Raw genomic sequence first — 287,346 nt, 5'->3', positions numbered from 1 at the left:
TGACGGGCGTCCTCTGGAGGGCCAAGGCCTGGAGGGCCCCAGCCTGCTTCGTGGTACTGTTGTGTGGCAGTGACACCCTCCTCGGCCTGTGGAGCTGGAGCTGCTGGGGTCACAGGAAGAGGGATTTCAAATAGGCCAGACATTCCCGGAGTCAAATGGTAGGAGTGCCCAGGGCTGTGCCCCTGCTGATCTTCCTCCCTAGGGTACCCGAGCGCCACTGGTTGACTTCTTGAGGAGAAAGGGAAGATGGAGAGAGATCAAGCTGCCCCACATTTCTCTCAAGTTGACACTGTTGGAAGCCAACTATGGCATCAGTGATGGAGTCCAGGTGGCGCAGGATTGCAAGATCGATGTCCTGGACCAAAGTCTCCATGGCAGCTGCCATGCTATCAATGTTTGCCTTGGCATGCCAATGCTTTCAACTCAGACTGAAGGCAGATGGACTCTTCCATCGTGCCTTGTTATATGAGGAGTGCAGCAGACATCCCTTCCTGATGTTCCTGAGCTTGTCTTTGCAGCTCCAGCAACTGAGGTATGACTGAGTCCAGAGTCTCCTCATCTGACTCGGACTCAGCAAATTTCTGGCCTCCAGCAGTCATGTGAGTATCAGAAGCCTGGGAAGTTCCTGGCACTGACTGCTGTGGAACAGACAGTGTGATGTGCTCACCAGATTGTGACCACAAGGCTATTCTAGAACTAATTGCCACCGAGGTGTGTGTTTCTGCACTGATGGAGGCTGTGGATGAGCGCATTGATGGGTCTTCAATAAGGGTGTCAGATTCTTCTTCTGAGGTTTCTTCAGGGCTTGAGACAAAGGCTTGGGTTGTGGGCCCCTTTGGCTGCTTCCCAGATATGCCTGTGAGAGCAAAGAGAGATAATTAGTGCTTAGCAGGGGACTTGTGGAACTCATGGACTCACTGACAGCATGGTTTTCTGATGAATGTTGCATTGCTGATTCCTAACTTGGTTGAGAACTGCTGACCTCGCCGTCAGCACAGGAATAGCCCAGATCGTCACCAGCCAGATGGATGACTCTAATTTCAAAGTCTGCAAAGACCTTAATGTCAGGCATTCCTCCATCAGTCTGCAACCTGTCCTTTTTGTTGCATGCCAGCTTGTCCTGCATGATTACAGATGGAGAGAGTGTAACCAGGACGCCTACTAGATCAGATGATAAGGATGATGAGTGGTGCCATAGAGGGGATGTGGGCTTGCTCGGCAGAGCAGATGAAAGTGAGTGTGAGAGAGTGAATGGTGATGTCCTTTGAACTGGCAGTAAGTGAGATCCCTGTGGATGTGTGATGGGCTTGTGAGTGTGAGTTAAGAGCGATGAGAAGAGTGACTTACCATGATGAAACGGAAGAGATCATTCATCCTCTTTCGGCACTGGGTGGCTGTCCTTTTTTGAAGGGCATTAGTGCTGACCACCGCTTCCCATGCTGGATTCATAGATTGGTTGGTGACTTTGTTTGCTGACCTTCACCCAGAGCAGGGTTAGAGGACTTCGCAGCAGGCCTCCATAGCATATAGTAGGTGCCCAGGGGAGGCATCCCTTAATTTAGTGGTAGCATGTTTCCTCCCTTTGGCAGCCATGGCTTTCCAGCAGTTTCTAATGCCTGAGAGACCGAGCTCTGTGCAGGGCTGCGCTGCCCTTTAAATCTGGTTCCCTGATTACCGAACGCTTGAGGTGAAAGCAGAGCAGGAAAATCAGAGGCCACCCTGCCAGCAATCCAGCGTGTTTCCCAGGAATGCATTATCAATATGGTAGGATGCGTCGGGAATGGGATGATATGGCACGAAAACCCGTCACTACGGCAGTGGGTAGAAAATCCTTTTTCTTGCCTGCTACCACATTTTGTCCAAATTTGGGACGATTCCTCCCTCTGTTCTCTCACTTCAACTGGTTCTCTTGAAACTCCTGGGGCTGAATTTTATGTTGATCAGGTGGGCATACGCCCAACACAATCAAGCGTGAAATCATGCAAGCGAGCACCCCAACGTCATTGCACACTCGCACGATATTCCGGTTGGTGGCTGTGTGCAAAAGTTGGAAACGTGCCCACCAACAATTAAGAGAGCAATTAAAGCTATTAATGGCACAATTGTCTGCTATTTTTTATCGCCTGTCCAACCTTATGGTTGGCAGACGGTTGAATCAGCCAGGCGGCCTTTACATTTTTCATGAAATCTCATCCAAGGGTGGGATGAGGTTTCCATTATGAAATAAAATAAAGATAAAAATCTGCGGGAAATATTTTTATCACCTATATTTCCAGGTGCCTGATTATGATGAACAGACATTCTTTTCTGCTTTATTGGAACATTTTTAGGTCTGTAGCTCCCTGAGGCAGTTTCAGGAAGCTTTCTCTCAGTGCTCACCCACACCCGCACTGCTGTCATCGCCCACCTTCCTCCCGCCCCCACCCCAATTAATGGCCAGCCAATGTGAAATCGCAGTCAGGGGCCAATCACAGTCGGCAGTCCATTTCCTGGCCAATTCTGGCCCTAGAGATACAAAGAATTTTAAGCCAGCTAAATCATTACCCAGCATACAATCTATCCCTTCCATAGGTAAAAAAGGAACAACTCATATCTTCCAATTTAGTCTACTAAGTCACTTTGTAAATTAACTTTACACAAGGGAACAGGTTCATAAGTTCCTTAAAGATCCTCTCTCAATACTTATCCTTTCATCAAACCATCTGGAACACAAACCGTATCATCAGCCACAATCAATGACTGATCTGCCCTGTTGCTCTCAAAATATTAACTTGTTTTCTTGGAGGAGTAAGGGAATACTTGCTTCGTCGAGTCAAAACTTCTACAACCTCCAGTCACCTGACTCACTTTAGTAGTATTCAAGGAATAATTCCATTGACTATCCTGAACTACATTTCCCATTTTAGTAGGGGCTGAGAGAACATGCTTCACTTGAACCACTGCCACTGTTTTGAGTACCCATTTCCTTTTCTGGCGCAGCCTTTTCTGAAAACTCCTTAAGCATCCTTATTACTGACCCTGATCTACGATTCATTTCCAACAATTTGCTTTGAGATGCCCAGTCTTATGGCAATAAAACAAACTGATTTCTTTTATCTTCTACACTATCATTTCTCTTCACTGGAACAGCTTCTGCCTTTTCCCTTAAGTTAGATTCATTTCTATTTCTGCAGCTTCCCTGTGGGTTTGCAAATGGAGATCCCCTTGCTTCCTTTACAATGGATGATATTCATCTGTCAGAACCATTACTTCCCATACCTTAGAAATCCTGCGGTCTTCAAGGCGCGACCCAAAAGCTATAGACAGGCTATTTCAAAATTCTTCCAGTGTTATTAGTTCCCTCATATTTGCAAAAGTTTGTTCTAACTTTATTGGTCGAAACCAAGGCCTGAATTTTCAGCTCGGTGGGTGGGTGCAATCGGTGGGCCCGGGAACAGTTGGGAAATGGGCCGCCGACAGTGATTTCCTGCTGGCTGGCCAATTATCTGCCAGCCAGTTTGAAGCACGTGCTGAAAAGCTCAGTGCTGCCAGGGTGGGAACGGGAGGCGGGCGAGCGATGGTGTTTCCGCAGGTGCGGGAAAGCACTGAGAGAAAGCTTCCTGAAGGCAGGAGAGCTGCTTCAGGGAGCTGAAGGCCCGAAACCCAAGAAATAAAGATTTAAAATCAGGAAAAAAAATGTTCAAGCATCACAATCAGGCACCTGAACAAATAGATCATAAAAATGCTGTCCACAGATTTCTATTTTTATTTTATTTAATAATAGAAACCTGATCCTGCCCTTGAATGTGGCTTGCTGAAAAATGTAAAGGCCGATTCGCCTGTCCGCCAACCGTAACGTTGGATGGGCTACGTAAAAAGACGGACAATTGTGCCATTGGGTTTAATTGCCCTTTTAATTGTCAGTGAGCGGGTTTCCAACTTTTGTGGCACCCACCAACCAAAATATTGCATGAGCGCAGGATGACGTCAAGATGCTCGCCCAATGTTTTCTTGCACGATTTTATGCCTGATCGGGTCCGGCGCGTGCCTGCCCGATCAGCGTAAAATTTAGCCCTTGTCAAACAAAGGAAGGAGAGGGAGAAAGGAAATGGAGGTGGGGTAGCTCTATTAATAAAGGATACACAATAGTGAGAAATGATCTTGGTTGAGAAGATCAAAATTTAGGGTGAATCTTGTGAATGCAATGGAGGTCTCGGCCACTGCTCATGAGTCAGCAAGGGTCCCATATCACAACTTTTTGGGAAGGCCCTCTGCATCTTGTTCTATTCAGGAACTTCATAGGCCAGTGGTGGGCCTTACCCCAGGATCAAGAACCTTGGGGGGGTGGAAGACCCACTCGCTGAGATCTTTCAGCCAATCAGAGCCAGAAGTTCTATTGAATAGCAACACTACTCAGGTCATTGCTGGACCCCAGGCCAGACGTGGGTGATGGGGTCCTGCGGTTCTCAGGGTAGGAGGGAGAGTGACTGGCCATCAGAGCAGGGGTGTGACTCTGAGCATGCATAGGTTTGCTTGTTGTGCTCCCTGCATGGTGAGCCCCTACCTGGGACTGGGTTAATATCAGCAGCGGTGAGATGAGGTCCTTAAGTAGGCATTAATTGCCCACCTAAGGACTTCACTTGGCATACGTAGAGCCATCCACAGGCTTTCTTGTCACAGACTTAATTAGGATACAGGTGAAAAAGTGGCAGTGTCCTCACCTGCCTAATTAAATGCCCCCTGCTACCAAACTAGGCCAAGATTCTGCCCATAGGATCAGTTTGGTTGGAGATAAGAAATAGCAATGGAAGGAAGTCATTGGTAGGAATACTTTATAGATCCCCTACCAGTAGCTACACTGGGGGTTTATAAGAAAGGTCCTGCAATAATCATGGGCAATTTTAATCTTCATATAGATATAGATTGGATAAACCAAATTGGTAAAGGTAGCCTGGAAGATGAATTTATAAAGCATTATCAGTACAGTTTCTTAGAACAACATGCTCTGAAACCAAGTAGAGAGCAGGCTATATACATTATTAAGGAAGAGGTAGCAGGACATTTAGAAAATCATAATGTAATCAGGCAGAGTCAACATGGTTTGGTGAAAGGGAAATCATGTTTGACAAATTTATTAGTATTTTTTTGAGGATGTAATAAGAAGGGTGTATAAGCAGGAACAAGTCAATGTGTATTTGTATTTCCAAAAGTCATTCAATGTGGTACCACATACCAGGTTACTACATAAGTTAAGAGCTCATGGTGTTGGGGGTGATATATTAATGTGAATGAAGTATTGGGTAATGAACAGGAAACAGAGAGTCAAGATAAATAGTCATTTTCAAGTTGGAAAACTAACTAGTGGAATGCCAAAGGGATCAGTGAGAGTGTCTCAACTATTCACAATCTTTTTTAATGACTTGGATGAAGGGATCAACTGTATTGTAGCCACATTTGCTGAGGATTCAAAAATAGAAAGGGAAGCAAGTTGTGAAGAGGATACAAAGTCTGCAAAGGGCTAAAGATAGGTTAAGTGGGTGGGCAAAATTTGAGAGATGGAGTATAATGTGGGAAAATGCAAAGTTGTTCACTTTGGCCAGAAGAATAGAAAAGCAGAATATTCTTTAAATGGAGAGAGAATGCAAAATGCTGCAGTACAGAGTGATCAGGGTGTCCAACAAAAAGTTAACATTCAGGTACAGCAAGCAATTAGAAAGGCAAATGGAACATTGGCCTTTATTGCAAGGGGGATGGAGTATAAAAGTAGGGAAGATTTGCTACAATTGTAAAGTATTGTGTGCAGTTTTGGTCTCCTTATTTAAGGGGGATATGCTTTAGATTGAAGCAGTTCAGAGAAGGTTCTTTAGGTTGATGCCTCGGATGATGGCATTGTCCTATGAGGAAAGGTTGAGCAGGTTAGACCTATACTCAGCAGGTCTGGCAGCATCGGCGGAGAAGAAAAGAGTTGACGTTTCGAGTCCTCATGACCCTTCGAAGGGTCATGAGGACTCGAAACGTCAACTCTTTTCTTCTCCGCCGATGCTGCCAGACCTGCTGAGTTTTTCCAGGTAATTCTGTTTTTGTTTTGGATTTCCAGCATCCGCAGTTTTTTTTTTTTTTTTTTAGACCTATACTCGTTGAACTTCAGAAGAATGAGAGCTGAACTTATTGAAACATATAAGATTCTCAAGGGGCTTGACAGGGCAAATACTGATAGGATATTTCCTCTTGTCGGGGAATCTAGAACTAGGGGTACAGTTTAAAAATAAGAGATCTCCCATTTAAGACAGATGTGGAAAAAAATTCTTCTCTCAGAGGGTGGTTAGTCTTTGGAATTCTCTTTCTGGAGAATAGTGAAGGTTGGACTATAGGATATATTGAAGGCTCGTTTTGACAGATTTTTGAACTACAGAGATTATGGGATTATGGGGGCAGGTAAGCAGGAAAGTCGAGTCAAGGCCACAATTAGATCAACCCATGATTTTTCATTTATTTGTTCATTCATGGGATATGGGTGACACTGGCTGTGTCAGCATTTATTGCCCATCCCTGATTGCCCTTGAGAAGGGAGTGGTGAACTAACTCTTGAACAGTTGCAGACCATATCATGTAGGTATACCCACAGCGCTGTTGGGAAGGAATTTCCAGGATTTTGTCCCAGCAACAGTGAAGGAATGACGATATAGCTCCAAGTCAGGATTGTGTGTGCCTTGGAGGGCAACTTGCACTTGATGGTGTCCCCATACATCTGCAACCCTTGTCCTTCTAGGTGGTACAGATCATGGGCTTGGGAGATGCTGTTGAAGGAGCCTTGGTGAGTTCCTGCAGTGCATCTTGTAGATGGTACACACTGCTGTTACTGTGTGTCAGTGGTGGAGGGAATGAATGTTTAAAGTAGTGAATCAGGTACAAGTCAAGCGAGTCAAGGCTGCTTCATGGAGTTGAGCTTCTTAAGTATATTGGAGTGGCACCTACCTAGGCAAGTGGAGAGTATTTCATCACAGTCTTAACTTGTGCCTTGTAGATGGTGGACAGGCTATTGGAGTCAGGATGTGAGTTACTCTCTGCAGAATTGCCAGCCTCTGCTCTGCTCTTATAGCCACAGTATTTGTATTGCTGGTCCAGTTCAGTTTCTGGTCAATAGTAACCCCCAGGATGTTGGTCGTGGGGGACTCAGCGATAGTAATGTCGTTGAAAGTCAAGGAGAAATGGTTAGATTCTCCGTTGTTGGAGATAGCCATTGGCTAGCACTTGTGTGGCATAAATGTTATTTGCTGCTTCTCACCTCAACCCTGAATATTGTCCAAGTTTTGCTGCACATGGACATGGACTGCATCAGGATCTGAGTAATTATGAATGGTGATGAATATTGTGCAATCATCAGTGAACTTCCGCACTTCTGATCTTATGATGGAGGTAGAGTCATTGATGAAACAGTTAAAGATGGCTGGGCCAAGGACACTACCCTGAGGAACTCTTGCAGTGATGTCCTGGGACTGAGATGATCGACCTCCAACAACCACAACCATCTTCCTTTGTGCACCAGTGGAGACGTTTCCTCCTGATTCCCGTTGACTTCGGTTTTGCTAGGGCTCCCTGATGACACACTCAGTCAAAATCTGCCTTGACATCAGCGGCAGTCACTCACACCTCATCTCTTGTGTTTAGCTCTTTTGTCTATGTTTGGATCTAAACTGTAATGATGTCAGGAGTTGAATGACCCTGGTGGAATGCAAACTGTGCATCAGTGAGCAGGTTATTGCTGAGTAAGTGCAGTGTGATAGCACTGTCAACAACACCTTCCAGCTCTTTGCTGATAATCAAGTGTAGACTGATGGGGCGGTAATTGGCCAGGCTGGATTTGTCCTGCTTTTTGTGTACAGGAAATGCCCGGGCAATTTTCCTCATTGCCGGTTAGATGCCAGTGTTATAGCTATACAGCTTGGCTAGGGGTATGGCTAGTTCTGGAGCACAAGTCTTCAGTTCTGTTGCCAGAATATTGTCAGGGCCCATAGCCTTTGTAATATCCAGTGCCTTCAGTCATTTCTTGATATCACGTGGAGTGAATCGGATTGGCTAAATACTGGTACCTGTAGTGTGGGGGTCCTCAGGAGGAGGCTGAGATGGATCCTCTACTGGCACTTGTGGCTGAAGATTGTTGCAAATGCTTCAGCCTTGTCTTTTACACTGACATACTGTGCTTCCACATCAGTGAGAATGGCGATATTTGTGGAGCCTCCTTTTTCTAATTCATTCATGCGATGCGATCAACACTGGCTAGGCCAGCATTTATTTCCCATCCATAAGTGCCTTTGAGAAAGTGGTGATGAGCTGCCTCCTTGAACCACTGCAGTCCATGTGGAGTTGAAACATCCACAGTGCTGTTAGGGGCGTGGAGTTTAACCCAGCGACATTGAAAGAACAACGATATGTTTTCAAGTCAGGATGCTGTGTGGCTTGGAGAGGAACTTCCGGGCAGTGGTGTTCCCATGTGTCTACTGCCCTTGGCCTTCTGGATGATAATGGTCGTGGGTTTGGAAGGTGCTTTCTAAGGAGCCTTGGTGAGTTTCTGCAGTATATCTTGTAGATGGTACACACTGCTGCTACTGTGGAGGGAGGGAGTGGTGGAGAGAGTGAATGTTTGTGGAAGGGGTGCCAATCAAGTGGGCTGCTTTGTCCTGGATGGTGTTAAGCTTCTTGAGTGTTGTTGGAGCTGCACTCATCCAAGCAAGTAAAGCCAATTCCATCACACCCCTGACTTGTGCCTTGTAGAATGGCGGACAGGCTTTGAGGAGTCTGGAGGTGAGTTACTCAATGCAGAATTCATAGCCTCTGACCTACTCTTGTAGCCATAGTGTTTATATGGCTAGTCCTGTTTAGTCTCTAGTCAATGGCAACCCCCAGGATGTTGATAGTTAGGGATTCAGTGAGGGCAATGTCATTGGCTGTCAAAGGGGCGATGTTTAGATGCCCTCTTGTTACAGATGGTCATTGCCTGGCACTTGTGTGGCACCAATGTTGCTTGCCACTTGCCAGCCCAAGCTTAGATATTGGTCAGTTCTTGCTGCATTTGGACATGGACTGCTTCAGTATCTGAGGAGTTGCGAATGGTGCTGAACATTGTGCAATCATCACGAACATCCCCACTTCTGACCTTATGATGGAAGGAGGGTCATTGATGAGGCAATTGAAGGTCATTGGGCCTAGAACATTGCCCTGAGGAACTCCTGCAGTGATGTTCAGGAATTGAGAAGATTGGCCTTCAACAGCCACAAACATTTTTCTATGTGTAGGTATGACTCCAACTAGTGGGCAATTCTCCCCAATTCCCATTGACTCCAGTTTTGCTAGGGCTCCTTGTTGCCATAGTCCCTCTCATGTCACTACTGAAGTTCAGCTATTTTGTCCATTTTTGAACCAAAGCTATAATGAGTTCAGGAGTAGAGTTATATTGGTGGAACCCAAATTAAGCATTAGTGAGTAGGTTATTATTAAGCAGGTGCCACTTGGTAGCGCTGTTGATGACCCCTTCCATCACTTTACTGATGAAGGAGAGTAGACTGATGGGGCGGTAATTGGCCGGGTTGGGTTTGTCCTGCTTTTTGTGTACAGAGCATACCTGGGCAATTTTTCACATTGCCGGGTAGATGCCCAGGTTGTAGTTGTACTGGAACTGCTTGGCTAGGTGCCTGGCAAGATCTCGAGCACAAGTCTTCAGTACCATTGCCCAAATAGTGTCAGGGCCCATAGCCTTTGCAGTATCCAGTGCCTTCAGCCATTTCTTGATATCACGTGGAGTGAATCGAATTGGCTGAACACTAGCACCTGTGATGCTGGGGACCTCTGGAGGAGGCCAAGGTGGATCACCTACTCAGCACTTCTGGCTGAAGATGGCTGCAAATTCTTCAGCCTTATCATTTACACTGATGGGTTGGGCTCCCTTATCATTGAGGATGAGGACATATCCTCCTCCTGTTAGTTGTTTAATTGTTCACCACCATTCACTACCAGACGTGGCAGGACTACAGAGCTTAGATCTGATCTGTTGGTTGTACATTAGTTTCGCTCTGTCTATTGCCTGCCGCTCCTGTTATTTGGCATACAAATAGTCCTGTGCTGTAGCTTCGCCAGGTTGGCACCCCATTCTTAAATATTCCTGAGGCTTGCAGCCACTAATTTTTTCATTTTATTTCTGCTTTGCTCTTGGTTTTAAGCCTGTATTTAATATTCAAAGTTATTTTGCAGACTTTTATTTAAAACTAAGTGTGATTGTGCATTGATTAAGTCAAATCAATAGCAATCAGTAGTGATATTATTAACTGTCTTCCAGAGATCATATTTTGCATTGTGGTCATTCACAGCTGGTATTCAGTGTACATCTTTGTTTTCCCTTTTCAAGCTAGACTACTAAAATGAAAGTCGTCTTTTGTTCATCAGAAGTGCTTTAACTTACTGCATTCGATGACCCTTAACTATAAGCCAGGACAATGAATAGCCTTGCATATGGGTGGTCAACTATGGTGTGGAATTAGGAGATGGAGTTTGATTGATGGACATACAATCTGATTGATGAAAGATGGGAGACACATCAAAAGATGCATGAACAACTTGAATACGGTAAAATCTATGAAGCCTTGCAATGCCTGTGCAGGGAATTGATAAGGACTCATGTTTTCAAGACTCATATTTTGAGAACATCTGAGTAAAGCCTTAAAAGGCTGTAATGAAGCCAGAAAAGTAGTTTAAAGTGACACTGCTTCCAGAATTCACTGCTGCAGCTGGAGTGGAATTGTCAACCACTCAAGACCATGGGAGGAAGGGGCTTGAACAGAGTGACTGCCTGGAGTGCTTACCTGCATAAGGTTATTTGGAGACTTGAGGCAGAAATATTCACTCAGCGGGCAGGCACCGCCTGGCCCACTCATGCGTAAACTGACATATGTTAACCGAGCATGCCGACGTCATCACACAGTCGCGCAATAGTTCGGTCAGCGGGCACACACCAGAGTTGGCAGCACACCCGCCAACAATTAGAAGGCCTGTTAAGGTCATTAAGTAATCAATTAAGCTACATTTTTCACTGTCTGTCCAACCTAACGGTTGGCGGGCAGGCGAAAAGGCCAAGCAGCCTTTGCATTTTTTTGGAAACATTATGCACAGGCAGGATGAGGTTTCTAAAGCGAATAAGAGCAAAATAAAAACTTTATTTTTTCATTAATAACAAGCCCCTGCTCATGTGACAGAGTCACATGAGGGGATATGTTTCATTAGCTTTTTATTTTTTTCATTTCTCTTCATCTCCCTGAGGCAGTTCTGTGCTCTGCTGCTGCATTCGCATGCATGCGTGAAGGTCAACCTCATCTAGCTCACACTCCTCCCCACCTCCACACAGGCAGCGCTGAGCGCTGGCATTGGTGTTTCATGCTGGCGGGCCTTAATTGGCCCACCAGTGTGAAATCGCAGTGCTGATCGAGGGCAGCAGTCAGCTTCCCAGCTGCCCCCGCCAACCCCCACCCCCGCTGAACCTGCCCGCGAAGGGCGAAATTCTGCCCTTGGTAATATACAAACCAAGGGGGAATTTTACCACTTTGGGGAGCTGTTGTGAGTAGGCCAGTTTGGGGTTGGCATTTGTAATATAGCATGTCTCTGTAATATAGTCATAGTTATAGAGCCATAGGGGTCTACAGCACAGAAAAAGGCCCTTCAGCCCATCGAGTCTGCGCCGGTTAAACAAGGAGCAAGCTATTCGAATCCCATTTTCCAGCAGGTAGGCCCATAGCCTTGTACGCCATAGCATACAAGTATGTAGTGTATGCATGTAAAGTTGTCTTTCTACATATACATAGATATAGTGTATTTTCTTCAAAATTATCTTTCCTTCATTTTCTTTCAATCATTAATATTTGTTTAACAGTTGTCAAATAAAGATTGTTGTTTTCATACATTGCTTGGTAGCGAGTTACTCATTCCTGTTCATTCAGAGTACGACTCTGGACATAGGTGAGACTTCGCAAGGACTCCCATCCCCTTACAATGTTGCTCCTGTCATGCCCTCCTGCACTCTTAGTTGAACCAGAGTTGATTCCCCGTGGTTTCCTTGACCTGATGCCATGAAATTTCATGGGGTCCAGAATCAACCTTGAGAACTGTTTGGGTAACTACCTCCTGTGGGAGCTGGTGGACACCAGTATGATCCACAGTGACCACATCTGCTGCAAGTGTTGGCTGCTCAAGAAGCTTTGGCTCGGTGTTGATGAGCTGGAGTCCAAGCTGCGGACACTGCGACACATCAGGGAGGGGGGGGGGTTGGGGGGGAGTTACCTGGACACTGTTTCAGGAGACAGCCACACCCCTTAGATTAATTATATCAAATTTGGACCGTAGTCAGGAACAGGAGGGTGTGACTGTGAGGCAGGTATGGGGATCCAAAATTTAGCTTTGAAGGAGCCTCAGCCAGTGCTCTTGTCCACGTTCTTGCTCCTGGTGTGGACGAGGACACAGGCTGCAGGGTGAATGAGGGATCTAAGCAGAGCACCGTGGTACAGAGTGCCATTCAAGTGGGGGGAGAAAAGAGAAATGTATTAGTAATAGGGAATAGCATACTTAGCGGAATAGATACTGTTCTTTGCAGCAAAGACAGAGAATCCTGAAGGCTTTGTTGCCTAGTTGGTACCAAGGTTACGGACATCTCTTCTGGACTGGAGAGGAACTTGGAGCGGGAGGGGAAAGATCCAGTTGTCATGGTCCATGTGGGTACCAACCATATAGGACTAGGAAAGAGGTTCTGCTGAGGGGCTACAAGCAACTCGGACTAAATTAAAAAGCGGAACCACAAAGGTAATAATCTCTGGATTACTACCTGAGTCACGTGAAAACTGACATAGGGTAAATAAGATTAGAGATGTAAATACATGGCTCAAAGATTGGTGTGGGAGAAATGGGTTCCGATTCATGGGGCATTGGCACCAGTATTGGGGAAGGAGAGAATCCTCATGAACCTGCTCCTGGGCCTGGCCAAGTTGACCATTAACAGGTCCAGGCAGCGGGCGATCGAGGGGGTCATCCTGCCCAATAGTTTGTCCCTCTTCCGAGGCTACATTCGCGGCCGGGTGTCCCAGGAGAGGGAGCACGCGGTGTCTGCCGGCACTCTTGAGGCCTTGCATGCTCAGTGGGCACCGCAGGGACTGGGGTGTTTAATTGACCCCTTGAATCACATTTTGGTTTAATGTTTGTAAGTTTCCTTTAAACTTTGTCCTTAGTTTTATAGCTGACCTGACTTCGGGGCTGTGCTTGTTTTGTCCCTTATTTTGTTAATTTAGTTTAATTATTTTAACTCCAAAAGAGTTACATCTCCTTAACAAGCTCGTTGGAATCCTTGTTGCTTCAGTTGGTTCTAGACACTAAGGAGACAAGGTTGCTGCTGTTACTGCTCCTGCTCCTGAGTGTTGCTGCTGCTGCTCATGAGTGCTGCTGCTGCTGTGGCTGCTCCTGAGTGCTGCTGCTGCTGCTGCTGCTGTCTCCTGAGTGCTGCTGCTGCTGTCTCCTGAGTGTTGCTGCTGCTGCTTCTGAGTGTTGCTGCTGCTGTCTCCTGATTGCTGCTGCTGTCTCCTGAGTGTTGCTGCTGCTGCTTCTGAGTGTTGCTGCTGCTGTCTCCTGAGTGCTGCTGCTGTCTCCTGAGTGTTGCTGCTGCTGTTTCTGAGTGTTGCTGCTGCTGCTCCTGAGTGTTGCTGCTGTTGTCTTCTGATTGTTGCTGCTGCTGTCTCCTGAGTGTTGCTGCTGCTGCTCCTGAGTATTGCTGCTGCTGGCTCCTGAGTGATGCTGCTGCTGCACCTGAGTGCTGCTGCTGCTCCTGAGTGTTGCTGCTGCTGTCTCCTGAGTGCTGCTGCTGCTGCTCCTGAGTGTTGCTGCTGCAGTCTCCTGAGTGCTGCTGCTGCTGCTCCTGAGTATTGCTGCTGCTGTCTCCTGAGTGTTGCTGCTGCTGCTCCTGAGTATTGCTGCTGCTGTCTCCTGAGTGCTGCTGCTGCTGCACCTGAGTGCTGCTGCTGCTCCTGAGTGTTGCTGCTGCTGTCTCCTGAGTGCTGCTGCTGCTGCTCCTGAGTGTTACTGCTGCAGTCTCCTGAGTGCTGCTGCTGCTCCTGAGCGTTGCTGCTGCTGCTCCTGAGTGTTGCTGCTGCTGTCTCCTGAGTGCTGCTGCTGCTCCTGAGTGTTGCTGCTGCTGTCTCCTGAGTGCTGCTGCTGCTCCTGAGTGTTGTTGCTGCTGCTCCTGAGTGCTGCTGCTGTTCCTGAGTGTTGCTGCTGCTGTCTCCTGAGTTGCTGCTGCTGTCTCCTGAGTGCTGCTGCTGTTGCTCCTGAGTGCTGCTGCTTCTCCTGAGTGTTACTGCTGCTGCTCCTGAGTGTTGCTGCTGCTGTCTCCTGAGTGTTGCTGCTGCTGCTCCTGAGTATTGCTGCTGCTGTCTCCTGAGTGTTGCTACTGCTGTCTCCTGAGTGCTGCTGCTGCTGCACCTGAGTGCTGCTGCTGCTCCTGAGTGTTGCTGCTGCTGTCTCCTGAGTGTTGCTGCTGCTGTCTCCTGAGTGTTGCTGCTGCTGCTCCTTAGCGTTGCTGCTGCTGCTCCTGAGTGTTGCTGCTGCTGTCTCCTGAGTGCTGCTGCTGCTCCTGAGTGTTGCTGCTGCTGTCTCCTGAGTGCTGCTGCTGCTCCTGAGTGTTGTTGCTGCTGCTCCTGAGTGCTGCTGCTGTTCCTGAGTGTTGCTGCTGCTGTCTCCTGAGTTGCTGCTGCTGTCTCCTGAGTGCTGCTGCTGTTGCTCCTGAGTGCTGCTGCTTCTCCTGGGTGTTGCTGCTGCTGCTCCTGAGTGTTGCTGCTGCTGTCTCCTGAGTGTTGCTGCTGCTGTCTCCTGAGTGCTGCTGCTGCTCCTGAGTGTTGCTGCTGCTGTCTCCTGAGTGCTGCTGCTGCTGCTCCTGAGTGTTGCTGCTGCTGTCTCCTGAGTTGCTGCTGCTGTCTCCTGAGTGTTGCTGCTGTTGCTCCTGAGAGTTGCTGCTGTTGTCTCCTGAGTGTTGCTGCTGCTGTCTCCTGAGTGTTGCTGCTACTGTCTTCTGAGTGTTGCTGCTGGTGCTCCTGAGTGTTGCTGCTGCTGTCTCGTGAGTGTTGCTGCTGCTGTCTCCTGAGTGTTGCTGCTGCTGTCTCCTGAGTATTGCTGCTGCTGTCTCCTGAGTGTTGCTACTGCTGTCTCCTGAGTGCTGCTGCTGCTGCACCTGAGTGCTGCTGCTGCTCCTGAGTGTTGCTGCTGCTGTCTCCTGAGTGTTGCTGCTGCTGTCTCCTGAGTGTTGCTGCTGCTGCTCCTTAGTGTTGCTGCTGCTGCTCCTGAGTGTTGCTGCTGCTGTCTCCTGAGTGCTGCTGCTGCTCCTGAGTGTTGCTGCTGCTGTTTCCTGAGTGCTGCTGCTGCTCCTGAGTGTTGCTGCTGCTGCTCCTGAGTGCTGCTGCTGTCTCCTGAGTGTTGCTGCTGCTGTCTCCTGAGTTGCTGCTACTGTCTCCAGAGTGTAGCTGCTGCTGCTCCTGAGTGTTGCTGCTGCTGTCTTCTGAGTGCTGCTGCTGCTCCTGAGTGTTGCTGCTGCTGTCTCATGAGTGTTGCTACTGCTGTCTCCTGAGTGCTGCTGCTGCTGCACCTGAGTGCTGCTGCTGCTCCTGAGTGTTGCTGCTGCTGTCTCCTGAGTGTTGCTGCTGCTGTCTCCTGAGTGCTGCTGCTGCTCCTGAGTGTTGCTGCTGCTGTCTCCTGATTTTTGCTGCTGCTGCTCCTGAGTGTTGCTGCTGCTGCTCATGAGTGCTGCTGCTGCTGTGGCTGCTCCTGAGTGCTGCTGCTGCTGCTGCTGTCTCCTCAGTGCTGCTGCTGTCTCCTGAGTGTTGCTGCTGCTGCTTCTGAGTGTTGCTGCTGCTGTCTTCTGATTGTTGCTGCTGCTGTCTCCTGAGTATTGCTGCTGCTGCTCCTGAGTATTGCTGCTGCTGTCTCCTGAGTGCTGCTGCTGCTGCACCTGAGTGCTGCTGCTGCTCCTGAGTGTTGCTGCTGCTGTCTCCTGAGTGTTGCTGCTGCTGTCTCCTGAGTGCTGCTGCTGCTCCTGAGTGTTGCTGCTGCTGTCTCCTGATTTTTGCTGCTGCTGCTCCTGAGTGTTGCTGCTGCTGCTCATGAGTGCTGCTGCTGCTGTGGCTGCTCCTGAGTGCTGCTGCTGCTGCTGCTGCTGCTGCTGCTGTCTCCTCAGTGCTGCTGCTGTCTCCTGAGTGTTGCTGCTGCTGCTTCTGAGTGTTGCTGCTGCTGTCTTCTGATTGTTGCTGCTGCTGTCTCCTGAGTATTGCTGCTGCTGCTCCTGAGTATTGCTGCTGCTGTCTCCTGAGTGCTGCTGCTGCTGCACCTGAGTGCTGCTGCTGCTCCTGAGTGTTGCTGCTGCTGTCTCCTGAGTGTTGCTGCTGCAGTCTCCTGAGTGTTGCTGCTGCTGCTCCTGAGTATTGCTGCTGCTGTCTCCTGAGTGCTGCTGCTGCTGCACCTGAGTGCTGCTGCTGCTCCTGAGTGTTGCTGCTGCTGTCTCCTGAGTGTTGCTGCTGCTGCTCCTGAGTATTGCTGCTGCTGTCTCCTGAGTGTTGCTGCTGCTGTCTCCTGAGTGCTGCTGCTGTCCTGAGTGTTGCTGCTGCTGTCTCCTGAGTACTGCTGCTGCTGCTCCTGAGTGTAGCTGCTGCTGTCTCCTGAGTGTTGCTGCTGCTGTCTCCTGAGTGTTACTGCTGCTGCTCCTGAGTATTGCTGCTGCTGTCTCCTGAGTGTTGCTACTGCTGTCTCCTGAGTGCTGCTGCTGCTGCACCTGAGTGCTGCTGCTGCTCCTGAGTGTTGCTGCTGCTGTCTCCTGAGTGTTGCTGCTGCTGTCTCCTGAGTGTTGCTGCTGCTGCTCCTTAGCGTTGCTGCTGCTGCTCCTGAGTGTTGCTGCTGCTGTCTCCTGAGTGCTGCTGCTGCTCCTGAGTGTTGCTGCTGCTGTCTCCTGAGTGCTGCTGCTGCTCCTGAGTGTTGTTGCTGCTGCTCCTGAGTGCTGCTGCTGTTCCTGAGTGTTGCTGCTGCTGTCTCCTGAGTTGCTGCTGCTGTCTCCTGAGTGCTGCTGCTGTTGCTCCTGAGTGCTGCTGCTTCTCCTGAGTGTTGCTGCTGCTGCTCCTGAGTGTTGCTGCTGCTGTCTCCTCAGTGTTGCTGCTGCTGTCTCCTGAGTGTTGCTGCTGCTCCTGAGTGTTGCTGCTGCTGTCTCCTGAGTGCTGCTGCTGCTGCTCCTGAGTGTTGCTGCTGCTGTCTCCTGAGTTGCTGCTGCTGTCTCCTGAGTGCTGCTGCTGTTGCTCCTGAGAGTTGCTGCTGTTGTCTCCTGAGCGTTGCTGCTACTGTCTTCTGAGTGTTGCTGCTGCTGCTCCTGAGTGTTGCTGCGGCTGTCTCGTGAGTGTTGCTGCTGCTATCTCCTGAGTGTTGCTGCTGCTGTCTCCTGAGTGTTGCTGCTGCTGCTCCTGAATATTGCTGCTGCTGTCTCCTGAGTGTTGCTACTGCTGTCTCCTGAGTGCTGCTGCTGCTGCACCTGAGTGCTGCTGCTGCTCCTGAGTGTTGCTGCTGCTGTCTCCTGAGTGTTGCTGCTGCTGTCTCCTGAGTGTTGCTGCTGCTGCTCCTTAGTGTTGCTGCTGCTGTCTCCTGAGTGTTGCTGCTGCTGTCTCCTGAGTGCTGCTGCTGCTCCTGAGAATTGCTGCTGCTGTCTCCTGAGTGCTGCTGCTGCTCCTGAGTGTTGCTGCTGCTGCTCCTGAGTGCTGCTGCTGTCTCCTGAGTGTTGCTGCTGCTGTCTCCTGAGTTGCTGCTACTGTCTCCTGAGTGTAGCTGCTGCTGCTCCTGAGTGTTGCTGCTGCTGTCTTCTGAGTGCTGCTGCTACTCCTGAGTGTTGCTGCTGCTGTCTCCTGAGTGTTGCTACTGCTGTCTCCTGAGTGCTGCTGCTGCTCCTGAGTGTTGCTGCTGCTGTCTCCTGAGTGTTGCTGCTGCTGCTCCTGAGTGTTGCTGCTGCTGCTCATGAGTGCTGCTGCTGCTGTGGCTGCTCCTGAGTGCTGCTGCTGCTGCTGCTGCTGTCTCCTGAGTGCTGCTGCTGTCTCCTGAGTGCTGCAGCTGACTCCTGAGTGTTGCTGCTGCTGCTTCTGAGTATTGCTGCTGCTGTCTCCTGAGTGCTGCTGCTGCTGCTCCTGAGTGTTGCTGCTGCTGCTTCTGAGTGTTGCTGCTGCTGTCTCCTGAGTTGCTGCTGCTGTCTCCTGAGTGCTGCTGCTGCTGTCTCCTGAGTATTGCTGCTGCTGCTCCTGAGTGTTGCTGCTGCTGTCTCCTGAGTGTTGCTGCTGCTGTCTCCTGAGTGTTGCTGCTGCTGCTCCTGAGTATTGCTGCTGCTGTCTCCTGAGTGTTGCTACTGCTGTCTCCTGAGTGCTGCTGCTGCTGCACCTGAGTGCTGCTGCTGCTCCTGAGTGTTGCTGCTGCTGTCTCCTGAGTGTTGCTGCTGCTGTCTCCTGAGTGTTGCTGCTGCTGCTCCTTAGCGTTGCTGCTGCTGCTCCTGAGTGTTGCTGCTGCTGTCTCCTGAGTGCTGCTGCTGCTCCTGAGTGTTGCTGCTTCTGTCTCCTGAGTGCTGCTGCTGCTCCTGAGTGTTGTTGCTGCTGCTCCTGAGTGCTGCTGCTGTTCCTGAGTGTTGCTGCTGCTGTCTCCTGAGTTGCTGCTGCTGTCTCCTGAGTGTTGCTGCTGTTGCTCCTGAGTGCTGCTGCTTCTCCTGAGTGTTGCTGCTGCTGCTCCTGAGTGTTGCTGCTGCTGTCTCCTGAGTGTTGCTGCTGCTGTCTCCTGAGTGCTGCTGCTGCTCCTGAGTGTTGCTGCTGCTGTCCCCTGAGTGCTGCTGCTGCTGCTCCTGAGTGTTGCTGCTGCTGTCTCCTGAGTTGCTGCTGCTGTCTCCTGAGTGCTGCTGCTGTTGCTGCTGAGAGTTGCTGCTGTTGTCTCCTGAGTGTTGCTGCTGTTGTCTCCTGAGTGTTGCTGCTACTGTCTTCTGAGTGTTGCTGCTGCTGCTCCTGAGTGTTGCTGCTGCTGTCTCGTGAGTGTTGCTGCTGCTGTCTCCTGAGTGTTGCTGCTGCTGTCTCCTGAGTGTTGCTGCTGCTGCTCCTGAGTATTGCTGCTGCTGTCTCCTGAGTGTTGCTACTGCTGTCTCCGGAGTGCTGCTGCTGCTGCACCTGAGGGCTGCTGCTGCTCCTGAGTGTTGCTGCTGCTGTCTCCTGAGTGTTGCTGCTGCTGTCTCCTGAGTGTTGCTGCTGCTGCTCCTTAGTGTTGCTGCTGCTGCTCCTGAGTGTTGCTGCTGCTGTCTCCTGAGTGCTGCTGCTGCTCCTGAGTGTTGCTGCTGCTGTCTCCTGAGTGTTGCTACTGCTGTCTCCTGAGTGCTGCTGCTGCTGCACCTGAGTGCTGCTGCTGCTCCTGAGTGCTGCTGCTGCTGTCTCCTGAGTGTTGCTGCTGCTGCTCCTTAGCGTTGCTGCTGCTGCTCCTGAGTGTTGCTGCTGCTGTCTCCTGAGTGCTGCTGCTGCTCCTGAGTGTTGCTGCTGCTGTCTCCTGAGTGCTGCTGCTGCTCCTGAGTGTTGCTGCTGCTGCTCCTGAGTGCTGCTGCTGTCTCCTGAGTGTTGCTGCTGCTGTCTCCTGAGTTGCTGCTCCTGTCTCCTGAGTGTAGCTGCTGCTGCTCCTGAGTGTTGCTGCTGCTGTCTTCGGAGTGCTGCTGTTGCTCCTGAGTGTTGCTGCTGCTGTCTCCTGAGTGTTGCTGCTGCTGCTCCTGAGTGTTGCTGCTGCTGTCTCCTGAGTGCTGCTGCTGTCTCATGAGTGCTGCTGCTGTTGCTCCTCAGTGTTGCTGCTGCTGTCTCCTGAGTGTTGCTGCTGCTGCTCCTGAGTGTTGCTGCTGCTGTCTTCTGAGTGCTGCTGCTGCTCCTGAGTGTTGCTGCTGCTGTCTCCTGAGTGCTGCTGCTGTTGCTCCTGAGTGTTGCTGCTTCTCCTGAGTGTTGCTGCTGCTGTCTCCTGTGTGTTGCTGCTGCTGTCTACTGAGTGTTGCTGCTGCGGTCTCCTGAGTGCTGCTGCTGTCTCCTGAGTGTTGCTGCTGCTGCTCCTGAGTGTTGCTACTGCTGTCTCCTGAGTGCTGCTGCTGCTCCTGAGTATTGCTGCTGCTGCTCCTGAGTGTTGCTGCTGCTGTCTCCTGAGTGCTGCTGCTGTCTCCTGAGTGTTGCTGCTGCTGTCTCCTGAGTGCTGCTGCTGCTCCTGAGTGTTGCTGCTGCTGTCTCCTGAGTGTTGCTGCTGCTGTCTCCTGAGTGCTGCTGCTGCTCCTGAGTGTTGCTGCTGCTATCTCCTGAGTGTTGCTGCTGCTGTCTCCTGCGTGCTGCTGCTGCTCCTGAGTGTTGCTGCTGCTGCTCCTGAGTGCTGCTGCTGTCTCCTGAGTGTTGCTGCTGCTGTCTCCTGAGTTGCTGCTACTGTCTCCTGAGTGTAGCTGCTGCTGCTCCTGAGTGTTGCTGCTGCTGTCTTCTGAGTGCTGCTGCTGCTCCTGAGTGTTGCTGCTGCTGTCTCCTGAGTGTTGCTGCTGCTGTCTCCTGAGTGCTGCTGCTGCTCCTGAGTGTTGCTGCTGCTATCTCCTGAGTGTTGCTGCTGCTGTCTCCTGAGTGCTGCTGCTGCTCCTGAGTGTTGCTGCTGCTGCTCCTGAGTGCTGCTGCTGTCTCCTGAGTGTTGCTGCTGCTGTCTCCTGAGTGCTGCTGCTGTCCTGAGTGTTGCTGCTGCTGTCTCCTGAGTACTGCTGCTGCTGCTCCTGAGTGTAGCTGCTGCTGTCTCCTGAGTGTTGCTGCTGCTGTCTCCTGAGTGTTACTGCTGCTGCTCCTGAGTATTGCTGCTGCTGTCTCCTGAGTGTTGCTACTGCTGTCTCCTGAGTGCTGCTGCTGCTGCACCTGAGTGCTGCTGCTGCTCCTGAGTGTTGCTGCTGCTGTCTCCTGAGTGTTGCTGCTGCTGTCTCCTGAGTGTTGCTGCTGCTGCTCCTTAGCGTTGCTGCTGCTGCTCCTGAGTGTTGCTGCTGCTGTCTCCTGAGTGCTGCTGCTGCTCCTGAGTGTTGCTGCTGCTGTCTCCTGAGTGCTGCTGCTGCTCCTGAGTGTTGCTGCTGCTCCTGAGTGCTGCTGCTGTTCCTGAGTGTTGCTGCTGCTGTCTCCTGAGTTGCTGCTGCTGTCTCCTGAGTGCTGCTGCTGTTGCTCCTGAGTGCTGCTGCTTCTCCTGAGTGTTGCTGCTGCTGCTCCTGAGTGTTGCTGCTGCTGTCTCCTCAGTGTTGCTGCTGCTGTCTCCTGAGTGTTGCTGCTGCTCCTGAGTGTTGCTGCTGCTGTCTCCTGAGTGCTGCTGCTGCTGCTCCTGAGTGTTGCTGCTGCTGTCTCCTGAGTTGCTGCTGCTGTCTCCTGAGTGCTGCTGCTGTTGCTCCTGAGAGTTGCTGCTGTTGTCTCCTGAGCGTTGCTGCTACTGTCTTCTGAGTGTTGCTGCTGCTGCTCCTGAGTGTTGCTGCGGCTGTCTCGTGAGTGTTGCTGCTGCTATCTCCTGAGTGTTGCTGCTGCTGTCTCCTGAGTGTTGCTGCTGCTGCTCCTGAATATTGCTGCTGCTGTCTCCTGAGTGTTGCTACTGCTGTCTCCTGAGTGCTGCTGCTGCTGCACCTGAGTGCTGCTGCTGCTCCTGAGTGTTGCTGCTGCTGTCTCCTGAGTGTTGCTGCTGCTGTCTCCTGAGTGTTGCTGCTGCTGCTGCTCCTTAGTGTTGCTGCTGCTGTCTCCTGAGTGTTGCTGCTGCTGTCTCCTGAGTGCTGCTGCTGCTCCTGAGAATTGCTGCTGCTGTCTCCTGAGTGCTGCTGCTGCTCCTGAGTGTTGCTGCTGCTGCTCCTGAGTGCTGCTGCTGTCTCCTGAGTGTTGCTGCTGCTGTCTCCTGAGTTGCTGCTACTGTCTCCTGAGTGTAGCTGCTGCTGCTCCTGAGTGTTGCTGCTGCTGTCTTCTGAGTGCTGCTGCTACTCCTGAGTGTTGCTGCTGCTGTCTCCTGAGTGTTGCTACTGCTGTCTCCTGAGTGCTGCTGCTGCTCCTGAGTGTTGCTGCTGCTGTCTCCTGAGTGTTGCTGCTGCTGCTCCTGAGTGTTGCTGCTGCTGCTCATGAGTGCTGCTGCTGCTGTGGCTGCTCCTGAGTGCTGCTGCTGCTGCTGCTGCTGTCTCCTGAGTGCTGCTGCTGTCTCCTGAGTGCTGCAGCTGTCTCCTGAGTGTTGCTGCTGCTGCTTCTGAGTATTGCTGCTGCTGTCTCCTGAGTGCTGCTGCTGCTGCTCCTGAGTGTTGCTGCTGCTGCTTCTGAGTGTTGCTGCTGCTGTCTCCTGAGTGCTGCTGCTGCTGTCTCCTGAGTGCTGCTGCTGCTGTCTCCTGAGTATTGCTGCTGCTGCTCCTGAGTGTTGCTGCTGCTGTCTCCTGAGTGTTGCTGCTGCTGTCTCCTGAGTGTTGCTGCTGCTGCTCCTGAGTATTGCTGCTGCTGTCTCCTGAGTGTTGCTACTGCTGTCTCCTGAGTGCTGCTGCTGCTGCACCTGAGTGCTGCTGCTGCTCCTGAGTGTTGCTGCTGCTGTCTCCTGAGTGTTGCTGCTGCTGTCTCCTGAGTGTTGCTGCTGCTGCTCCTTAGCGTTGCTGCTGCTGCTCCTGAGTGTTGCTGCTGCTGTCTCCTGAGTGCTGCTGCTGCTCCTGAGTGTTGCTGCTTCTGTCTCCTGAGTGCTGCTGCTGCTCCTGAGTGTTGTTGCTGCTGCTCCTGAGTGCTGCTGCTGTTCCTGAGTGTTGCTGCTGCTGTCTCCTGAGTTGCTGCTGCTGTCTCCTGAGTGTTGCTGCTGTTGCTCCTGAGTGCTGCTGCTTCTCCTGAGTGTTGCTGCTGCTGCTCCTGAGTGTTGCTGCTGCTGTCTCCTGAGTGTTGCTGCTGCTGTCTCCTGAGTGCTGCTGCTGCTCCTGAGTGTTGATGCTGCTGTCCCCTGAGTGCTGCTGCTGCTGCTCCTGAGTGTTGCTGCTGCTGTCTCCTGAGTTGCTGCTGCTGTCTCCTGAGTGCTGCTGCTGTTGCTGCTGAGAGTTGCTGCTGTTGTCTCCTGAGTGTTGCTGCTACTGTCTTCTGAGTGTTGCTGCTGCTGCTCCTGAGTGTTGCTGCTGCTGTCTCGTGAGTGTTGCTGCTGCTGTCTCCTGAGTGTTGCTGCTGCTGTCTCCTGAGTGTTGCTGCTGCTGCTCCTGAGTATTGCTGCTGCTGTCTCCTGAGTGTTGCTACTGCTGTCTCCTGAGTGCTGCTGCTGCTGCACCTGAGGGCTGCTGCTGCTCCTGAGTGTTGCTGCTGCTGTCTCCTGAGTGTTGCTGCTGCTGTCTCCTGAGTGTTGCTGCTGCTGCTCCTTAGTGTTGCTGCTGCTGCTCCTGAGTGTTGCTGCTGCTGTCTCCTGAGTGCTGCTGCTGCTCCTGAGTGTTGCTGCTGCTGTCTCCTGAGTGTTGCTACTGCTGTCTCCTGAGTGCTGCTGCTGCTGCACCTGAGTGCTGCTGCTGCTCCTGAGTGCTGCTGCTGCTGTCTCCTGAGTGTTGCTGCTGCTGCTCCTTAGCGTTGCTGCTGCTGCTCCTGAGTGTTGCTGCTGCTGTCTCCTGAGTGCTGCTGCTGCTCCTGAGTGTTGCTGCTGCTGTCTCCTGAGTGCTGCTGCTGCTCCTGAGTGTTGCTGCTGCTGCTCCTGAGTGCTGCTGCTGTCTCCTGAGTGTTGCTGCTGCTGTCTCCTGAGTTGCTGCTACTGTCTCCTGAGTGTAGCTGCTGCTGCTCCTGAGTGTTGCTGCTGCTGTCTTCGGAGTGCTGCTGCTGCTCCTGAGTGTTGCTGCTGCTGTCTCCTGAGTGTTGCTGCTGCTGCTCCTGAGTGTTGCTGCTGCTGTCTCCTGAGTGCTGCTGCTGTCTCATGAGTGCTGCTGCTGTTGCTCCTGAGTGTTGCTGCTGCTGTCTCCTGAGTGTTGCTGCTGCTGCTCCTGAGTGTTGCTGCTGCTGTCTTCTGAGTGCTGCTGCTGCTCCTGAGTGTTGCTGCTGCTGTCTCCTGAGTGCTGCTGCTGCTCCTGAGTGTTGCTGCTGCTGTCTCCTGAATTGTTGCTGCTGTCTCCTGAGTTCTGCTGCTGCTCCTGAGTGTTGCTGCTGCTGTCTCCTGAGTGCTGCTGCTGTTGCTCCTGAGTGTTGCTGCTTCTCCTGAGTGTTGCTGCTGCTGTCTCCTGTGTGTTGCTGCTGCTGTCTACTGAGTGTTGCTGCTGCGGTCTCCTGAGTGCTGCTGCTGTCTCCTGAGTGTTGCTGCTGCTGCTCCTGAGTGTTGCTACTGCTGTCTCCTGAGTGCTGCTGCTGCTCCTGAGTATTGCTGCTGCTGCTCCTGAGTGTTGCTGCTGCTGTCTCCTGAGTGCTGCTGCTGTCTCCTGAGTGTTGCTGCTGCTGTCTCCTGAGTGCTGCTGCTGCTCCTGAGTGTTGCTGCTGCTGTCTCCTGAGTGTTGCTGCTGCTGTCTCCTGAGTGCTGCTGCTGCTCCTGAGTGTTGCTGCTGCTATCTCCTGAGTGTTGCTGCTGCTGTCTCCTGCGTGCTGCTGCTGCTCCTGAGTGTTGCTGCTGCTGCTCCTGAGTGCTGCTGCTGTCTCCTGAGTGTTGCTGCTGCTGTCTCCTGAGTTGCTGCTACTGTCTCCTGAGTGTAGCTGCTGCTGCTCCTGAGTGTTGCTGCTGCTGTCTTCTGAGTGCTGCTGCTGCTCCTGAGTGTTGCTGCTGCTGTCTCCTGAGTGTTGCTGCTGCTGTCTCCTGAGTGCTGCTGCTGCTCCTGAGTGTTGCTGCTGCTATCTCCTGAGTGTTGCTGCTGCTGTCTCCTGAGTGCTGCTGCTGCTCCTGAGTGTTGCTGCTGCTGCTCCTGAGTGCTGCTGCTGTCTCCTGAGTGTTGCTGCTGCTGTCTCCTGAGTTGCTGCTACTGTCTCCTGAGTGTAGCTGCTGCTGCTCCTGAGTGTTGCTGCTGCTGTCTCGTGAGTGTTGCTGCTGCTGTCTCCTGAGTGTTGCTGCTGCTGTCTCCTGAGTGTTGCTGCTGCTGCTCCTGAGTATTGCTGCTGCTGTCTCCTGAGTGTTGCTACTGCTGTCTCCTGAGTGCTGCTGCTGCTGCACCTGAGTGCTGCTGCTGCTCCTGAGTGTTGCTGCTGCTGTCTCCTGAGTGTTGCTGCTGCTGTCTCCTGAGTGTTGCTGCTGCTGCTCCTTAGTGTTGCTGCTGCTGCTCCTGAGTGTTGCTGCTGCTGTCTCCTGAGTGCTGCTGCTGCTCCTGAGTGTTGCTGCTGCTGTCTCATGAGTGTTGCTACTGCTGTCTCCTGAGTGCTGCTGCTGCTGCACCTGAGTGCTGCTGCTGCTCCTGAGTGTTGCTGCTGCTGTCTCCTGAGTGTTGCTGCTGCTGCTCCTTAGCGTTGCTGCTGCTGCTCCTGAGTGTTGCTGCTGCTGTCTCCTGAGTGCTGCTGCTGCTCCTGAGTGTTGCTGCTGCTGTCTCCTGAGTGTTGCTGCTGCTGCTCCTGAGTGTTTCTGCTGCTGCTCATGAGTGATGCTGCTGCTGTGGCTGCTCCTGAGTGCTGCTGCTGCTGCTGCTGCTGCTGTCTCCTGAGTGCTGCTGCTGTCTCCTGAGTGTTGCTGCTGCTGCTTCTGAGTGTTGCTGCTGCTGTCTCCTGAGTGCTGCTGCTGCTGCTCCTGAGTGTTGCTGCTGCTGCTTCTGAGTGTTGCTGCTGCTGTCTCCTGATTGCTGCTGCTGTCTCCTGAGTGTTGCTGCTGCTCCTTCTGAGTGTTGCTGCTGCTGTCTGCTGAGTGCTGCTGCTGTCTCCTGAGTGTTGCTGCTGCTGTTTCTGAGTGTTGCTCCTGCTGTCTCCTGAGTGTTGCTGCTGCTGCTCCTGAGTGTTGCTGCTGTTGTCTCCTGATTGTTGCTGCTGATGTCTCCTGAGTGTTGCTGCTGCTGCTCCTGAGTATTGCTGCTGCTGTCTCCTGAGTGCTGCTGCTGCTGCACCTGAGTGCTGCTGCTGCTCCTGAGTGTTGCTGCTGCTGTCTCCTGAGTGCTGCTGCTGCTGCTCCTGAGTGTTGCTGCTGCAGTCTCCTGAGTGCTGCTGCTGCTGCTCCTGAGTATTGCTGCTGCTGTCTCCTGAGTGTTGCTGCTGCTGCTCCTGAGTATTGCTGCTGCTGTCTCCTGAGTGCTGCTGCTGCTGCACCTGAGTGCTGCTGCTGCTCCTGAGTGTTGCTGCTGCTGTCTCCTGAGTGCTGCTGCTGCTGCTCCTGAGTGTTGCTGCTGCAGTCTCCTGAGTGCTGCTGCTGCTCCTGAGCGTTGCTGCTGCTGCTCCTGAGTGCTGCTGCTGCTCCTCAGTGTTGCTGCTGCTGTCTCCTGAGTGCTGCTGCTGCTCCTGAGTGTTGTTGCTGCTGCTCCTGAGTGCTGCTGCTGTTCCTGAGTGTTGCTGCTGCTGTCTCCTGAGTTGCTGCTGCTTCTCCTGAGTGTTGCTGCTGCTGCTCCTGAGTGTTGCTGCTGCTGTCTCCTGAGTGTTGCTGCTGCTGTCTCCTGAGTGCTGCTGCTGCTCCTGAGTGTTGCTGCTGCTGTCTCCTGAGTGCTGCTGCTGCTGCTCCTGAGTGTTGCTGCTGCTGTCTCCTGAGTTGCTGCTGCTGTCTCCTGAGTGCTGCTGCTGTTGCTCCTGAGTGTTGCTGCTGTTGTCTCCTGAGTGTTGCTGCTGCTGTCTCCTGAGTGTTGCTGCTGCTGTCTTCTGAGTGTTGCTGCTGCTGCTCCTGAGTGTTGCTGCTGCTGTCTCATGAGTGTTGCTGCTGCTGTCTCGTGAGTGTTGCTGCTGCTGTCTCCTGAGTATTGCTGCTGCTGTCTCCTGAGTGCTGCTGCTGCTGTCTCCTGAGTGTTGCTGCTGCTGCTCCTGAGTATTGCTGCTGCTGTCTCCTGAGTGTTGCTACTGCTGTCTCCTGAGTGCTGCTGCTGCTGCACCTGAGTGCTGATGCTGCTCCTGAGTGTTGCTGCTGCTGTCTCCTGAGTGTTGCTGCTGCTGCTCCTTAGCGTTGCTGCTGCTGCTCCTGAGTGTTGCTGCTGCTGTCTCCTGAGTGCTGCTGCTGCTCCTGAGTGTTGCTGCTGCTGTCTCCTGAGTGCTGCTGCTGCTCCTGAGTGTTGCTGATGCTGCTCCTGAGTGCTGCTGCTGTCTCCTGAGTGTTGCTGCTGCTGTCTCCTGAGTGCTGCTGCTGTCTCATGAGTGCTGCTGCTGTTGCTCCTGAGTGTTGCTGCTGCTGTCTCCTGAGTGTTGCTGCTGCTGCTCCTGAGTGTTGCTGCTGCTGTCTTCTGAGTGCTGCTGCTGCTCCTGAGTGTTGCTGCTGCTGTCTCCTGAGTTGCTGCTGCTGTCTCCTGAGTGCTGCTGCTGCTCCTGAGTGTTGCTGCTGCTGTCTCCTGAGTGCTGCTGCTGTTGCTCCTGAGTGCTGCTGCTTCTCCTGAGTGTTGCTGCTGCTGTCTCCTGTGTGTTGCTGCTGCTGTCTACTGAGTGTTGCTGCTGCGGTCTCCTGAGTGCTGCTGCTGTCTCCTGAGTGTTGCTGCTGCTGCTCCTGAGTGTTGCTGCTGCTGTCTCCTGAGTGCTGCTGCTGCTCCTGAGTATTGCTGCTGCTGCTCCTGAGGGTTGCTGCTGCTGTCTCCTGAGTGCTGCTGCTGTCTCCTGAGTGTTGCTGCTGCTGTCTCCTGAGTGCTGCTGCTGCTCCTGAGTGTTGCTGCTGCTGTCTCCTGAGTGTTGCTGCTGCTGTCTCCTGAGTGCTGCTGCTGCTCCTGAGTGTTGCAGCTGCTATCTCCCGAGTGTTGCTGCTGCTGTTTCCTGAGTGCTGCTGCTGCTCCTGAGTGTTGCTGCTGCTGCTCCTGAGTGCTGCTGCTGTTTCCTGAGTGTTGCTGCTGTTGTCTCCTGAGTTGCTGCTACTGTCTCCTGAGTGTAGCTGCTGCTGCTCCTGAGTGTTGCTGCTGCTGTCTTCTGAGTGCTGCTGCTGCTCCTGAGTGTTGCTGCTGCTATCTCCTGAGTGTTGCTGCTGCTGTCTCCTGAGTGCTGCTGCTGCTCCTGAGTGTTGCTGCTGCTGCTCCTGAGTGCTGCTGCTGTCTCCTGAGTGTTGCTGCTGCTGTCTCCTGAGTTGTTGCTACTGTCTCCTGAGTGTAGCTGCTGCTGCTCCTGAGTGTTGCTGCTGCTGTCTTCTGAGTGCTGCTGCTGCTCCTGAGTGTTGCTGCTGCTGTCTCCTGAGTGTTGCTGCTGCTGTCTCCTGAGTGCTGCTGCTGCTCCTGAGTGTTGCTGCTGCTATCTCCTGAGTGTTGCTGCTGCTGTCTCCTGAGTGCTTCTGCTGCTCCTGAGTGTTGCTGCTGCTGCTCCTGAGTGCTGCTGCTGTTTCCTGAGTGTTGTTGCTGCTGCTCCTGAGTGCTGCTGCTGTTCCTGAGTGTTGCTGCTGCTGTCTCCTGAGTTGCTGCTGCTGTCTCCTGAGTGCTGCTGCTGTTGCTGCTGAGTGCTGCTGCTTCTCCTGAGTGTTGCTGCTGCTGCTCCTGAGTGTTGCTGCTGCTGTCTCCTGAGTGTTGCTGCTGCTGTCTCCTGAGTGCTGCTGCTGCTCCTGAGTGTTGCTGCTGCTGTCTCCTGAGTGCTGCTGCTGCTGCTCCTGAGTGTTGCTGCTGCTGTCTCCTGAGTTGCTGCTGCTGTCTCCTGAGTGCTGCTGCTGTTGCTGCTGAGAGTTGCTGCTGTTGTCTCCTGAGTGTTGCTGCTGCTGTCTCCTGAGTGTTGCCGCTACTGTCTTCTGAGTGTTGCTGCTGCTGCTCCTGAGTGTTGCTGCTGCTGTCTCGTGAGTGTTGCTGCTGCTGTCTCCTGAGTGTTGCTGCTGCTGTCTCCTGAGTGTTGCTGCTGCTGCTCCTGAGTATTGCTGCTGCTGTCTCCTGAGTGTTGCTACTGCTGTCTCCTGAGTGCTGCTGCTGCTGCACCTGAGGGCTGCTGCTGCTCCTGAGTGTTGCTGCTGCTGTCTCCTGAGTGTTGCTGCTGCTGTCTCCTGAGTGTTGCTGCTGCTGCTCCTTAGTGTTGCTGCTGCTGCTCCTGAGTGTTGCTGCTGCTGTCTCCTGAGTGCTGCTGCTGCTCCTGAGTGTTGCTGCTGCTGTCTCCTGAGTGTTGCTACTGCTGTCTCCTGAGTGCTGCTGCTGCTGCACCTGAGTGCTGCTGCTGCTCCTGAGTGTTGCTGCTGCTGTCTCCTGAGTGTTGCTGCTGCTGCTCCTTAGCGTTGCTGCTGCTGCTCCTGAGTGTTGCTGCTGCTGTCTCCTGAGTGCTGCTGCTGCTCCTGAGTGTTGCTGCTGCTGTCTCCTGAGTGCTGCTGCTGCTCCTGAGTGTTGTTGCCGCTGCTCCTGAGTGCTGCTGCTGTCTCCTGAGTGTTGCTGCTGCTGTCTCCTGAGTTGCTGCTACTGTCTCCTGAGTGTAGCTGCTGCTGCTCCTGAGTGTTGCTGCTGCTGTCTTCGGAGTGCTGCTGCTGCTCCTGAGTGTTGCTGCTGCTGTCTCCTGAGTGTTGCTGCTGCTGCTCCTGAGTGTTGCTGCTGCTGTCTCCTGAGTGCTGCTGCTGTCTCATGAGTGCTGCTGATGTTGCTCCTGAGTGTTGCTGCTGCTGTCTCCTGAGTGTTGCTGCTGCTGCTCCTGAGTGTTGCTGCTGCTGTCTTCTGAGTGCTGCTGCTGCTCCTGAGTGTTGCTGCTGCTGCCTCCTGAGTGCTGCTGCTGCACCTGAGTGTTGCTGCTGCTGTCTCCTGAATTGCTGCTGCTGTCTCCTGAGTGCTGCTGCTGCTCCTGAGTGTTGCTGCTGCTGTCTCCTGAGTGCTGCTGCTGTTGATCCTGAGTGTTGCTGCTTCTCCTGAGTGTTGCTGCTGCTGTCTCCTGTGTGTTGCTGCTGCTGTCTACTGAGTGTTGCTGCTGCGGTCTCCTGAGTGCTGCTGCTGTCTCCTGAGTGTTGCTGATGCTGCTCCTGAGTGTTGCTGCTGCTGTCTCCTGAGTGCTGCTGCTGCTCCTGAGTATTGCTGCTGCTGCTCCTGAGTGTTGCTGCTGCTGTCTCCTGAGTGCTGCTGCTGTCTCCTGAGTGTTGCTGCTGCTGTCTCCTGAGTGCTGCTGCTGCTCCTGAGTGTTGCTGCTGCTGTCTCCTGAGTGTTGCTGCTGCTGTCTCCTGAGTGCTGCTGCTGCTCCTGAGTGTTGCTGCTGCTATCTCCTGAGTGTTGCTGCTGCTGTCTCCTGAGTGCTGCTGCTGCTCCTGAGTGTTGCTGCTGCTGCTCCTGAGTGCTGCTGCTGTCTCCTGAGTGTTGCTGCTGCTGTCTCCTGAGTTGCTGCTACTGTCTCCTGAGTGTAGCTGCTGCTGCTCCTGAGTGTTGCTGCTGCTGTCTCGTGAGTGTTGCTGCTGCTGTCTCCTGAGTGTTGCTACTGCTGTCTCCTGAGTGTTGGTGCTGCTGCTCCTGAGTATTGCTGCTGCTGTCTCCTGAGTGTTGCTACTGCTGTCTCCTGAGTGCTGCTGCTGCTGCACCTGAGTGCTGCTGCTGCTCCTGAGTGTTGCTGCTGCTGTCTCCTGAGTGTTGCTGCTGCTGTCTCCTGAGTGTTGCTGCTGCTGCTCCTTAGTGTTGCTGCTGCTGCTCCTGAGTGTTGCTGCTGCTGTCTCCTGAGTGCTGCTGCTGCTCCTGAGTGTTGCTGCTGCTGTCTACTGAGTGCTGCTGCTGCTGCACCTGAGTGCTGCTGCTGCTCCTGAGTGTTGCTGCTGCTGTCTCCTGAGTGTTGCTGCTGCTGCTCCTTAGCGTTGCTGCTGCTGCTCCTGAGTGTTGCTGCTGCTGTCTCCTGAGTGCTGCTGCTGCTCCTGAGTGTTGCTGCTGCTGTCTCCTGAGTGTTGCTACTGCTGTCTCCTGAGTGCTGCTGCTGCTGCACCTGAGTGCTGCTGCTGCTCCTGAGTGTTGTTGCTGCTGTCTCCTGAGTGTTGCTGCTGCTGTCTCCTGAGTGTTGCTGCCGCTGCTCCTTAGTGTTGCTGCTGCTGCTCCTGAGTGTTGCTGCTGCTGTCTCCTGAGTGCTGCTGCTGCTCCTGAGTGTTGCTGCTGCTGTCTACTGAGTGCTGCTGCTGCTGCACCTGAGTGCTGCTGCTGCTCCTGAGTGTTGCTGCTGCTGTCTCCTGAGTGTTGCTGCGGCTGCTCCTTAGCGTTGCTGCTGCTGCTCCTGAGTGTTGCTGCTGCTGTCTCCTGAGTGCTGCTGCTGCTCCTGAGTGTTGCTGCTGCTGTCTCCTGAGTGTTGCTACTGCTGTCTCCTGAGTGCTGCTGCTGCTGCACCTGAGTGCTGCTGCTGCTCCTGAGTGTTGTTGCTGCTGTCTCCTGAGTGTTGCTGCTGCTGTCTCCTGAGTGTTGCTGCTGCTGCTCCTTAGTGTTGCTGCTGCTGCTCCTGAGTGTTGCTGCTGCTGTCTCCTGAGTGCTGCTGCTGCTCCTGAGTGTTGCTGCTGCTGTCTCCTGAGTGTTGCTACTGCTGTCTACTGAGTGCTGCTGCTGCTGCACCTGAGTGCTGCTGCTGCTCCTGAGTGTTGCTGCTGCTGTCTCCTGAGTGTTGCTGCTGCTGCTCCTTAGCGTTGCTGCTGCTGCTCCTGAGTGTTGCTGCTGCTGTCTCCTGAGTGCTGCTGCTGCTCCTGAGTGTTGCTGCTGCTGTCTCCTGAGTGTTGCTGCTGCTGCTCCTGAGTGTTTCTGCTGCTGCTCATGAGTGCTGCTGCTGCTGTGGCTGCTCCTGAGTGCTGCTGCTGCTGCTGCTGCTGCTGTCTCCTGAGTGCTGCTGCATTCTCCTGAGTGTTGCTGCTGCTGCTTCTGAGTGTTGCTGCTGCTGTCTCCTGAGTGCTGCTGCTGCTGCTCCTGAGTGTTGCTGCTGCTGCTTCTGAGTGTTGCTGCTGCTGTCTCCTGATTGCTGCTGCTGTCTCCTGAGTGTTGCTGCTGCTCCTTCTGAGTGTTGCTGCTGCTGTCTGCTGAGTGCTGCTGCTGTCTCCTGAGTGTTGCTGCTGCTGTTTCTGAGTGCTGCTCCTGCTGTCTCCTGAGTGTTGCTGCTGCTGCTCCTGAGTGTTGCTGCTGTTGTCTCCTGATTGTTGCTGCTGATGTCTCCAGGGTGTTGCTGCTGCTGCTCCTGAGTATTGCTGCTGCTGTCTCCTGAGTGCTGCTGCTGCTGCACCTGAGTGCTGCTGCTGCTCCTGAGTGTTGCTGCTGCTGTCTCCTGAGTGCTGCTGCTGCTCCTGAGTGTTGCTGCTGCAGTCTCCTGAGTGCTGCTGCTGCTGCTCCTGAGTATTGCTGCTGCTGTCTCCTGAGTGTTGCTGCTGCTGCTCCTGAGTGTTGCTGCTGCTGTCTTCTGAGTGCTGCTGCTGCTCCTGAGTGTTGCTGCTGCTGTCTCCTGAGTGTTGCTGCTGCTGTCTCCTGAGTGCTGCTGCTGCTCCTGAGTGTTGCTGCTGCTATCTCCTGAGTGTTGCTGCTGCTGTCTCCTGAGTGCTTCTGCTGCTCCTGAGTGTTGCTGCTGCTGCTCCTGAGTGCTGCTGCTGTCTCCTGAGTGTTGTTGCTGCTGCTCCTGAGTGCTGCTGCTGTTCCTGAGTGTTGCTGCTGCTGTCTCCTGAGTTGCTGCTGTTGTCTCCTGAGTGCTGCTGCTGTTGCTCCTGAGTGCTGCTGCTTCTCCTGAGTGTTGCTGCTGCTGCTCCTGAGTGTTGCTGCTGCTGTCTCCTGAGTGTTGCTGCTGCTGTCTCCTGAGTGCTGCTGCTGCTCCTGAGTGTTGCTGCTGCTGTCTCCTGAGTGCTGCTGCTGCTGCTCCTGAGTGTTGCTGCTGCTGTCTCCTGAGTTGCTGCTGCTGTCTCCTGAGTGCTGCTGCTGTTGCTGCTGAGAGTTGCTGCTGTTGTCTCCTGAGTGTTGCTGATGCTGTCTCCTGAGTGTTGCTGCTACTGTCTTCTGAGTGTTGCTGCTGCTGCTCCTGAGTGTTGCTGCTGCTGTCTCGTGAGTGTTGCTGCTGCTGTCTCCTGAGTGTTGCTGCTGCTGTCTCCTGAGTGTTGCTGCTGCTGCTCCTGAGTATTGCTGCTGCTGTCTCCTGAGTGTTGCTACTGCTGTCTCCTGAGTGCTGCTGCTGCTGCACCTGAGGGCTGCTGCTGCTCCTGAGTGTTGCTGCTGCTGTCTCCTGAGTGTTGCTGCTGCTGTCTCCTGAGTGTTGCTGCTGCTGCTCCTTAGTGTTGCTGCTGCTGCTCCTGAGTGTTGCTGCTGCTGTCTCCTGAGTGCTGCTGCTGCTCCTGAGTGTTGCTGCTGCTGTCTCCTGAGTGCTGCTGCTGCTGCACCTGAGTGCTGCTGCTGCTCCTGAGTGTTGCTGCTGCTGTCTCCTGAGTGTTGCTGCTGCTGCTCCTGAGTGTTGCTGCTGCTGCTCCTGAGTGCTGCTGCTGTCTCCTGAGTGTTGCTGCTGCTGTCTCCTGAGTTGCTGCTACTGTCTCCTGAGTGTTGCTGCTGCTGTCTTCGGAGTGCTGCTGCTGCTCCTGAGTGTTGCTGCTGCTGTCTCCTGAGTGTTGCTGCTGCTGCTCCTGAGTGTTGCTGCTGCTGTCTCCTGAGTGCTGCTGCTGTCTCATGAGTGCTGCTGCTGTTGCTCCTGAGTGTTGCTGCTGCTGTCTCCTGAGTGTTGCTGCTGCTGCTCCTGAGTGTTGCTGCTGCTGTCTTCTGAGTGCTGCTGCTGCTCCTGAGTGTTGCTGCTGCTGTCTCCTGAGTGCTGCTGCTGCACCTGAGTGTTGCTGCTGCTGTCTCCTGAATTGCTGCTGCTGTCTCCTGAGTGCTGCTGCTGCTCCTGAGTGTTGCTGCTGCTGTCTCCTGAGTGCTGCTGCTGTTGATCCTGAGTGTTGCTGCTTCTCCTGAGTGTTGCTGCTGCTGTCTCCTGTGTGTTGCTGCTGCTGTCTACTGAGTGTTGCTGCTGCGGTCTCCTGAGTGCTGCTGCTGTCTCCTGAGTGTTGCTGCTGCTGCTCCTGAGTGTTGCTGCTGCTGTCTCCTGAGTGCTGCTGCTGCTCCTGAGTATTGCTGCTGCTGCTCCTGAGTGTTGCTGCTGCTGTCTCCTGAGTGCTGCTGCTGTCTCCTGAGTGTTGCTGCTGCTGTCTCCTGAGTGCTACTGCTGCTCCTGAGTGTTGCTGCTGCTGTCTCCTGAGTGTTGCTGCTGCTGTCTCCTGAGTGCTGCTGCTGCTCCTGAGTGTTGCTGCTGCTATCTCCTGAGTGTTGCTGCTGCTGTCTCCTGAGTGCTGCTGCAGCTCCTGAGTGTTGCTGCTGCTGCTCCTGAGTGCTGCTGCTGTCTCCTGAGTGTTGCTGCTGCTGTCTCCTGAGTTGCTGCTACTGTCTCCTGAGTGTAGCTGCTGCTGCTCCTGAGTGTTGCTGTTGCTGTCTCGTGAGTGTTGCTGCTGCTGTCTCCTGAGTGTTGCTACTGCTGTCTCCTGAGTGTTGGTGCTGCTGCTCCTGAGTATTGCTGCTGCTTTCTCCTGAGTGTTGCTACTGCTGTCTCCTGAGTGCTGCTGCTGCTGCACCTGAGTGCTGCTGCTGCTCCTGAGTGTTGCTGCTGCTGTCTCCTGAGTGTTGCTGCTGCTGCTCCTTAGTGTTGCTGCTGCTGCTCCTGAGTGTTGCTGCTGCTGTCTCCTGAGTGCTGCTGCTGCTCCTGAGTGTTGCTGCTGCTGTCTCCTGAGTGTTGCTACTGCTGTCTACTGAGTGCTGCTGCTGCTGCACCTGAGTGCTGCTGCTGCTCCTGAGTGTTGCTGCTGCTGTCTCCTGAGTGTTGCTGCTGCTGCTCCTTAGCGTTGCTGCTGCTGCTCCTGAGTGTTGCTGCTGCTGTCTCCTGAGTGCTGCTGCTGCTCCTGAGTGTTGCTGCTGCTGTCTCCTGAGTGTTGCTGCTGCTGCTCCTGAGTGTTTCTGCTGCTGCTCATGAGTGCTGCTGCTGCTGTGGCTGCTCCTGAGTGCTGCTGCTGCTGCTGCTGCTGTCTCCTGAGTGCTGCTGCTGTCTCCTGAGTGTTGCTGCTGCTGCTTCTGAGTGTTGCTGCTGCTGTCTCCTGAGTGCTGCTGCTGCTGCTCCTGAGTGTTGCTGCTGCTGCTTCTGAGTGTTGCTGCTGCTGTCTCCTGATTGCTGCTGCTGTCTCCTGAGTGTTGCTGCTGCTCCTTCTGAGTGTTGCTGCTGCTGTCTGCTGAGTGCTGCTGCTGTCTCCTGAGTGTTGCTGCTGCTGTTTCTGATTGCTGCTCCTGCTGTCTCCTGAGTGTTGCTGCTGCTGTCTCCTGAGTGTTGCTGCTGCTGTCTCCTGAGTGTTGCTGCTGCTGTCTCCTGAGTGTTGCTGCTGCTGCTCCTTAGCGTTGCTGCTGCTGCTCCTGAGTGTTGCTGCTGCTGTCTCCTGAGTGCTGCTGCTGCTCCTGAGTGTTGCTGCTGCTGTCTCCTGAGTGCTGCTGCTGCTCCTGAGTGTTGTTGCTGCTGCTCCTGAGTGCTGCTGCTGTTCCTGAGTGTTGCTGCTGCTGTCTCCTGAGTTGCTGCTGCTGTCTCCTGAGTGCTGCTGCTGTTGCTCCTGAGTGCTGCTGCTTCTCCTGAGTGTTGCTGCTGCTGCTCCTGAGTGTTGCTGCTGCTGTCTCCTGAGTGTTGCTGCTGCTGTCTCCTGAGTGCTGCTGCTGCTCCTGAGTGTTGCTGCTGCTGTCTCCTGAGTGCTGCTGCTGCTGCTCCTGAGTGTTGCTGCTGCTGTCTCCTGAGTTGCTGCTGCTGTCTCCTGAGTGCTGCTGCTGTTGCTGCTGAGATTTGCTGCTGTTGTCTCCTGAGTGTTGCTGCTGCTGTCTCCTGAGTGTTGCTGCTACTGTCTTCTGAGTGTTGCTGCTGCTGCTCCTGAGTTTTGCTGCTGCTGTCTCGTCAGTGTTGCTGCTGCTGTCTCCTGAGTGTTGCTGCTGCTGTCTCCTGAGTGTTGCTGCTGCTGCTCTTGAGTATTGCTGCTGCTGTCTCCTGAGTGTTGATACTGCTGTCTCCTGAGTGCTGCTGCTGCTGCACCTGAGTGCTGCTGCTGCTCCTGAGTGTTGCTGCTGCTGTCTCCTGAGTGTTGCTGCTGCTGTCTCCTGAGTGTTGCTGCTGCTGCTCCTTAGTGTTGCTGCTGCTGCTCCTGAGTGTTGCTGCTGCTGTCTCCTGAGTGCTGCTGCTGCTCCTGAGTGTTGCTGCTGCTGTCTCCTGAGTGTTGCTACTGCTGTCTCCTGAGTGCTGCTGCTGCTGCACCTGAGTGCTGCTGCTGCTCCTGAGTGTTGCTGCTGCTGTCTCCTGAGTGTTGCTGCTGCTGTCTCCTGAGTGTTGCTGCTGCTGCTCCTTAGCGTTGCTGCTGCTGCTCCTGAGTGTTGCTGCTGCTGTCTCCTGAGTGCTGCTGCTGCTCCTGAGTGTTGCTGCTGCTGTCTCCTGAGTGCTGCTGCTGCTCCTGAGTGTTGTTGCTGCTGCTCCTGAGTGCTGCTGCTGTCTCCTGAGTGTTGCTGCTGCTGTCTCCTGAGTTGCTGCTACTGTCTCCTGAGTGTAGCTGCTGCTGCTCCTGAGTGTTGCTGCTGCTGTCTTCTGAGTGCTGCTGCTGCTCCTGAGTGTTGCTGCTGCTGTCTCCTGAGTGTTGCTGCTGCTGCTCCTGAGTGTTGCTGCTGCTGTCTCCTGAGTGCTGCTGCTGTCTCATGAGTGCTGCTGCTGTTGCTCCTGAGTGCTGCTGCTGTCTCCTGAGTGTTGCTGCTGCTGTCTCCTGAGTGTTGCTGCTACTGTCTCCTGAGTGTAGCTGCTGCTGCTCCTGAGTGTTGCTGCTGCTGTCTTCTGAGTGCTGCTGCTGCTCCTGAGTGTTGTTGCTGCTGCTCCTGAGTGCTGCTGCTGTTCCTGAGTGTTGCTGCTGCTGTCTCCTGAGTTGCTGCTGCTGTCTCCTGAGTGCTGCTGCTGTTGCTCCTGAGTGCTGCTGCTTCTCCTGAGTGTTGCTGCTGCTGCTCCTGAGTGTTGCTGCTGCTGTCTCCTGAGTGTTGCTGCTGCGGTCTCCTGAGTGCTGCTGCTGCTCCTGAGTGTTGCTGCTGCTGTGTCCTGAGTGCTGCTGCTGCTGCTCCTGAGTGTTGCTGCTGCTGTCTCCTGAGTTGCTGCTGCTGTCTCCTGAGTGCTGCTGCTGTTGCTGCTGAGATTTGCTGCTGTTGTCTCCTGAGTGTTGCTGCTGCTGTCTCCTGAGTGTTGCTGCTACTGTCTTCTGAGTGTTGCTGCTGCTGCTCCTGAGTTTTGCTGCTGCTGTCTCGTCAGTGTTGCTGCTGCTGTCTCCTGAGTGTTGCTGCTGCTGTCTCCTGAGTGTTGCTGCTGCTGCTCTTGAGTATTGCTGCTGCTGTCTCCTGAGTGTTGATACTGCTGTCTCCTGAGTGCTGCTGCTGCTGCACCTGAGTGCTGCTGCTGCTCCTGAGTGTTGCTGCTGCTGTCTCCTGAGTGTTGCTGCTGCTGTCTCCTGAGTGTTGCTGCTGCTGCTCCTTAGTGTTGCTGCTGCTGCTCCTGAGTGTTGCTGCTGCTGTCTCCTGAGTGCTGCTGCTGCTCCTGAGTGTTGCTGCTGCTGTCTCCTGAGTGTTGCTACTGCTGTCTCCTGAGTGCTGCTGCTGCTGCACCTGAGTGCTGCTGCTGCTCCTGAGTGTTGCTGCTGCTGTCTCCTGAGTGTTGCTGCTGCTGTCTCCTGAGTGTTGCTGCTGCTGCTCCTTAGCGTTGCTGCTGCTGCTCCTGAGTGTTCCTGCTGCTGTCTCCTGAGTGCTGCTGCTGCTCCTGAGTGTTGCTGCTGCTGTCTCCTGAGTGCTGCTGCTGCTCCTGAGTGTTGCTGCTGCTGCTCCTGAGTGCTGCTGCTGTCTCCTGAGTGTTGCTGCTGCTGTCTCCTGAGTTGCTGCTACTGTCTCCTGAGTGTAGCTGCTGCTGCTCCTGAGTGTTGCTGCTGCTGTCTTCTGAGTGCTGCTGCTGCTCCTGAGTGTTGCTGCTGCTGTCTCCTGAGTGTTGCTGCTGCTGCTCCTGAGTGTTGCTGCTGCTGTCTCCTGAGTGCTGCTGCTGTCTCATGAGTGCTGCTGCTGTTGCTCCTGAGTGCTGCTGCTGTCTCCTGAGTGCTGCTGCTGTCTCCTGAGTGTTGCTGCTACTGTCTCCTGAGTGTAGCTGCTGCTGCTCCTGAGTGTTGCTGCTGCTGTCTTCTGAGTGCTGCTGCTGTTCCTGAGTGTTGCTGCTGCTGTCTCCTGAGTGTTGCTGCTGCTGTCTCCTGAGTGCTGCTGCTGCTCCTGAGTGTTGCTGCTGCTGTCTCCTGAGTGCTGCTGCTGTTGCTCCTGAGTGCTGCTGCTTCTCCTGAGTGTTGCTGCTGCTGTCTCCTGTGTGTTGCTGCTGCTGTCTACTGAGTGTTGCTGCTGCGGTCTCCTGAGTGCTGCTGCTGTCTCCTGAGTGTTGCTGCTGCTGCTCCTGAGTGTTGCTGCTGCTGTCTCCTGAGTGCTGCTGCTGCTCCTGAGTATTGCAGCTGCTGCTCCTGAGTGTTGCTGCTGCTGTCTCCTGAGTGCTGCTGCTGTCTCCTGAGTGTTGCTGCTGCTGTCTCCTGAGTGCTGCTGCTGCTCCTGAGTGTTGCTGCTGCTGTCTCCTGAGTGTTGCTGCTGCTGTCTCCTGAGTGCTGCTGCTGCTCCTGAGTGTTGCTGCTGCTATCTCATGAGTGTTGCTGCTGCTGTCTCCTGAGTGCTGCTGCTGCTCCTGAGTGTTGCTGCTGCTGCTCCTGAGTGCTGCTGCTGTCTCCTGAGTGTTGCTGCTGCTGTCTCCTGAGTTGCTGCTACTGTCTCCTGAGTGTAGCTGCTGCTGCTCCTGAGTGTTGCTGCTGCTGTCTTCGGAGTGCTGCTGCTGCTCCTGAGTGTTGCTGCTGCTGTCTCCTGAGTGTTGCTGCTGCTGCTCCTGAGTGTTGCTGCTGCTGTCTCCTGAGTGCTGCTGCTGTCTCATGAGTGCTGCTGCTGTTGCTCCTGAGTGTTGCTGCTGCTGTCTCCTGAGTGTTGCTGCTGCTGCTCCTGAGTGTTGCTGCTGCTGTCTTCTGAGTGCTGCTGCTGCTCCTGAGTGTTGCTGCTGCTGTCTCCTGAGTGCTGCTGCTGCACCTGAGTGTTGCTGCTGCTGTCTCCTGATTTGCTGCTGCTGTCTCCTGAGTGCTGCTGCTGCTCCTGAGTGTTGCTGCTGCTGTCTCCTGAGTGCTGCTGCTGTTGATCCTGAGTGTTGCTGCTTCTCCTGAGTGTTGCTGCTGCTGTCTCCTGTGTGTTGCTGCTGCTGTCTACTGAGTGTTGCTGCTGCGGTCTCCTGAGTGCTGCTGCTGTCTCCTGAGTGTTGCTGCTGCTGCTCCTGAGTGTTGCTGCTGCTGTCTCCTGAGTGCTGCTGCTGCTCCTGAGTATTGCTGCTGCTGCTCCTGAGTGTTGCTGCTGCTGTCTCCTGAGTGCTGCTGCTGTCTCCTGAGTGTTGCTGCTGCTGTCTCCTGAGTGCTGCTGCTGCTCCTGAGTGTTGCTGCTGCTGTCTCCTGAGTGTTGCTGCTGCTGTCTCCTGAGTGCTGCTGCTGCTCCTGAGTGTTGCTGCTGCTATCTCCTGAGTGTTGCTGCTGCTGTCTCCTGAGTGCTGCTGCAGCTCCTGAGTGTTGCTGCTGCTGCTCCTGAGTGCTGCTGCTGTCTCCTGAGTGTTGCTGCTGCTGTCTCCTGAGTTGCTGCTACTGTCTCCTGAGTGTAGCTGCTGCTGCTCCTGAGTGTTGCTGTTGCTGTCTCGTGAGTGTTGCTGCTGCTGTCTCCTGAGTGTTGCTACTGCTGTCTCCTGAGTGTTGGTGCTGCTGCTCCTGAGTATTGCTGCTGCTGTCTCCTGAGTGTTGCTACTGCTGTCTCCTGAGTGCAGCTGCTGCTGCACCTGAGTGTTGCTGCTGCTGTCTCCTGAGTGTTGCTGCTGCTGTCTCCTGAGTGTTGCTGCTGCTGCTCCTTAGTGTTGCTGCTGCTGCTCCTGAGTGTTGCTGCTGCTGTCTCCTGAGTGCTGCTGCTGCTCCTGAGTGTTGCTGCTGCTGTCTCCTGAGTGTTGCTACTGCTGTCTACTGAGTGCTGCTGCTGCTGCACCTGAGTGCTGCTGCTGCTCCTGAGTGTTGCTGCTGCTGTCTCCTGAGTGTTGCTGCTGCTGCTCCTTAGCGTTGCTGCTGCTGCTCCTGAGTGTTGCTGCTGCTGTCTCCTGAGTGCTGCTGCTGCTCCTGAGTGTTGCTGCTGCTGTCTCCTGAGTGTTGCTGCTGCTGCTCCTGAGTGTTTCTGCTGCTGCTCATGAGTGCTGCTGCTGCTGTGGCTGCTCCTGAGTGCTGCTGCTGCTGCTGCTGCTGTCTCCTGAGTGCTGCTGCTGTCTCCTGAGTGTTGCTGCTGCTGCTTCTGAGTGTTGCTGCTGCTGTCTCCTGAGTGCTGCTGCTGCTGCTCCTGAGTGTTGCTGCTGCTGCTTCTGAGTGTTGCTGCTGCTGTCTCCTGATTGCTGCTGCTGTCTCCTGAGTGTTGCTGCTGCTCCTTCTGAGTGTTGCTGCTGCTGTCTGCTGAGTTCTGCTGCTGTCTCCTGAGTGTTGCTGCTGCTGTTTCTGATTGCTGCTCCTGCTGTCTCCTGAGTGTTGCTGCTGCTGTCTCCTGAGTGTTGCTGCTGCTGTCTCCTGAGTGTTGCTGCTGCTGTCTCCTGAGTGTTGCTGCTGCTGCTCCTTAGCGTTGCTGCTGCTGCTCCTGAGTGTTGCTGCTGCTGTCTCCTGAGTGCTGCTGCTGCTCCTGAGTGTTGCTGCTGCTGTCTCCTGAGTGCTGCTGCTGCTCCTGAGTGTTGTTGCTGCTGCTCCTGAGTGCTGCTGCTGTTCCTGAGTGTTGCTGCTGCTGTCTCCTGAGTTGCTGCTGCTGTCTCCTGAGTGCTGCTGCTGTTGCTCCTGAGTGCTGCTGCTTCTCCTGAGTGTTGCTGCTGCTGCTCCTGAGTGTTGCTGCTGCTGTCTCCTGAGTGTTGCTGCTGCTGTCTCCTGAGTGCTACTGCTGCTCCTGAGTGTTGCTGCTGCTGTCTCCTGAGTGCTGCTGCTGCTGCTCCTGAGTGTTGCTGCTGCTGTCTCCTGAGTTGCTGCTGCTGTCTCCTGAGTGCTGCTGCTGTTGCTGCTGAGATTTGCTGCTGTTGTCTCCTGAGTGTTGCTGCTGCTGTCTCCTGAGTGTTGCTGCTACTGTCTTCTGAGTGTTGCTGCTGCTGCTCCTGAGTTTTGCTGCTGCTGTCTCGTCAGTGTTGCTGCTGCTGTCTCCTGAGTGTTGCTGCTGCTGTCTCCTGAGTGTTGCTGCTGCTGCTCTTGAGTATTGCTGCTGCTGTCTCCTGAGTGTTGATACTGCTGTCTCCTGAGTGCTGCTGCTGCTGCACCTGAGTGCTGCTGCTGCTCCTGAGTGTTGCTGCTGCTGTCTCCTGAGTGTTGCTGCTGCTGTCTCCTGAGTGTTGCTGCTGCTGCTCCTTAGTGTTGCTGCTGCTGCTCCTGAGTGTTGCTGCTGCTGTCTCCTGAGTGCTGCTGCTGCTCCTGAGTGTTGCTGCTGCTGTCTCCTGAGTGTTGCTACTGCTGTCTCCTGAGTGCTGCTGCTGCTGCACCTGAGTGCTGCTGCTGCTCCTGAGTGTTGCTGCTGCTGTCTCCTGAGTGTTGCTGCTGCTGTCTCCTGAGTGTTGCTGCTGCTGCTCCTTAGCGTTGCTGCTGCTGCTCCTGAGTGTTGCTGCTGCTGTCTCCTGAGTGCTGCTGCTGCTCCTGAGTGTTGCTGCTGCTGTCTCCTGAGTGCTGCTGCTGCTCCTGAGTGTTGCTGCTGCTGCTCCTGAGTGCTGCTGCTGTCTCCTGAGTGTTGCTGCTGCTGTCTCCTGAGTTGCTGCTACTGTCTCCTGAGTGTAGCTGCTGCTGCTCCTGAGTGTTGCTGCTGCTGTCTTCTGAGTGCTGCTGCTGCTCCTGAGTGTAGCTGCTGCTGTCTCCTGAGTGTTGCTGCTGCTGCTCCTGAGTGTTGCTGCTGCTGTCTCCTGAGTGCTGCTGCTGTCTCATGAGTGCTGCTGCTGTTGCTCCTGAGTGCTGCTGCTGTCTCCTGAGTGTTGCTGCTGCTGTCTCCTGAGTGTTGCTGCTACTGTCTCCTGAGTGTAGCTGCTGCTGCTCCTGAGTGTTGCTGCTGCTGTCTTCTGAGTGCTGCTGCTGCTCCTGAGTGTTGTTGCTGCTGCTCCTGAGTGCTGCTGCTGTTCCTGAGTGTTGCTGCTGCTGTCTCCTGAGTTGCTGCTGCTGTCTCCTGAGTGCTGCTGCTGTTGCTCCTGAGTGCTGCTGCTTCTCCTGAGTGTTGCTGCTGCTGCTCCTGAGTGTTGCTGCTGCTGTCTCCTGAGTGTTGCTGCTGCGGTCTCCTGAGTGCTGCTGCTGCTCCTGAGTGTTGCTGCTGCTGTGTCCTGAGTGCTGCTGCTGCTGCTCCTGAGTGTTGCTGCTGCTGTCTCCTGAGTTGCTGCTGCTGTCTCCTGAGTGCTGCTGCTGTTGCTGCTGAGATTTGCTGCTGTTGTCTCCTGAGTGTTGCTGCTGCTGTCTCCTGAGTGTTGCTGCTACTGTCTTCTGAGTGTTGCTGCTGCTGCTCCTGAGTTTTGCTGCTGCTGTCTCGTCAGTGTTGCTGCTGCTGTCTCCTGTTGCTGCTGCTGTCTCCTGAGTGTTGCTGCTGCTGCTCTTGAGTATTGCTGCTGCTGTCTCCTGAGTGTTGATACTGCTGTCTCCTGAGTGCTGCTGCTGCTGCACCTGAGTGCTGCTGCTGCTCCTGAGTGTTGCTGCTGCTGTCTCCTGAGTGTTGCTGCTGCTGTCTCCTGAGTGTTGCTGCTGCTGCTCCTTAGTGTTGCTGCTGCTGCTCCTGAGTGTTGCTGCTGCTGTCTCCTGAGTGCTGCTGCTGCTCCTGAGTGTTGCTGCTGCTGTCTCCTGAGTGTTGCTACTGCTGTCTCCTGAGTGCTGCTGCTGCTGCACCTGAGTGCTGCTGCTGCTCCTGAGTGTTGCTGCTGCTGTCTCCTGAGTGTTGCTGCTGCTGTCTCCTGAGTGTTGCTGCTGCTGCTCCTTAGCGTTGCTGCTGCTGCTCCTGAGTGTTGCTGCTGCTGTCTCCTGAGTGCTGCTGCTGCTCCTGAGTGTTGCTGCTGCTGTCTCCTGAGTGCTGCTGCTGCTCCTGAGTGTTGCTGCTGCTGCTCCTGAGTGCTGCTGCTGTCTCCTGAGTGTTGCTGCTGCTGTCTCCTGAGTTGCTGCTACTGTCTCCTGAGTGTAGCTGCTGCTGCTCCTGAGTGTTGCTGCTGCTGTCTTCTGAGTGCTGCTGCTGCTCCTGAGTGTTGCTGCTGCTGTCTCCTGAGTGTTGCTGCTGCTGCTCCTGAGTGTTGCTGCTGCTGTCTCCTGAGTGCTGCTGCTGTCTCATGAGTGCTGCTGCTGTTGCTCCTGAGTGCTGCTGCTGTCTCCTGAGTGTTGCTGCTGCTGTCTCCTGAGTGTTGCTGCTACTGTCTCCTGAGTGTAGCTGCTGCTGCTCCTGAGTGTTGCTGCTGCTGTCTTCTGAGTGCTGCTGCTGCTCCTGAGTGTTGCTGCTGCTGTCTCCTGAGTGTTGCTGCTGCTGTCTCCTGAGTGCTGCTGCTGCTCCTGAGTGTTGCTGCTGCTGTCTCCTGAGTGCTGCTGCTGCTGCTCCTGAGTGTTGTTGCTGCTGTCTCCTGAGTGCTGCTGCTGTTGCTCCTGAGTGCTGCTGCTTCTCCTGAGTGTTGCTGCTGCTGTCTCCTGTGTGTTGCTGCTGCTGTCTACTGAGTGTTGCTGCTGCGGTCTCCTGAGTGCTGCTGCTGTCTCCTGAGTGTTGCTGCTGCTGCTCCTGAGTGTTGCTGCTGCTGTCTCCTGAGTGCTGCTGCTGCTCCTGAGTATTGCAACTGCTGCTCCTGAGTGTTGCTGCTGCTGTCTCCTGAGTGCTGCTGCTGTCTCCTGAGTGTTGCTGCTGCTGTCTCCTGAGTGCTGCTGCTGCTCCTGAGTGTTGCTGCTGCTGTCTCCTGAGTGTTGCTGCTGCTGTCTCCTGAGTGCTGCTGCTGCTCCTGAGTGTTGCTGCTGCTATCTCATGAGTGTTGCTGCTGCTGTTTCCTGAGTGCTGCTGCTGCTCCTGAGTGTTGCTGCTGCTGCTCCTGAGTGCTGCTGCTGTTTCCTGAGTGTTGCTGCTGTTGTCTCCTGAGTTGCTGCTACTGTCTCCTGAGTGTAGCTGCTGCTGCTCCTGAGTGTTGCTGCTGCTGTCTTCTGAGTGCTGCTGCTGCTCCTGACTGTTGCTGCTGCTATCTCCTGAGTGTTGCTGCTGCTGTCTCCTGAGTGCTGCTTCTGCTCCTGAGTGTTGCTGCTGCTGCTCCTGAGTGCTGCTGCTGTCTCCTGAGTGTTGCTGCTGCTGTCTCCTGAGTGTTGCTGCTACTGTTTCCTGAGTGTAGCTGCTGCTGCTCCTGAGTGTTGCTGCTGCTGTCTTCTGAGTGCTGCTGCTGCTCCTGAGTGTTGCTGCTGCTGTCTCCTGAGTGTTGCTGCTGCTGTCTCCTGAGTGCTGCTGCTGCTCCTGAGCGTTGCTGCTGCTATCTCCTGAGTGTTGCTGCTGCTGTCTCCTGAGTGCTGCTGCTGCTCCTGAGTGTTGCTGCTGCTGCTCCTGAGTGCTGCTGCTGTCTCCTGAGTGTTGCTGCTGCTGTCTCCTGAGTTGCTGCTACTGTCTCCTGAGTGTAGCTGCTGCTGCTCCTGAGTGTTGCTGCTGCTGTCTTCTGAGTGTTGCTGCTGCTCCTGAGTGTTGCTGCTGCTGTCTCCTGAGTGTTGCTACTGCTGTCTCCTGAGTGCTGCTGCTGCTGCACCTGAGTGCTGCTGCTGCTCCTGAGTGTTGCTGCTGCTGTCTCCTGAGTGTTGCTGCTGCTGTCTCCTGAGTGCTGCTGCTGTCTCCTGAGTGCTGCTGCTGTTGCTCCTGAGTGTTGCTGCTGCTGTCTCCTGAGTGTTGCTGCTGCTGCTCCTGAGTGTTGCTGCTGCTGTCTTCTGAGTGCTGCTGCTGCTCCTGAGTGTTGCTGCTGCTGTCTCCTGAGTTGCTGCTGCTGTCTCCTGAGTGCTGCTGCTGTTGCTCCTGAGTGCTGATGCTGCTCCTGAGTGTTGCTGCTGCTGTCTCCTGAGTGCTGCGGCTGTTGCTCCTGAGTGCTGCTGCTTCTCCTGAGTGTTGCTGCTGGTGTCTCCTGTGTGTTGCTGCTGCTGTCTACTGAGTGTTGCTGCTGCGGTCTCCTGAGTGCTGCTGCTGTCTCCTGAGTGTTGCTGCTGCTGCTCCTGAGTATTGCTGCTGCTGCTCCTGAGTGTTGCTGCTGCTGTCTCCTGAGTGCTGCTGCTGCTCCTGAGTATTGCTGCTGCTGCTCCTGAGTGTTGCTGCTGCTGTTTCCTGAGTGCTGCTGCTGTCTCCTGAGTGTTGCTGCTGCTGTCTCCTGAGTGCTGCTGCTGCTCCTGAGTGTTGCTGCTGCTTTCTCCTGAGTGTTGCTGCTGCTGTGTCCTGAGTGCTGCTGCTGCTCCTGAGTGTTGCTGCTGCTATCTCCTGAGTGTTGCTGCTGCTGTCTCCTGAGTGCTGCTGCTGTCTCCTGAGTGCTGCTGCTGCTCCTGAGTGTTGCTGCTGCTGCCTCCTGAGTGCTGCTACTGCTCCTGAGTGTTGTTGCTGCTGCTCCTGAGTGCTGCTGCTGTTCCTGAGTGTTGCTGCTGCTGTCTCCTGAGTTGCTGCTGCTGTCTCCTGAGTGCTGCTGCTGTTGCTCCTGAGTGCTGCTGCTTCTCCTGAGTGTTGCTGCTGCTGCTCCTGAGTGATGCTGCTGCTGTCTCCTGTGTGTTGCTGCTGCTGTCTCCTGAGTGCTGCTGCTGTCCTGAGTGTTGCTGCTGCTGTCTCCTGAGTGCTGCTGCTGCTCCTGAGTGTTGCTGCTGCTGTCTCCTGAGTTGCTGCTGCTGTCTCCTGAGTGCTGCTGCTGTTGCTCCTGAGTGTTGCTGCTGTTGTCTCCTGAGTGTTGCTGCTGCTGTCTCCTGAGTGTTGCTGCTGCTGTCTTCTGAGTGTTGCTGCTGCTGCTCCTGAGTGTTGCTGCTGCTATCTCGTGAGTGTTGCTGCTGCTGTCTCCTGAGTATTGCTGCTGCTGCTCCTGAGTGTTGCTGCTGCTGTCTCCTGAGTGTTGCTGCTGCTGTCTCCTGAGTGTTGCTGCTGCTGCTCCTGAGTATTGCTGCTGCTGTCTCCTGAGTGTTGCTACTGCTGTCTCCTGAGTGCTGCTGCTGCTGCACCTGAGTGCTGCTGCTGCTCCTGAGTGTTGCTGCTGCTGTCTCCTGAGTGTTGCTGCTGCTGTCTCCTGAGTGTTGCTGCTGCTGCTCCTTAGCGTTGCTGCTGCTGCTCCTGAGTGTTGCTGCTGCTGTCTCCTGAGTGCTGCTGCTGCTCCTGAGTGTTGCTGCTGCTGTCTCCTGAGTGCTGCTGCTGCTCCTGAGTGTTGTTGCTGCTGCTCCTGAGTGCTGCTGCTGTTCCTGAGTGTTGCTGCTGCTGTCTCCTGAGTTGCTGCTGCTGTCTCCTGAGTGCTGCTGCTGTTGCTCCTGAGTGTTGCTGCTGCTGTCTCCTGAGTTACTGCTGCTGTCTCCTGAGTGCTGCTGCTGTTGCTGCTGAGATTTGCTGCTGTTGTCTCCTGAGTGTTGCTGCTGCTGTCTCCTGAGTGTTGCTGCTACTGTCTTCTGAGTGTTGCTGCTGCTGCTCCTGAGTTTTGCTGCTGCTGTCTCGTCAGTGTTGCTGCTGCTGTCTCCTGAGTGTTGCTGCTGCTGTCTCCTGAGTGTTGCTGCTGCTGCTCTTGAGTATTGCTGCTGCTGTCTCCTGAGTGTTGATACTGCTGTCTCCTGAGTGCTGCTGCTGCTGCACCTGAGTGCTGCTGCTGCTCCTGAGTGTTGCTGCTGCTGTCTCCTGAGTGTTGCTGCTGCTGTCTCCTGAGTGTTGCTGCTGCTGCTCCTTAGTGTTGCTGCTGCTGCTCCTGAGTGTTGCTGCTGCTGTCTCCTGAGTGCTGCTGCTGCTCCTGAGTGTTGCTGCTGCTGTCTCCTGAGTGTTGCTACTGCTGTCTCCTGAGTGCTGCTGCTGCTGCATCTGAGTGCTGCTGCTGCTCCTGAGTGTTGCTGCTGCTGTCTCCTGAGTGTTGCTGCTGCTGTCTCCTGAGTGTTGCTGCTGCTGCTCCTTAGCGTTGCTGCTGCTGCTCCTGAGTGTTGCTGCTGCTGTCTCCTGAGTGCTGCTGCTGCTCCTGAGTGTTGCTGCTGCTGTCTCCTGAGTGCTGCTGCTGCTCCTGAGTGTTGCTGCTGCTGCTCCTGAGTGCTGCTGCTGTCTCCTGAGTGTTGCTGCTGCTGTCTCCTGAGTTGCTGCTACTGTCTCCTGAGTGTAGCTGCTGCTGCTCCTGAGTGTTGCTGCTGCTGTCTTCTGAGTGCTGCTGCTGCTCCTGAGTGTTGCTGCTGCTGTCTCCTGAGTGTTGCTGCTGCTGCTCCTGAGTGTTGCTGCTACTGTCTCCTGAGTGCTGCTGCTGTCTCATGAGTGCTGCTGCTGTTGCTCCTGAGTGCTGCTGCTGTCTCCTGAGTGTTGCTGCTGCTGTCTCCTGAGTGTTGCTGCTACTGTCTCCTGAGTGTAGCTGCTGCTGCTCCTGAGTGTTGCTGCTGCTGTCTTCTGAGTGCTGCTGCTGCTCCTGAGTGTTGCTGCTGCTGTCTCCTGAGTGTTGCTGCTGCTGTCTCCTGAGTGCTGCTGCTGCTCCTGAGTGTTGCTGCTGCTATCTCCTGAGTGTTGCTGCTGCTGTCTCCTGAGTGCTGCTGCTGCTCTTGAGTGTTGCTGCTGCTGCTCCTGAGTGCTGCTGCTGTCTCCTGAGTGTTGCTGCTGCTGTCTCCTGAGTTGCTGCTACTGTCTCCTGAGTGTAGCTGCTGCTGCTCCTGAGTGTTGCTGCTGCTGTCTTCTGAGTGCTGCTGCTGCTCCTGAGTGTTGCTGCTGCTGTCTCCTGAGTGTTGCTACTGCTGTCTCCTGAGTGCTGCTGCTGCTGCACCTGAGTGCTGCTGCTGTTGCTCCTGAGTGTTGCTGCTGCTGCTCCTGAGTGTTGCTGCTGCTGTCTCCTGAGTTGCTGCTGCTGTCTCCTGAGTGCTGCTGCTGTTGCTCCTGAGTGCTGATGCTGCTCCTGAGTGTTGCTGCTGCTGTCTCCTGAGTGCTGCGGCTGTTGCTCCTGAGTGCTGCTGCTTCTCCTGAGTGTTGCTGCTGGTGTCTCCTGTGTGTTGCTGCTGCTGTCTACTGAGTGTTGCTGCTGCGGTCTCCTGAGTGCTGCTGCTGTCTCCTGAGTGTTGCTGCTGCTGCTCCTGAGTATTGCTGCTGCTGCTCCTGAGTGTTGCTGCTGCTGTCTCCTGAGTGCTGCTGCTGCTACTGAGTATTGCTGCTGCTGCTCCTGAGTGTTGCTGCTGCTGTTTCCTGAGTGCTGCTGCTGTCTCCTGAGTGTTGCTGCTGCTGTCTCCTGAGTGCTGCTGCTGCTCCTGAGTGTTGCTGCTGCTGTCTCCTGAGTGTTGCTGCTGCTGTGTCCTGAGTGCTGCTGCTGCTCCTGAGTGTTGCTGCTGCTATCTCCTGAGTGTTGCTGTTGCTGTCTCCTGAGTGCTGCTGCTGTCTCCTGAGTGCTGCTGCTGCTCCTGAGTGTTGCTGCTGCTGTCTCCTGAGTGCTGCTGCTGCTCCTGAGTGTTGTTGCTGCTGCTCCTGAGTGCTGCTGCTGTTCCTGAGTGTTGCTGCTGCTGTCTCCTGAGTTGCTGCTGCTGTCTCCTGAGTGCTGCTGCTGTTGCTCCTGAGTGCTGCTGCTTCTCCTGAGTGTTGCTGCTGCTGCTCCTGAGTGTTGCTGCTGCTGTCTCCTGTGTGTTGCTGCTGCTGTCTCCTGAGTGCTGCTGCTGTCCTGAGTGTTGCTGCTGCTGTCTCCTGAGTGCTGCTGCTGCTCCTGAGTGTTGCTGCTGCTGTCTCCTGAGTTGCTGCTGCTGTCTCCTGAGTGCTGCTGCTGTTGCTCCTGAGTGTTGCTGCTGTTGTCTCCTGAGTGTTGCTGCTGCTGTCTCCTGAGTGTTGCTGCTGCTGTCTTCTGAGTGTTGCTGCTGCTGCTCCTGAGTGTTGCTGCTGCTGTCTCGTGAGTGTTGCTGCTGCTGTCTCCTGAGTATTGCTGCTGCTGCTCCTGAGTGTTGCTGCTGCTGTCTCCTGAGTGTTGCTGCTGCTGTCTCCTGAGTGTTGCTGCTGCTGCTCCTGAGTATTGCTGCTGCTGTCTCCTGAGTGTTGCTACTGCTGTCTCCTGAGTGCTGCTGCTGCTGCACCTGAGTGCTGCTGCTGCTCCTGAGTGTTGCTGCTGCTGTGTCCTGAGTGTTGCTGCTGCTTTCTCCTGAGTGTTGCTGCTGCTGCTCCTTAGCGTTGCTGCTGCTGCTCCTGAGTGCTGCTGCTGCTGTCTCCTGAGTGCTGCTGCTGCTCCTGAGTGTTGCTGCTGCTGTCTCCTGAGTGCTGCTGCTGCTCCTGAGTGTTGTTGCTGCTGCTCCTGAGTGCTGCTCCTGTTCCTGAGTGTTGCTGCTGCTGTCTCCTGAGTTGCTGCTGCTGTCTCCTGAGTGCTGCTGCTGTTGCTCCTGAGTGCTGCTGCTTCTCCTGAGTGTTGCTGCTGCTGCTCCTGAGTGTTGCTGCTGCTGTCTCCTGAGTGTTGCTGCTGCTGTCTCCTGAGTGCTGCTGCTGCTCCTGAGTGTTGCTGCTGCTGTCTCCTGAGTGCTGCTGCTGCTGCTCCTGAGTGTTGCTGCTGCTGTCTCCTGAGTTGCTGCTGCTGTCTCCTGAGTGCTGCTGCTGTTGCTGCTGAGAGTTGCTGCTGTTGTCTCCTGAGTGTAGCTGCTGCTGCTCCAGAGTGTTGCTGCTGCTGTCTCGTGAGTGTTGCTGCTGCTGTCTCCTGAGTGTTGCTGCTGCTGTCTCCTGAGTGTTGCTGCTGCTGCTCTTGAGTATTGCTGCTGCTGTCTCCTGAGTGTTGCTTCTGCTGTCTCCTGAGTGCTGCTGCTGCTGCACCTGAGTGCTGCTGCTGCTCCTGAGTGTTGCTGCTGCTGTCTCCTGAGTGTTGCTGCTGCTGTCTCCTGAGTGTTGCTGCTGCTGCTCCTTAGTGTTGCTGCTGCTGCTCCTGAGTGTTGCTGCTGCTGTCTCCTGAGTGCTGCTGCTGCTCCTGAGTGTTGCTGCTGCTGTCTCCTGAGTGCTGCTGCTGCTCCTGAGTGTTGCTGCTGCTGCTCCTGAGTGCTGCTGCTGTCTCCTGAGTGTTGCTGCTGCTGTCTCCTGAGTTGCTGCTACTGTCTCCTGAGTGTAGCTGCTGCTGCTCCTGAGTGTTGCTGCTGCTGTCTTCTGAGTGCTGCTGCTGCTCCTGAGTGTTGCTGCTGCTGTCTCCTGAGTGTTGCTGCTGCTGCTCCTGAGTGTTGCTGCTGCTGTCTCCTGAGTGCTGCTGCTGTCTCATGAGTGCTGCTGCTGTTGCTAATGAGTGTTGCTGCTGCTGTCTCCTGAGTGTTGCTGCTGCTGCTCCTGAGTGTTGCTGCTGCTGTCTTCTGAGTGCTGCTGCTGCTCCTGAGTGTTGCTGCTGCTGTCTCCTGAGTGCTGCTGCTGCTCCTGAGTGTTGCTGCTGCTGTCTCCTGAATTGCTGCTGCTGTCTCCTGAGTGCTGCTGCTGCTCCTGAGTGTTGCTGCTGCTGTCTCCTGAGTGCTGCTGCTGTTGCTCCTGAGTGCTGCTGCTTCTCCTGAGCGTTGCTGCTGCTGTCTCCTGTGTGTTGCTGCTGCTGTCTACTGAGTGTTGCTGCTGCGGTCTCCTGAGTGCTGCTGCTGTCTCCTGAGTGTTGCTGCTGCTGCTCCTGAGTGTTGCTGCTGCTGTCTCCTGAGTGCTGCTGCTGCTCCTGAGTATTGCTGCTGCTGCTCTTGAGTGTTGCTGCTGCTGTCTCCTGAGTGCTGCTGCTGTCTCCTGAGTGTTGCTGCTGCTGTCTCCTGAGTGCTGCTGCTGCTCCTGAGTGTTGCTGCTGCTGTCTCCTGAGTGTTGCTGCTGCTGTCTCCTGAGTGCTGCTGCTGCTCCTGAGTGTTGCTGCTGCTATCTCCTGAGTGTTGCTGCTGCTGTCTCCTGAGTGCTGCTGCTGCTCCTGAGTGTTGCTGCTGCTGCTCCTGAGTGCTGCTGCTGTCTCCTGAGTGTTGCTGCTGCTGTCTCCTGAGTTGCTGCTACTGTCTCCTGAGTGTAGCTGCTGCTGCTCCTGAGTGTTGCTGCTGCTGTCTTCTGGGTGCTGCTGCTGCTCCTGAGTGTTGCTGCTGCTGTCTCCTGAGTGTTGCTGCTGCTGTCTCCTGAGTGCTGCTGCTGCTCCTGAGTGTTGCTGCTGCTATCTCCTGATTGTTGCTGCTGCTGTCTCCTGAGTGCTGCTGCTGCTCCTGAGTGTTGCTGCTGCTGCTCCTGAGTGCTGCTGCTGTCTCCTGAGTGTTGCTGCTGCTGTCTCCTGAGTTGCTGCTACTGTCTCCTGAGTGTAGCTGCTGCTGCTCCTGAGTGTTGCTGCTGCTGTCTCGTGAGTGTTGCTGCTGCTGTCTCCTGAGTGTTGCTGCTGCTGTCTCCTGAGTGTTGCTGCTGCTGCTCCTGAGTATTGCTGCTGCTGTCTCCTGAGTGTTGCTACTGCTGTCTCCTGAGTGCTGCTGCTGCTCCTGAGTGTTGCTGCTGCTGTCTCCTGAGTGTTGCTGCTGCTGTCTCCTGAGTGTTGCTGCTGCTACTCCTTAGCGTTGCTGCTGCTGCTCCTGAGTGTTGCTGCTGCTGTCTCCTGAGTGCTGCTGCTGCTGAGTGTTGCTGCTGCTGTCTCCTGAGTGCTGCTGCTGCTCCTGAGTGTTGCTGCTGCGGCTTCTGAGTGCTGCTGCTGTCTCCTGAGTGTTGCTGCTGCTCCTGAGTGTTGCTGCTGCTATCTCCTGATTGTTGCTGCTGCTGTCTCCTGAGTGCTGCTGCTGCTCCTGAGTGTTGCTGCTGCTGCTCCTGAGTGCTGCTGCTGTCTCCTGAGTGTTGCTGCTGCTGTCTCCTGAGTTGCTGCTACTGTCTCCTGAGTGTAGCTGCTGCTGCTCCTGAGTGTTGCTGCTGCTGTCTCGTAAGTGTTGCTGCTGCTGTCTCCTGAAGGTTGCTGCTGCTGTCTCCTGAGTGTTGCTGCTGCTGCTCCTGAGTATTGCTGCTGCTGTCTCCTGAGTGTTGCTGCTGCTGTCTTCTGAGTGCTGCTGCTGCTCCTGAGTGTTGCTGCTGCTGTCTCCTGAGTGCTGCTGCTGCTCCTGAGTGTTGCTGCTGCTGTCTCCTGAGTTGCTGCTGCTGTCTCCTGAGTGCTGCTGCTGTTGCTCCTGAGTGCTGCTGCTGCTCCTGAGTGTTGCTGCTGCTGTCTCCTGAGTGCTGCTGCTGTTGCTCCTGAGTGCTGCTGCTTCTCCTGAGTGTTGCTGCTGCTGTCTCCTGTGTGTTGCTGCTGCTGTCTACTGAGTGTTGCTGCTGCGGTCTCCTGAGTGCTGCTGCTGTCTCCTGAGTGTTGCTGCTGCTGCTCCTGAGTATTGCTGCTGCTGCTCCTGAGTGTTGCTGCTGCTGTCTCCTGAGTGCTGCTGCTGCTCCTGAGTATTGCTGCTGCTGCTCCTGAGTGTTGCTGCTGCTGTCTCCTGAGTGCTGCTGCTGTCTCCTGAGTGTTGCTGCTGCTGTCTCCTGAGTGCTGCTGCTGCTCCTGAGTGTTGCTGCTGCTGTCTCCTGAGTGTTGCTGCTGCTGTGTCCTGAGTGCTGCTGCTGCTCCTGAGTGTTGCTGCTGCTATCTCCTGAGTGTTGCTGCTGCTGTCTCCTGAGTACTGCTGCTGCTCCTGAGTGTTGCTGCTGCTGTCTCCTGAGTGCTGCTGCTGCTGCTCCTGAGTGTTGCTGCTGCTGTCTCCTGAGTGCCGCTGCTGTCTCCTGAGTGCTGCTGCTGTTGCTCCTGAGTGTTGCTGCTGCTGTCTCCTGAGTGTTGCTGCTGCTGCTCCTGAGTGTTGCTACTGCTGTCTCCTGAGTGCTGCTGCTGTCTCCTGAGTGCTGCTGCTGTCTCCTGAGTGTTGCTGCTGCTGTCTCCTGAGTTGCTGCTACTGTCTCCTGAGTGTAGCTGCTGCTGCTCCTGAGTGTTGCTGCTGCTGTCTCGTGAGTGTTGCTGCTGCTGTCTCCTGAGTGTTGCTGCTGCTGTCTCCTGAGTGTTGCTGCTGCTGCTCCTGAGTATTGCTGCTGCTGTCTCCTGAGTGTTGCTACTGCTGTCTCCTGAGTGCTGCTGCTGCTGCACCTGAGTGCTGCTGCTGCTCCTGAGTGTTGCTGCTGCTGTCTCCTGAGTGTTGCTGCTGTTGTCTCCTGAGTGTTGCTGCTGCTGCTCCCTAGCGTTGCTGCTGCTGCTCCTGAGTGTTGCTGCTGCTGTCTCCTGAGTGCTGCTGCTGCTCCTGAGTGTTGCTGCTGCTGTCTCCTGAGTGCTGCTGCTGCTCCTGAGTGTTGCTGCTGCTGCTCCTGAGTGCTGCTGCTGTCTCCTGAGTGTTGCTGCTGCTGTCTCCTGAGTTGCTGCTACTGTCTCCTGAGTGTAGCTGCTGCTGCTCCTGAGTGTTGCTGCTGCTGTCTTCTGAGTGCTGCTGCTGCTCCTGAGTGTTGCTGCTGCTGTCTCCTGAGTGTTGCTACTGCTGTCTCCTGAGTGCTGCTGCTGCTGCACCTGAGTGCTGCTGCTGCTCCTGAGTGTTGCTGCCACTGTCTCCTGAGTGTTGCTGCTGCTGTCTCCTGAGTGCTGCTGCTGCTCCTGAGTGTTGCTGTTCCTGTCTCCTGAGTTTTGCTGCTGCTGCTCCTGAGTGTTGCTGCTGCTGTCTCCTGAGTGCTGCTGCTGTCTCATGAGTGCTGCTGCTGTTGCTCCTGAGTGTTGCTGCTGCTGCTCCTGAGTGTTGCTGCTGCTGTCTCGTGAGTGTTGCTGCTGCTGTCTCCTGAGTATTGCTGCTGCTGCTCCTGAGTGTTGCTGCTGCTGTCTCCTGAGTGTTGCTGCTGCTGTCTCCTGAGTGTTGCTGCTGCTGCTCCTGAGTATTGCTGCTGCTGTCTCCTGAGTGTTGCTACTGCTGTCTCCTGAGTGCTGCTGCTGCTGCACCTGAGTGCTGCTGCTGCTCCTGAGTGTTGCTGCTGCTGTCTCCTGAGTGTTGCTGCTGCTTTCTCCTGAGTGTTGCTGCTGCTGCTCCTTAGCGTTGCTGCTGCTGCTCCTGAGTGCTGCTGCTGCTGTCTCCTGAGTGCTGCTGCTGCTCCTGAGTGTTGCTGCTGCTGTCTCCTGAGTGCTGCTGCTGCTCCTGAGTGTTGTTGCTGCTGCTCCTGAGTGCTGCTGCTGTTCCTGAGTGTTGCTGCTGCTGTCTCCTGAGTTGCTGCTGCTGTCTCCTGAGTGCTGCTGCTGTTGCTCCTGAGTGCTGCTGCTTCTCCTGAGTGTTGCTGCTGCTGCTCCTGAGTGTTGCTGCTGCTGTCTCCTGAGTGTTGCTGCTGCTGTCTCCTGAGTGCTGCTGCTGCTCCTGAGTATTGCTGCTGCTGTCTCCTGAGTGTTGCTTCTGCTGTCTCCTGAGTGCTGCTGCTGCTGCACCTGAGTGCTGCTGCTGCTCCTGAGTGTTGCTGCTGCTGTCTCCTGAGTGTTGCTGCTGCTGTCTCCTGAGTGTTGCTGCTGCTGCTCCTTAGTGTTGCTGCTGCTGCTCCTGAGTGTTGCTGCTGCTGTCTCCTGAGTGCTGCTGCTGCTCCTGAGTGTTGCTGCTGCTGTCTCCTGAGTGTTGCTACTGCTGTCTCCTGAGTGCTGCTGCTGCTGCACCTGAGTGCTGCTGCTGCTCCTGAGTGTTGCTGCTGCTGTCTCCTGAGTGTTGCTGCTGCTGCTCCTTAGCGTTGCTGCTGCTGCTCCTGAGTGTTGCTGCTGCTGTTTCCTGAGTGCTGCTGCTGCTCCTGAGTGTTGCTGCTGCTGTCTCCTGAGTGCTGCTGCTGCTCCTGAGTGTTGCTGCTGCTGCTCCTGAGTGCTGCTGCTGTCTCCTGAGTGTTGCTGCTGCTGTCTCCTGAGTTGCTGCTACTGTCTCCTGAGTGTAGCTGCTGCTGCTCCTGAGTGTTGCTGCTGCTGTCTTCTGAGTGCTGCTGCTGCTCCTGAGTGTTGCTGCTGCTGTCTCCTGAGTGTTGCTGCTGCTGCTCCTGAGTGTTGCTGCTGCTGTCTCCTGAGTGCTGCTGCTGTCTCATGAGTGCTGCTGCTGTTGCTAATGAGTGTTGCTGCTGCTGTCTCCTGAGTGTTGCTGCTGCTGCTCCTGAGTGTTGCTGCTGCTGTCTTCTGAGTGCTGCTGCTGCTCCTGAGTGTTGCTGCTGCTGTGTCCTGAGTGCTGCTGCTGCTCCTGAGTGTTGCTGCTGCTATCTCCTGAGTGTTGCTGTTGCTGTCTCCTGAGTGCTGCTGCTGTCTCCTGAGTGCTGCTGCTGCTCCTGAGTGTTGCTGCTGCTGTCTCCTGAGTGCTGCTGCTGCTCCTGAGTGTTGTTGCTGCTGCTCCTGAGTGCTGCTGCTGTTCCTGAGTGTTGCTGCTGCTGTCTCCTGAGTTGCTGCTGCTGTCTCCTGAGTGCTGCTGCTGTTGCTCCTGAGTGCTGCTGCTTCTCCTGAGTGTTGCTGCTGCTGCTCCTGAGTGTTGCTGCTGCTGTCTCCTGTGTGTTGCTGCTGCTGTCTCCTGAGTGCTGCTGCTGTCCTGAGTGTTGCTGCTGCTGTCTCCTGAGTGCTGCTGCTGCTCCTCAGTGTTGCTGCTGCTGTCTCCTGAGTTGCTGCTGCTGTCTCCTGAGTGCTGCTGCTGTTGCTCCTGAGTGTTGCTGCTGTTGTCTCCTGAGTGTTGCTGCTGCTGTCTCCTGAGTGTTGCTGCTGCTGTCTTCTGAGTGTTGCTGCTGCTGCTCCTGAGTGTTGCTGCTGCTGTCTCGTGAGTGTTGCTGCTGCTGTCTCCTGAGTATTGCTGCTGCTGCTCCTGAGTGTTGCTGCTGCTGTCTCCTGAGTGTTGCTGCTGCTGTCTCCTGAGTGTTGCTGCTGCTGCTCCTGAGTATTGCTGCTGCTGTCTCCTGAGTGTTGCTACTGCTGTCTCCTGAGTGCTGCTGCTGCTGCACCTGAGTGCTGCTGCTGCTCCTGAGTGTTGCTGCTGCTGTGTCCTGAGTGTTGCTGCTGCTTTCTCCTGAGTGTTGCTGCTGCTGCTCCTTAGCGTTGCTGCTGCTGCTCCTGAGTGCTGCTGCTGCTGTCTCCTGAGTGCTGCTGCTGCTCCTGAGTGTTGCTGCTGCTGTCTCCTGAGTGCTGCTGCTGCTCCTGAGTGTTGTTGCTGCTGCTCCTGAGTGCTGCTGCTGTTCCTGAGTGTTGCTGCTGCTGTCTCCTGAGTTGCTGCTGCTGTCTCCTGAGTGCTGCTGCTGTTGCTCCTGAGTGCTGCTGCTTCTCCTGAGTGTTGCTGCTGCTGCTCCTGAGTGTTGCTGCTGCTGTCTCCTGAGTGTTGCTGCTGCTGTCTCCTGAGTGCTGCTGCTGCTCCTGAGTGTTGCTGCTGCTGTCTCCTGAGTGCTGCTGCTGCTGCTCCTGAGTGTTGCTGCTGCTGTCTCCTGAGTTGCTGCTGCTGTCTCCTGAGTGCTGCTGCTGTTGCTGCTGAGAGTTGCTGCTGTTGTCTCCTGAGTGTAGCTGCTGCTGCTCCAGAGTGTTGCTGCTGCTGTCTCGTGAGTGTTGCTGCTGCTGTCTCCTGAGTGTTGCTGCTGCTGTCTCCTGAGTGTTGCTGCTGCTGCTCTTGAGTATTGCTGCTGCTGTCTCCTGAGTGTTGCTTCTGCTGTCTCCTGAGTGCTGCTGCTGCTGCACCTGAGTGCTGCTGCTGCTCCTGAGTGTTGCTGCTGCTGTCTCCTGAGTGTTGCTGCTGCTGTCTCCTGAGTGTTGCTGCTGCTGCTCCTTAGTGTTGCTGCTGCTGCTCCTGAGTGTTGCTGCTGCTGTCTCCTGAGTGCTGCTGCTGCTCCTGAGTGTTGCTGCTGCTGTCTCCTGAGTGTTGCTACTGCTGTCTCCTGAGTGCTGCTGCTGCTGCACCTGAGTGCTGCTGCTGCTCCTGAGTGTTGCTGCTGCTGTCTCCTGAGTGTTGCTGCTGCTGCTCCTTAGCGTTGCTGCTGCTGCTCCTGAGTGTTGCTGCTGCTGTTTCCTGAGTGCTGCTGCTGCTCCTGAGTGTTGCTGCTGCTGTCTCCTGAGTGCTGCTGCTGCTCCTGAGTGTTGCTGCTGCTGCTCCTGAGTGCTGCTGCTGTCTCCTGAGTGTTGCTGCTGCTGTCTCCTGAGTTGCTGCTACTGTCTCCTGAGTGTAGCTGCTGCTGCTCCTGAGTGTTGCTGCTGCTGTCTTCTGAGTGCTGCTGCTGCTCCTGAGTGTTGCTGCTGCTGTCTCCTGAGTGTTGCTGCTGCTGCTCCTGAGTGTTGCTGCTGCTGTCTCCTGAGTGCTGCTGCTGTCTCATGAGTGCTGCTGCTGTTGCTAATGAGTGTTGCTGCTGCTGTCTCCTGAGTGTTGCTGCTGCTGCTCCTGAGTGTTGCTGCTGCTGTCTTCTGAGTGCTGCTGCTGCTCCTGAGTGTTGCTGCTGCTGTCTCCTGAGTGCTGCTGCTGCTCCTGAGTGTTGCTGCTGCTGTCTCCTGAATTGCTGCTGCTGTCTCCTGAGTGCTGCTGCTGCTCCTGAGTGTTGCTGCTGCTGTCTCCTGAGTGCTGCTGCTGTTGCTCCTGAGTGCTGCTGCTTCTCCTGAGCGTTGCTGCTGCTGTCTCCTGTGTGTTGCTGCTGCTGTCTACTGAGTGTTGCTGCTGCGGTCTCCTGAGTGCTGCTGCTGTCTCCTGAGTGTTGCTGCTGCTGCTCCTGAGTGTTGCTGCTGCTGTCTCCTGAGTGCTGCTGCTGCTCCTGAGTATTGCTGCTGCTGCTCTTGAGTGTTGCTGCTGCTGTCTCCTGAGTGCTGCTGCTGTCTCCTGAGTGTTGCTGCTGCTGTCTCCTGAGTGCTGCTGCTGCTCCTGAGTGTTGCTGCTGCTGTCTCCTGAGTGTTGCTGCTGCTGTCTCCTGAGTGCTGCTGCTGCTCCTGAGTGTTGCTGCTGCTATCTCCTGAGTGTTGCTGCTGCTGTCTCCTGAGTGCTGCTGCTGCTCCTGAGTGTTGCTGCTGCTGCTCCTGAGTGCTGCTGCTGTCTCCTGAGTGTTGCTGCTGCTGTCTCCTGAGTTGCTGCTACTGTCTCCTGAGTGTAGCTGCTGCTGCTCCTGAGTGTTGCTGCTGCTGTCTTCTGGGTGCTGCTGCTGCTCCTGAGTGTTGCTGCTGCTGTCTCCTGAGTGTTGCTGCTGCTGTCTCCTGAGTGCTGCTGCTGCTCCTGAGTGTTGCTGCTGCTATCTCCTGATTGTTGCTGCTGCTGTCTCCTGAGTGCTGCTGCTGCTCCTGAGTGTTACTGCTGCTGCTCCTGAGTGCTGCTGCTGTCTCCTGAGTGTTGCTGCTGCTGTCTCCTGAGTTGCTGCTACTGTCTCCTGAGTGTAGCTGCTGCTGCTCCTGAGTGTTGCTGCTGCTGTCTCGTGAGTGTTGCTGCTGCTGTCTCCTGAGTGTTGCTGCTGCTGTCTCCTGAGTGTTGCTGCTGCTGCTCCTGAGTATTGCTGCTGCTGTCTCCTGAGTGTTGCTACTGCTGTCTCCTGAGTGCTGCTGCTGCTCCTGAGTGTTGCTGCTGCTGTCTCCTGAGTGTTGCTGCTGCTGTCTCCTGAGTGTTGCTGCTGCTACTCCTTAGCGTTGCTGCTGCTGCTCCTGAGTGTTGCTGCTGCTGTCTCCTGAGTGCTGCTGCTGCTGAGTGTTGCTGCTGCTGTCTCCTGAGTGCTGCTGCTGCTCCTGAGTGTTGCTGCTGCGGCTTCTGAGTGCTGCTGCTGTCTCCTGAGTGTTGCTGCTGCTCCTGAGTGTTGCTGCTGCTATCTCCTGATTGTTGCTGCTGCTGTCTCCTGAGTGCTGCTGCTGCTCCTGAGTGTTGCTGCTGCTGCTCCTGAGTGCTGCTGCTGTCTCCTGAGTGTTGCTGCTGCTGTCTCCTGAGTTGCTGCTACTGTCTCCTGAGTGTAGCTGCTGCTGCTCCTGAGTGTTGCTGCTGCTGTCTCGTAAGTGTTGCTGCTGCTGTCTCCTGAAGGTTGCTGCTGCTGTCTCCTGAGTGTTGCTGCTGCTGCTCCTGAGTATTGCTGCTGCTGTCTCCTGAGTGTTGCTACTGCTGTCTCCTGAGTGCTGCTGCTGCTCCTGAGTGTTGCTGCTGCTGTCTCCTGAGTGTTGCTGCTGCTGCTCCTGAGTGTTGCTGCTGCTGTCTTCTGAGTGCTGCTGCTGCTCCAGAGTGTTGCTGCTGCTGTCTCCTGAGTGCTGCTGCTGCTCCTGAGTGTTGCTGCTGCTGTCTCCTGAATTGCTGCTGCTGTCTCCTGAGTGCTGCTGCTGCTCCTGAGTGTTGCTGCTGCTGTCTCCTGAGTGCTGCTGCTGTTGCTCCTGAGCGCTGCTGCTTCTCCTGAGTGTTGCTGCTGCTGTCTCCTGTGTGTTGCTGCTGCTGTCTACTGAGTGTTGCTGCTGCGGTCTCCTGAGTGCTGCTGCTGTCTCCTGAGTGTTGCTGCTGCTGTCTCCTGAGTGCTGCTGCTGCTCCTGAGTATTGCTGCTGCTGCTCCTGAGTGTTGCTGCTGCTGTCTCCTGAGTGCTGCTGCTGTCTCCTGAGTGTTGCTGCTGCTGTCTCCTGAGTGCTGCTGCTGCTCCTGAGTGTTGCTGCTGCTGTCTCCTGAGTGTTGCTGCTGCTGTCTCCTGAGTGCTGCTGCTGCTCCTGAGTGTTGCTGCTGCTATCTCATGAGTGTTGCTGCTGCTGTTTCCTGAGTGCTGCTGCTGCTCCTGAGTGTTGCTGCTGCTGCTCCTGAGTGCTGCTGCTGTCTCCTGAGTGTTGCTGCTGCTGTCTCCTGAGTTGCTGCTACTGTCTCCTGAGTGTAGCTGCTGCTGCTCCTGAGTGTTGCTGCTGTTGTCTTCTGAGTGCTGCTGCTGCTCCTGAGTGTTGCTGCTGCTGTCTCCTGAGTGTTGCTGCTGCTGTCTCCTGAGTGCTGCTGCTGCTCCTGAGTGTTGCTGCTGCTATCTCCTGAGTGTTGCTGCTGCTGTCTCCTGAGTGCTGCTGCTGCTCCTGAGTGTTGCTGCTGCTGCTCCTGAGTGCTGCTGCTGTCTCCTGAGTGTTGCTGCTGCTGTCTCCTGAGTTGCTGCTACTGTCTCCTGAGTGTAGCTGCTGCTGCTCCTGAGTGTTGCTGCTGCTGTCTTCTGAGTGCTGCTGCTGCTCCTGAGTGTTGCTGCTGCTGTCTCCTGAGTGTTGCTACTGCTGTCTCCTGAGTGCTGCTGCTGCTGCACCTGAGTGCTGCTGCTGCTCCTGAGTGTTGCTGCTGCTGTCTCCTGAGTGTTGCTGCTGCTGTCTCCTGAGTGCTGCTGCTGTCTCCTGAGTGCTGCTGCTGTTGCTCCTGAGTGTTGCTGCTGCTGTCTCCTGAGTGTTGCTGCTGCTGCTCCTGAGTGTTGCTGCTGCTGTCTTCTGAGTGCTGCTGCTGCTCCTGAGTGTTGCTGCTGCTGTCTCCTGAGTGCTGCTGCTGCTCCTGAGTGTTGCTGCTGCTGTCTCCTGAGTTGCTGCTGCTGTCTCCTGAGTGCTGCTGCTGTTGCTCCTGAGTGCTGCTGCTGCTCCTGAGTGTTGCTGCTGCTGTCTCCTGAGTGCTGCTGCTGTTGCTCCTGAGTGCTGCTGCTTCTCCTGAGTGTTGCTGCTGCTGTCTCCTGTGTGTTGCTGCTGCTGTCTACTGAGTGTTGCTGCTGCGGTCTCCTGAGTGCTGCTGCTGTCTCCTGAGTGTTGCTGCTGCTGCTCCTGAGTATTGCTGCTGCTGCTCCTGAGTGTTGCTGCTGCTGTCTCCTGAGTGCTGCTGCTGCTCCTGAGTATTGCTGCTGCTGCTCCTGAGTGTTGCTGCTGCTGTCTCCTGAGTGCTGCTGCTGTCTCCTGAGTGTTGCTGCTGCTGTCTCCTGAGTGCTGCTGCTGCTGTCTCGTGAGTGTTGCTGCTGCTGTCTCCTGAGTGTTGCTGCTGCTGTCTCCTGAGTGTTGCTGCTGCTGCTCCTGAGTATTGCTGCTGCTGTCTCCTGAGTGTTGCTACTGCTGTCTCCTGAGTGCTGCTGCTGCTGCACCTGAGTGCTGCTGCTGCTCCTGAGTGTTGCTGCTGCTGTGTCCTGAGTGTTGCTGCTGTTGTCTCCTGAGTGTTGCTGCTGCTGCTCCTTAGCGTTGCTGCTGCTGCTCCTGAGTGTTGCTGCTGCTGTCTCCTGAGTGCTGCTGCTGCTCCTGAGTGTTGCTGCTGCTGTCTCCTGAGTGCTGCTGCTGCTCCTGAGTGTTGCTGCTGCTGCTCCTGAGTGCTGCTGCTGTCTCCTGAGTGTTGCTGCTGCTGTCTCCTGAGTTGCTGCTACTGTCTCCTGAGTGTAGCTGCTGCTGCTCCTGAGTGTTGCTGCTGCTGTCTTCTGAGTGCTGCTGCTGCTCCTGAGTGTTGCTGCTGCTGTCTCCTGAGTGTTGCTACTGCTGTCTCCTGAGTGCTGCTGCTGCTGCACCTGAGTGCTGCTGCTGCTCCTGAGTGTTGCTGCCACTGTCTCCTGAGTGTTGCTGCTGCTGTCTCCTGAGTGCTGCTGCTGCTCCTGAGTGTTGCTGTTCCTGTCTCCTGAGTTTTGCTGCTGCTGCTCCTGAGTGTTGCTGCTGCTGTCTCCTGAGTGCTGCTGCTGTCTCATGAGTGCTGCTGCTGTTGCTCCTGAGTGTTGCTGCTGCTGCTCCTGAGTGTTGCTGCTGCTGTCTCGTGAGTGTTGCTGCTGCTGTCTCCTGAGTATTGCTGCTGCTGCTCCTGAGTGTTGCTGCTGCTGTCTCCTGAGTGTTGCTGCTGCTGTCTCCTGAGTGTTGCTGCTGCTGCTCCTGAGTATTGCTGCTGCTGTCTCCTGAGTGTTGCTACTGCTGTCTCCTGAGTGCTGCTGCTGCTGCACCTGAGTGCTGCTGCTGCTCCTGAGTGTTGCTGCTGCTGTCTCCTGAGTGTTGCTGCTGCTTTCTCCTGAGTGTTGCTGCTGCTGCACCTGAGTGCTGCTGCTGCTCCTGAGTGTTGCTGCTGCTGTCTCCTGAGTGTTGCTGCTGCTTTCTCCTGAGTGTTGCTGCTGCTGCTCCTTAGCGTTGCTGCTGCTGCTCCTGAGTGCTGCTGCTGCTGTCTCCTGAGTGCTGCTGCTGCTCCTGAGTGTTGCTGCTGCTGCTCCTGAGTGTTGCTGCTGCTGTCTCCTGAGTTGCTGCTGCTGTCTCCTGAGTGCTGCTGCTGTTGCTCCTGAGTGCTGCTGCTTCTCCTGAGTGTTGCTGCTGCTGCTCCTGAGTGTTGCTGCTGCTGTCTCCTGAGTGTTGCTGCTGCTGTCTCCTGAGTGCTGCTGCTGCTCCTGAGTATTGCTGCTGCTGTCTCCTGAGTGTTGCTTCTGCTGTCTCCTGAGTGCTGCTGCTGCTGCACCTGAGTGCTGCTGCTGCTCCTGAGTGTTGCTGCTGCTGTCTCCTGAGTGTTGCTGCTGCTGTCTCCTGAGTGTTGCTGCTGCTGCTCCTTAGTGTTGCTGCTGCTGCTCCTGAGTGTTGCTGCTGCTGTCTCCTGAGTGCTGCTGCTGCTCCTGAGTGTTGCTGCTGCTGTCTCCTGAGTGTTGCTACTGCTGTCTCCTGAGTGCTGCTGCTGCTGCACCTGAGTGCTGCTGCTGCTCCTGAGTGTTGCTGCTGCTGTCTCCTGAGTGTTGCTGCTGCTGCTCCTTAGCGTTGCTGCTGCTGCTCCTGAGTGTTGCTGCTGCTGTTTCCTGAGTGCTGCTGCTGCTCCTGAGTGTTGCTGCTGCTGTCTCCTGAGTGCTGCTGCTGCTCCTGAGTGTTGCTGCTGCTGCTCCTGAGTGCTGCTGCTGTCTCCTGAGTGTTGCTGCTGCTGTCTCCTGAGTTGCTGCTACTGTCTCCTGAGTGTAGCTGCTGCTGCTCCTGAGTGTTGCTGCTGCTGTCTTCTGAGTGCTGCTGCTGCTCCTGAGTGTTGCTGCTGCTGTCTCCTGAGTGTTGCTGCTGCTGCTCCTGAGTGTTGCTGCTGCTGTCTCCTGAGTGCTGCTGCTGTCTCATGAGTGCTGCTGCTGTTGCTAATGAGTGTTGCTGCTGCTGTCTCCTGAGTGTTGCTGCTGCTGCTCCTGAGTGTTGCTGCTGCTGTCTTCTGAGTGCTGCTGCTGCTCCTGAGTGTTGCTGCTGCTGTCTCCTGAATTGCTGCTGCTGTCTCCTGAGTGCTGCTGCTGCTCCTGAGTGTTGCTGCTGCTGTCTCCTGAGTGCTGCTGCTGTTGCTCCTGAGTGCTGCTGCTTCTCCTGAGCGTTGCTGCTGCTGTCTCCTGTGTGTTGCTGCTGCTGTCTACTGAGTGTTGCTGCTGCGGTCTCCTGAGTGCTGCTGCTGTCTCCTGAGTGTTGCTGCTGCTGCTCCTGAGTGTTGCTGCTGCTGTCTCCTGAGTGCTGCTGCTGCTCCTGAGTATTGCTGCTGCTGCTCTTGAGTGTTGCTGCTGCTGTCTCCTGAGTGCTGCTGCTGTCTCCTGAGTGTTGCTGCTGCTGTCTCCTGAGTGCTGCTGCTGCTCCTGAGTGTTGCTGCTGCTGTCTCCTGAGTGTTGCTGCTGCTGTCTCCTGAGTGCTGCTGCTGCTCCTGAGTGTTGCTGCTGCTATCTCCTGAGTGTTGCTGCTGCTGTCTCCTGAGTGCTGCTGCTGCTCCTGAGTGTTGCTGCTGCTGCTCCTGAGTGCTGCTGCTGTCTCCTGAGTGTTGCTGCTGCTGTCTCCTGAGTTGCTGCTACTGTCTCCTGAGTGTAGCTGCTGCTGCTCCTGAGTGTTGCTGCTGCTGTCTTCTGAGTGCTGCTGCTGCTCCAGAGTGTTGCTGCTGCTGTCTCCTGAGTGTTGCTACTGCTGTCTCCTGAGTGCTGCTGCTGCTCATGAGTGTTGCTGCTGCTATCTCCTGATTGTTGCTGCTGCTGTCTCCTGAGTGCTGCTGCTGCTCCTGAGTGTTGCTGCTGCTGCTCCTGAGTGCTGCTGCTGTCTCCTGAGTGTTGCTGCTGCTGTCTCCTGAGTTGCTGCTACTGTCTCCTGAGTGTAGCTGCTGCTGCTCCTGAGTGTTGCTGCTGCTGTCTCGTGAGTGTTGCTGCTGCTGTCTCCTGAGTGTTGCTGCTGCTGTCTCCTGAGTGTTGCTGCTGCTGCTCCTGAGTATTGCTGCTGCTGTCTCCTGAGTGTTGCTACTGCTGTCTCCTGAGTGCTGCTGCTGCTCCTGAGTGTTGCTGCTGCTGTCTCCTGAGTGTTGCTGCTGCTGTCTCCTGAGTGTTGCTGCTGCTACTCCTTAGCGTTGCTGCTGCTGCTTCTGAGTGTTGCTGCTGCTGTCTCCTGAGTGCTGCTGCTGCTGAGTGTTGCTGCTGCTGTCTCCTGAGTGCTGCTGCTGCTCCTGAGTGTTGCTGCTGCGGCTTCTGAGTGCTGCTGCTGTCTCCTGAGTGTTGCTGCTGCTCCTGAGTGTTGCTGCTGCTATCTCCTGATTGTTGCTGCTGCTGTCTCCTGAGTGCTGCTGCTGCTCCTGAGTGTTGCTGCTGCTGCTCCTGAGTGCTGCTGCTGTCTCCTGAGTGTTGCTGCTGCTGTCTCCTGAGTTGCTGCTACTGTCTCCTGAGTGTAGCTGCTGCTGCTCCTGAGTGTTGCTGCTGCTGTCTCGTAAGTGTTGCTGCTGCTGTCTCCTGAGTGTTGCTGCTGCTGTCTCCTGAGTGTTGCTGCTGCTGCTCCTGAGTATTGCTGCTGCTGTCTCCTGAGTGTTGCTACTGCTGTCTTCTGAGTGCTGCTGCTGCTCCTGAGTGTTGCTGCTGCTGTCTCCTGAGTGTTGCTGCTGCTGCTCCTGAGTGTTGCTGCTGCTGTCTTCTGAGTGCTGCTGCTGCTCCAGAGTGTTGCTGCTGCTGTCTCCTGAGTGCTGCTGCTGCTCCTGAGTGTTGCTGCTGCTGTCTCCTGAATTGCTGCTGCTGTCTCCTGAGTGCTGCTGCTGCTCCTGAGTGTTGCTGCTGCTGTCTCCTGAGTGCTGCTGCTGTTGCTCCTGAGTGCTGCTGCTTCTCCTGAGTGTTGCTGCTGCTGTCTCCTGTGTGTTGCTGCTGCTGTCTACTGAGTGTTGCTGCTGCGGTCTCCTGAGTGCTGCTGCTGTCTCCTGAGTGTTGCTGCTGCTGTCTCCTGAGTGCTGCTGCTGCTCCTGAGTATTGCTGCTGCTGCTCCTGAGTGTTGCTGCTGCTGTCTCCTGAGTGCTGCTGCGGTCTCCTGAGTGTTGCTGCTGCTGTCTCCTGAGTGCTGCTGCTGCTCCTGAGTGTTGCTGCTGCTGTCTCCTGAGTGTTGCTGCTGCTGTCTCCTGAGTGCTGCTGCTGCTCCTGAGTGTTGCTGCTGCTATCTCATGAGTGTTGCTGCTGCTGTTTCCTGAGTGCTGCTGCTGCTCCTGAGTGTTGCTGCTGCTGCTCCTGAGTGCTGCTGCTGTCTCCTGAGTGTTGCTGCTGCTGTCTCCTGAGTTGCTGCTACTGTCTCCTGAGTGTAGCTGCTGCTGCTCCTGAGTGTTGCTGCTGTGGTCTTCTGAGTGCTGCTGCTGCTCCTGAGTGTTGCTGCTGCTGTCTCCTGAGTGTTGCTGCTGCTGTCTCCTGAGTGCTGCTGCTGCTCCTGAGTGTTGCTGCTGCTATCTCCTGAGTGTTGCTGCTGCTGTCTCCTGAGTGCTGCTGCTGCTCCTGAGTGTTGCTGCTGCTGCTCCTGAGTGCTGCTGCTGTCTCCTGAGTGTTGCTGCTGCTGTCTCCTGAGTTGCTGCTACTGTCTCCTGGGTGTAGCTGCTGCTGCTCCTGAGTGTTGCTGCTGCTGTCTTCTGAGTGCTGCTGCTGCTCCTGAGTGTTGCTGCTGCTGTCTCCTGAGTGTTGCTACTGCTGTCTCCTGAGTGCTGCTGCTGCTGCACCTGAGTGCTGCTGCTGCTCCTGAGTGTTGCTGCTGCATTCTCCTGAGTGTTGCTGCTGCTGTCTCCTGAGTGCTGCTGCTGTCTCCTGAGTGCTGCTGCTGTTGCTCCTGAGTGTTGCTGCTGCTGTCTCCTGAGTGTTGCTGCTGCTGCTCCTGAGTGTTGCTGCTGCTGTCTTCTGAGTGCTGCTGCTGCTCCTGAGTGTTGCTGCTGCTGTCTCCTGAGTGCTGCTGCTCCTGAGTGTTGCTGCTGCTGTCTCCTGAGTTGCTGCTGCTGTCTCCTGAGTGCTGCTGCTGTTGCTCCTGAGTGCTGCTGCTGCTCCTGAGTGTTGCTGCTGCTGTCTCCTGAGTGCTGCTGCTGTTGCTCCTGAGTGCTGCTGCTTCTCCTGAGTGTTGCTGCTGCTGTCTCCTGTGTGTTGCTGCTGCTGTCTACTGAGTGTTGCTGCTGCGGTCTCCTGAGTGCTGCTGCTGTCTCCTGAGTGTTGCTGCTGCTGCTCCTGAGTATTGCTGCTGCTGCTCCTGAGTGTTGCTGCTGCTGTCTCCTGAGTGCTGCTGCTGCTCCTGAGTATTGCTGCTGCTGCTCCTGAGTGTTGCTGCTGCTGTCTCCTGAGTGCTGCTGCTGTCTCCTGAGTGTTGCTGCTGCTGTCTCCTGAGTGCTGCTGCTGCTCCTGAGTGTTGCTGCTGCTGTCTCCTGAGTGTTGCTGCTGCTGTGTCCTGAGTGCTGCTGCTGCTCCTGAGTGTTGCTGCTGCTATCTCCTGAGTGTTGCTGCTGCTGTCTCCTGAGTACTGCTGCTGCTCCTGAGTGTTGCTGCTGCTGTCTCCTGAGTGCTGCTGCTGCTGCGCCTGAGTGTTGCTGCTGCTGTCTCCTGAGTGCCGCTGCTGTCTCCTGAGTGCTGCTGCTGTTGCTCCTGAGTGTTGCTGCTGCTGTCTCCTGAGTGTTGCTGCTGCTGCTCCTGAGTGTTGCTACTGCTGTCTCCTGAGTGCTGCTGCTGTCTCCTGAGTGCTGCTGCTGTCTCCTGAGTGTTGCTGCTGCTGTCTCCTGAGTTGCTGCTACTGTCTCCTGAGTGTAGCTGCTGCTGCTCCTGAGTGTTGCTGCTGCTGTCTCGTGAGTGTTGCTGCTGCTGTCTCCTGAGTGTTGCTGCTGCTTTCTCCTGAGTGTTGCTGCTGCTGCTCCTTAGCGTTGCTGCTGCTGCTCCTGAGTGTTGCTGCTGCTGTCTCCTGAGTGCTGCTGCTGCTCCTGAGTGTTGCTGCTGCTGTCTCCTGAGTGCTGCTGCTGCTCCTGAGTGTTGCTGCTGCTGCTCCTGAGTGCTGCTGCTGTCTCCTGAGTGTTGCTGCTGCTGTCTCCTGAGTTGCTGCTACTGTCTCCTGAGTGTAGCTGCTGCTGCTCCTGAGTGTTGCTGCTGCTGTCTTCTGAGTGCTGCTGCTGCTCCTGAGTGTTGCTGCTGCTGTCTCCTGAGTGTTGCTACTGCTGTCTCCTGAGTGCTGCTGCTGCTGCACCTGAGTGCTGCTGCTGCTCCTGAGTGTTGCTGCCACTGTCTCCTGAGTGTTGCTGCTGCTGTCTCCTGAGTGCTGCTGCTGCTCCTGAGTGTTGCTGTTCCTGTCTCCTGAGTTTTGCTGCTGCTGCTCCTGAGTGTTGCTGCTGCTGTCTCCTGAGTGCTGCTGCTGTCTCATGAGTGCTGCTGCTGTTGCTCCTGAGTGTTGCTGCTGCTGTCTCCTGAGTGTTGCTGCTGCTGCTCCTGAGTGTTGCTGCTGCTGTCTTCTGAGTGCTGCTGCTGCTCCTGAGTGTTGCTGCTGCTGTCTCCTGAGTGCTGCTGCTGCTCCTGAGTGTTGCTGCTGCTGTCTCCTGAATTGCTGCTGCTGTCTCCTGAGTGCTGCTGCTGCTCCTGAGTGTTGCTGCTGCTGTCTCCTGAGTGCTGCTGCTGTTGCTCCTGAGTGCTGCTGCTTCTCCTGAGTGTTGCTGCTGCTGTCTCCTGTGTGTTGCTGCTGCTGTCTACTGAGTGTTGCTGCTGCGGTCTCCTGAGTGCTGCTGCTGTCTCCTGAGTGTTGCTGCTGCTGCTCCTGAGTGTTGCTGCTGCTGTCTCCTGAGTGCTGCTGCTGCTCCTGAGTATTGCTGCTGCTGCTCCTGAGTGTTGCTGCTGCTGTCTCCTGAGTGCTGCTGCTGTCTCCTGAGTGTTGCTGCTGCTGTCTCCTGAGTGCTGCTGCTGCTCCTGAGTGTTGCTGCTGCTGTCTCCTGAGTGTTGCTGCTGCTGTCTCCTGAGTGCTGCTGCTGCTCCTGAGTGTTGCTGCTGCTATCTCCTGAGTGTTGCTGCTGCTGTTTCCTGAGTGCTGCTGCTGCTCCTGAGTGTTGCTGCTGCTGCTCCTGAGTGCTGCTGCTGCTCCTGAGTGTTGCTGCTGCTGTCTCCTGAGTGTTGCTGCTGCTGTCTCCTGAGTGCTGCTGCTGCTCCTGAGTGTTGCTGCTGCTATCTCCTGAGTGTTGCTGCTGCTGTCTCCTGAGTGCTGCTGCTGCTCCTGAGTGTTGCTGCTGCTGCTCCTGAGTGCTGCTGCTGTCTCCTGAGTGTTGCTGCTGCTGTCTCCTGAGTTGCTGCTACTGTCTCCTGAGTGTAGCTGCTGCTGCTCCTGAGTGTTGCTGCTGCTGTCTTCTGAGTGCTGCTGCTGCTCCTGAGTGTTGCTGCTGCTGTCTCCTGAGTGTTGCTACTGCTGTCTCCTGAGTGCTGCTGCTGCTGCACCTGAGTGCTGCTGCTGCTCCTGAGTGTTGCTGCTGCTGTCTCCTGAGTGTTGCTGCTGCTGTCTCCTGAGTGCTGCTGCTGTCTCCTGAGTGCTGCTGCTGTTGCTCCTGAGTGTTGCTGCTGCTGTCTCCTGAGTGTTGCTGCTGCTGCTCCTGAGTGTTGCTGCTGCTGTCTTCTGAGTGCTGCTGCTGCTCCTGAGTGTTGCTGCTGCTGTCTTCTGAGTGCTGCTGCTGCTCCTGAGTGTTGCTGCTGATGTCTCCTGAGTTGCTGCTGCTGTCTCCTGAGTGCTGCTGCTGTTGCTCCTGAGTGCTGCTGCTGCTCCTGAGTGTTGCTGCTGCTGTCTCCTGAGTGCTGCTGCTGTTGCTCCTGAGTGCTGCTGCTTCTCCTGAGTGTTGCTGCTGCTGTCTCCTGTGTGTTGCTGCTGCTGTCTACTGAGTGTTGCTGCTGCGGTCTCCTGAGTGCTGCTGCTGTCTCCTGAGTGTTGCTGCTGCTGCTCCTGAGTATTGCTGCTGCTGCTCCTGAGTGTTGCTGCTGCTGTCTCCTGAGTGCTGCTGCTGCTCCTGAGTATTGCTGCTGCTGCTCCTGAGTGTTGCTGCTGCTGTCTCCTGAGTGCTGCTGCTGTCTCCTGAGTGTTGCTGCTGCTGTCTCCTGAGTGCTGCTGCTGCTTCTGAGTGTTGCTGCTGCTGTCTCCTGAGTGTTGCTGCTGCTGTGTCCTGAGTGCTGCTGCTGCTCCTGAGTGTTGCTGCTGCTATCTCCTGAGTGTTACTGCTGCTGTCTCCTGAGTGCTGCTGATGCTCCTGAGTGTTGCTGCTGCTGTCTCCTGAGTGCTGCTGCTGCTGCTCCTGAGTGTTGCTGCTGCTGTCTCCTGAGTGCCGCTGCTGTCTCCTGAGTGCTTCTGCTGTTGCTCCTGAGTGTTGCTGCTGCTGTCTCCTGAGTGTTGCTGCTGCTGCTCCTGAGTGTTGCTACTGCTGTCTCCTGAGTGCTGCTGCTGTCTCCTGAGTGCTGCTGCTGTCTCCTGAGTGTTGCTGCTGCTGTCTCCTGAGTGCTGCTGCTGCTCCTGAGTGTTGCTGCTGCTGTCTCCTGAGTGTTGCTGCTGCTGCTCCTGAGTGTTGCTGCTGCTGTCTCCTGAGTGTTGCTGCTGCTGTCTCCTGAGTGCTGCTGCTGCTCCTGAGTGTTGCTGCTGCTGTCTCCTGAGTGTTGCTGCTGCTGCTCCTGAGTGTTGCTGCTGCTGTCTCCTGAGTGCTGCTGCTGTTTCCTGAGTGCTGCTGCTGTTGCTCCTGAGTGTTGCTGAGAGAGGGATAGGAAGAACAACTGCTGCTACAGGACAAGAAGGCCAGGAGGCCAAGACTGACTTATAACATCCTCGGTGGGCATCTGGAGACTCTATTTTGTTCAGGTGGGGGCTATAAAGACTGTGTTTTGTAGGGGGAGGGCAGAAGTCTGCCCAAGGACTTGGGGAAGAAAAAGTGAGGTGTGTGTATGTTAGAATATCTTGCTGACACCCCTCCCCCACCCAGCCTCTTTCCCAGTGTTGGCTGAAGACAACATCGCCCTCCCCCTACCAGAAGATCATCAAGCCCCCACCTACTCTCTATCTTTCCACCCAGAGACACCCATCTAGACTTTCCCCTTTCCCTCCTGTGCCTCCCTGTCCTCTACCCCTCTCCCTCCTCTCCTCTCCTGCATATATATATATAAAAGGGGAGGATTATTTCCACCTTTCTCCCCCTCTCCCCTCTCCAAGGAGGAGCTTTATTTAAAAAATAATAATACTAAATATATATTAAAAAAAAACAAAAAATCATGGCCAATCCTTTTCAGGGTGGGTGTGGCTCAGGCCCAAAGGCCAGTTTATCATTGCCTGTGGCCGGGCCCTCAAAGGCGAATGTGGATGCGGTTTGTTACTGGTGGCAGGGCCTCCTAAAAGGATCTATGCAGGGGTGGCTGCTTCTGCGGCTCCTGCTGCTCCCACGGCCCTGACACGAAGGCCCTGGGGGTAAAGAGCTACACTCACCCTGACATGACAATCGAGGCCTGCGTAAAGGCTATGGCTGGGGTCGTCGGCCCCTCGGCCATAGACGCAGCCTCGAAAATGTATGGGAAGGCCATCTTTTTCCTGAGGTCCGAGCAGGCGGTGCACCTCGCCCTGCAAAAAGGAATCACTGTGGGCAGGAACTTTCTGGGGGTGGACCCCCTTGAGGCCACCGCCCAGAGAATTATAATTTCCAACGTCCCACCCTTTCTCTCCAGTGAGCTCCTCCTCCCCCACCTTTGTAAACTGGGAGAGGTCAGGTCGGCGATTGCGCCGATCCCGCTCGGCCTCAAGGACGCGGCTCTCCGCCACGTGTACTCCTTCCGGCGCCAGGTATTCGTCCACTTGGCCTGGCAGGATTGCCTGGAAGGGGCCTTTACTGAAAATCACGAGGGGACCGCCTACCGGGTTTTCTGGACTGTGGAGGGCGTGCGGTGCCATGCATGTAAGGAGGCGGGGCATGTCAGGAAGAACTGCCCCGCCTCCAAGGCCACCAGTTCTACTTAAACGGCCGCGGCTGACACCGCCCCTCCTCCCCCCGCCAGTAGTCCAACTCCCTCCCTGCAAGGGGAGGCATCGCCAGCAGCCACTGCCATCTCGGCTGCCGGTGAGGTGAGGGGAGAGACCCTGCGCCGTAGGAAGGCGCGGAGGAAGACCCGCAACCCGGGGTGGCCCCTGAAACACCTCAAACCAACCAGGACCCTCAAACCACCCAAGATCCCCAAACCCCTGCAGACAACGGCTCGGGGCAAATATCAACATCTGGCCCCGGCATCGTCTTCGCACGAGGTCCCGGGCCCGTGGGTGCTGCGGCACTATGTGCTGTGTTCCCGGGGCCAGCAGGGTTGAGACTCGTGACCCAGAGCCAGTGGAAACACCCAAACCCCAGAAAGTGGGGCATCCGGGAAGGCTGGACATGGTGGAGGAGGCCTCGCAGATGGAGCTCTCCCTAGCCCCCTGCCTACCCCGGAAGAGATGTCACCCCTCGGAGGAGGAAGAGGAGGGGGAGGGCGACGCCCAAGCTGAAGCCTAATAAAACCTCGCCCTCCCCTCAGGGAGAAATCCAAGCCCCTACCCCCACCCACATTGTTACCCCCATGAACCTGCTGCAGTCCCCTGAGCAGGGCCCCTCGGGGGTCGCTGAGGGCACCTCCCTTGAGGGGGCTCCCATCTTGGACACACTAAATACCCCTGAGGTATCCTCTGGCCGGTCGGGGGACTGCAGCTTCCCCAAATTTAAATGTAAAAAATGTACTGGGTCATTGGGTGGCGGTGGTGAAGAGGGCCTTCCCGCTCCCTCCCAAAACTTAGCACCGGGCATCCTAGTTTTAGGGCAGGAGCTTGTCCTGAGCTCCCCGGATGACCTGGTGCTGGGAGGAGAGCGGGCATCCGAAATGCCGCCACCCTCTGACCCAAAACCATTAGAGGAGACCAGAGACGACCCCTCTGGCCTTGATCCTGGGGAGGGGATCGAGGTGGAGGTGGAGCCGACTGGCAGCTCCGGACCAGCCACTGTACTCAATGCGGGGGAGGTGTTGGAAGCTGGAGGCTTCGACCTGGAGGAGGACGGAGTTTCCGTGGTGAGCACTGGGGACGACGTTGAGTCGTTGTCGGGTGAGGGGATGGATCCCCTGGTGCCCTCTGCTGGCTCTCCCCTCATCCCCCCGAGGGAACTCCAGGACTTTCTAGCGAGTCATCGCGGTCACCGAGGCAGGGTCCAGTTAGCCTTGGACCGGTGGCATTCTTTTCCGCTAGTGTTCTGGTCCACTCGTGAGGCTCTCAAGACTCCCGAGTTGGTCAGGAACGCTTGGCGGAGGCTCCAAACGTTTCTCACTGGGCTCCTGAAGGAGAAGAGGGATTAAAAGACCTCTCCATCTTTTAATTAAGGTGACGGTTGCACGTACTTTTGGCAATGAAGACAACTATAGCCAGCCTCAACATCCACGGCAGGAGGGACGCACAGTGCAGATTCCAGAACTTCTCGGTCCTCAGGGACAGGAAGTATGTGCTGTGCTTCCTGCAAGAAACCCATACCATTCCGGGAGACAAAGCTATGTGGCTCCTGGAGTGGCAAGGAGGGGGGTCTACATGAGTCACCTAGCCTCTAATTCTGGTGGGGTGGCTATCTTGTTGGACCCACATTTTCAGCCGGAGATCTTGGGGGTCAAGGAGCTGGTGCCAGGCCGGTTGCTGCACCTGACTGTGCGTCTGGGGGGTGCGGCGCTTCACATTGTGAATGTTTAGGCTCCCCTGGGTGCGCAGCAGCAAACGAGCTTCTTTGAAGAAGTGTCCACTCATCTGGGCTCCATCGACACGGGGGAGTGCATCGTCTTCGGGGGGGATTTTAATTGCACCCTCGAGGCCCGGGACCGACAGGGTACGCAGCACCACACGCGAGGTGTGAGTAAGTTACGGGACTTGGTCAGGTCCTTTGACTTGGTGGAAAACTGGCAAAATCTCCATCCTGACTCCAGTGTTTTCACCTTTGTGTCACCTGGAGTCGGAGCATCCAGACTCGATCGTCTTTACATTTCGAAGGCGTACGTGTCCTGCGTTCCGTCGGCTTCTGTGTAGCAGGTTCCGTGCACGGACCACCGTCTGGTGTGGGCGGAGCTCACTTCGTTCTGCGCTCGGACGGGGTCCGTGTACTGGCACTCTAACAACCTGTTGCTGGAGGACGAGCAGTTCCTGGACTCGTTACGTCGTTTCTGGGCTGGCTGGAGAAGGAAGAGGGGAGGTTTCCCCTCCTTGAGGCTACGGTGGGACGTGGGCAAGACTCATGTCCGAGTTTTCTGTCAGGAGTACACGAAGGAGTCGACAAAGAGGCGGAAATTGAGGGTCAAGGAGTTGGAGAAGGAGGTGCTCAACCTCGAGGCACGTCTCTGTCAGCCCGACGCATTCCCGGCCCTGTGGTCGGTGTACGATGAGAAGAAAGGCGCGCTGCGGGACCTGCAACTGGTCGGGTCTCGGGATGCGTACGTGAGGTCACGGATCCAGTTCCTCAAGGACCTGGACCATGGCTCCCCCTTCTTCTACTCGCTGGAAAAAAGGCACGGGGTCGTCAGCAGCTCTTTATGCTGCTGGCCGACGACGTATCCCTTGTCTCAGATCCGGAGGGCATCAGGGCCATTGTCAGCGACTATTACACTGCCCTGTTCTCTCCGGATCCGTCCAGCGAGGATGCTTGCAGAGTTTTGTGGGAGGACCTGCCGCAGGTCGGCCCGGAGTGCGCTGGAAAGCTTGACTCCCCTATAAGTCTGGGGGAGCTGACCGGCGCCCTCGACGGTCTCTCCAGGGGCATATCCCCGGGACTGGACAGGCTGACCGTGGAGTTCTTCAGGGCGTTCTGGGACGTCCTGGGGAGCGACTTTGCGGGGGTCCTTGGGGAGAGCATTGCTACCGGGGAGATGCCCCTTTCGTGGCGCAGGGCCATGTGCCATGATGACGTATTTCTTCTGCCAGGTGCCTGGCCTGAATTATGACGTGCAGCTCCTGTTTATAGAGCAAAGGGGCCTCGGTGGCTCCTTGCAGGCGTTGCCCATCTTTTACCAGGACCTGATCAAAGTCTGGAACATGGTCGCCTCGCGACGCAGCTCTCCCCCGTCAGGAGTAGCAGCTATCGTCAGAGAGCCACTGCTCAGGAATCTGCCCCTCTGTCCTATTCAGTGGCTGGCAGAGAGGAGGGCTTTGGCTGCCGGGGTGACCAGGATCAAGGATGTGCTGGGTGGCAGAGGATTGGGCTGGATGCTCCCGCAGGAGTTGGTGCGTCGTGCATCTGTGAGTGTCCAGCTCATGGCTGATGCCATCCGAGACCTAAGTACGGTCATGCTCGGACCCGAGGTCTCGAGGATGCCCAGGTGCGCGCTGGTCTTCCGCCTGAACCTTCCCCTGTTCGGACGGAATTCCACATTGGCCCCAAGCCCCAAACCCTCCCTTGGGTGCCGGTGCCCCACAATTTGAGCCGCCTCGGGGACATGCCCTCTGTGCCATTTGGCACGGCGCGGGGGTGCTTTCTGTAAGGACTGCTGCTGCACACCTTCCATTTTCTCACCCTCGCCTGTCACCCGGATAGGCCCTGGCGTGCCTTGTTGCTGTCCGGTGGCGGAGGTCTCCTTCGTGAGGCCATCTACGGAGGTGTCTTCCCACTTTCTATCAGGGACCTTGGTTAGAGGGTGTTGCATGCAGCAGTCCCCTACAACCGTAGAATGTGCAGGTTCACGGACTCCCAGGACACCTGCCCTTTTTGTGGCCTTGTGGAATCCGTGGACCATGTTTATATAGGGTGTGATAGGCTGCACTCTCTTTTCAGTTACTTGAAAAACCTTTTATTAATGTTTTGTTTGCACTTCAGCCCCACGCTCATGATCTACGGACATCCTGTGCCGAGGGTGGCCGGGAAGGAGGAGGACCTCCTCGTGAACCTGCTCCTGGGCCTGGCCAAGTTGGCCATTAACAAGTCCAGGCAGCGTGCGATTGAGGGGGTTGTTCCCGCCCGATTGTTTATCCCTCATTTTGTTCATTTTGTTTAATTGGTTGACTCCTAAAAAGAGTTACATCTTCTTAACGAGCTTGTTGGAATCGTTGTTGCTTCAGTTGGACCTAGGGAGTGAGGAGAGGAGGCTGTGTGCTGCTGCTGCTCCTGCACCTGTTGTTGCTGTTGCTTTATCCCTTATTTTGTTGATTTAATTTTATTGTTTAACTCCAAAAGAGTTACATCTTTTTAACCTTCCTAAAACTGCCGCTATGCCTTGGTGCTCCCCCGACATCCACAGCGGAGATGGAGGCAGCCTGCTGACTGCTATGCCCTGTCTGGGATGGTCTCAGCAGGCATCCTCTGGTGGGCTAAGACCTGGAAGGTCCTGGCCTGCTTTTGGGGTTTTGCTGTGTGGCAGTGGCACCCTCCTCAGCCTGTGGGGCTGGAGCTGCTGTGGTCACAGGAAGAGGGGATTCGGATGTGAGAAACACTCCCGGAGTCACCTGGGTGGATGGCCCCGGAGTGTGCACCGGTTGATTCTCCCTATGGGTGCCTGACTGCCCCAGCCAGACATGTTGAAGAGAAGGGGAAGCTGGAGTGAGATCGAGCTGCCCCACACCCATCTCGAGTTGACACTGGTGGAGGCCAAGCATGGCATCAGCGATGGAGTTCAATCCATGCAGCAGTGCAGGACTGATGTCCTGAACCAAGGTCTCCATGGCAGCTGCCAATATGCCCTGCAATCTGAGGAATGCAGCGGACATCCCTTCCTGATGTTCCCATGCTTGCCTTTGCAGTTCCAGCAACTGAGGTATGACCGAATGCAGAGGCTCTTCATCTGATTCGGACTCAGCAGATTTCTGGCCTCCAGCAGTCCTCCAAGTGCTGGAAACCTGGCAGTTCCTTGCCTCCACCTGCTGTTGATTAGACAGTGCAATGTACTCACCAGATTGTGATCCCAAGGTTACTCTAGAGCTAGGTCCCACCGAGGTGTGTGTCTCTGCGCTGCTGGAGGGTATGGGTGAGCACAGTGACAGGTCTTCAATTAGGTGCCATTAGATTCTTCTTCCAAGATGCCTTCAGGGTTTGATTCGAGGACCTGGCTGGTGGGATCCCTCGGCTGCTTCCCCGATGTGCCTGCAAAAGCAAGGGGAGATAACTGGTGTATGGCAGGGGACTGGGGCACAGCATAGTTGTCTGATGAACGTTGCACTGTTGTACCCTCACATGGTGGAGCACTGCCGACCTCATCATCAGTTCAGGAACAGTCCAGATCATTGCCGGCCAGCTAGGTGACTCTATTTTCAAAGTCTGTGAGGACCTTGACGTTGGGCATTCTTCCACCAGTTGGCAACTTCTCCTTTTTGTTGTGTGCCAGCTTGTCCTGCATGAAGACAGATGGAGAGAGTGTAAGCAGGATGCCTGCCAGGCCAGATAAGAAGGGTGTCTGGCACGTGTGGATGGTGAGTGATACCATGGATGGTATGAGGACACAATCCGCAGGGCAGATGAAGATGTGTGTGACAAAGATAAAGGTGATGTCCCTTGAGCCAGCAGTGAGTGAGATCCCTGTGGATGTGTGATGGGTTTATGAGAATGTGAGTTGAGAGTGAGGAGAAGAGTGATTTATCCTGGCAAAAAAGAAAAAATCATTCATCCTTCTTTCAGCACCAGACGGCTGTCCTTTTTTGCAGATTGTTGGCGCTGACCATCACTGCCACCGTCTCCCAGGCTGGATTGGTCACCTTGCTTGCTGGTCTTCACCTAGAGCTTGGGTAGAGAACTTCACAGTGGGCCTCCACTGTTTCCAGTAGGTGCCTGAGGGATGCATCACTAAATTTGGGGGCAGCATATTCCCTGTCTTTAGCAGCAATAACTTTCCAGCAGCTTTCGATAACTTAGAGAGTGCTAGCTCTGTCAGGGGTGCCCTTTAGATATGGTGCCCAGATTAATGAAGGCCTGAGGTGACAGTCGGGTGGGCAAATCAGAGGCTGCCTGCCAGCATTCCGGCATGATTCCATGAATGTATTACTAATCAGGCAAGACACACCGGGAGTGGGATGCGAAAACCTGCCATTATGGCCAGCAGCTAAAACTATTCTCATACCTCTGCCACATTTAGTGCAAATCTGGGATGATTCCGCCCTTAGAAAAATAGTGGAAATCCATGAAGGTCAGTTTGGATTCATGACTGGAAGAAACACCAACGATGCCATTATTGTTTTGAGACCAGTGATGGAGAATTTATCACGAAGGCCAATACAACATTAAGATTCAAAGATCTAGTGACAATTTAGAACCGGGTGCCTGGGGAAGAAGTCTGGAGATATGCTATAAATTGTGAAGTCTGTACGACTATTACAGTACTAGAAATGCCAGAGAAGAGCAAGAAGCACTGAGGGAGAGAGTGAGAGTCTCAAATCCAAATTTGCATTACACCAAGGATTGGCATTGAGCCCCTTCTTCTTCCCAATTGTCACAGATGTTCTAACTGAGCAAGTGAGCCAGAAAGTGCCATGGTCAATGCTGCTTGTTGGTGACATCGAGTTATTATGTAGGGATGATGAGAGCATGACAAAATATCTGGAAAACTGGAGAAAAGCACTGAAAACAGGGGATATGAAGATCAGTAGACTAAAGACCCAATATACGGACTGTCAGTTTGAGAGTAGGGAAGAGGAACAGAGTGAAGCTGTAAAGATTGTGGATGAAGCCTTGGAGAAAGTGAATAGTTTCAAGTACCTGAGGTCAGTATTGGCAGAAGATGGAAGTATGGAAATGGAAATTATGCTCTGGGTGGAGCAATAGGAAGAAGTGTAGTAGAGTGTCATGTGACAGAAAATTATCTCCAAAACCGAAAGGAAGTATCTACAAGACAGTTGTGAGATCAGTTTGTTATATAGTATAGACAATGGACAACACCAAGAAGAGAGAAACAGTGACTACATACTAATGAGATGTGGATGCTGAGATAAATGTGTGGAGTGACGAAAAAGACAACATCAGGAACCAATACATCAGGGAGTCAGTTATGATTGGGGAATCATAGAAGAATCATCTATTGTGTGTGAGAGAGGGAGGAATTATGGTGAAGTGAGTGATAGTGATGAAACTGCAGGAAGAAGAAGAAGAGGAAGAAGGCCTAAGAGAAAATGGAAATATGGCAAGACTTAAATGCGGTGGAATTAGAAGAAGAACAGTGACTGACAGGAGGAGATGGAGAAGGGGGATCAACCAACAATGTGCCGACTGCAAGTAAAATGGAAGAAGCTGAAAGAAACAGGAGAATGAGGTGATGTAATTGAGGGGTCAACAACATCACATATTTAATTAAAACTAAAGAACAATAGCAGAGCTATTTCAATGCTGGTTATGCATTACAGATAATTAAATAGTGGGAAGGAGATAGAGGAGAAAAATTGCAGGCAAATTACAGAAATATGCAATAATCCTAGAGCAGTGATAATAGGGGCTTCAATCATCCTAATATAACCTGGAACAGTAACAGTGTAAAGAGTAGAAACAGAGAAAAATTCTTGAAATGTGTAAAAGAGAGTTTTCTTAATAGTTTGCTTCTAGTTCAACAAGGAAAGAAGAGGTACTGGATCTAATTCTAGGGAATGAAGTGGGGCAATTAGAGCATGTTTCATAGGAAAGCATCAGGGAACCAGTGATCATAATATCACCAGATATATAATATTTACAGAAAAGAACAAGGAACAATCAAACACAAAAACTTAACTGGAGAAGAGCTAACTTCAATGAGTTAAAATATATCCAATCCAAGTGAATTGGAATCAAAATTGGTAGGCAAAATATTGATTAAACAATAGGATGCCTTTTGGAGACAAAAGGAGACAATCTGGGTATAGAGTAAAGACATTCTACGATGGGGATAGGAAGGGTGTTGAGAGCTACAGCTCCCTGGATAATAAAAAATATAGAGATTAAAATGAGACAGAAAAAGGAGGCTTATGACAAATGTAAAGTTTATAATACAGTAGAAAACAAAAAATATACAAAGTTTAGAGAAGACCCCTAAGGATATAAAAGGCCAAAGAGAGAGGTATGAGAATAGATTAGCAGCAAGGTAACAGGCCACTCAACAATCTTTTATAAACATATGAATAATAAAAGGGTAGTCAAAACAAATAGAGACCAAAAAGGAGATGTACTTGTGGAGACAGAGGGCATGGTTGAGGTACTAACTGAATACTTTCATCTATCTTCATTACAGAAGACAATGATATGAATGGAGCAAAAAAAAGGGAAGGTCGCAGCCATATTGGATAGGATAAAAATAGATTAAAACATTACTTAAAAGATTGAAAACCTGGAAGTGGACAAGTTGCCCAGTTTAGAGAGATAGATCCCAGGTTACTGAAATTGGTGAGGCTCTGGACACAATCTTCCAAACCTCCTTAGATTTGTGGATTGTGCTGGAGGACGATTGCAAGTGTTACAACCCTGGTTAAAGGAAAGGGAGCAGGATAAACCTAGCATCTATTGGTCAGTCAGCTTAATGTTGGTGTAACTTTAGAGGCAATAATTCAAGACATACTTAATTGGGATTTGCAAAAAAAATGGGCTAATAAATGAAAGGCAGAATGTATTTGTTAAAAGCAGATTGTGTTTGACTGACTTGATTGAATTTGAAGTAATGGAGAGAGTTTTTGAGGTTAGTGGGGTTGATGCCTTGTATGTGGACTATTAAAAGATATTTGACAAAGTACCACATAATAGAGTTGTAAACAGTGGCAGTGTGGATAAGAAATTGCCTGAGGGACAAGAAACAGGATAATGGTGAACTGCTGTTTTTCCAGACTGGTGGGAAGAATACAGTGGTGTTCCTCAGGTGTTGGTGATGGCACCATTGCTCTTCTTGACAATATATTAATATCCTGGGCTTGGACATATTAAGAGCATAAATTCAAAATTTGCAGATTACATGAAACATGGAAATGTAGTAAACAATGAGGAGTTGAGTAACAGATTTCAGGAGGACATAGGCAAACTGGTCAAATGTGCAGACATATCAGATGAGATTTAATGTGAAGTGTGAAGTGATACATTTTGGTAGGAAGAATAAGGGGAGGCCTTAATAAACTAAATACTACAATTTTGAAGGGTGTGCATAAAAAGAGACCTTGCGTGGTATGTACACATATATTTGAAGGTGACACCACAAGTTGAGAAGACTATTCAAAATCTAACAGCTTTAGGGTCCAGTGTACAAAAGCAAGGGACGTCTACTAAACTTTTGTAAAAGACTAGCTGTCAGTTTGAGTATTAAGTTGAATTTTGGGCACGATAATTTAAGAAGGATGTCAATGCTTTGGAAAGGGTGTAGAAGGGACTTTTTAGAATGTCATGAGGGATGAAGGATGCCAATTAAGTGGAGAGAATGGAGAAACTCAGGTTTTTCTCCTTAGAGCTGACAAATTAAGAAGAGATTTTATAGGAGTGTTCAAAATGAAGAACAATTTTGAAAGAATAAAGCAGCAGCAACTGTTTTCAGTAGCAGAGGATTGATGACCAGAGGACACAGTTTTAAGGCGATTGGCAAAATAAGGGGAAATATATCAGGGAACTTTTTTTTACACAGCAAGTTGTTGTGATCTGGAATGCACTGCTTTGAAGAGTGGTGGAAGCAGATTCAGTAATAACTTTCAAAAGGAAATTTCTTAAATACATGAAGGTAAAAGAAGTTCAGGACCATGAGGAAAGAGTGGGGCAGTTGGATAGCTCTATCAAAGAACTAGCATAGGCATAATAGGCTGAATGACTTCCTTTTGTGCTGTATCATTCTATGCTTGGTGAGGGCAGAAGTGGGCTTGGATGTAATGGCCCTACATGACAGAATAGCCTGATTACCCTCACCATCTAGGTTCACACAAAAATAAATCACACTCCTCAGCGAAGTGAATGACCATGTAGGATATGAATATTTGAGCAGCTGTACTAACTGCACTCATGGATGGCAGTACTTAACCAAGACTAAGAGCAATTTATGAGATTATTAGATTTCTGCACAAAAGTAATTGAATTTTTAAAATTATTCTTTCATGGGCGTGGTTGTCACTGACAAGGGTAGCATTTACTGCCCATCACTAACTGCCCTTGTGATATTGGTAGTGAGGCATTTGCTTGAGCCGCAGCAGTCTGTGTGGCAAAGATACTCTCCTATTGTTGAGAGGGAGTTCCAGGATTTTGACCCAGTTTAACATAAATACTGTAATGAAGGAACAGCAACATATTTTCAAGCAGGATGGTTTGTGAATCGGAGAAGAGCTTACAGGTGGTGGTGTTCCTATACACCTGCTGCCCTTGTCCTTCTAGGTGGTAGAGGTCATGTGTTTGGAAGGTGCTGTTGAACGAGCCTTGGTGAGTTACTGCAATGTATCTTGTAGATGGTACACACCTCTGCCACTGTGTGCCAGTAGTTCAGCGAGTGAATGTCTAAAGTGCCAACAAGCAAACTGCTTTGTCCAGGATCTGGGTGAGCTTCTTGAGTGTTGATGGAGCAGCGCTCATCCAGGCAAGTGGAGAGTCCTCCATCACACTACTGACTTGTGCCATGTAGATGGTGGACAGACATGGGGGAGTCATGAGGCAAGTTAATCACTTCATAAGTCCCAGCCTCCGACCTGGTCTTGTAGCCACAGTATTTATATGACTTGTATGGTTAAGTTTCTGGTCAATGGTAACTCCCAGAATGTTGATAGTGGGGAAATTCAGCCACAGTAATGTCACTGAATGTCAAGGGGAGATGGTTAGATTCTCTCTTGTTGCAGATGGTCTTTGCCTGGCACTTGCAGCACAAATGTTACTTGCCAGTTAACAGCCCAAGCCTGGATGTTTTCCAGGTCTTGCAGGCATGGACTGCTTCAGTATCAAAGAAGTTGTAAATGGAACTGAATACTGTGCAATGATCAGCAGACAACCTGACTACTAATGTATGATGGAGCAGTTGAAGATAGCATACTACACAGCCTTGATGAACTGCTGTAGTGATGTCCTTGTCTGGGATGACTGGCCTCTAACAACCACAACCATCTTTCTCCATGTGAGGTGTGACTCCAGCTAGTGTGAATGCTCCTCAATTTCCAGTAACTTCAATTTTACTAGGGCTCCTTGAGGCCAAAGTCAAAGTCAACCAACTGCTGCCTTGAAGTCAAGGGCATTCACTTATACCTCACCTCACAAATTCAACTCTTTTGTCCATATTTGGACCATGGTATCATGAACTCTGGAGCTCAGTGACTCTGGCAGAGCCCAAACTGAACATCGGTGAGCAGATTATTGTTGAGTATGTGGCACTTGATAGCACTGTTGAGAACACCTTCCATCATTTTGCTAATGATTGTAAGTAGATTCATAGGCCATTAATTGTGCAGATTGGATTCGTCCTTTTTGTCGGCAGGACATAACTGGGCAATTTTGCACTTAGTTAGCTAAATGCAAGTTTTTCACTGAACTGGAACAGCCTGACCAGTGGTGCAGCTCGTTCTGGAACACAAGTTGTCAGTACTAAGCCGGGATGTTATCAGGTTCCACAACCTTCAATATATGCAAAGCATTCACTCTTGTGTGTTGTAGCTTCACTGGGTTGGCACCTCATTTTTAGGCATGGCTGGTGCTACTCCTAGCATGCTCTGCTACACTCCTCATTGAACCAGAGTTTATCCCCTAGCTTGATGTTAATAGCAGAGTGAGGGATATGCCAGGCCATGAGATTACAGGTTCTGGTGGGATAGAATGCTGATAGCCCACAGCACCTCATGGATACCAAGTTTTGAGCTGCTGATTTGTTCTGAATCCATCCCATTTGGCACAGAGATAACGCCACACAACACAATGATAGGTGCTCTCAGTGTGAAGACAGGATTTAATCTTCACAAGGATAGCATAGGGACCATGGATAGATGCATCTATGACAGATAGGTTGGTGAGGACAAGGTGAAGTATGTATTTCTCTTGTGTTGGTACTCTCACCACCTGCCACAGGCCCAGTCTGGCAACTATGTCCTTCAGAGCTTGTTTAGTAATGGTGCTACCGAGTCATCCTTGGTTATGGGCATTGAAGACCCCACCAGAATACATTCTGTGCTCTTGCTACCACCTGTGCTTCTTCCGACATGGAGAAGTGCTGATTCATTGGCTGAGAAGGGGTGTGGATGGTAATAATCAGGAGGTTTCCTTGCCCACATTTGACCCTAATGCCAGAGATTTCAAGGGATTCAGAGTTAATGTTGAGGACTCCCAGAGTCACCCCTTCCTGACTGTATAGCATTGTATCACCACCACTGATGGGTCTGTTACTGGTGCGGAAAGGACATACCCCAGAATGCTGAAGGAGGAGATTGGGATGTTGGCTGAAAGATATGATTCTGTGAATGTGACTATGTCAGGCTGTTGCTTGACTAGTCTGTGGCCAGATATGAGCGAGGAATGCTCTGCAGGATTGACTGGGCTGGGTTTTCTTTTTCCATGTCCGGTGACTAGGTCGATACCATGTCCATTTGGTTTTATTATTAATATGTTTTCTTAAAGTGATTAGATACAACCGAGTGGCTTGTTAGGCTATTTGAGTGGTTAGTTAATAGTGAACTGCATTGCTGTGAGTTTAGAGTCAGATATAGGCCAGATTGGATAAGGATGGCAGATTTACTTTCCTGAAGAGCACTTGTAATGGCTTTTATGACAATTCAGTCACCATTAATGATACTTGTTTTTATTCCAGATTTAATTCACTGAATTTAAATTCCCCAGCTACCATGGCGAGACCTGAGCTTCATGTCTCTAGATCATTAGTTCAGACCTCTGGATTACTAGTCCAGTAAAATAACCACTATGCTACAGGGCAGGATTTTTATCTTAAGGGGCAACTGGATTTTTGTTTTGGGGGTTGTACATGCTGGAGTCAGGCCTGCTACCACCCAGACACAGATCAGAGTAGGGCAGAGGGGCTGCTGAGTGCCAGTTGTGTTGTTAAATATTAGGCCCTCTAGCCTTCACCCTCTCACCACATCATACTTCCACTCACTCCCCAAGCTCCATCCATGTGAATGCATGCCCCCACCAACCCCCAATGGTAAATTCATGACCTCCCATTCATCCCCATGGCCCCTTATAGACCCTATGCCAAGTTAGTGCCAACTCATGCCAATTCATCCCCTACCACCAACCACCTTTTGACCTTAATACCCTCCATGCCAAATCACCAGTATTGACCATGGGCAGATCTCAGGATCCATGCTGAGCTGAAATAAATTAAAGTTCTATGTATCCATTGTAGACAACACTATATTAAAAAAAACTCATTCATTAAAACACATCCAATACATTTGAATCCCTTCAAGTCCTTGATCCCTTATGAAACAAACATTTGCTTTCATTACCCTATATCAAAGACAGCAAATCCTTTAATAACAAAGCAATCCTTTAATAGTAATAGCTGTCAATCAAAATGTGAACTTACAACACCTCCACCACCCATCCCCCTTCAACCCCGCCGACTGTCAGAATGACAGGCTGTGAAAACAGTCAAACAGTAATAAGGCTATACTGATAGCACTTAGGGTTGTGTCAACAAACAGACAAACATTCATTGAAACTGCTAAAACAGACCTTTCTTTACTCTCATAGAGGTAGACAGGCAGTTTACTTTCAAAATTTAAAGGGCAGGGGACTTAAATAACTTGACAGCTTGACAGTTCCACATACATTATCTGCTCTTCACAAGCACTTACGTCTCCACCATAAAGTCATGGAACACACATTACGGGTTGAGCCTGTCCCTGAAGTGAAAAATCTGTTTGTCCTATGCACTGAGTTTAAATGGCTCAGTCAATTTGCAATATATGCTGGTGTACTTCACGCTCTGCTCCTTTTCCTGTACTGATGAAAATTAGGTCTGCTGGAAATGGGGGCAGGATTTTTGGATCTGAGACCCATCCGCCATTTTTAAAGGTCCCCAGAGTCTCCCCGACATGAAAATCGAGCCCTTAGGGCCCATATTGAATGTTGTTTTTAATATTTATTTTAATAAAGGCTTTGGTTACAGCTTTATATTAGTTTCTCTAGTTTCTCCTCTCCCTTCCCTCATGCCCCTTCTGGACTCATCTTGTCCACGAGACAGACCTTCTGTTCCCTTGATCCTATTTCCATTAAACTGCTGATCAACCAACCTCCCCTCCTAGCCCCTATGTTAGCCAATATTGCAAATAGTTCCCTCTGTTCAGATATTGTCCCTTTCTCCAATAAATCTTCTATCATCACCCTTCTCCTCAAAAAACCAACCATTGACCCCCCAACGTCCTAGCAAACTTCGATCCCATCTCCAGCCTCCCTTTCCGCTCCAAAGTCCTTGACCGTGTTGTTGCCTCTCAAATTGATTCCTATCTTGGCTGAAAATCCATGCTCGAAACCCTCCAGTCAGATTTCTGCCCCTGACTTGTACTGAAAATGGCTCTCATCAAAGTTACAAATTACATCCTATGTGACTGTGACAAAGGTAAACTTTCCCTCCTCATTCTTACTGCACCAGCCTCCCCCAAAACCTCTTCACTGTTGTTCATGTGGGTGGGTCTGCTTTCACGTCGTTACATTCTTTTCTATCTAATTGTAGACAGAGAATCACTTGCTATGGTTTCTCTTACTGCTACTGCACCATTATCTCAGGTGTCCCCCAAGGATCTAACCTTGGTCCTTTCTTGTTTCTCATCCTACCCCTTAGTGACATCATCTGATGGCACAGCATTAGTTTTCACATTGGGGAGAATTTTTTTCCCTGCCAGAGGGGGTTGTGTGGGGGCAGCCAATCGGCGCCCCCAATCGGCTGGACGCTGCCATTTTTCATGGGTGGGCCAATTAAGGCCCGCTCAATGCATCCGCATGAAAGAGCGCAGAAATCTCCCTGACACACAGAGGTGCCTCATGGAGATTAGCTTTAAGGTTAAACAGTTTAATAAAGTGTTGAAAAAAATTTTATGACATGTTCCCTCATGTGAACCCGTCACATGAGCTGGGACACGTGCATTAATTTTAATTTAAAAATTTCTAAAAATTTTAAATCATTCATGAAACCTCATCCTGCCTGTGGGTGAGGTTCCATGAAAAATGTGAAGGCTGCCTGGGCTCTTCGCTGCCCGCCAACCTTAAGATTGAACGGGCAGCTCAGCTGATTGCATTAATTGCTTTTTAACAGGCCTTAATAGGCCTTTGACAGTTTGGCGGGCGTGTAGCCGAGTCGGCTGTGCCCCCGCCGAACTGAAAATCTAAATGACGCACGCTGACATCAGGACACACATCCGACGTCACCCCGTGTCACTTTACGCCTTGGCAAGCAGGCCCCACCCCCATTCGCCGAGCCAAAGATTCTGCCCATTGTTACTAACATCAGGCTTTATGAGGCAGTTATGTTTTAAAATGTCTCTTAAGATAAAATTGGGAATTCTGGAAGCACCCCGACTCAGAGAAAGACCTATGTGGTTTGGTTGCCATGGGGGTGAAACTCAGAAAGAAACCTACTGAAATCCAGTTACAGTTTGCACAGTTGTACACAATAACTCACAAAAGGGGGACAAGGTGCAAAGTGTTTTGTGAAACACAAGGGGAGAGAGAAAGCAAAAGAGAAATAAAGCAGCTACTGCTGTGGAGAAGCAGGATGTTTGTAAGAGTTTGTTTTCTGTTCAGAAATGACAAGACTTTTGGAAATTTAAGGAACAAAGAATCGCCAAGGTGAGCCTTGCTGGTGAAAGTCAAATGTGTAAGACTCAGGCTGAGTGGAACTACTTTTGAAGGACACTAGAAGTTTTAACCTTCTACAAAAGGGAGTATTGAGCTGCTGGAGAGCCAGGAGTAACTTTGGACTTATTCTTGTAATACTACACATCTGGCCAAATGCATTGCTCAGTGAAAAGAGGTTATATGACGTATCTTGATTGCATTAGTTAATTAGAGTGAAAGTACCTTTGTTTTAGTGAAATATATTTGTTAACTGTTAGGAAATGTTTGGTTTATGTAGATTTGAGTTTGTTTGTCCCTGTAAAAATCTTAAAATGTGAAATCGTGCCCTTTGGTATTTTTGTTGGTCATTAGGGAAATTCATTTTTAAAAGTTACTGGCCTTGACAGATTGCCAATAACGTGTACGCCAACAGCCAGCACCTACCTCACCACCACCTCTCTCAACTCCTCCATTGTTGCTAAATTATCTGACTGCTTATCCGTCATGAGCAGAAATTTCTTTCAATTAAATATTGGTAAGGCTGAAGCCATTGTTTTCAGTCCTCACTTCAAACTCCATTCCCTAGCAACCAACTCTATCCCTCTCCCTGGCAGAGTTTGAGATTAAGCCAGCCTATTTGCAACTTTGGTGTCATATATGATCCTGAGATGAGCTTCTGACCGCACATTTATGTCATCATTAAGACAACCGATTTCCACCTCTAATATTGCCTGACTTCACGCCTATCTCAGCTCATCTACTGAAACCCTCATTCATGCCTTTGTAGTTCTAGCCCTGTCTATTTCAATACACTTTGGCTGGAAACCCATAGTCTATTGTCTGTTAGATTATCCAAAACTCTGCTGTCCACGTCTAAACTCACAGTATGTCCCATTCACCCATCACCCCTGTGCTTGCTGACTGACGCTAAATCCTGGTAAAGTAATGTCTTGACTTTAAAATTCTCTGCCTTATTTTCAAATCCCCCCATGGCCTTGCCCCTTCCTATCTCCGTAATCTCCACCAGCCCCATGACCCTCCGAAATATTTGTGCTCCTCTAATTCTAACCTCTTGTTCATTATTGCTCCAACATTGGGGGCTCTGCCTTCAGTTTCCTTGGCCCCAAGCCCTGCAAAACAAGCTTTATCTATAATTATTCTCCAACATTTGCACTAGATATTTTCAATTACCCTACACTTATCTACTTTAAGACACTCCTTAATACCTACCTTTCTAACAAGCTTTTGGTCATCTGACCTAATATCTCCTTAAGTGGCTCTCCACATTAGTGAACTAGGCAAATCCAACTCTCCCGACCGCTCTCCACGTCCTTCAATTTATGAGTAACATTACAATAAAGGTTTATGTAATGGAATTGTTTGAAAACGTTACATCTATTTACACAAACCACAATTTTGGTGGGGATATTTACAAGATCACACTTGGAAAGAAAAACTAAGTCGCACAAACTTAATTTATATACTTTTTATTCTAAAAATAGTTTAAAACTATGTCATACTTTGACATATTACAATGCTACTGAAACAAATATAAAAAAACAATGCCACAAAAATGTACACAATCAGTGCTAGTTACATTGTTTAAGCAAACAGATTGGTTTATTCAAAGTCAACAGTTTGTAAGGATAGCCCAGTTCAGTACTAGTCAGTAATATTTAATAAAAGAAATGCTTTAGGATTATAATTTCCAAGGCCTGGTATCTAACATGAATATGGGATGAATTTAATAGGCCACCCATGGTTGGGAAAGCAGGTAGGGTAAACGCTGTGCTTTGGCCTCGGGTCTCTGCCATAGCTTTACGGGCTATAAGGGAGGCATTTAGTGGGCCAGAGAGGCCCTTAGGTGGGCAATTAAAGTCCAGTTAATGGTGACATCCTTCCACCACTCATATTTAATGGGTGGCGCGAGAGGCCTGCGCCCAACATGTAGTCCAACTGGTTTAAGCATGCAGGATGCAGGAGAGTGAAAGGTGGGGGGTGGGAGTGGTGGCATCTCCTTCCAATGGCCCCCTGTGCAAATTGGTGCACCTCCCCCCACAATTTTGCTTCCCCCCCACATCCACTCTCCCTACTACCTCCTTCACTGGGCTCTGCCAACCCGGGCCTGGCGAGACTCTAGACTTACCTGGGATTTGGGGCATCCTTAATTCCTTTCTTTTGGGCCTACTGCAATATTGGTAGCAGCCACCGATTCTGGCCTGTGCAGAGCGGCAGACCTCTGATTGGCTGGAAGCTCTATGAGGCAGGACTTCTTCCTGGAGACAGGTGGAAGCCCCACCTCATACTAATTAAAGGGCCGTCACCTGAAAAATTGAAGTGGGGTGAGCTGACTAAGCGGAGGCTGGCTTGACACCACAATTTAAGCTGGGATACAGGGAGCCTGCCTGTAATCCAGCCCATATCTCATTTCTGTGAAAGTACATTGCATGAATAAAAATGGAGATTGTTAAGGCTTGTTTATAAGTCAGTTTATTATTTTATAAAATTAAATAGTTTTTGAATGGGTAAAATTGTACTGGTGTAGTGTGAATACCTAAAGTAACTAGATAATCGTTTGAAGAAGGTGGAAAGGAATTTTACTTTGAAACTTTGGCATAAAAAATCGGGTTGCCTCACCTGTTTTTCTTCGTTAACAACAATTCACTTCCCTATTGTTTTTACATGTGCTTGAATTATATCTTAGTATGTTTTTCTGTCATTAATATAGGCCCTTATTAAGAGATCAAAGCTCACCTATTCTGCACAAAATTTTACAGGGAATGGATTAAAATCCTATTTGCAGCGGATCTCAGGTTAACTGCATATGATGATTAATTAGCAGCAATTACAAAAAAGATATATATATATCTTCAGTATGTCAAACTTAAAGAATAAACCATTTGGTAAGATTTTACTTAAACAATATCTTAAGAAATATTAATTATAAACATGGTTTTATTAAACAGTAGCAACATATAGCTTTATACAGGAACCAACAAAACAAAACAAAAAATAGTCTCCAATACAAAGAAATCAAAATAAATTAACAGAATGAATAAAGATCAGACATTAAATGATTATTTATCCTACCACAGTTAGAATTCATAATAAATATCAAAACTTTAATAATTGTTAGTGCAAGTTTAGAGTTTTTTAGGAATAGGATTGACAGCTATTAGCCCATTTTTATAATTAATGTGCGAAACTGTACCAGTTGAATCATCAATTGCTAGTTATATTGTTTTCCAAAGTGCACAGTGTTAACCAAAGAAACTCATAACAGGAGCATTACTGCCAATAACTGAACATTAAATATTATTGCAAAACAAGCTTTATCTATAATTATTCTCCAACAGTTGCACTAGATATGTTTCAGTTACCCTACACTTGTACCTTATACAGTTACATCAGTAGTATCAATGCACTTTTTAGAAATATGAAAAATAATGATGCGGACAAGAAACAATAAATTGGGATTTTGTTTCTCTGGGGAGAAAACAGTCTTAATAAAACAGCTTGCAAACTGAAGAGATATAAGAACATAATTTTGGAGATTTTAATGCTTCCCAATTTTTGTTGAAGTACAAGCATTCATGTTAAAAATGCTGAGGGTTGTAATGCCACTTGAATTGACAGCTTCAGGACATTATAAAATCAAACTATATCTCTCTTAACTAATTGCAAGAAGATACTCCATACACGGAAATATACAAGCAGAAACAATTCTTTGCAGTATTAGTGAACAAATAGGTATTGCATCATTTGACATTTCGCTGAACACCATTTTAATTCAACTAACACCCTGAATATTTTAAGTTGGTGAAGCCTGTGCTAAAATGACACATGCAGGAGAATAATTTAAGGGTTAAATGTTCGTCTGCTCATTTGGGCACCCATAATTTCTACGTTTATATGTAATAAGGCTATGAAATATAAGTAATGCATCACAGCAAGTTCAATAATGCTAGAAATGAACAGTAACCAGAACAATCCACTGAGGGAGGAACCTTCCCATATAATAATGAACATAAATATTTGATCTATCAATTCTTCAAAATTTCTCCTCACTTTTGATCCAGAAGATCTCCCTGTCTTGATGGATCATTCATTTATCATAAATTATACAGCTGAAAGTTGTTTTATATTTATTTTATAGCTATCTTGCCATCAGTGCATCATAGAATTACTCACAGTTCTACAGGAAAAGAAAAATACACATATAAACATGTATGTATGTGGACAGATATACCCTTGTACATAACAGGAGGTAAATAATGCCAACTAAAGTTAGTATATGCTCTCAAATAAATGCATTAAAAGGCTCAAGGCTCATCTGATGTATCTCTGTGGTGGGAGATGCAAGCTTCTAAAGTATTCATTCTCTCAAACAGAATCTGACAATTTCTTTAAGAGCAAAGCAATAGTACTTCACAAGAAAGGAAATTGGGTGGGTGCATAAAGGGCAGTTGATTAACTACCTATTATTTTCTGCCACCGCTGAAAGTTAAAATCTATCCTTTTCTTTAACAAACTAATAGACAGGGAATTATTGAGGATTTTTAGTACAGGATTTATTTTATTATTCGTTCATGGGATATGGCCATCACTGGCAAGGCCAGCATTTATTAGCCAGCCCTAATTGCCCTTGAGAAGATGGTGATGAGTCACCTTCTTGAATTACTGAAGTCCATGTGGTATAGGTACACCTGCAGTGCTGTTAGGGCAAAAGCTCCAGGAATTTCACGCGGTGAAAGTGAAGGAACAGCGATATATTTCCAAGTCAGGATGTTGTGTGACTTGGAGGGGAACTTTCAGTTGGTAGTGTTCCTTCGCATCTGATTCCCTTGTCCATCTAGGCAGTAGAGGTTGAGAGTTTGGAAAGTGGCATCGACAGTACCTTGGTAAGTTCTTGTATATGGTACATGCTGCAGCCATGGTGTGCAGTGAGGGAGGGACTGAATGTTTAAGGTGGTGGATGTAGTGTCAAGCAAGTGTGCAGCTTTGTTCTGGATAGTATCAAACTGCTTAAAGAAAAGGATAGATTTTAACTTTGTGGTAGCAGAAAACAATAGGTAGTGAATCAATTGCCCTTTATACACCCACCCAATTTCCTTGTGAAGTACTATTGTTTTGCTCTTAAAAAAATTGTCAGATTCTGTTTGAGAGAATGAATGCTTTAAAAGCTTGCATTTCCCACCACAGAGATACATCAGGTGAGTCTTGAGCTGCTTGTTTTGGAACTGCACTCATCCAGGCAAATGGAGACAATTCCACCACATCCTGACTTGTGCCTTGTAGAGGGTGTACAGGCTTTGGGGAGTCAGGAGGTATGTTATTCACAGCAGAATATGCAGCCTCTGACCAGCTCTGCTAGCTAAGTGTTTATGTGGCTGGTCCAATTAAGTTTCTAGTCAATAGTGACCCTCCAGGATTTTGATAATGGGGGAGTCAATTATGATAATGCCATTGAGTGTCAAGGGGAGATGGTCATTGTCTGGCACTTATGTAGCATGAATGGATGTATATAAAAATACAATAAGGATAGGCAGTATCAGGGGGAGCAGGGTGTGATTTTATTAAAGTAGGTAAACTGGAGTTGAAACTGCAGTTTCAATGCATTCTTTGCATTTTGTGCAGTTCCAATATATGGGTGAGATCCTTGGCTACCCTCTTAAAGGACTCCCACTAACAAAAGTATAAGCCTGGAAATTAGACTTTAATATGTTATCGTAGAAATAGATTAATGCCAGCATCAAAGTAGCAGGTAGAGGATTTTTCAAACAAAAAGGCTAACTTGGTACGATAATATTATACGTTATAATTCCCAGTTTATAAGGTTAAAGAACAACCTCTCTTTCACCAGCCAATTTTTTAAGCGTAACATACATAAAGTTGCTATGGAAATACACAGTCCATTTTACAACATAGATTTTTCTAAAAATGAAAAGATATAGAAATCATGGGCTGGATTTTCAATCAGGGTCAGGAACGTGGGGCTAGTTCCGGGCCCTATCCCTGCATGGGATGCTTTAGGCATGTCATAGGGTTGCCAACCCTCCAGGATTGGCCTGGTGTCTCCAGGATTGGCCTGGTGTCTCCAGGAATTGAAGATCAGTCTCCAGGGCACTGCTGTGTGCAATCCTGGAGAAAAGTTGTCTGGACGTTAAAAAAGATTTTTTGTGTCATTTTCTTTAAACAGTTATCTTTACCAGCTATGAAAATATTGAAAGTGGGAAATAAAAGCTGTTTGGCTGACAGTCAAGCATCATCTAATTCAATAATGAGTCTGTCTGCTTTCCAATTGGCATAGGAAGGCGGTATGTCACAATGATGGATGTGTTGGCCGAATAATGGCTGGAGTGTGGGAGCAAGCCATGTGATGAAACCTCCAGGGATTTATTTAATCGTAGTTGGCAACCCTAGATGGCCACTGCAATCTTCAATTGGCTCCAGCCAATTAAAGGCCAGGGAATGGGCTCCAGCACCTGCTGTCCATTATGGGTTCCTTGCTTGATCTTTTGTGATCAACCCTCCCACCATGTTGGCCTGGAAATGGTCCAGATCAATGCAGGCTTCCCATATCATCGACTGGAAACTCCAGCTGGCATGGGGACATGGCCTTAATAGACTTCACAATTTACAATAAATGGTCTTAATTGGCTATCTAGCCTCATCCGTCCCCAAGCTGCCCTCATTCAAAATGGCTCTGTATTGGGATTGCGGCAATGAACTGGCATGGAGACTGACGGCGCCAAACTATTCACCTGCCTGCCTCCAAATCCTGATCCTTATAAAAAATCCTGGCTCACATTTAAAAATATAGAGATGGGTTTTCATGGAGGTTTTCCTACTTGTTTGCTTTAACTTTGGTGGAAGAGCCAAGGAAATCCCCGAAAAATGTTTTAAACAGCATCCACACCATTGTTCGGGCAATTTAGGTGGCTGTTTCAATACAGTTACACCAGGCAAGCGGGAGACTCTCACTGGAAGTTCGTCCTCGTTAGGGATTGTAGCATTTGTGTTTCAGATATTCAGTACACACTAAATTCCATTTATCAGCTTTTTATCAACTTCAAAATAAATAAATATGAGAATAGGAACCATAAGGTAAATATAGATCTTACCAGTCAGACATTTGTTCTCAATAACATTAGCAAATAAAGGTGAAAGAGTTAAGCAGTCATTGGACTATCACAGTATTCTCTTTCTTGGAAAAAATATCTTCACAGATTTCAGTACTTATGCAGTATTGTTGATGATTTTGTATTTTGTTAAACTTAGTTCCCCCGTAGTGATAACAAAAATCATAACAATAATGCACTTATTTCCAGTGGTTTGTTTACAAATATTATTGCACAGGCAGTCGTTCATTACTGGTCTATCTCACCTCTTTCTCTTCAGTTCCAAAATTGGTGATTCTCATGAATACGGCATATAACAAACAAAATGTTTTGTTAAAATACTAAACATTCACAAAATTCTAGGATGCCTCTACAGAGTTCACTATTTCTGAAGTCATTTTGACTTAACTCTCATTGAATTTCAATTAGTTGGAGCCAGAAATGCTTTTAAACAGTTATTGCCATAACAAAAGAATACCAGTGCTTGACACGATACGTAGGACCTTGATGACTTTTTTAATGCAACTCTTAGTTGCATTAAAATGTTAAACCTTATATTTAGCTGCCTGTTAGATAACATTTTTCACAAGCTTTTTAGGATTAAATAAATACCATCAATTGGGAAACAGAGAAGGAAACAGGTTTCTCTATGGAAATAGTTTTCTCAATAATATTCCTGGTGTCACTGAATTATGAAGACAGACCGGAGAAAGTTGAGCTCTTCAGCTTTGACAGGAGGTGGTTGAGAGGAGACCCCATAGATGTACATAATAAGAAATAGTGTAGAAAGGGTAAATGAAAACTACTTGAAGTTAAATCATGACAATAGGTCAAGTGGATAGAGGCTCAAAATAGTGAAAAACTAACTTAAGACTGATGTCTTAAAGTTTGCTTCATGAAAAGTAATCAACACATGGGAGTGAAATTGGCCCCAGGCAGTAGCACAAAATCGGCGCTTGTGAATCAGCAGCCTGATATACACCCTGTCTGATTTTCTTTTCCAGTTCTGTTGCCTGCATTATGTCACCGCACAAGACCAATTTCACCCACATGGAGTGGATTTCCTGGTGAGGAAATGGAGACAAAAGCTTTCAAATCATTTAAGAAACAGTTGGGTAATATGATAAAGAATTGGCACTGTCAGCTTTTCTGGATGGGTGAACTTGGATATTTTGAACATGCCCTCCTCATCCATATCTATTTTGTTAGCTGGCCATTTGGTCTGGAGCCCATGAAGGAGGTTGGAATCCTGTAATATTTTTGTAATGTTTCTGTTACAGGTCAAGCTTCTGAATTACTTGCATTTTGTTGATGTACGCATGGTGCTCCTCCGGTTTGTCACGCCTGTGTGCTATAGTTTTTGAACTAACTATAGATAATGAAGTTTTTCCCTTGAAAAAGAAAAGAAATTTGTACCTTCAATAGTTTTTCCCAGTATATTTCCCTCATGATGAATTACCATAAATAATCTAAACAATTTTAAACTTTCTGGCCGCTTGTAAATCTATAACCTATTAGTTCTACCTTTTGTGGGGGAGATATTTTACAATTGCTTCCAGGATGACTTGGTTCATTTGAATTCCAGTGCATCATTATTTGCCTGATTACCACCACAATGATTAATCCAGTCATAACCGTACCAACAGAGAAGACAAGAAACATTGCAAGCATATTGTGGCTGGAGTAGTATTCTGCAAAATAATAATAAAAATAATAATCTAAAAACATTATACATGTTTTATATTTAAAATTTCACTTCAATGTGAGACTTTATGAATTGCATATTACTGTAATTAAACAAATGCTCAAAAAATTCAACATTCAAAAAATCAGTTAATTTATATGGAATTTCTAATTACAATATATTAGATTTTGCAGATGCAGGCTCATTGGGTTATTGATAAGGCAAACACAGCCTGAAGGATAGATATACTCAAAGTTCAAAGAAATCTTTGCAGAACATCAGCTAAGACTTCTTTTCTTTGACTATATGCTTTAATAGTCTAATCAGCTATAATCAAAATAGCCTCATTCAAATTGTTAGCTAATACAAATTAATGCTGTTCAAAAATGCCCTCTAGTAATACTTCATTAGAATTTATCAATTCTCAACTTAAAGCATTCCATTTTTTTCGAGCAGACCTGTGTAGATTGGAAATTTTGGGAAAATCGTAGATGAAGCAGTTGGAAAATCATATCTGACCCATGAATTTCTTTCCTGCAGGAAGTGCAAATCAGCTCAAAAATTGACACCAAGTCAGACAAGGAGATCTGCTGATACTGAATTCTTGGTTTCCCTGGTAAGGTTAACACCAAGTGTTTGAGTTTTGAATACCAATGAGGACCTCACTTCCCTGCAAAAATGTGACACGTGTGCAAACTGGCTTCATTGGTCAGTATTTTATGTTCTCCCCTATTGCCCATCATTTTTCTGCCGATTAAGTCCATGGTGGAAAGGTAACTCTTTCGAGTACAAACCTGTTTCTATCTGTTTCAGATGAAGTTACATTGTTTCGTGGTTTGCCATTGTGAGATTTGAACTCTTGATAATCTTTTAAATGAAAACCAAATCAACAAAATTGGGATAAATCAGGCACAGCCCCTAATTCAGGTCAGCTGTAAAACCAAGGACAAAGTTTAAAGGAACCTTACAAACTTTAAATCAAAATGTGATTAAAGGGGTCAACAAAACACCCAATAATTGCTAGTAACTCTTTCGAGTACAAACATGTTTCCATCTGTTCCTATTCAGATGAAGTGACATTGTTTCATAGTTTGCCATTGTGAGATTTGAACTCTTGATACTCTTTTGAGTAAACCTGTTTTCATCTGTTTCAGATGAAGTTACATTGTTTCATAGTTTGCCATTGTGAGATTTGAACTCTTGATCTTGGGGTTACAAACCCAGTACCATAACCACTTGGCTATTTAGGCCAAGCATAAAGTTACATTGTTTCATAGTTTGCCATTGTGAGATTTGAACTCTTGATCTTGGGGTTACAAACCCAGTACCATAACCACTTGACTATTTAGGCCAAGCATGGTGGAAAGGTACATGGACAGCCTAATTTAGGCCCTTAATAGGCAATTAAAGCTCAATTAAGGACCTCTTCCCACAGTTGCTGATATTAATCCATGCCTGATCGAGGGACCCAGCATCGGGAAAGGGGGGGGTCTGCTGAGAGCCGCCCCCTGCCTTTGCTGCTGACTCCCCTACACACTTTTCCACTGCAACCACCCCCCCCACCCTTTTACAAAACCCCTCCTGCCATCAATTAGCTCTGGTGTGGGTCACTCCATGATCCTGGGCCTCTGGTGGGTGTCGTTCCAGCAGCAGCCACAACTCCCTCAACTGTTGCAGAACAAAAGAGGAGTCAGCCTCTGATTAGCCAGCAGCTCTTGATGGGTAGGACTTTCCACCCCTGGGATCCTGATTCCACGAAATGCCCACTAGTGATTTCTCAACTGCCTGATTGGCATGTAACACCAGTGGGCTTCTGGGAGGATTCAGCACAGTGGCTCCATTATATAAGTCCCCCCTCGAATGCCACACTGCAGATACTTCAATCCTCCACATGTCCCTTTCTTATTGCACAAGGAAGTGGGGGAGGTAAAATCAGGGCTTTAGCTTGCATTGCAGAAATCCAGAGCATTTCTAACCATAAAGCATTACTTAGGGAGTCAAATACCAAACACAGAACACTGCCAAGTACCAGGTTCAAATGATCCTCTGACACATTAGTTGTCACGGCTGTTGGTTTGGGTCCCAACTGATGTCCTAATAAATTTCTAAATTCGTAATGTTATGATTTAACATCATATTCAAAATATTTAACAAAATCAAGACTGATCCCTAATTGTAAAGAAGAATAAGATGTGCGGAAAGACTGAAAGAGTTTCCAGACTAATGTCTAGAAAAAGAAAGTGGTTACAATAGCCCTTATTGAAGTATGGCCTGAATTTTCTCACAGGCAGAGAGGTTGAGCAAAGGCATAAATCTGTAAGTCCTGCCCCTGAACCAGGTCCCTGCCATTTTTGTTGGCGGGCAGCAGGGGAATGGGGCAATGGGGAACGTTCTAAATTGTGCATCTATGGGTCATGGAGGCAACTCCATATGTTAGGTGCAGCTGCCTTGGTCAGATCTGATTTTGGCTAGTGGGATGTCCAAAATACAACTTGTGCACTTTAGACCTGGTAGGAGAAGGTCTAAAGCTGCCGGAGTTCTTTGGGAAAGTAGGGTACCCTTTTACATATGGTCCCAGGACCTTTGGGAGAGGTAACATGCTCTTTGGGAGAGCTCAGGTGACCTTTGGAATTGTTAAAAGTAGACATGAATGTGCATAAAAAGTGCATAAACACATGGGAATTGTCAAGCTTGTTGGAACTGTCAAGAGAGCAGTCAAGCTGACAGAGGATTTAAATTTCCTGCCCTTTAACTGTTTGAAAAAATCTGCTACATTAAAAAAAAATCATGCTTGCTATTTCATTCTTTCATTGGCATAAGACTGAGGCTTACGATTACAGGATCAGTGCTGCATGACTGACTTCACAATTTTTATTACAGTGTGGTGCCTGTCAGTTCACGGTTTGATGAACAGCTCCAAGTGCTTATAAAGTCGTTGAAGTGGGACTATGAATGCAAAAGCTTGTTTTTATAAGGGATTAAAGGGAGTTGAATATAGTGAATGGGAGTATTTTTTGAAGTAATTAATTCATCAATAGACACTTAAGAACTTTATTTAATCTCAGCATGGCTCCTGAGGTCTGCCCATGGTGAATATAGAATGAGTTGGCATGGTAAGTGTATGGGCAAAGATGGTGGTTGGGGGGCAGGGGTTGGCATGAGTTGGTATTTGGGTAGAGGGCCATAGGTTGGCAAGAGGGTATGAGGCACATGGGTAGATGGGGGCCTGAGGTGGCATGGGTTGGCATGGATAGGGCATGGGGATTGTGTGGGGCATGAGGGCTGTGTTTTGTTTTATTAATTTTTGAATATCTCCAACAAAGTGCCAGAGTTAAAGGTTGGTCTTTCGCCCAGCCTACCTCTGCACCTGGCAGCCTCCAAACTCTTTCTGGCATCGTGCACCACAGCTCCCAATTTCACACACCCTGCCAACTCCCCCTAACAAGTACAATGGGTCTATTATTAAAAATAATTAATATAATAGAAGGATGAACTTTGATGGGCTAACTGATATGTTTTCAGTCCTGACATTTCTTGTGTTTTTATGTAATTACATAAAACACTTACCTGGGTTTCTCAATATATAAAGATATTCTTTTTCAGTGTCAGTTGTTACCATCTTAAATTTATATAAGCATTTATTTTGTGCTTGAAAAACGCAGTGTTGTGCTTTTTCTTCCTCTAATTCTGAGAACAAAACATAAGTTAATGACATGGTCAACAAAAACAAAGTTTCAATGCTATCCTACCTTTGAAGAACTCCTACAGCTTAAGTTAAAGGCAAAACCAATGGTATCAAAAATATAGCTCTTTCCTGAGATTGTATTTACACAGAAATTACACTGGTCTTGTAAAAGGGAATTTACACTCAAATTCCTGAGCAGCTCATTTGCCTATGACAACATAAAAAATAGAGACAAAACAAGCACAAATGCAGCACTATCATTAAGGGTAATAGCATTTGGTTGCTGGTATTGGCCATTCAAGCTGCTTAGTCCTTCAAAGTAGCTTCAGGGAGGGATGGGGCAGCAAAATTCTAAGAATGAAGATAGGTAGAGTTTTCTACCAAAAACTAAGGTGTCTTTTATTGGGAACCTAATTCACCTGTTGTGACAATCCATGAAAAATACTATGGGATGAATTTTTCTGTCGGCAAGTTGGGGGTGGGGCCCGCTCACCGACACAGGATGACGTCGGGGGCAACTCCTGACATCATCCTGCCCCATTTAAATCTTCAGGAAGGCGGGGGCACAGGCAATCAGCTGTCCGCCTGCTGACCTGTCAATGGCGGCAAATAGAAAAAACATGAATCCTCATCCACGGGTGGGATGAGGTTTCATGTTGGTTTTAAATAAGTTTATTAAAGTTTTTGTGCAATTTATTAACATGTCCCATCACGTGTGACATTGTCACATGAGGGGGACATGTTAATGATTTTGTTATTTTTCTATTTTTAAAGTTTGAAAACCTTTCAGCGATCTCCCTGAGGCAGCCCTCTCGCATTTGGGGAATCCCCCCCGCCCGCACAGGAAGCGCATAGCACTTTCCGCTGGGTAGGCCTTAATTGGCCCGCCCACTTAAAATGGTGGTGCGGCCTACTTCTCCAGCAGGGATCAGCTCCCCGCCCGCCGGAGATTGGGTCGGGCCCGCCCACCCAACAGGCAAAAAATTCAGCCCTATATCTATTTTTTAAACTGTTGATCTCAGCGTTATCATAACAATTCTGAAAATAGACCTGTACATTTCTCCACTTTCAATACACAGAGTTCAGTGTTAGAACTGTGCATCCTCTCCTAAATAGAAAAAAAGCGCATATTCTGGGAGCTCCACTAATTAACCAGTAATCATAGGAAATTATTCAGAGGTTTTGTCCATTTTAAAAAGAAAAACATTCAGACGTGTCAGTTAAATTGTTAAGTAACCTTCAAGAATAATTTTAAGATGGTTATTTTCTCCCAACACAAATAATACATTTAGACATGTATTGGAAGCTTCAATGTCAAACAGGGGAAAATATTGTATCAGCCAGTCAATTTACATCCCAACTGACTGAATTCAATGGGAAGAAAGGAAAATAGTGGATGGGCAATTGGACAGGGTGTATGGCAGAGGGGAGGGCAGGATCCAATAGTGCCCATTTCTCAACACTGCCACAGCTGAGACTTTTACCTTTGTCTCTTCACTTTTTTTCACTGTTCTGCAGATTTGAGGCAATGCGTGGCCATCTGACAGAGATTTTTGCAAACATTTTTGCAACAATGGTGATATGACAAACCTGATTAATAAACATCAGTTTGTGTATACTATACAGATTTCTATATCCTGAACTACTTGAATTGTTACTCCATGGTGATATTATTCATGTATCGTGAGAAGATTGCTCCTTTGCAGTGTCACATGAAAGTGGTGTTACTGTAAAAGCCAAATCTGAATCCAGTATCAAAATTTAAGTGGGAGAACTCTAACAGCAAGGGCTGAGAGAGTAATGGGAGTTGGGATGTAGGGAACATGATTAAATTAAAGCAACGATCCCAAGGATAGTTATGTACTTGTAGAACAGGTTTTGGAGCATTTCTCTATTTTAACAAGGTTAAATCAGTTAGTAAAGACACCCCCACACACACCACACCCCCGCACCTCCCCACAAACCCGCCAGTGTGAAGCATAAGCACGGAACCTGAAACAGTGGAATCCAAAAAGAAATAGATACCTGAAAGCCGGTCCACCACCACCATTTGAGAACATGAGATGGTGCAATTGGCAGGAGACACTGCCCAGTAGTTTAACACATGACACTGCACGCACTTCCTAGAAATGAAAAGTCAGATAAACCTTCAGTAACGTTAATGTAAGTATACACATTTCATTTCAGTGCATTTGTGTATTCATACCCGAGTATGTGCAAATGTATATATAGTTTTGTTACTGTGAGATCCTTGACCATATGAGAGTCACTAGGCAAAAATCAAGCTCACCAAATACACTGGGGGCATAAAGGAAACAATGCAAAAATATGTTTTTAAGAATATAAAACAAATTTGAATTACACATTTGGTCCTCATTTGTAAGTGGAAGCCATGGGCAAAAAGGATCAATTTCAGGATGCAACACCTTGCACCCAATCTGCATCTGTGTTACAAGTGCCACCATATTGATAAAGGCAACTTTTCAGGTGTCCTGTGCAGCTGCCTAAAGGACTCAAAATGTCAACTCTATCCCTCTCTGCAGATGCTATCAGACCTGCTGAGTTTTTCCAGGTATTTTTGTTTTTGTTCTAAATTTCCAGCATCCCCAGTATTTTGTTTTTGCCTAAAGAGACATTGGGCTGCTTACACATGTAATTGAGAGACCTAACATCCATTTTTAGGCCCCTTGCAGAAATTGGTTTGGATTGAGGCTGCAATGTTTGGGAGTCTTCAGTGGAAGCTGTGGCTATGCCATTTAGCAGTGAAGTCAGGAAGCACTTTTCCACAAAAGAGGTATTGGAAATCTGGTAGCATGTCCCCAAAAGGTTGTGGATAGTGGGTCAATTGAAATTTTCAAGATCAAGCTTTATCAATTTGTGCTAGGTAAGGGAGGATTTGTGCTAAGTTTAAAGGAATATGGAGCAAAAGCAAATAACAGGAGTTGAGGTACAGTTCAGTCATAAACTGAATGGCAGAACAGGCTTCAGGGGCTGAATTGTCTACTCCTGTTCCAATGTTCTTGCCTACATATACCTCATGCTTTGAATGTACTGGGTTCACAATGCTGTTGCTGATATACACTATACAAAACTTTATTTAATGATGGAAGTTCACAATGTTTGCCAAATTAAATTTATATAACACTTTTAAATAGAAAACATCCTAAGGCACTTCCAGTGACATAATTAAAAATGGACACCAAATAAAAGGACATATTACAAAAGGGGACTAAAAACCTGGTCAAACAGATGAGTTTCAAACAGAGTTATAAAGGAGAGCAATATAGACATCACAGAGTCAGAGGCTGCATATTTTCACCCCATTCGCGATGGGCATCATGGCAGGCAGGAGTGAAAAATATGGCGAGATGTTAGGAACCTTTCAATGACAATGCAGGGAATCAGGAAAGCGAAACAATGATGTCCATACATGCAAGATTAATCCTGCAAAGTGACAAAAATCAGTTTTATGTCGTCTTGAAATCAGTTTGCGATCATCCGCTCCACCCATCAATGACGGGCCACTGCACATCAGGAATGTTATTTTAATACATTTGCATCTCATTACAAGTCCTGCTCGCCTGAATCATCCCCCCACGCTGGATCATCAGGCCACATCAGCGTGCAATTAGAATGACATGTTTCACAACAGGATATAAACGACGTGCGCTTTGCTCGTGACTTTGAGGTTAGTTCGCCTACCTTGCAGTGTGCAGTGCTCGCTGGAATCAGCACCAGGCTTCGCAGGCAGCACCACATTGCTTTCAGTGGGGTGCCACAGGTAAGTCTCTGCCTACCAGACCAGCAGTAAGGCTTTTAATGGGGAACTGACCTGAGGCAAAGGGAAAGGCTACAGGGCTAGGGCTATATTGGGGGCTACAAGTGGGAAAGATTGCATTAAGGCACATGACTGGGGGCAGGGTTAGTGGGGGGTACATGTTGAACAGTATAACTGGCTTCAAGATCGGGAGGGCCTTAGGCACATCCACTTCAAAATGTTCAGGGGCTAGCAAACAGAGCACGACGGGATCAAGGAATACAGGGGGTGGATGGGGAGGTCTGCGAGTGAGGGAAAGAGGGAGGAGTTTCCATACTCACACTGGGAGGGTCCAAGCTGGTCTGGCAGTGAGTGTTCTGCACTACCATCTTGCAACTTGCAGCAATAGCAAAATTAAAATGAGGAGAAGCACTGCTGGTGTAGGGTCTGTGGGCGGATTGGAGGGTAGGTGCATGCACTGGGAGGGATGGGGGCCGATTACATTGGCTGTGCATTCCCAAATGTGGAGAGTGGCACAGCTGAGACATGTTAGGATCCTTTCAATGACAATGCAGGGAATCAGGAAAGCGAAGCAATGATGCCCATTCATGCAAGACTAATCCTGCAAAGTGGCACTAATTGATATCCTTGTTTTAACCCCTTGTTCACAGCATGGAAATTCCCCAGAGTAATAATGAACTCCAGAGCAATTGGGTGAATGAACAAGCTCCAGAAGCCTTTTAGAAAGTTGGTGCTGAACAGTTTACTGAAGAGAAGCCTAGGGACCCTCTCAAATAATCTCATTTCCTGAATGATCGTTTATCCTCATGGTTATTCCCTGGAGTGTAGCATTAGTGTGCAGTAAATGAGACTCACAGCACCTAGGTGAAAGCAGCAGTACATCTAAGCGCCTGGCCAAAGCAATGTCAAAGCAGTCGGTCATGTTGGAGGTGGGGTCGGTGATGGCTGGGAGTGTTGGAGGCGGGAACCTTGATACACACTTCGTACTGGCAATCATTTTAGGGTTGAGTACTCTCGACAAAGGAACAAAACACTTGAACCCACATTCACTGTAGAGTCATTGACAGAAAGAAGACCCTTGGAGAATAATGCTGACACTTGTCTCTTTCTCATTGATACTGCAGAGAGGAGACTATCAGGAAGGTGGAGGCTGGATTTATCGCCACCAGCATTATCACTTACAAGCCAGAGAGAAGAAGGAAAAGATTGGCAATGGGGGTGCCTGGATCGCCAAAGGGAGGAACATGACCCTCAAGACCAAGGGCCAGCAGGGCCTCCTCCGGATGCAGGGGATAAGGCTCACAGGGACATTGTGTGTAGGCAGCTGGCAAGGCCCAGGGCGTACAGAACTCGTATGTCTTATCTACAGATGTTGGCTCAGCATGTCCAGGGATCTGGGGACTCACATTTGCCACATTCTCCAGGAATTGGTGCCACGGGGGCAGGGAGGGCATACATTGCCAGTGGCTCTGAAAGTAATGGCCACTCTGAATTTCTACACCAGTGGCTCCTTCCAAGGGTCCACTGGGGACCTCTGTGGGATCTCTCAAGCATCCAAGCACAAATGTATTCATGAGGTCACAGACGCCCTTTTTGCCAAGGCCCACAATTATGTCAACTTTGTCAGCAATCGAGCAAGCCAGGGCACCACAGCACTGGGCTTTGCTGATATTGCTAGGTTCCCACAGGTGCAGGGTGCCATCGACTGCACTCATGTGGCTATAAAAGCTCCCTGGCAACAGGTACTGCAATACATAAACCGGAAAGGCTACCACTCGCTCAATGTAAAGCTGGTCTGCGACCACCAGAAACTGATCATGCAGGTTTGTGCCAGATACCCTGGAAGTGTCCACAACTCATACATCTTGGGTAAATCAGAAATGTCGGACATTTTCGAGGGACCAAACAGGATACTGGGCTAGCTTCTCGGTGACAAAGGGTACCCAAAAAGAATGTGGTTGATAATGCCTATTTGGCAGCCACAGACTCCTGCAGAGTGAAGGTACAATGAAGCTCATGGCGCTAACAGAGCATTGACGGAGCAGACCATAGGAATCCTAAAGATGCAGCTCCGATGACTGGGCAGATCTGGTGGAGCACTCGCGCGGTGTCATGGATCATCATGTCTTGCTGCGTGCTGCACAACCTGGTGCTGCAAAGGGGGGACAACTTGCCAGATGATGAGATGGAAGAGCTGCATGTCTCCTGCGATGAGGGGGACCTCTCAGGAAAAGAGGGTGATAAATTCAAGGAAGGCGAGGCTGTAGAGCAAGAGAACATAGCACAGGCCAGATGATGCAGGCATGTTCATGAGGCCCTGAAAGCCACCAGATTCCACCAGGAGTATGACAAGTTGTAGTGAGTACCCTATTGGACAAGAGCCCTCCATCATAGGCCAGCATGAACTCCAGCAATGCATTTCCCCATATTTCTCCCAGGCACTTCAATGCAATAGATGAACCCTCGACAGCACATGTCCCTGTTGAGATGAGGTGCTAATTGGAGGAGGGCATCATGGCATCAGAAGTCAAAAGGTGCTACCTCTTCAAGCTTGTCTCCAGCATCCCAGTCACAATGGCACCCTGCAAGAGCCAGGAGCTGTTGCACAATCCTCAGTGGTTTCGTAGCTGTATGCCTTCAATGTGACAAAGCTCCTCAATCCTCCTCTACCTGAAGCAATGGAACTTTGTAATATCGATTGTGAATCAGGTAGTTCACACTTGGGCAAGGCAGCTGATGATGTTCTGCTGCTGTGAATCTATTTATAGATGACTCAGTCGCCTGTGATGCATAAATCACACTGACATCCGGCACTCTCAGTGAGGGATCCTGGGCTGCATTTATCCTTAGCTTGATATGGATGTGGACCACCTGAGTCTGACACCGTCAAACACTTGCCTGCCAGTCATTAAAATGCCTCCTCTTTAACACAGACATTGTGTCCTCATGGCCAGCCCTGGCCCTTGCCAAGTCCACAATGCACACACACCATGCAGCCCTCAAGGTCATGCGTCATTGCAAATAAAGAGCACAATTCAGCTTTAGTGCATCCTCACTCCTAGCCCTTTGTTTCCCTACAAATTGTCTAAAGCAACCATGTGCGCTTCCAGAGCCTGCTCAAAGCCTTTATTGCCGACCAGAAATGACCATCAGGAACTAGCATCCGTGGCCTCGGCAAGTGCTCAGATGAGGGGAAGCACAGCACTGCATCCCTAACTTGTGACAAGAGCCTTATCCTCGCAAAACACACAACTACAGGGTGGGAGATGCACAAGGTTGGATGTTCGAGCACCAGGACAATAACATGGCTGAGAGGGGCCGAACTTCATCACCTTGAAATGGCACTTATTGGTGAGCTTAGCAGATGTTGGCTGACAGCAGTGCACACACACACCCTAAGTATGGGCGCATTGCATGAAAACCCTGCCGAAAGACAGAGTTGCACAATTTATGACTCTTCTCCACGCGTGAACACATTACTTCTTGTACACTGCACCTTCACCTTTCAAGAATACAGACGAGATAGGAGAACACCTCTGCCTCAGTCTTACACAGCCAAGAATAAAGATGACATGACCCTGCAGAGCATGTGAATGAGATTTGCTCCACAAGCATACTTAACATTAAGGTTGAGACATCACTGATGTCGAGAATGATGAAAAGGGCCACACACTGTGGTGATATGGAAAGATACTACTTTGACAAGAGGCCCATGAGAGCAAAATGTTTGACAGGCGGTGGGGGCAGGGAGGGAGGGGTGGGGTGGGGGTGGGGGGCACATTGTGTGCAATCTGAGTGACAGCAACACTGCTCATCATAACAAGGAGGCATAAACAAAAGATGTGGAGTGGGTATGGTTCTATTTACAGTTATGAACATTACCTCTTGTGAACACTCGTGCCACCATCGCGCTCCTATTATTTTTTTGATTCCCTAATCCTACTGCTACGTCTGGATGCATCCCTGACATCCACAGTGGAGATGGAAGCAGCCTGCTGACTGCCACACCCTGTTGTCTGTGATGACTTCAGCTGACATCCTCCAGAGGGCTGAGACATGGAGGGCCCTGGCCTGCTTTGGGTCTCCTGCTATGGGATGCACCCTTCTCAACCTGCGGAGCTGGAGGTGATGGGGTCACAGGAAGAAGGGATTGGGATCAGCCGGAAACTTCTGCAGTCGCCTGAGTGGATGGCCCCAGGGTGCCCAGCTACTGGTCCTCCTCCATATGGGTGCCCGAGGGCCCATGGCCGACTTCTCAAGGGGAAGGGGCAGCTGGAATGAGATCAAGGTGCCCAGCACGCCTCTTGCATTGACATTGATGGATACCACCAGTGTCTACACCAATGAAGTGCAGTTCCTGTAGCAGCGCAGGACCGCTGTCCTGGTCTCCATAGTGGCTGCCATCCTAGCAGTGTTGGCCTCAGTGCATTGGCATGACGGCGCAATGAGCTCCGAATGAAGGCAGACAGACTCCTCCATCGTCTGTTCCGATCTGACGAATGCAGCTGAGATCCCTTCCTGATATTCCCGTGCTTGTCACTGCAGCTCCAGCAACTGATTTAGAAGAGTCCAGAGCTCATCATCTGACTCGGACTCAGCTGAATCGTCATCTCCAGCAGTCCTCCGAGTGCTGGTGACCTCGGATGTCCCTGCCTTCACCTGCTGCAGATCAGGTTGTGCACTGTCCTCACTGGATCACGACCCTGAGCCTATTGTAGATCTAGGTCCCACCGAGATGCGAGTCTCTGCATTGGTGGAGGGTGTAGGTCAGTGCTGTGACAGGTCTTCAAGGCTGCTGTGTCCCTGGAGCTGGAGCTGAGGGTCTGGCTGGCTGAGAGTGTCAGGTGCATGGGAGAGGTGTCTATGGAAGAAAGCAGAGATAATTAGTGCATGGCAATGAGTAGAAAACTGGAGATTGCACTTACAGTAGCGTGAACTGATGGATGACCTGGAGAAGGATCCTCACGTGGGCGTTTGCCATCAACCTCACCGTCACCACAGGCATGGTCCACGTCCTCTATGGCCAGCTCGATGACTCTGTTCTCGAACTCCGTTAGGACCTTGAGTTTCAGCACTCCACCCCCGGGACAGAATTGAGAAATATTAAAATTATTAACATGTCCCCCTCATGTGACAGTGTCACACGAGATGGGGCATGTTAATAAGAAACACATAAAGTTTATTAAATTTTCAAAAAATAGACATGAAACTTCATCCCGCCAGTAGATGAAGTTTCATGAATAATCTGGAGTCCGCTGGGGCTCCTGGCCTGCCCGCCAGCCTTAAGCTTGGCCGGGCAGGGTCTTTAACAAGGTTAATTAGTCTGTTAACGGCCTCAATTGGCCATTGACAGGTCGGTAGGCGGACAGCTGATTTCGCTGTCCACCCGCCTTCCTGAAGATTTAAATGGACTGGGATGACATCAGGGGTTCCTCCCAACGTCATCCCGTGTCACTTTCCCTTCGGCAAGCAGGCCCCGCCTCCAAATCGCCGAGGGAAAAATCCTGGTGCCGGTCTGGGACCTCTCCCTGCAATTGTGTACAATCTTCTCCTGCATAAAGACAGATGGGCAGAGTGTGAGCAGGACACAAGCCAGGGCCGATGAGAAGGATGCCTGGCATTTGTGGGTGGTGAGTGTTGCCATGGACGGGATGAGGACATGATCTGCAGAGCAGATGAAGATGTGAGTGTGAGAGAGTGAGTGAGTGGTGATGTCCCTTGAGTTGGCAGTGAGTGAAATGCCAGTGAATGTGTGATGAGTTTGAGAGTGTGAGAGTTTAGAGTGATGAGATGGTTGACTTACCCTGGTGGTACGGATGAGATCATTCAATCCTCTATCCTGGGTGCTGACCTCTTCAGTGCAGTGTTGGCACTGACCTTGACTGCCACCACCTCCCAAGCCTTTGTGATGAGGTTGGTGGGCCTCCTGCGGCCAGAGCAGGGGTGGAGGACATCACAGTGGGCCTTCACAGTGTCCAAGAGGTGTTCCAATGAGGTGTCACTAAACTTTTGTGCTGCCATCTTCTTGGCTTTTGGGGCCATGTCTTGAGTGAAGCCATCCTGGCCTGCAGACATTGAGAACTGTGTGCATGGCTGCAAGTTAAATCCCGCCCACAGAGTTATAACACAAAAGGAGATAATTTGGCCCCTGAGTCCATGCCAGACCCCCACAGAGAAATCTAGTCAGTCCCACTCCCTGCTCGATCCCCATGGCCCTGCAAGTTCATTTCCTTCAAGTGCCCATCTCATTTCTTTTTGAAATCATTGGTTGTTTCCGATTCCACCGCCCTCATGGGCAGCGAGTTCCAGGTCATTACCACTGGCCACATAAAGAGTTCTTCCTCACATTCTCCCTGCATCTCAGGCATGAGGGTTTCAGCCACAGGTGGGTTAAACCAAAAGCATCTGCATGCAATGTTATGAAAGAGAGGGTATGGGGTTAGAACTTCAGCTCAGGGTCAGGTAGGAGTCTGACATTGCAAAAAGTTTGGTTCAGTTTGAGAGGGTGACTGGGAAGGAGGATGGATGAAGTGGCAGGGATAAGGAGTTTCTGATGGGGACTAAAGACAATGGCTTCAGTTTTGCTAGTGTTTAACAAGAACCAACTATGGCGCACCCAATTCTTGATATTGGAAGTTGGTGGGGAGAGGGAGGGAAAAAGAAAGAAACTGCATTGCGGACAGTCAGCAAGAAGGACTATGAAATGGGGGGTGATATCAGGGGCCATCGTTGCTTGAGAGTTGAAGAAATAGAGATTGGGGAGAGGGGAACTCAGACAAATGGGAGAAGGGGAGACTGAGGTTGGCGTGGGTTTGAGGACCAGCATTTTCTGCAGAACTGGGAACAACAGCAACATTATGATGAGTGGAAGCTGCAACATGGTACAGGTTACAGCGGCAGAGTAGAAGTTCAGAGGAAATTCCTGGCAATAATAGACACACACACATACTGTTACTGGTGTGACAGAGGAGCCTCTGTTTTACCATCCTCACAATTATATAAACAGTCCCCTTTTGATGGCACTTATTACACAGGCACCAATGTGAAAGGAAACATTTTTTAAAAATTCTTTTTTCACATTAGGGATAAAAAGCTAAAGATCTTGCTATGCTTAGGTGCTTAAAGAGTTAATACCATATATTCATATAGTATAACCATTCTAAATGTGTGGTTCACTGTGGCATATTGTGTTGGACCTTCTCTACTGATGTGAAAAGTAAGCTATTCATTTAGATTCATTTCAGCTACTGCTAAATGTAAAAAACAGTAAAATGATGTGTATGTATGAAATGCACAAGCATACCAGCTGTTTTCACAGGAATTTTCACATGTAGGGCAAACCTCACAGAAACGACCAGACACTCTGGATTCAGTGCAATGACATCTACCACAGATACATGCCCCTCTTCCACTGCAGATCTGACCCTGCCCTGTCCTGCAGGGCATTAGGGATGAAGAACAGTTACAGCTTTCACCTTCCCAGCCGGCGTAGCATTGGCATTCCCCTCCTTTACATTCGCCATTGCCTGAAACAATTGAGAGATATATTAAAGTTTCAGAACGCTAATTAAACAGGCACGCCAGGTCATAGTTTGTTGGTTGTAGTCAAAAACATCGATTCACCACAATCAACATCATTCATAGGTCACTTCACAGACTTTCACTCCGATTTAAGTTTCCCAGCAGACTGTGTGAAAACACTATGAAAACAAATTTTGGGAAGTACACACTTGGAATTTTATTTATTGAATTACTGGTAAAATAATTATTTTTTTAGAACAAGCATTAACAAAAAGTGGCTATTTTCATTTTCAACTATCATCATGAATACCTTACACAACTTAACAAATGTGATCCTGTCAGAGAACTATACAATTAGATATAAATATACTGGGCTCTAGATTAGGGAATTGATCGACCACATTAGCAAAAGGTAAATGAATCTCCACTTAAATCTAATTTGGACATTGGATGGTAAAGTCCTGAAAACCTACAATGCTTTTGGAGCCTTTGAGGCACGACCATGAGAGAGGACGAGAGAAATAGGGCAGGATTCTGTTATGCCAGACTTAGTACAACATTGGGGTATGCACCAAGTCCAGTTCACCCATCAGCCCTGTGCTTCCTGACCTACACTATCTCCTGGTTAAGCAAAGCTTTAATTATAAAATTCTTAACCTTAGTTTTCAAATCTCTCCATAGTTTCACCTCTCGTTATCTTTGTGACCTCCTCCAGCCCCACATCATCCAAGACATCTGTGGTCATATAATTCTGGCCTCTTGAACATCTTTGATTTTAACCACTTCAACACTGGTGGCCTTGCCTTTAACTGCCGAGGCCCAATAAGCCCTAGAATTCCTTTCCTAAACCCCTACCTCTCTTTCCTTCTTTAAGACACTCTTTAAAATTTATGTATTTCTCCAACTTTTAGCCATCTGTCCTCATGTGGCTCAGTGTCAACTTTTGCTTTATAATGCTCCTGTGAATCACCTTGGGACATTTTATTGCATCAAAGGCTCTAAATAAATATAAGTTGTTGTTTAAGACAATTCTTATGGGTGTTCTTTGAAGCTGTCAGTCCAGTTGAAAGTAAGACTGGCAGGATTAGGTTTTCAGTGGGAATTCCTGCCAGCCCTTCCATCCATGCCCCCCAAATGCCCATGAACAAAGCATCCTGTACTCTCGGGAAGGCTGAAGTGGGGCCCACTAGACTCTAAAGGCCGGTTGTCTTACAGCAGCCAGTCACAAAACAATTAGTTCCTGTAAAGGAAGCGACCCTTAAGGATAAAGCCAATCTTTGTTAATTTCTTCTTCTGCCTGCTCTGTTCCCCATACACAATTTCTCTGCTCGCTCATCCACGATATCGCATCTGCACAAATACTGGCTAGGTCACCTCCCCACCTCATACTGGCTGCTGGCAGAATTTTCCATGGGCTCGATGCCAGCTATCTATAGACAAAGAATTCTTGCATTGCGATTGTCATTCCAGCTGATCAGGACTTTCTAGTTTTTGGGTTCTGTACTTAGTTCATATGCAGAGAATTCCCCGCATAACTTTTGAGAGTTGCACAAAAAGTAGGCTATGTAAATGGAATAAGTATTGGTGATCCTTTGCCGCTGTGCACTAAAACCCAAAATCTAGGTTCACATATTTAACCAATGGCAAACGTTTGTTATTATTCATGGCTGTTAAGTAAAGTATTGGCAAGAACACTTGAAATTAAACTTTTTCCAGACTTAGATCTTATATTTGTTGGAAGTGATGCAACCAATAACAAAAACCCCCATTAGGCATTTAAGGACAAAATTTGCAATGTTATCATAGCAACTGTAATAATAATGGTAATGAACGCACATTGCTGTGTACAGGGGTGACCTCAATGTATATTGAGATCCACTCACAACTATATTAGCGTTGTTCTCTCTGCCTGGATTGGACACAAGGAACATATTTGTGGTGGGGCAGGACATTTAGTTCAGCAAAGGCAAAGCGCAAATAATCTCAGTATAGTCCCGCCACATAAAAACAGGCTGAGATCTTAAATTTCCCGATTATGCCTCACTGGTATGGGAACTGAACCCAAGCTACTGGCATTATTAAGCACCACACTCTAACCATCTGGGACAACTGGCCACATGTCCTTTTGATTGTACTCTTTGATTACAATGGAGACCAGCAACTCACCCACTGCCAAAGTATAAAGAAAATGACAGGTGCATGCCTGTGGTTTTCCACTAAGTGGTGGTGGCTGAGTTGGTTCCTTGTCTCTGATGCATATTTGGAAAAGTCAAAAAGGTAAGCCAAGGTTTTGTGAAACACATATTATCACAAAACTTCACGTTAATTCAAACACTATTCATAGATTACTTCAGTATAAATGCCTATTCTTACATGAAGAAGGTAGTGCTTCAAGGGAAAATTTCCAAACACAATGCTCAAGTAAAGGCATGTCATTTTCATATCTTTAAACATGGACAATGCTTTTATGGAAGCTTGTCTTTTATTTGTTTAAAATGAACTGCTAACATGGCTGCCAAAGGGTCAGATGACCTTTGCTTATCCAACACAGACAATGAAGCTTCTGGAAAGGTGTATCTGAATCACCCTGGGTGGGGAACCTCCCCCTGGAATGAACATATCCAGACAGCCCTCCTCTGTGGAATTCACGCCTGCCATTGTTCTAAGCTTACTGAAAACAAAGAAGCAATGGGGTCCTAGATTCTACTTCTTCAGGCTTACAATTTAACAAAAGAAAGCTGATGTGACCAGTTACTCACAAGTTAAATGTGAAAGACCATCATCTATCTCTTACTGTGTATTGATGGCTTTGGACTTCCAAACAACTCTGGTTGGCTGATGCCAGTATTGGTTATGTGATCAAATTCAGCTTGGGATAATGAATTTTATCCAAAGACTCAGAGACCAGGGCCGCCGGCAGAAAAGAAACACCGAAGAGACGGCAGCAGCAGAAAAGGCAGTGTCATCTTTGCCTTTTAAGAACCATCAGTAGTCAGCCAGTCTGAGAGCCAGACTCTGAAACTAGCTGCAAGTCATTAAGCAACCAAAGTATTTAACCTGTTTCAGTTTCAAAGTTCATTTGACAGCCATTCTCCTAGACATTCAACTACAATGAATCATGCAACCTGTTGTGAACCTTTTGCTTTACATGACCCTTACTTCAACTTTAAGTCATCGAACCTATTCAAGAAACCACAGGCCAGCCATGTGGGAGATGGAAAATCGTAGATCAAAGACTGAATTAATTGTAATCTTTAAAAGTGTACTATTTTTATCTGCATCCAGTTTTTGCGTGTGTGCGCAAACATGCATGAGATCGAGTGTATATAACATTGCATTAATTTGGTGTGGGGGAATTTTTAATCTTATTTATTTATAAACTCACTAAGGTTTCCTGCTGAATTAATTGGAATACACACTCCAAGGGTAAGAAAAGACACACCTCTTTCCACACAGAACATTCTGATTATGGGTAGTAAGAGAACACGTACATTCATTCCGTGACAGTAGAAAAAAGGAAGAAGTTCATTAAAACATTCTTGGAGAATAATGCCTGCAGGCATTAATTGGAAGGGTGCAGCATTACAAAAGTTTAATCTTTAGGCTGAGAGCAACTTGGAGAGCCGCAACTGATCGAGTAATTTTTTTGAATTAAGACAAAAGTATAAAGGTAAGGAGCCACATAGTGGTTCATTTTATTGTCTATCATATCTGGGCACACAATATTACATTTCTTAGCATTTTAGTTGTGAACATTCAAAGCAATACATGAAAGTATCACCAACAATATTAAAATTACTTTGGTTGCAGTAATAATATTTGAATTGCTCATATTATCATTTAAGTATTTTGCATGCTTACACTGAGTATATTACTAACATTCTAATTTAAAGTATATAAATTTTCCTTGAAAAGAACAGTGAAAAACAAGTGGAAGCAGATGAGCAAGTCCTTATTTCCTATTAGAAATCCATTACGAACACCACAGGCATTGAGTATGTTGAGGGAGTCAGAACTGGAAATTTTATTCATAATGCTGGTTAGTCTTATTTTGAAAATTGCATCCTTGTTTGTCTCTCTCTCATTTCATGTAGTGTCCCTGTTGTCCGAGGGTTTCTCATTATGGCTCCATGATGCCATGAGTTCACACTGGGACAAGTAGAAGAGAACCCAAGCTATTGGCATTATTAAGCACCACAGTCTAACCGTCTGAGATAACTGACCCTATCTCCTTTTCATTGTACCCTTTGATTACAATGGAGATCAGCAACTCTAATACGTACCTTGTTTTACCAGTCCTTCACTCAGTATGGAAGTTTCTCAGGAGAATGATGATCCACAGTAAAACCCTTGTTCCCCATGGGCCATCCTTCAATCTTGTAATCTCAACTGGAAAGAAGCAGCTTGCAAAACTGACACAAAATGAAGATGTCATGAGAATGTGCATGATTTAACATGCATGCTTTATTGCTGATGGTAGCAGACTACCTGTGCATTGGGGAAATGGAATCACAGGTGAGACATGGATGTCTGCATTGGTGCAATCACTAACCACCCGCTTCATCAGGAGGCCAGGCGTTTGATCAAAACTAGTGTGTTGCTGAGGCTTTGAGGCCTGTTGATGTTGGTGGATATATGACGGAATTGGTCGTCAGAAACTTCCTTGCTGTTTTGGAGGGCAAATAACAGGTACATAGGACATGGGCAGGAGTAGGCATTCAGCCCCTAGAGTCTGCTCCGCTATTCAAAAAAATCATGGCTGTGCTGGCTGTGGTCTCAATTCCATTTTCCTGTCTGCCTCCTGTAACCCTAGACACTCTTGTCCATCAAAAATCTGTCTAACTCTGTCTTGAATAAATTCAATGACCCAGCCTCCGCTGTTCCCTGGGGAAGAGAATTCCACAGACTCTGAGAGAAAAAAAATCATCACATTCTTAAAAGACTGATTAATAATGCAAATATAGTGTGTAAGGAACTGAAAGTGCCAGTATCATAAATACTGAGAACAGTGGTGACATGCAACATTTCTGGTAGTACAAATAAGTAGAACAGCAGGACCTCTTGCAGCAGCTGGCAGTTCTGGATCAGAGCATCTTAGCTAATAATGTGCTCAATTGAGCTAACTCTATCATTGATGATATTGCAACTGCAAAGGTTCGCTCCAATCTATTATAGTCTAATTTCATCAGCTTAAAAGTCGCTAGTGTTATGCTCCTTCTCTTCCAACTCCAAATGGATGGTAGGTCTGTGTTCCAGAAAAGATGAACAAAGAACATGCAAGAGATTGACATCAACAGGGTAACAAGCAGCAAGAGGAAACACAGTGGTATCACCAAGACAAAAACAAAAAGCAACAGGTAGAAAAGAAGTAATGATCTGGATTTTCAATTCTGGGGAGCAAAGCCTGAGTATTGACCCGAATGGAGCTTTTGGGATTAGGCTGAAATAAGTTTTTTTTTTAAAAATTGGTTTTTTAACATCTGAAAAAGACATCTTGCCCAATAGAATTAATCAGTTTGTCTCTTCCAGGATTCCCACGCCGCCATTCTCATCGCATGGGATTTTTCCGGTCCCAGGATAAGGGTATGGGTAGTGAGCCTTCACTCGGCAATCCTGCCCTTGCCTATTCCATTCCAGGGATGGACATTTTAGAACACCCGCTATATCCATGGAGTCAAACCCGCTTTGTTAGGAGACTTGGTTCACGGCACCTCAGAGGAGTCATGAACCACAGGGGGAACCCCAGTCCTAAGTGGTGAACCAAAAACAAAAATCGGTCACCTGTTTGTGGAATTCTTTCATTGACAGACTTTGAAAGAAAAAAAAATGTTCTGTTTCAAAAGTTAGATGCGATACTGTAAGTTAGATGTGTTTTACTGAAGTGATTGATAATAGAGCTCTGTCCTGCATAGGTAAGTTGACCACTGTGTTGATCAGCATTGTGTAAGTGTTGAAATGCATTAGAATGCCTTTCCTGTTAGGAGAAGTGCTCTTATGCATTCAAAATTAAATATAACACTGCTTGGGAGCTTTAGTGCAATAATAATTTAAATGTGATTTAAATGGCCAGAGTCCTTTTAATTTGAAAAAAAACCTTCACCAGCCTCCATAAGGAGAAAATAAAATCTCCTCCTGGACTGCTTTGATTGGCAGGACATCTGGTGGAGCTTAGAGAAAAAATATGATTTTTTGGTTTCAATAGACCCCATTGTTTAGATTTCTCAAGCTTTGTTATTACGATTGAGCCCATTATGAATACTTGGCTGAGTTTGAAACTCTCCAGGATCACTTATCTCAGTAGGGTTCACATTTTGTTTGACAGTGTTAAGAGATTGCTAAAGGATTATTTGTCTTTGAGATGGTTAGTGAAATAGATGTTTGTTTTTATAACAGATCGACAAACAAGGGGATTTATTTTTTTAATGTGTGTTATGAATCAAAATGTTTTCAGTATGAAGTGTGTCTGAGTGAGAGCTCTATTAGATTGTTAGAAGTTTATTTTTTTCATCTCCATTTGAAAGACATGGCTCCTGAGGTTTGCACATAATGGATACTGGGTGAGTGGCTATGGGGGATACATGGAGGATATGAGGGTGCATGGGGAGTAAAGGGGGCAGGGAGGGACATAGGGACTATGAAGGCACATGGAGAGGCATATGAGACGAAAGGGTTGAGGGTTTGAGGATTGACATTCAAAGAGGCAGGTCTGCCTGGTGGGGAAGTTTCCTAATTCAAATTTCCCCCTCCATGAAAATCTAGCCCAGGGTAACTGCCCCGAATATTTAAATGATTTAATTCTAAGGATTTACAGTGGGATTGTGGGAGCTCAGTGTCAGATGCATATCCCAGATGAAATTATCTCTTGTCACAAGAGTCCACAGAGGTTTTAAGCATTTTTGTCCTTCATTTTATAAAGTAAGGCATATCCACAATCCAATCTTTCCATTTCATAGTTCAAAACAGAACTCTGAACATATCTAAATTGAAACCTAATAAAGCTCATTTTTGGATAATTTCTGCCAATTTGCTGTTTATGGCACAGCATACTTGGATTTCTCACTCACACTTGCTTACCTACAGGAACAAAGGTTAACGACAGTGATCGTAACAATGTGTATGTTTTTAGCTAAAGAGGAAAATTACCTCTTTCTTTGTTAATAGTGCATATTAACAAGTTTTGTTCCTTCTATTCTTTAGTTGCAGTTTGTACAAATAGGCACTACACCCTGTTCATTGGCAGTCAAATGTCAGTTACATAATTACTGACAAAATTGATTTGTTATAGAAATCCAGGATTTTTCTTTGGTCGGGCGGGCTTGGTGGGAGCAGTCCTGCTGAACGAAATATTGCGAGACAGCGTGATGACATCAGGACACACACCCAATGTCATTGCGCGTCATTTTACGTTCTGGCATTTCGGGGCCCGCCCCCAGACGCCGAATGTAAAATCCTGGCCCTTGTGTTGTCCTATACAAGAATCCAGATTATTAGTAAATGACATTTTCTAACCACCAGAGGGAAGCCACTTAATATAATACGGTACAGATGTAAACAGCACTGCATTAATATTTTGATATAGACCATACAGACATTCATAATGTAGGGGTCATTTTATGAATTTGCATTGCAATGTGGAGCATCGCCTAGAAGTCATGAATAATCAGAATCTTGGGCATGTGCACGATATGATTTTCCATTCATTAAAACTTTTTTCTAAAGTTCTTGAGAAGAAAAGTTTTATAATACAACTGCAGAGCTTAGGTTGACCACAGTGTTTTTATACTTCTAAAGAAAACAATTCAAGGTACCTGAAAAAGAAAATGGACCAACAACAGCCAACACACTAAGGTGATGATGATATTTTAACATATTAAAAACTTTATCTTCCTAGAAATACTACCCTGTGTCAATGGCACACAACAATAATGGTAAGAACATGAGAATGGGGTAGGCTATTTAGCTCCCCAAGCCTGTTTGGCCATTCAATGAGATCATGGTTCATCTGTGACCTAATTCCACATACAATCTATAGGGAAGAGGGTAAATTGATGAGTGGATTGGCCAGCTGGTTCAGAAGATGAAGAGATATGACATGAGTTGCAAATGTCCACACTTGCTGGTTAATTTACATATGCACAGAAATGCCTGACTCCAACTAGTTTTAGCCTCTTATATGGTGACCCAAGTTAAAAGAAATAACAGCAAAATGGAAAATAGAGCACAAAATCAGTGTAGCAGAAAGCACTGCAGCAGATCACGGTGTGTTCTCTTGCCAACTCTCCACTGTGCTGATCTCTTGCACATCAATCTGCACAGATACTGAAACAGTCCATGTCAAAATGCAGCAAGACCTGGACAATATCTAGGCTTAGGCTGACAAGTGGCAAGTAACATTCATGCCACACGAGTGCCAGGCGATGACCATCTCTAACAAGAGAGAATCTAACCATCAGCCCTTGACATTCAATGGCATTACCATCGCTGAATCCCCCACTATTAACATGCCGGGAATTACCATTGACCAGGAACTACTTTGGCAACAAGAGCATCAGAGGCTAGGAATCTTGCGGCAAGTAACTCACCTTCTGACTCCCCAAAGCCTGTCCAACAACTTACATGGTGCAAATCAGGAGTGTGATGGAATACTCCCTACTTGCTTGGATGCAACATTCAAGAAGCTCGACACCATCCAGTATAAAGCAGCCTGCTTGATTTGGCATCCCATCCACAAACATTACCCCCTCCACCACCGATGAACAGTGACAGGAGTGTATTATCTACAAGATGCACTGTAGGAACTCACCAAGTCTCTTTAGACAGCAGCTTGCAAACACATGACCACTACCATCTAGAAGGACAAGGGCAGCAGACAGATGGGAACACTACCACCTGGAAGTTCCACCATCCTGACTTGGAAATATATCGCCGTTACTTCTCTGTCATTGGGTCAAAATCCTGGAACTCCCTCCCTAACAGCACTGTGGATGCACCTACACCACATGGACTGCAGTGGTTTTAAGGCGGCAGCTCATCACCACTTTCTCAAGGGCAATTGGAGATGGGCAATAAAGGTTTGCCTAGCTAGCAATGCCCACACCCCATGAATAAAAAAACAATGCTGTTGTCCTCTCTACCATGTATAAAATAGAGCAGGAGACCTGATTAATGGTGAATAGAGCAAGATTGTAGAAACTAGGGCATGACACTAGTATTATGCAGAGTGAAGTGCAGGAGATCAGCAAGATGAAGACAGTGGCAAGAAAACACACCATATGCCATTCTTAGGAAGCCATGCAAAAATCAGGACCCAGTTCACCAGCATAGAACAATTCTGGGAATACATTTCTACACAAACAATTGCCAAAAAGAACCTCAATTTGGTGGCTGCATGCAGAAATTAGGGCAGGACAAATTCAGAGCAAGTCCATGTCCCCTTTTCAGCTATCAGAATTTCTGTTGTACTTGGGAATTGTCCCACAAACGTGCAAGTATGTTTTTATGGTGTGGAAGTAAGAGAATAAGTCACATGATTCATTTCCCTCCAATTGCATCTATGTAACATTGAGCTCAAGGGATGCCTGGGCTCCAGTAGTCCTAATGGCACTAAACACTGATTTGCCTATTGTAATTGATCATAGATTCCTGCTCATTTCTACTGGCAGAGGCACTCTGGCTAATTTTCACTTAAATTGTGGACAGAAAGCTACCAGTTCTGGATCAGTTGCCTGTCATATACTGCCCTTATGTGATGTTAATGTCTATTGACTTCAACGGAAAGGAAATTCAGGCAAAGTATGTAACAAGCAAACAATCTGCAGCCGTCAGTTGCCACCCATGTCAAATGTGAAAATGACCATCACCGTTTTGGCAAGCATTTACACATTAATTAGGGAATTAATCTAAAGATTAAATTTCGGTCTCTGAAAACCATGGTCCACTTATTCTTTGGCAAAGTGAATCACACATTTCCACATCCCATGTGAGTCAATTAAGCACCCCTGTTGTGCATATATAAAAAGGTAGGCTGCTAACAACATTCAAATGTGCTTGGCCCTGAGTTTTGAAACAGTGTTGGGGGCACATTCATAGGGCAGTTATAATGCTGCTTCATCTCAGATTTGCCTGAAAAAGGCCTCCCACATTATCTCAGCATCTTCCTACATAGTCATTCACTGTTGTGTACCCTATCCTATAATATATTATTTTTTAAGACTGATTGTCATAACATATCAGATAACAAGTCAGTTTGCTGTCATTGAAACTGAAACAAGAACATTTCCTCTGTGGCAAAATCATAAATGTAGGCAAACATAATGACTCTGATAGCCTCCTCCTGTACATTTTCTAATATAAGAAAGAGGCAGTGCATCACTGAACAGCAAAGTTCATATGCTTTTTGTCCGCCATATTGGAGGGTTAGCAGACCCTTTAGTGCTTAAGAAACCAGCATTGCATGAATTTCTAGATTTCTAGACCTGAGAGTGCAAATCCTACCATGCTTGAGAATTGCAATTTAGGTCAAAATTACGAAAGCCTATTTCAGTGGAAATGACCATGCAGCATCTGTAAAATCTCAACTGGTTCACTAATGCCCTTTATGGAAGAACACCTGCTGTCCTTAACTAGTCTGGTGTATGTGTGACTTCAATCCCAACACCAATGTGGCTGACTTTCAACTACCCTCTGAAGTTGCCTAGTAAGCTGCTCAATTGCATCCAACCTGGGAAACTGGTGACGGACAATTATTACAATCCCGGGAGAAACTAAAAACTTTTAAGAAAGGGATCCTCACGAAGCCAAAGGAAAGAAAACCGTTGAACAAGATTTTACTTTTTAAAATGTTGGCTTCATGAAGGTTTCTTTCTTTTAAAGGTTATCAGTCTCTATTGGGATTGTAATAAATTGGGAGCTTGTTTGGGATCTCATAAAGCTGAGACAGGAAAACTGGTACACTGGAATTTTCCAGAATTTAAACAAACAAGATTTCATGTTTACTTTTGCTGTATTCAGTGGAGATCAATATGGATACCTTTAATGTTCAGACCATTCTGGAGAGAATGGATTTATCCACTGGTGCCTTGGAACCATTAATAAAGATTAATTCCACTGTCATGAGTCACTGACAAGGTTTTATTTTGGTCCTTATCTTTTGATAAGCCTACTTCAGAATTTTGCGAACATTTAAAACAAAGTTTTTATCTTGCAACATTCTTCAATGGGTTACGTAGATTTAATTTCTACCTTCCCCACTGGTCTCCACTGCACATCTGTATGATGACTTGACTTGCTATACAATGGTATCTATTTGCTATCTTGCTTTGTCTTCCGTTTCTCCTTAACCAAAATAATTAAATAATGTCAGGAATTCTGGTTTGTCAAGTATTTCAACAGTGGCTTTGTTCTCTTTACTTAATGCTTTTGAAGGGTAGGGGGATTATATCTAGACCACTGATTTACCATGACAGAGTAAGATGCCACAACTGGTAGGGGGACATAATTAAAGCATAGCAAGCTTGCACAGCTAATTTTCATTACAAATATAGACATAGGAATTTATCATGGAAATTAAAAAATTACAGTCAAATGTATGATGTTTAAACCGTCTCCTGGTCAGACAGTAACATTCCAGAAAAAGTGGAGTAGAATCAAAGGGAAATCAGTCTTAAATTTTGGTGACTGCCAGCTAACATACATTTGTCTCTTTTCCTCACAGCTTAATATGTTTTCTGAAGTCCAATGTGTAACTGAAACATAAACTAAAGCTTCAAATGATACATAATTAGTACAGGCTGTGTTTTTGTTTTTAAAAGCATTCTTCCTCAATCTCCTTCACACCATAAAGCCTCTCAATTTTAAGAAAATATCAATACAGATAGTACCTAAATAAAGTTTTTGAAATGTTTTCCTTAGTATTATGGACTTGATTTTCCAGACAGGTTTCTCATTAGAAATATCAAACTTTATTTACAGGCTTCAGCAGCAGATACATGCTTCCATCAAGCATCACAACTAGAAGAAAAACTTCCACTCTGAGGTTCCCCGCACTTAGAGCTGATTCGTTCACACTGTCACGTGATACTATACAACACAATAAGTCTTACAGCTGCAGTCACTACATTCCTTAAAGCTACAATTGCTACATTCCTCCCCCTTTAAATCTTTTGTACAGTTTGTATTTACAAGAACATCTACCTTCATAACATTACAAATATATACATGGGTCAGTCTCTCAGGTGGTTTCCTGCTCTGGGTGGAACATCATAGCTCCATGACTTTCAATCTACAGGATCTATATTATCTGGAAGCACAGCAACATCAGGTACCTCTTTAGGCACAGGCAATTCAGTGTAATCTACTCTAACGGTAACATCTGGTATGTCTATCCTTGGTTAAACAATTTCTTCAGGGACCAGGGGCTCTACAATGGTTACAGGGGGAACATCATTTTGTTGGAGTATCTTCTTCTACCAATTCTATGTGGTATAACAATGGCCCGGTCTCAGCAACTATGACGCCGGGGGCAGGAATTTATCTCGTCCATCGGGCAGGCGGGCCGGGGGGCAGCCAAGAAACCGACCGCCACTTGTGATCGGGCCCTGTTAATTGGTCAGCCAGCGTGAATCGCACACTGAAACACTCAACACTGCCTGGATGGGGGGGGGGCAGGAGGGCGAGTGTGGAAGTCAGCTGGCGCACTCAGTGAAAGCTCCCTAAACGCACAGAGCTGCCTCAGGGAGCTGAAGATTTTTTAAATTAAAAATAAACAATTTTAAAATAAGGAAAACATGTCCCCCCATGTGTCTGTGTCAGATCTGCAGGGACATGTTAAAAATTAGTTTTAAACGTTTTGACTTTTTAAAAAAAATCACTGGTCGAAGCTTCATCCTACCCATGGATGAGGTTTCACAAAAAGTGCAAAGGCCACTTGGCCTATTCGCCCGCCCACCCAACTGCAAGGTTGGACGGTCAGGGAGAAATTCAATTTAATTAATTAATTAATGGGCTTAACAGCCCTCTTAATTGTCGGCAGGCACGCTGCCAACTCACGCACACACCCACCACTGAAATATCGCACGAGTGCGCGATGACATCGGGATGCCCGCCCAACGTCATCATGCACAATTTTTCTCCCGTTCAGGTCAGGCGAGCACCCACCCAAAGAGGCAAAAATTCTGCCTCGGGTAACCAACCCGATCCACCACCAAAGTTTCGTACGTATGCTGCTTCACCAACTGTAAATTCTTGCTCTCGACTATGCAAATCATGAGTAATTTTTTGATTCCCTTGACTTTTATCCACCTTGCCCTCTAAATTGGGAAGTACCACGCTTAATCTCATTGGAAAGCGTCACTTCATAAGTAACTCTGAAGGTGTTGAACCTGTAGCAGTGTGTGGGGTTGTTTTATAGTGAAACAGGAAACGTGCAAGTTTAGTCTCCAATGATCCTAATTGTCATCCCAGCTTTAAAAGTCTGTACTGTTCTCTCAGCTAATCTGAGGGATGACGGATGATTTGGTGCTGTCTTTACGTGTTTGATATCACTTAGGTTCCCAAATCTTTGAAATTCAGTGCTAGTAAACGCAGTACTATTGTCTGAGACGATTACTTCTGGCAATCCATGTATAGGAAAGCTTTGGTGTAACTTTTCTATAGTCACACCTGACGTTGGCGACCTAATCGCATAAACATCTAGCCATTTGGGGTGTGTGTCAATTATTAGTAGGAACATGGTGCCTAGAAAAGGACTGACGTAATCTATATGCAGTCTCACGCAGGGCCTCCAAGGCCATTCCCACAGGTGTAGGTGGGCCGCAACAGGGAATTTCTGTAGTTATTGGCATTGTATACAGTGTTTTACCACCTTCTCGACATCACGGCCCATGCCCAAATGTAACTTTGTGCGATCACCTTCATTCTTGAGATTCCTGCATGTGCGCTGTGCAACTCTGCTAAGAGTGGTTACTTTCCTTGTGAAGGAACAACTACTTGTGCACCCCATAACAGGATACTATCCTGACTGATCAATTCATTCCTTCGAGTAAAGGATTTAATTCATCAGGGGCTGGTTCCTGGGACCATCCTTTCAACACTTGGTCTCTCACTCTAGACAGGATTGGATCATGATTCATTCGGTTTCTTATCTGCCTTGTGCAGACTGGTGAGGAATCCAGGAAATTCATCACTAATATGGCTTCTTGGGGAATTGGGGCATGTTCATTGCTCTCCTGCAAAGGAAGGCGACTTAGGGCATCAGCACTGACTATATACATCCCTGGTCTGTGCACAAGAGTGTATTCATATGCAGATAAAATTAGAGCCCATCTTTGAATTTGTGCAGAAGTCATGGGAGGGATAGATTTTCTTCAATGAGCAGGCCAAAGAGCGGTTTGTGGTCAGACATTATTGTAAAGTGTCTGCCATGTACGTACTGATGGAAATTTTTAACTCCAAAACTAATCGATAATCCTCTTTCTCAATTTGCAAATACTCTTTTCCAGCCGTGGAAAGAATCCTGGGCGCATAGCCTATGGCCTTTCTGAACCGTCATCCATCTTGTGCGATAGTACCGCTCCCACACCATAGGGGGACACATAGCAGGTTAGTACCAGTTCCTTTGGCAAGCCCTTGTGTACTCACAAGTTTGAAGAGTGCAATAGTTGTTTAACAGTTGTGGAGGCTTCTTCTTGGGGTGACTTCCAAACCTAATGCTGGTTTTCCTTTAATAATGAGTGTAGAGGGGCCATTGGTAAGTTGGGTAGGAATCAACCATAATAATTAGCCAAACTCAAGAATGACTTGAGTTCAGAGACATTTTTAGACGAAGATGCCTCCTTAATAGCTTTAAATTTTCCTTCTACCAGGTGTGACCCTTGGGCATCCACCCAGTGGCCCAAATAAACAACTTTGTTTGCCTGAAAGGTACACTTTCCTTTTTTTAAGCGCACCTCTGCTTCCAAAAATTGTTTCAGGACTTCCTCCAAATTAGCCAAGTGCTCAGTTTCCGTGAACCCCGTTATTAGGATGTCATCCAGGTAGACCACGGCTTGAGGTAGCCTTTTTAGCAAATTCTTCATTGTCCTTTGGAAAATCGTGCAGGCCAAAGAAACACTGAAAGGCAGACGCGTATATTAATATAACCATTTGTGGGTGTTTATGGTTACAAACCCTCTGGAGGTATCACCCAGTTCCAGCTGCTGATGAGCGTGACTCATATCTAGTTTAGTATAAGTTGTCCCTCCTGCTAATTTAGCATAGAGATCCTCTATCTTGCGGATAGGGTACTTGTCCAACTTGAAATTTTGTTTACTGTTAGCTTATAGTCCCCACAGGTATGGGTGGTCTGATCCGGTTTTAAGACAGGGACTATAGGTACTGCCTCTCTAAGAATTGAACCGGCTGTATGACCCCAGTACCTCTAAACAGTTCAATTCGAATTGTCAACCTTCTCTGTCAGAGCATATGGGACCAGCCTTGCTTTAAAGAAATAAGGAGTTGCTTCCGAGTCAATGTAGATCTTAGCCTGTAGGCCTTTGATTCTCCCCAGTTCATCTCGAAAAACCTTGTCATATTTCTTTAGCAGCTCTGGCAGTCCTCCTGCTCGTAGCTGGAAAATTTCAGAACAATTTAGTTTAATTTCCTTCAACCAATCACGACCTAGAAAGCTTGGTCCTTCGACTTCTACTACCATCATTGGGAGTTGTGCTGTGTGGTGCTTGTAATAAACAGGTACAGTGGTAATACCCTCCATGTAGATAACTTCGCCAGTATAAGTTTTCAATTTGACTGAAATATGCCCCAAATTCAATTGTTGAGTACCTTTGTTTAAATATTTGAAGGTGTGCTTTTCCACTACAGTGGTTGAAGCATGAGTTTCCACTTCCATCATTAAAGGTTTTCCATTTGCCTGCAGAGTAACAGTGATTGGCTCTGTCTTCTCTATTTTCACATTAAATAGGGAGTAAATATCAGAACTGGTGGTTTCTGATTCTTCCACATTATGAACTTCGATTAACTTAGTTTGTTGCCTGTGAGTCTGTCTCAATCTAGCTTTACAATGCTTCAGTATGTGCCCTCTTTTGTGGCAAAAATAGCAGTCCACCTCTTTGAAACAGCAAGGTTCAGGAGTATGATTGCTTCCACATCGGTAATAATTCACTTTCAGATTTGCTGCTGAGCTGTTTCCTGTACTTATTTTTAATTATCAGGTAGCGGCAGAGTCCAGGCTTTTTGTGCCACGCCCGGCTGTCCGCTCCGGCCCCAACTGGAAAACGGTGCCATTTTGTGCATCTTATATAGCCTGTGCTATATCGCAAGCGCTATTTCCAATGCTTTTTTGTTAAATTGAGGTTTACTTCAGCAATAATTGTCACTTGATGGCATCATCTTGCACACCGCAGACCAAGCGATCCCTGAGCATATTGCTTAGGGTCTCCCTGAAATAACAGTGTTCAGTCAGTTGTTTCAATTTTGCCACGTACGTAGCAATAGTTTTCCCCCGGGGCTCTAACACTCGAATTAAACCTGAATCTCTGCATGCTAACTGAGGGATTCGGTTGAAAGTGTCCCTTAATGAGGTCTACCAATTCACTGAAGGTCTTTGAATCAGGGGCGTTCAGGCCATCTAATTCAGACTAAATTATAGGTTTTATTCCCACAAATGCTTAGGAGAATTGCTCTCTTCATTTCCTCCCCCGTTATTTTGTTTGCCTGAAAATAGAATATGAGGCGTTTTACATATTGACACCAATCCTTTGTGGATGGTTTGAAGGGGTCAATCCTGCCAAAATGAGGCATATCTGGTGAGTATATCTGCCTTTTCATCTGTTTAAACAAGTTACAGTCGTTGGGTGAGGGCCAACACCGGACCTGATTTATCCTCATCACCACTTTGTTATGAACTTGATTTTCCAGACAGCTTTCTCATTAGAAACATCAAACTTTATTTACGGGCTGCAGCAGCGGTTACATACTTACATCAAATTCCACAACTAAGAGAAGAACTCCCTATCTGAGGTTCCCCCCTTAGAGCTGATTCGTTCACACTGTCACGCGATACTATACAACACAATAAGTCTTATAAAGCCTTAAAGCAAGAGTCACTACATTCCTTAAAGCTACAATTACTACACTTAGCTTTTCTTCAAAAACATTGAAAGATAACTAGATAAATTTGGCTGGAGAATTCTATCTTTTGGATAGTTTCAATGCTACTAATGCACCCCAGGAACTCATGCACTTTGCACATGCTTGGACAGTGGCACTTGCCTTCAGCTGAAGCAACATCTCTGCTCAGGAAATAAAACATTGATCCACTTCCTGTTTCTTTGGGGAGAGTCTAAAGTATTCAAGTCCAAGCTTTAATGAGACAATAAAGGTTACAAAACAATTCAGCTGACACTTTTAAAGATGTTGTTATAAAATAATTAAGTTTTGAATTTTTAAAAATTTGTTTAAAAGCTTATTAGAAATTTCAATTACTGGGGAAGGTATGAAGAACAATGCATTTTCAATAAGTACGCTGAGTGATTCAACTGGTTTATCAGAAAAGTGCAACATTGAAACTTGGCACAAGAAAATTGTATGAAAGCTGTGGAGATAGGAATTTACAATGACCTAATTATGTGACAACCAGAAGTAAGATTAATCACAAAGAATTATGCACAGAAGCCAGCTTTTCAGCGTAATTCTAAAACCTCCTTAGACAGCACCTTCCAAACCTGCAACCACTACCATCTAGAAGTGCAAGGGCAGTAGATAGATGGGAGCACCAACATCTGGAAGCCCCCTTCCAAGCCACTCACCTTCCTGACTTGGAAACATATCACTGTTCCTTCAATGTCATTCAGCCAAAATCCTGGAACTCCCTCCCAGCAGCAGAGTGGGTATACTTACACCACATGGACTTCAGCGGTTCAAAGAGGCAGTTCACGACCACCTTCCCAAGGGCAATTAGGGATGGGCAATAACTGCTGGCATAGCTAGCGACGCCCATATACCACAAACAAAAAAAACTAGTCAACGTACAATGGCACACTGACAGAGAGTCGGGGTAAATGTAATCTTCAGGTGAAGTAGGTCAGAGAGAAATTGTGCGAGGATATGCAGATGTAATTCAGTTCTCATCTTAAAGTCGTTAATCCAAACTATCTGTTTTCATTTTACATTGATTGGGCCAAAATGATACTTTACCAACAAATTCTATATTATGTTGCACCACGGTACTTTCCAATCCTCCAGTGGCAAATTGACACCACAATTTCTTGAAGATGTGATGACAATATGCCACAATGTGCACAGGGACATATCTGAAAAGGCACTGCCAATGAATGGATCCTGCTATTACATCTTTCTTTCATATTAACAGCACAGTGAAATGTGGTCTTATTGTTTTGCATCATACTTCTTTTTTATATCTGTACTTTACAAAAAATGGCACTCTAGGCATTCATTAATTTAAAAAAATTAAGAGTTTTTTTGAAGCATATGTATGTTTGTGTCTGTGAGAGAGTGCGCAAGAGCAAGAGCGAGAGCAAGAACGAGCATGAACGAGTGACAGAGAGAGAGATTTTGAAACCAGTCCTGTGCTTTCAAACATTACACTTTTTTATTCGTAGTCAGAACACTGAAGTGCTCAAATAGATGGTAGGAAAAGCAACAAATCACAGTGGGGCAGTCGTGTTTCACCTAATTGCGGTAGCGTTAACATCAATATTACGGGGAAGGTATCAAGCAATCAGGACCAAATGTGCATAAAACCCCTTTAAAAGTGAAAAGCTCCATAAAGGATTGACCTTTTAGAAGGGACAGTGCAACATAACATTTAGCACAAAAACAAAAATACTTGGAAAAACTCAGCAAGCCTGGCAGCATCTCCGGAGAGGAACATAGTTAACATTTCGAGTCCGGATGACTCTTCAACAGAAGGTCATTCGGACTCGAAACGTTAACTGTGTTCCTCTCCGCAGATGCTGCCAGACCTGCTGAGTTTTTCCAGGTATTTTATTGTTTTGGATTTCCAGCATCTGCAGTTTTTTGCTTTTATTATAACATTTAGCACTTCTGATGAAGACCAACAATCTTAGTGAAGACAGTGATTACAACTAATGGCGCAACAGGCTGGTCCCAATATCCGGAGGTTGTTGTAATAACATTAAAATAATTTTCCTATTTTCAGAGAATCTTGGTTGGACTAGTATCTCAATTCCTATTTAAAGTAAACAATTATTTATTAATGTGGACTTTTAATTTCAGGTATTTCTGCCTGCACATTGGGTCATGTAACAAGTCAAGCTCTTTAATCAATGCAATGTTTTAATGACATACTAACAAAAAAGCGACAGTCTCTGAGCAGGGCTTTGCTGGATTCACAAAGTCAGAAAATGTGAATATATAAGGCTAAATTCAAAAAGAGATCCAGATTACTTAGATTATTTTCCAATAATGCTAATTACATTGCAATATGAGTCAATAGACAAGAGTTTATATCTGCCTTGTACTGAACTCCACAAAGACTCCCAAACTTAGGGAAATACAAATACAAATTTATAAATCCTGCCCACTTGCATATCGCTGGTGAAGTTATTTTTCCTTCTAAGGCTTTACTGTAGCAAATTTGTAATTGCCATTGATTTTAATAGAGCCAGAGCTATTATAATTACATTTTCAATGCTACTGATTGAGTAGCAAAGTCCTAGCAAGTTATGGCAGGCAAATGGCATAAGCCATTCGCTCCATAATTTGCTAAAATTTCTGTGTCATAATAATGGCATACAGACGTGCCATTACTAGGATGCACATTTCCAGCAACTTCAGGCCCATTATTATTCATTGTTAAATGGCAAACTTATAGCCGTTTAGGAACCAGATAAGTACAGTCAACTACTGTGCAATAGTTTCTCTCCAGTGTGTGCTAAGATACTAGGAAATATAAAATTGGCATATGGGAAGGCTAATATGAAAGTTGGCTAGTTTGTTGGCAGGCTTTCTGCCTATAGATTTACAGTATTGCCTTTGGTATTTCTTGAAAACATTAGAGGTTTTTTGAGTATCTGTTGGTGAGTTACTACGCACATCTGGTGGGCCAGGTCCCAATATTTGGAAAATTCATTATTTTAAGAGAATTCTGAAGATACTGTAAATGTAGGTAAACCCAACATTTTGGAGTTTCATATTATTGTTGAATTTACTAATAATCAAAGAAAATGCATAACATACTAGCAAACAGGTAGCTCTAGAGGAATTATGATTTTGATGAATTCGTCATCTTACCAGCACATAGACGGCCTTGGTGATAAGGGCAAGAAAAGTCATCCAGCTCACAATATTTTCCAAACACTCTACCTAGCCTGGTTTGGTAGCATAAGCATTTTCCACAGTTGCAGATCCCTCGATTACTGCACACAGGCTGTTCTTTATACTGCCGACAATTTTCAATGAGACATTGTTCTTTGCAGGAAGAATTAGTAACTCTGTCTTCGCACTGGCAAAGTCTACAATCTGGGTCAAGCTCTTCAATGAAGCATCTTCCAGCAGTATAACCTTTAGGCCCTTTGCACTGACAAGCACAAGTGCTGCTTACAGAAATAATAGTTGTTTCATTATATCCAACAGGTTTTAAAATGATGTACTTGTCTCCCTCATAACAATCTGTCATTCCAACTGTTATATTAAAAGAAACCTAAAGCAAGAAAAATGTGTAAGTTAGTGCTGGTAAAGGAACACAGTCATTTATAAACATGTTTTATTATAAATTCATATTATAAGTATTATTCTTTTTATTCTTTGCATGTAGCGCTTTGTTTCATATGTCCTTTCAACTACAGATCTAGAAACAGAATCATTATATTCAAAAATAAGATTTTGCACCCATTTTCCCACCTTAATAAAATAAATAATGGGGTCAAAGATCTGTGATTCAATCTTTGATTACTTCAAACCATTGGATGGTAAAATGACCAGGAAAGTAATTAAAAGTTAATTATACAATTATAATATTGAAGATAAAAAGATAATTAACTGGCATGCGTTGGGGAGGTCATGCTGTGACTCCATATAGGAATTATTTTTCCTACCATTTTTGAAGAGAGGTGAGATTGAATTACATATAGACATTACATAGAATGCACAGCACAGGCAATTCAGTCTAAATGGTCCATGCCAGTATTTATGTTCCACATGAGCTTCCTCCCACACCGTCTTCATCTGATCCTATCAGCATTGTCATCAATTGCTTTCGCCCCCAAATGTGTAGCTAGTTCATCTTAAATGAAATTATGCTATTTGCTATTCCACTCTCTGTGGAAATTACTCCTCAAGTAAGAGAAATTTGCTTTGGTTGTTGCAATATATGTTGTCTTGTTTCTTGTGAAATAAAGCAGCTTATCATCATTTTGTATCTGCCATGTCTCACCAAATGTCTCAGTCTCACATCAAGAAGATTGAGAAATGATTCTGTGACAGGGTCCATCTAAACCTAGATAATATGTATGGAAAAACTGCAAATTTGCATTTATATAGAGCCTTTCATAACTACAGAACATCCCAAATCATTTCACAGATCAAGGACTTTTGACGTTTAATCACGCTTGTAATGCAGGCAAATGCAGCAGCCAATTTTTGCTCAGCAAGGTCCAACAACAGCAATGAAATAAATGGGTAAATAATCGTTTTTCCTGGTATTGGTTAAGGAATAAACATTGGATAGGACATCAGGAGAACTCCCTGCTCTTCTTTGAACAATGTTATTGGATCTTTTTCATTCTCATGAGATCAGTCAGGGCCACAGTTTAACATCTGGTCTGAAAGACAGCACCCTAGGAATAGGTTTACTTAAGACTTCTTTCTTCCTTTTAACTACAAAGACTCTAATATGGCAATCAGGAAAATGTGTGCACATTTCCAGCTAGAAGTGTGCCACCCATCTATCATGTTGAGTAAGGCCAGAGGCATCCTTTACCCAATTCAAAAGCAGGCATTCAGTCCTTTACAATAGAGGACCTACAGCCATTTTTGAGGTCTTCTCTCCAAGACTGTCCTGCCCTGAGGCAGTCCATGGCAGCACCAGCTGCAGTCAGGATAACTAGCTCAAGAGATCAACTACAACAAAGGAAGTAAGTAACTATCTGAATGAGGATCCAGGAGCAACAGGGCTCCTATCAACCTTATATAAAACAGCTCGATCGTTACTTTTGATTTCCCACCCCATGGTCAGTAATCCTGACCTCGCCCATCACCCAGTCTCCCTACTCTCTGCTCCAAACACAGGCCTGCTTGATCACAGATATTGACTAACACAATCCCTGATGTCAAACCCTGGGATCCACAACCTAGGCTCCATCCCTATCCTGACCAAGGTACCTCTGCCGATGCACCACCCATGACTCCTCTCCCAAGTCAAGACCCTGGCCCCAATCCAAACTCAGTCCCTCTTCCTGATCCATAAATAAGGCCCACCTATCCTAATCCAAACCCCTCTCCTCCTGATCCACAAGCCTGACCCTCCACCCAGACCCCCATCGGATTTCAATTCACTCTTTGATGGGAACATTGTCATGAGGTCCGAGGTCTAATAGCTGAACAGACTCAGCCCCCATCACTCAAACATGAGGAGGCACAAGTTACACTTCCCATATGATCAAAAATTATTGTGACCCACCTTCTAGGCTAGCATCTCCAAAACTGGAGCAGTCACTCAGTATTTCCCTGAAGTGGCAGCCTAGGTTAGAAGCTCAAGTGTTTGAAACGGGGCATGAATCCACAACCTTCTGTCTCAAAGTCAACAGTGTTGCCACTGAACCAAGGCTGACACATATAACATGATTAAATATTGGGCACAATGAGCGCACTCCTGAAATGCTTATGGATGTAACCAGCACCATTGTACCTGACAGAATATCCAAAGCAGGCTCGAAACTTGCAATAGTAACTAAGGAAGACATATTACAATTCCATAATACCGTGGGGGATATTAATCCACCTTTGTCAATGATTGTAGTAAGTAACATTATGTAAATAATTTTACAATGCCACTATTATTAATTGTTAAGCTTCCATTGAAAATCAAGGTCACACATGATTAATTCAGAATGCTCTGGAAAAATTTTATACTAGGACATTTTTCTACAGACTGGTGAAAGCTCAATTTGGTTTGATTTGAGCTCTATGCCAGAACTCGGTATTTAAACATTCCATGCTGATTACTGCAACTATTCACAAACAATTAAATAAAAATCTCAATGACCTCCTCTAATCACAGCACAATTGGAGCCTGTGATTTAAATTGAGCAGGGGATGTCTGGAGCGAGTGCATTATTCCTCATGATGGAAATGGTCAGCAGCTCAAACCATTTTCATTTTCAGGCCTCATTTGAATTGTATCAGTGAGCAACGTGCACATTTGGCGCAACTCACCAATCAGGGAAAATGGAAAATCAGCCAGTTCGGACAGATTAAAGGGCGAGGGGAAAGCAATCAAGAGGCCTGCAGAGGATGATACATCAGAAGGTTTGACTTTTGCAGTGTTAAGAAGAGCATTAGAGACTTGTGGGAAAGCCAAACGGTGCCAAGAAACAAATGCCTGTGTGGCACATACTCCACACATTGGTACATCAAAACTGGATGGTGGTTCTACTTTCATCATGGTTAATGAGAATTATGTGCAAGGCTCTGGTGGAAGCCTGCGCCATCATTTCACTTCAATCTGCCAAAATGGTGATAAACTTGGTGTTGGTGGAAATAGCATGATAAGTGCCACCCTCTGAGGGGAGGGGAGGGATGGGAAATCCAGTGGTGTTACAGCATTGTATTGGTCGCAGCACCTTAAGGAGCACAGTAGCCTTTGTGATCAGGAGGTTGGTAATATTTTGGGGACATACATGGTGCTGTGCATAGCATTAACAATCACTTGCACATGTAGAATCTGGCTACATGATAAAATTGTACAACTCTCTTGTTGATGAACAATATTCACAAGAATGGCAATGAACCACCTAGTTCAAGAAAACAACGCAAGCCATTAGTTTGGTTCAGTTATGTACAGCTCATTGGTAGTAAATGACAAATGTCCCCTGACACAATTTGAGGGACAGTAAAGCAGAAAAGTTGATAGCTGCAGTTAGTCACTGCCTTGCTCAATACATTGCTCTGATGGAGATGCTCCAAGTTTGGGAAGCCTTACAAGGAAAGTGCAGGCTTCTCACACAGTGTGGCTGCTTCTGTTAGGAGTGCTTTGGGTAGTAAATTCAGGTGTTTGGGTACCTGTTGGTAAAGGCCTGATGAAACTGGTGTCCTTGCAGAGTTCTTCCTCATTCTCTTCTTCTTTCTTATCAGAAGTAAAAGGAAATCCTTAAAGGAAACAACATTATTGTCTCCAGAATTTAATGTATTTAAAAGGAGCAATTGGACTCAAGGCAAATCCTAAAAAAAATTTAACAGAATCATCTTCAGCAACAAAGTTGCAATTATGGCAATTACTTCAGTTTGTGACTTTAGACAGAATTTCTACCTGGCTACAGGTGCATGGCAACCAGCAATGCCTCTTTTTTGCAAGGATGGATTACTTTGAGAAGAACCACAGGCCAAATAGGAACACAATCCAGCATTGGATTCAAATTAAGCGATGACATGCAATATGCTTTCAGCAGTTGGCTCTGCAGCAGGCACTGTGGATTGCTCATTCTCGTCGGAACTAAGACCATACATGATCACTGTTAGGATATTTCAACAACAAACAACTTGTATTTAGTGCAGTTATACATCTCAAAGCACTTTGCAGCAGCATTATCAAATACAATTTGACAACGAGCTGCGTAAGGACATATTCTGGCAGGTAACCAAAAGCTTGGTTAAAATGGTTTTAGAGCACACCTTTAAGGAGGAAAAAAGAAGAAAAACAGAGGTGTTTAGGGAGGGAATTCTAGAACTCAGGCCCTCGGCAGCGGAAGGTGTGGCCACCACAATGGGTGGAGTGATCAAAATTAGGGATGCACAAGTGGATAGAATTGGAGAACAGATATTTCAGAGGGTTGTAGAGGTGGAGGATATTACAGAGAGAGTAAGAGTTGAAGCCTTGTAGGAATTTGAAAACAAAGATGAGACTTTTAAAATTGAGTTGTTGCTTAAATAGGAGCAATGTAGCTCAGCAAACAAGTGGATCACTTGCATATAAATCAGAAGATCACAGGTTCAAGCTCCAGTCAAGTTGACTTGAGCACTTTTTTGAGCAGTTTACACTTTAGTGTAGTCTTGGAGGAGTGCAGAAGTGAAATATTAAACCAAGATCCCTTGGAACTATTTGAAGAAATGCAAGAATCCTGGCCAACATTTATTCTTTGACCAACACCCTCAAGAGTCTATCAGTCCATTTACCTAATTGCTCTTCCTGGAACCTTGCACTGCACAAGTTGAGTGTCACATTCCCACAAAAATACTGTGATTACACATCCTGAGGTTTTGGAAGGTCTACATAAATGCAAATTTTCTTCATATATGAAAGTAGGATTCCGCAACCTCACCTCAGAACTATGAATACGTGATGTAATTTTTCATGCTTTAAAATGGACTGACAAAAAAATCACAAGCTATAAGCTCATGATTCCCTGAGATACATTTTCTGAAAGCATCAGTTCCAATGGGCAATACCAGATTATGAAATTATCCATAACTTTTAAGGCCACAAATTAGTACTGGAATGTCTAAGGACAAATCTCTTGTGCAGCCAGAGAAATAAGGGAACCCCTATTTAATGTCTGTGCTGATAATGGGTGCAAATAAAAATGAGGAAATGTTTAGTTCCTTCAGACAAGTTTTTGTTTCCAATCTCGTGAGCATAAAAGAATTTGAAGTACAAGAAGAAAATATGCGTACATGGTTTCTTGCCAATGAGATGTAAATCAAGACATATACTGAGCAGTGATAATAAATTTGTCTTAATTTTCCTAATAACTAAAGTTCTGCAATTCAAATGTGAACAGCTGCTGGAAATGGGGGAGGTGGGGGGTGGAAACAAGATTTCAAGAAACAAAACAATATTCATTGTCTATGAGTAATATGTCACTCAATGGTAAAACATGTGATATCTTTTTGAAAAATATGGAATGTATTGTGTAATCAAGAGGACTATAAATCTAAATTAACAGTATATAGCATTGTGTGCAGTTTCTCTCTGAATACAAAGCTTACTGTGTCACTGGCTTTCACATTATTGCACTTATTTTGGCCTGGATGTTCAGTTCCATCAGGACAGATTGCAGTAATGTTCACATAGATCCCATTGATAATGTTGTCCACCTGCAGTTCTACTTCAGAAAGCAGTGTCTGTGTAAAAAACAAAACACAAAAAAGAAAAACACTCAATTACCCACTAACTGTAATTTTGTGGTTTTATCACTGTAAAACAAACTGAATGATTCAGTGAGCAAAAGCTTTGTGACACAAATAAATCCTGCTTAAAATGCAACACTGTTGTACATAACAGGAATCAGCACAAAAGATGAATGATCTACCACATTTGTGTTGTTTAGTGCTTTCTGGAACTTCATTCTAAGTATAAATCTTCAATGGCTTTTTGTATTTGAAACAGGAAGTGGAAGCAATATTCTGTAACAGTTCAGATAAGTTCCCAATAGAATCAGGAATAAATTTTAGCTTTTCATCACTGATGGTGCAGAACATCACAAGCTGTTGGTGCATCAGGCAGACATTCGAATGCCCAACAGGCACTCCTAACACATTACAGATATAAAATTAACAATCCAAATTATGGACAAAACTAATGTATGAACTGTGCAAAGTAATACACAAGGAAACGTCGGAAAGTATCACGAGGCTTGTCTCCACACATCTTCCAACACCCTGAAAGAAGCAAAAAAAAAGGAAATGTCCGTAGCCAGTTAAGGAAAAACCTCTAAAGAAATTCTTTAACACTTTCAGATGTGAAGAATTGCAAGCTTTAACAATACACGGAGCTTCTGCTCTGGTTGTGTCAGCATCATAGACTAACATCCGTATTCTGCAAACATTTTTTTTAATGAATGTGGTTAACAATGTAACAACGACCAGGTAAAATGTATTTTTGTGATTTTGATTGAGGGATAGGTATTGGTCAGGACACTAGGGATAATTCTCTGCTCTTCTTCAAAATAGTTTTGCATTCAACCGAGCAGGCAAAAGGGACCTAGGTTTAACATCTCATCTGAAAGATGATGCCTCCAACTCAAACCTTGGAGTGGAACTTGAACCTGGAACCTTGTGGTTCAGAGGCAAAAATGCTACCGACTGAGCCACAGCTGACACACTCAAGGGTACCAACATCCTCCAGATCTCTCTTTTCCTTCACTTCCTACTCAACTTATTCCTTCTTCTAATCTTGCCCCTTGCTGTGTATTCATGATACCCTCTGTCCTTCTACCCTGACCCTGAATGCATTGTCTTTACAAAAGGCCTCAGCTTCATCCCTCCCTCAATTAATTTTGAACTCAGTGTGCAACATCAAGCTCTTCTTCTCTCGCTTTCACTTCCACATCTTTAGATAGAGGTATTCTCCCTGGACAGCAGGCCCTCTTACCCGTATCCAGTATTCTCCCTCTCCCAGGCTCCTCTCTCTGGCCTCCTAACCTATTTTGATCTTTTTACTGAGAACTACTGGTGACATCAGCTGTCTCAATTTATCTGCTTCCTCACTCATTCGAACCTGTCTCCCTCTGAACTTACAACACTCTTTTCTCTCAGGTCCAACACTAACATTGTCATCAAACCTACTGACAAGAGTGGTGCTGTTGCTGTCTGGTGAACTGACCTCTATGGTGCAGAGTACACTAACTTTCTGACACTTCCTTCCCTGGACCATGATCCCAACACCAAACATCAAATCATGGTATCCCGGTCTGTAACTGACCTGATTGCCTCTGGAGATCTTCCCTCTATGGTTTCTGACCTTATAGTCCCCAACTCTGAACAGCCTACTTCTACCTCATTTGCAAGAACCACAAACAGGACTGCCCTGGTAGACCCATCGTTTCTGCCTGTTCCTGCCCCACTGAACTGATAGCTTCTCTTTCAGCTCTTAATTTTTCTCCCCTTGTCCAGTTTTTTTCCCATCTGCATCCTGACTCTTCCAATATTCTCCATCACTTTAACAGTTTCCAATTTCCTGGTCTTAACTGTCTCCTTTTCACTATGGACATCCAATTTCTCTGCACTTTCATCCCCCATCAGGGCAGTCTGAGAGCTCTTCTCTTCTTCCTTGAAACCCAGCCAGTCCCTAACCACACCACCACTCTGTTTCATTTGATTGAACAACTTTTCCTTTAACTCCACTCATTTCCTCCAAATAAAAGTGTTGCTATGGATACACACAGGCCCTAGCTTTGTCTGCCTTTTCATAGGATATATGGAACATTCCTTATTCCAGTGCTACTGAGTTCCCCTTTCTCATCTATTTTGCAGTCCATTGGTGATGGTATCAGTGTTTCCTGCACTCCACCTGAACTGGAAAATTTCATCAACTTTGCTTGCAATTTCCACCTTTTGCTCATGGTCATCTCAGACTCTTCCACTCCTGTGCAGGTACAGCAAGTGATTAAGAAGGCTAATGGAATGCAATCCTTTATTACAAGAGGAAGTGAATGTAACAGTAAGGAAGTTATGCTTCAGTTTCAAGATGTGAGGCCACATCTCAAATACAGTGTGCAGGTTTGGTCTCCTTATTTAAGGAAGGATGTAAATACATTGGGGTGATTCAGAGGAGGTTTATTTGATTGATACTTGGAATGAGTGGGTTGTCTTATGAAGAAAGGTTAGACAGACTGGGTTTGTTTCCACTGGAGTTTAGAACAGCGAGGGATGACTTGAAAAATCCTGAACGGTATTGACAAGGTGGACGTGGAAAGGATGTTTCCTCCTGTGGGTGAGTCCAGAACCAGGGGGCACTGTTTTAAAATTAGGGGTCTTCCTTTTAGGACAGGGGTGAAGAGAATTTTTTTCTCTGAGGGTTGTACGACTTTGGAACTGTCCACCTCTGAAGGCAGTGGAGGCTTGGTCATTGGATATTTTTAAGATGAAGGTAGATTGGTTCCCTTGCCTAACAGGAATCTAAGTCATTGGTTAGACATAAATGTAGAATTCAAAACATAAACAGATCAGCCATGATCTTATCAAATGGTGGAGCAGGCTCAAGGGGCCAAATGGCCTATTCTGCTCCTATTTCACATATTTGTATATTCCTCGAGCTTCTGTCTCCATTTCTAGTAATGGGCTATCAACCAGTGTTCACTATAAGCTCACTGACATCCACAGCAACCTCAATTACCATGTTTGCTCACATACAGCTTCTAGCAGGAACTCTATTCCATTCTCCCTCTTTGTCGCATATGATCTGATGATACAAGCTTCCATACCAGCATTTCTGATGAGTCATTCATTTTTTTCAACCAAAGAGCCCCTGCCACCCTGTCAATGATTGACAGTGCCCTTAGCCTTTTTTTAAAATTTGTTCATGGGATATGAGCGTTACTAGCTGGGCTAGCATTTGTAGCCTATCCCTAAATGCCCTTATTCAGAGGGCATTTAAGGGTCAACCACATTTCTGTGGGTCTGGAGTCACATGTAGGCCAGACCAGGTAAGAACAGCAGGTTTCCTTCCCTAAAGGACAGTAGTGAGCCAGATGGGTTTTACAACAATTGGCAGAGTTTTATTTCCAGATTTTCTTTAATTGAATTGAAATTTCACCATCTACCACGGTGCAATTCAAACCCGGGTCTTCAGAGCAATACCCTGGGTCTCTGGGATACCAGTCCAATGACAATATATTAATCATTGTGTACCTGTTCCCCTTGTCGATCCCATTTCCTTCACTTCTGTTCTCAACTCTTCCCCTCCCATTTAGAGCCAATAGGGTCCTCTTTGTCCTTACCTTCCACCCCGCCAGCCTTGGTATTCAATGGATCATCCTCCATCATTTACACCACCAAATAAGTCTTCCCCTCCCCTCTCCTTTCAGCATTCAGAGGGACTGTTCCCTTAGCAATACCATGGTCCACTCCTCAGTCACCCCCAACAATCCCTACCCTTTAAGTGACACTTTTCTATGCAATTGCAAGAGATGTAAACACCTGTCCTTTTACCTCCTCTCTCCTCATCACCCAAGGCCCTTAATACTCCACCCAGGTGAAACAGTGATTTATTTGTAATTCTTTTAGTTAAGTACACAGTATTCACTGCTCACAATGCACTTTGCTCTACACTGGGGAGACCTAATGCAGATTGTGTAATTCCTTTGCTGAACACCTCTGTTCAATCCCAAGTGTGACCCTGAGCTTCCGGTGGCCTGTCGTTTTTATTCTCCACCTCTCTCACACACTGACATCTCTGTCATCAGCCTACTGCACTTTTGCAAAGAAATCCAGTGTTAGCTCGAGGAACAGCACCTTCTCTTGCAATTTGGCACTTTACAGCCTTCTGGACTTAATGTTGGGTTCAACAATTTCAGACCATAATCTATACCCCCATACTGATTTTTTTTTTTTGCAGGTTTTAGTTTTACTCTTGTTTTTGCTTTCAGACGCCAGGTGTTCATCATTTTGCTATTCGCACCTCCTCCAGACACACCTTTTGTTTCTTTCTCTCATGGCCACTTTGATCTGAAATATTGGGTTGGATTTAATGTTCCCATTACAGCATCTGCCAGCAGGACCAGAAGTCATCGGGGATCTGGCGTGGGCTTATGGTGGCCAGTTGAACCCAATCAAGTCTTGGCCAGTAAATTAATGGAGTGACACCTCATGCCACTGGGTCATGTGGTGGGGACAGCTCTGTTGTTGGGAAGCCCACATACCTGATGGCTGTGGGGAGCACCACAATGAAGCGTGGCTAGCCTTGTCTTTGAAACCATAGTCGTCTTTCAGGCTTTAAATGCAAACTGTGCAGTTTAAATCTCTGGCAGCTGAATTTCTCGTTCTCCAAAACAAGATACCTTACAAGGCCCAGGGAGAAGAGTCCACCAATATCCCACAATTTCATTCTGTGGCCTCAGCGAGGCAACTGAAGAGGTCGGACGTGACAGAGTCCAGCCAGTGGACTGTCCCACACTTTAGCGATGGCTCGCTGCCTGTCCTCCTCCAGGCTGTTCGCGTGTGTAGCCATATATTGTTCCCTGGTAATGGACGCAAAAGGGTTTCTTGGATGACCAAAGGGGCCTCGGCAGAGGTTGCCACAGAGGTGAGCTGCCATGGGGTGCATCAAAGGAACTGGGTCCAGTGCATGAAAAGGATGAGTGACCTACTCCACGCTGCAAGGTGAGTTTCAGTGACAGACAGGCAAAAAGTGAATTAAAGATGGGTGGGGACAGAAGGATCACTCAATTATTATGGACTTGGATGGGCATTGATGTGTACACCGTGTCTCCTCACCAGCTTCCCTAGTTGCAGGACTCAATGTTACCGGAATGTACTGCTCTTGCCTCTCCATGTCAGCCACCTTTCTTGAGAGGTTGAGCCTTAGAAGAATAGATCAGCAACATCTCATGGGTCCAGGGGGCAGTCCAGCAGTAAGGGGTTCTCCTCAACATTAACTGAAGCTTCAGTAGCTCTCCCTTTAAGCTTGCAGGGAAAAGAGCCCACAACAACAGGCAGAAGGTGAAGACTGGGGATGGCGTGTCAGACATCAGACAGCTGACCATCGCTGAGCTGGAAGCACTGAAGTTGTCAGGGAAATAGGGCAGATGCTGCACCTCAGATGCTGAGTTTGGAGTGGAGAGTGAGAAGGATTCACACTTAGCCATCATTGCTGGCTACAATAGCAGCCTGCTGAACCCACTGATGGGAGCAGACAATCAATCAGCACTCAATCATTTGTGTTTATGTTCCCTTTGCAAGTTTGACTGTTGCGGAGGCTTGAGAGCAGCCCACCTGTACACCACCTCAGATCTCCTCCGAGGATGACAGTCTGTCATCTCTGAAGTCACGGCGTCATATCTGTCCCCTGCACTTAGCATCATTGCAGGTATATTCACCTCAGTGGGGAGATGCTGACAAACAAGCCCTAGGTCACAATCTGGTGAACACCTCGCAGCTGCACAGATGCAGATGATGGGGCAGTGACAGTCAAGGCCACTGACAGGGGAGGACTGCTGGAGTCCAGCCCCTTGGTGAGGCCCAGGCTGATGGTGGGCCTCTGAAGAGGGACATACTCAGGCTGCTAGAGTCACAGATGCAAATGGGGAGAAACTGTATTCAAACACAATCTGTAACCTCATGGCCTGGCATATTCCCCACTCTACCATTACCACCAAGACAGGGTACCAATCCTGGTTCCATGAAGAATGCAGTAGGGCATGCCAAGAACAACACCAGGCATACCTAAATAAGAGGTATATGGTGAAGGTATAACACAGGGCTACTTATGTATCAAACAGCACAAGCAGCAAGTGATAGACAGGGCTAAGTGATCCCACAACATACAGATCAGATCTAAGCTCTGCAGTCCTGCCACATCCAGTCGTGAATGATGGTGGACAATTAAACAACACAATGGGGGAGGAGGCTCCACAAATATCCCCATCCTCAATGATGGGGGAGCCCAGCACATCAGTGTAAAAGATAAGGCTGAAGCATTTGCTGCAATCTTCAGCCAGAAGTGCCGAGTGGACGATCCATCTCGGCCTGCTCCGGAAGTATCCAGCATCACAGATGCCAGTCTTCAGCCAATTCAATTCACTCCATGTGATATCAAGAAATGGGTGAAGACACTGGATACTGCAAAGGCTATGGGCCCTGACAATATTCTGGCAATAGTACTGAAGACTATGAAGACTCCAGAACTTGCCGCGCCCCTAGCCAAGCTGTTCCAGTACAACTACAACACTGGCTATGTGGAAAATTTCCCAGTGTGTCCTGTCCACAAAAAGCAGGATAATCCAACCAGACCAATTACCGTCCCATCAGTCTACTCTTAATCATCAGTAAAGTGATGGAAGGGGTCATCAACAGTGCTATCAAGTAGCACAGGTTTAATAAATGATCTCAGAGTAAAAGATACCCTAGCAAACAGTGACCATAACATGGTAGAATTTAGAATTCAGTTTGAGAGTGAGAAACTGGGTCAGAAACAACTGTGCTAAACTTAAATAAGGATAATTACAAAGGAATGAGGGCAGAGTTGGCTGGAATGGACTGGGAAAGGATTTTAGCAGAAAAGACGGTTGATGAACAATGGCAGATGTTTAAGAAAATAATTCCAGACTCACAGCAAAAATATAACTCAGTGAGGAAGGAGGATTCTAGGAAGGGGATAAACCAATCATGGTTAACCATGGAAGTTAAGGATAGTATCAAATTGAAAGAAAAACATACAATGTGGCAAAGATTAGTGGTAAGCCAGAGGATTGGGAAAGTTTTAAAAACCAACAAAAGATGGTGAAAAAATAATAAAGAGGGCGGAAATAAATTTTGAGGGTAAACTAGCCTAAAAACAGACAATAAGAGCTTCCTTAAGTAAATAAAAAGGGAGGGAGAAGCCAAAGTCAACATAGGTTCCTTAGAGAACAAGGGTGGGGAAATAATAATAGGGAACTAGGAAAAAGGCAAAGGAGTTGAATAAATACTTTGCATCAGTCTTCATGGTAGAAGACACTAATAGCATACCAAAAATACTAAATAATCATGGGGCAAAAAGGGGAGGAAATAAATGCAATTACTATCACTAGAGAAAAAGTACTAGGGGAACTAATGGGGCTATAGGCCGATAAGTCCTCTGGGCGTGATGGGTTGCATCTTAGGATATTAAAGGAAGTAAATACAGAGATAGTGGATGCAATGGTAGTTATCTTTCAAGGAACCTTAGACTCTGGGAAAGTCCGAGAGGATTGTAAAACTGCCAATATAACACCCTTATTCAAAAAGGAAGGGAAACAAAAAACAGGTATCTATAGGCCAGTTAACTTAACATCTGTCATTGGGAAAATGTTGGTGTCTATTATAAAGGAAGTAATAGCAGAGCATTTAGAAATACATAATGTAATCAAGCAGAGTTAGCATGGTTTCATGAAGGGGAAATCATGCCAAGAAATTTATTAGAATTCTTTGAGGGGGTAACAAACAGAATAGACAAAGGGGAACCAGTAGATGTAATATATTTGGATTTCCAAAAGGTGTTCGATAAGGTTACGCACATAGGGCTACTTAATAAAATAAGAGCCCATGGTGTTAGGGGCAGTATATTAGCATGGATAGAGGATTGACTAATTAATAGAAGACAGAAAGTCGTGATAAGGGGGGGCATTTTCGTGATGGCAACCTCTAAAGAGTGGAATGCCACAGGGATCAGTGCTAGGCCACAGCTGTTTACAATATATATTGACTTGGATGAGGGAAGTGAATGTACTATCATCAAATTTGTGGATTACACAAAAATAGGTGGGAAGGCAAGTGGTGAGGATGGCACAAAGAGTCTACAGAGGGAGACAGACAGGTTAAGTGAGTGGGCAAAAACTTGGCAGATGGAATATAATGTGGGAAAATCTGAGGTTGTGCACTTTGGCAGGAAGAATAGGGGAGTTGAACATTATTTAAATGGAGAAAGACCTCAGAAAGCTGCAGCACAGAGGGATTTGGGGTTCCCCCTGCATGAATCCCAAAAAGCTAGCTTACAGTTTCAGCAGGTAAGGAAGGCAAATAAAATGTTCACCTTTATTTCAAAGGGAATGAAGTGTAAAAATAGGGAAGTCTTGCTAAAACAATACAAGGCACTATTTTGACCACACCTAGAAAACTGTGAACAGTCTTGGTCCCCTTATCTAAAGAAAGATATATTGGCAATGGAGGCAATGCAGAGAAGGTTCACAGTTTGATCCCAAGTATGGAGAGATTTTTTTATGGGGAGAGGTTGAGTCGGTTGGGCCTGTACTCATTGGAGTTTAGAAGAATGAGATGTGACTTATTAAAACATATAAGATTCTTAGGGGAATCAGAGTCAGAGTAGATGCTGAGAGGTTGTTTCCCCTTGTGGGAGAGTCTAGGACCAGAGGGCATAATCTCAGAGTAAGGGGTCACACATTTAAGACAGAGATGAGGAAGAATTTCTTCTCTCAGACGGTAGTGAATCTGTGGAATTCTTTACCTCAGAGAGCTGTAGGGGCTGGGTCGTTAAGCATATTCAAGGCTGAGATAGACAGATTTTTAATCAGTGAGGGAATCAAGGGTTATGGGGAAAAGGCAGGAAAGTGGAATTGAGGATTATCAGATCAACCATATTCTCATTGAATGGCGGAACAGACTTGATAGACTGAATGGCTTACTTCTGCTCCTACGTCTTATGGTCACTTGCTTAACAATAACCTGCTCGTTGCCCAGTTTGGGTTCTGCCAAGGCCACCCGGCTCCTGACCTCATTACAGCCTTGGTCCAAACATGGATAAAACAGCTGAACTCCTGAGGTGAGCTGAGAATGACTGCCCTTGACATCAAGGCCGCATATGACTGAATGTAGCATCAAGGAGCCCCAGCAAAACTGGAGTCAATGAGAATCAGGGGGAAAACTCTCTACAGTCATACCCAGTACAAAGGAAAACGGTTGTGGTTGTTGCAGGTCGGTCATCTCAGCTCCAGGACATCACTGTAGGAGAGCCTCAGGTTAGTGCTCTTGGCCCAACCATCTTCAGCTGACCTTCCTTCCATCATAAGGTCAGAAGTGGGGATGTTCGCTGATGATTGCATAATGTTCAGCACCGTTCGCCACTACTCAGATACAGAAGCAGTCCATGTCCAAATGCAGCAAGACCTGGATAATATCCAGGCTTGGGCTGAAAAGTGGCAAGTAACATTCACGCCACACAAGTGCCAGGCAATGACCATCTCCAACCATCGTCTCTTGACTTTCAATGGCATTACCATCACTGAGTCCCCAACTATCAACATCCTGGGGGTTACCATTGACCAGACACTGAACTGGACTAGCCGTATAAATACTGTGGCTACAAGGGCAGGTCAGAGGCTAGGAAAAGTGCAACAAGTAACCCACCTCCTGACTCCCCAAAGTCTGCCAACCATCTACAAAGCACAAGTCAGGAGTGTGATGGAATACTCCCCACTTGCCTGGATGAGTGCAGCTCCAAAAACACTTAAGGAGCTGGACACCATCCAGGGCAAAGCAGCCCGCTTGATTGGCACCACATCCACAAACATTCACTCCCTCTACCACCGACGCACAGTAGCAGTAGTGTGTACCATCTACAAGATGCACTGCAAGAATCCACCAAGACTGCTTAGACAGCACCTTCTAAACCCACAACCACTACCATCTAGAAGGACCAGGGCAGCAGATAGATGGGAACACCACCACCTGGAAGTTCCTCTCCAAGTTACTCACCATCCTAACTTGGAAATATATCGGCATTGCTTCATTGGCGCTGGGTCAAAATCCTGGAACTCCCTTCCTAACAGCACTGTTAGTGTACCTACACTACACTGACTGCAGCAGGTCAGGTAAGCAGCTCACCACCACCTTCTCAAGAGCAAATAGGATGGGCAATAAATGCTGGACAGCCAGCGAAGCCCACATCCAGTGAATGAATAAATAAAAGCTGCTGAGACATTCAGCAACGCATGTCTGCTCATCAAGGAGTCCATCACTGGCATGTCCTCTGGCATGACCCATATGGGGGGGGGCACATTGCTTCTCCCATGGAAAGGCTGGTGAGCATCATGGAGAGGCAGATCCAGAAGACCGCACAATGGACGTCTGGTTTGAGCGTCAGCGTGCAGACTAATGCTGGTGCCATGACAACATTGTTGCAGTGGGCCAGCAAGAGGTGGGTGGTGCCCCTGGACATCCCTCCAGGAGCACCTCCACCTGCTTTCATTCCACTCTGCATCGAGAGGACTGAGGAGTTGCAACCTAACAAACTCAAGAGTACCTCTCAGGGCACTCCAAGAGTAGCCAGTAACATCCCATCACCACTGCCAACGCTCCAAACACATCCAGCTGCAGCATCCATAGAACAGGCTCCTGCATCACTCTGAGCCCTCCAGGCCTGCGGCATCCAGAAGACACTTGCCGCCATCATCAAAGGCCATGGGGAGCAGCAGACTGTCTTGAATACAGCTGTAGATGGTGGAGGCATAACTTGTTAACGTTTCAAAAAGGGCATATGAACAGTCCATTGTGGCACTGTGGTTTATTTGATACCATCAATGTTTTTCTGGTTAATTTGAATCAAACTTCTTGTGTTTTTCAGATCTGTGTGATTCAGTCATTGAGGGCGTCATGATCTTAGACAGGATAAAAATAAGTAGACTGCTCTTATCTCACTTCGGGAATGTGTCACAGGCATGATATGTGGCTGCCTCGAAAGTTATCATTATGTTAGCGTAAATCATGGAACATGTGGCCTTTGTACATAATGGAGATTTAACGGCAATGCTCGAGTGAGGAAAACCTTTGCCCGTTTGGGGCTGAAAATGAGAGAGAACAAGGTTGTCTCGTGCCTCCCTAACACTGGCCTCCACCCCTCTGGCGTCTGCACCATGAGGATGTTGATGTCTCTCTGCCGCAGCAATCACCTCCTCCCCCTTGTCATCATTAGATGAGGTGTTGCTACGTCTTCCTCATCTGGGTTCAGGTGTTCTCCTCTATGTAAGGTCAGACGGTGTAGGGTGCAGAATACTACGACGATACACGAGGCTTGGAGGGGAATTTAGACATGGTGGCATTTCCATGTATTTGTTGGCCTTGGGCTACTATGTGGTAAAGGTTGTGGATATGACAGATTTTGTTGAAAATGCATCTTATAGATGGTACACATTGCAGCCACAGTGGGCTGGTGGTGGAGAGAGTGAATGTTTAAAGTGGTGGATGGTATGCCAATCAAGCAGACTGCTTTGTCCTAGAAGATGTTGGAGCTGCACTCATCCAGGCAAGTGGATCCATCACACTGCTCCCTTGTACCTTCTACATGGTGCAGAAGCTTTGATAAGTCAGGAAGTGATTCCCTCGCTGCTAAATACCCTGCCTCTAACCTGCTCCTGTAGCCACAGTATTTATGTGGCTGATCCAGTTAAGTTTCTGATCAATGGTGACCCCCACTGGATGTGGATGGCAGGGATTCAATGATGGCAACGCTGTTGACTGTCAAGGGGAGATGGTTAGATTCTCTTGTTGAAGATGATCATTGCCTGGCACTTTTGTGGCATGAATGTTACTTGCCACTTATCAGCCCAAGCCTGAGTATTGGCCAGGTTTCACTCTACATATGCATGGACTGCTTCGGTACCTGAGCAACTGAACTCTGTGCAATGATCTGTGAACATCGCACTTCTGACCTTGGAGAGGAGGTCATTGACGAAGCAGCTGAAGGTGGTTGGGCCTAGGATACTACCCTGAGGAAATCCTGCACCAATGTCCTGAGATGATAGGCCCCCAACAACCAGAACCATCTTCCTTTGTGCTAGTTATGACTCCAACCAGAGGATTTTTCCCCTGGATTTCCACAGATTTAAATTTTACTCAGGAAACTAACCAAACTCTGTTGAGGTCAAGGACAGTCACTCTTATCTCGCTTCAGGAATTCTGCTCTTTTGGCAACATTTGGCCCTAGGCTGTAATAAGGTCTGGAGTCATCTTCTCCTGGTGGAACCCAAACAGAACATTAGTGAGCAAATTAACAGCGAGTAAATGCCTCTCGATAGCACTGCTGATAGCATTTTTTAATCACTCTGCTAATGATCAAGAGTAGGTTGATTGGTCGGATTTGATCTGTCCTGCCTTTTGTGGACAGGACATAATGTTGGCAATTTTGTACATTGCCAGGTAGGTACCAGTATTGAAACCATAGAAAAGTTACAGCACAGGAGGAAGCCAATCATACCATCTTGTCCATGCCAGCCCGAGGACACCCAGGTGCCCTTTCTAATCCCACCTTCCTGCACCCGGCCCATAGCCCTGCAACTTACAGCACTTGAGGTGCAGATCCAGGTACTTTTTACAAGTTTCTTTTTAGAGTTTCTGCCTCTACCACCAACTTGGACAGCAAATTCCAGACACCCACTACCCACTGCGTAAAAAAGTTCTTCCTCATGTCCCCCTTACACCTTCTGCCACTTATCTTGAATCTATGTCCCCTGGTTCTAGAATTCTCCACCAAGGGAAACAATTTTATCCTGTCCACTCTATCTATTCCCCTCATAATTTTGTACACCTCAATCAAGTCACCTCTCAGCCTTCTTTGTTCTAAGGAAAATAACTCCAACCTATCTAATTTCTCCTCGTAGCTACACTTTTCTAACCCTGGCAACATTCTTGTAAACCTCCTCTGCACTCTCTCCAGAGCTATTACGTCCTTCCTGTAAGGTGGTGACCAGAACTGCACACAATACTCCAGTTGTGGCCTCACCAGTGTTTTATACAATTCCAACATTATATCCTTACTTTTATATTCTATACCTCTGCCAGTGAAGAAGAGCATTCCGTATGCCTTCCTTACAACCTTGTCTACTTGAACTGCTGCCTTCAGGGACCTGTGTACTTGTACGCCAAGATCTCTCACTTCATCTACCCCTCTTAGTATATTCCCATTTATTGGCCAGGATTTTCCCCTCGGCGATTTGGGGGCAGAGCCCAGTCGCTGAGGGGAAATGATGTGAGATGACATCGGGAGGAATCCCCGAAACCATCCTGGGCCATTTAAATTTTTAGGAAGGCGGGCAGACAGCGAAATCAGCTGTCCGCCCGCTGACCTATCAATGGCCAATTGAGGCCATTGACAGGCTAGTTAGAGTACTTAAAGACCTGCCCGGCCAACCTTAACGCTGGAGGGCAGGCCAGGAGCCCCAGCGGGCTCCAGATTATTCATGAAACTTCATCCACTGGCGGGATGAAGTTTCATGTCCGTTATGTACAAAAATAATAAAGTTTATGTGTTCTTTATTAACACGTCCCATCTCGCGTGACATTGTTAATAATTTTTTAATGTTTCTAATTTTAAAGTTTTTACTACTGTTAGTATTCTCCCTGAGACAGGACTTTGCCTCCGGGAGAAGTGTGCTCTTTCGCGTGCACGCGCAGAACAGCGCACTTTGACAGATGGGAAATCCCTCCCCCTGCACAGGGAGCGCATAGCGCTTCCTGTCGGGCATGCCGCTGGGCGGGCCTTAATTGGCCCACCCACTTAAAATGGTGGTGGGCCCCATTTCAGTGGCAGGGGTCGGCTGCCCACCCGCCGCCAAGCCGGTGGGGCCCGCCCGCCATCCAAGGGCAAAATTCTGCCATTGTGTAATCCCTGTAACTGTTTGACCTCCCTAAATGTATGACCTCACACTTCTCTATGTTAAAATCCATCTGCCACTTTACCGCCCATTCCAGCAACCCATTTATATTGTTTTGGAGATTATGGTTATCCTCTACACTATCCACTACTCAGCCAAGAAGCATGACTAGTTCTGGAGCATGAGTCTTCAGCATTACACCTGGGATCTTGTCAGTGTCCATAAACTTTGCTGTACTGAGTTCACTCAACCATTTCTTGATGGAATATGGATTGAACCAATTTGGTTGAATACTGGCATTTATGATGGGTACCTCAGGAGGAGGCTGAGATGGATGATCTACTCAGCACATTTTACTGAAGATGGTTGCAAACACATCAGCTTTGTGTTATGCACTCAGATGTTGGGCTCTGCATTGTTGATGATGGAGATATTCAGGGAGTCTCCTCCACCAATTAGCTGCTTAAATTCACCATTCATGAATGGCTGCGTAAGTACATATTTTAAGGTTATTTGGTGTCTCACTAAGAGATCTGGAGGCTCATATGGCTGAACATAAACCATTTATATCGGTAACCCATAACTATATGCATACCCAAGATACTACCGTGCCTGGATGCTGTCTTCATGCTGGCTCCTTCCAGACTCCAGTGCACACAGTGTATTATCATGTGACTCTATATTGTACCGTGGGTGGTACTGTTCTCAAGTCCCACAGTAACCCTTATTCTGCCCACACTCTTACACTACAGTATTGCAGAGCTTTGATCTGATCTGTTGGGTGTGGGATTAGTTAGCTCTGACTACAGCATGCTGCTTCTGCTGTTTAGCATGCATACAGTCCTGTGTTGTAGCTTCTCCAGACTATCACATGAGTGGACAGACACTTGACAGATAAAATTTAACACTTAAGTTCATTTTGATAGAAAGAATGAAGAGATGCAATATAAGCTGAATGGTACAATCATTTACACAAGAACACAAGAGATAGGGCAGGAATAGACTATAAGACCCATTGAACCTGCTTCGCCATTTCATATGATCATGGCTGATCTTGGGCTTCAACTTCACTTTCCCACCTGCTCCCCATGCTCCTTGATTACCTGAGACACCAAAAACAGTCTCTCTCAGCCTTAAATATAGTCAACGATGGAGCATTCACAACCCTCTGGGGGAGAGACTTCAAAAGATTCACAACCTACTTAGTGAAGAAATTTCTCCTTAATACAGTCTAAAATGATCAACCCCTTATCCTGAGACTGTGACCCCATGTTCTGGATTCTCCAGCCAGCAGAAACAACTGCTCAGTGTCTGCCCTGTGAATTTCCTTCAAAATCTTGTATGTTTCAATGGGGTCACCTCTCATTCTTCTAAACTCTAGGGAGCATAGGCCCAATTTACTCATTCACTCATCATAGGGCAGTCCCCTCGTCCTAGTAAAACTTTGCTGTATTGCTTCCAATGTAAGTATGTCCTTATTTAAATACGGAGACCAAAACCGCATACAGACTCCAGGTATTATCTCACCAAAGCTCTTATAGCAAGACTAAGTAGGTAGGGGAACAGAGACACTGGGGCAGATATGTACACAAATCTTTAAAGGTGGCAGAACAAGTTAAAAAAAAACATATCGATTACTTGGCCTTAATAGCAGTATGGAGTATAAAATCAAGTAAGTCAATGCTGAGCTTTTATAAAGTATTGAATAGATCCCAGTTGGAATTTAGTGTGCAATTATGGGCATCCAGAAAAATGGCAAGGCATAGAAAGGGTGAAGAAGAGGTTTACGTGAATGGCAGAAGGAATGAGGGACTTCAGTTACATGGAAAAACAGGAGAAACAGGCTGTTCTCTTCAGGGGAGAGAAGGTTAAGAGGAAATTTAATTCAAGTGTTCAAAATCGTGCAGTTTTAATAGATTAAATAATGAGAAATTGTCTCCAATGGCACAAAGATCAGTAAACTGAAGTCACAGATTTAAGGTAACTAGCAAAAGAACTGAAGGCAGCATGAAAAAAATAAAACATTTTTACACGAATTGTTATTATCTGGAATGCACTGCCTGAGGCGATGGTGGGAGCAGGTTCAATAGCCATCTTCAAAAGAGAATTGAATAAAGGCTTAAATTGGAAAATCTTTCGGGCTGATGTGGAAATAATTGAATAGCCCTTCCAAAGAGGCACAATGGGCTGAATGGTCACCTTTTGTGCTGCATTATTCTATGATTTACGAAGGAGAGGAAGAAGTGTCTTTTTTCTGAAATTCCACTCACTTTTCAACAACTGGGGTGGGAGTGTGGGCCTCATTTGGCATTTTGCTAACATAAATATTTCTCCAGTTTAGCTAAATATCAAATTCATGCACATCAAAGTTTGTCAGATTTTTACCCATTATATTCCCAGTGCCCATTGTTACAAAGATCTTGGCATGTAATGTAAATAAAGAATTTTGTGTGTATACCCCCCCAAAAAAGAGAAAGGAGCATTATTTGCTGCCGAAGATTAATAAAATATTCTGTTAAAAACAGCTGAATAATTGATGGGATATAAATAATCTCAGGTGTGGTGAAAATAAAAAAACTCAATGGGACCCAGATTAATTAGCTGCTGAAACGGGCATGACCTGTTCCCCCTGCATTCAAACCATACAAGAAAGGACAGGACCAAGGGCCATCCTAAATTTGTCCTCAGGTCTCAGCAACATATGACAATGATAAGTTGTGGGTTCAAGCATATTTTAGCCTGCCTGGATCTGGCTGAGCTACACAGCCATGTGCAGGGGTGGGAAGCAATCAGCAGGGATGTGGTTGGGTAAGCACAGCTTCCAGCTACAGCTGTATTTGTTAAAAACAACTTATCTGCAGGCTGCTTCCAAGGTCTGAAATGGTTAGGTGACTGTAAATATGTAAAAAGTAGTTGGAGCCTATGGAAACGCAAACTTTGACTATTTTCCAACAATTTCCAGAATGGGACGGGTAATTGGCGTAGGATCCTCTATCAGATGGGCACCAAAATGACCTGACAAAAGAAATCCTTGCTGAATTGAACAAATTTGGTACAGCCTGTCTCACTGGTAAGTTTGTCATCATTGTCCCTATCTTACACTCAAAGATTTGGATTTCGACTCCCATGGGCAGAATTTTCTGGCCGTCGGGCAGGCGGGCCCGACCCAATCTCCAGATGGCAGGGAGCCGATCCCCACCGGAGAGGTGGGCCCCACCGCCATTTTACACGGGCGGGCCAATTAAGGCCTGCCCAGCGTGCCATCCGACAGGAAGCCCTATGCGCTTCCTGTGCGGGCGGGGGGGAGGATTCCCCAAAAGCGAGAGTGCGCTCTTTCACGCATGCTCACGAAAGAGCGCATTCATCTCCCTGAGCCAAAGTGCAGCCTCAGGGAGATCGCTGACACTTTGAAAAACATTAAAAACTGGGAAAAAAAATTCCCTAACGTGTCACCCTCATGTGACAATGTTACATGAGATGGGACGTTCATAATTTACACTATAACTTTATTAAACTTTTTTAAACCCTACATGAAACGTCATCTTGCCGGTGGATGAGGTTTCATGTTTTATCTATTAGCCGCCGGGGCTCCTGGCCTACCCACCAACATTAAAGTTGGAAGGCCAGGTCCTTTAATTGTTTAAATGATCCTGTCAATGGCCTCAAATGGCTGATTTTGCTGCGCCCCCGCCTTCCTGAAAATTTAAATCGGGTATGATGACGTCAGGGGTTCTGCCCAATGTCATTTCACGTCGGCGAGCAGGCCCCGCCCCCTGCTCGTCAACGGCAAAATTCTGCCCCATGCCTTCCCATTCAGAAAGTGATATTTCTCCTGATCTCAAAATAAATATTAGGAATGGCATTGTTCTTGCATTATTCTTTAATGCACTTACACCAAATTAATGTTGGCACTGTTAAAATGCAGTTGTTTAAAACAAATGGATCAAAAGCTGTGTTAAAATAATGCAGAGAGGAATTTGGTATCAGTGGATTGAGCTTTTTAAAAATACCAGCAGCAATTATTCTTCCTATTTCTTAGAGAAGTTCTTTCTACTTCATACTTCTAGCTGAAATTTGTATGATCATATTTGTTAAACAATTCTACATTGTAAATTAGGCAGGAAGGATATATTTTCTCAGTTGTCCAAACAGATGGGAAAAAAAGATCCTGGCATTGTACCTTATTACCTTCCCAAAATATAATTAAGTACTTTGCAACTAATTAATGAATTTTCAAGGGAAGTCATTGTTGTCTTGATAAATAGGACAATGAATTGCACACAACAAAGCTCAAAAACAGAAAATTAAATAATGATCCTTCAAATGTATTCATAGATTCACTGACTTTATATAGAGACGTAGTGTTAGAATTTTCATGGGTGTTCCATTCCACCTATCATTCAAGAATGTTGAAACATAGAGGTACAGCATGAACTAACCTCTTGCAATTACAACAAAAGGAGATCTGATGCACATGTTGAAAATGATGCCACTAAGTAGATAATGACTGAGCATAAATTTCAACACCAAATGAGAACTGATGGAAGGCCTGATGAAATCAAATGCCCTTCAAGCATGTAAGTGTCCACACTCCAGCCTTCCACATGATTGAAATCCCTGGCTAAAGAATTCCCATCCGCCGGGAGCTTCCAGTCAATTACAGGTTGGCAGCTGCTCACTGTTGCCGGTGCCAGTGGGAGTGATGGCAGCTGGTGGCAAGGCACCCATCAGAGGTCAGAATCATCGCCGGACCCTAGGCCAAAGTTGAATGAAGGCAGGATGGTGACCATGGGGTGGGGGTCCCATAGGAGGAGGGGTGCAGGGTGTCAAAGGCAAGTGGTTTGCTTTCAGTGCACACCTCCTTTCCAATGCTGGGTCTCTCGATCAGGTACAGAGGGACCCTCGGGAGGCCGCTTGTAAATCTAACAGGGTTTGCTGGGCCTCCTTCCAAGGGTGTGGGAAAGCTCTGCGGCTTTCATTTAATCCACGAGCCACCACTAAATTGGGCTCCAGGGTAATGGGTGTCAATTGGCTCATTAAAATGAGCCTATTGACATCCCGTTGGCAGTGGCTGGGAATCCTGTAGCAGCCCCTTCTGCTTTCTGGCTTAATGGGGGAAGGTTTTGCCGTCACCAGGAGACTGAAGTGGGGCTTCTCCTGCAATAAGTGGGCCAGGCCGCCATATTTCCTGCTGTGATGGACTGCATTAAATCCAGCCCAATATTTCAGAAAGAAAAGCTTAAGGTGTTAAATGGAAAAGGCATATTGCAACTAACTAAGCTCCTTCACTTCACCCCGTAAGATGGGCCCAGACAGCAATCAAATTCTGTGGGGAAATTTGAACACCACACCGTAACTGTGCATTGAGCTGCAGCCCATCCTAAAAGTTAGGAAATTCAACCCAAACCCGCTGCAAGCTTTCAGTTTAATCAGGATGTGTTCCTGGGCAGCCTTCTCTCAAGAAGCAGGTCAGTAATTTAAGTATGCTATTCAGCTGCATGCCTGAGAATTTAGATTTAATTGTTGCAGATCTGGTTTTCCAGGGATCAGGAAACCCTGCTGCAGAAGGAAGGGCTGGAGTCAACAGTTAAGGGGATCTTGTGGGCATGGAGGAGCAAAGAGCTTTCCCCTGCACACCTCCACCACCTCCCATCCCCATCCCATCGCTCAAAAAGCTTACCTGCTTCATTGCCTCCCAGCACGTGATTTGTTGACACCCTAGGCAGGAGCTCTAGACTGACAGCAGCTCCACCAGGATAGACTTCAGACTGAACGCCTTTCTCACTCCTGCATGGTCATCACCCTAAACAAAAATTTAAGTCCACCCGAGAGTGCTGTTTGAGCCCTCAATATTCTAGTTTAGAAGTGAGACTGCTGCCAAGTAAGTCAAGCTGAAATTGACAATTTCTATTTTTTTTGGTTCAATTTCCTCCATTTGTTGTTTTTTTTGCAATGGATTTTCAGCATGTTTTTAAAACTTTCAGGACACAGGGTTTTGACTGCAGATCTTATTGATAGAGGAGACATGAACCAGATTTTCAAAATTTTGGAAGGCAATTTTTTTCCAGTAAACTTGCAGAAGAAATCTGTATGTGTACTGCCAATTATTTCATTCCTGTGTAATTGGAAAGATCCCATCAATGTAAACATAAGCCATATTGTTTTCTTCATTTGCTTCTGCAACTTCATAACAGTCCTTAAATGAAAAGACCTCAGTCCCTGCTATTTGGTTGCTTAATGAGTTAGGCAGTTGGTATTAGATGTATTTTACTGTGTGCAGGGTCAGATTTTCAGCTCAGAGGATAAGAGATTTATGATTTTTTGTGGACTCAGGAAGGTTTTTTTTAAAAAAAGTTAGAGTACTTTTGAGATAATTGGAATAAAAAAGACACTGGGCGAGATTTTCCGGCACCTCCCGCCGGCACGATCTTCTGGTCTCGCCAAAGTCAACAGGGAATTGAACAGCTTGCCAATTCTGCTGCATGGGGAACCCACCACAGCGGGGCCAGAATATCTCAGCTATTGATCATGAAATTAAAAATCGGTTGTTAAACCCAAGTACTGTATTTCCAAAATTATTTGGATTAAAATAGGAAATGAACAACTCTGATAGTCCAGGCAACTTTATCTCTATGACTTTTTTTGCTGATACCAATCAGGTGACCAATTTACATTTCTCACAATTACTGAGGTAAGAAATTCCTACAATGAGATAAAAGTGCTAAAATAAAACCATCACCAAGAACCTGGATTTCTGATTTGTCTTCTGTTCAACAAATTCGAGAATTGGAGAGGTCAACATCCTTTCTGTGGTACACAACATGCTTCACTACCCATTACATGTGCTGCCAGGAACATATCAAGTTTTATTAGGTCTCAGTCTCCTTTGGCAAATCTATCCATTACACTGAAGAGCAAAGATAATCCTCAGCTTTATTCTACACTAGCAATTATCTCCTAAGTCTCCCTCTCATCTTTAACAACAAGCACAAAGAATTCATTAAGATAAAAGCTCCTCACCGTCCAAGGGCCTAAACACTCATTTCAAGTGAAGCAGCATTTCACCTGTACTTCCCTCAACTTAATCTACTGCATTCATTGCTCCCAATGCGGTTTCCTCTACATTGGAGAGACCAAGCGCATACTGGGTGACCACCTTCATTCTGTCCGCAAGCATTACTCAGACCTCTCTGTCACTTGCCATTTCAACACCCCACCCTGCTCTCATGCCCACATGTTCATCCTTGGCTTGCTGCATTGCTCCAGTGAAGCTCAACGCAAACTGGAGGAACAGCACCTCATCTTCCGACTAGGCACTTTACAGCCTTTCGGACTGAATATTCAGTTCAACAATTTTAGATCATGAACTCTCTCCTCCATCCCCACCCCCTTTCTGATTTATCCCCCTTCTTTTTGTTTTTTCCAATAATTTATATAGATTTTTCTTTTCCCACCTATTTCCGTTATTTTTAAATGTACTTCCATTCATTGTTTTATCTCTACCATTTAGCCTTTTTCGATTCCTTCAGCCCACCCCACCCCCCCCCCCCCCCCCCCACTAGGGCTATCTGTACCTTGCTTGTCCTGCTTTGTACCCTTAATTAGCACATTCCTTTAGATAATATCACCACCTTCAACACCTCTTTGTCCTTTTGTCTGTGACATCTTTTGGTTATCTCCACCTATCACTGGCCCTCTATCCAGCTCTCTTGTCCCAACACCCCTCCCCCTTAAACCAGCTTATATTTCACCCCTTTTCTATTTTTCCTTAGTTCTGTTGAATAGTCATGCAGACTCGAAACATTAACTGTGCTCCCTTCCACAGATGCTGCCAGACTTGCTGAGTTTTTCCAAGTATTTTTGTTTTTGTTCACAAAGAATTCATTGACTTCGTCATCACCATTCCTTCAGCTGCTTCCCTCCTCATCTTGTCCACCACTCCAGAACTTGTCCAGGGCCTAAGTCAGCCTCCTCCACTTTGCGCAAAACACCCATCTCTCACTAGACTCTCTTCATTTCTGTGTTTGCAGCTTCCGTGCATCATCCCACCTTGGTCCAACCATTGGTAAATGTGCCTTCAGCTAACTGGGCTAGAAGCTCTGAAATAATATTCCTAGACCCACTTCCCTTTTCACTTTCCATTGTTCTTTTCCTCAGTGCCCAAGCTTTTGCCTCCCCACGGCCACCCTCCCATCCTCCCTCCATCATCTGGTCCAACGTGAACCCACTCCTCTTTGGGGCCTGTCAGCCTGGTCCTGGGGAGATTTTGGACTTATCTCCAGTGTCGGGGTCCATCACTGAACACCACTTCCCACTACACCTGCAGCACCAGCTGTGGCCACTGCTCATGCTTGGTACTGCAGGAGTGAAGAGCTACCAGCTTCCAATTAGCCAGCAGGTCTAAGAGGTGGGAATTCCTCCTGGAAGTCCTGCTTCATACTAATTAAAGGGCCATCGCCCGAAAAATTAAAGCGGAGGTGAGCAAGCTAAGCGGAGGCAAGTTCGCCCCAGACATTTACACAGGGGTGTAGGGAGCACACCCTCAGTATAAAATCCAGCCCTATGTCTCTGAATGTTTTGTACCCTTATGCTGCAAATTGTTGTTGATAAATAGTTTAGTGGTTTTGTTAAAAGATTACACAGTAAACCAGAATGCTAAAAATAGAACAGCAGAATTACTCGATGTCCTTACAGTACCAATGTGTTATGATGTGCAAACATTCCAGCCACACACTAATGTACGTGGCTCAAGACTATAGAGGAATTGTGGACATTGTATGGCCAATTATATGAGCTTGCATTGTATGGCCAATTAGATGAAACCTGGCATAGAGCCTTGGCTGCAGGAAACACGGACCAGGTATTTGTGCATGCACATTGCATAATTTTCTGCACATCTAAATTCCTAATAAGACTTGCTTTTGGAAGTACAATTTTGCAAAATTTTGCATTATCAATGCAATAACTCAAATTTAATTAGCATAATTTGATTACATTTTGGGGGAGCAAGGTATAAATGACACAGGAGAACAGGTCAAGAGATCAAGGGCAGAATTTTGCCTTTGGTTGGCGGGCGGGCCCCACCAGCTTGACGGTGGGTGGCAGCTGAACTCCGCTGCCGAAACGGGGCCCGCCACCATTTTGAGTCGGTGGGCCAATTAAGGCCCACCCAGTGGGCTGCCCAATGGGAAGCGCTATGAGCTTCCTGCGTGTGTGTGTGTGTGTGGCGGGGGGTTGGGGGGGGGGGGGGGGGGGGGAGGGATTCCCCAACTGTCAAAGTGCGCTCTTTCGTGCACGTGCGCAAAAGAGTGCACTGTTCCCTCAAAATAAATGCTGCCTCAGAGAGATTACTAACAGTACAAAAAACTTTAACAATAGAAAAATAGAAAATTAACATGTCCCCTTCATGTGACAATGTCACATGAGATGGGACATGTTAATAAGAAGCACATAAACTTTATTAAAGTTTTTAAAGACGGACATGAAACCTCATCCTGCCAGTGGATGAGGTTTCATCTATTATCAGAAGCCCACTGGGGCTCCTGGCCTTAAGGTTGGACGAGCAGGGCATTTAACTACCTTAATTATCCTGTCAATGGTCTTAATTGGTCATTGACAGGTTGGCGGGCGGATAGCTGATTTCGCTGTCCGCCCACCTTCCTGAATATTTAAATGTGAGTTTCTCCCAACATCATCCCGTGTCATTTTCCCGTCGGCGAGTGGGCCCCACCCCCAAATTGCCGATGGGAAAATTCAGGCCCAAAGGTTCAAACTGACTAGAAGTAATTTTAGGGTTAATGCCAAGAAATTCTTCTTCATGCAATGATTGATCACTACTCAGAATGGGTTTCTGGGTGCAGGAAGCATAAAATTTGCAGTGATTTAAGATGCAGCTGGATGTTGCAATGGGGCTACTGCAGGTTTATTCCAGATAAATAAGCCAAGCTGGCTCAATTGGTATTCCTCATACAGACTTCCTCAATTAGTCATTGATACCTGACACGGAAAATAGTAATGAAGATATTTGCTGTAGCCAAATGGAAGTCACCTAATCATCAGTGACCCAATGCTCTGCACTGCCCAATTACAAATCAGCAAACATCTGTACATACTTGAGTCTAGTCCCAATGAATATTGGCCTCCAGCCAGTCTAGGTTCAGCATGCAACTCAGATTTGAGCCCAACTTGCTGTCTCGATTCTCAACCAGCCCAGCCTTTCTGTTGGAATCCTTAATGTTAGTAGTAGAAATGGAAACAAGGTGTTACAAAGCCCCAAAGAGCAGCAGGGTCAGTATATCCAGAGAACACAGGAATAAGATAGCATTAAAGAAACAGCAAACAAAAAAAGGCACCAAGGCTACAAAGAGGAAGAGGGAAATGAAACTAAGAGAATTTGACCACCAGTAAAGGTCAGGTCCCTGGTCACCAATCAGCATTTCATTCTGCTATTCAAGCAGCTCTGCTTTCCGACCAGCCAGCTAATCTCTAGGCTTTGATCGCTATCTCCAGTCTCAATCAATGGTTAGGCCTAGTTATGGTACATGGAACTCAAGGCCACTATTCTATGAATTTTTTTTCTAATCCCTTACTCTCACTGACAGCTTCAGCCTGTATCTTTTCATGTTTAGAGTTAAAACTCTCTGCTGGACTGCTTTGATTGACAGGCTATCTAGTGCAGGTTAGTAAAAAAAATTACCGTAAGTTTGTGCAGTGTCTTTGTTGTCCTTTCCCCAAGGGCTTATATTATGTCATCATGAATGTTTGACTGAGTTTCAAATACCGCAATTATCTCAGCAGGGACTTCTGACTGTACAGTTTGAAGAGGCTATTAAAGGATCTGGTGTTTTTGATGTGGGGTGTGAATCCAAGTTTGTTTTTATAAGAGATTAACCACTTGAGATTTAAAAGCATTGAATGGGTTTCTTGAATGGGAGCTTTTTTCCACTATCAAGTGTGTATGAGTGAGAGCTATATTAGATTATTAGAAGCTTATTTTTTCATCTCCACATGGCACCTTAGTTCTGCCCATGGTGCATACTGGGTGAGTAGCTATGGATGTGGCACAGGGTTATGAGGGGGAATGGGGGGTATGGAGAGCAAATGGGGAACATGAGTTGGCATGGATCTGGCATGGGGGTATGAGGGGAATGAGGGTGCCTGGCAAGTGAGGGGGTGTGAGGACTTAATAGTGCCTAAAACAACTCCGACAAAGTCCCAGAGAATCAAAGCAGGCCTTCTAACCAGCCAGCCTCGACATTTGTCTGCACCTGTGGGCACCTACAATCTGTTTCCAACATCAGCAAACCCGACTCTATCTTTCCCCTGCCTTCCCAGAGTGAAAATTGGGTCCAACGGGGCCCTTTAAACTGTGGCAGATCTGCCAAGTCAGAAAATTTCCTGTCTTGAGCTCTCCATCTCTGTAGTGAAAATCCGGCCCTTCAACTCCAACCTACATTCTTCTGCAATCTTGTTAATCTACTAATCTGATGTTGTCTCAGACTTGAGTATCTCCTGAATAGATCCGTAGCTTCTTTCAGCTTTAACCTTGGCATACTTTTCCATGCCCACCTTGGCGCCTGTCACTTGATCTTCCAGAGGAACAATGCTAATTAAATCATCCTTTTCTCCCTGTGCACTTGGCACCCAGCTTCGAGTCCAAGACCCCCATCACTAACCTCCTTGCCAATCATTTCACTACATATACGAAGTTCAACTTCTTTTAAACAAAGAACACCAACAAAAACTTGCATTTATGTAACAACTTTAATGGTGCAGAGGTTTTCTGGTACAGTGGGTAGTGTGCCTGTCTCTGAGCCAGAAGCTCCATGTCTCACTCCAGGATGTGATGATCAAGGGAGTTGTGTTCATAACATGGCCAAACAGGCTGAGTGTCAACCTGCAAATGTTTCCAACATACACCAATGGCAGGCGGTAAGAGCGGGACAGATTCCTGGTCAGCCATGTGATGGAAAGAAACTGGATCCTCTACTATCACAATTCATAGCTCATGCATGTAAAAGACACTCCTTGGAGGACTGGTGGGCTCAGTTGGCTGGACGGACCTTGCTGATCAGATTGGTGCCAACAGCACGAGGTTCAATTTCTGTTCCAGCTGGGATGAATTCGGGAGCTACCTCCTTGCCCTACCCGTGGTGGAAGTTGTGGCACTGAGAGTCTGACCTGCCTTTGGGCAGAGAACTGAAGAACACTACCTTTAACATAGAAAGAGGTCCTAAAGTGCATGATCGAGGGTGGGAAATTGCTGAGCTATGAGCTCTGGAAGAGGTGACTGAAAGCAAGGTTTAAAAAAAAAAAGGAGCATTAAATGGTTTTTCAAAAATGGAGAGTAAAATGGCAATATGAGTAATTTATGGAAAGGAGTTCCACCGAGTCAAGCAATGGCAGCTGAAGGCTGTTCCTGTGTGGTGCTGGTGAAGATGAGGTAAGATGAGATGGTTCAGTAATTTCCAACTCTCTGTAATGACCTTCTTGATGTTAAAGATGTTCTTTTTCTTCTTCAGTTCTCTGCCCAAAGGCAGGTCAGACCCACAGTGCCACTGAAGTGCAAGGGATTGTTTTTCCCCCTTAATTCTTTCATGGGATTTGGGCGACGCTGCCTAAGTCAGCATTTGTTGCCCATCCCCAATTACCCTTGAAATGAGTGGCTTGCTAGGCCACTGCAGGGGCCAGTTAAGAGTCAACAACATTGTCCTAGGCCCAAACATCTTCAGCAGCTTCATCAATGACCTTCCTTCCATCAGAAGGTCCGAAGTAGGGATGTTCGCTGATGATTGCACAATGATCAGCACCATTTACAACTCCTCAGATACTGAAGCAGCCCATGTCCAAATTCAGCAAGTCCTGGACAATATCCAGACTTGGGCTGACAAGTAGCAAGTAATATTCACACCACACAAGTACCAGGTAATGACCATCTCCAACAAAAGATGTTCAATGATGTTCAATGGCATTATCATCACTGAATCTCCTACTATCAACATCCTGGGTGTTACCATTGACCAGAAACCAAACTGGATTAGCCATATAAGTACTGTGGTTACAAGAGCATGTCAAAGGCTAGGAATCCTGTGGTGAGAATCTAACCTCCCGACTCCCCAAAGCCTGTCTACCATCTACAAGGTACAAGTCAGGAGTGTGATGGAATACTCTCCACTTGCCTGATGAGTGCAGCTCCCATAACACTCAAGAAGCTTGACACCATCCAGGACAAAGCAGCCCGCTTGATTGGCACCACATCCACAAACATTCACTCCCTCCACCACCAACACACAGTGCCAGCGGTGTGTACCATCTATCAGATGCACTGCAGAAACTCACCAAGGCTCCATATAGGCAGCACTTTCCAAACCTATGACCACTACCATCTAGAAGGCTAAGAGTAGCAGATACATGGGACCACCACCACCTGGAATTTCCCCTCCAAGCCACTCACCATTCTGACTTAGAAATATATCGCCATTCCTTCACTGTTGCTGGGTCAAAATCCTGGAACTCTCTCCCTAACAGCATTGAGGGTGTACCTACACCACGTGGACTGCAGCAGTTCAAGAAGGCAGCTCAAGGGCAATTAAGGATGGGCAATAAATGCTGGCCTGGCCAGCAAATCTCACATCCCGCAGATGATTTTTAAAAATGTTGTGTATCTAGAGTCACTTGTAGGCCAACTAGGTGAGGACAGCAGATTTCCTTCCCTAAAGTACGTTTGTGAACCAGATGGGTTTTTACAACAATTGAGGAGGTTTCATGGTCATCATTACTGAGACTAGCTTTCCAATTCCAGATTTTAAAAAATTATTGAACTTAAATTCCACCAGCTGCCATGGTGTGATTTGAACCCATGTCCCCAGAAAATTCACCTGGGCCTCTGGGTCACTAGTCCAGTGATATCACCACTACGCCATCATCTCCCCTTGAAAATAAGGATGCAAAGTAAGGGTAAGGATAGGCCATGGAGGATATTAAATTTTATGCACTGGGGAGAAAGATGCAATGTGGGTCAGCAAGGATGGGGATGGTAGCTGAGCAGAATTTAGTACGCCCGATTGAAACCCAAAGTCTGCCTGATGTCACTGCCAGCCAAATCTGTAAATGGACAAGGGGCCAACTAGCTGGAACTTTCAGGTACAAACAGGTAGAATCCAGTCCTACAGGTGGCGACCAGCTTAAAAGGAACCACTGGTGGCTGCTCCTCAAAAGACAAAGAAATTGTTTTAGGAGAACCTTTGCTGCCTCAGGAAAAGCAACAGTAGTTTGTGTTGCCCCACAAGAACAGTGCAGCTTGCTGCTGGTCCTCCTCAACACTACCTGCACCTTTCGTCACCCCTGGACTTGTGCTCTTCATCAATCCAGAAAGCCTTTTCCTCATTTGTTTCCATGTGTTACTAAAATATGATTTGTGTAGAATTGTACATAACATTGTTTCTAACTAGCTGGGAAGTAGGTAACAGAGGGCAGAGATAACACCACTGTCAACACCCCTTTGTCCTTTTGTCTATGAAATCTTTGGCAATCTCTTCTTGACCTCCACCTATCACTGGCCCCCTATTGAGCTCTACCTGTCCCAACCCCCTCTACCAGCTTATATTTCATCTCATTTCTATATTTTTTAGTTCTGATATAGGGTCATACGTACTCGAAACGTCAGCTGTATCCCTCTCCGAAGATGCTGTCAGACCTGCTGAGTTTTCCCAGGTATTTTCGTTTTTCTTCTAGATTTCCAGCATCCGCAGTATTTTGCTTTTATCGTAGAGATAACAGGAATGTAATCATTTTGGTGGGATGTGACAAGTCGTGTTCCCCAGGGATCTGTACTGGGCCTTAACTTTTACCATATATATATTAATGACTTGGATAAAGGAATGGAGAGTAGTACATCCAAATTTGCAGATGACACAAAGTAAATGAGACATAGTAAGTTGTATGGTAGGGATTAGGAAGTTACAGAAGGACATAAGGGAGTCAACCAACTAGTAACACAAGGCTTTAATGAGACACAGCAGTACAACACTCAAAAACACTCTTCTTCCTTTAAATGCAACGATCTTTTCAAAATTGCTGCACTCTGAATGCCCTGCCAAACAGCTAGGAGGTCCCTATGCTTGTGGAAAATACGCCGTGAGCATATGTTAAATCTGTGAATGACCCAGTCCCATGGAATCCAGAGACTTTGGGATTGCACTCAGCTTTGAAACTACAACCAAGTCTTTCCTGTGATCAGGGAACTGTCCTCAGCGTTATATTGTACTGGAATGGTTTACTGGGACAACTAAATGCCTCTCTTCCCTGTCAAGATAAAAGGGTGGTTATTTAACTGCTAATATTTATAGGTCATCATGACCTGACTATACACCAGAGAATAATACTGGGCAGTCAGAAATCCTGTCTAGTGACAATTATAATGACATAATTATGGCAAAAAAATCCTAGTATGAAGTGGGCAAATTCAAAACAAGTCTGGCTCTAGAATGAAGAATGGCCACTTGTGCAAGATACAGGGGAGGACAAGAAAGAGCCAGTGGATCTGCTGTACCCAACAAGAGTCAGTGGATGGAATCGTCCCAGATTTGTACTAAGTGCAGTAGAGGGTGTGTAAAACAACGTTTTAACCGCTGGCCACAATGGCGGCTTTTCATGCTATACCATTCCAAACCCGCCACATTCATCATACATTCCCGGGATACACGCCGTTTCAATGGCGGGTGGGCTCCGAATCGCCTGTCACGCCGTCAGTTCACTGTTTTATCACGCCAGGCGCCATATTTAAAGTACAGCCACGCTCAGTGCTTCCAGCCGAGGACGGCACCAAAGAAGGCATGGTCCCGAAAGGCAAGACGACTGCAGCTCTTGAACACCTTTTGGATGCCATGGAGGCCCGCTGTGACGTCCTCTATGCCCACTCTGGTCGCAGGACCGGTAGCTACATTACCACTCCGGCTTGGTAGGCAATGGCAGTGGTTATCAGTGCCAATGTTGCACACAAAAGGTATTGGACATCCACTGCAGATAGAGCATGAATGATCTCATCCGTGCAGCCAAGGTATGGCAACCATCTCATCACTCGAAATTCACTCACTTAAGCCCATTACACTTTCACTGGCATCTCGCTTACTGCCAACTCAAGGGACATCAACCACCCATTCTCACACACATGCCCTCACATGTCCATCTGGCCTCATCTCCTCTGGAAATTGCCTCCTCACCATCTTGAGGCCACTTGCACAGATCAACGTGTACGCCCAAGCACACACTGGGATACCCTCCTTCCCCAGTACGGCCCTCGTTCTGCAGCCTCTTCCCTTGCCTGAGGCCACTTCTCCCCCTTCCCGAAGCAAGACTTGCCCTGTACCATTGAAAACCCACCCACATATGGCTGATCTGGTAGATAGAGACCTACCAGTGAGCCTCATTAAAACTGATGTGGTGCTGTCTGTGAAGCCTGGCGCTGATAACTGAGAGTGCTGGACGAAGCAAGGTCGACAAAGAAAGCTTGAAGTCCCGAGCAAAGTGCAGCCCACCAAGCACATGCCTTATATATGCTGTTGTGAAACTCATCAGCATGTTTTCCCACTGACATGGTCAGACGATCCAGCGGGGTGGGGGTGACTCCGGCGGGTTAGCCTTATTGTTGTTATGCTGATGTATTGCAATGAGGTTCCTGATGGCAGGGAATGCAGCCCGCTATTGGCGGGCAAAGCGGACGATCGCAAACTGGTTTCACGATGTTGTGAAACCGATTTTTGGCCTTCTTGCCATATTGTCCGCTCAAACCACAACTGATGCCGGCGGGCATGGAAAGTCCTGGCCAGTGTCTTTAGGTGACATGGGAGAGAAATTGGTCTGTGTCAGCAGCACAGAAATAGGCAGTGACAAATCAGCAGCCCAATTTATATTGTGCCTGGTTTTCTTATTGGGGGAAATATGACACCCATAACCTCTGCCCCCAGCCAATGGGCTGCGTGTTGAACTGAAACCTAATCTGCTGTAAACACACATACATCTGGTTTAAATGCAGCTGATTTTGTGGCATCTGAATAACCCGCTCCAGAGAAGCGGATCCAACATTACAATATGTTGATGATGGTCCATATCTCAGATGTTGGTAGTCATTTGAATTTAACATTGGCCAGCTGGGTTTTCCAGGGTTCAGGATATCAGAGCAGATGGATGTAAAATTTAAATGTTATTTAGAGCGCAACTTGTTGGCCACAAGGAGCAGGTGTGCTTTCCCGTTCTCCCTCAAGCAAATCTTCTGCTGCGATCAGCCTGGTCCCCTCCTGCAATCTCTGATTGCCCATCCAACTTCCACCCTCCCACCAATACACAATGGTTCTGGGGCTATCTCTGATCTCCAGTGATCCCTGGCTACAACCTTCTACCACCAGCCTTCCCTCCCATAGCCAGTCAATCTGGCCAGCTGCTGGGTGAAAAAAAAGGAGTAAATACATGATAATAGGGTCCATGATCCCAGCATTTCTGGTTTTTCTCTCACCCATAAACACGTGCCCCTGCTCCCTCCCTGTAAATATCAGGGCCAGAAGCCTGAGCTGCCGATGGGTAGCCCCACAGACTTCCCAACTGCATGGTCAAATAATCAGAATGTGCACAAATATTTGCTTTGTACTGCTAACAGTCATAAAATTACATTTCGTCCTTTGTGTGTATTTTGTGAAAATTTCAAAAAAAATTAGCCAAACTCAATTCATCAATTTTCCAACTCCAGCAGTTCAGGTGACAGGTCAAAATACTTAAAAAATCTATTCATCCAAGAGAAGCAGCACACCTTATTAAAAAAGTGAGGTTAGAAGGGAAAAATTGCTTTTGCTTATCCAACAACTCTCTATGCAGTCAAAGTTCAATGAATTAACGAGTTAGAGGTTAACTTCTTTGTACAGTTTTATTTGCCAACTTGAAGACACACATTCCAAAAGAATGAACATGCTCAGTGATAAAGGGTATGGAAGATAAATTAAAATTTTAGGTACATGGGAAAAGGAGTAAAATACTTTGATAATTCTGAATACAGAGTAATTCAATTTTATTATAACGTGTACCTTTTTATTGAGTATGCTGTTATTCTTTGACTACTGTCAAGTCAACCCAATCATGCTTCATCAAGTTTTTGACATCAACATAAAAGCAAGTTTTGGTTTTGATATAGTGCTTATTTCAATCTGTGAGTTGGCAAACACCACATATTCCTGAACTTTGATGCATAACAACTTTACCAATGTTCTTTGATATTACTGTAATTCTTTCTCACAGTGAACATCAACATCACAAAAACAGCATAGGTGTAAGGACTAGACTATTGAGTATTCACAACTATTTAGATATATTGAAGTGTGAGTTTTATAACAAAGTGAAATTTTAACAAGTTATATAAATTTTATATGGGTGTAAATAGCCATTAACAAAATCAAGAAGTAGTTCGCAAGTAATTTTTTGCTGCAGATAATGTCATCTTCACTGAATGAAGTTTTGTTAGAAATGGTTAAAATGATTCTCATACATGAATCAGACAACAGCTAAACATAACTGTTTCTTTAGCTGCATCAACCCCTGACCCTGAATGTGACAGGTGAAATGTTTAATCATTCACTGAATGACTGAACTATGAATATAGATGCCTAATAAAAGGGACAATAAAAAAGCACTATACCTTGTAGGCACCTTCCACTAGTTCAGAAAGATTGGATAGTTCTGCATTCAGCTGCCTTGCAACTGCACCAGGCATCAATGGAAGAAGATCCTTTAAGAAAATAAAGAGAGAATTTTGGAATTAAACTTTTTTCCAAGTCTACTTAGAAAGAGCAATTATTATGAAAATAAATAATCATCTCCGAAAAACTTCTCAAACTGCAAATTTAAGCCTTGGAAGTATTATCAATTCTTGTGTTGGTTCAAATCCAATCTATGCAAGTGAAAGTTATTGTTTGCTTGATCATATGTAAAACACAACAAATACCTTGAAAGCAACTATAGCATTAGAACATCATCTCATAAACCCTTCTGTTGAAGGGTCATGAGGACTCGGAATGTCAACTGTGCTCTTCTCCGCCGATGCTGCCAGACCTGCTGAGTTTTTCCAGGTATTTCTGTTCCTGTTTTTGTTTTTGTTTTAGATTTCCAGCATCCACAGTTTTTTGTTTTTGTTTTTATCTCATAAATAATCTGATTGGTCAAAGGTAATCTGCACCTGAACGCAACAGTTTTTATCAAGCATTGGAATTTACTTTCAATTAGCTGGAATTGACTTTCAATTAACGTTACCAGAAACCTGAATTATGATTAGATTTTAAGAACATTTCGGAGATGTAATTAAATATAAATTAATCGTGTGCAACCAAATTCACTTTTCGCAGAAAGCCTAGCTCTGTTTCTCATTCAGTTCAATATTGACATCATAGATCTTACCTTGTACCAGCTGATGCACGATCCTTGAACTGCAAAAATGACATGGATGCTATTTTCCAGCAGCTTATCCACCAGCAGACCCACAGATGGATGCTCCTGTTCAAAGCCAAGACACAAGCATACACACATTACACTGCAGAGTAACAGGGAGGGGTTCATTCAGAACTATTAACATAACAGTAAACTATTAGCATAACAGTAAGAATGTCCTAGAAAATTCAGTAAACAATGTGTGTTTAACATTAGTTCTAAATCCATGTCATTTTACAAATAGGCATTATTTAACGAATATGAATCTGCGAATAGTGAACACAACAGTTTGTCTGTGATCTTAGTTTTGAACTGCTGCAATGACTTGTTTTCAGACCTACATCAGTGAAATCTAGATCAGCAAAATCCAAGAACCAACTGCTAGCTGGAAAAGTGCTTCCAACCAGCTGACATAGAAAGTGCAGAGAAAAATGAAAGAGCATCATTCCAGTCAACATTATAAAATAGATGAATGCATTTGTGTGCATTAGTCCTGATACAATAATATATTATAAAAGGGGTTATAGGGCTGACTTCAAGCCTAACATTAAGAGACTGTTCAGGTAAACAAATTGCAGAAACACAATTGATTTCAGCCCCAAGCATGTTTTGGGCTAGGCAAGTGCTTAGGTTTGAGGCCCTGGATATGTTAGCGTTCCATGTCCATGTTGCCAGCAATCTGCCTGCCCGGGGGGGATAAAGAGGGATGTTTGGGCAGCCAAAAGCCACTTGCCACTAGGTTAGGCTCGCTAGGGAGCTGGTCATTTGTGGGGAGTTTTAAGGTGGTCTCATAGAAGGGATATGGGAGGACCGGATGCAGTGGGTAAGGCTATGGCATGGGAGGTTGTGACATTCCTTGTAGGGCCCAGAGGAGCACTCTTGCTCCTCCAGGTTCCACAATGGAAAGTTTTATATTTACCTTGGATGGCCTCTTCCTTACGCATACCATCTGTCGAGCTGCTTCAGCCTGGCCAGGAAGGTATAATGTCTTCCCACTCAGGCTTTAGTTAAATTGCAATCAAAATTCTATTACGCAACAGGACCCTGGGTTTCACAAGCCCACTGCCTGCTTCAGGCAAGCACCTCATCCACCTGCAAAGCCCAGGACAGGGTCAAGGTATGAACAGAGAAGAAATTCCCTCGATTTATAACTGCTCACCAGCTCCATGGTTAATTTCGACTTCTGTGATTTTCCATCTGTTAACTTAAATGAACAGGATATCTGATGGCATGGACTCCAATATCCTGACTTGAAATTCCCTGCCTCTCACTCAGGATATCCAATCAGTGAATCAACCTTTGTGGCAATGTCTGAAGCAGTAATACTGTAGATTTGGTGTTGGTATAAGGAATATCTTTTGCGAGATTTAATGTTGGGAAGAAACTGTTAAGGGAGTAGTTAGCTAGTAAATAACCTGTTTTGTAAGTAAGAAATCCATTTTGTGTTAAACCCATAAGTTAACACGCTGTGAACTTTCTTGACAGTGCAATCTTCACAGAGGCTACAAACAGTCTGATCAAGGTGAAACAAAGCATTGATTACATTTATTTCTACACTTTCTCAGAACTCTAAGATGCCTAGAGGCATCCTAGTTTTGAGTGCATTCTCTCGCCGCTAGGAGTATGAGCATTTCACGAAGTAAAATACAGAATTGGGAAAAAATGAGAGACCAGCAAGGAACTCTGCAAACCCTCCTCTTCTCACCAAAGCTGGGAAAATATTGGAGAAATGCACATGACATTACTTGTGAAAGGTCCAGTTCTGACCACAAAGGTATTGCTACACCCTAGTTTACACTATCATATGGCTGGAACATTTGGCACTGCAGCCATATCCCCAAATGTAAGGTGATCAGACTGCTAATAAAAGTAAGCATCATTGCTATATCCAAGACACCATCTAAGGCAGACTCCACACTTAAAACAAATGGCTTTCAGGACTTACAGGCGTTATGGTAGTTTTATTCATTTTTGTGTTATTCTTTTTGAAAACAAGTGTTGACTGATAATAATTTGAATGTAAAACCGAGAAACATTTGAAGCTCAAGGATTCCGCAGATTACAGATAAATATTGCGCCACAAAGGCATGGAAGATTTTCCACTTGATCCCTGATCTGTGCTGACTTGCCAGTGTTGCAGAAGAACTACAACTAGCCTCTGTGCTCCTTGTTTGTGGAGGAAAAACAGCCAGAGTTCCTAATCTTAATTTTGGACTAGGGAGATATTGATTCAGGATAGGGCAGGGCTCGGCCATGTTATTCCCTCTGTCAAATAACCAGTCTTACACATGCTTAGTGACCACCTGAACAACATTTTAGAGGACAATGAGTACCTGTGGTACAAGCGCAACAAGGAATTAACATGGTCAGGATGGGAGAGAAAATAGGCGAATAAACTGTTCTACAATGTTGTACATTTAAGTACTCCTGTTATAGAGATGATATAATCAATCCGAAGACGATCAAGGACCACAGACCACTGTTCTAAGCCAATTTAATTGTATGCTGAAGATTAAGTTCAAAAAGCTCATTCAGCTGATATTCAGAGATTCATAAAGACTGTTCGTGTCGCTGGGCAACATTGTATCTAACCCGAAAAATTAAGAGACTGTAGCTTTTCAAATTATGACCGAGATAATACAATTTCAACTTCTTTGTAGAACCTATTCTATAAACTACATATTTGCAGATACAACACCAAGCCCTTTTTCTGAAACCACAGATAGAGGATAAGAGTACTTTAAAATGAACATGGGTCCCTTATAGACTGAGACAAGAAAAATTAAAATGGGAATAAGGAAATGGCAGGAATGTTAACCAAATATATTAGTGCGGGACTGGAAAGAAATTCACAAAACTTGGCATTGGGTCAGTGTGTTCCCCCTTTGAGGCAATCTTCCCGGAGGTGGGTCATCATCATCAGAGGTTCCCCACCTGGCAGGGGCAAGTAACCAATCTTCACAAATAACTACCCATTTTTTGGCTGATTGGGATCTTCCCAGCGATGGACGGGCCCCTACTCCGGGCCAAGCCTATCAAGTTCTCAAAGGTGGCTTGCTGGTGGCTGGCCTGGGGGGCCTGGAAGGCCTCCTATGCTCACCCCCACAATGGAGCCACAGCCATTATTCTTTCACAGATATGATCGCCAGTCATCCTGGGGGGGAATTTGTCCATGTTACTTTATTAAATTGAATGTATTCATATGGCACATAGCTCCCAGTGATCCCCTCCTGCAGCAGCAATACCCACCTCTGCCAGTGGGGCTGCTGTCCTTTCAAAGCTGCAGGTACTCTGATTGGGACCGCAGCCTCAAGAACACTCCCAACATCAGTGGACCCGAAAGCAGCCCCTTAATTGGCCACCTACAGGAAGATCTTCCAGGCAAGCAGCCTGATAGTCAGTGTGGGGTTGAAATGTTTCCGGTCTGTGATTATTTTTTTTTTAAATGCACATGATTCTGACCTTTTTGCCTTAACAGTAGAAGACACACAAAAATAAAACTTATCAGAAATAGTTTTTTTTTTGGGGGGGAGGTGCAGGGAGAGATGGTGTGGGGAAGCAATAGTCTAATGAGAGAGTGAGGAACTTAATCTAAATGAATATTCATCAAGAAATAGCATTAAACAAATTAAAGGGGCTGACAAATTCCTAGACTTGAAGGCCTACATCCTCGGGTTCTGAAAGAGGTGGCTGCAGGGATAGTGGATGCACTAAATTCCTTCAATTCTGGGATGGTCCCATTGGACTGCAAAATAGTAAATGGAACACCACTATTCAAGAACGGGAGTGAGAAGATAGGGAACTACAGGCTAGCTTGTCTGACATCAGTCATCAGGAAAATTCTGGAATCCATTATTATAGAAGTGATAACGATGCACTTAAAAAAACATAATACAATTAGGAACAAAAACAGAATTACCTGGAAAAACTCAGCAGGTCTGGCAGCATCGGCGGAGAAGAAAAGAGTTGACGTTTCGAGTACAATTAGGTACAGTTAACCTGGTTTTATCAAGGAGAAATCGTGTTTAACAAATCTAATGACATGTTTTGAGGATGTAATTAGCAATGTGGACAAAGGGGAGCCGGTAGATGCAGTTTATTTGCTCGGCTGAATTTATTTGTGCTGCAACACTAGGGGGAATACTTCCTGCACATGTGCAAGAGGCAGTGTCAGTTGCAGAAAGTGAGAGATGCTTTTAAGTGCAGCTGGTGACTTATAACTCAATGTATCATTTGCACTCAGGCAGACATCCTAAATTAAGATCTGAGAAACAAACCTAAACCTGGTAATAGGGGGTAAATTAGAACAGAGTTAAATTAGGATTAACTGTTCCCCAAAATGTTCTGTTAATTTGCCAGTCATTATTGAAATTCTCTATTTTTTTAATAGGTCTTTTGCAGATGCCATAAAAAAGCTTTTCTAAAAATGAATGTATTATTTGGTAGCTGGGCTCTCCCATACAGTCCGTGTTCACTCGTAATTCTTGTATCTGCGACAAGGGACTTCATCCACCACAATTTTTCAATGTTTTGAATGAAAAATAAATAAGAAGAAATTAAAAATATTAAATCAAAAGATCACCGCCCAACGTAGGGTGTGACACAATGACTCTGCGATTAAGAGCCCCAATTAACTATTAAATGAGCAAGCCTGGCTCTCACAGGAATTGGGATTTGCATCACACTGATGCTCCTGCCATTGACAGAAAGACATCAGGATCAGTTGTGCATGCACCAGCAGCTGCAGTGTGGAATGAGTGCGCATGCGCAGCTATTTCTGATGCCTTTCTAGTCAGCGGCATGAGTTACAATGTCTATGTTAATGGCTTGGATGAAGGGACAGAGAGTAATGGACTCAAGAATGCTGATAATACAAAGCTAGGTGGAAAAGTAAGCTATGAAGATGACTACTTCAGCTGCCTTCCTAGGTTTAACTTTATTTTATCTCTCTTTTCCAAATCTACTGTCTTCCCCAGCACCCAATCCAATTAATACTATGCCACTGCCTCCCCATGTATTTTCACTGGACTAGTAATCAAGAGACCCAGGGTAATGCCCCAGGAACATGGGTTCGAAACCCACCAGAGCAGATGGTAAAATTTGAATCCAATAAAAATCTGGAAGTAAAGGTCTGATGATCACGATGAAACCATTGTTGACTGTCATTGAAAAAAAACATCTGATTCACTAATAAATGGGTTGACTCTTAAATGGCTGAGCAAGCAACTCAGTTGCATCAAACCACTAGGATGTCTAAAAGGAACGAAACTGGATGGACCACCCAGCATCGACCTAGGCACCGACAACAGCAAACGCAGCCCTGTCAACGCTGCAAAGTCCTCCTTACGAACGTCTGGGGGCTAGTGCCAAGATTGGAAGAACTGTCTCAGAGATTAGTCAAGCAAATGCCTGACATTGTCATACTCATGGAATCATACCTTACAGATAATGTCCCAGACACCACCATCATCATCCCTGGGAGACCCAACATAGATGGCAACACAGTGGTATACAGTCAGGAGGGAGTTTCCTGGGAGTCCTCAATGTCGATTCCAGACCCCATGACGTCTCATGACACCAGGTCAAACATGGGCAAGGAAACCTCTGCCCCGCACCCCATCTCCCTCAGCTTATGAATCAGTGCTCCTCCTTGTTGAACACCACTTGGAGGAAGCATTGAGGGTGGCAAGGGTGCAGAATGTACTCTGGGTCGGGGACTTCAACATCCATCACCAAGAGTGGCTCAGTAGTACAACAGACCGAGCTGGTCGAGTCCTAAAGGACATAGCTGCTAGACTGGGTCTGCAGCAGGTGGTGAGGGAACCAACAAGAGGAGAAAACATACTTGACCTCATCCTCACCAACCTGCCTGTCGCAGACACATCAGTCCATGACAGTATCAGTAGGAATGACCACCGCACAGTCATTGTGGAGACTAGGTTCTGCCTTCACCTTGAGGATACCCTCCATTGTGTTGTGCAGCACTACCACCATGCTAAATGGGATAGATTTTGAACAGGACTAGCAACTCAAGGCTGGGCAACCATGAGGTGCTGTGGGCCACAGGCAGCAGCAGAAATGTACTCAACCACAATCTGTAACCTCCTGGCATGGCATATTCCCCACTCTACCATTACTACTAAGCTAGGGGAGCAACACTGGTTCATTGAAGAGTGCAGGGGAGCAAGCCAGGAGCAATATCAGGCAAACATAAAAATGAGGTGTTAACCTGGTCAACCTACAACACAGGACTACTTATGTACCAAACAGTAGAAGCAGCAAGTGATAGACAGAGCTAAGCAATTCCACAACCAACAGATCGGATCCAAGCTCTGCAGTCCTGCCACATCCAGTCATTAATGGTGGTGGATGATTAAACAACTCACTGGAGGAGGAGGCTCTATAAATATTCCCATCCTCAATGATGGGGGGGGCCCTGCATATTAGTGCAAAAGACAAGGCTGAAGCAATTGCAACAATCTTCAGCCAGAAGTGCTGAGTGCATGATCCATCTTGGCCCTTTGCGGAGGTATCCAGCATCACATCTTCAGCCAATTCTATTCACTCCACATGATAGCAAGAAATGGCTAAAGACACTGGATACTGCAAGTCCATGGGCCCTGACAATATTCCGGCAATGGTACTGAAGACTTGTGCTCTAGAACTTGCCGCGGCCCTAGCCAAGCAGTTTCAGTACAGCTTCAACACTGACATCTACCCGGCAATGAGTAAAATTTCCGGGGTATCTGCTGTACACAAAAAGCAGGACGAATCCAACCTGGCCATTTACTACCCCATCAGTCTATTCTCCATCATCAATAAAGTGATAGAAGGGGTCATCAACAGTGCTATCAAACGGCACTTGCTGAGCAATAACCTGCTCACTGACGCTCAGTTTGGGTTACGCCAAGGTCATTCAGCACCTGACCTCAATAGAGCCTTGGTCCAAACACGGACAAACAGCTGAACTCCCGAGGTGAGGTGAGAGTGACTGCCCTTGACATTGAGGCTGCATTCGACCGCGTGTGGCATCAAGGAGCCCTAGCAAAACTGGAGTCAATGGGATTCGGGGGAAAATTCTCCACTGCTTGGAGACATACCTAGCACAAAGGAAGATGCCTGCGGTTGTTGGAGGTCAGTCATCTCAGTTCCAGGACACCACTGCAGGAATTCCTCAGGGTAGTGTCCTAGGCCCAACCATCTTCAGCTGCTTCATCAATAACCTTCCTTCCATCGTAAGATCAGGAGTAGGGATGTTCACTGATGATAAAACAATGTTCAGCACCATTCACGATTCCTCAGATAATGAAGCAGTCCATGTCCAAATTCAGAAAGACCTGGACAACATCCAGACTTAGGCTAACAAGTGGAAGTAACATTCATGCCACACAAATGCCAGGCAATGACCATCTCCAACAAGAGAAAACCTAAACATCGCCACTTCACATTAAATGATATTACCATCACTGAATCCCCCACTATCAACATTCTGGGGCTTACCATTGACCAGAAACTGAACTGGACTAGCCACCTAAATACTGTGGCTACAAGAGCAGGTCAGAGGCTAGGAATCCTGCAGCAAGTACTCAGCTCCCGACTCCCCAAACTCTGTCCGCCATCTTCAAGGCACAAGTCAAGGGTATGATGGAATACTCCCTACTTGCCTGGATGGGTGCAGCTCCATCAACACTCAAGAAGCTTGGTACCATCCAGGGCAAAGCAGCCCGCTTGATTGGCACCACATCCACAAACATTCACTCCCTCCACAACCTACACACAGTAGCAGCAGTGTGTATCATCTACAAGATGCACTGCAAAAACTCACCAAGTCTCCTTAGGCAGCAACCTCCATACCCACAACTGTTACCATCCAGAAGGACAGGGGCAGCAACACGTGAGAACACCACCGCCTGGAATTTCTCCTCCAAGCCACTCACTATCCTGATTTGGAAATAAACCTTTGTTCCTTCACTGTTGTTGGGACTCCCTCCCTAACAACACTGTGGGTGTCCCTACGCCACATGGACTGCAGCGGTTCAGAAAGGCAGCTCACCAGCACCTTCTCAAGGGCAATTAGGGATTGGCACTGGCCTAGCCAGTGACGCCCACATCCCATGAACAAATAAAAAAGAACTTCAATCCACAACAAACCCTCACGTTTTGTCTCAACTCTGGACTTGAACTAGATGCAAATACTCCACACCTGGAACAGAGCCAGACTTGCTCCTTAACCCTGTAAGCAACACTATAAGGGATCAATGAATACAATTAAATTACATTTTACAGTATATTACCTGAAAGTAATCCCAATTGTCACGAGAATTTGTTAACTGTCTCACACTTGTAACATTGGAAGATCTATCATACACCACCAGCAATAAAAATACAGGATTAAAGAAATATTAGGGCATAGCCAGCCTTCACTGTCCTTGCTCAGTGGAAGAACTCATCCCAATTCTCAGCAAAACACTAATATATGATCGCTCTCCACGGCAGCTTTTAATCATTTCTCTGAAGAGTGAGAGATATATGTACACCTTATGTTGACCAAAATGCCTCACAATCAATTGAGTAATTAGAATTGTTGCCAATCCTGTATTGTAGGAAAATGCGACAGCCAGTTTTGCACAGCAAGCTCCCCTAAATAACAAAAACATAACTAGCTTTATAACCTGCTGTTGGATGAAAAATAAATGTTAGAACACAAGCAAAAATACCCTGGTTTATTTCAAAAAAATGCCATTAGAATCTTTTATATCCCCTCAAGAGGGCAGAGCAACAGTTTTACATCTCATCTGACAGACTGTACCTTTAACATCACATTCCTCAATATTGAATTATAGTGTCGGCCTAGATTTTGTGCAAAGTCCTGGAGTAGAACTTCAATCTCTAGCCTTGAGTCATAGGTGAGATTGCTATTGCCAAGCCAAGTCTGACACTCATCCATATACCTTTGTTATCAAACACTCACCGCCATAGTTTGTAGAAGGCTGAGCTGACACAGCTGATCCAGTGTTGGATCTCCTTGTCAATGCCGACCTTTTGAGAGAGGTGGCTGCCAAGGTATGGTAAATGCTCAACATATTCCAGAGTCAATCCTCCAGCATATATGGGAGGTTATTAAATATGTATAGTAATGCCTCTGACATCTCTTCCCTAGATTCTTTTAAGTTACATGGGTGCAATCCAAGTGGGCCAGGCGTTTTATCTTCTTTGAGTTTATTTAGTTTATTCAATACATCCCTCTTTTTATATTAAATGCACTTATCTCATTGCTCATCTCATCATTCAATGTCATGTCCACTAATACTATCTTCCTGGTAAATACTGCTGCGAAATAATTACCTCATATTTCTGCCATCTCTCTATCATGACCTGTGGTATTTTCCTGTCTACCTTAATGGTCTTATTCAAATCACAGCCTTCCATTTCTTACTGATGTACCTGTAAAATATTTCACTATTTTATGTTCCTTGATAATTTAATTTTATAGTTCCTTTTCACATTCATGATTGTTTTTTCGACTTCTCTCCTAACCTCATTGTATTCTCTCTTATCATGCACTCCTCTGCCATCTATGTGCTTAATGGATGCCTCTTTCCTAACCTTCAACTGTTCCTTTGTGTTCTTATTCATCCATGAAGAGTCCCATTAATGTTTACTTTATCTTTCCTTTAGTAGAACATATTTTTCCTGCACTCTGTTGAACACAGTTTTAAATGCTTTTAAAGATTTGCTTTCCAGTTCCCCACTACTGAAGGAAATAAGTAATTCATACTGCACAGATTATACAACTCAACATCACTGGGTGCAATACCATTCCCAACAAAATCAGCCAAGAAAAACAGCAACTGAGAAAATTCACTTAAGGGCTATGTATCTAACTAGTGTACTATGTATCCAAATAGTTTAATAAAGTTTGCAGGTTTCTTAGTCACATTCTAATCTAGGTTACTATCTTCTGTGCTGCAGATTGTCCAACTGACCAACTTGCACTTTGTTCTGTGCAAAATCTCAATACAGTTTTGGCAACTACAACTCAAAAGGGCTGATTCACACTTACGTTCCTGGTAAGGAGTGATGCTTACAGAGGCACACTCTGCCAAGGTGATGACTTTCTGAACTTTACAATTAATTGGGGAAAAGGATTGGTTTTCACCTGTCATTTCCAGGTAAAATCATCTGGATTTCAGGTGCATTCTTTGAGCAGAATTTAATCCAGGCAATGGGATTCCAACTGGCAGAGCTGGAAATTGTTGGGATTCCCAAAAGCTGGCCGCGATCACACGGCAGCCAGCTGATTAGGTGAAGTAAGGTATCATGAGGACGGTCAAATTACATTACAGGGACGTTTTGCTGTTCCTGCCTACTCCGATAATGGTGCCTCCGGTGGCCTTTCGGTGCCTCACTTAGCACTGCTCCTCCGCCACTCAGAGGTGCAACAAGCTTGTGATCACTTGGGTCTTATGTTACTCCTTTCACTGGTTGCTGATTCTGAACTTAAAGTACCAAAGTGTGTTCCTCAGGCTATTCCATCAGGCCCTCAGCCTCCAATCTATGCTCCTCAGTCTGTAACTTTCCAAACTCCCTGTGTGCTCCTGTGGTCGGCCAAATTAAACAATCACAGATAAGAACCTAAATGCTGAATCATTGATCTGGAATTTCCCAGAAGGTTTCAAAATAACTATGGCACAAGAGTGGCATTTCCTATTTTATCAGAGGAAATACACACATAACCAAATTCTACCAGTTTAACGCTGAAACATTGCTGCACAAATTCCCTCAATCATTTGCATTGCTTCTGAGAAACATTTGTTGAACTCTTGCTGTTCATTTATGTAGCTCCACATCATGCAAAAGAACAGCTTGCATGACTTTCCTAAATATAAGCAAATAATGTGCTAGGTTACACCCCAAAATCTACATACAGCACAGTCCATAGTCATTTGACAGCAGCACAAGAGTTTTCTGGAGTTTGATGTCAATCTTTTTTGTGATTTGTTTGAATTTTGCTTACAAAGATTTGCAATAAAGTTAATAAAAAAGTGCTGTGCAACTGAAACTGTTTGGACTCCCTCACTTTGTTGCCAATGTGTTCAAAAGTACTAAGTCACTGGAATGGTCTTCCCAATAAGCATATCCCTGCTCTGCAGAACAACATGAAAGGAAGAAGAGCAGCACAGCCAAGAAACAAGGGCCAGATTTTCGCCATCAAAACAGGAAATTTCCCCGAGTAGGCAGACCTATTTCTATATGAATGGCCTCCGCACACACCACTTTCACTCTGGGGAGGTGGGCAGAATCAAGTAGGGTCCACTGATCCTGGAAGCAGCTCGGAATTAGCCTTGAGGCGAGCGAGTGCAGAGACAAGCTAGTTAGAAAGTCGACCCCAGTTCTCTGGGATTTCGGCCCATTGTATTAAAAGGCTGTTAGGCCCTCTAGCCCTTGTCCTCCACTCCCTCAGACCCCCTCAAATCCCCCACACACTCTCCATGTCCCTCATGTTCCCTCCATTCTCTTTCCATGCCCTTCAAGCTCTTTCCATGGCCCCCTTGCATCCTCCATGCCCACTCACCCAGTTGCACTATAGAGCCAATAAGTGATATAATAACAATGGCAAGTCTTGAAAAGCACTTTAAAAAAACTCAATCAAAACCTGTTTTGAAAAAACTCCTGCTCTTACAACTCTATAAAAGTGTCATTCAGGCAGAGCTATGATAGTATCAATAACAGAAGCTTTACCTCACTTCATACCTCTTAACCTCGTCCAAATAAACATAAAAGACATTGAAAGAAACATTTCAAGGACATAATAAATGATAACTTCATAAATATGTCAATAAATCAAAGCAAACACTCCACTTCCACCTGTGAATACAGACCCCTGGCAAGCTAATCCACTACTGAGTCTTGGAGCTCAGCCAGGCATTCACAATGAGACAATCTATGAACTGGATCAACAGCAACAGACAGCCAGCCAGGCATCTCTTTCCCAAGATAGCCTTATTATGAATATTTGATGAAAATTGCCAGTGCTGGGAAGGCGGAAGGGGCATGGAAATCCCAGAGCTGGGCTCCGCCTACCATTTTTAAAGGCCTCTGAAGGCAGCCAGGCTCTGTGAAAATGTGGCCCTTAGAGTAAGGCGCCATGACAGAAGATAGCAACCCACTCATTATTACCCTTACTGATGACACTGTATTGGCACTTATTTTATGTTGCTTATTAAGTTCTGCAATGGGCAAATAAGCGCTGCAGGAAATTTCAGTGCGAGTTTCAATTGGTAACACAGCTGGGGCAGCCAGATTCCAGCTTTGTACTGGGCAGTCCGGTTTTTAGCCTGTCATCCCAGGACTGGATGACTTCACATCTGATATTGTGATCCATAGTCTGCTTATCTTACTGAAGCACCAGTGACCCTTTGGCTTTCTTTTCCCAATGGCAGCAGCCTTGATAAAACAACGTGCAAGAATCATATATGTTTTACTTTTTTCACACCCAATCACCCTCTCCATCCCACCACAACCCCACCACTCCCCTAACCCACTAACTCATGGTCTTTCCTAAAGGAGCGGGATCTCAGAATGGGATAGTGTTACGCTTCTACATGATGACATCACAAGTGTTTGTGTTGACATCAGCCAATGTGGGGCAGAAAAATGTCCGGTTTTGGCAGCCTTCAGCGCTGGCCACACTAAGTAATGGGCAGAAACCAGCACAAATTTCAGTATAATCTCTGTATAAGCGAGATCCAGGAAATTTAGGGCCATTTCTCCTATAGTTTTTCCTGCAGTAATTCATCCTCCAGCAACTGGGCTGAAACTGTTCAAACCATTTTATACAGGGCAATTACAACCAACAAAAGAAATTTTACCTTATCAAGCTGGACTGAATTCAGATCCAGTTCCCTGAGGCGAAAATAAAACATTCCAGTACAGTTCAATACCCAATTCCCTCAAGTTAAGGCTTTAGTACTAGTGACGTCTGGCCATGGTCTTCAAAAAAAAAAACAAATGCTTTCCCTCACTTAAATGCAGAAAAGTAGGCACTTATATATTACCGCTCCTAAAATACCGTGTTGGGAGAGGAAGGGAATCTTCTACATGCATTTATTAAATGCACCATGCTATATTCTTGCTTTGTCAGGCTAAAGCAATAAGAGGTACTCAAGTTACCTTACCATAATAGTTGAATGAGTGTACATATTGTCCTTTAGGTGGCAGTTCCCATCATTAGGCAGGACAATACCGCCCAATTTGCTGTCAAGCGCCAAGTGAGATAGCTGATCAGTTATCAGCAGCAACAAATGTTTTGCTTCTTTACGCCATCCTATTTGACTCTAAAGCAAAGAAAAGGCCAAATTGAATAAACCAAGAAGTACACAGAAACCATTTGTATATATTACATTGTAATGTGGCCTCATCCGTCACAGAACTCTCAGACTGAAACTGAACTTGAGTCTAGGGGCAAAAAGTGGTAACAACACAAAACCACATCCCATTGTGTAAATTATTTTTTCCATAATGATTTGAAAGCTTGGGAATTAAACATTTTTGCACCTAGTATTAGGATGAAGCACTCCAACAACAGGGACAGACAGCATAGTTTAGATACAGAATAAAGCTATCTCAAATCTGCCACAAAAATGAAGGGTATTTTCTGCTATCATTTAATGGCAACAATGGCAGAGATTGGCCTGGAAGAAGGAGATAAACTGAAATCTCAAACATTTCCCTTTCTGTGCTACTCTTTAGTTCATTTTTTTTTAAGCTTACAATTACTTATAAAGACCTGTAAGTCTTATAAATGAGCTTTGCAGAGCATTATACATCAGTTTCCTAATCAAAGAAATTAAAACTTGAAAGGCATTAGCTCAATCACTAAGCTGGAGGGAACAACTAAACTCTGATAGAAAATCTGTTCAATATGGACTTTGGTGCAATTGTTACATTAATTGGTTCCATGCTTCAGCTGGTGGGGAAGAGCTTCTAATACGTATATAGCTCAAAATAAAACACCAACCCACCAATGATTGACACTTTCATCAGCTGAACAGCAATGAATTCAGGGGCACGTTAAACAGATGAACTATTGAGAAACTCAATTGTACGTTTCATACTTCCTCATTGGAAATCGAATAATTTATCCAACTGTGCAAGATATAAGTAGGAAGAAGGCTGGAACTCACCAAAATGATAAGCAGAATATAATTTCTGATACAAACTACACAGCAGCTGATGCAATTTTAACATTTAATCTTTTTTTGTTTCTGATTTCAAAAATGAGGGAGATGAGATACAAAAAGTCAATTACTTCAGTTTTATTTCCGAATCTATAAATCAACAATAACTTGTATTTATATAGTACCTTAATCCTGAGACACTTCACAAAGGCATTGTCAAACAAAATTTGACATCAAGCCATAAGAAGGGATATGACATCGGATGATCAAAAGCATGTTTAAAAAAGAGGCTAGAGAAGTGGGGAGGTTTAAGGAGGGAATTGCAGAGCTTAGAGCCTAGGCTGCTGAAGGCACAACCTCAATGGCTAAGTGATTAAAATTGGGGAATGTCAAGAGAAAAAATGGCGTGAATTTTGTAAAGCACCTTTTACAACCACCAGATGTCTCAAAGCATTTTACAGTCAATGAAATACTTTTTAAGTGTAGTCACAATTGTAATGCAAGAAAAGCAGTCCCAACTTTTGCACAGCAAGCTCCTACAACGCCACAATGCTCAGATTTTTTTTGGTTTGTATGTGAGATGTTGTGAAGGATAAATATTGGCCAGGACTCCAGGTATAACTTCCCTGATCTTCTTTGAAATAGTGCCGTAGGATCTTTTATGCCCACCTGAGAGGGCAAATGGGTCTCTCTTTACCATCTCATCTGAAAGACAGAACCTCTGACAGTGCAGCACTCCCTCAATAAGTGTCACTATTGATTTTTTGAACTCAAGTCCTGCAGCGGGACTTGAGCCCATCACCTTCTGACTCAGAGGCAAGAGTGCTACCAACTGAGCCACAGCTGACATCGCAGGTTGGAATTAGACGAGTGCAAATGTCTCAGAGGATTATGGGGCTAGAGGAACTTACAGAGAAAGGGAGAGGCAAAGCCATGGAGGGATTTGAAAACAAGGGTGAAATTTTTAAAATCAAGATGTTGCATTACTGGGAGCCAGTATAGATCAGCAAGCAGAGGGGGGGAAATAGGTGAACAGGGTTTGGTGTAAGTTAGAATAATAGCTAGCAGGGTTTAGATGACCTCAAGTTTATGCAGGTTAGAATGTGGGAGGCCAGCCAGGAGTGTACTTGAATAGTCAAGTCTTGGAAGTAACAAAGGCATGAATGAGGGTTTCAGCAGCAGAAGAGCTGTGGCAGGGCAGAGACAAGCAATGTTACACTGGTGAAATTAGGTCACCTTAGTGATGGCACAAATATGTGGCTGAAAGCTCAGCTTGGGGTCAAAATGACATTGGGTTTGCGAATAGTCGGGTTTAGCCTCAGGCCATTGCCAGGGAGTGAGACCAAGTAGCGAAGGAGCGGGGTGATGGTGAAACTGTTTTAATATTCTCAATATTTAATTGGAGGAAATTTCAGCTCATTCAGTACAGGACATTGCATAAGTAGTCTGACAATTTAGAGACAGTGGAGAACATGAGAGAGGTGGTGCTAAGGTATAGCTGGTTGTTGTTACTGTACATGTGGAAATTGATGCTGCGTTTTCAGATGTTTTTCGCAAAGGGCAGCATGTAAATGAGAAATAGGAAAAGACCATAGACAGATTTTCAGGGGACACCAAAGGTAACTGTGGGAATGGGAGGAGAAGCCATTGACGGTGTGATCAACTGTGGATAGACTTGGGTTGTTTTCGTTGGAGCAGAGAATACTGAGGGGCAACCTGATCGAGGTGTACAAGATTATGAGGGGCATGGATAGGGTGGATAGGGAGCAGCTGTTCCCCTTTGTTGAAGGGTCAGTTACAAGGGGGCATAAGTTCAAGGTGAGGGGCAGGAGGTTTGGGGGGCGGGGGGGTGATGTGAGGAAAACCTTTTTTACCCAGAGGGTGGTGATGGTCTGGAATGCACCGCCTGGGAGGGTGGTGGAGGCGGGTTGCCTCACATCCTTTAAAAAGTACCTGGATGAGCCCTTGACACGTCATAACATTCAAGGCTGTGGGCCAAGTGCTGGTAAATGGGATTAGGTAGATAGGTCAGGTGTTTCTGATGTGTCAGTGCAGACTCGATGGGCCGAAGGGCCTCTTCTGCACTGTGTGATTCTGTGTCAAAGGTTGCAGACAGGTCAAGAAGGATGAGGAGAGATAGTTTGCCTTTTGTCACAGTCATCTGTGAATTTGATAAGAGCTGTTTCAGTACTGCGGCAAGGGTGGAAACCTGCTTGGAGGGATTCAAAAAGTTTATTTCACATCCTTCCAAATCCAGAAACAGCCATGTGGGGCATAACACAAATGGCTTGTTGTGCTTAAACAATTTTCTACCCTACAGAGTTAGATTTACAGTCTTGACTGTTACTTGAAGAGTTAAATAGCTGATGAACTATTTAAAAGCTACAAATTAAATATTATTACAGGCAAGACCTGATTGGGTGACAATAAACTACTTCATTCCTACTGAACAAACATCAAGTATAAATCTTAAGTAACATTTGTATTTGTTGATATTAAATAAATAAAACATACCAACATTAACATTCCAGTTTGTAGAAGTGAAAAACATTCACAATATGTCTCAACCTCAAGCTCAGGGTAGCAGTTATGCTGCACTACAGTGGTATTTCTGTGTCTCACACTGGCTATCCTTATTTTTATTTTCCATGTCATGTATAATTTATTGTAAACGTAAAATCAAATTGGCACCTGTACTTTTCCTTGTACTTTCTGTTCAGGTGCAAAAAACTGAACTTTGACATTTATTTAGGGGTATAGAACCAAAAGTCACTGTGCATCAATAATATTGTTTCAGGCTCCATACAGCCAAACAAGTGTTGCTACTACAGTTATGAGGAAATACATATTTTTTGTAAAAAGAAAAACAAATCTAGTTAGGATTTTGCAAATTACTTTCCAGATAACTGTTCAGAGTTTTGGGACATAGTTATCCCATTCGGCCTGGCAGCATGTCCCTGCCACTGGTACACCTGGGTTGTACTTCTTACGGAATGCTGCAGTTTTGAATGTCCCACGTTTATCGCCTGAACGGTTGGTCAAACGCTGTTCATCACATTTCAGTGGCTGAGATTGTTCGTAAACCAGCCAGACATAGCGGTGACGACCAGTTCCTTTAGGAGGACCTGAGCCAACATAGACAGACTGAATCTCTCCACTTTTAAAGTTATTCACTTTCATGTTGATCACAATGAAGTGGTGCCATTCCCTAAACTTTGGTGCCTTCCTGCTTGGAGCATCTGGGTCAGTTAGAATCAGAGTATAAAGTTTGTCTGGATCACATCCAGACCAGTTAATGCAGACCGGACGGTCCTGCACCTGGGTGGGGGTGAGCACCTTGCCCAGCTCATCTACCTCCACCGTACCATAACTAACATTCAGGGGCTCCCTCGGCTTTTCCTCCACCTCATTCAGAGCCAGAGCCCCCGACCACTCGTGCAAATCCACCGGCATCTTAGCCTTTCCAAGGAAGCAAATGGACAATTTATATCTTAAATTGCATGACTCCTTTTGAGAGCTGATGGTTTTGTCCTCCTATTTTAACACTGTTGTAATGCAGATTAGTTTCCCCAAAGGAAAACTGATAGCTAAAATCACTTTGGACTGGGGCCTTATCTGTAAAACACACCAATAATGTGCTGGATATTGCACCACTGTTGCAGAGATGAAGTTATGCTGCAGGTTCTACATAAAACAATTAGCATAAGCCCAAATGTAAAACCTCCAATCACACACCATAATCGTTTACGACTAGAACAGAGTTGATGGTGCCTAGAGGTGCTTGTATCAAAGACAAGAGAGAAACAAATCCTTTTTTTCAGAAGGCGGCTGGAGGTTACAAGCTCAGCACACTTTTCTCTGGTATGACTAGCAGTGAGTTGAACAATCTTCAATTAACAACTTGATATTAATGCACCAGAGCAAGATATACCTGTGAATTCATTTGCCTGTTGGTCATAGGTCTTTTCTACAAAGGCAGATTAACTGACTGAATTTAAACTAATTGCTGCAGCACGAGAAAGACCTGGGCCAATGGTTTCGACTGTCAGTGACTGAAGCTGGATTCATGTGGCTACAGGTACCTGTGAGTGAGAGAATCTGGGTGCATTTCAATGACCACCAACACCACCCCCCCATCCCCCCCCAACACCTGCACCAAGAGAACATAATTAGTGGAAAGTCAACTTTGAGATGTGGGAGCATGGCCAGTTTTGTGTGTTGTGCTGGGCAAAGTGACTTTGAGCCAATGTAAAAGATCACAGGTACTGGAGCATAATGTGATTATGGTTGCAGCTCACGTGCTCAGAATTCCGTGACCATTAGTCTATTCTGTATATTTTGATTTTAAACATAGCCAGCCTTGCATGCTATGTGTATTAACAATTTTCCCTTTGTAATAATGCTGCTGTCAGCTAGAAAATCCTAACGCAAACAGAGGAATTACTGCTCTCAGAGGTGATTTTCAGCCATGGTGTCGAAAAAAGAAAGCCAAAAAACATGCCAATATATTAAGTCAGTGAAGTCCTCCTAAATATCTTTAAAAGCAATAAACTGGATTTGGCACAACTGGCTTGTGTGAACCTCCCCAGCCACTGGGAGAGATAACAGTACCAAAAAAATCTGCCGAAGCAATACATTTAATAATGCACATGTAGATTTTTTTTGGTCAATTATATTCTTCTAAACTGGGACAGTTGTAAGTGGAACAGTTTCTGTAGTATGGGGAGCAGCCCAACATTGAAAGTCCACTTCCAGAAGGGTTTCTCCGGAAAAAAAAAGTCATTAGGTGATCAAATATGTTTCCGTTCTACTTCCTGAAACAGAAAATTTAACAGCTCAATGATTTCCTTCAATTTCTGAGAGCAGGTAAGGGAATTGGATTATCTCAACAGATCTTCTAAATAGGACAAGCAAACTATCTTGATTGTAATGAGTTGTTTTTTAATCATACAGTGAAAAAATATGCATGGCAATGGTTGGAGAAATGGTGCAGGAAGGAAAGTTCCTATTCCCAAGCCAAGCAAATCAGTCCTGGCATAGGAGTGATCTACACAGAATGAATGGGGATTTCTCTAAACAAAGCTGGGACCAGTGTCCTCAATGGGAACATAAATTTCTATGGGAAGGGAATACAGTTGCAACAAACAGACAAATAGCTTAGGCTAGCACAGAATTGGGAGTTAAATATTCCAGGTTACAATATAATCATGAGGATTAGATGAATGAAAAAAAAGTGGGCTAGCGGTATTCGAGATTTCATTACAGCATTAGGATGTCAGTATCAAACCCTCAAAACGGTGATGATGTCTTCCAGGCTTCACAATTTGCATCCTCAGGTAACTCACCAGGCCAATCTTGCAGTCACAGGTCTTAGGTCAAGAGTTACACTGAGGAAGGGGTGTTCCTAAGCCAGGGTTCTGCTCTCTCTCCTTCCACTTCCACTGTCTCTCTGCAGCAGAGTTTATGCGGTCAGGTTCTGACTATGTTGCAGTTTTCTGGATGTAATGTGCCACATGTTTGCAGCAAGATCCCCCCATGCACTGATGTCAATCTATCCCCTTTTCAATGTTGCCTTCAGAGTATCCATGAAACAATTTTTTTAATCCTCCTTGTGCTCAAGTACCATCCATAAGTTGTGAAAAGAGGAACTGCTTCAGAAGCTGATCATTTGGTATGCAGTGTCCAGACCAGTGGAGCTGATTTCACATGATCATGGTTGCGATGCTGGAGGAATTAGCTTCAGTGAGGATGCTGCAGTTTATTAACCTGTCTTCCCACCTAACTTTTCGTATCCTGCAAAACAACACTGGTGGAAATTCTCCAGTGTCCAGGGGTGCCTTAATAGGTGACCCAAGTCTCACTTTCATATTGAAAGGTTGTGACTACAAGAGCATGGTAGACTAATGCCTTTGTCCTCTTATGGAGATGAAGGCCTGGTTATGCAATTTTTGGAAGGCTGTGCTGGTACAGCTGATTCTGTGCTGGATCTCCTCTTCAATGGTGACCTTTTGAGAAAGCTGCTGAGATATGGGAATTGTTCAATGACTCCTAAAGTCTCCCCATCAATAACAATAGCTGGAGAGGTAGATACTTGTCTCGGTACTTGTCCTTTGTGGAGGATTTTGGTTTTCCTGATATTGAGTGATAGACCAACCCTTTCGTATATGGAGTTGAAAAGGTTGAATGTGGTCTGAAAGTTGCCTGCAGTGTGGGCCCCAACTACGTAGTCATCAGCATTTTGTACATCTTGGATATGCTGGAGAATAACCTTACTCTTGCTCTCAGCCTGATGAGGTTGAAAAGTTTCCTGTCGAGTCAAAACTTAATCATGGCCCCTTGTGGAAGTTGATCACAAATGAGTTCCTTGACCAGGCTGAGGTAGGTAGCACAGAGGGTTGGCACAATCAAACAGCCTTGCTCAAAGCTTTAAAGGATGAAACATGTCATCAGGGATATGTGGTGGGTAGAGAAGGCCAATGAAATCCATGCTACGCAGTCCTGCATGTCATGTATAGCTTCTTCCAGGCTAAGACCATCTATGGGCAGGGGACAAAAGTTCCCTATCCTCCCTCCAAGTTGAAGATGCCAAAGCTCTTCTCAAAGACACTGCAGCTAACAAGACGTTGAAGGAGCACCACCGGAATCTTCTCAAATCAGGAGTCAACAGTATCAGACAAAACCATCAAAACAGTTCCTCAACAGCTTGGGAGATCAAATTTTGGCATGCTGCCAGTACTTTGAGATTCAAAAGTCTATCCAACAAATGAAGAATAATAAGGCATGTGGTCTGGGCAACATTCTTGCAGCGATTTATAAAACTGGTGGTCATAAACTCTCACTCAAACTCTCAAACCTTTTCACAAAAATCTGGGAAGAAGAGGTATGACCTCCCAACTTCTGCAATGTCATCACTGTTTCAGTTTTCAAGAAGGGTGATAAATCAGGGTGATAAATTGGGGATTATAGAGGCATATCCCTTTTGTCCACTGTGGGGAAGATTCTCACACAAAATCTTTCTGTACTGCCTCCAACCTGTGAGCAAAGACATGCTTTTAGAGACTCAATATTGTTTCCAGCCGTCCAGGGGAATCAGAAATGATCTTTGAAGCTTGACAAATCCAAGAAAAATATCTGGTACAACACAAAGTGCTCTGCATAGCCTTTATTGTTCTGTCAAAGGCCTTTGACTCCATCAAGAGCAAGACCCCTTTGCAAATCCTTGGATGTCCAACAAAATTTGTTACTTTCCTGCGACACCTGCATGATGGTATGACAATAACAATCCTTTGCAATGGATTGGAGACCAAGCCCTTACATATCCAGACAGGAGTCAAGTAAAGCTACGTGATTGTGTCAACTCTCTTCACCAGGATATAGGCAAGGTATAGGGAGTTGCATCAAAGTTGAATTTATTTGGCAAGACAAAAGAAGTAATAAGGGAGCTGTTACACTATTTGGAAAACATCATAGGCCATCAAACAGTGGAAAGGAGATGAAGGAAGAAATACGTGGAGAAATTAGGGAAAAGAACAGGATCATGCAATGGGTGAATCTAGTTATCGAAAGACAAACTGGGGTAAGAGTAATATGAGTTACAAAGAGGGGCTTCTATATAATATCTTTAGGAGTGTTATCCTAGATCCACATATTTTTAGTTCAGCAAGAAATTATGAATTTAGTTCCAAAAACTAAGTGAAATAAGGAAAGGTAGGGGGAAATCCAAGAAACAGCTACCACATATATACGTTTTTTAAATTAATTGCAAGCTATAAACAACTTGAGGTGGGCATAGACAGGTTAGTAGATTATACTTCATCTGAGGTTTATTTATTCAATGTAGAGAAACTTGACACATTTGGAAGGAAGAATGTGGAAGTTCAATATACACTAAACAGTAAAACTTTGAAATAAATAGAGGAACAGAAATATTTAAAAGTCAGAACAAGATAACAATACTGTGTATATTTTTTTATAGGTAGGGATATAAAGTTCAAAATGAAAGGGGTAATGTATTACGTATACAAACTATTGTCAGCTAGTTTCTCATTTTGAGCACTGTACTTGAGGAGGAATGAAAAGGCCATGGGGGAGGCAGAGAAGTGATTGCTCCAGGGATGAAATATTTTATTCACAGAAACAAGAAAAGGCAGAGAATTTCCATTAGAAAAAATATTGTTAAGAACTCCCTTACAGGTGTTCAAATTTTTCAATAGGTAGAGAGAAGTTATTCAAAGGTCATTGAGTCAGTAAGCAGAGAGCATAAATCAAAGATTATCACCTAAAGAATGAGAGAGAGGATAGGTGAAATTTCTCCCATGATAGGATCTGGCAACAATTCTGGAAGCAGACTCCAAACAGTTTTTAAAATCTGGATAACTATCTAAAAAGGAAAATGTGAAAGATTGTAGGGAAAGGACAAGCAGATGGGATTATGGGATAGGTCTTTATAAGGTCTTATTGAGATGGGCTGAATGGTCTCCTTCTATGCTATAAAACTCTTATCAGGAAAATTTTCCTGGGCATGAGGCCAAGTGCATTGCATCACTTTTTCCTTCCAATCTCCCCTTATGATCCTATGGTAATGCTCCAAAAAGGAAAGGATAAAATTAAGAAATGATGTGCTACATCTAAGGCTCAAGGCACTAGAAAACGCTATTTGTAATCTTAGCTTAAAAAAATGTTATCTGCTGTAAATGTTTGTATCTTTTAATGGAGGTTCTAGCCTGTTTATGTTTAAGAACACATTGAGTGTTCATACCCAAGACGCCAAACAAAAAATAATTTTCAGGCCAAGAAATCCTAAACAGCTCACCAGACATTAATACTACTGCTGGAAGAAAAAGAACACATTAGATTCAGACTAAAGTACTGGAACAATGTAGCTGGAAAGAACTGTAAAAAAGGATCAAATAAAAACAAGTAAACAGTGTTGTCTTGGTTAAAGTCTATGCAGTAACATGATTCAATCTGAGCAATTCAGCTACAAAATTTAAAACAAAATCCATTTAGCTCCATGTCCTTGGAACAATTGTAACCTTGTATGTGGTTACTAAATGCTTCAATGAAATTCATGTTTAGGTGGTTTCCAGTGTGATTACTGGGAGGCTTATCTGAATGAAGGTCAGGATGAAGGAATGAAAGTTCATGTATTACATGTAACTGAATGTAAACTGGTTCCTTATATTAGCTATACCCGAGTTTCTTTGGCAAAACAAAATGCCTTAATATTAGTTTGTTGGTTCTGCACAACAAAACTCACCTCACAAACTGCAACTTGGAGCAACGCATCCAACCCTCCCTCGGGTGTGTCCTCATTTCCAGAAATTCTTTGTTTCTCCACTGCATCTCTGAATTCAGTTACATTATCAGTCATAGATAACACATGCATGAACCCATGTGCTGGCAGACAGGATGTTTCGTAAATACTGCATTAAAAGAAGATTCAATAAATAAAAAGATTCACTATGGACTTCCAATCCCTCTACACGTCCATCCCCCACCTGGATGGTCTCAGCGCTCTCCGATTCTTCCTTGAGCAGAGGCCTGAACAATCCCCATCCACCACCACTCTCCTCTGTCTGGCTGAACTTGTTCACTCACTGAACATTTTCTCCTTAAACTTGTCTCACTTCATCCAAATAAAAGGTGTGGCTATGGGTATCCGCATGGGCCTCAGTTATACCTGTCTCTTTATGGGGTCAGTGGAACATTCCCTGTTCCAGTCCTACTCAGGCCCCCTCCCATAACTCCTTTATCGGTACATTGGTGACTGTCTCAGTGCCGCATCATGCTCCCATCTGGAACTGGAAAAATGTATTAATTTTGCTTCCAATTTCCACCCATCCATCACTTTCACATGGTCCATCTCCAACACTTCCCTTCCCTTCCTTGACCTCTCTGCCTCAATTTCTGGTGATAGACTGTCCAACAATATTCATTACAAGCCCACCGACTCCCACAGCTACCTCAACTACAGCTCCTCACACCTTGCTCCCTGTAAGGACTCCATCCCATTCTCTCAGTTCCTTCGCCTCCGTTGCGTCTGTTCCGATGATGCCACTTTCCAAAATAATGCTTCTGACATGTCTTCCTTCTTCCCTAACCAAGGTTTCCCACCCCTTGTGGTTGACAGGGCCCTCGACTGTGTCCAACCCATCTGCTGTGCCTCTGCCCTCACACCTTCTTCTCCTTCCCAGAACCATTATGTCCTCACTTTTCACCCCACCAGCCTCTACATTCAAAGGACCATCCTCTGACATATCCGCCAACACAGAATGATACCACCACCAAACACATCTTCCCTTCACCCCGCTGTCGGCATTCCACAGGGACCATTCCCTCTGGGACACTCTGGTCCACTCCTCCATCACCCCCAACACCTCAACTCCCTCCCATGGCACCTTCCCATGCAATTGCAGAAGGTGCAACATCTGCCCCTTTACTTCACCCCTCCTCACCATCCAAGGCCTCAAACACTCCTTTCAAGTGAAGCAGCACTTCACTTGCACCTCCTTCAATTTGACCTACTGCATTCGCTGCTCCTAATGCGGTCTCCTCTACATTGGAGAGACCAAACGCAGACTGGGTAACCGCTTTGTGGAATACCTTCAGTCTGTCCGCTAGCGTGACCCAGATCTTCCTGTCGCTTGCCATTTCAATACACCACCCTGCTCTCATGCCAACATGTCTGTCTTTGGCCTGCTGCAATGTTCCAGTGAAGCTCAACGCAAACTGGAGGAACTGCACCTCATCTTCCGATTAAGCACTTTACAGCCTTCCGGACTTAACATTGAGTTCAACAACTTCAGACCATGAACTCTCTCCTCCATCCTCACCCCTTTCTTAACCCTCCTTTTTTTCTTATTCATTTTTTTAATTTTTATTTTATTTATTTTTTCCCCACTTATTTTCAATATTATTTTTGTTATTTCCATTTTATTCATTGTTTTATCCCCACTTTTTAGCCTTTATGATCTTTTTTCTCACCACTGCCCCCTCCCCCCACCCCACCCCCACTAGGGCCACCTGTCACTTTCCAGAGTGCTTACCCTGGTCTGGCCATTATCGGACTCTGCTTTCCACTCTTAATGTCACCATTAGCATCCTGTTTAGCCACAACCATCACTATACACAACCCTTCAACCTTTTTTTATGACATCTTTTGCAATCTCTCCTTTGCCTCCATCTATTGCTGGCCTTCTATCCAGCTTCACCTGTTTCACCCCCCTTAAACAGTATATATTTCACCACATTTCTACATCCCTTCAGCTCTGAAGAAGTCATACGGACTTGAAACGTTAACTCTGTCTTTCTCTCCACAGATGCTGCCAGACCTGCTGAGTTTTTCCAGCAATTTTTGTTTTTGTTTCAATAAAATAGACATTATGAAAATAAACAAAAATGATATTGAACACATAACTGTCAGCAATTATTACCTGCATGGATTAATAAGTTTGTCTGGTTGAATGTTAATAAATGGTGACACTGGCTTATCAACAAATGACCCAAACCCAAATCGGAAATCACTGGAATATTTAGCCATCCTCTGTGATAAGGAATGTCCCATGGAGTGTAAACTTTCCAAATTAACCACCATTGATGCTGATGTGTCAACCAAATGATAGAGGTCCACCGGATAGTTGTTCAGTTGCCGAACTTTCACTACAAAGTTTGCCTCACTGCCTGTTTGACAGAAGGTATGAAAAACAGCACAGTTATCATTTGGCATACAGAGGATCTTTGTGAGTGAAAATGAAAAAGTTGCAAATGCTGGAAAGCTGAAAGAAGAACAAATTCTGGAAATGCACATTCAGTATCTGGAATTTGAAAAGAATTATTTTTTTTCTGTTCAGATAGAACTGAACTATATATTATATATAGTATCTAGATTAATGTGAGAGAGAAAGAGATAAATCATAGGAATTTACAGTCACATTTCTACCAGAATTTCAATTTTATGCATATGGAGGAGTTAGCCTTAACATTTGTAAATCTATAGCAATAGTAGATCTAACATATTTCCCAGAGGTAGCCTGAGGACTGGAGTATATAGTTGCAATGTTTAGTTGTTGACCTAATCTATTCCGTTAAGGTCACTATTCAAGCAATTCTTTTTCCCCTGGTCTGACAGCCTATTTGTGCTTGGTGACTCACCATGTGCTGATTCCAATTCTATACTTTGCCTTGAAGGTTTGCATTCCATTACCTGGGACTGTAAGCTTAAGTGATGGCGCCCCACATCACTGTCATGGGGTTGCTCTTATGCTTCCTCCTGGTCTTGCTGTGGCTATCTAGGTGGCAATTCCTGCGTGTTCAAAAGTATAGAACCATGGGGAAAGGGGAGAGGGGGAGGTTCCACTGGATATCACATCTCAGGATGAGGGTGAGCAGGGAGTTGAAAGGTGGCATAAGGAAGCCACTTATCACCCTTGATGGTCTCTTTGGCATAAGAGGCCGCAGACTCTGTGTTGCTTTCTGATCCATGAATCAGAGCACCATTTGCTTGAGGGGATTCAAGGGATGGAATGGTGGCGGGTTCCCTTCCAGTTTTCTGGGTCTCCCTAATGTTGTGTGTGATCTTCTCCTGCAAGAGAGAAAGGGCACACTACCAGTGATTATGTGGCATTGTGCTTGGGTAATATGCCTTCCATAGCTGAATAGCAGGTGTATGGAGGCAGAGAGTTGTGGGTGTGATGCCAGCAGCATTGGAAGATGTGTGTGGGTGAGGTGGCATATGTGAATGTTAGTTTGAGTCCTAAATGTCAGGGAGTACTGCTGGGTGAGTGATGGCGATTTGGTGCATTGAGTAAAGTGAGAGGCTGGTGGTGTGATGGGTAGTGAATGCAATGAGAGGATAAATTCACTGCCCTGACCATCAGCTCATTAAACTTTCTCCAGCATTGTTGACTTCCCTGACCACCTGCTCCCACTCCCTTCTGAGGCTTGACCTGAAGAGCTTCCCGCACCCCCATCAAAATATAGCCTCCATCCTGGACTCCACCTGGGTCACCAGAGCCTTAGAGGCAACATTACTAATTCTGTGGGCTCTTCCCCTTTATCCTATGCGCCATTCTCCCTCAGTCTTCCTAAACGCTTTATCAACAGCCTTCAGTTCATATGCGAAGTCTCTCTTTAACAGGTAGTGAGCCTTTAACGAGGAACAGACTGGCTACACCATGTGGTTTCTGAACAACATTACCTGGCTCCCCTGCTGAGCACAGAGGAAACTGGAAGCATTAAGAGGGAGCAAGCAGTGTGGGACTTACTCAGCCAGGCACTACACTCATGAGTTGAGGTAGGTACACAAGTTAGTGCATTTTCCACTTGATCTGAAAGGCAGCTTGCGAACTATGATCCACACCCCAAAAAATGCTGTAAACTAATTTTTAGCTCAATATGTTTCAGCTGGCATGTGACAAGAGTTAACAAGTTAAACCTTAATATTCATTTCAAGCTTAAATCTAAGTTAAATAATTCCAATGCATATATATGTGTACGTGTTTATTTCAGAGAGGGAATGTGTATTCATTAACACATTTTCAGAACAGCTCAAGTATTTCACTTGCTTTAAATTATTGCCATGTAGACAAATGTAATGCCAATTCCACACAACAGTGTCTCACAAAACCTTTTTCCAATGGTCATGTATTTAAGTTTAAAAGTATACCTGCAAAAGATAGCACTGGATTGCCTTGTGGAAGATGGATAAATGATTTTCTTTCTGATCTACCACACAGTCGATTTTCACTGCAGCATGTGAAGAAATTTTCAGGTTGCCTCGGGTTCTAATGAAAGCCCTGACTAATTAATGGATTACTTACAGAAAAAAATACATTTCAAAGTAGAATACAACTCATTTAGGCCATCCAAAACTTGTTTCAATCTGTTATTTATTTCTATTTATATATAGTATTAATGTACATGTGACCTACTTTGTCATGTGTCACACTTGCAGCTTGTTGGCCAAAATGTTATATTCATAAAGCAACAAAACAAACCACAACTGAACTATCTTTAAGGTATAGAAAGCAAATCAACCATTTCCTAAATGTTTTCCTGCAACATTGAGCGGAGATTAACAAGAGTAGTTATCTAAAAAAACTCTCTTCAAAACAGAAATTAGCTTCTAATGGATCTTAAGTGTGCCTATTTTGGCCCCTTGCCAAAGGCAGTAGCTGAACAAAGGCCTTAAACAGGCAGGTCATATGAACAGCTACATGTTAAAACCATACCTAGATTTCAGAATACCAAAATAATAAATTTTACTGGAACATAAAATACTGGAGCCATAATATCTACAGCCTCTTAAGTAATGCCTATATAAACTCATGCCAATTTATCAAATTTTAGTGTTAAGGAGATACAAACCAACATTTCAGCAGCAGAATAATTTGTATCATTTCTCAAAAGTTTTTTGCAGATCTCCCATTAAAATTACTGTTGGAGATCAGAGAATCCCCACAAAAATCCTACTTTTTTTTGCATCATATGACATTTCTACAGACAAAAGTTTTGAAATTTAAGCAAACAGTCTGGACAAACTTATATTGAATTTGAAAGGATTCAGCAAAGTAGTTTTGACAGATGGATACAAACATTAGGGGCAGAATTTTCTACCTGTCAGGTGGGTGGGGAGCCGATCCCTGTCAGAGAAGTGGGCCCTGCCGCCATTTTACATGGGCGGGCCAATTAAGGCCTGCCCAGCATGACATCCTGCGGGAAGCGCTATGCGTTTCCTGTGCAGGCGGGGGGGGGGGGTTCCCCAAAAGCGAAAGTGCGCTCTTTCGTGCATGCGCAAAAAAGAGCTCACATCTCCCTGAGGCTAAGTGCTGCCTCAGGGAGATCGCTTACACTTTTAAAAATATTAAAAATAGGAAAGAAAATTCCCTAACTTGTCCCCCTCATGTGATATTGTTACATGAGATGGGACATGTTCATAATTAACATAATAACTTTATTAAAAATTTTAAAACCCTACATGAAACCTCATCCCGCCGGTGGATGAGTTTTCACGTTTTCTCTATTTGCCGCTGGGGCTCCTGGCCTGCCCGCCAGCCTTAAGGTTGGATGGGCAGGTCCTTTAATTGTTTAAATGGTCTTGTCAATGGCCTCAATTGGCAGCTGCTTTGGCTGTGCCCCAGCCTTCCTGAAAATTTAAATGGGGAGGGATGACATCAGGGGTTCTGCCCGATGTCATCCCATGTCATTTTACACATCAGCTAGCGGGTCCCACCCCCTGCTCGTCGATGGCAAAATTCTGCTCTAGGAGTTGACACTACCTATTAAGTTCTCAGAGAGACCATTCTTCTGGAAGAATTTAAAAATCCCTATCTCCTGTAATAAGAAATCATGTTGAAGACCAAAGGGTTGCAACTGCTAGACAAGTAGCAGCGATAGCTGATGATTCCATCACCCCCCAATAAATTTGAAAAGGCTAGAAAGTGGGAGAGTGAAAGGAAGGCAAGTAGCCGGGGTAAAGAATGGATAGCTGGGAATACCTTGTTACCTCCTCCCCAGATCAGGAAGGAAAGTACTGAGGGGGGAGGTGAAACTCAAAGGCCTAAGTGTTTCCATTGTAATAAAGTAGGGCACATTCGTTCAGAACGCTGGAAGTTCTGAGGGAAGCCCATGGAATTTATTGGAGTTTGTAAGAGTGAGTCTGAAAAGGGAATTCAAAAAGAAAATGCCACGGATCAAATTGTAACTTTAACTACAAATAAGGGACTGGAGGTAACCACTGCTGTGAATGAGATAGATGAGAGATATAAAGGGTTTTTGTCTAAAGGAAACATAACCCCTTTTTCATGAAATAATGCAGCAAAAGCCATAACTGTATTAAGGGACACAGGAGCTACTAAACTCTTTTGTTGGAGAAGGACCTAGTTTTCCATCCAGAGAGTTCAATTAAAGCTGAAGTATTGGTAAACAGGATAAGTGGAGATTATATCCTGATTCCATTGTACAAAGTGCAATTAGTGTGTGATTTGTTGTCTGGATCGGTGGTTGTAGGGGTGGTTAAGGATAGAGTTGATTTACTCCTGGGGAATGATTTGGCAGGAGAGAAGGTTATAGCTTCACCCATTATTACGTAAAGTCTGAGAGAGGCTAAAGAGAAGGAGCAGTTACAAGAACAAGTTCCTGGGCCTGAATCTTCTGGTTGGCGTGCGGGGGTGGGCCCCGCTCGGCAATGTATAAAATTACATGCAGTGATGTCGGGCGTGTGTCCCGACAACACCACGCGTCATTCCGATCTTCAGTTCGGTGGGCGCGCATCGGTATTGGCTGCATGCCCAAACTGTCAAAGGCCTATTAAGGCCATTTAAAAACCAACTGAAATATTTAACAGGTCTGCCTGTCCAACCTTAAGGTTGGCAGGCAGGCGAAGAGCCCAGACGACTTTCGCATTTTTCATGGAACCTCATCCATGGGTGGGATTAGGTTTCAAAAAGGGCTTACAAATGAAACAAATTTTTTTTTTAAATTCATTGACAGGTACCATGAGGGGACATGTCTGAATAACTTTTTTAATTCAATTTTTTCAACTCTTCCAAATCAACTTAATCTCCCTGAGGCAGCTCTGTGCCTCAGGGAGATTTCTGTGCTCTTTTGGCTCCAACTTTCCCCACCCCCCCGCCCTCACAGGTAACACTGAGCGCTTCCGGTGCGCGTCACACTGGGCGGGCCAATTCCGCAAAATGACGGTGCACAGCTGATCGCGGGCGGCGATCAGCTATTCGCCCGTTCGCACCCGCTCCAGAACCACCCACCTCACGGGGAGAAAGTTCTACCCCTGATATTTTTCCATGGTGTGTGGTGAACAAAGCAATGGCTAAACAAAGTCCAACACCAGAGGTCAAAGTAATGCCATGAGCAGATGTTAGAGTAGCTAAAACTTTCTTTTAAGGATTAGAACAATTCAAAGGAAGTGTAGTGTTTGGCATGTCTTAATTAATTGAGGCTCAGAAAACAGATCCAGAGTTAAACAAGTTAGCACAGTCAGCTTACACTGAGGCTGAGTTGGAAGGAGTTTCAGAGTGCTATTACTTTAAAAACGGAGTTCTGATGAAGAAGTGGAGACACCCTCACAGACCTGTGGATGAGGAATGGACAGTTGTTTATCAGATAGTAAATATCGTAAGAAGTTATTGCAAGTAGCACATGAAATCCCTATGGCAGGACATGTAAGAATACGGAAAACCCAAGCATCAATAAACAGGCATTTTATCTAGCCAAGATTTCATAAGGACGTAGTGCAATTTTGTAAAACGTGTTATACATGTCAGGTAGTAGGTAAACCTCAACATGTAATCAAACCAGCACCTTTAATACCCATACCAGTTTTTGAAGAACCATTCAGTCACCTATTAGTAGATTGTGCAGGACCATTACCCAAAATGAAAGCAGGACATCAGTATATCCTTACAATCATGGATATGACAACCTGGTTTCTAGATGCTATTCCTTTAAAGACAATTACAGCTAAGGTGGTAGTGGAAAAGTTAACTCAGTTTTTCACTCATTATGGCCCACCAATTGAAATACAATCTGACCAAGTTCTAACTTCATATCTAAAATTTTCCAGGACATAATCAGCAATTTGGTTATCTAACAACTAAAGTCTACCATCTGTCACCCATAGACACAGGGAGCTTTAGAGGGATACCATCAAACTCTCAAAACCATGATTAAGACCTATTATCATGAATACTCAAAGGATTGGGACAAAGGATTAGGTTTCTTACTATTTTTTACCAGAGATTCTCTGAATGAATCTATTGGATTTAGTCCAGTCAAATTGATCTATGGTCATGAAATAAGAGGTCCATTAAAAGTAAAGAAAATTTCCCACAGCAGAAAGACGAATCTTCCATGTTGTATTACGCGTCCATGTTTCTAGAAAGACTCACAGGAGCATTAAAGTAGCTCGAGACATCATGAGATTTTTGGGAATGTGTGGGTTTTATAAGAAGTTTGTGCCTAACTTCAGCACAATAGCTATTCCTCTCACCAACTTGTTAAGAAAACAGGCAAAAATGGTATGGTCAGCAGAATGCCAAGCAGTCTTTGAAAAGCTGAAGGCAATCTTAATAAATGAACCAGTATTGGCCACCCGTGACTTTACCAAGCCTTTTAAAATGGCAATTGATGCTAACAACTTGGGGGTATGTGCAGTCCTATTACAAGATGATAAATTAGGGATAGAGAAGCTGGTGGGGTACTTTTCCAAGAAGCTAAATCAATATCAGAGGAAGCAGTCTGCAGTAGAAAAAGAAACTCTAGCATTGTTGTTGTCTCTTCAACACATTGAAGTTTATGTCCAACATGATAACAAAGAAACACTAATCTACACTGACCGTAATCCACTGGCATTCATTGAAAAGTTTAAAACTCGAAATGTGAGACCGTTTAGATGTAATCTCTTGTTTCAACCATTCGATGCAAAGATTGTTCACATTGCTGGTAAAGATAATGTGATTGCAGATGCATTGTCCTGGGCGTAAAATACTAGAATAAATTAAAGAGGTAAGAAATGCTGAACATCGTATAAGATTGTATAAGGGAGAGGAAGGATGAATGAAAGTAAGTCTCGTGTTTTGTTGTCCATGTGTCACACATCTTGTGATGAAATGCATTTTGAAATGGCGTTTCATCTTCTTTAAGAGTGGAGGCATGTATAAGAACATATCCTTTTATTTTTCTCTATTTCTGTTGGACTGTGGATTTAAAATTATAATGTTGCAATCCTGGAACAGAGTGTGCCATGAAAGACAGGATGGTGCCGGAAAGGAGTCCTGGACCAAGGGAGCTGCCTGACAACACTATTTTAATTAGCTCCTGACCAGTTGACCAGGGTTTTGTGTGGTAGCAGTGTAGCAGAAAGCTCATGTCCTGCAAAGAGAAAACATTTCAAATCTCTTTTCCTCATATCTCTATAACCTACTCTATCACTGAGGAAACCCCTGTAAAAAGGAAAAGAGGAAAACCACTGTTAGAGGCATTGAAAAGCAAGTTCTCAACTAGTGAACTAAATACTGAAAGTGCTGGTAGACCACCACGTGTTATCAACAAGAACCGAAAGGAATTTGGAAGACATCGATCAAAGTCAACCCACTGAATTCTGTTCTGGATTGGTGCAATTGAACTGTTTTACCCACTGTTAAAATCCATGCTTTGTGTGTCTTATGGGTCTTGTATATGTGTGTATAGGGATTTAAGAAGCGGTAGAGTTTAGGTTATAGAGTTAGAAATTAGCAATTCATATTTCTTTCTTTTGCCACTGGTTAATAATATTTTGTTCAATAAACAGTTATTTATTTAGTAAGTTTATAAACCTGGTGTTTGTATTCTGTTAACCTAAATTAAACAGGTAGAATTGGGGCAATCTGGTGGTTTGGTCAAACTTATCACATTTGTCACAGCTCGGGGGGAACAGCGGGGCTTGATATTACAGTGCACTATCCCCATGAGTGGATACAGAGTGGCTGAGAGCTGAAAATGACAGGATATCATTTACTGGCCCATTCCCAGCCCTGGTCTAACCACTGACAGTTTCTTCAGAACTTTAGCAGGGTGGCCCAAACAGCTGCCTCTATCAGGCAGGAGCCTATTTTTACTATGTAAATAAAACACTAATGGTTCAAACATATACCATGCATACTCCACACATTCATAGCAGCAATTGAATAGTTTAACAAAGGCTTTTAAGCAGACCACTGTAGGTTGCTCAAATAAAGGGTAAGTTTATTTAAAACAAAACATTTTTGTGGGGAGATTTCATGCTCCTCCTGTCCCCCAAAAACCATCTGTCCTACTGTCAGCCCTCCATTTCCATCTAGGAGAAAATTTCTGTTTTGGCACTACAGTGAAGCTGTTGGAATTCCAATTCCCTTTGATCTGTCAGCTGCTTAACAAGTTACATTTATATGAAAGACTTTTAATATCATAAAACGTCCCATGGTGCTTCCCAGAAGTGTAAATCATGCCCAAGCTGCACTTACATCTTGCTGGATTTTGGAAATGAGGGCCAGATATTAAAATAACTAAGGGTAGTTCAGAGGCAGATTGACTGGGCAGTGTGAGAGTATCACCCACTGACCATCTTCCCCCAGCGCCCCCACCCCCAAAAAAAAGAGGACTGCATCTGTGCAATCTTTGTATGGATAAACAAGGTGCCAAGGACTTCTTTTGGTGAATTTAGCAGGATTATTGGAAGAGGTAATATTGTTTTTCTATATACTTGAAAATGCAATGATAACTTTTTTTACAGTTAGTATTTGTAGTTGATGCAACTACTCTGATTAATACCAGTAACAAGACAGAACATGACCGCTTTGGGAAAGATAAAGTGAGCACTGAATGCCAAACTTTGTGTAATGGCAAGAAAGCAAATTATTTAATGGAATTACTTGACCATCCCGCCATTCATAGAATTTGCCATGACATGCAAATATTATTTTGTAACATTAAAATATATAATTCTCTTCACATTTTTTTAGAATTACACTTAGATATTAAAAATTTTCAGTAAGAAGGCTAATAAAACTTAAGACAAGTGCAAACTATATCAGCAACATTTAGCAAAGTGTAAAAATGTGTTCAGATATTTTATAAATACTTTACACATCATTGGACAAAAATAGTTAGATTCCAACCTGGTCGCAGCTGTAAAGAGACTTTACTAGGGGTCAGTTGAGAACTTTGTGATTCTTCTTCCATGATTGTTTTGACTTCAAGAAATTCAATGAAATCTGAATTGCAGCCTTTTTGAATTAGATTGACAATCAAGTCACACCTTTGCAGCGATTCATCTGAAAAATCCTAATGTGCAGAATATTTATATATTATAAATTCAGTACAATTGAAAATCTAGGATTAATTATAATTTACTGTGAAATACGCATAAACAGTCACTCATTTTTTTTGTTTATTCACTAATCCAACTTCATTAATTTTAATGGCTTCTGTTCCAAAATAAAGTCAACAATACTTTGCATTTATATTGCACACTTAACATAGTAAAACATCCCAAGGTGTTTCACAGGAACAATTATCAAACAACATCTGACACCCAGTTATGTAAGGAAATTATTAGGATGTGTGACCAAAAGCTTGATCAAAGAAGTACTGAGTGTCTTAAAGGAAGTAAGGAAGTTTAGCAAGGTAATTCCAGAGTTTAGGTTAGGGCCTAGGCAGCCAAAAGCACAGCTGTCAATCATAGAGCAAAGAAAATTGAGGATATGCAAGAGGCAAGAGTCAGAGGAGCACAGAGGTATTAGAGGGTTGTAAAGCTGTAGGAGATTTACAGAGGGAGGGAGAGGTAGGGCCATGCAGGGATTTGAAAGCAAGGACAAGAAGGAAAACAAGGTGCTCTGGACTGGCAGCCGATGTATACAGGAAGCATGGGATAATGGGTGAACGTGTCTTGGTGCGAGTTAGGATCCAAACAGCAGAGCATTGGATGAGGTCAAATTTGTGGAAGGTGCAAGGTTGGGGGGAGGGGAGGGGGCAGTCAGGAATGCATTGAAAGTCTAAAGGTAGCAAAGATACAGGTGAGGGTTTCAGCAGCACTTGCATAAGATAAGGAGTGAGCACAGGTGAGCGATGTGACAGAAGTGAAAATGAGCAATCTTGGTGATGGAGAGAATGTAGGGTCGAAAGCTCAGCTCAGGATCAAAAAGGTCGCCAAGACTGCCAACAGTCTCGTTCTGCCTCAGACAGTAGCAAGGGTAGTTGGTAAAATCTGTTTGTGGCAGTCACCAAAGATAATGGCTTTGCTCTTCCCAATATTTAATTGGGAGAAATTTCTGCTCTTCAAATGACAAATCGGAGCCAGTGAAAAGATCAACAGAGTGAGGTGAACTGGATGTCTCAGTGTAAATGCGAAATCCGGCATTGACGCTAATGAAGTCATTATGAAGTAATACAAAATAGCCATTTACTATGAAACCTCAGCATAGCAGAACTGTGTTACTGTACAAAACTATTTAGTGTCAACGTGTACAGCTTACGTAAGATTAAATATTCAATTTCTTACCGCTCAGTGATAAACTTTAATGGACTTGAATCTGATTATTTCTATACTGGTACCTTAAGCTGATTTTTCGTTAAGACTAGAAAATGTTTTGTTGAAATCTTGCATCAAGATCAATACACGAACAATCAAATCACCTTTTGAAAACACCATCCACATTCAGGACCCAGGAGGAGACATTCAGTGCACCGGTTTGTTTTTTCAGCAGTGCATTTGTTCCTAACTGGAATATTCGAAAAATGTAAGCAATTAAAATGTTGTATTTCATTCCTTTGATCTATCAATCACAGCACTGCGTTTTGAGAAACAAGAAGCTGCACAATTTATTCGAATGCAGATCCATTCAATCTAAACACAGCAGCTCTTAACCATCAATCCAATTTGAAAGAAAATTAAAAACTGCAACCAATCAAAAAAAGCGTTATTTCGAGCTTCCACTCACCACCTGTGTTGCTGGCTGCAACTGCAATGGTCAAAATCTGAACGACGCTGAAAAATGTCTTCGCCGGAAAGTGCCTGGGTTTTGGAAGGGAGCCGGTTGCGATGACAAACACGCGCTGCTTCATGGCGTGAAAAAGTGGCCGGGCAAGGCGAATGAAAGGAGCGCCGGGCTGCAGAGAGACGCGCACCGGCCGCAGGATGAAGCATCCCCAGAGCACCAGGCGCACACACAGCACAAGCTGCCCAGGGACGGAACTCTCCTCCTCCCTCTCTCTCTCTGTCTATTGTGCACCGAGTCCTGGAAATCCCTTTAATCACCCACTCATTCACCGAGAAGCCTATCGTCAGTCGAGGGACGTCTGAAAGAGAACAAACTACTCCCCCAGCAGCCGATACAATAAACTCTGTGATCCCTCCTAGAAGTTTCTCAAACGGAGCCCAGAGAGACAACGTTTATTTTTGTTTCACAAGACAGAAAAGTAAATTCAAAAATGTAAATTTGTAACAGCAGATTCAGAGATCGCCCCCCGACGTCTAAAACCGCAGCTTCTCCAGACATGTTCGCAGCTTTTCAGATTCCCTGAAGCCCAGTTCATTGTTGCCACAGAAACGCGGAGCAGAGACTGTGCTCGACAACAAGGCTGTTTCCTTAAAGGTGCAAAGGACTTCACCCCCTACACCCCAATGAATAACATCAGTAACATGAAGGTCTCACTTTGATCAGATTATTCCACTTTACCTATTCGATGTGGTTTTATTTTTAAACAAACGTCTAGCACTTCAGATAAATTCTCCTTAAAATAGAAAAAATTGCATTATTTACCTTTAAGCACAATCATTATTCTTGGAGTGAGGAATGCTCCATGTCGTAAGCCAAATGTTTTAAACCGTTTACGACGTAATGGTTAAAGGCGCAGGAGACCAAGTTTTGATTATATGGTTCGTGTAAAAAAAATAAACCTGCATTCAATAGTCTGTTTCTTTCGTTGGAACTGGTTCCCAAATTAAAGTCCCTAGTAGCATTTTTGAAAAAAAAATCTTGAAAAATTGAAGTAATGGACATAATTTGGCCTATCAAACCAATTCACAATCATGGAACTTTTCCCTTCCCTATTTTTATGCTTTCTCTCCAACCATCATACCCATCAAACCAATCCATCTCCATAATCCTCAAAGATGGGGAGGAATTTTCAGAAGAAAACTTTCTTGATCGGTATGTTTCCAGGCCAATGAGGAATCAAGCTGGGTCTAGTTCTGGGGAATGTGGCAAGGGAAGTGCAGCATGTTACAGTGGGTGAGCATTTAAGAAACAGTGATCACAATACCATTAGGTTTAGAGTAGGAAGGGAAGATTCAAATGTAGAACAGTTCAGCTGGATGAAGATTAATTTCAAGAGTTAAAAAGGAATCTGGCCCAAATAATTTGGACTCATAAGTCAATAGGTAAAAACAATACAGGTCATGAGGACTCGAAACGTCAGCTGTACTCTTCTCCATCGATGCTGCCAGACCTGCTGAGTTTTTCCATGTATTTTTTATTTTTTGTTTACAGTAACACAGTGGTTATTTTACTAGACTAATACTACAGAGACATGAGTTCAAATCCCATCACAGAAGCTGGAGAATTAAAATTAAATAAATACACCTGGAATTAAAAGATAGCCCAAGTTATGGTGACCATGAAACTACCAGATTGTTGTAAAAACCCATTTGGTTCACTTGTGTCCTTTAGGGAAGGGAATCTGTTGTCTTTACCCAGTCTGGACTACACGTGACTCCAGACTTCCAGTGGCTGACTCAACTGCCCACTGAAATACTTCAGTTATACAGGGCATTGGTGAGACCACATCTCGAATACTTTGTGCAGTTTTGGGTCTCCTTATCTAGGGAAGCAGATAAAAGCACTGGAGGCGGTTCAGTGGAGGTTTATTTGATTGATGATTGATACTTGGAATGAGCAGGTTGTTTTATGAGGAAAGGTTCAACAGATTGCACTTGTTTCTGCTGGAGTTTAGAAGAGTGAAGGGTAACTTGATTGAATGATATAAGATCCTGAATGGTATTGACAAGGTGGATGTTGAAAGGACGTTTCCTCTTGTGGGTGAGTCCAGAACTAAGGGGCACTGTTTTAAAATTAGGCATTGCCCTTTTAGGACAAAATTGAGGAGAATTTTTTTCTCTCAGAGGGTTGTGCGACTTTGGGGCTCTCTGCCTCAGAAGGCAGTGGAGGCGGGGTCATTGAATATTTTTAAGGCTAAGGTAGATGGATTCTTGTTAAGCAAGGGAATCAAAGGTTATCGGAGGTAGATGGGAATGTGAAATTCAAAACACAAACAGATCAGCCATGATCTTAATGAATGGTGGAGCAGGCTCAAGAGGCTGAATGGCCGACTTCTGCTCTTATTTCGTATGTTCATATCTCATGGATGAATAAAAACAGTAAATGGGAAAAGGGACCATTCAAAGAAGATCTTGGTTGGGTACAGAGTAGGCACATTCCCACAAGGAAGAAAGGAAGGGCATCCAAACCTAGAGTTCCCTAGACGACCAAAGGTATAAAAGATTAAAAAGGAAAAGGAGGCTTTGAATAAATGTCAGATGCAGAATTCAGTAGAGAACCAAGCACAGTACAGAAAGTAGAGGGAAGAATTGAAATTGAAATAAGAGGCGGGTAAAGAGAGTATATGAGAATAGATTTGTGGGTAACATTACAGAGAAACCAAAAGTCCTTTGTAAATAAATCATCAAAAGAAAGGTGGATTAGGGACTGTTATAAATAGTTCATTCTTCATCATAATATTTTAGAGGTATTTTTTAGTTCTTGGAAGGTAAAAGATTAACTGTAGAAAATGGGATGAATGCAGCAAAAGCAGCTTGAAGACCATTACACTGAAAAGGTTGGGGCCAAGTTGACTTAAGGGATTAATAGCTAGAAAGCAAGATCAAAGGTTCTGGCTCCAACCATCTTCAGCTGCTTCATCTATGAGCTTCCTTCCCTCATAAAGTCAGAAGTAGGGATGATCGCTGATAATAGCACAATGTCCAGCACCATTTGTGACTCCTCAGATACTGAAGCAGTCCATGTCCAAATGCAGCAAGACCTGGACAATATTCAAGCTCGGGCTGACAAGTGGCAAGTAACATTCGCACCGCACAAGTGCCAGGCAATAACCTTCACCAACAAGACAGAATCTAACCATTGCCTTTAATATTCAATGGCATTACCATCACTGAATCCCCCACTATCAGCATCCTGGGGGTTACCATTGACCAGAAACTGAACTGGACTAGCCATATAAATACTGTGGCTACAAGAGCAGGTCAGAGGCTAGGAATCGTGCGATGCGTAACTCACCTCCTGACTCCCCAAAGCCTGGCCATCATCCACAAGGCACAAGTCAGGAGTGTGATGGAATACTCCCTACTTGCCTGGATGAGTGCAGATCCCACAACACTCAAGAAACTTGACACCATCCAGGACAAAGCAGTCTGCTTGATTGGCACCACATCCACAAACATTCACTCCCTCCACCACCGACCCACAGTAGCAGCAGTGTACCACCTACAAGATGCACTGCAGGAATTCACCAAGGCTCCTTCGACAGCACCTTCCAAACCCATTACCATCTAGAAGGACAAGGGCAGGAGGTAGATGGGAACACCACCACATGGGAGTTCCCCTCCAAGCCATACACCATCCTGACTTGAAAATATATCACTGTTGTTTCACTATCACTGGATCAAAGTCCTGGAATAACTCACCTCCTGACTCCCCAAAGCCTGCCCATCATCCACAAGGCACAAGTCAGGAGTGTAATGGAATACTCTCCACTTGCCTGGATGAGTGCAGCTCCAACAACACTCAAGAAGCTTGATGCCATCCAGGACAAAGAAGCCCACTTGATTGGACCCCATCCACAAATATTCACTTCCTTCAACATCGATGAACGGTGACAGCAGTGTGTACCATGTACAAGGTGCACTGCAGGAACTCACCAAGGCTCCTTAGACAGCACCTTCCAAACCCATGACCGCTACCATCTAGAAGGACAAGGGCAGTGGAACACCACCACCAGCTGGAAGATCCCCTCCAAATCACTCACCTTCTGACTTGGAACTATATCATCATTCCTTCACTGTTGTTGGGTCAAAAACCTGGAACTCCCTCCCTAGCAGTACTGTGGGTGTACCTATACCACATGGACTGTAGTGGTTCAAGAAGGCAGCTCACCACTACGTTCTCAAGGGCAATTAGGGATGGACAAGAAATGCTGGCCTAGCCAGCGATGCCCACATCCCATGAATGAATTTTTTAAAAATCAAAAAACAGCAGGTGGGCTTAGTTAGCTGGAGAGTTGGAGATGAGGTGCCTATGCTGCCTGCAATAAAATGCAGCCCAGAGAGTTGTACTGGGAGTTAAAGCTACAATGAATTTAAAAGCTTTCAGAGAGTCCTGGAAGGCAATGTCATCATGGAGATTGGTGGAGTTTAAGAATATTCTAGGGTTTCAATTCTCTGTGTGTTTGCTGGGAGAGCTAGTATTTCTGCAGAAGGAGAAAAGCTGCTGCTGTTAACAGGCTGCAAGCAGGAAACTTGTTGCTTTTAGCTGGCTCTGTGCAGTTGGGGCTCAGGAGAAGTCCAGGGTGTTGAGAAGGTGTTAGAAGTTCACTGGCTCTGTGTCTGAAAAGGTTAGGACTCAGAAGAAGCCCTTGAAAGCACTTTTAGCTTGGTGTAGTAGGGAGATTGGAGCTTGGTGAAATTCAGGGGCAGTGCAACCCAATGAAGCTAGCTGACTATTAAAGAGCTGAAATAGTACCAGTAAGTAAAGGCTGAATTGCAAACCCGAAGTCCATGGGAACAGGGTCTCAGGAGATGAAATTTAAAGTCGGGGGCATGTGTAGTCATTGAGGCTATCAGAGTTGGAGTGACAATTGGGAAGAATTCCAAGGTGAGATATTCAAAGATGAAGACTGGAAACCCTCACAGAGAGACAGTGTTTCAATGAGATTGGCTGAGTCATTGTTTACTGACATCTGGGTGGGTTGTTGAGAAATCCATGGGTTTTGTCTTGGTTGCATTTGTCATTTATTGTGCCATGTGGAGTGTTCAACCAGATTTGCCTGTTGATTCACATGTGCCTCATATTAACCCTGAATGTTAGCTTACAAGAATGTTTGCTGTAAATTATTTTAACTTTCTGACCTCATATACTAAAGTTCTTTTCTGTTTTTTCAAAACCCATGAATCTTGTGGCTTTATTCTCTTAGCAATGTCTTGAATCTTAAACTTTGTCTACTTTAAACAAAAGGTTACTGGTCCCTAATCGGATCTTACCAAGAACTTTGGGGCCTGGCCCAGGATCATCACAGGATATAAACAACAGCCTGAGTGAGATACGAAATGACTACTCTGTATCTCACTTCACTAAAGATGATGCTGCCAACGTCACAGTAATGAAGAAAGTAGTAGAGAAATTAGATAAGATAAAAATAGCTAAAAAGGAGCTATTTAAAAGACAACAGCACTGAAAGTAGAATAACCAGCCAGTCCAATTGGAATGCTTCCTATGTTGCTGCTGGAAGTAAACATGGAAATCACAGAGGCTCTGGCTATAATCTTCCAAACTTCCCTAAGTATGGGGGTGATGTCAGAGGGCTGGAGGATTGCAAATATTGCACGCTTGTTCAAAAAAGCCAGTCAGCCTGTGGTTGGTGGTGGGGAAACTTTCAGAGACACTGATATCTTTAAATATTAGGATGTAAAATACCACCTGCATGCAACAATGAGAAGGAACACAAGGCCATAATGGAGCCTGCCTGATATTCCTTTGATTAAAATTAGTGGTTTCAAAACATACCCTACAGTTAGAAAATATATCCCCAAAATTCCACACATGCCTTCGCCAATAATCTATAGAAAAATTTTATTCCTTTATACTGATGCTTTTAAATTGACATTTACAGAAAAAAAAATCACCATTTAAAAAAGAATCTATTAAGAATATCATTCTAAGTTAGTTCTAGGAGAAAAAAACAATGTTCATTCAGCAGAACATGCTGAGATAATTTCCTGTTTTCAACTACCTAGTAAAAAAGTAATTTCTTAATATCTGCTCAGCTGAATCTTTGTTATTATTCTAACTCACTCCGAGAGCTCCTATCTCTCGAGCCCAATTAAACACTTATGTTTAGGGATGCAAGATTTCTTTGTTCTTAGTTACATAAAAACTGGCCAGTTGACAGGGTAAAAAAAATGCTCACTCTGAAATCTGTACTGATAATAGCAGATGAATGCAAGGTAGTTTTTTTTTAAAGTGGTCAATACATAGTAATGTTGACAAGAAAGAAAGTGTAGTTTAATGCGAGTATAGTTAACTTTTAATAGTAGCAGGGAGGACTGTCCATGAGTGTAAGGGTTAAATGCTGAAATGTAGCAAGAATTGGTATTGGATAATATTAAGCTGTAAAAATGGCCTTTCAGCTTCTATTCATTGTACTGTAACAACTTGAGTTTATCTAAAATCGACTCAACCTCTTCAAGTAGACACTATTTGTTTATTTATTTTGAAAAACGAATGTTCATCACAAAAGACCACAGAATCAGGTAACTTATCTATACAGACAATTTATTTTTTTTTGTTTGAGATACCCAAATCACCTAATCCAGTACTGATTCAACTAGTTATACAACACTTGCTAAGAATTATTACCATTAATAATAAACACTTTGAAGCAATTGCTGCAACCCATTAGTGTTTTAATCAGAATATAGAAATAATTAATTATCACCAGTTATTCCACATATCTGACAAATTGAATTTTCTCCTGGACTAAAACCAAACTAAACCTGAAAGAGTTGTGGAAAAACATATCTCCTGGATTGTAATTCATGTCAATCAAAATATTTGATATATGTGCACACTATACATCACAACCTTGAATTCATTCTGACTTGGAACAATTTTAACAAATTTATTGGATGACTGATTATGTAATTGAAAATGGATTTTCAGTGCTGTGCTGTTGTATATTTAAACATGTGTGAACATTGCTTATTAACTATTAATGCAGTGTTAGAATTCAATATAGTAATATTGTTTTGGTGAAAACACAGAATAGTGAGAACCCGGGAAAGGTACAAAATTATGCTGTTATCAATGAGGATTATGTCATAAACTATGAGAGCAAAATTCAAGCAGTTAATAGATGTTGTTTGAATCCCAATATTCGAATACAACATTGGACTTGGTATCTGACTACTTTGTGCAATAAAATTGAAATCTTGAAGATATACTTTTGTTCAGTCAGTATATCAAGGAGTATGAAACAAAGGCAGATCAATGCAGCTGAGATACAGAACAGCCACAATCTAATCAAATGTCCAAACAGGCTCAATGGGCTGAATGGTATGCTTCTTTTCCAATGTTTCTGTTGCATAATGGTAAAATTTTACAAATTCATGCTCCTAGTGTTGAGCTTCAGCTACCAGAAGCACATCCCAGGAATTCAGGCATAGACATCAGCAATTGGCACACAATTATTCCTGACTAATTTTCTGCAATCCCTGAATTTCTGATTTGAGCTCCTGGTGGAAGAGATTTACACTGGAAATGTGAATTTGTAAAATATATCCTGTAAATTATAAATTCTATTATTGACTACTACTATTGAGCGAATTCCTTTGTTTGATGCCATTTTCTTCACAAGTGGATATTAATCAGCTTTGTAAATTCTTTCCTGCAATTTTACCTGGGAATTATTTGCTACAAGTTACGGGGACAATTCTACAGCATGCATTATAAAGTAATACTACAGAAGTATATATCACCTATACAGCACCAAGGGTGTACCTACACCACATGGACTGCAACGGTTCAAGAAGGCAGATCACCAACGCCTTCTCAGGACCAATTAGGGATGGGCAATAAATGCTGGCCCAGCCAGCCCACACCCCATGAATGAATAATAATTTAAAAAATCATATTCTGGATGATTTAAAACCATTTTCCTATAATGTGACAGGATGTGTATTGGATGTTAATGCATTAAAGTTATTCTTTCTTTTAAGGAAGAAAGCATCTGCAATTATATAATATCTTTCAGTCCCTGTGCCAATGAAGTATTACACACGGTACATGTAGTTACGGATGGCATCTAGTTTACTCTCAGCTGAGATAAATGACCATTGAAGCTATTTTCTTTTAGTAATGTTGGTTGGAAAATAAATATTAGCTTGGAAACCAGGGGGAAAATTTGCCCCATGTCGGGCGAGCCAAGCGGGTGCCAATTAAGGCCTGCCCAGCATAATGCATGAGAATAGCGGGAGTGAGCGGGCGGTGGTGGGAGTCCAGTGGCAGCCCGGCGGCCTATTTAAACGAAACGCTGGCAATCTTGGAAAGGCTGCTCACAATGGCAAGTAGAAGGGCTCACCAGAGGGCATCTGGTGAGCAGGCCAGTCCGGAGGGTAGGCCAGCAGAGCAGGCCAGGCCGGAGGGTAGGGCAGTGGGGCAGTGTGCCCCTCGGTTTTTGGATGAGTGCCTAGCTGCCCTCCTGGAGGAGGTGGAAGCACGATGGGAGGTCCTCCTTCCAAGGGACAGCGGGCGGAGGCCTCCCCACCTGACCAAACATGCGGGGAGGAGGTGGCCGAGATATGAGCTCCCATGATGTTGTGTGACGCATGTGGGTCCAGTGCCACAAGAGGTTCAACGACCCCCTGTGCTCGAGAAGGGTGAGTACCTGTTAATGCAGCTGTCAGCATTTCCCACACGCCCCCCTACCCCCCTGCCCAACAATTCTGAGTGCAGTTACAGCATTGAATCCTTCATGGCATGTTTCCCTTGCTAGGTGAGCCAGCAGATATTGCCCGTGCCTAGTTCACCTTGAGAGGGTAGTGCTGAGATGGGTTCTGCACCCGCAGCATGTGTGACACTGACACCCAGAGTATAAATCTGGGGGCAAACTTAAGGATCCGCACCTAGGCAGAGTGCTGGAACTGCAAAGCATGTCAAAGTCAGGGTGCTACCATGCTGGGAGGGGAGTTCCAGGTGGCAGGGCACCAAATACAGCAAGACCTGGATAATGTCCAAGCTTGGGCTGACAAGTGGCAAGTAACATTTGCGCCACACAAGTATCAGGCAATGACCATCTCCAACAAGAGAGAATCCAACCATTGCCCCTTGATGTTCAATGGCATTACCATCATTGAATCCCCCACTATCAGCACCCTGGGGGTTACCATTGACCAGAAATTGAACTGGACTAGCCATAAAAATACTGTGGCTACAAGAGCAGGTCAGAGGCTAGGAATTGTGTGAGAAGTAACTCACCTCCTGACTCCTCAAAGCCTGTCCACCATCTACAAGGCACAAGTCAGGAGTGTGATGGAATACTCCCCACTTGCCTGGATGAATACAGCTCCTACAACACTGAAGAAGCTGGACACCATCCAGGCCAAAGCAGCCTGCTTGATTGGCACCACATCCACAAATATTCACTCCCTCCACCACTGACAGTAGCAGCAGTGTGTACCATCTACAAGATGCACTGCAGGGATTCACCAAGACTCCTTAGACAGCACCTTCCAAACGCGTGATAACGACCACCAAGAAAGGCAAGGGCAGCAGATAGCTGAGAACACCACCACCTGGGAGTTCCCCTCCAAGTCACTTATCATCATAACTTGGAAATATATCACCGTTCCTTCACTGTCGCTGGGTCAAAATCCTGGAACTCTCTTCCTAACAGCACTGTGGGTGTACCTACACCACATGGACTACAGCAGTTCAAAAAGGCAGCTCATCACCACCTTCTCAAGAGTAACTAGGGATGGGCAATAAATGTTGGCCCAGCCAGCAAAGCCCACATCCCATGAATGAATTAAAAAAAATCCATCTTCTGGCCTTTGAGTTGCACATGCTTGTGCCTCCTTGCTTTGCAAGGTCAGACAGTGTGGTGCCAAATGTGATGGAAGCAGCATTTGGGCAAGGTGGGGGGTCAGCCCTGGCTTCTTTGTGTGAGTGTGCAGCAGCTGCGAAGTGATGAAGCACTGGTGCTCTGCAATGCCCCACTCTGGCCGGGATGGCAGGGATGTGATGGGAATCCAGGCACAGGCTAGACTAATCAATGCTCTTCTCTCCTTTTCAGGAGAAGACTGCATACAATTCCGCCGAGCAGTTGCAGACTGGCGGAGGCCAGGCTCAATTGGCCATCGCGACTCGATTCAAGCAGCAGGCCATTTATCTGTAGAGGTGCCATGTGCCCAGGTCCACTGGTCGCAGTGGGGCTAGGGTGCCATGGTATGTTTGCTGAGCACTGAGGTCACCATGTGTGTCCCAGCAGCCAAAGCACTGCTGAATGCTCAGTGATTGAAGTTTGCAACATGGGTTGACCATTGATTATGGAAGAATAAGAGCATAATGAGCTGGGGGGACAGGCACGCACGTCGACATTCTCTCCACTTTAACAAATGAAATATCCTTGTCCTTCCTTTCAGCATCACCAGAGCAGGGCCAGGAGGAGGAGGCAGAGGGGCCACCTCTCACATCTGAGGGCCCTGAACATTTCGACTCACCAGCGTTACACCATCTCTGCCAGGCAGGCACCAGCGCAGATACCAACACCTTGGTGGGAATTAGATAATTGGCTAGTGTCCCAGGGCACAGTGGTGAGGGCACTTCACACTCGCTTGAGGTCCGGGTGGAGACAGGGTGCCCTTGGCACTGGCAGTCGGAGGACTGCAGGGGACCAGGCTCATGCTCAGTCGGTAGCTGATGATGTGCCTCTGGAATCGTCCGTGAGGCAGCAAATGCTGGAAGTGCAGCAGGGTTTGCAGGGGGATTTGAGATACATGAAACAATGTATGGCATGGTGCCCATGCTGGAGGAGTCCAAGAAGAGGATCATTGGCTGCACAAAATGAGCGTCATGCTTCCTCCATGGACAGTAGCAGCTCCCATGGAGAGGCTCCTCCAGGAGAACAAACAGGGCCTCCTGGGGTTGCGCTCGGATCTGCAAGCTCTCACAGCAGCATTGACCTCAGCTGGTCAGTGCCAGTCTGGGAGATGGATTGGCCACCAAGTACCCTAGCTTAGTGCCCATCCATCTACAGTGAGCAGAGAGGTCCGAAGCAACCTCACGTCGGTGCAGCAGCTGCCTTTCGTCTCTGCGGGCTCCTCTCAAGGTGCTCTGGATGAGGGCAGCAGCTCCTCCGACCCTCTGCCATTGACCGAGGCATCCGATGAGGCTGCGGCGACTGGGGAAATGCCAGCTGTGGAACTGGCTGCTCCCTCCCAGGCGGGGCCATCAAAGGCTTCACGGGCCAGAGCTTGTCCGCCAAGTTCATCGAGGCCAACAAGACAGCAGAGTGAGCAGGCTGTCTCAGATGCCAGTGCTAGCAAGGGGGGAGCACCTAGACTGAGCACCCATAAGCGTAAATTTAAGGCATCTTAGGCACACCACGGGTTTCTCACTGGTGCTTTTATGTTGGCCCACTGTTAGTTCATGACCACTTAGTGTGATGTGCAACACCTTTGTAATTTTTTTTTCTGAACTTCATTTTGTTATATCATTAAATTTTGACATGTAAGCATGGCTCTGACAAGGCCCTCAGTTAATGTTATTATCCAGGCAGATCTTGCACACAGGTATGGAGCATGGAGCCTGCAGCCCTGGCTTGTGTTGAAAGTCCATCTGTGGTGTACTAGCTGCATGTTCATTGGATTAAAGTCTCCCGGGTTTCCCTGCCTCCCTGGAGGATGCCTGGGTCAGTGTCTACCCCCTCAGCATTCTCCTGTGTGTGCTCATCCTCGGACTCATTGCTGGACTTATCGTGTGCAGCTGGAGCAACTGAGTCTACATCTTCTTCGTCCACTGCGTTGCCCCTTTCCAGTGCAAGATTGTGGAGAGCCCAGCATGCAACCACTATCAACGACACACGATCTGGGGAGTATTGGAGTGCACCCCCTGAACAGTCCATGCATCGGAAGCACATTTTGAGAAGACTGATGGCTCTCTCCACCACAGCCCTTGTGGAGGCGTGACTCCTATTGTACCGCTGCTCAGCTTCTGTTCTTGGATGGCAGAGAGGCATCATGAGCCACCTTTTGAGGGGATAGCCCTTGTCACCCAGCAGCCATCCATCCAGCCGGGGTGGAGCATTGAACAGCCCCAGCAACTGCGAGTATCTGAGGATGTAGGCATCATGGGAGCTGCCTGGGTACCTTGCACAGACTTGCAGAATCTGCATCCTGTGATCACACACATTATCTGCACGTTCATGGAGTGGAAGCCCTTCCTGTTGACGAAGGCACTGGGCCCACCTGCTGGAGCCTTGATGGCCACATGTGTACAGTCTATAGCACTCTGGACACGGGGGAAGCCAGCAATGGCTGCAAAGCCTCTGGCTCGCCTGGTCCCAGTGTTAGTGGATGAAAGTCAATGCACGCCTAAACAGAGCGTCTGTAACATGCTTGACACAAGTGTGGACAGCTGACTGGGAGACTCCGCAAAGATCGCCCACCGACCCCTGGAAAGAGCCGGAGGCATAGAAGTTGAGGGCAGCCGTGACCTTCAGCACCACTGGCATGGGGTGCCCACCCACACAGTTTGTGGAGATCTCAGGGTCTATCATCTGACAGATGGAGGTGACTGTCTCCCTTGAGAGACGAAGCCTCCTTCGGCACTGGACCTCAGGCATATTGGGGCGGCGGCTTCGTCACCTGTAAACCCTGGCAGCAGGATAGTTGCATCTTCTGCAGCCCTTTCCACCTTTGTCTACCTCTTGGCCCTGTGTCCCTTGTGCCTGCACCTCTCCTCCCACTTCTGCCCCTCCCTTCCTCCTCAGAGGAAGTGCCTCCAGTGGATAACACAACTCCCATTCCCAGGCTAAGGGATGGTTTCCTTAAACCTGCAGGCCCCAGAAATGATCTTTACTGTAGAGACCTGACCTGAAGGCTGTTACTCCTGTCCAAGCAGCTGTGAAGAGTTTTCAAGTATTCCTGCTCACACAGGCAAGTATCCATAACTTTCACAATTAAATATCTGACAAATACCACTCGCAACCCCACTCACCCTCTTATCCTGCCCGCGAATGAGGTTTATACAAATGTGTCCTACCCACCTGCCCGTTGTGCCCATGCGACGTCCTGAAAGTCGCACGGGCCCCGAGAAATAGCAGACAATTGCTGCCTCAAGGGCCTTAACTGGGTTATTAATTAATGGCAGGCGCGCATCGGAGAACATGGTGCGCCCGCCCACCTAAATATCATGATGGCACGCAGTGACATCAGGGCACTCGCTCGACGTCACCACATATCATTTTACGCGTCTGCATGCTGGCCCCGCCCCCACATGTCAACCAGAAAATTCTGGCGCAGGAGAACTTCCCTGATTTTCTTCGAAAAGTAGAATGGGATCTTTTACATGCATCAGAGATTGCAGAAAGTTTAACACCGAAAGGCAGCATTTCTGACAATACACTGCAGGCAGCCCCCTGAGAATTAAAGTTCTCAAATAATTTGAAACCAGAAAGAAATTTGATGGAAGCACAAAGAAGATAGGGATAGCAGCTTAAAAGCAACAAAGATAATAAAGCACAGAGCAATGCTTTACAGTATACCCTGGCTGAGAATGGAGGAGCAGAACACATTTATTTATGATGATTGAGAGAATGAAAAAAGGACAAAAATGGAAACTGGAGATATTACTGGATAAATAACATTACAAATATTACACATTTAACAGCAAATTTCAAGCTTAATGAGAAAGTATTGATGAACATGTAATTACATTTTTGTGAAAAAGCCCAGCCTTGTTAGTACAGATTTTTTGAAAGCTCAGTAAAGATAATTGTACCTAGTATAAGAGGATTCAGGTTCTAAATTGATCATCCAAGAACAAAAGTGTCTCTAGGGTTGATTCCTTGATGGGATGCTTCTGACAGGTGCAGCAATCACAAGGAATGCTTGTAAGGAAATCAGAGGCTCCACGTCCTGGAATAGAACACCTTGTGTGTGTAATTCCTTCAGTCCATATATCCACAGAAAGCTAGAAACAAAATACTGCTGGAAGTCTGAAATAAAAACAGAAAATGCTGGTAAAATTCGATAGGTTTGGCAGCATCTATGGAGAGTGAAACAGAGTTAACGGTCGGGATTTCCCGGTCGGCGAGTGGGGGGCGGGGTCCGCTCGCTGACATGTAAAATGATGCGAGATGATGTCAGGCGGAACTCCTGCCATCACTCCACCTCATTTCAATTTTCAGGTCAGCGGGGCTCAGCTGAATCAGCTGTGTGCCCGCCGACCTGTCAATGGCCAATTGAGGCCATTGACAAAGTAATTAACGTCATGAATGGACCTGCCCATCCAACCTTAAGATTGGCAGGCAGGCCGGGAGCCCTGGCGGGCATTGGAAAAAGATGAAACCTCATCCACGGGCGGGATGAGTTTTCATGTAGGTTTTTAAAAATTTAATAAAAGTGTCTTTGAAAGTGATGGACATGTCCCAACTCATTGACAGTATCACATGAGGGGTCATGTGAAGAAAATTTTTTTTCTCTATTTTCCCTGAGGCAGCACTTAGCCTCAGGGAGGTGAGTGCGCTCTTTCACGCAAATGCGCAAAAGACTGCACTCTCAGCTGAGGAAATCCTCCCCTGCCTGCACAGGGAGCGCACAGCACTTCCTTGCGAACATCACGCTAGGCAGCCCTTAATTGGCAGCCCACATAAAATGGCGGCAGTCGGAGGGGTGCCTCCATGTGCCTGCTCCTGAACTTCCCCCCCGACTGGGAGAAAATTCTGCCCAATGTTTCGAGTCCATATGACTCTTCTTCAGGGCTAAAAGGTATCCACAGAAAGCAGTTGACATTTGAAAATGCCAGGTTGGAACGTCTCTGCAATGTTAACTGTGCTATAAGTTATGTGAATAAATCAGAAAAGGCACAGAGTTTAGAAAAAAAAACAGATTTGACTGGGCTACAATGGAACATTGATTATTCAATGCAGACCATAGAGTAAAGAATGTCATGGTTATCAAACAACAAATTCTTGATCAAGCTGGATGCAAGTGTTGCTACTGGCAAGATAAGAGAATATAAGAAAACCTTTTGGATGAGATCAACTCCAGAAATTACCCAACACATTTTGGCTACTGAGGCTGGTAGTTCAAGTTGGGAAATTTCCTGGCTCAACACACTTGCCTCAGTAGAAAGCCCCACGAAAGGCAGGATCTTTGCTCCTGGGGTTCAGGGGGGTAAGGAGTTACAGAAGTGGGCTAGAGTTGGGTCCACCAACACCAAAAGCTGATTGGAGGTGGTCACAGGCGTGGTCGAATGCCAAGATGGGCTGTCTCAGTTCTCTGGGACTTCATACCAGTTGTTTGGTTATATTTTATGCCCTCTACCCCTCACCACACATTTCTACAGCTACTGCTGAACTGCTCAACCACACCCACACCTCCAGCTTCAATGCCTCATTAAAACCAATACTCCCTGCCTCCCTGGTCATTTTCCCGGTACCGGCCCTATCTCCACCAAATTTAAGAGATACAGTATTGAATAGATAGCCATTAACGCAACCTTTCTGCAGCCTTTGACAGGATTGACCACACCATCCTCTTTCAATGCCACCCCACTGTTGTCCAGCTGGGTGGGACTGCACTTGCCTATCTCTATTCCTAGCTATCTAACCATAGCCAGAAAATCATCTGCAATGGATTCTCTTCCTTCTCTTGTGCCATTACCATTTGTCTCCCCAAAGGATCTATCCCTTGCCCTCTACTACTTCTCATCTACATGCTGCTGCTCATTATCTGAAATTGCAGCATCAGTTTCCACATTTAGGCTGATGACACTTAGTTCTACCACACCATCACCTCTCTTGTCTCCCCCGCTGTCTCTAATTTGCAAGACCGCTTATCCAACATCGAGTACGAGATGAGCATAAATTTCCAACGACTGAATATTGGGAAGACCACAGCCATTGTCTGTGGTCTCTACTACAAAACCTGTTCTCTAGCCACCAGCTCCATCCTTCTCCCTGTCAAATATCTGAAGCTGAATCAGAATTTTTGCAACATTAGTGTTGTATCTGACCATGAAATGATCTTCCGGCTACAAATCCACACCATCACCAAGATTTTCTATTTCCACCTCGGTTAAATCGCCAGATCCTACCCAGTCTCAGCTCATCTGCAGCTGAAACCTTCATGCATTTTCTATCTCTAGACTTAACTAATCCAATGCCTTCCTGGACAACCTCCTACATTCCACCCTCCAAAAACCTGAGCTCATTTGAAATTCTGTTTTCCATGTCCAAGCTCGCACAAAGTCCTGTTCACCTATCACCCCTAGTGCTCACTGACCAAACTCACTACCAGTTAAGCAACGCCTTGGTTTTAAAGTTCTCATTTAAATCACTCCATGGCCATATGCTTTTTAGGCAAACTCAAGGCTGAATTGTCAGATCCTGCAAACTGCTGAGAAAGCTACTTTAAAAGTACATACTGTGGCAAAGAACTAATGAGCATGGTGGAGGTTTCAACAGCTCCAAAACCTGGTGATCATTATCACTGATACTTTCAGTTCAGGAATGGGCTCAGTCTTATCATGGGCTGTGTGCGGGGTGGGGGCGGATGGTGTCGTGAACAACCCTTAGCAAATGCCTCCCTAGTATTTGAAGCAGCACATATGCCTTAATTGAGAATGTATATATAGTTATAGGACAGTATTGGGTACAAAAAAATTCCATCAGTATGTGTTTCCATGAAATTTGTGGTAATCCTGAACCTCAAGATAATTATTTAAAAAAATGCATGAAACCCCAGAAAGACTTCAATGCACATTAGTTAACTTGCAAAACTGTTGTGACAGTAGAATATTGAAAGGTAGGGGACAATATGTAGTCAACGCGTTGAGCCAAAACTACTTACTTGCAACCAATGTTAGAGATGCTAAAATCAAATTGCTATGCTATGGTATCCTGGATCCAAATGTTGCAAGCAAGATTAAGTGAAATGATAACAGAAACTGAAAATGCTATTTGTTACAAAAGACAAAGGCCATGAAACTGGACAAGGCCCAAAATGGATGCATGGATCGCAATGCAAGATTACCTCACGCCTATTCCTTCCGATACAGACAGTACACATGATTGTACCTACATGATTGTAGGTAAGAGGTTGATTGCCTGCAAGCCTGAGGAGGGGTACAAAACCAGGAGAAGGTAGCACAAGTTAAATCTAGCCTGTATGACTTAAAGTCAGCCTGCACCACTTAAAGGGGCGATGCATTGTGGCTGGAGCAGGTGGTGGAAGTCTTCTAAAAGTGATTTGGTGTGGGGAACATGTCAGAGATCTGGTTCCAAGATTATCCAATACTATACTGGAGGGGTTGATACAGGAGGTGGAGACCACACAGGAGACAGGAGGTCCTCCAGGCAAATTTGCAAAGACATTGGACCCAGGCAGACATGGTTGTTAAAGCCAGGATTCTGGGGCACCCCTGATTTCCCTTCCTCCCTGCCCTCCCTCCTGCTGTACCAGCAGTGGCCACTGCTCCCATGGTGCTGCAGTACTGCTGAGCTGCTGGCCCCCAATTGGCCTGGGGGTGGGATGTCCTCCTGGAGAATGGCAGATACCTTGCCTCATAATATTTAAAGGCCTGATGACAAACATATTAAAGCAGAGTGAGTTGGCCAAGTGGAGGTGGGCTCGCACACCCCCACCACCACCCTACCCACCTCCTCCTCTCCCCGCCACCCGATACTTAGACTGGGGTGCGGGGAGCCCACCTTTAGCGTATGATCCAGCTCAAGGATACTCATAGGTATGCCTTAATATACTATGAAACTGGCTACTGGACACAAACTGAGTTGATAAATCATTCTGTATAATTTTTTCTAAGTCATTTTCAGTTATTTAAAATTGTGTTACTCAGATGCTGGACAAAGCACTCTTATTAAAAATGCTATTTTTGTGATAACTCTATTTTGAGCTGTATTAATAAAACTGCTCCAGGTTACCACTCAAACATCAAGCAATATTTTTTAATACAACAAAGTTATGTTCTAAAATGTTGCCCAATTACAATGGTTCAGGGATGATTTTTCATTTATGAATATGTAAATGATTTGGGCAAGAAATGTGACCACAAAATCAATCTGCAAAACTAGCAGAGTTTTGACCGCAATTTCCATCCAGATTGCCGACTCTGCTCCAAGCTGAAATGCTATGTTAAAATCTGAAGCAGACCTTGAGCTACAATAGTACTGAGACTGACAGAGATGAACTCATTTCTGAAGAAGGGGTTATTTTCAACCATCAAAAAATTCTTCTGCCTGCCAGAAAAGACTTAAGTTGATAAAAATACATGAAAGACACTAGGGAAATGAAAAATGTAAAATAGTTAGCAAGTGATGTCCTGTTCAGGCTTTGTATTGCAGTGCAAATTGCTGGTATAGTTGGTCAACGTCTGATACACAGAAAGCAAGAGTGTTAAGGACCAATTAAAGCACATGATAATCCAAGCAATTGCCAGATATGATGTGGTTGATATTAACTTATTCTGCTGAACAGCAACAATGCGTGGGACAAGATAAAATCAGTTGAGTTGACTTGCTGACCTGATGTTACTTTATTCACACTCAAAGCTATTTTGTCTTTGACACTCATTTTTTAAAATTCATTCATGGGATGTGGGTGTTGCTGGCCAGGCCAGCAGTTATTGCCCATCCCTAACTGCCCTTGTTCAGAGGGCAGTTAAGAGTCAACCACATTGCTATGGATCAGGAGTCACATATAGGCCAGACCAGGTAAGGACAGCAGATTTCCTTTTCTAAAGGACATTAGTGAACCAGATAGGTTTTTACAACAATCAACAATGGTTTAATGGTCATCATTAGACTTCTGAATTCAAATTCCACCATCTGCTATGGTGGGATTCAAACCCAGGTCCCCAGAGCATTACCCAGGGTTTTGGATTACTAGCCCAGCCGCAATAACACTACACCACCGTCTTCCCTATGCTGAGCATTAAAAAAAACACCAGTTCCAGTACCATTTCAACAAAGATCACTGGATCAGCATCATGGTTCCTATTTCATAAAGGTTTAAAACTTAAAGACATATTTTGATCCATACTCCCCTACCCCAGTAAACATTCGGTCATTGTTGCCTGCTCAGTGTGAGTACACTACAGATACACATCTGAGTCATCAGAGGCCCTCTTCACACCACTCCTCTACCATACCTTGTGAACTTTAGCAGGGTCTACAGTGGAGGACATGATGAATATACCATAGCAATTGCAGTAGAATGCTGTCCCCTATGGATTTTCAGCAACATTCTATGTTTAATCATGTTAGTTTAGTTCCCAGGCAAAATAAATTTTCTTAAGTAGCCAAGTAATCTAATCCTGTTACACCACTGGTTAACTAGCTAAAGAAGTTTTATCAGCCATTGCTTGAATTAAATAATGATAATAAAAATTATGAACAGCAATTTGTTCCACTGCTTAGTAGTTTGCACAAATTGTATTTTTAATATCTCAGCTTGCTTTTTTAAAAACTATTATTCAAATCTATTGTCTAATTTAATTAAGATTATCAATTGACAAAAAATGATCTAACTCTATCTATTTATACACATCAATTGTTTGTGCTTCACAGTCAGTGTTTTGGACCCAATAGCCCAGATTTTCGTGCCTTATCTAAAATAGCACCGGGACCCCGAATCCAGAGCTCCTGATGTCATTTCCAATAGATCCTATTTCTGCCAGGGCAGGGGTGAGGGATAGAGGGGGAAGAGTTGCAAGTCACAACTGGGGGAACCTGAACCAAGTAGGGCCATTTGACCTCAGTATTGAGATCAAACAGACCCCATTTTCACTGGAGTGAGTGTATTTTCCTGCAGTGTGTGACTTACAATTTTTAAGAATAGACGTGAATGTACATAAAAGGTGGATAAGTTTAATGGGACCATCAAACTGTTAAATTATTTAAATCCCTTACTCTTTCGAATTTTGAAAAAAAACAGCCTGCTGCCTCTGAGTTGAAAATGAATCAATACCTGCAATTTGAATAGCTATTTATTGACATAAGCCTGAGGGCTATAATTATAGTATTATTACCACTTGACTGCTTCCACAACTAGTAGTGGGAGTAGTGGGAGTGTGCAAGCCCACCCCCACTTGGCCAGCTCACCCTGCTTTAATATGTTGGTTGGCAGGCCTTTAAATATTATGAGGCAAGGTCTCCACCATTATCCAGGAGGACATCCCACCCCAAAGCCAATTGGGGGCCAGCAGCTCTGCAGTACTACAGCACCATCGGAGCAATGGCCACTGCTGGTTCTACAGGAGGGAGGCCAGGGAGGAAGAAAAATCAGGGGTGCCCCAGAATCCTGGCTTTAACAACCATATCTGTCTGGGTCCAATGCCTTTGCAATTTTGGCTGTAATTTCACAATTTGCTTGATGGCTCCAAGAGGATACTAAGGAATTAGCTGTCTTTGATGTGGAGCTGTGAATATGAATGTTTGTTTTATAAAGGATTAACCACTTGAAGAGATTTAAATGTATTAAATGGGCTTTTTATCGATGAGAGCATTTTTTTACATCTTGAATTCTGTAATGGATACTTAGAACTATATTTTACTTCATCTCAGCGTGACTCCTGAGGTCTGCCCATGTTGGATAATGGGTGAACTGGCATTGAGGGTGTAAGAGCAAAGGGTGGTGGGTGGGGCCATGTGGATGGGTGAGGGCTCATGAGTTGGCACTAAGTTGGCATGGGGTTATAAAGGGCCATGGGGGTGGGTCAAAGGGCATAGGTTGGCCTGTAGGGTATGAGTGATGAGCAGAGGCATATATTGGCAAGGAAATTGGGTTAAAGAGTAATAGACGGATGAGGGGTGAGGACTAGAGGGCCTGCTTCTCTTCACTACAACTGGGACAAAGTCCCAGACCACCAAGGTGGGCCTTTTAAACATCCTGCCTTGGCAGCCACCATGGCTGTTTCCAAACTGTTTCCAAGGGAAGGGGACCCAATTCCAGCATGTACCTACTCCCTCGAGGTTGTGTTGCCTGAGGCAGACCTGCTGAGCCGGGAACTTGCCCGAGTCTGCGCATCTGCCTTGGATGCAAAAATCTAGGCTAATAAGTCTTGTGGATCAGGATTCATCATAAGTTAAATGATAATTAGACATGTTTTCCAAAAGGGTAAAAAGAGAATTGCAGCAAGCTACTGCAATCTCAGGATCGGGGTTGCACAGTAGTGGGTTATCTTTTTATCATGACACTGAATTGCTTTTTGTCCAAGTTCAATGTTACAGGATTGAACAATTCCATTAACTGAGTTTTGGTGAGTGATGTAATTCCCACCCAAATAGCATTTTATTTGTGGTGTATTGTGGACAGTCTGCCAGAAAGAAAAGCAGGAAATCAAGGAAAGCTTGTTGTAGATTTTCAGGGAAATTTGATGTTTGCTCTGCTGTAAAGTGGATAATTTATCCTGTGATTATGGGTTTATATTTAATTAGAATGTGGTGTCTCATGCCTAGGCTGGAAGGAGCTAGTGTGACTGCACATTATATCAGTCACCGCATTGTGCCATGCTTTTTCAATCTGCTGATCCTGAGCTGTCTTACCACAGAAGATGCTAGCCATCATTCACACACCAGTGGAAAGATAGAATTTTTGATTTGCTTTCTCACTGCGTTTATTGTCACCCATTAGCCCTTAAATTTTTGAAGACTGTATGTGATGGGAAGTTTAAAACATGCTCATTTTTTTCTGAAAAACATGGACGATTGGGAATTAGGTCTGAAATGCTAGCTGCTCACTACAAAATGTAAATAGGTTGCCATTATAGGTCACATTCACAGCAGAAAGATACAAAGCTTGTAAAGGAGTAATAAAGTTTTATTGCGTTACTTAAAATTTATGTAACCCTTTCAGGGTAAGTTCTTTTTGCTTGAAAGGGAGAATAATGAAATCCTCCAAAGAAGCATCAAAATAAAGTGTCAACAATCAAAGTATTCTTGGAAGATCCATGTCCCCAGACTGCTTTAGAAAATAAAAACAGAATTACCTGGAAAAACTCAGCATGTCTGGCAGCATCAGCGGAGAAGAAAAAAGTTGACATTTTGAGTCCTCATGACCCTTCAACAGAACTGAGTAAAATTAGGAGAGGGGTGAATATAAGCTGGTTTAAGGTGTTGGGGGGTGGGTGGGTGTGGTTGTAGGGACAAGCAAGCAGTGATAGGAGCAAATAATCAAAAGATGTCACAGACAAAAGAACAAAGAGGTGTTGAAGGTGGTGATATTATCTAAACGAATGTGCTAATTAAGAATGGATGGCAGGACACACAAGGTACAGATAGCTCTAGTCGGGGTGGGGTGGAATAAGACTAACCGGGCATAAAAGGTATAGATTTAAAAATAATGGAAATAGGTAGGAAAAGAAAAATCTATATAAATTATTGGGAAAAACAAAAGGGAGGGAGAAGAAATGGAAAGGGGGTGGGGATGGAGGAGGGAGTTCAAGATCTAAAGTTGTTGAATTCAATATTCAGTCCGGAAGGCTGTAAAGTGCCTAGTCAGAAGGTGAGGTGCTGCTCCTTCAGTTTGCGTTGAGCTTCACTGGAACAATGCAGCAAGCCAAGGACAGACATGTGGGCAAGAGAGCAAGGTGGACCGCATTGGGAGCAACGAATGCAGTAGTCTAAGTTGGGAGAAATGCAAGTGAAAGGCTGCTTCACTTGAAAGGAGTGTTTGGGCCCTTGGACGGTGAGGAGAGAGGATGTGAAGGGGCAGGTGTTGCATCTTTTGCGTATGCATGGGGAGGTGCTGTAGGTGGAGGTTGAGGAGTAGGGAGTGATGGAGGAGTGGACCAGGGTGTCCTGGAGGGAACGATCCCTATGGAATGCCACCGGCATGGGTGGGTGGGTGGGGGGTGGGGGGGATGTGAAGGGAAGATGTGTTTGGTGGTAGCATCATGCTGGAGTTGGCAAAAATGGCGGAGGATGATCCTTTGAATGCGGAGGCTGGTGGGGTGATAAGTGAGGACAAGGGGGACCCTATCATGTTTCTGGGAGGGAGGAGAAGGCGTGAGTGCGGATGCGTGGGAGATGGGCCGGACACGGTTGAGGGCCCTGTCAACGACCGTGGGTGGAAAACCTCGGTTACGGAAGAAGAAAGACATGTCAGAGGAACTGTTTTTGAAGGTAGCATCATCAGAACAGATGCGACGGAGTGAAGGAACTGAGAGAATGGGATGGAGTCCTTACAGGAAGCAGGGTGTGAGGAGCTATAGTCGAGGTAGCTGTGGGAGTTGGTAGGCTTGTACTGGATATTGGTGGACAGTCTATCACCAGAAATTGAGACAGAGGGGTCAAGGAAGGGAAGGGCAGTGAGTGCCATTCAGTCACTATTTAAAAGGCCATCAGCATCCTAATGCCATTTGTTGCTCCCAGTGTGATCTCCTCTACATTGGAGAGACCAAACACAAACTGGGCGACCGCTTTGCAGAACACCTGTGGTCTGTCCGCAAGAATGACCCAAACCTCCCTGTCGCTTGGCATTTTAACACTCCACCCTGCTCTCTTGCCCACATGTCTGTCCTTGGCTTGCTGCATTGTTCCAGTGAAGCCCAATGCAAACTGGTGGAACAGCACCTCATCTTCTGACTAGGCACTTTACAGCCTTCCAGACTGAATATTGAATTCAACAACTTTAGATCTTGAATTCCCTCCTCCATCCCCACTCCCTTTCTGTTTCTTCCCCCTTCCTTTTGTTTTTTTCCAATAATTTATATAGATTTTTCTTTTCCCACCTATTTCCATTATTTTTAAATCTATACCTTTTATGCCCAGTTAGTCTTATTCCACCCCACCCCAACTAGAGCTGTACCTTGTGTGTCCTGCCATCCATTCTTAATTAGCACATTCATTTAGATAATATCACCACCTTCAACACCTCTTTGTCATTTTGTCTGTGACATCTTTTGATTATCTGCTTCTATCACTGCTTGCTTGTCCCTACAACCACACCCTCCCCCCACTTCTCTCCCCCCACCACCCCCCCACCTTAAACCAGCTTATATTCACCCCTCTCCTAATTTTACTCAGTTCTGTTGAAGGGTCATGAGGACTCGAAACGTCAACTTTTTTCTTCTCCGCCGATTCTGCCAGACCTGCTGAGTTTTCCCAGGTAATTCTGTTTTTGTTTTGCATTTCCAGCAGCTGCAGTTTTTTGTTTTTATCTCTTTTGCTTTAGAAAATATCTCTGTATCATCAGCACAGGTGTTTCCCTTTTGAAACTTGGGAATCCAGGACTGCTGTAAAACTACTTTTGGTTCACATTGAACGTTGAGTCGCATCAGCTCTCTTTAAGACCGAATCAAATCTCACAGTACTATCACTATAATTAGGAAGGCTGTAGACTGGAGGTTAACATCGGAATGGGGAAGTTTGAAGAAATCTTTCACACAAAGGATTATTAGAATATGCAATGTTTTACCACAAGTGGCAATTGAGGCAGAGACTATTGTGCAACAATCGGTGTCAGCTGAAGCACGTCTATTCTTCAGATGCCGAGGCTTCTTTTGACCATTTCCTGAGGCTTAGTCTACATCCACTAAAGCAGGGCCCCAGTAATGAAAGACAATGCACAATAATGCAAGCCTAAGACAATTTCAGTACAAAGAATGTGCCCAAGGCTCATTGAGGTTTCGAATATAATATGAATAAATGGAGCACCCAATGATATTGCTGAAATACTTGAAAACTGCTCCTGCCTTTCAGTGCCTATTAAACAGGTGCTTCAAGGAAATGGTGGAATACAATCTACTTTCTTGGATGGTCCTCTCATCCAAAAATGGACACCTTTTCTTGCTGGATTTCCTTCAGGTTCATGGACATGCCAGGGCCATTTTTTCCATAACTATTTCAGTCCTGCTAAGAGACAGTATTAGAGATTTAAGAACATGCAGCAGCCAAGTAATAGCAGCTGCCAAATGATAATTTGAACCCTGATAGCATAGTACAACGTCATGCACCTTTATAACAATGTTCAAAAATGAACTGATTCTGAATCAGAATATGCTCAGAGGCATCATGGGTGAATGATCATTGTTTGGTTCTATACTTCCTTTGATTCCATGGGCAACAGTTTCCCGTCAGTGAGCGGGGGGGGGGGGGGGGCAGGGCCTGCTCTAAGACGCGTGGTGAGGTCGGGTGGGTGTCCCAACATCACCACGCATCATTTAGGTTGTCAGTTCGGCGGGCGGGCTGCCGAGTCGGCTGCACACCTGCCAAACTGTCAAAGGCCTATTAAGGCCTGTTAAAAACTAATTAACACAACTTAATGAGCTTCCCGTCCAACCTTAAGGTTGGCGGGCAGGGGAAAAGCCCAGGCTGCCTTCGCATTTTTCATGAAACCTCATCCACTGGCGGGATGAGGTTTCATGAGCTGCTTTAAAATCTAATAAAAATTTATACATTTATTCTTTGACATGTCCCAGCTCATGTGATAGTGTCACATGAGGGGACCTGTTTTAAAAGTTTGAAAATCCTTTATTTAAAAGTTTAAGACTAAAACAAATCTCCCTGAGGCACCTCTGTGCCTCAGGGAGATCTCTGCATGTGAAAGACCGCAGGGAACCACTCAGGGAAAGCCCCCGCCCACACAGGGAGCGCGCAGCGCTTCCGGATGTGCGTCATGATGGGCGGACCTTAATTGATCCGCCCACATAAAATGGCAGTGTGGCCCCAATCGACGGCGCCGATCAGGTTCGCACCCACCCCTGCCCATCCCCGCACAACCCCCCTAACGGGGGGATGTTTCTGGCCCATGATACTTGTTTGTCAATATGAAATACCTATAATTGAAAATGGCTTTTGCGTCATCGGTCTTTCAGAGGAAAGTTTGGAACATACACTAACTTTTTTGGGGATCAACATTTGCTAGTTTTCAAATTTATTGTGTATGGTGAGATTAATGGGGAACAGTGGGAATAATTATTTTTTCCTAACTTCACTACTTCTCTCTCTTATTTCTCCAAAAACTGCCATGGGCTATAATTCAGCAGCTCACTAGTGTCTAATTCAAATGGCAAATCTTCAAGTGCAAGCCCAGTCAATTAAAAACTGTAGACCACCATCACCCATCCATCACCTTCAACATCCACTTCCTCTATCACAGATTCACTGTGGCAGCAATGTGTACCATCTACAAGATGCAGCAACTCACCAAGGCTCCTTAGACAGCACCTTCCAAACCAACTAGAAGGACAGGTGTCTCAGATGCAGAGGAACACCACCACCTTCAAGCTGCCCTCCAAGCCGCACACCATCCTTACTTAGAATTATATCGCCGTTCCTTCAGTTACTGGGTCAAAATCCTGGAATTTCCTCCCTAACAGCACTGTGGATGTACCTACACCACATGGACTGCAGTGGTTCAAGAAGGCAGCTCACCACCACCTTATCAAGGGCAATTAGGGATGGGCAATAAATACTGGCCAAGCCAGTGATGCCCACATCCCTTGAAAGAATAAAGAAAAACTATTCACCCGCTGAGGCATCACTGTCAATATAGAACAAGCTCTTCTTCAATGTCCACACACCTAAATGAGATGACGGGAGCCCTAGCTAATTCTCTGTTCTTGTCAAATGAGAGGTGAATTATCATAACCCAATTTCTACCTCAGATCAAATCATATTTGAACATAAATGCAAAGTAAACCTGAGACAATCTGGTTTGTATGGCTTAAAGTTGCACCAAGTATTGCCACTTGTGGTTGTCAACTCAAAGTGTAGGTATAAATTAAATGGGTTTTATAATTTAATTTGATGCAGTTGGTGGAAGGACCCAAATGTTAAGTGTGAATGGAGTACATAATGGAAAACTAAAGGATGAAGATTTGCTTTAGTGTGCAACGTAAATTCTAGTATCCGCTCACAGTAGGTAATACTTGGTTTCTAGATCATGCAAATGGACAAATTACCCTTTAATAAGAAAATAAATCTAGGAAAAAAGAAAGCCCTCCTATGTATTCCTGTTTGAGGCTGAAAACGCTGTGGTATAAAGATTGTATTGGGTGCAATTTGTCAATAAATAAGGAATAAGAAAACAACAAGCCTCTGTTGAAAAAGCTGGAACTTTACAAGAAGGCAGAGCAGCCAAGAAATGACAACTAAAGACAATAATGCAACTGAGTTCCAATTCACTACATGAGTGCACTACTAATTGAAATATTTCAGTGCCAGTGGAGATAAACAATTTGGGAGGTCCTGAAATGAAGAGATTCTGGGGTAGAAATTGGATCTCATTGTACCCATTTCCTTTTACTTTACTTATCAAGGTCAGAGATATTAGTGACAGTAAATGAATCATTTGGGATGTAGGGGGGAATTTAAGGAGCCCACAAGAGGGGGAAATGTGGTGTGTGGGGTGACTGAATTGGGCAGGAGTTAAAGTTTTAATTTCCCCATGGCAGGTTGAGATGCAGAGGTAAAGTCAGCAGGGTATTTGTGACCTATTGGGCCTCACAGTGTCCTGTGGAGGGTTCCCACTTGTAATTCACTTGCATGCCATGAATACTTTAATTGGGAAGCACATCAAATTCAGTCCTACTTTCAAGATTAAGTCAGTGGCGCACAGGGAACTCATGCCATCTGTTTCCCGATAGTTTAAGGATGGCATGTAACAGGTGAGGTTGTACAATCTTTTGATCGAGGTGAGATTTTGTCTTTGTCCAACTCAGCAGCACAGGGGTCATTAATAGGGGAAGATAGGAGGAAGTATGAGACAGGAATGGGAAGTGTGGTGCTTGGATCCTCAAACCGTGTTGCAGTTGGGATAGCAAGAGGCTGGGGCCTGTGTTTGGCTCCTCGAGCAGCAGCACAGAAAAGAACTAGCACGTTTGGGGTGGAGGAGCCAGGCTCTGGCCTATAGGGTGGGTCCCATCATTGCAGTGGTTTCATCTTATGTACACCACACATGGCAAGTCAACAGTGAGGGAAGGGACCTTGTTTGAAGCAGGGCAGGTCCAGCTGCAGGGTCACTGTGTCACGTCCATTGACATGGCTGCTGAGAAACTTATCTCGAAGGAGACCAGCTGCTGCGAGGAAACTTATACCTTGCAGGAGATCAGGCTGCTGTGGGAGGAGGCCACTGTGCGATGGGAAGGAGTTGTGTGTGTGGCCTGTGGGAGGGTCATGTATTGCCATCGGTCAACTGCAGCTACTGTAGGAATGAAAGCAAAGAGGTACTCATATCTTGCCTGCCTCCTTCACACAGTTTGCTTGTGAATCTGTAATGGGTCTCATGCACCAAATCTTTTTGCAACCTCAGGTATCGAACGACAGGAATCGGCAGAAGATGGCCTTGGTCACAAGAATATTGCCACAACGTCATCAGCTGGCACCAGCTGAGGAGGGAAGGAGGTCAGGAGAGTTCCAGCCTTCATTGCTGAAGAGCATTGGCATGTCAGCGCAGCAACTACCTTCAGATGTCTGAGAGGTGATGTCAGTGATTGCTAAGGCTTTCCTTGGGAGGCAGTTACTGATCTGTGCATGCTCTTACAACCAGGCCTGCAGCACCATGGCTTTGGAGGGAGCTTCATGCCAGTTGCCCTCAAGGTAATTGTGGTCCTAACCTTAGCAGCCAGCAGCTCATTTCAGGGCTCCACAGGGGATATGTGTGACATTTCTCAGGCTGCAACACATTGGGCAGGAATTTCCCCTTGGCGATTTGGGGGAGGAGCCGGCTCGCCAAGGGGAAAATGACATGGGATGACGTCAGGAGGAACCCTTGACATCATCCCGGTCCCTTTAAATTTTTAGCAAGGCGGGCAGACAGCGAAATCAGCTGTCCGCCCGCTGACCTGTCAATGGCCAACTGAGGCCATTGACAGGCTAATTAAAGTAATTAAAGACCTGCCGGCCAACCTTAAGGCTGGTGGGCAGGCTAGGAGCCCCAGCATTCTCCAGATTATTCATGAAACTTCATCCACTGGCGGGATGAAGTTTTATGCCCGTTTTGCAAAAAAGTAATAAAGTTTATGTGTTTTTATTAACACGTCCCATTTCGTGTGACATTGTCACATGAGGGGGACATGTTAATTTTTTTGTTTCGATTTTTGCACAATTTACCTGTCACAAATCTCCGAGGCAGCACTTTGCCTCAGGGAGAAGTGCGCTCTTTCGCGCGCTTTGACAGATGGAGAATCCCTCCTCCCCCCAGAACAGGAGACGCATAGCGCTTCCTGTCGGGGATGCCGCTGGGCGGGTCTTACTTGGCCTGCCCACTTAAAATGGCGGTGGGCCCCATTTCAGTGGCGGGAGTCGGCTGTCCACCCGCCACCAAGCCTGCACGCCATCCAAGGCAAAATTCTGCCCATTGGTGCAAATGGAGGTGACAAATGCTCTGCTTGGAAGAGCCAACAAATTCATCAGATTCAAACAGATTCTGATAGCCAGACTGCTGGAGCAGTTGGTTTCAGGGCCATCGTGCAATTCCCAGAGGTACAGGGTGTAATCGACTGTATGTGGCCATTAGAGCTCCCTGGGTAAAGCCAGTTGCATTTGTAAATCAGAAGGAGTTTCAATCTCTTAACATTCAAGTTGTCTGTGACCACAGGAAAAGAATCATGTAAGTGTGTGCTAGTTTCCCAGGGATCTCCCATGATGAATACACCTTAAGGAATTCCCAGCTGCCACAGCTTTTTGAGGCCCCTACCCAAGTGTAGGGTTGAAGTCTGGATGATGAGGGCTATGACACTAGCAGAGAGAGCAGAATTTTAAGATAGTTTCCAGAAATGAAAGGTCAGTGCCTGACCAAATGCACCATTTATTCCATATCTGTATTATTTATGTTTTTACAGTGACATTTTAATTGTTGTATCACAGTTAATTAAAAGCTATCTCTTAACTGTTGCTTAATTAGTCCACTCATTTTCCTCCGGCATAATTAAATTTAGTTCTTGAACAACTTTAGCTAAATACTAAGATTCAAAGTGCACTCTTCTGACTCTCAGTGTCACTATCATTCTGAATTACCCGGCAGCTGCTACACTGTCTGACAAGCAGCCAAAGCCAGTATATCATTAACAAAACTGAAATAATCATGTTTGTCTTTTGGCAGAAACTTTGACCCATCATTTTTGTTTCCATCTTCCTTTCAAGCTGCCGATTCCAGGTGGACCCAACAGTGCACACCTTTTTTGGCGTCCTACTTGACCTTGACCTAAGGTTCAAACTCTACTCTGCCATCCAGTCCATCACCAAGACCACCTATTTCAGCCTTTGAAATATCATCTGTGTCTGCCCTTACCACATCCCTACCACTGTTGAATCTCAGGGAAGCTTTGTCATGTCCAGATTCAATTTTGCAACAACTTCATAGTCAGCCTCAAAAGGTTCCACCTTGCACAAACTTCAAATCATCCAAAATTCTACTTGTTTGCATGCAATCTCACCAATGATTCAGTTGTGTGGGATTTTAACTGGGAGTTGGGATGCGAGTATTTGAATATCCAACCCAATGCATTAATTTGGAGTTCGGATTCTTTCAACTCCTGGGCTGCAATTACATCCTCCAGCAAGCTATCTGCCTGAAATGGACATAAAGAGATGGCTAGGTAGATGCCATAAATTAAGCAATCCAGAAGATTCCTGACAGCTTTCAGGTAAGCTGCGAAACTGGAGGAGGTGAGGCAATCTCAGCAAACTCTCTTAGTCTCAAAAATAAATATTTAAAGTGTACCTTCAGGTTTGGCTGAGGAGGGTGTTTGCAGTGGGTGCCATTCAGTCACTATTTAAAATGCCATCAGCATCCTAATGCCATCATAAGACCTCAATTTGTAAGCATTAATGAGGCTCGGGGGGCTTGACAGGGTAGATGCTGAGAGGTTGTTTCCCCTTGTGGGAGGGCATAGGACCAGGGGGCATAATCTCAGCGTAAGGGGTCACCCATTTAAAACAGAGATGAGGAGGAATTTCTTCTCTCAGAGAGTAATGAATCCGTGGAATTCTTTACCGCAGAGGGCTGTAGAGGCTGGGTCGTTGAGGTTTTCAAGGCTGAGATAGACAGATGTTTAATCAGTAAGGGAAACAAGAGCAGGATTTTTAGGTCGGCATGTGGGCACGAGCGGCAGGACCAGGAGCGGATCGCCGGTGAAGGGTAAATGGACTGCCGCCCACAATCGGCCCCTGACTGCAGATTCATGCTGGCTGGCCAATTAATGGCCAGTCAGCATGAAACGCATGCTGAAATGCTCAGCGCTGCCGGGGTGGGGGCAGGAGGGGAGTGGGCGCTGACATATGCCTGGGGACAGGGGTACATGGATGAAAGCTCCCTGAAGGCAGAGAGCTGCCTCAGGGTGCTGAATAACTTAAAACCAATGAACAGAGATTTTAAAATCCGGAAAAAAATGTCCATGCATCAGAATCAGTCACCTGAACAAATACGTGATGAAAATTGTATTCATACATTTTTTAAAATTTAATAACGGAAAGCACATCCCGCCCTTGGATGAGTTTTCATCAAAAATACAAAGTCCACCTGGCAGATTTGCCCGTCCACCAACCGTAAGGTTCGACGGACCACGAAAAATCAGAGACAATTGGAACTTTAGTGGGCTTAGTTGCCCTCTTAATTGTTGGCAGACGCGTTTCCAATTTGCGCATGCCCACCAACCAAAATAACGCGCAAGCGTGGGGTGATGTTGGGACACTTGCCCGATGTCATCACACGCTATTTTACACTCGGGCAGGTCTCCAAGGGTAATGGGGAAAAGGCAGGAAAGTGGGATTGAGGATTATCTGATCAGCCATGATCTCATTGAATGGCGGAGCAGACTCAGTGGGCCAAATGGCCTACTTCTGCTCTTACATTTTATGGTCTTATGATCTCATGCCTGAGTCAGACAGGCACCTTGGCAACCTTAAAAAAGGGGTCCATTTAAAACAGAGGAGGGCAGGGCTGAAATGGGAATTGGATGGTAAGATTTTGGAGAGACTTTAACTTTCTGGCTGACCAGGACCATCAGGTGGAGTGAATTAAAACTGTCACTGTTCAACAATCTCTGTGAGCAATTTGAACTCAGTTGCACAAATCCTAATGCATTGAATTCAAGATAATTATCCTTATTGACAGATCACAGCCAGGCTCCACCATGCTTCTCAACTTCCACGCAGCTCATAACATCTGTTTTTTTGAGGCTGGATGAATGAGTATTCCTCTTCTCTATGTTCCCATCATCACTGGAGAGCCTTCAATGTTCTGAAATTCTCTTCTTGAACTCCTCCCTTTTATTATCTCGCTCTCCACATTCAAAAACTTATTGGAAATCTATCCATTTGGCTGTGCCTTCATATCTCTTTCTGTAAAGCACATTTGAAAATTTTGTTATATTAAAAAATGCTATATAATTGAGTAAGTTATGATTGAGAGATGGAAAAACTTTTTAATTGAAATTAATTTTGTCCATATTTGAAGCACATGGAAAAATGAAATGCTAAATAAAGAAACAAAATGGTTTGTGGTCCTTGTTATTCAAGGTATTGTAGTGGTCACATTGGAATTAAGTGGAGGCTAACATGTATTATTAAGGCATGAAAGCATATAGAATGCCTTCCTTTATTGGACAAGGTATAGAATACAAAAGCAAGGATATAATGATGGAACTGTAAAAAATGCTGGTTAGGCCACAGCTGGAATTTTGTACAGTTCTGGTCGTTACATCACAGCAAGGACATAATTGCTCTGGAGAGAGTACAGAGGAGATTTACAAGAATGTTGCCAGTTAAAATTGCAGTTATGAGGAAAGATTGGCTAGGCTGGGGTTGTTTCCCTTGGAACTGAGGGGGCTGAGGGTTGATAGAAGCGTACAAGATTGTGAGGGGCCTAGACAGAGCAAACAGGGATGCCCTGATTCCCCAAGCAGACAGGCCAATTACCACAGGGCAGAGATTTAACGTGATTAGTAGAAGAATTCACTGCCTGGTTTGGTGGTGGAGGCAGAAACCCTCAACTCATTTAAAAGGCACCTGTAACCTCATTTAAAGTGCTGTAACCTGCGAGGCTACAGACCAGGTGCTGGAAGGTGGGATTAGAATGGGCAGCTAGTTTTTCATTTTTTATTTTTCACCGGAAACAGACACGATAGGCTGAATGGCCTCTTTCTGTGTCATAACTTTATGGTTCTTTGGAAAACTTGGTTAGTTAAAGAACTAACCAAGACAACCTAAATTGTATCTCCCAAGAAATGTTCAAGCTCTCTTTCCCTTTGGATATTACCACATAATGCTGAAGCTTGAAAAAAGCTGAAAACTTAAGAATGGACCCCAAGATATGAAAGCAAGCTTACAAGGGCTTTAACCTTCTAGGCACAACATTTCTTCATTCATACTGAAATAATTAAAATATGTAAAAATAAGTACAAGAACCGAAAGAAAATTTTAAATATTGAAGGCACAAAATTGGTGATGTGCTTCTTGGGCGATGGAAAGGTTCTACGGGAGGAGTCTGAGAAATATTGTCCTGGGAAACTTGGAAATTTTACATTAGAAATGTGTTAATTTAAGTATTTCCATATTCTATAACTATTTTTTTAATTTAAGTAAAACTGAAAAAAAAATAGGATTTTCAACAGATCAATAAATCAACAGTTATTCTTTAATGTTCAGCTCACAAAGGCACACTACCTCCTCTGGGCTCAGATCACAGACACTTTATGCCATGCAACTCCAAACCCTTTCAGAGAAACACTGCTCCAGATCAAGCTAATAGTTCATGCTAATATCTGCCTCCCTACTCCCTCAGTTAACGCTGTACACTCCTCCCCTCTCATACAAAATTACAGCTTTACTGTTATTCCCAGCCCCAAGCATTACTTCCAGCCTCAGCCCCCTTTCCCCTCCCTTTCATTGGCATACATTCTCTTCTTCCATTGCTTCCCATTCTACCTTTGCATTGCCATCAATTTCCTTCTTTTCCCTTTTCGTTGCCATTCATTACACACTGCCCACTCATTCCTGATTCGATCGGAATCCAGCTGCTGATCCATCAGATCAGGTACCCCTCCTCCTTCTTCTCCTTCTTCTCCCCCTCCCACCTGCTGCTGCAAGTATTTATGGAGAAAACTGTTGCCCCTGAATACTGTAGTTAGGAGCCCCTGCTCCTCAAAAGTTCATGCATCATTACAGAGAGCCTGTAATATGTGCAATTATTACTACAAGTGACTCAAAGGGGCACAAGGAACCTGGTACAGTGCATTAAAGTCCATATTTGGGTAGGAACGGGTTGAAGGGTCCTGGTCTAATGCTGAAATTTATCAGCAAATACCTACATATGGATTGGGTCTCAAAATGCTCATGCCTGGCACATCTGCAATGTTATTTCTTATCAACTTAAATTTTCAATTATTAATATATAACATCTGTTTTGTTCTTTACCTTTATCCATTTTTTACATGTGTGCTTTTCAGTTTTCAATTTTTGCCACTTCCCACAATATGGTCATACGCTCCATCAGCTGACTGGGCAAGGTGCATCATATCTTCAGAGATATTCACCAGTTCAGAGAGTCTGACAAATGTCTTGCCTGTCTTTTGCAATTGATAACATCAGGTCAGGCATTTTTTGAACTGAGATCCTGTAGCTTCTGAGTTAGAAAGCAAATGCCTTAATAAGTTTAATTAACAAATGAATTTTTCTTGCAACTATATCTCAGATGCGCCAGTTGTACAATAGTTTCCGAGCTTAGTTTATGCCTCCACGCAGCAACCGCGCCCCCCCACCCCCCCACCCAACCCCACCGACTTGCCGCCCCCACCAAGCATGTTTGAGGTGGAATGACACATAGAATAGGACATAAAAATGCCCACCGCCTTTCCGTTCACCCTGAGTGGTCCCCCACAGTATGGTACAGGTAAGGCATCAGCCAGCACACCTGCCCTTAGGCTTAATGGAAGCCCTCAAATGGCCAAATAAGGGCTTTTTAAGGGCCTAATTCCATCTCAGCTGCCATAACATACGGTGGATAGCGGAAGGTAGGTAAAAAGTTGCGGGGTTGGAGTGGGGGGGAGGGGTGGGGAAAGATTCATTCTTTGGGTGATTTGTGGGGTTCCCTATGTGTACCAAGGTGCCTCTCCCCTCCACTCCCCTCTCTCCACGGCCTCCAAAACCCTCCTACCCACCCAGGGTCCTCGAGTCCTCCCTGCCCATAAAGCCCACACTTACCTTAGTCTGACATCAATTAGACTTCTTCCTGGGGAGTCCTTTGTAGCCTCTGCAGGGTCTTCTACTTGCTTCTGTCTCAGCTGGGACTACTCAGTGACAAGCATATTGGCCAACAGCTCTCGAGGGCAGGACTTCCTTTCCCTGAGGGGCTTAGGTTCCACGCTCACCTCGTTAAGGTCTCCCAATCATATTATTGCTGCAGGGCAAGTTGGTTGGTTCCTGGTTGACCTTTCTACTGAGGGTGGGTTCGGGGGATAGGTGGGGGTGTGGGGTCGGTGGTTGGGAAGAAGCCAGGGAGGAAAGTCCCCCGTAAAATCCAGTCCTATGGTGATTTTTGCTAAGGAACTGCAGTTTGTGGTCATGAATCACAGTGCAGTCCAAACTTAGCAGGTTTCCTCATTTTATCTCAGGCTTCGCCTGTTTTGCTGCCAATAGTGTAAAGCCAGCTTTCTAAAACCCAACTTAATAACCCTCATGTTTTTGCCAATAAGCTGCTGACAGAACAGTAAACTCTTTAACCAGACTAACCATTGCGTGGAGCTGAAATATAGCATTGCTCAGTTTACACTGTTCTAAAGCAGATGCTAGCATGAAACCAGTACCTGCAGTATAATGATATCAACAGTGAAGACTCAAAGAACCAAGATGAGCCTCCTAACCAGCTTGCCTCGGCATTCAGCTGCCTCCGTGGCTGCCTCCAAACTGTCTTCGGAGGCGACAGGCCTGCCTCGATCACACCCCTCCTGCCCATAGCGAAAATTGTGTGTGCTGGGTACAGACTAATGGGACGGTAATTGGCCGGGTTGGATTTGTCCTCCTTTTTGTGTACAGGACATACCTGGGCAATTTTCCACATTGCTGGGTAGATGCCAGTGTTATAGCTGTACTGGAACAGCTTGGCTAGGAGCACGGCAAGTTCTGGAGCACAAATCTTCAGTACTATTGCCGGAATATTGTCAGGACCCATAGCCTTTACAGTACGTGTTCCCTACCAACTCTTCGGATGGCGGGAAGCAAGTTGCCGCCACCCAAAAAATTTAGGCCTCTAAGACTTGGGACAGGAGTCCAAGAATAAAAACATGTTTTCATCTATTCCAAGATCAGTTCCTACTATGATTAGTTTATAAAAAACAAACATTTGTTGCTGATACTTTTCACTTCCAACTGGAGGAACCAGTTCATTGTTGACACAAAAACAAAAATTTCTGGAAAAACTCAGCAGGTCTGACAGCATCCATGGAGAGAAAGACGGTTAATGTCTCGAGTCCAAATGACTCTTCTTCAGAACTTCTTCCAACTCAGTTGCTTTCGCCAAGTCCATGGGAACCCGCTGTACTGCGCCTTCCTCACCTGGCCTGAGTCGGAACGTTGGACAAGATGCAGCTGCATTACAGAGTAAGCAATAGGAGCAGAGTGACAATTGAACTCCACGGAAGTTATGTCCCAATATCATAACAAAAATAAGTGCTAGAATATAACAGAAATCTCTGGGACAGATAATTTGGGCTGAATTTGTTGCCATAGTGGAGGGAAACTTGAGTCAGGAAATCTTGTGATTCGGTAGACCTGTTTCCATGGAAATGACCCCAGTTACACTCAATTTTCGCTATGGGCAAGGAGGGGTGTGATCGAGGCAGGCCTGCTGCCTCCGAAGACAGTTTGGAGGCAGCCACAGAGGCAGGTGAATGCCAAGGTAAGCTGGTTAGGAGGCCAACCTTGGTTCTTTGAGACTTCGGCACAGTTTTACAAAAGGCTGTTAAGCCCGTTAGCCCTCATCCCTCAATTCGCCAGCTACCCCCATACCACTTTATAACTCCATGCCAGTTTCATGCCAACTCATAATCCCATGCCACCTCCATAGCCACTCACCCAGTATGCACTATGGGCAGACCTCAAGAGCCCAGTGGAATCTCAGTGGAAATGAAAAAAATCTGAGCAAACTCTCACTCATGCCCAATTATATAAAAAAACCTCTGATTTCATGAAATGCACTCAAAGATTGTAAAACAAACAAATTTTTATTCAGTAGCCACAATGACAACTAATCCTTTAATACCCTCTTAAAACGGTCAATAAAAACGTGAGCTCAACCACCCTCCCCACCTTCAACTGAGGTAAGTGATCTTGAGCATTTGAAACTCAGCCAAACATTCATAAGTGGCTTAAGTATAACCACAACCCTTGGGAAATGTAAACAATTGCATCTACTGAATCTGAAGGAAGAGATTTCTTTTGGCACTTCACAATAAGTAAACTACTGACTGTACTCAATCAGTTAATGCTTGCAAAATGAAGAACATGTTGTCTAACATTAGGTGTGATTCCACAATTGGACAGCAATTACTGAACAATCCATATATGTTAAGAATTACACTAACAACCAATTGAAGATCGTCAGTTTGGCTAGTAATTGGCTTACTTACACTTGCTGAAAAGTTATATATATTCTTCTGCAGGTTCCTATTCTCTGTAAACAGTAAGATAATGTCTAGGCATTGTACCTTTTGCAATTAAATAAAAGCATTAAGAACAACAATTCCTTGGTGCATTCCCCTTGCAATGATTTGACCAGAGTCAACTTACCTTTTTTGAATTTAAAACAAAAGCTTGGGGGATAACTGTTCCCTAGTGCATTCTACATGGCAATGCCATGACCAGAGTCTACATGCCATCCGATTAGCACAATTTCCTCATGCAGTATAAATTGTTGCTCACTTTGAAATGTGATATTCTTGGATCTGCCCTGAGGAATGCAAGATGAAAAGCTTTGACAGTTTGTCTCTTTTCTCATCAATACAAATGTTTTTTATTAAGCTACATCAGACGGCCTGTCAATCAATGCGCTCCATCAATGCATGTTTGTTTTGTTACTCTAACTGATAGCTGTAGGTTTGCTTTTTCCATATTTAATTGGCTAGAGATTTAGATGTCTCAGATCATGACACTTTACAGACTTTAACCTTCAAAAGCCTTTACATCTCCTCCATCAATTTATGACTCTCACACTACAGGTTAAGGCCCTTGGAACAGCCAAAATGGGATCTGTTTGAACTCAGCACCAATTTCAAATGGCCCTGCTGGCTTTGGGTTTCCCATTTCTCACCTGTATGATTCATGCCCCACCCCCTTCCCACTACCAGCAAAAATTGGATTAATTAGAAGTAGGATGGGACTTCTGCATCCAGGCCCCGTCCACCATTATGAAAGGTCTCTGGAGTCAGCCCTAATGCAAGAAAATCCGGCCCTTCCATTCCATCTCTATGATGTCACACAACACATCATTGAAGAAAGTGAATTAAATGGGTGATAGTGAAAAATTGTGCTTCGTTTCTTTTTTTTGAGTGAGATAGAATTATTGGGGGAAAGCTGGATTAGTTTCAGTATAGGGTACGGGGATCTCGATGCATAATAATCTTTACATGTTTTCATTGAGGTAGACAGCATGCAAACTTCATTCTGCCTGCTCATTAACATGATTGCAGCATGAAATACACAGCTGACTGGCTGCATGCTCAGCAAGGGGCTCGGGTATGTGCATAGCCAGCTTGATGCACAGTTAGCCTGCACCTCTTAAAGGCCAGCTGCACTCATGCTACAAGAACTACTTGGACAATCACGGGAAGACATTTGTAGAAGGTACAGGACAGCAAGTGGAACAACAGCTCAGAGGGAGGGCTCCCGGATTTCCCATTGCAGCACTGAAGGCCTTAGCGATGGAGATCGAAAGGAGGACCCTATCTTTTCACGGAGTGGGGGTGTGGGGGTAGGGGGAGAGCGTCAAAAGACTGTCAAGGCACACACTGAGTAGGGAATGGGAGCAAGTGGCCAAGGTGGTCAATTCCCTGTGTTTAGATCAGAAGACCTGGCAGTAGTGCCAAAAGAAGTTTAAGGGGAGCTCACATGGGTGGTCATGCTCAATGAATGCATCAATGGTTCTTATACCCACTGCTCCACCAATCTCTAACAATGCATAATATGCTACAACCTCAATAATCAGTAATCAAGACTCATGGCTAACATTCAGGACTCCCCCTCACCCTCATACACTGACTAATGCTGCCATTACTCACTTCTTGCTGTTTCTATCTAGCTCCAACTATGGCAGATATATTACCTAGACACACAGAATACAGTCAGTGGCATTCTTCCATGTCTCTTGAAGGTCAAGGTGGCTCATAACCACATGGCAGAGCAGATAAGTGACAAGGGAAAGTCATGCCTGCATCACCTGAGCCCTTTAAAAGAGGATGTGTGATGGTCTGTAACAGTGGGATTGAGAGGTGGGGAATTATGGAGCAACTGTGATGTGGGGATGAGATCTCGGAGAACTGAAGTCTGATTATCCACTCACAGATGGCCTGCCTGGAGCTAAGTGGTCCCAGGCATCTTCCTCCTCTTCCTCCCGAGGTGGCCTCCGAAGGCCTGTTGGCAAGGGTTATGCCCGCATAGTAGCAAAGTTGTGGATGACACAGAAGGCCACCATGGTCTTGGAGATATGCAATGGCTAGTATAGGAGGGCTTCCCATAAGTGTTCCAGACAGTGGAATTTTGGTTTCTGGAAACCAATAGTTTGCTCCATAACATGCATGGCTCTCATCATAGACACACTGTCCAAATGTTGTCAGGTTATCAGGAGGGAAGCTATTAGCCAGGTGTAGTGGGAGTAACCCTGGTCACCAGCAACCAGCCCCTGGTTCTTCATGGTGGACCAAAGGTGGTAGGTATAGCTGACTGGTGCAGGATGAATGCATTGTGGCTACTGTTAGACTAGCTCACATTCACTGACAGGATCGTCTGGGCATGTTGGTACATCAGTTAATGAAGTGGTTGCCCTTGCCATTGCACTATTAGTTCCTTGTTAACATGCAGGGCCCACAGAGCCAGTGCATTCAATTGCATCTTGTACCATTGGGAATTCTACTAGCCTGGCAAAGCCGAGAAAAAGATAATAAAGGCTCCTCTCCTTCTGTTCAGACCTCTGTGACCTCCATAATGCAGCGATGGACAATGACCTATGAAATGTTGCTCATGTTGCCTGCTTCTACCTGGAAGGACTGCTGGTGTAGAAATTTAGGGCCACAGTGATCTTGATGGCCACTGGCAGTGCCATCCTTGCCCTACTTTGGGGCTGCATGTCAGGTTATAGGAGGTGGTACAGTTTCATCACTACCTCCTTGGGGAACTGTAAGTGCCTCAGGCACTGCTCTTGGCTGAGGTGGAGGTAGAAGATGGAACCTTGGTAAATAGGGCCTTCGAGTGGCAATCCTTATCTTTTGCTCTCTACGCACCACTTCCCCTCTCTGCTGCCCGAGACCCAGCTCCAAATCATGTTGTAGCCCATGAGGAGCTGCAGCCACAGCCCCCATTACTGAAACAGGCTTTCTCCTGACAGGCCTTCCAACTTCTCCGACCTCCTTGTCAGGATCAAGCACCTTGCCCTTGTAAATCCAGAAAGTTTGCAAAACTCCTATAATGACACTCAACACAACACTTCTACCAACCCTGTGACAGGAAAAGAAAATCACAAGCACCTCAGCTGAAGGTTGTATGGTTAGCCCAGTGCTAATCGGGACGGGACTGGGGGGATGCCTCTTGCAGAGTTCAGCTGATTAACAGAAGACACTAAATGGAGCTGTGAAGTCCAAAATCAGTGATCTTGCACAAAATCAGCATTAGAGGCCAAGCCACAATCCACCCCTCTGTATGTTTCCCCCAAACACACACAGCACACATGTGCTTGTGCAGTCAGGGTCTGCCACATGGAACCTGCCGCAAGAGGTTGGGACTATTCTGGCTGGCACTTTGAGTTTTGGGTTTTTGTAGCACTGGCACCATCGGCATGACAGAGTCAAATTTTGTGCATTGAGTCTTACATCTGCTCCTATGCAGATTTGGAGCTGGAGATAAAGTCTAAGGTATCACCATGTATGCTCCAGTGGCCATCAAGATCACTGTGGCCCTAAATTTCTACACCAGCGGTCCTTCCAGGCAGGAGCAGGCAATATGAGCATGAGGTTTTAGGGCAAAAGCTGGTATTTAAAAAAAAAATGGAAACAATGTAGATGAATTCCAGGTCTTATGACAGTCTGTGATCTTGAATAAACCGATACTTGCCTGAGACATTTCTCACAATCCAGCCTGTCCCTTTCTTGTAAATTGGTTGCAATCCAATTTACCAGTTGATATAAACTACATCCTCAGTGACACATGCATTCAGCAACATAGAGATATTATTGTATTGTTCTGACTGAGACTATGAACATTTGAAATGCATGCCGCACCAATCAACAACAATAACAATTTATATTTATATAGGGTCTTTACCTAATAAAATATTCCAAGACGATTCACAGGAACATTACAAAACAAAATATAACACCAAGCCACATGAGGAAACATTAGGTTAGATGACCAAATGCTTGGGTAAAGAGGTAGTTTCCAGTGGTATCTTAAAGGAGGAAAGTGAGTTGTAGAAGCAGAGAGATGTAGAGAAGGAATCCAGAGCATGGGGTGTAGTCAACTGAAGGCATGGCTATCAGTGGTGGAGCAGTTATAATTAGGAATGCACAGAGGCCAGAAGCGTGGTGGAGGCAAGTTCAATTGAGGCATTCAAGAGGGCATTAGATGATTATTTGAATAGAAACAATGTTCTGGATCACAGGGGAAAGGCAGGAGAATGGCGCTAAGTCATAATGCTCACTCGTGAGCTGGTGCAGACACAATGGACCATATGGCTGCCTTCTGTACTGTAACAATTCTGTGATTCTGTGAACAGGTTATGTATAACTTTTGCACTCACGTTTCAGGGTTCGGTGGATCTGAGGCATGAGGACAACAAAGGCTCTAATTCTGTGATTCTTGCACTATTCTATAAATTGGTTGCAATCCAATTTACAGGCAATATACTTTGATATAAACTAATCCTTAGTGACAAATGGATTCAGAAAAATAGGGATCCATGTATCCCGGTGTAAATAGCAGGGGTGAGCCCACCTTCACTTGGCTGGCTCGCCCCGCTTTAGTTTATTGGGAATTAGTATGAGGCGGTATTTCTGCCCGTTTCCAGGAGGAAGACCTGCATCAGAACTTTCGTCCAATTGGATGCCAGAGTCACACTAGAATCGACAACCTCTGCTAGTATTGCAGGAAAGCCGGTAGGAAGAGGAACCATGGATGCCTCCAAACCTTGTTAAATCCAGGATCTTGCTGGAGCAGGGGTGAGAGGGTGGACTAGGGGATGCAAAACTGTGGAGGTGACCTTCTGTTTGGTACAGAAGGCCTGGGAATTGGCAACCTCCCAAACCCGGTCACTGTCCAGAAGCTATATTTTAGGCATAGGCCTCACAAGCTGCCCATTAAATCAGGGCAGTGTTGGATGAGACCCTTAATTGGATATTAATTGCCCACTTGTGGGCCTCAGTTGAGCCCAGCAGGCAGTGGCATAGTGGTATTGTCACTGGACTAGCATTCCAAAGACCCAGGGTAATGCTCTGGAGGCTCAGATTATGAAATTTGAATTCAATAAAAAAATCTGGAATTAAAAGTCTGATGATGACCATGGAACCATTGCCGATTGTTGTAAAAACTCACCTGGTTCACTAACGGCTCACCCCCCACACGTCACCCAGAAAATTCTGCCCATAATTCTGAATCAAATTTTGACTACAATGGGTATAAACCAGGTTGTCCAACAAGGATAATCATAGGCGAGGCATTGGCATAGCGGTATTGTCGCTGGACAAGTAATCCAGAGACCCAGGGTAATGCTTTGGGGACCTGGATTTGAATCCCTCACCGACAGATGGTGTAATTTGAATTCAATAAAAGTCTGGAATTAGAAGTCTAAAGACCATGAAACCATTGTTGTAAAAACCCATCTGGTTCACTAAAGGGAAGGAAATCTGTCATCCTTACCTGGTCTGGTCTACATGTGACTCCAGACCCACAGCAATGTGGTTGACTCTTAAAATTGCCTGAAAGAGGACAATTAGTGATGGGCAATAAATACTGGCTTAGCCAATGATGCCCACATCCCATGAAAGAATAAAAAAAAACTGGCAGGTGCCCCCCCCCCCCCCCACCCCCTCCCCCGCCCCCGACCCCAAAAGCCTCCCCCACCACCTGTAGAATCATGGCAGGTTTGGTGGGCCAGCAACAGGCACACTGCCAATAGCAATGGCGGGGTGTAGGAACAGCAGGTCAACTCTAGCACTGCCTGCCTGCCTGGGTGGATGCAACCAAACATCACATTGTGGAGAGTGGTGATCTGGCTGCTTTCTCTCATTTTTAAACTATTTTTTTTAATGAGTAGCTAAGAGGGCACCATCCTGTTGAAGTGCCCTCCTAGTTACTTACACTGCAGCTGGGTGTCCCTCCAAAGTTGGAAGGCCTCTGGTCCTCCAGCTTCGAGAGCTTGCCAGCCACCCTTAATTGGATAGGGAACTTGTCTCCATGTCAATTAAGGGAGAGCGCCGGTCAAAATTCCAATAAGGGATTGTTTCCCCCAGGGATGGATTTGGGATGCTGAAACAGTCCCAGCTCCTGTTTCCTGACCCCAAAGAGAAAATTCAGCCCCATGATTTAACTCACCCAAAATACATATGTTTGCATAGAACTAATATCAAGCCCAATCTGTTGCCCTAATGAAAAGATATTGGTGAATGGGTTAAAATATCAAAAATTGGCACACCAATTAAAACATTGCTGATTTCTCCCAACAGCTGACTAAGTTGGTGTTTTTCAAACCACTAGCATGAAAAATTTGCCATTGTGTTAAAAATATGGCTTGAATTTTGTGGTCAGCAGGAAAGTAATGGCACTCAGTTCATTACACAGACATATCTTTCAGAATAGGTCCCCTGCAAGCCCCAGAACTAGCACTCTTCACCCACTCGGTTTATTTAAAAAGGCAATATCCCGCAACTCAACCAACTTTGGTAAGGTCAACACTGGAGATCACCAGTAGGCACATAGTAATACTTATACTAGGATCAAAGTTTCAGGGCCAGGTTTCTGATGATATTTCTGAAGGTAGTCAGAATTTAGAGGCCATCATAACTTTCCAGTCCAGGCCTTTTTTTTTAACCTTTACATGTTCCAAACGAGATCTATAGCGATAAATAAAAAGTCGACTGTTAAGTATTACTCCAATGAATCAACATAAAATGTGCAGGAACTTGGTAAGCTTCATGATTTAAAACATTTTCAATCTTTTGCACCATGTTAACATTTGGTCCTTTCTGTATGTACAGAATGTCCTGTACACTGGGTATTTGGGAGTATGACTACTGCATTGCTGAAATGCCTTTGCTAGGCTCTGCATGAAGCTCTTTGCTGCTTGCTGATCCTTTCTGAGCTTATGAGATATTTTGGTGCAGCAGATTGTAGCCAAGGGCATAATGTCAAATCAGATTTCAGTTTTAGAAACTTTTTTTATAATTGAAATATATTACAACAAACATATGGACATCAGAAAGGATTCATTATATTGGCACAGATATGGCATTAAGAATGATGGTGAGACTGTCAGTGCTCGCCATTATTATGGAGTGAACCAGACAGCAACTTCCAAGTTGTGCAGTTACTTGCAGAAATCCAGAAGTTGATGTGCACAAATTGACCAATGTTTTTGCCTACACAGTAACAGTGACTACAGTTCAGAAGTAATTCCTTAGGGTGTTGTGCATTAGGACATTCTAAACACATGAAAAATTCAACAAACGTAAGCCTTTTCTTTAAATAGTCAGGAAATTTATTGTAAAACTTCACAAATTAGCTAATCACCCATGCACAAGCTGAAATACCCCACCCACTGAACAGAAATTTGGTCATCAACACCCACAAATTGAACAGAAATAAAGCCATTAACTTTTAGCCAAGCAGTTAAAAGGGTACAATCATCCCTCCTGGAGCTTCCCACACACCAGCAATTAGACCAAAGCCATTCATTTAGCAGAGGTTTGGCCAAACCTTCCCTCTACATGGAGGAAAAATGCAATCTTTGACCCTGTCCCCACTGAGGATAAAGATGACCTTGACTCCCCCAGGCAAAATAACACTCAGCTTTCCCTCCATGACCCCTCATCCCACCAATGCCACTGGATACAAACTTCAGCTTTCCACTCTTCCCCAGTCAAAACAAATCTGCTGAAGCTTACTCCCTCGATTCCAGCTTTGAACAAGTTTAAGCTTTTCCATGTCCCCAGTGAGCAGTGTTACCCCCGTCTAATTCTCCACCCATTCAGAAACAACTCCCACTTCTTCCACCCCCTCATCCAGAAGCAGCACAACCTGCACCCTGATCAAAAGTCCAACAGTTGTTAGCCTCCTAAACTACATTAAAAAACTTTCCCTTCCCAAGAAGATGGAATTATGCCCTGGTGAAGTGCAGGTCCACCTCTCACTGGGAAGAAAATTGGCCCCTTGAACCCAACACTTCCCCATTCAGCATTGTTCTCTCTTCTCCGCTTCTGTCTCCCACCTTTTTCTCTCCTCTTCTCCGCTCCTGTAATTCCTTTTCTTCACTCCTCATCTACCTCTTTTCCCCATTCCTCCACTCCCACTGCCCTGTCCTTTCCTGGTTACCACTTTCCTTTGCCCTTTTAGCTTCTCACCCAATCCACATCCCCCTCCTGTTTGCCCTGTTTCTTCCTCTTTCCACATTCTTCTCATCTCTGCTTGTTGTCCTCTCTGCCTTCCACTCCCTTCACTGACCTCTCCTCCCCAGCCTGGGTCAATTACTGGACCAATTCCAGTAGTTTGAAATGTCACAGGAGGTCAACTAGTTAACTATAATTTCCAAAGTTCCATGTAAAGAAAAATTGCACCAGAAAACTAGAGGATGGAAAATGCGGCTCTTCTCTGGGAAAAAAGACAGAGATGAGCTTGGAAACTATCGACCAATTAGATTACTTCAGTTGCTGCTAAAAAGGCTGATTTTCATCAATATGTTCCAGGACCCCACCTCAAGACCCCAAAGCCCATGCCCTAGATATATCAGGTAAAGTGCATTTGAAATCTGAACCCATCTGCACTTCTAGTTCCAAGTCATTTATGTGAGTCTAACGTATTGCAGGCACATGCTTACTCCTTGACTAGGCGTGGGAAGGCAATCACTGTTACAAGCCTGTGGGGTAATGAGCAACAATGACTAATATTGTTACAAAACCTTTACTTGGATGTCCAAAAATGTGAGCCAGAAGGTTCCCAGGCCTACAAATTTATCGGAATGTATGCTTTGTAAGCCTCCCACCATCAGCACCCACTTTCCATAAATGAGAGTTTTCCCCTACATAGAAATAAAAATTGGTTTCATAGTGTTATTAATGTAGAATTAAGTTGCCAAGGCCTTGGAGAAGCAAGAAAGAATGAAGGCCAATCAGCAAGAATATCTAAAAGGCAGGCCATGTTTGGACAACTTTCTAGAATAAAAACAGCACAGATAAAGGAGATACAGTAGATGTAGTTTATTTGAATTTTCATAAAGCATTTTATGAGGTACAATGCAAGACAGTTATGCCAAAGACAATGATACACTAACTAAGGGGAATGTGTATGGTTCAGGATGGAAATCAAAGAATGGGGTAAAGTTTCACAGGATGTTCATGGGTTGTGACCATTGCTGTCAAGGCCAGTGCCTATTCCATATCCCCAGTTGCCCTCAAGAAGGTGGTGGCGAGCTGGCTTCTTGAACTGCTACAGCCCATATGCTGTAGGTATATCCAGTGCTGTTAGACAAGGAATTCCAGGGTTCTAACCCAACGGCAGTGAAGGAATGGCAGCATAGTTCCAAGTCATGATGGTGTGAGACTCGGAGGGGAAAGAGCAGTGGTTTGACAACCGTCTGCTGTCCTTACTCTTCTAGGGTGGTAAAGATCACAGGTTTGGAAGGTGCTGTCAAAGGAGCCTTGGCAATTTTGTAGATGGTACACACTGCTGTCAATGTGCATTGGCAGTGGAGGGAGTGAATGTTTAAGGTGGTGGATAGGGTGCCAAACAAGCAGGCTGCTTTGCCCTGGATGGTGTCAAACTTCTTGAATCTCATTGAAGCTTCACTCATCGAGGGAAGTAGAGAGTATTCAATCATACTTCTGACACGCAGGTCATAAATAGTGGGCAGGCTTTGGGGAGTCTGGAGGTGAGTTACTCTCTGCAGAATTCCCAGCCTCTAATCTGCTCTTATAACCATAGTATTTATATGGCTGGTCGAGTTCAGCTTCTCGTCAACAGTGACACCCAGGATGGTGATGGTGGGAGATTCAGCAATGGTAATGCCATTAGTCATCAGGTGGAGATGGTTAAATTCTCTTTTGTTCAAGATGTTCATTGCCTCGCACTTGTGTCATGCAAATATTACTTGTCACTTACCAGCCCTGGTCTGAATGTTGTCCAGGTCTTGCTGCATATGGGCATGATCCATTTCAGTGTCAAATAAGTTGTGAATGATACTGAACAGTGTGCAATCAATGAAGTGAACATCCCCAATCTAGCCTCAAGATGGAGGGAAGGTCAGTGATGAAGCAGCTGAAGATAGTTGGACATACGACACTACCCCGAGGAGTTCATGCAGCAATATACTGGGGCCGAGATGAATGGCTTCCAATAACCACAAACCACAACCATCTTTCTAAGTGACTCTAACCAGAGCAGAGTTTCCACCCCGCACCCCCCCACCTCCCCTACCGACTCCTACTTACTTCACTTTTGCTGGGGCTTCTTGATGCCAAACTTGGTCCAATGCTGCCTTGATTTCAAAGGCAGTCACTCTTACTTCACCTCTGGAATTCAGCTCTTTAGTCCAGCTTTGGACCAAGATTGTAAAAAGATCTGGAGACAAGGAGCCCTGGTAGAACACAAACCGAGCATCGATGAGCAGGTTATTGCTGTGTAACTGTCACTTATAGCACTGTCGATGAAGTCTTCCATCACTTTGCAGATGATCAAGAGTGGACTGATGGGATGGTAATGGCTGGGTTTGCTTTGTCCTACTTTTTGTGGGCAGCAGATACCTGGGCATTTTTTGATTTTGTTGAATAGATGCCAGTGCTGTAGCTATACTGGAACAGCTTTGTTAGTGACACAGCTGGGTTTGGAGCACAATTCTCCATACTACTGTTGGGATATTGTCAGGGCCCACAGCCTTTGTTGCATCTAGTGCCTTCTTGATATCACATGAAGTGAATTAAATTGGTTGAAGACTGGCATATGATGCCTGGAGGAGGCTAAGATTAATCATCCACTCAGCACCTCTGCCTGAAGATAGTTGCAAATGCTTCAACCTCCTCTTCTGCACTGATGTACTAGTCTTCTCCAACATTGAGGATAAGAATTTGAAGCCTTCTCCAGAAAATTGTTGTTTAATTGTCCACTGCCATTCACAACTGGATGTGGTGGGACTGCAGAGCTTTTATCTGATCCATTGGTTGTAGGATCACTTAACTCCATCTATTGCATGCAATTTTGCTGCTTAGCATGCACAAAGTCCTGCATTGCAGCTTCACCAGCTTGGCATCTAATTTAAGGTATTCCTGGTGCTGCTCCTGACAAGTCCTCTTACACTCCTCATTGAGCCAGGATTGATCCACTGGCTTGATGGCAATGAAGGAATGGGAGTAAATGTCTGGCTGTGAGATTGCAGATTGTGGTGCAATACAATTCTACTGCTGTCAAGTGCCCACAGCGCCTCATAGGTGCCCAACTTTGAGCTGCTAGCAACTATATAATTGAACACAAATGGAGCACCACACATGGTGGAGCAAGTCCTCAGTGTGAAAGATGGGACTTGGGCTCCATAAGGACTGAAAGATAGTCACTCCTATCAATACTGCCTTGGACAGATACAACTGTAAAAGGTGGATTGGCGAGGATAAGGTCTTGTAGATTTTTCCCCCTGGGTCTCTTGCTACCTGCTGAAGGTCCAGTCTGGCAGTTATGTCCTTCAGAACATGACCAGCTTGTTCAAGAGTACTGCTACTGAGCCACATTTGGTGATAGGCATTGGAATCCTTCACCTAGAATACATTCTGTGCCCATGCAACTCTCAGTGCTTCTTTCAAGTGCTGCTCAATGCAGAGGAGTACTATTCATCAGTTGATCGACTTGAACTCATGTGTCTAGAACATTAGCCTGAGCCTCTGGCTTACTAGTCCTGTAACATTACCAATATATTATTGTTCCCTCAACAGGAAGGGTATGAAACATAAAAAATAGGAGCAGGAGTAGGCCATTTGGCCCTTCGAGCCTGCTCTACCATTCATTATGATCATCCAACTCAATAGCCTGTTCCCACTTTCTCCTCATATCCTTTGATCCCTTTTGCCCCACGAGCTATATCTAACTCCTTCTTGAAAACATACTATGTTTTGGCCTCAACTACTTTTTGTGGTAGCAAATTCCACAGGCTCACCATTCTCTGGGTGAAGAAATTTTTCATCTCATGTGGCAAGTGCTGTTTCTGCTGCTTTTTACCACAAACATAAATGACCTAGACTTATGAATTGAGGGAGTAATAGTGAAATTTGCCACCAAGTTGAGGAGTACATAATGAGGATTCTAAAAAACCACATCTTATACGCTAACAAATATGGAGATAAGAATAAGCTAAATGCAACATAATGTAGAAAAATGTGAAATACATTTTGAAAATAAGAGTAGGAAAAGGAAATTATCTAATGCGGTAAGGTTTTAAATGGTGCCTAAGAAGAGAAAGACTTTAGTGTGTAATCACTTGAGTTATGCCCTCCTTCATCTTAGGTGACCCCAAAATAAATGAAGGTAATTGAAACCTTGGCACCATCATATTGGGTGTCCATTTTCACTCTGCCCAATTTTACTTTACACAGACTTAATCAGTGCCTGATCCAATCCTGTCAGATTCCAGATGAGTTAGGTTAAAACTACTCTCGTGTTCGTACTAAAAAGTCCTTATAGGGGCTGTGGAGGGTAATGAGTCATTCTGCAATTCCTTTCACAGAAACATACTGGGTCTTTGTTGAGATGAGCAAGTTATCACTTCATAACTTCAATCAGCTCTTTGTTTGCTTACAGTTCAGCACAATGAAAATGAGAGATGAATTTCCTTGGATAAAGAAAGGTGTATAGTTGTGCTGACTCACTTAGTATGCTACATGCCCATCCTGCTCCTGTATCCCCATATATGGCTGCAAAATAATCAGTTGTGACCTGGTTAAAAAAACACTGCTACCTTCCCACTGGATTCTAATCGTGATGACTCATACTGAAATGCTATCATTCCTTCAAGGGTACTTCCCATATATTAACTTCAACAATAAAAGCTTTATCATTGCTACTTTTCTTAACACAGAGCAGTGACAAAACATGTTCATTGTCCTAAGGACTCTGACAAAACCCCACTGTGCTGCAAAACTAAGGATTCTTTGTTGGCTGTTCAGAATAAAGCCCTTGACTGACCCTCCAGTCACTCGCCATTCTATTTTACTGAATTTAGTATGAATCACTACTATCCCAAAGAAAGGAAATTGCTCAAGTTCTTTAAAAACAAAGCTATTTAAGCACCTTTTCAATTATATGATGCAATGATGTGGAAGGAAAATTTAGCTCTGATATTTACACTGTGTGGGTGAAAACACCCTCTTTATTGGTGTAAAGATGACCCCATCATGATGAAGTAAATGAAAGGCACTTAACATCATTACTCGTTTTGATGTGATGCCTTTAACATGTTAACATTCTGAGGCACTTCATAAGCAGTGTTATAAAGCAAAATTTGACACTGAGCCACATAAGGAGATATTGGGTAGAACTTTATTGAAACAGATCTGCAGGTGGCAGGCAGGCTAGTAGTGGCTTCAACAACCACAGGAACAGAAAGGAAAGCTGGGAAGGCTGTCTCGCTGGGTCTCAGGCTCTTAACTGGAGGCTCTCCTTGGGATCTCAGAGATTGTTTGTCAAGGCTGGGAGGTAGAAGCCAGCCTCTCAAATCAATTAGGCATGGATGGAAGTGGTTTAGGAAGTGAACAGCAGCAGTGCAGTCCTTTGAACCCAGAGACCATGCCCCATGATTTTCAAGGATCCCAGGAAAGCAGGAAAGGCAAGTGGTATAACACTTGTCAGGTACCAAACCCCACACTCTGACTTTCCCAGCACTCTTCTGCACAACATTCCTCTTATCAACACACCACTCATTCCTCTCTCTCTCTCCAACCACCTTACATCCCACCTGAACAGTAAACACATATACCCAGCCTCATCTTTGTGCCATCATACACCAAAATTTGAGGATGGTACTAAATGTGTAAGCATTGTGACCTATGAAAAGGATAGTGCAGAACTTCAGAAGGGCATAGACAGTTTGGTGGAATGGGCAGTCAAGTGGCAGATGAGTTTAATACAGAGAAGTGTGAGCTGATTCATTTTCATGGGAAGAATGCAGAGAGACGACATAAAATAAAGAGTACAATTCTAAAGGAGATGCAGGCAGAGGGGACTCAGTGTATATGTGCATAAGTCATTGAAAGTGACAGGACAGATTGAGAAAGTTGTTCATAAAAACCCAGGATGCTGTATGCTTATCAACAGGGGTATAAAGAACAGAATCAAGGAGGTTATGTTAAACCTATAAAAGAAAACACTGGTTCAGCCTCAACTGGAGTATTGCATCCTGTTCTGTTGCAGGGTAGCAACGGTGGTAACTCTCCAGTGCTAGCCACCTTATCTGCCATTGGCAATGTGTGATTCACTGGGAAAAAGCTCTTGTTCCAGGAGGCTGCAGGCATCAGCAGTGACCTGCCAAGAGAGGCTGAGCCTCCCGAGGCACAGGTGCTCAGAAATGTTGAGAGAACTGATTCTCTGCCTTTAGACCCTGTGTTGGGATCTCACTTCCTTCGCGCTGCAGCACTCTGTTCATCCTCTCTGCCTGTGGAGATGTGCCTGAGGAAAAGGCAGCTGGTGCTGCTGCTGGCATCGCTCCTGCTTCTCCTAGTGCTGTTGCTCTTGTTCACATCATCTGTCCAAGTAGAAGCAGCTCCACCTCCTGTCTTGGACTGTCCAAGTTAGAAGAAGTTGGAAATCACTTGTCAAGCAGTAAGACCACCCTTTCAGAATGAGCAGCAACCTCTCACCTTGATATGGCTGCAGCTAGTCAGTTTCAGTATTTGAAGGCTTCCCATCCTGTCAGTTTCATTGAAAAAGCACTCCCCACTATGCTCTCACCTGCTTGATCCTGGTGAGTTTCACACAGCTCAGGAAACCTATGCATTGCTGTTAAAGTCAGAATGCTTCAGTTAGTTGTCTCTTTGAATATTTTAATTGCTTGTCTGACAACTTTACAGGGATTCCCCACTCACTTGCAAACCTGTCCAAATTAAACCTGGAAGTGGACGAGATCATGTTGGGTTCCTGCCCCAATGCCACTATTTGGGGCTTTACCACCACTACAAACCCCATGCCACACTTTCACACCCAAATATACCTCCCCATGGCAGCTAAAATTCAACCCATTAAAGCAGGTTACCAGAAATTTGGTCAAAAGATATGCTTTATGACCATATTAAAGGGGAAAGAGATATAGAGAGGCAAAGAAGTTTAGGGAGGGAATTCTAGAGCTTAGGGCTTTGGCAGCTGAAGGCCCAGTGATCATGTACATGAAGCAATTAAAATCAGGGATGCTCACAAGGCCAGGATTAGAGGAGTGCAGATATCTTGGATGGTTGTAGGGCTGGAGAAGATTGCAGAGTTAGTGGGATGAGGATGCTGAGAACTTTTAAAATTGAGATGTTGCTTAAATTCGGAGTTATTGTAAGACAGAGGGTACAGGGGTGATGAGTGAAGAGGACTTGGTGTTAGGGTGCTGGCAGCAGAGTTTTGGAAGACATCAAGTTGACAGAGGGTAGAATGTGGAAGGCCAGCCAGGAGTTCATTGGAATAGTTAAGTCTAGAGGTAAAGTAAAAGCATGGATAAGGGTTTCGGCACCAAATGAGCTGAAGCAGGGATGGAATCAGTTGATGTTATGGAGTTGGAAATTGATAGTCTCAGTGATAGCCCAAATATGCTCATCTCATGGTCAAATTTCTCACCAAGTTGCAAACAATCTGATTCAGCCTCACACTGTTGCCAGGGAGTGTGATAGAAACAGTGCAGAGCCTGTAAAAAAAAGCTTATTTTATATAACCATATAACAATGCAAATTACTTGATGAACAGAATTTAAAAAGTTTAAAAGACCAGGAATCCTTTGTTTCCCTCCACATACCATGAGCAATGAGCTAAAGCCAATTCAGCCCTCAGGGGAGGTATTCAGGATGTCAGCTGTTTCAGCAACACATTGCCTCATTCCTTCTTGTCAGCTTCCCCTTTCCCACAGCCTGTAGAGCGCCCCCATGCAATCACTGTTCATTTCTTTTCTCACATTCTCTACATCACTCACATTCATACCATTCTCATAAGCATGAGAGAGAATGCGTCACAAATTCGCATGTCATTCTTGTGCAAGGGCCATGCTAAATTTCTCAGTAGCATTCCAATTTTAGTAAATGTGCTGAAGAAATACAAGGAGAGGAAATCCCAATCCAGCAACTCAGCCCAAACTCAATCTTTTTTGGTATCCTGTCCCATTTGTAAAAGAACCTTCTGGCTGCAGATTTGCCTTCGCAGTCATCTGTGTCCACCAGAACCTTACCAAACACCCCAGATGAAGAACATTTTTAAAATTCATTCAAGGGATGTGGGCTTCGCTGTCCAGACCAGCATTTATTGCCCATCCCTAATTGCCTTTGAGAAGGTGGTGATGAGCTACCTTCTAGAACTGCTGCAGTCCATGTGGTGTAGGTACACCCACAGTGCTGTTAGGGAGGGAATTCCAGAATTTTAACCCAGCGACAGTGAAGGAATGGTGATATATTTCCAAGTCAGGATGGTGAGAGGCTTAGAGGGAAACTTCCAGGTGGTGGTATTCCCATGTATCTGCTGCCCTTCCCCTTCTAGATGGTTGTGGGTTTGGAAGGTGCTATCTAAGGAGCCTTGGTGTATTTCATTTTTTGCTTTGAGATGTAGATAATCAAAAACACACAAGTGAGAGAGAATCTACATAAGATGTCTAGACAATGGACATAATATTTAATGCCAGTATTAATTACATTAAATCAAGGAATATTAAATATTATTTCACAAAGATGATTTTACAAAATGTCATGGCAGAGAGGTTCACCCATTGTGTGCACATATCAGGAATTTCCATATCTGCTATTCAATATTTTCCATCCATTATTTTAATGCTTCCTGTCCTGTTAAAGTTAGCCATCATGCGTCAAATTTGTGTTATCAGTGCTAAATCATATATGGCCCACACCACTCCATAAGAAATTGCATACCCCTTTAAAACATTGCCAGTTCAAAGATATATTTTGAGAGTCTCTGCTCCAAACACGGAGCCTTGTTCAACAGAAATACAGGTTAAAGAATCAGATACAAAAAGGTTGAAATCAGGAATGTTGCAAAGTGGACAAGTTAACCTCCATGTTTTCAGACAGTAGCTTTGCCTTGGAGTTGTAGAGCCTCACAAATTTATCCTGTATCATATGTACTCATAAATAATTCATGTTTGAGCCACCTTGCATGGGAAATAGCATATCTAGTATATATTAAAAATGCTGAACTAGTTAAAGCATTCCATTATAAATACATGTTAGCCTGGAGACTCTGCTGGGTTGTGCTGGAATTTGGAGGTAAAAAAATTGGCCAAACCAGCGCAAAAGATCAAAAGTTTCCACTAATTGGATTCTTTAGCATGCCTTTGAAGAGTCTTTTAAAATTAAAGTATTTTTAGGCACAAGGACACTAACAGACATCTTTTAAAGGACTTAGATTTTCTTTTCAATTTACTAAGTAAATGACTAACGGACACCAATGTAACCAGTAAATGGCTTTGTATGGTTTTTAAAAGTCATTTTCAGTTATTTAAAATAAGGCTACTCACAGGTGGTGGGCAAGATGCTCATGGAAAATGTTTATGTCTGCATGGTTTATGAGACTGGCCTCTTCCTTCCATCGACAGGGAACAGTTTTTCTCTGTTGGCCCCTCATAGTTCGTAGCATGATCTCCAGGGAAGCGTCAGATAACAGGGGAGCAGGGGTTGGGGCAGCTTTCCCACAATGCATATCCATTCCTCTAGTTGCTGAATCTTCACTAATAGATCTGTATTGGCGCAATTCTGGACTGTACTGGGATCCCTTTAAATAAGAATTTTCCATTGATGGGTCATCATCATGCCCACACTCTTTAGTCAGGAAGGTTGCTAATACTGAGGCTAAATTAAATGGTCATAGCAAATCCTGCTCAAGCAACAACCAGGCTTCCTACTCACTGCTAACAGGGTAGGTTTGTTTAAAATTATGCCCATTAGATGGAAAAACGCGAGCTGAAATGAATAACAAATTCTTGTTAATCACCCTGCACTGCCACAAACTTGTCAGCTGGTGTCTCTGCAATTGACTGTCGATTCTACTAGATTGTATCAATAAGCTTAATAACATTTTGCAAACCCTGTTGGCCATGTCAGAAAACTTAAGTGAACATTCAAGATGAAGTGATGCAATGCCCCATTAGAAAGCAAGTTTCTTCCTTCATCTTCATCCCACCATTTCAAATGGGCAACATTGTTATCAGACCTGAAATATAATGTTAAAATTTTCTGCCCTGTCAGGGCCTAAATTTAAAAGCTAGCATCAGTTGTTGTCATAAGTGGAAAGTTAAGGTGAAGGAAGGTTCCCAATCTCTTGCTAATTTGATGCAGGGGAAAAAGAAGGGCAGTTTTCCATGCACTGAGGTGAAATAGTGAGGCAAACACTGGGCCCTCAGTCAAAATTGGAGTCCTCTGTAAGGTCCTGACATCACCTCCCATATACAATGGGCTGCCTCCCACTGCACTTCAAGATCAAGTCTGAATAAATGCAGCTGGACATATTTCCTACAAATGTGTTTACCTCAGATGCTGAAACTATCCAGGAACTCCCACACGTTACAAGATTCCCACAACACAGGTTGCAACTATCTTGCCATTGTAACCCCCTTAAACTTTATCTCACTTATGTTCTGGAAAATATGAGAGAGCTATCTTATTTGGTATAATTATATCGTCTAATTATAGATGATCCTGTCATACCCAGAATAAAGCAAACTCACTCCACAATCTTTCCCTCTGCTTCCCTCTTCTGTGGCTACTTTTCTAGAATCTTATGCACAATCATAAAGTATAAGCATGTTCACATCAATCATTGTACTAAACACCAATGTTACGGAAAAATAAATCTTTCATTTGACAGTCCTGGACCCTGTACTTCAGGAAAAATATCCTTCAAGAGCCAAAACACTGAATCTGCTCAAATCTCCCTCCTTTAATGCCTCATGCCTATTGTTTTATTAAAAATAAACAGCAGTTAAATGGATGGGGGAAATAATTCAATCTGGCTCTGAAGACTAAATATTAAAATTATTCCCATTCTGTACTAAGTTAGCTAGTCTCAGTCTGGGCAGTTGCTGATCATTATAATTGGCTACAGCTTCTCTGGACTCAGGAAGTGAAAAATAACCAGAATTTCTGCTCCAGATTGCTATCAATGTTGTTGGACAGTGTGTGTGTGTGTGGATGTTGGCAAGGACAAGAGTGGATTAATTGACCAAGCAATTCAATGGTGTCACACCTGTTTTTCAGGAATAAAATGGTTACCTAAGCATATGGAAGGAGGGCCTAGCACAACCATTACATACTGAAAATGTACTATTGGCCATATTAGCAAGACAGTAACAGAGGCACTCTAGGCCCATTAACCTCTTTGCAAATACAATAGGGGGTTCATATCTGTCTGAAGCACCTTATCGAAAATTGGGCAGGGCTGGACAGATCCAGCACCAGTTCAGCTGCATTCAGGAATACATTGTTTACATGTGGCCTAACTAGCAGTATGGTAAAAAGATCACTGAAGGCCAGTATAAAGGAGATAAGTTTGTTGAAAAATAATTATCCAAGTGTAGGAGTAGCAGCAGTACTATTGTCAGGTCCACTACAGTACCAGGTTATTGTCAGCTCCCTCCCAATTGCCTCTCCCAATCATCACATTCCCTCCTGTTCATGTTCCCCTCTCCCAATTACTCCATGTCCTGCTGATTACTTTCCATCCCAATCCCTTCCTCTCATCTCCCAGGACTTAGCTGAGGATTGCACACTTATTATACGTATTTATTTGCAGAGTTGTTTCCAAACCTAGCAACCACTGTTTCCATCTGTGCCTATTTATACTATTTTGATGAATCCAGGGACACAAATCAAGGGACACATTAAAAGGAAGCTCCTTAAAGGGATACTGCAAAAAGAAAGACAAAATCTTAAAGAAAACTTATGAAACTCAAATTAAAATGTGATTAAGGGGGTTGAAGGCCTGTGCCTATTTATTTACTCTTTTTTGAACCAAATAAAAAAATAGACCTTTAACAAATTAACAGGGGTGTGCCTATTTATAACTCTTTCGAGTACAAACCCGTTTCCATCTGTTTCAGATGAAGTTACATTGTTTCATAGTTTGCCATTGTGAAATTTGAACTCTTGATAATCTTTTAAAATGAAAACAATTAAACTAAATCAACAAAATTGGGATAAATCAGGCACAGCCCCTAATTCAGGTCAGCTGTAAAACCAAGGACAAAGTTTAAAGGAACCTTACAAACTTTAAATCAAAATGTGATTAAAGGGGTCAACAAAACACCCCAGACCCCGCGGTGCCCACCGAGCACGGAAGGCCTCGAGTGTGTCAGCAGACACCGCGTGCTCCCTCTCCAGGGACATCCGGCAGCGAACGTAGCCGCGGAAGAGGGACAAACAATCGGGCGGGACTCCCCCGTCGATCGCCCGCTGCCTGGACCTGTTAATGGCCAACTTGGCCAGGCCCAGGAGCAAGTTCACATGAAGTTACATTGCTTCATAGTTTGCCATTGTGAAATTTGAACTCTTGATAATCTTTTAAATGAAAACCAAATCAACAAAATTGGGATAAATCAGGCACAGCCCCTAATTCAGGTCAGCTGTAAAACCAAGGACAAAGTTTAAAGGAACCTTACAAACGTTAAATCAAAATGTGATTAAAGGGGTCAACAAAACACCCCAGTCCCCGCGGTGCCCACCGAGCATGGAAGGCCTCGAGAGTGTCAGCAGACACCGCGTGCCCCCTCTCCAGGGACATCTGGCAGCGAATGTAGCCACGGAAGAGGGACAAACAATCGGGCGGGACTCCCCCGTCGATCGCCCGCTGCCTGGACCTGTTAATGGCCAACTTGGCCAGGCCCAGGAGCAAGTTCACATGAAGTTACATTGTTTCATAGTTTGCCATTGTGAGATTTGAACTCTTGATAGCTGTAACTCTTTCGAGTACAAACACATTTCCATCTGTTCCTATTCAGATGAAGTTACATTGTTTCATAGTTTGCCATTGTGAGATTTGAACTCTTGATTTTGGGGTTACCAACCCAGTACCATAACCACTTGGCTATTTAGGCCAAGCCTTAAAATATGTTTTGGTGATGAAACTAGTCTTCAAGCTATAGACTGAGCTAACTTAAATAGCATTCAGTTATAATTTCCTTTTTGTGTTTTCAATTGCTCATAGAATAACATTCTGATCTTGGCCTATTATTAAGGTAAACACCAAGTCAAGCTTTCAATTTGCATTTCTCCTGTCCTGGCTTAAAGGTGCTGGTTACTGTTATGTTTGTACATGGCCTATTCCTGGCCTTTCTTTGTAACTCTTTCAAGTACAAACCTGTTTCTATCTGTTTCAGGTGAAGTTACATGTTTCATAGTTTGCCATTGTGAGATTTGAACTCTTGATACTCTTTCGAGTTACCATTTGTAACTCTTTCGAGTACAAACCCATTTCCATCTGTTTCAGATGAATTTACATTGTTTCATAGTTTGCCATTGTGAGATTTGAACTTTTGATCTTGGGGTTACAAACCCAGTACCATAACCACTTGGCACAAGTTAATCCCCAGTTAATGCCTACCACCTGCAGACAATTAAGCACAATTAATATGCAATTAACACATCAAATTAAAATACACTTCACCAGTGATTTACCTGGGGGTGGCCAGCATGCATCTGTAATTCACCAATGATAAAATGAAACTCAAGCCCCAGTATCAGGTGTGGGTTGTTCTCTGGACTCAATTTTCTCCAGCAGATTAACACAAACTGATTCAAGGGCAATTCCAAATGGTCTGTTGACACTCACTTTCTAAACTCATCCACTAGTAAAAAGCCATGTAGTTGAGGAAGATTATTGGAAACGTACAAAGAAGGGTCAGATTGGCCTAAGTAGCCAAGTGGTTATGGTACTGGGTTTGTAACCCCAAGATCAAAAGTTCAAATCTCACAATGGCAAACTATAAAACAATGTAACTTCATCTGAAACAGATGGAAATCTGTTGTATAGTGTGCCTACGCACACAGGTGGCGACTTTCCGCCTTCAGACCCTGCAGCGATACCTCTACGTTGAGCCTCCTCCTAGATGGTGTGCCCTGATGACGTATTTCTTCCGTCAGGTGCACGGCCTGAATTATGACGTGCAGCTCCTGTTTATAGAACAGCTGGGCCTCGGTGGCAGGCGTTGCCCGTCTTTTACCAGGACCTGATCAAAGTCTGGAAAGTGGTCGCCTCGCGACGCAGCTCTCCCCCGTCAGGAGTAGCGGCTATCGTCAGAGAGCCGCTGCTCAGGAATCCGCCCCTCCGTCCTTTTCAGTGGTTGGCGGAGAGGAGGGCTGTGGCCGCAGGGGTGACCAGGATCGGGGACGTGCTGGGTGGCGGAGGACTGGGCTGGATGCTCCCGCAGGAGTTGGCGCGACGCGCGTCTGTGAGTGTCCAGGTCGCAGCCGATGCCATCCAAGACCTGAGAACGGTCGTGCTCGGACCCGACGTTATTTTGGGTCTTGAGGTGGCCCAGGTGCGCGGTGGTCTTCCGTCTGAGCGTTCCCCTGTTCGGACGGAATTCCACATTGGCCCCAAGCCCCGAACCCTCCCTCGGGTGCTGGTGCCCCGCAATATGAGCCGCCTCGGGGACATGCCCTCTGTGCCTTTTGGCACAGCAAAGAGGGGCTTTTTGTATGGACTGCTGCTGCACACCTTCCATTTTCTCGCCCTTGTCCGTCGACCGGACACGCCCTGGCGTGCCTTGTTGCCGTCCGGCGGCGGAGGCCCTCGATGGGAGGCCCTCTACGGAGGTGTCCTCCCCCTTTCTATCGGGGACCTGGGTTGGAGGGTGTTGCATGCAGCAGTCCCTTATAATAAGAGGATGCATAGGTTCACGGACTCTCAGGACACATGCCCTTTTTGCGGTCTTGTGGAGTCCGTGGACCATGTATACATAGGGTGTTGTAGGCTGCACTCCCTTTTTAGTTATTTGAAAAACCTTTTATTGATGTTTTGTTTGCACTTCAGCCCCACGCTCCTGATCTATGGGCACCCGGTGCGGAAGGGGGTCGGGAAGGAGGAGGAGCTCCTCGTGAACCTGCTCCTGGGCCTGGCCAAGTTGGCCATTAACAGGTCCAGGCAGCGGGCGATCGACGGGGGAGTCCCGCCCGATTGTTTGTCCCTCTTCCGCGGCTACGTTCGCTGCCGGATGTCCCTGGAGAAGGAGCACGCGGTGTCTGCTGGCACTCTCGAGGCCTTCCGTGCTCGGTGGGCACCGCGGGGACTGGGGTGTTTTGTTGACCCCTTTAATCACATTTTGATTTAAAGTTTGTAAGTTTCCTTTAAACTTTGTTCTTGGTTTTACAGCTGACCTGAATTAGGGGCTGTGCCTGATTTATCCCAATTTTGTTGATTTGGTTTTCATTTAAAAGATTATCAAGAGTTCAAATCTCACAATGGCAAAACTACGAAACAATGTAATTTCACCTGAAACAGATAGAAACAGGTTTGTACTTGAAAGAGTTACAAAGAAAGGCCAGGAATAGGCCATGTACAAACATAACAGTAACCAGCACCTTTAAGCCAGGACAGGAGAAATGCAAAATGAAAGCTTGACTTGGTGTTTACCTTAATAATAGGCCAAGATCAGAATGTTATTCTATGAGCAATTGAAAACACAAAAGGAAATTATAACTGAATGCTATTTAAGTTAGCTCAGTCTATAGCTTGAAGACTAGTTTCATCACCAAAACATATTTCCATAACATTTTCTTGGCTTTTCAAAAAAATGATTTGATCGTTTCAAGCTGTATTCTCATGCATCACAGGAATAGAGAGTTGATTACCTCTGCCATTGGAACCAAGGTCCATCCCTAGCTACCACCAGTACACTATGGCTTCAGCGCTGTTCTAACCTGAAACATTTAACTCTGTTTCTCCCCCCAGATGTTACCTGACCTCCTGAGTATTGAGCACTTTTTGTTATTTTAGATTTCCAGCACCTGCAGAGTTTTGTTTTTGCTTGAATACAGAAATCTAGGCTAATACTCCAGCACTGAGTGTTGCACTGCTGGAGTGCTGTCTTTTGGACAAGATGTAAAACTGAAGACCTATCTGACTGCTCAGTGGATGTAAAAGATCCCATGGTACTATTTTGAAGAGGAGCAGGGTTGACCTAGCCAATGTTTATCCCTCAATCAATATGAAAACAGGTTATCTAGTCACCATCAGATTGCTGTCTGTGGAAGCTTGCCATGTGCAAATTGGCTATCACATTACAAGTGATCTTACAAGTGACTACACTTCAAAAGTGATTCATTGGCTTCAAAACTCTTGGAGACGGCAGTGGTTATGAAAAGCAATACATAACTGGAAGTCTTCCATTTTTCCCTTTCTTTCTGCTTCCTGTATTTATCGAGCTTCCCTTTAAATGCATTGATGTTCTTCACCACAACTTCTTGCGTTAGCCAGTTCCACATCCTAATCATGATCTGACCCCTATTTATAGGTTCTAGTTTTGGACTTCCTCCAGAAGTTGAAATATTATCTCCATGTTTAAATAATTTTACAATCTAAATAGGACTCCAATAGGTCATCTCTCAATCTCACCTTTTCTAGAAAACACCTTTCCTTGAAATGCCTTCTTCAATTGTTTAGCCACATCTTCTGATCTCTATCTTAGAGAACATGTATCAATTTCCTTCATATCCCTTGCAGGTACTGAAAGCTTACAGGGGGGGGAAAAAAAAATCTGACATCAATCTAACATCTTCAGATGGACTCTTCCTTCGAGTCGAGCCCACGCCCATTGCAGGTGAGCTGAGGTAGGTGCAACTGTCATCGTCACTGCCATGAGCAGCAATGTGCCAGCAACAATGCCACAGGAGGGAACTTGTGGTCTGCATGTGGAAAAAATTGGATAGCCAGGCAGTGAAAGATAGAACTAGGACCTAGCCTTTAAACAGTTAAAAGTTTTTAGTTACGGAGACACACATTACAAAAATGCACCTCCAACCCCAATATATACACACACACACACTTTTGTTGAGCTCATAAACAAAACAACCCAATTAAGTTCCCTATTTGAAAGGGGCACTAGTACCCTAGTGTGACAAAAATAAAAGCTTTAAAGGAAACTTATCAACTTAAATCAAAATAACATTCTAGGGGAGCTACTATATATACACAGGTGCACAAGTGAATCCCCAGTTTATGCCTACCACGTGAATATAATTAAATATCCAATAATTAACACTGGATGAATACGCATTTTTTTCAAAAGCAATGATTCTCCCAGTATCGTTTTGTGAACTACATAATAAAACAAACTGGTTGACTTTTTCCAGAAATCGATTTCTTCTTCAAACTGTCTTTGTAAAGCTAAGAATTTGTAGGCAGGATCACTGCTACTTTTACAACCTATCTTTAAGAATGAGGTAATACATTGTTATAAAAGCCTGCTTTCAATTTTGCATGAATCCTAGTTATTTAAGAATGCATTCTGTCATCATTGCAGGGTTCTCAGTTTAACATTATCTCTCCTATAACGCTACTAGACATCAATTACCAGGAGTTTCATATTACATTATGGAGGAAGACTTTCTCTGGATCATGCACTTTTTTATAGCATGTGAATTGCTTTGCTCCCATGGATGGTATTACAATAAGGGTAAAGGTTAACTTCTACACATCACTCTGTCAAATGGGAGGAATCTTGTTTAAAATACCATGGTATTACTATTATTTTTATATAATAACCCCCTTATTAAGTCTGTTAAGGATAGAAATGCCATTCATCCCTTGAGCACAAAAACATTTAGTGCGGATATAACAACTTGCATTTGGTCCAGAGAATTCAATGCTATGAAAGAATGCCAGCAACAGCATTTTGCTATCTATATTTTTAGCTGTTCAGAAATAGTTCTTTCCACTGATCAAAACAGCAGTAATTAGTGCAACTCATGGCCCTACACTAACAAATTGTATTTAAAAAAAGGAAGGCCCACAATGGAGTTTGTAAAAGACACCCCCACCCCCAATTTCTTTCACCTCCTTTTCTCAGGATGCTGAGGTTATCAGTGTGCAGGTTATGGTTTCAGGGTAACTGTAACCCATTGGTACCTCACTTGAGAATCAGTCTTCCTATATCGGCTTCAGCAAGCTAATTGGCCTAGAAAGACAATAGGATCAAATTCAAAGCAGTCTTTAAATAACACACACACACACTGACAGAGACACAGGGCTGAATTTTAACTGAAAGAAACAGGCAAGTCAGGTGTGGGTGCGGCAGGTTAAGCTCTCAGAAATCTGTTTCCCTACCCAAATCTACCTCCACCCTGCCCATTTCTGGCTTGAACTGAGGCCAGAAAGGAGGCAGGAAACCCAGCTGATCGAAGGTGGCAGGTTGCAACCTCAAGTATAAGAAGCTGCAAACCTCTGCCATTATACTTTTGAAATTTTACTGCTGTTGACTGGGCTTCCTGAGTATCAGGAGCCCCGGCAGCTTCCTCGAGGCAAAGACTTGGTAGATTGACGTACATATGCTCCAGGTGCTTGCCTGTGAGGAGCCTCCATGATCAGGCTCATCCTGAACAACCTTAACACCCCAAGGTCTCCAACTTTGCCCACCCCAAAAAATCCTCAATTCCCCAGACCTACATCCAGGGCCTAGATCTCTCCATCCCCACCAGGCTCAGTCACCACCTGAAGCTCCACAGTGTGTAAGGGTATCCCAAATTGCAGGTTCCCCCGACCTTCTGGCTGATCCAATCTCTGTGGATGAGGTCAGTAAAAATTACACACATGCACGCACACACACAGTCAAGAGACACACTCAGTCATTTATAAAGGACACATACAGGCACCCACAGGGACATGTACATTCATACATACAGAGACGTATACACCCACATTCCAAAAGAGCATGCTGAATAATAATTTAAACTATAGCTCTGTTTAACATTGGATTCCTAGAAGTGGGATTAACATAAATATTTTTCAGTTCTCAATCTGAACTGCTTAGCAAGATCACTCTGACTGGAGCCTGAAACATTTCCTGTAAGTGGGAGGGAAAATTAGTATGTAATGCAATATCCAAAGCCTTGTAGCAGGTGCACGTAGGCTGGTTCTTTGAGAGCAAACAGTGTAGAAAATCATATGACAGAAGTGTAAAGTCCAACTTTTAAAGAAATCAAGGGTGTAACTCATGAAAAATCAGAGAAAGTGAAAACTAAGACATTGTAAAATTTTAGCAACAAATCAGTTACAATTTAAAAAGTATCATTGAGGTTTATTGTTTTCTATATTAAGATAAAAATGAGATGAAAGCCATTTCTAACTGCAATTGAATGAGCCTGACCCCAAGGATCCAAGGCTTGGATCTTCAAAAATATTTTGTTCAGCTCTGAAATACACACTTCACAAACTGAGCCAAATTTTGATTTACTCATGAAACTGGAGGAGGATGTAATCTTCATGGTTCAATACGTTCGGATTTCAATAGTTAAGCCAAACCAAGCAGTGAATCTGATCTTGTTCATTCATCAGAATTCATGTTTTTTGGTACTAACAGTCTTTTATTTGTCAAATAAAGCAGAGAGCTGAAGTAGAGGTACATTACTTGATTTTTTTTTTCAGGAGTGAAAAATGCAGTTTTTGGGGCATATTTTAATTTTTTGACATTGGCAAGTAGATTATAACTGTGATTCTAATTTGGATATTTGAGCAGTGCTGATGTGTTATCCAAAAACGTCACTTCAAAGTGCTAAATAGAACATGTGGGGCAGCATTTTGGTGGAACATGGGCAGGGACTGATGGGTTAGATGCGTAATTTCTCAACATCAGCCATTGTGACGGTCAGTAATTTTACTGAGGAGGAGGGGGCTACCCACCTAATCCGGATCGATGTCCAATCAAGCCTGTTGACATGGTTGTTGTCAGCACATTAAAGGATAGTTTTCAATTTTCGTGGGAAGGCATAGGATCCATGCTGGATCTGGAACAGGCCAAGTAGAAGGAGGCAACAATGCCAGCCATGGCTATACCATTAAATGAGATGTGATCATAAAAGGTGAATGGCTGAGATGGGCATTCATCCATTGGCACACAGTTGCCATTAGGTGAGCAGAGATAGTGGAGCAATTGGTTTGTGCACATTCAATCAGCTGAGGAGATTGTGACCCTTCAGAGATCATGAGGTCATAAAGGGTGGGGGTGTAGGTACAGCAAGCATTGAGAATGCAGCTGACCACAAACAAGGCAAAAGCTAGACGTGGGATTCAAGGTACTGTTAGGAACTACAGTTAGTTTTAAGTGTTATATTTGTATCAGTGGGTGCCAGGAATAAGCTATAGCTTTACATTTAAGTTTTAGCTTTAAGTTTAATTTGTAATTTTTTATTTGTGTGTTAGAAAGGTGAAACCTGGATTTTTGGTTTCATTTCAGAGTAGAGTCAGCAATTCTGCAGGTTTGTTTGTATGCCTGCATTTTAATGAGGTTTTATGGTCCTTAAAGTGGATTAGGGAAGTTAAAGCAAAGTAGGAGCCCACAGAGACAGAGAAACAAAGCAGTTTGAGTTCAGTTGATGACTGTGCTCTGAGGTGAAGGGAGCAGTTTAAATCTCTCTCTAGGTGGACATACTATCAGATTGCTGAGGAAAATGAGTCTAAGAATCTTAGATGAATTGCTGCAATGTTAAAGTAACAGTGAAGGGCGAGTGAGTTCTGGATCTCAATGAAGATACCAAATTGTTAGAAGTCTACTGGGAAAGGGAACTGCAGGGACCAGGTCCTAAAGGAAATGGAGAAAGGTCCCAAGAGACCTTTAAGTTAAGTCAAAGGACAAACTCAGGATTCTGGAACAAGATCTTGTTCAATAAATTTAAAGTAAGGAACAGAGGAAAAGGCTCCGAATTGAAGAGAGAAAGCTGCAGGGAGCAGAATCAATACAAAGTGGGCTTGCGAGAAGCCGGAAGATCTGAGGCAACGGCCAAAGGATGGGAACTCCTTACTACAGGCCTGTGAAGCAGTGGTGTTCTGAATGGAAAAGCGTGGAAGGTGATCTAGAAGAAAGGAACATCAGAGGGAGAGGTTGAAACCCTGGAGGTGGATCCTTGTGGAAGATGACCAAGTGAAATCATTGTCTGGGAGAATATTCCAAAGCAAGTTCTTCGATCGTTGAGATTGGAAACCCTCAGGAGAAAGATGGAGTTCCATGAGGCCAGTTGGCTCACAGTGTGACAAGCATCAGGGAGGGGTTGATGAGAGATCCACAGCATTTGCTTTGGATGGCATCTGTTACTTGATCTTGGAGTGTGGTGTGTCTGACCATAGGTCGCCTTTTGGTTTATATGGACTGTGTACTTATTGAGGACACTAGAGTATAAGATAACTTTTGTAACTTGTGGCATTCTTATGTATATATCTGTAAAGATATGATTGTGGGTGAAATGTAATATAGTTCATCTTTTTCTTGTTTAATAAATGTTTTAATCTTTTGTTAGAAGTACATCAGCAGACTCTGTAACTCTGTTCAGTAGCTGCTCTCCACATTTCTAAAAAAAATATAAAAGTTAGGATCTATCATGCCAGATTGCACCCTGGGGATCTGACTTGTCCAGTAGTAACATCAGCTGGGATCATAACAGTACTTGGAGCTAGGGACAAGGAGCAATGCAGATCAACATCCTCAGGTGCAGATGCAGAGCCCTGGGTACGAGGAGGGCAGGGAAGAGGAAAGGGGGGTAGGAAAGCAACAAAGGCCATACTCTCAACAATGAGTGTACTGCTGAAGAAGCAGCTACCTGGACATGTCAGAGCATCGGTGCCGCAGAAGAATGCATCTATCTGGGCAGATAGCCGTTGAGATTTTTGGCCTTTGTTGAGGAAGACCTCATAGTAATTTTTGACATGGTGCCACCAGTAGCCATTAAATGTCACTGTGATCTTGGACTTCTTTGCCTCTGACTTATTCCAAGGATCAGCAACCGACTTTGGTAACATCTCTCAAGTGGTAGCACACATTGCATCTGGCAAAACAATGATGCCCTATCTACAGCAGCTGGGCAGTACATACAATATTAAATGGATGGGGACTATTAGGCATAAAAGGCAGTGGGATTAAACTCCATTACTGGATTTCTCCTAGGTGCAGGGCATCAAGGTGCTGAGAGAGTAGCCAGTGAGATTCCTCACCAGGAAGGTCTTCCACTCCCTAAATCTTCAGATCGTCTGCAACCACAACAAGGGCTATATGTATGTGTGTCTTCGCTATCCTGGCAGCTGCCATGATGCCTTCATCCTCTACCAGTCCAGGGTGCACTGCTCCTCATGTCATTACTGAGACTTCATAATTGGCTTCGAGAGGACAAGGATTATACTGTGACAAGATGGCTACTCACACCTTTATATCATCCTAATACAGAGGCACTACAACCAAAGCTATCCACTCACAAAGACTACAATTTAGCAAGCCTTTCAGCTTCTGACAATGCGGTTCAAGTGCTTCGACCAGTCAGATGATGCCCTACTGTATACTCCTGTAATGGCCTGCTGTGTTCTCCATATGATGGCTCTGCAGAGAGCTGTGGATCTTGAAGAGAATGAAGTATTAGATCAATACAGTTCATTGGAGGAGGGAAAGGAAGGGAAAAAAAAAGAGCAGATCAGTACCCATGCTGTGCATGGAAATGCTGGTGCCATCTCAGAATTAAAGCACTCATCAGGACGGCATGAATGCCAGGGCACATCTGATCCAGGCAAGTTTCATTTAAACGCTACTCAATCAGAAAGTCTGCATTCTCTGGACTCACTTTATTCTACCTGTGCGGACACATCCATTAAACACACAGCTTTGAATATATTCTTTCTTACCAATAATACATGTTACACATCTCTTAGTGGCCTCAGTGTTCCTGTTCAAAGACCACTGCTTCCCTTCACCAATTCTTCCCTCTTTTTTAGGTTTGCCATTAAAGAATGGAAGCTCACACATCTGGAATCATGGTTCAACATCTCCAATGTAATTAATAAATGATAATTTACACAATTACAAATGAAAAAGTTACCCAAGTAAACCATTCAGTACAATGACAAACCTGGTGGCCTTTGCTCTTGGCTACTTCTATACAGTGCTTCCTGTGTGGCCTCAGATGAGGCAGAGGCAGCCTGCTTACATGTGTCTGCATGGGGTGGAGATGGACGTGGCAGTCATCCGCACACTGAGTTGCCTATGGGGCACCTCCAGAGGCTGCTGCACTGGCATCAACCTCCGTCAAAGGACCCTGCTGCATAAAAGATCCCTAAGTCAGAGGGTGCAAGTGGGCTGATGGTAATGATGGCCTGTGAGGGTCAGCACCCTCAATCTCTTGAGTGACTGCCTCTCCGCAATGCTTCAGGGACCTCAATGTGAGCACACATCTCACACACTGGTCAAAGTAGAGCTATCTTGCTTGTGACTCTCAAGGCCTTGCATCTGCACCCTGCTGATTTTGGGTATTTCTGTTCACCATCCTTTAAATGGGACCTCCTACAGCTGCCTCTGCCTCTGTCACTTCCTTCTGCTCACCCATGACGTGCTCTTCTCCCACTGCCACCTTCTTTAATGATGTTTGAGGACCCACCATTGAGTGTTATCTGCGTTGGTTGCTTGAGCCTTGTGATGGTGTTGGCTTTCATGCTGTTGCATATGGTGGTGCAGCAGTGGTACTGGCATGCTCCTCCTTCACAATTGGCCCTGTGGAAGACATAAGAGGGAGATGATGAGAACATGCCTCTGACAGCAGATGCCTCTGCACAGCTGAGGCTTCCTGATGCAGCTGAAGCTTTGGCATGTTGTTTTGCATGAGAAGGAGTGCACACCATCATCTGCAGAATTCAATATATTTTAACCCTTCCTCCAGGTATTCCCATTTCTCCATCACCCACTTCCTCCTGGGATGCCACCCTCACAAGGTTAAGGGCTATCTCCTCCATTACAGTCAGAGTGTTGAACTGGGACAGTCCTCCTCCTGGAAGAACCCTCTCCCACACATTGTACACCCTTTTCTACTGCAAGGACAAAAGAGAGAGAGAGAGAGAAGCAATGGTGACCCCTTTCACCAATGCCAACAGATCATTTAAATAAGATGCTGAATGTGTCAGTGTTGCAGCTCCTCAATATTGCTTGAGGCCTTGATCAGAGGTCAGTAGTTAACCTGCGCACACTTTTCTCCATTATTCAAGAGAACAATGCACCCTCAGGCTGCTCAGCTGATGAGTCTGCTGGTCATCAGGGTCTTGTGTTGCACTGACCTGGCCAGAACAAAGAAGATCATTAAACTTCTTATGGTGGGTTCTGCTGATGACTGTGACTGCTTGTATGTTCTGCCAGTTCCAGCCTGGCCTGCTTGGGCCTTCTTCTTCCACCCGGGTAACAAGGCCTCTCTCCTGTCTCACACTGCCTGCAGCATAACTTTCCATGAGCGCCTGGCTTTTGCCTCTCCTCCTCTGCACTTTTGCCTGCCATTAAGCTGGGAGACAGCTGCCACAATATTACTGTCATCATACCTTGAAATCAGGCCTGAACTTTCAGCCTCCTACCTCCTTCACGTGCCTGCTGTTGCTAATCGGCTCTAGGGTGGACTTGACAGCCAATTAGGGCTTATCAATTAAAGCACACTAAAACCAACTAATCAAATTATTCAGATCTGTAGCAGAAAAGAACTGAATTGTTCAGAAAAATTTTTGAAACTGGTTTAAATGGCCATATTGATTTCTGACTTTTAGTTGGTAACTAACAATTAATACAAAAATAGCTTTTCCTGCATGCCTCACAATTGTTGCATCCCTCCGTTCACTAAACCCCTCTGGAATGTGTCACCCAAGTAGCCCACTTTGGGCAACTAGCCTTTGGATGTGATAGCTCTGTCCTGTGTGCCATGGTCACTCATGATACAATGATCCAACCCTTGATCTGCCATATTTTGTTCCTCAGGATCTTCATCACAAAACATGAGTATTTGAGTTTCAAAGTGCCTCATTTACTTCAATCAGCTGTTCAGAGTCTGAGACTTCGTAACTAATTCTGATCAAACTTGAAGAATAAACCTTTAGAAGGGATAAAAAAGAGGAACAAGGTGCATAAAGTTAGAATGCCAGGCAGCGTTCGAGATTATTAGATAGGAATGGACTAAGGGGAAAAAGTAAATCATTAGGTAGCTCCAAAGAAAGGGAGAAAGTAATGAAGTCTAAATTAGGGTTACTGTGCATGTGTGTGAATACGTAGAATTTGGTAAATAAAATTGGTGAGGGACCAGCACAGGTTGTCATGTTCTGGTGTTCTGATGGTATGATGTTCGGCTATAACAGAGACCTGGCTCAAAGAATAACTGGTCTGGCTTTTAAGTATTCCTGGATACAATAGGAAAGTATGGAAAGGGGGAGGGGCAGTGGTATTGATTAAGGATATCATTGCAGTGCTGGGGAGGGAGGATTTCCCAAAGGGGTCAAGGACAGAATCTATTTGACTCGAGCTAAGAAACAAAAAACTACAATTACATTGCTTGGTGTGGTCTATAGGTCACCAACTAATGGGAAAGATGTAGAGGAACAAATTTGCAAGCAAGTTATAGAGAGGTGCAAGAATTATATAGCAGTTATAACGGGAGATTTTAATTTTACAGATATAGGCTGGGATAGTAGAAGTGTAAAGAGGCGAAAGGGGCAAGAATGCCTATAGTGTGTTGAGGAAAATTTTCTAAAGCAACAGGTTCCCAGTCCAATGAGAGAGGAGATACTGATGGGCTTGGTTCTTGGGAATGAGATGTGCCAAGTGGATCAAGCGTCAGCAGGGGAACATTTAGGGGACAGTGATCATTGTATCATAACATTTAGCTTGGTTGTGGAAAAGGACAAATAGCAATCCCAAATAAGAATAATTAACTGGGGAAATACAGCTTCAATGGGGTGAGGATGGTTCTAGCCCAAGTCAACTGTAATCAAATGTTGGCAGGCAAAATGGTATCAGAACAATAGGTTGCCTTTAAAGAAGAGCTGTTTTGGACACAGAACAGGTATATTCTCACAAAGTGGAAAGGCAGGGCAAACAAATACAGACCTCCCTGGATGACAAAGAGATGGAGATTAAGATGAAGAATAAAAAGTGTGCTTATCATTGATGTGAGATAGATAATACAACTGAAAACCACGTTGAATGTATAAGGTTCAGAAGGGAAGAGAAAAAGCATATGAGAAGCAAAGAGAGAATATGAAAAGAGATTAGCAGCTAATATAAAAGGGAATCCATGCCTTCTTTAGGCATATAAGAAGTAAAAGGATGGAAAAGAGGAGTGAACCAATAAGGGACCAGAAAAGGGATTTGTGCATAGAGGCAGGGGATATAGTTGAGGTATTAAATTAATACTTTGCATCTGTCTTTACCAAGGAACAAGATGCTGTGCAGGTCATGTGAAACAGGAGGTATTCAAACACTGGAAATTTTTAAATTGATGAGGAGGAGGTAATGGATAGGCTATCTGTACTTAAAGAGTTGATATGGCAGCAGGATCAGATGGGATGCATCCAAGTGTACTGAAGTTAGTGAGACTGGAAATTGCAAAGGCACTGGCCATAATTTTCCAATCTTCCTGTAGTAATTGTAAGTTAAACCTTTCGTACTGTTACGGGGATCATGTGACTGTACAAATGTATCAGCCCTAAGCGTGGGTAGGTTTGGTCTCAATACAAGCATGAAGCTTCATCAGGAGCTCTGTAAATAAAGTTTATTGTTTCTTACAAGAAACCTGCCCTGCACTCCAAATTTATTACACTTCCTTGTACTCAGGGGTAGTGCGAAAGGACTGGAGAATTGCAAATATTACACCTTTGTTCAAAAAAGGTGTAAAGATAAGCACAGCAATTACAGGCTAGTCATTTTCACTACAGTGGAAGCTCCTAGAAATGACAACCGGGGCTAAAATTAATAGTCCCTAGGGAAAACATGGGTTAATTAAGAAAAGCCAGCACAAAATTGTTAAGGGCGAATCGTGTTTAACAAACTTGATGGAGTTTTTGATGCGGTAACAGAAAATTGATGAGGGTAACGTTGATGTGGTGTAGATGGACTTTCAGAAGGCATTTGATAAAATGCTGTATAATACACTTCTGAGAAATTTGGGTCTGAAATTGGCTGAGTGCAAGAAACAGAGCGTGTTTTTTTTGGCCTGGAGGAAAATTTGTAATTGAGATCCCCAGCAGTCGGTGTTGGCACCCTTGCTCTTCCTGATATATATTAATGGCCTAGACCTTGGTGTACAGGGTACAATATCAATATTAGCAGATGATATAAAACTTGGAAGCATTATGAACTGTGAAGAGATAGTGCAGAACTTGAAAAGGACATAGATAGGCAGTGGGCAATGGGCAGATAAGTGGCAGGTGAAATTAAATGCATAGAAGTGTGAAGTGAGTCATTTTCATTTTTTAAAAATTCATTCATGGGATGTGGATGTCACTGGCTAGGCCATAATTTATTGCCCAACCCCAGTTGCCCTTGAGGTGGTGAGCTGCCTTCATGAACAACTGCAGTCCATGCATTGTAGGTACACCCACAGTGCTGTTATGGAGGGAGTTCCAGGATTTTAACCCAGCCACAGCGAAGGAATGGCGATATATTTCCGAGTCAGGATACTGTGTGGATTGGAGGGTAATTTCCAGGTGCTGGTGTGCTGAGTGCCTGCTGCCCTTGTCCTTCTAGATGGTGGTGGTTATGGGTTTGGAAGGTGATGTCTAAGGAGGCTTGGTGAGTTCCTGCAGTGCACCTTGTAGATGATACACACTGCTGCTACTGTGTGTCAGTGGTAGAGGGAGTGAATGTTTGTGGATGGGATGCCAATCAAGCTGGTTGCTTTGACCTATATGTTGTCAAGCTTCTTGAGTATTTTTGGAGCTGCAGTCATCGAGGCAAGTGGAGAGTATTCCATCACACTCCTGACTCGTAGATGGTGGACAGGCTTTGAGGAGTCAGGAGGTAAGTTACTCATCGCATGATTCCTAGTCTCTGACCTGCTCTTGTAGCCACACTATTTATATGGCTAGTCCAGTTCAGGTTCTGATCAATGGTAACCCCCAGCATGTTGATAGTGGGAGATTCAGTGATGGTAATGTCATTGAATGTCAAGGGGCAATGGTTAGATTCTCTCTTGTTGGAGATGGTCATTGCCTGGAATTTTTGTGGCGTGAATGTTACTTGCCACTTGTCAGCCCAAGTCTGGATATTGTCCAGGTTTTGCTGCATCTGGACATGGTCTGAGGACCTGCGAATGGTGCTAAACATTGTGCAATCATCAGCAAAAATCCCCACTTCTGACCTTGTGATGGAAGGAAGGTCATTGATGAAGCAGCTGAAGTTGGGCCTAGGACACTACTGTAAAGAACTCCTGCAGTGATGTCCTGGAGCTGAGATGACTGACCTCCAAAACCACAACCATCTTCCTTTGTGCTAGGTATGACTCAAACCAGTGGAGAGTTTTCCCCTGATTCCCATTGACTCCAGTTTTGCTAGGGCTTCTTGATGTCACACTCAGTCAAATGCGGTCCTGATGTCAAGGTGGTGGGGGGTAAGGTGGGCAAGGGAAACAGCCACACATTAGGGAAACCAGCATAAAGTGACCATCCCTCTGCAACTGAGACATTTCAGGCACAGCCACATTGATATGATTGAAGATGGGCTTCTAGCTTATCTGCCTCCTCAAGCAATGCAGAGGCATCAAGGTGTCACCAAGTGCTCCAAAGCTTTTCACCCCCGTGGCACAGACTGCAAAGTCATGAGCGTTTTAATGGAGAACAGTTGGATGACTACACACATTGTACAATCTCCTCGCTAAAGCTGGCCATACAGCAGTCACTGGTGGAGGCGCTCACAGCCCCTTGCAATGTCAGCATTCTGGTTTGGGCTAGTCTCCCCCATGGTTCAAACTAACCTTGCAACACTGCAGTGTGGGTTAGGAGAATGCCTGCAGCTGAGCTGAGAGCATAGCATGCAGTCCAATGGGAAAGCTGCCGCCAATTGGAGAGGTGGGGTGAAGCAGAGTGGTGGCCAGCACTTCCAGGAAGTGTTAAAGGGCCTTCACATTTAACCAGGACAGGATCTTAGTACATCCATGATAACTTCTTTCATCCTGCAGGAGTACATCAGGATCATAGAGCCTGTTGAACTAGCTGTATGCCTGATAGCCTACAGAGATGGAAGACGACGGAGGGGAGAGCAACTGAGGCTCCTGGCTGCGCGGAGGCAGGAGCAGCAACCTCAGGACGAAGAGTAAGATGGGGCTCCCACACACGCTGCTGAAGAGCCATAGTAAGCCATCACTGGTTGGCACCTAGCGACATCCAGGGTCTATCGACACCGCCTTTCATTCCTGAAGATGACCGAGAACCAGTGTCGCCAAAGACTGTGCATGGTTGGAGTACTGGCTGGTCATATCTGCCAGCTACTGCAGGATTTGGTGCCAGGGGGACATGGAAGGCATCCACTGCCAGTGGTTGTGAATGTGACCACAGCGCCAGTGGCTCCTATCAGGGCTCCACAGGTGAAACTCTGTGGGATCTCACAAGCCTCCACCCAAAAATTCATCCTAAGGTCACAGATGCCATCTTTGCGAGGGCACACAACTTTGTGCATTTCGCCTGGCACCAGGACAGCCAGGATGCAACAGCGATTGGATTTGCCCAGATCTTGGGTTTCCCACAGGTGCAGGATACGATTGACTGCACTCATGTGGCGCTCAGATCTCCATCACAACAGACGATGAATTACATTAACCGCAGCGGGTTCCACTTGCTGAATGTGCAACTACCAGAAACGCAACCTGCAGGTGTGCACACGGTTTCCAGGGAGTGTGCACAATGCCTACATCCTCAAATGATCACACATCCCTGAAATGTTCCAGGGTCCACAGAAGCTGCAGGGTTGGCTCCTTGGGGACAAGGGCTACGTGCAGAGGCCGTGGCTGATGACACCCGTGCAGCAGCCTCAGACTGCAGCAGAGTGACAGTATAATGAGGCTCTTGCTGCAGCTCGCAGCTTGATGGAGCAGACCATTGGGATGGTGAAGATGAGGTTCCAGTGCCTGGACCAGTCGGGTGGAGGCCTGCAATACAGTCCACAGAGGGTGTTACACATCGTTGTCATCTGCCACACCCTTTACAACCTGGCACTGAAACAGGGAGATGTGCTGGCTAAGGAGGAAGTGGAGGAGCTGAAGGTTTCCTCCAATGAGGACGACGCCGACAGGGATGAAGGTGAGGACATCCTTGAAAGCAACAATGATGGGGATGAGGCCATGTAGTAAGTTGATGTGTAATATCCCTTTAAGACAAATGTTGTAATGCAAGATCACATGATCTTGATACCCAATAGCAGAGTAGCGCGGACTCCCTCTGTAGAGTAGTCTTGAGTTAGAGTTTGAGAAATGAAGACAGAGTTTTGAATTGTAAGCACACAAGTGTAGCTGCTAAATTCCTTTTATAAATAAACAGAACATGTTTCTTCTAAGAACGGTCTACAGATCTTCTCTGTCTTGGTACCAACTTGGACACCCCGAAACAAGCAACCTGGATCCTTTAGCCCCAGCAAACCATTAGATTCAACAAACTGGCAACGAGATGAAAAACAAGAAAAAACATGAAAGAGCTAGGTAAAAAACAAGAATGAAGGAAATCAGAAGAACCAAAATTGGACCATACCTCATACTGTAGTTGTAAGTAAAGGAAAATTTCCATCATGATCGTCGAAGCAATCCCCTCAGAGCATGCCGCAATTTGGAAGAGTAGAGCCCTTCGATCCAATCTCGGACAATTGGTCTCAGTATGTTGAATGCCTTGCGTTCTTCTTCCAGGCAACGACATCATGGGGGAGAAGAGGCTCGTGATCCTTTTGTCCAGGTGTGGGAGTAAGACATATGGATTAATTCAAAACCTGTTGGCACCCAGTGCTCCAGATTCGGAAAGTTTTGATGACTCGTAAAGGATCTTTCCCAGCCCAAGACGTCAGTGATAATGCAATTTAACTCAAGGAGTAGAGCCATGGGGGAGACAGTTGCTTGTTGTGTGGCAAATCTGAAACAAGTCACTGAATATTGTGAGTTTGGTACATCTATCAATGATATGCTTAGAGATTGTTTGGTGTGCAGTATAAACAAAGATGCGATTCAGAAGAGATTACTGTCTGAAACAAATTTAGATTTTCACTAGGCATTGGAAACTGCTCTGGCAATGGAAGGTGAAGTGTGAGACTTGAAAGCCATACAGGCACAGCCCTCCACGTTGGGTGGGGAGCCTCAGCCAAAAAGAGCGTATAAGTGCAAAGCTTTACTCAGAAACGGGAAGCAGCCATGGCTAGCAGACAAAATAAAAGATAACTTAGCAGCAAAAACATGGCTTAATGGTCGCAGAGGAGGAAGCAGACAACCTTGTAGTGAATCACAGTTTAAACAGATTAAAAGTTTTTTCTTTCATCAAAATGGACACCTCATGAGACATTGTAAAGATAGAATCAGGCAGACTTTCAGACAACAGCAAAAACCCAATGAGCTTAACAGCATTGAAAAGCGTGAATAAATAGATTCAGATCTTTATTTGCTATATAATTTAAATGTAGGATGAACAGAACCTATCTATATAACCATTAGAGTAAATGAGAGGCCTATCATAATGGAGGTAGATACTGGTGCTGCCACTACGGTGATAGGTGAGTCTACTTTTAAATACCTGAATCATGGGGAACGTAAACTAAATTTGGAAGATACTAATGCAACATTGAAAACTTACATGGGAGAAGACATACAAGTCAAGAACATATGTAAAGTCACAGTACATTGCAGAGGTCAAACAGCACCTGACCCCTTCAAGAGCAAGTGCTGAAGAGATGGAGGCCCCACCTTAAAGGTGCTGAGAGCACATAAAGAGAATGATGGAACTCTATGACACCTGCCCTCTACATTCTGGCAGCAATTACAAAGACCGTCGAGGTGCAGGCATCAGTGATGTGTCCAGGGAGTGTGAGGCCGGATCATCACTTTGGTGCGAAGGCTGCACAGAGCACAGGGAAGAGGCCCTGGACTGAGATACCTTCCTTTATCTTGTGCAGAAAGGTTTCACAGGTTTCTGAGTGACAAGAACACTGCTCATCAGAACAAGGAGCCACAGGCAGGGAGACATTCTTGGGAGTTTATTGACAATAGTGAACATCATGTACAAGTAATTAACACCCGTGCCCAGGCTGTGCAACTAATTCTTCTTAACTTTTCTAACCCTGTCACTACGTCTTGGTGCTCCCCAGACATCTACGGTGGAGTTGGAAGCAACCTGCTGATTGCAACGCCCTGTCTGTGATGACCTTGGCAGGCATCCTCTGGAGGGCTGAGACATGGAGGACCCCAGCCTGCTTTCAGGGTCCTGTTGTGTTGCAGTGGCACCCACCTTGGCCTGTGGAGCTAAAGCTGCTGAGGTCACAGGAAGAGGAGATTCGGATGGGCCAGACACTCCCAGAGTCACTTGGGTGAATGGCCCCAGAGTGTGCACCTGCTGATCCTCCTTCCTATGGGTGCCTGAGGGCCCCTGGCTGACTCCTTGAGGAGCAGGGGTAGCTGGAGTGAAATCGAGCTGCTTGGCACCCCTCTTGGGTACACACTGTTGGAGGCCAACTATGGCATCAACGATGGAGTTGAGCCTGCACAAAAGTGCAGGACCAATGTCCTGGACCAAGGTCTCCATGGCAGCCGCCATTCTACCAGTGTTGACCTCAGTGCTATTATCTCAGAGTGAAGGCAGATGGACTTCTCCATCACGCCTCCCAATTTGAGGAGTGCAGGGGACATCCCTTCCTGATGTTCCCGAGCTTGCCTTTGCAGCTCCAGCAACTGTGACGTGACTGAGTCCAGAGGCTCATCATCTGACTTGGACTCAGCAAATTTCGGCCTCCAGCAGTCCTCCGAGTGCCGGACACCAGGCAAGTCCCTGCTGTGGATCAAACAGTGATGTGCTCACCAGATTGTGATCCTGAGGCTCTTCTAAAGCTAGGTCCCACTGAGGTGTGTGTTTCTGCGCTGATGGAGAGTGTGGGTAAGCGTTGTGATGAGACTTCAAGGAGGGTGCCTCCAGATTCTTCAAAGATTTCTTCGGGGCTTGACTGGAGGCCCTGGAACACGGACTCTGTCTGCTGTTTTCCAGATGTACTTGTGGAAGCAAGGGGAGATAATTAGTGCATGGCAGTGGCCTGTGAAACAGGACACATCATTAACAGCATGGTTGTCTGACGGATGTTCCAGCTGGATCCTCACTTGGTACTGCACCACTGACCTCACCATCTGCACAGGACCAGTCTAGATCATTGACAGCCAGCTGGCTGACTCTGTTTTCAAAGTCCGTCAGGACCTTGATTTCAGGCATTCTTCCACTGGTCTGCAATCTCTTCCTCTTATTGTGTGCCAGCTTGTCCTGCATGAATAGAGATGGGGAAAGCGTAAGCAGGATGTCTGCCAGGCCAGATGATAAGTATGCCTAGCATGTGTAGGTGGTGAATGGTCCCATAGGCAGGATGATGCACGTCAGAGAGTGAATGATGATGTCCCTTGAACCCGCATTGACCCTCAATTTTATAATACACCAAATCTCTTGAATTAAATTCTGTCTTTGATGGTGTTATATGATGCCTTGGTGCTCTCCGAATCTTCTCTGAAACATCAGCCTTCATGGAAGCTCATCTCCCTGCATCTAAACCTCCTGGCCTCAAGCTCTGGTGGAATGGATGAATTGGCCCTGATTTCAGTCCCCACATCCCCAATTGACATGCCAGATTAAAATTTGGGCTTTAATGGCAAGGGTTGCAAGTGGGATTTACAGGCAACTGTTCAAATCAAACCAGCCAGTTTACAGGCTACAGCTAATTTGCTTTCCCTGATAACATAATTCTTCTGCAGCTAATGCTCTGCTGACTATATAATCCATAGTATTGTTGTTTATAGGAGATTTTAAGACTACATGATCTTTGGCTAAGTATTACCAGGCTTCTGGATGAATGTCATGTTCCCAAGTCTTCATTTCAGGTTAGCCTTAAAGCATTTATTTTGATCTATTAAGGTCCGGTTTTACAGCTGCCTGTCAAATATATTTTAGGGAAGCTGCTCGTCTGTTTTATAAGTAATGAGATAAGCAACAAAACGATAACCTTAAACTATATATTGTAATGAAGAGGCCATCTTTGTTCTGATATACTTGAACATTTGTGAAATGTTGCCCAGACTTGGATTTTGCTGCTCTGGTGTTTCTCTGAAGACTTTTGTCATTAAAGTTAGTGCTGGAAAAAAATATTTGGACCGTTGTAATTGCTGGGTTTGATTTTAAATTGGGTGCATTTGGGATGATTAGGGATGCAGGCCAGGCAGAGTAAACAGAGAAACCTCACAGGGAGCTCAGCATGAGGCACGGGACATTTGAACTCCTATACCATATTTGGATGATCAGGAACAGTCAACTGCCTTAAACCAGCGGGGGTAACATCAGGGCTAGAGGGCATGAACAAAATTTGGGAT

General features: G+C 46.3%; 2 protein-coding genes and 1 non-coding gene across 4 annotated transcripts; all 3 read right to left on the bottom strand.

The window, feature by feature from the left end:
• Nucleotides 1–92,429: 92,429 nt before the first annotated feature.
• On the bottom strand, nt 92,430–207,650 carry itgb8 (integrin, beta 8). 2 transcript variants are annotated; one of them, XM_041184493.1, is made up of 15 exons: nt 207,118–207,650; nt 206,813–206,898; nt 205,297–205,462; nt 196,081–196,327; nt 193,905–194,070; nt 183,644–183,802; nt 170,436–170,531; nt 169,681–169,770; nt 136,930–137,064; nt 131,020–131,428; nt 110,534–110,756; nt 101,478–101,575; nt 99,335–99,454; nt 95,608–95,774; nt 92,430–95,474 (listed from the first exon to the last, which is right to left on the bottom strand). In XM_041184493.1, the coding sequence occupies exons 1-15, from the start codon at nt 207,239–207,241 to the stop codon at nt 95,358–95,360; spliced, it is 2,403 nt and encodes an 800-aa protein (XP_041040427.1). In that variant the 5' UTR covers nt 207,242–207,650; the 3' UTR covers nt 92,430–95,357. The 2 variants fall into 2 exon arrangements, with proteins under 2 accessions (XP_041040427.1, XP_041040428.1); XM_041184494.1 differs by lacking the exons at nt 205,297–205,462; nt 206,813–206,898; nt 207,118–207,650 and adding an exon at nt 201,650–201,725.
• LOC121276271 (phosphatidylethanolamine-binding protein 1-like) lies at nt 187,556–188,098 on the bottom strand. Its single transcript, XM_041184495.1, has one exon. The coding sequence runs from the start codon at nt 188,096–188,098 to the stop codon at nt 187,556–187,558; it is 543 nt and encodes a 180-aa protein (XP_041040429.1).
• A 53,123-nt stretch (nt 207,651–260,773) lies between the features above and the next one.
• LOC121276621 lies at nt 260,774–260,876 on the bottom strand. Its single transcript, XR_005942703.1, has one exon. It is a non-coding gene; the product is annotated as a U6 spliceosomal RNA (small nuclear RNA).
• Between the last annotated feature and the right edge of the window lie 26,470 nt (nt 260,877–287,346).

Source organism: Carcharodon carcharias, chromosome 3, assembly GCF_017639515.1.
Source record: "Carcharodon carcharias isolate sCarCar2 chromosome 3, sCarCar2.pri, whole genome shotgun sequence".
In the NCBI taxonomy this organism is placed as follows: Eukaryota; Metazoa; Chordata; class Chondrichthyes; order Lamniformes; family Lamnidae; genus Carcharodon; species Carcharodon carcharias.
Note: the sequence above shows the minus strand (reverse complement) of the source record. Positions and strands in the feature narration are given on the sequence as shown.

Bases quoted from the DNA above. Each gene is read 5' to 3' on its own strand.
- LOC121276271 (XM_041184495.1), bottom strand. From the start codon at position 188,098: ATGCCGGTGGATTTGCACGAGTGGTCGGGGGCTCTGGCTCTGAATGAG.
- itgb8 (XM_041184493.1), bottom strand. From the start codon at position 207,241: ATGAAGCAGCGCGTGTTTGTCATCGCAACCGGCTCCCTTCCAAAACCC. The intron at 205,463-206,812 runs GTGATTTGATTG...TCTGCACATTAG, and splicing joins GTGGATGGTGTTTTCAAAAG to GATTTTTCAGATGAATCGCT. The intron at 101,576-110,533 runs GTATGCTTGTGC...TTTCATTTCTAG, and splicing joins AATTCCTGTGAAAACAGCTG to GAAGTGCGTGCAGTGTCATG.